The sequence below is a fragment of the Leguminivora glycinivorella genome, chromosome 14 (assembly GCF_023078275.1).
Source record: "Leguminivora glycinivorella isolate SPB_JAAS2020 chromosome 14, LegGlyc_1.1, whole genome shotgun sequence".
NCBI lineage: Eukaryota > Metazoa > Arthropoda > Insecta > Lepidoptera > Tortricidae > Leguminivora > Leguminivora glycinivorella.
The window spans coordinates 1,182,082-1,417,885 of record NC_062984.1 but is presented as its reverse complement, the minus strand read 5'-3'; the positions used below and the strand labels follow the sequence as shown (position 1 = coordinate 1,417,885).

At 38.7% G+C, this 235,804-nt stretch overlaps 3 protein-coding genes across 5 annotated transcripts; 2 read left to right on the top strand and 1 right to left on the bottom strand.

Annotated features, from left to right (window-relative positions):
* The first annotated feature begins 8,534 nt into the window (after positions 1-8,534).
* On the top strand, positions 8,535-199,104 carry LOC125233469. The gene is given in 16 exon segments (XM_048139507.1): positions 8,535-9,265; positions 115,458-115,540; positions 116,470-116,532; positions 124,700-124,805; positions 125,854-126,028; positions 126,425-126,614; positions 128,401-128,505; positions 174,730-174,855; positions 184,790-187,215; positions 187,658-187,871; positions 190,631-190,828; positions 190,831-191,002; positions 191,856-192,066; positions 193,230-193,433; positions 194,079-194,237; positions 196,672-199,104. Coding segments are annotated over 15 exon segments (4,632 nt in total). The 5' UTR covers positions 8,535-9,265; positions 115,458-115,482; the 3' UTR covers positions 196,897-199,104.
* LOC125233470 lies at positions 161,878-163,632 on the top strand. The gene is made up of 2 exons (XM_048139508.1): positions 161,878-162,001; positions 162,105-163,632. The coding sequence occupies exon 2, from the start codon at positions 162,239-162,241 to the stop codon at positions 163,580-163,582; it is 1,344 nt and encodes a 447-aa protein (XP_047995465.1). The 5' UTR covers positions 161,878-162,001; positions 162,105-162,238; the 3' UTR covers positions 163,583-163,632.
* Positions 199,105-199,864: 760 nt separating the features above from the next.
* On the bottom strand, positions 199,865-229,166 carry LOC125233471 (senecionine N-oxygenase). Of its 3 annotated transcripts, XM_048139509.1 has the most exons (8): positions 229,005-229,166; positions 219,215-219,413; positions 213,925-214,063; positions 212,914-213,097; positions 212,175-212,450; positions 211,134-211,297; positions 210,097-210,240; positions 199,865-201,974 (listed from the first exon to the last, which is right to left on the bottom strand). In XM_048139509.1, the coding sequence occupies exons 2-8, from the start codon at positions 219,409-219,411 to the stop codon at positions 201,783-201,785; spliced, it is 1,296 nt and encodes a 431-aa protein (XP_047995466.1). In that variant the 5' UTR covers positions 219,412-219,413; positions 229,005-229,166; the 3' UTR covers positions 199,865-201,782. The 3 variants fall into 3 exon arrangements, with proteins under 3 accessions (XP_047995466.1, XP_047995468.1, XP_047995467.1); XM_048139511.1 differs by lacking the exons at positions 219,215-219,413; positions 229,005-229,166 and adding an exon at positions 219,046-219,192; XM_048139510.1 differs by lacking the exons at positions 219,215-219,413; positions 229,005-229,166 and adding an exon at positions 218,864-218,914.
* Positions 229,167-235,804: the final 6,638 nt, after the last annotated feature.

Here is a 235,804-nt window from a genome sequence, read left to right as displayed (position 1 = left end):
TTTCTTTAATTATAATTCCAAAGACGCCCTGCAGGAATATTTTTTGTATAACTCCAATCGTTATTCCTTTATCGTAGGTAATTAACTTATACGTCATATAATATGTAGTATTAATTAGTCAAATAATAATATCAAAAAGGAACATCTCTTTATTAGTTTTTATTTATAATATTGTCTTCAGTTACCGCGATAGTTACTCATGAATTACTATTCTTAGCGGCTATTCTGTTCTTAGCACAGTTAAACGGTGATAGAGCGAAAAATAATAAAACAAGTACGTAGGTAACTTGACTTTATTTAATAATATCTGGGCGACCGAGCTTCGCTCGGTTCTATTTTAATATATCACGTCTTTAGATAAAAAAAAACCCTTATAAATACAAAAACAAAAAAAAGACAAAAAACAAAAACTTAATTTCTGGCAGAGATTCGAAACCGTGACACCTACGATCTATCTGCGTACATTAGACCGACCTCGTACGACTGAGCTAAGCGGAATCGATGCGCGCGCGGCGAAATTAACGACCATATTTTACGTTTACTAACGCGAAAGAAAAACTCATGAAAACTCGAAAATTCGCGTTTTCCGGGATCTAAGGCTACGCTAGATCGGTTTTTCACCCCCGAAAACCCCCACATAACAAATTTCAGCGAAATTGTTAGAGCGGTTTCCGAGATCGTCGGTATATATAAATAAATAAATAAATAAATAAATAAATAAATATACAAGAATTGTGACGATTACGTAGTGTGACGTGAATTATGTAACGAATTAAATGTCGAATTATATTTCATTGGTCGAAAAGGGCTTTGTACTGTACTCCGACGGCTTAAGACGCGTTAGAAAAAAATGTGTAAATAAAATACCCAAAGCCAAAACACCCTTTTGCCATGGGGAAAGGCCCCAGACTGATTCACAAGTGTCCATTCTTTGCTTTTGTGTTCATTCATCCTTCATATCCTTTATAAATGATACTGGCCAGAACACAGCCTATTATTGTTTAGGAACAAAGAGAAACAGTAAACTTGTGGTTTTTAGAAAATCAATTATCGTAAGTACCTACATACATATTAGAAAAAAATGTGACTTGTCCTGTATCTCAAATGCGCCAAGTGAACCATTTTTGTCTTTCCTTCCAGTTCAAGTTTAGATTGGTAACAGGAAAATGTTTTCTCTCATTAGTCATATTTGTGTTGTGTTGCAGTTACTTGGCAGTGAATAACGTTAAATCAATATTAAGGCTTTAAATCTCGCAGTCCGGCAGCATTTGAGTAATTTAAAACCTACGAGGTTTGTGGTTTATAGCAATCTTCTCTGCTCAGTTCTAAATTTTGGTACGAATTTTGCAAGTTGAAGCTTTCAAACTTGGAGAAACATTGATTTTTGTATTAGATCTTCCTAACTCCCACTATCCATATTGTTTGGCTGTTTATTATGGAGTTAAGTACCTAAGTAAAATCGTTTCCCGTATTTAAATTCTTGGATTGGTGTATTTACTGTAGGTATTTACTTATTTATCTTAAGAAAGCTCAGGGCTTGATATCGATCCTCCACCTGCTAAGAAAACATTTCCACTAGTAATGTCACATGCCGCCCTCAGCCCTACATAACCCGTGTTGAGTTGAGATGAGATCCAATAAAAAAATCAATTAGGTGCCGACTGTTGTACATTAAATAACATTAATATTTTTGTCTCAGCTTTTTGTTCTGTTGCCGAGTAGTGGTGACACCGGTTTTAAACAAACTTGAGGACGGGTCTAATTCCCGGTACAACCTGTTGCCGCTAAACTGGGGAATTATCGAGTGCGTGACGTTCTGTGTTTGTCTCTGCCGCGCCGTCTGGCCACTCCATTTGTGGAGGTTATTAAGTCTGTCCTTTTTAAAGACACTTTCTAATGAGATGGGCAAGTTGATTCAATGAAGGGAGATTTCGGCCACTTACCAAAAAGTGGCCGGAAAAAAGGACATTCATGCACTCATTCAAAATTTTAAAGTAAACAAAAGTATGCCTAGTACGTACCTACGTACGTGCTATAACGAGCTGATCATGGAATATATTTGATAATGAGTACGCATTTTGTACGTAGCCTGAAGAGCATTGGATTGGAACTTAAAAGGAAATACAAAGGTAGTTAAAATAATCATCTCAAATTAAAAAAAAAAACAATAAAAACAAGTTAATTTTAACTACAAATCCATGAAGTGAATCATTATCGTTTCTGCCTGAGTGCATGTAAACTTAAATAACTTATGCAAGTCTGCAAAACTAATAAAAAACGTGTAAAAAAGAAACGCGTGCAATGTTTAACCAATTAAAAATTCTAATTCACGAAATCTGATTAACGAATCCCTTGCATATCTGCAGAAACTAATAAATGTATAGTGGTCTCACTCTTATATGTGCATTACAGGCCTGATGCAAGAACGTGATATGGCAATAAATAAAATTATTGCTTTGGTCTCTTTTAATTGCATGAGAGTATGGCATATGTTTATCCTTTTCCCCGAATCTATCCGACTCAGGGGTTCAGTTATCGCTCTTCAAATACTTTGTTTGGAAGTTCCTTTGTAACCTTGAATGTCGGAATTCCACTCTCGTGTGGAGTCCACTGATTAAAATTTCATTGTAAAAAGCTTGTGAGGCCTGGCGGCTGTAGCACCATTCATTATTTAAATTGAAGCTATTTCACCATTCAATTACAGTGCTGGAAATTGGTTTTAAGTTTGAGCTAAATGGAGTTTGCCGGTCGAGTTCTTATCAGAAAGTTCACGGACGGCCCAATTCCATACCCTATTCTGAACTTTTAAACAACAACTTGGATGGTTTGTCGGTACTTCTAAAGAAGGATAGTAATTTTCTGTCGTTCGTTTAGGTACTTTTATCCAAAACAGTTTGAAAGTAGCTTTCTTTTATTTTTAAGACAAATGTTAACTTATTTCCAATTTTAAAACGGGCCTCAATAGGGATGGGCTAAAAACCGGTAAACGATAAATAAGCTAGACATCCTAAAGTGCGCGAAACTAGTCGAACAAGTTTTGGTTCACAAGGCTGCGTGACGTCACTACGATCTCCGCTCCAGGCTCAGGGAATAAATCGACATTTAGATGAATTTCGCGACGCGCAGCGCTTAATTTTGATTTTTTGGCCGAAATAAGTAGGTAGTCGTCTAGGCATTGGTGATGTTGATTATTGATAAAAAACTGTTGTAATACGTACCTACTTACTGGAAACTCAAATGTTTTCCTAAGCAATTTTCACCAAGATTATGAATTTTAAGACTGTCTGTTGCCGGCCTTAATTTGTAACGGGCAGAGTTAAATAAAATATTAGACTACGAGAACTACTAATTATGAGAAAATATCATATCATTACAGAATGAACAATTTCAGCATATTGTATAATTTTTCGAGTAACAGGTGTTTCTATAGAGGGTGTAATAAAAGCAATATGTCGCTGAATTTATGAAAAAAAAAAGACTTTTTTGAAACAAAATATGTACGGAAACAGAAAATATTTAATGGATTTTTATGTTTTTTACTCCGCGCCGTGCAACTTGAAGCTCTGCAACTGGCAAACTATTATAACTTTGGTAAATCTGTATACTTTTAGTCTAGAATTCTAGATTTTAGGTTGTTCTCAATGTGTATCTGCTAAAAATATCCGAAGTCTTATCTGGAGATTGCAAAGATATTTCCTTAATTATAAATTTTTAAAAATGTTAATTTGTTAAATGCTGCATGAGCATGCATATAAGGACACCTACTACTGTATGCAGATAACCCCTTTTTTTAGTGATTGGGTAATGTCTATAGTTATTGCACGAGCAATAAGCTGTCGTGGTAGATTATTGATCAATGTGTTGTCAACATCACCTTTTGTTGTGTTTAGAATGCTTAAATTCAAGTCAACTTTCTGGTAGAAAACCTTCTCCTTACTTAATTCATTTTCAAATAATATACGGTTAGACATCATGGTTAGTGGAAAGTAGGGAATGCTCCCGGGAATTCCCGGTACCAAAAGTACCGGGAAATCCCGGGATTTTTGAACTCTTTGGGTACCGGTACTGATGTTATAAAATCCCGGTTCTTCGGTACTTTTCGGTACTGAAAAATGGACAAAGATTACAAACTAAAACGCATTTAATCACTTCAAAAATTTGAACGTAAACGACGGAATATCCATTGAATGCTGTACAAATGTAATGGAAATAGTTTTAAACGCGTTAGGCTCGTCCCGCTCGGTATTCATCGGCTATGATCAGGACCTCGGCGTCGGTTATACTTAGAGGGTAAACCAAACTAACTTTGCTAATGTTAGAATTAGTTGAGGTCTGTAATGATTTCTTGCACATGTCGTCCAGGTTTCGAAAGTATGCTTAGAACGCAGTCTGGTATACTATAATTTTGGTCCTAATAGGCGACCGGAATAAAATTCTAACAATAAGTAGCCACCAAATTCTACAAAACCCTTTACTCCGAATCTCCCACACACCCACAGCCTGTGCCTGATTTAGAAGAAAGCTTCCAACATCAACATCGTATTTGTCGATTACTCTAAAGCTTTCGACAGTCTTCATCACAATTCCATTTTCACAGCTTTACGCAATCAAGATATAAATCCCAGTTACATTCAGCTCATAACCACCATTTATCAAAATAGTAAAGCCGCCATAAAACTACAGTCCTCACATTCCTCATTTTCTATTCAAAAAGGATGCTTGAATAGCAAGGAGATCCGTTGTCGCCAAAACCGTTTACCAGCACACTTGAACAAGTCTTCCAGAAGCTTATGCCAAGTTGGGAAGATCGAGGCCTTATTGTCGGGAATAGAAGGCTAATCTTCGATTTGCCGACGACATTGTTCTGTTCTCCTCAACTGCCTCCGAACTACGATCAATGCTTCAAGACCTCAGCGACGCAAGCCTCGAGGTTGGACTTCAGATGAACTGAACATGTCGAAGACCAAGTTCATGACCAATAATAGCTCCGCATGTAGGATTGAGATAAATGGAGAATCAGTTGCATTGCATATGTCCATCTACTTGGGCCAACTAATTTTTTTCCAGGCGCGACAAGAGAAAGAAGTCGAAAGACGGACTGAAAACGCCTGGAGAAGGTATTGGTCCATAAAACATTTCATGAAAGGCGATTTGCCACTGTCACTTAAGCGAAAACTCATGGACATGAGACACCACGCTGCGCTCCAAAACAAAAATAGTCGACGTAGTTCGGAAAGCGGCAAAGCTGAAGTGGGACTGGGCCGGTCATGTCTGCCGAATGCCGAATGAGCTATGGGCCAAGATTACCACAGAGTAGCAGCCCAGGCCAAAACGGGGACCCGGCAGACCACGTATGCGATGGCGGAACAAGTTGGACGTCTTTATGAAAGAATGGCCGAGGACTGCACAAAACCGGGAGGAATGGAAAAAGCGGGGGCAAGGCTTTGCCCAGCAGTGGGACATTGCAGGCTCTTAATAATAATAAAACATAACGAGATGTTTGTTACACCATACTCTTGAACGTAGCCTCCCGAACATGGTCGCCACTTGGCCAATACGTATCCAACAATCTCTGCATTAGGGCTTGCAATATCGGACGGTTTTCAATTCCGGAACTGGTTTTCGAGATTGGACTTCAATTCCGGAATTCCGGAACTAGTTCCGGAATTGAACAATTTTTTTTGGTTTGGTTTTCTGGTGGATTTTTGATGAAATAATACAATTTTAAACTGAAATTTGTTATAAATCAACGTTTAAGACTATAACTCCGTACCCGAAAGGCATATAACACTGAAGTTTTCATTTTAGTAATTTTACAGGAAAGCCCATTTTGCGTCAAAATCGGTCTTGCAAGGTATTTCGAACTACAGTTAACGATACAAACGAGGTTTTAGTGCCAGTTTTCTGATAGTGGTCAACGTTAAAGTTATTTTTTTATCTATTGAGCATCGAAATAATATAATAGTTATTTGTTATACAAGGGGGCAAAGTTGTATTTTAACGCCGAGTGTGGAATTGAAAAACGAGCAAGTGAAAGGATTCTATAGTTGAACCACGAGCGAAGCGAGTGGTTCGAGAATAGAACTGTAATAAAAGAAATATTGAATTAAAGGTAAAAAAATAAAGGTAGGTGATAAAGGTATCAGACTCGAGTAGGGACAAAAGATATCCAAGCTAGCCCAAAAAGACAGATTTTATGATTTATTCCTAGGTACCTACATGTACCTACACCTTAATTTTTTGTAAAAAAATAAATCATTCTTTTATATACATCATTTTCCATACATTTGCTTCTCAAATCTTTTGATTTTGTGGCAAGTGGTAATAGACTTAGATAGAGTTTAGTAAAATATGCACACGTCTTTGTGAAAAGTGTATAAAGTAACTACGACGTTATGCTTGTGAATGAATGTAATACCAAATACTACGATTTGCTTCTGAACTTAAGACTTTATGCCTAAAATATTCAGTGCTATGAGAAAAGAAGTAAAATTTTGAGTTTATGCCGCTTTAATACCGATTAATTTAGATTATTACTGAAATTTAAGTTCGATCTGATAAATTTAGCATAAATAACGCCAATAAAATAATAATATTAATAATGTAGCTAATGTTATTTAATTATGTTTAATTGTCGTTCAGTATTCGAGCATAACACTCAACTCCCGGCTAGTAATTTTAATTTATCACAAAACAAAACTTTCTACAACAAATGTTAACTTTAAAACACTTTAAAATGATTATATATTTCACTTATTAGCTAAAACAATTGAGAGCAAAACCAGAAAGTGACAATGGTACCTATAATATTAGCGGGTTAAAACTACACTATCTCGCTCTAACTAGCCCTGGATTTGCAACCCTTTGGTCATAAAATAGGCACTACCTGAATCCGAGGAGTGTCTAACTTAATGAATTTACATGTCTTTTATAGACGCGGTGGTAGTTTTGTAAAATAACCAGGCTGATATTACACGTTTTCGTCCAAAAATATATCTTTTTTCAATTCCGGAATTTTCGAGATTATATGTTTCAATTCCGGAACTGTAATATCGGAAAAATTGTCCGAAATTCCGGAATTTCGAGATTCCGGAATTCCGGAATGCAAGCCCTACTCTGCATCAAGCGAGAGATTGTTGGATACGGTCGACCTAAGGTAGCAAAACTTATCGACGACTTCCATTTTATGTTTTATTCATAATTTTATAACAAATGTACTAGTAAACCCTCAGTACCGAAAAGTACCGAAGAACCGGGATTTCCCGGTTCTTTCCCAGTACCGGAAATCTCAGTCCCGGTTCTGGGACTGGTACCGGTTCTGCATTCGCTAGTGGAAAGCATTCTTGAAAAGACATCTGAGATTCAAGATTCTGACTCATCATCATCACCACTATCATCAGTGAAAGAATTTATTAAAAAACTAAACGCAACCCATGCTAATTTATTGAAACTATCCTCTTAGGAAGAGTTTTAATGTTTTGTCTTAATGTTTATTCATGTTTATAGTCAATTCAGACGACTGACGTCAGACAAAGATTGATTTAGGATTTTAAGGTATTGGGAAATAACTGTGCTGTGATGTTGGCAATTACTGTAGGCCATGGGCAATCACAGTACTTTTTAGATGATTTTAATTTAGTTGCAATATTTCCTATGTTATGTAAGTTTTAGTTATACGCTGTCCCTAATCTTCAGAAGAGTTTATTAGGTCAAAAGAAAATAGTAAGAAAAAGTTGGTACCTATCATATTTTCTTTTTTATTGCATGTCAATTTGTTTGAAATCCTTAAGTGGTCAATAGCTATGTGGTTTACCTTACCTAACTTTTGTAACACAGATGTAGGGATCTTCCTCTAATCGAAAAATATGCTTGCTTATGGTTGCGGCAGAAGACCTATGCAGAATAAAAACAAATATCATCCTTGTCTGTTATCGTTCGTTCTCTGTATGCTGGCCAGCGATTTGCTTAACGAACGCGAGTTGTGGCTTCCCGGTAAACTCTGCATACGATCAGCATAACCTTTTATGTCTTTTGTGGGACTCGTTAATTATGCGAGCTGATTCTTGTCAAATCCAGTTTTACAACGCAGTAAAAGGCTACTAGGCCGTATTGGATGGACCGATAGTGACTACTTAGAACATACTGCTATGATGATGACAGAAAATAGCTAGGTACATATTCCGGTTAGAAAAACTGAGAAAAACCAATTCCTGTAGAAAATTCATAATTAAACAAAGTGTTTCAGAAATAACAGGCAAAGAGCAGTCACTTAGAACGCTTCTCAGGCTATTAAAGGGCAACATCGTGAAATTTTGAAGCTTGAAATTGTTGAAGTTTAGAAACAGCGCCGGGCCTCACGGAGAATGGCGGAATCCTTACAATGCTGGTTGTATACGAAACTTGTTTGACCAGAACTGAGAAAAAAAGTAGCGGACAAGTTCGCCTACAATAGCATTCCTTGGTCGGGCCCGCCCGCGACCCGCCCCGCGCCGCGGCCCCTGCGCCCCTCGCCCCGCCCGGCGCCAGTCCGCGACCGAGCGCGACCGCGTGCGTACCGCGCCACACATCAACAACATTGTAATGTGCTTACAAAAGAATCAGCTCAGCAAACAAACTAAATTCAAAAAACTGTTAACAATTCAAAACCCTTACTAAAATGTAAAGGTAATTTTGAATCTCCACCCAATTAAACTACTTTCTTTCATTACAACTCCAAAAGTTAATCTCAAGTTACATTGACATAGTGTATTTTTAGGAATTTTAATTAAAAACCGGTAAATCTGTGTTGTGATTTGTTGTGTGCAGCTCTAAAACGGTTGTTCTATATCCAGTTGTTATCGATTTTTGGCGTCACTAGCCCCGAACAGCTGTTTTGGGGATACGGAAGCGAATCATTGTCTGTGGTAGCTGCACTTTTCTCAAAAAGCCACTTTTAATTGAATATTATTATTGTTTTAGTTCATTTATTACATTTAAACGAAAAATAATCCCGTACCGTAAAGCTAAAAACTAGAATATCATGGTGTGCAACTGTGCATGTGCATGATGAATTAAGTGGAATAAAAAAATCAAAATACATTTTGACAACCGTGGCAGTGTGGTGTTTACAGTTGTGATAACATTGAAAAAAAAACACAAATTAAAAAAAATAAGTGTCAACAAGTGCTTTCAAGGTGTGCCAGTGTTTTTGATCAAAATTCAGTGTAAAACAGTGTTTACCGATTTGGATTTCAAACGTGGATGTGGATTGTGCCCTGACAACAAGGTATGGTGTAATATTTTGTTGTTATTTGATAGTTTTATTAGTGAAATTGCCGTTGCAAGCGGGGCTATTCGGCGCGACGCCGCGCGGTTTCGCCGGTTCTAGGCCTAACCGTGCACCGCGGAAGTGCTCTGATGCAGTTTGTAAAATTCCCAAATGTGCAGTTTAGTACAGTTAATCATGATACTGTCAAAGTTTAGGGATAGCTATGTTGTTTTGTATTTGTTTTAACGATGAATGTTCAAAGTTTTGCGTCACGATTGGCAAGTACAACGAGTACAAGTTAGCCTTCGTTAACTTCTTTGCAAAACAAAAGTTAGGGAGGTGAGGGCGATTTTTGAATATCGCATACGGGATTTTGTCACTAAAATACCGGTTGAAAACGGTAACTTGCCTATTATTTTCAGTGACAATTTTCTGAATTCGAACGCGTGAGACTCAAAAATCGGCCCGCCGGTCAAAATGTACTTGCAGTTACCATTGAGCTTGGCTTGAGTGATTACTGCTCGGTCTTCACATACTGAGAGTAAAGTAAACAAATTGTGCAAATGCTCTTGGTAATGTTGTAAGAATCACATGTACCTATCAAATCACTTTAAAGACAACACACATTCACACAACACTAAATAGGTATATTCTTATTTGACTCAGGTATTTATAAATAAAAATGAATAAATATTGGGGATACTTTACACAGATCAACTTAGCCCCAAACTAAGCAAAGCTTGTACTATGGGTGCTAAGCGACGATATACATACTTAGATAGATAAATACATACTTATAATTGCTTATAATATACTTAGAAAACATACATGACTCAGGAACAAATATCTGTGATCATTTAGAAGTCAACTGCATATTATTATTATTGAATTAAACTCAAGTTTAAAACCTTTACCTGAATTATTCTTATTTTGAAAAAACACTTAGTACCTACTACAGTACAGGTCTACTTTCTAGTTATTGGTTTATTCAGTTAATTATACATTTACCAACAAAGAGGAAGAAACCTGTAATCAAAATTTGTTCAAAAATTATACTTCATCCTTCATCTTAAGCCATATAATATATTATCAATATAATTTGCTAACTAAATCTGAGAATATGTAAATAAATTATAGGTAAGGTTCATTCTTCTTCTTCCTCGTTCCCTCAATGCTGAGGATCGCGACCACAAGTAGCGTGTTTCCATTGAACGCGGTCATAAGCCATGTGGACTGCACGATATAGGCTGCCGCCAGTCGACTTCTTCACACAGTCGGACCATCTCTTACGAGCCCCACCCCAAGCGCGTTTACCATTCATTCGCCCCAAGATGATACACTTTTCCAAATTATGCATTGGTGATCTTATGATGTGACCGAAAAATCTAAGGGTTCGCTCCTGGCATATTTTGGAGAGGCGTGTGGTGATATTAAGTTCTTCCAAAATAGAGATGTTAGTTCTTCTAGCTGTCCAAGGTATACGTAGCAGTCTTCACCAGCACCACATCTCAAAAGCGTCAATCTTAGCCACGTCACAGCATTTGAGGGTCCAAGTCTCGGCACCATACATAAATATCGAGAAGACAAGTGCTCGAACCAATCGCACTTTAGTTTGACGTCGAATTCCTCTGCTCTTCCAAATTTTATCGAGGTTAGCCATAGCACTCTTCGCCATACCGGCTCTACGGCGTATTTCGTCAGTGCTGCCACCGTTGCAGGTTATCAACGACCCAAGATACATAAACTCGTACTGGCGAAGGTTCATTAGGATGATTCCGAAAGTTTTCTAATTTTGAAAGTTTTATAAAAACCACCATTATTTCCATCATATCAAGATTTCACTTTTGAATTTACCCGAGCATTTCTGTGATTCGGAATTACCTTAATGCACCTTATAAATATACTTTATCCTTTTGTAAAGTACAATTCCAGAGTACTCTAGCTAGTTGTTTAAAGTTGAGAATAGAATAGAATACTATAAAACTTTATTTTCTATAATGTATGTTACAGAATTATAGCCTACCAAGCACAGGCATTATTATTTTATATAATACTATTATGCTTTACCCGTGGCTTCGCTCGTCAATTCACCCTACTATTTTTTCAGACCTTACAAATAACAAGTAAAACGAAAACTACTGTTGACTGTACAAGGAAGTTATGCAGAGGATACTTAGGAAACAATTCAAAAACTAGGGGAAGAGGGTTTTTCGTTGAGTGGCTTGAAGATTATTGAATCCAACCGAAGACACCTTTCAATGAAGAGTACAGATTACAGAATTATTTATTTAATATTCCTTTGAATAACAAGCACCAGCCGTAGGACTAGCATAAAAAATTATCAAAGGGATAGGATAAGTAGTTCTCGAGTTATTTAGTTATGTGATAGACAAGCAGACGGACAGAGTCGCACCATAAGGATTCCTGCGAAAAAGCGAACCTCGTCAAGTCCAAGGGGCGCCACATTCGATATTTTTTAGTTTTTGCCTTTAATAATCTTTGTCAAGTGAATTAAAATTATTATCATAGTATAAAAAGCAATGCGTTTAGCACGGACCGTGGCTATGCTCAGGCGCATGTAAAAATACACCATGTAGCGTATCCTGTAGAAGGCCTGATGGATCACTAGTGTAGTGTCCCGTTTTATCTGCTCTCGTGTGTACAAACCGCAGTGTAGTAACACTGCGTTGCCGGAGCTTAATGGGGGTGCGAAGCTTAACAACTCTGAGAGTTGCTGGCGTCCATAGGCTACGGAGACAGCTTACCAGCCTGGTCCAATGCTTGTTTGCCACCTACGTAGAGTATAAAAGTAATGCGTTTAGCACGGACCATGCACGGAGAAAAAAGTCTCGTCTATGATACCTGAATATTGTAATCTGAACGAGAAAATCTAGTAAATTCTGGGACAATTGTTCACATAGTATAAATAACTAAACTAGTCTGTTTAAATGCGTTGAGCTTAGTGAACTAGTTATCTTGTAATTGCTACACATTAAAATAGCGTGTATTACTAGAATATTTAGTAATCATAACACGTGGACCGTACCAATAAATAATATTTTCTTGCAGAGCTTAATAAATGAAATGTGACCTTGACAATATATTCTTGTAAAGGTAATATATACATTACGTATCATAAAATAAAAATATTGTAAGGGTCACACAGTCAAATTGTGTGTATTACTAGATTATTCAGTATTTATAACAAATGGAGTGTCTAAATAAACAAAATAATGTAAACTCCACAAGAAATTCTTGTAAAGGTTATAAAACTTTAGTTAGGCCAATAATAGGTATCGTTAAGAATACAAGTCATCTGATATATATTACATTCTCTTCATTTATGTAAACTTCATTAAATGGTTGATAGAACAAGAAAGTTAGTTACAGCAACTGCATTTATGGTACTCTCTAATAAATATACAATTGCGTTAACGTGTTATATTTTTATCGGTACCTATGAATTTGTCTGTGCACTGTATAGACAACTAACATTTCTTGTAAATGTAAAAAAAGGTTTGTTGTCTATACAAGGTGGTTCAGTAGGATTAAAGGCCGAGCCACGCCAGATACGTGTACGTAGACGTGTGCGTGGCGTGCGCGCTGTAAAGTACGAATCTTCAAAAGAGATGATACACCGCTAGACACACACGGGAAACACGTCACACAAGCGGTGTAATCTCTAATGAGGATTCGTCATTTACACCGCGTACGCTACGCGCACGTCTACGTACACGTATCTGGCGTGGCTCAGCCTTTAATCCTACTGTACCACCTTGTATAGACAACAAACCTTTTCTTACATTTACAAGAAATGTTAGTTGTCTATACAGTGCACAGACAAATTCATAGGTACCTACCGATAAAAATGCAGGTTGCTAGGACCAGTTCCAAGAGACAGAAGCCTAGAGTTGAAACTGGGATCCGGAAACCTGGGTCACCCAGCATATGGAATGGATGCTATGAGCGGTGAAAATTGGTGAATCTGAAAGTAAATAAAATAATTATATAATTTGTTAAAAAATATATTTCAACGATCCTTAGTGCAAGACTTTGTTCATATATTCGTCAGTGTTAATAGAACCGTCCTTCATTTCGTCCAAAATTTATATTTTGCAGAATTTTTCCACTTTTGTTCCACAGTATGGCATGGGTCACAGGAAACTTGCAACCATTGTAAATCATCTGAAAAAGACATTAAAATTTCTATGAATAAATTTTACATTAAGTAATATTCTACGTCCACTTCAGATATATATAAAGACTGTCCACGATAAAAAGTGGTCATATATAACATGGTAAATCTTGAGAATAATGAGAATTTATAAGCAGCATGTTTGTCAAATAATTTGTAGATATTAAACTACATTATAAAAATACAAACAAATTATAAACTTTAGGTGACCTATGAATTTTAGCAGTATGTATCTCATGATAACAATATTTTTTTGTACAGTGTCTTCTTGCAGTCTTTAAGTACAACAGTTTTAATGACAAAAATATTTTTTTAATGTTTAATTATAATAGCCAAAATATACCCTATTACATACTGATTTTACGATAGTAATAATTTTTCTGATTGTAATCAGATTAAGAAAGTACTGAGATTTTCTAACTTTGCTGAATTCGAATTTTTGACACTTTTTGGCTCTCCATACAAAAACAACTGTCAGTGCTTGGAGTAAAAAGTCTTCCTGACTACCAAAAGTCGAAATGAGTTTCAAAAAGTATTTTTTTGTCTGCTAAGATGTAATTCTAATGTGTGTAAAACAGCTTATAAAAATATAAGTATTTATAAAAGTGTGCCAGGAAGCGTGTGAAGTTTGTTAAAAAACACTGTACAAGAAATGAAATGCTTGATGGTATACATTCGGCGAAACCTCAGACACACTAAAGCATTATAAGGAATAGCTTTAATTATTATATAGTTTTATGTATACAGATTTATCAAAATATAATATTGCTTCAAAATGTGCATTCAGGAAGAAAGATTTATCATGTTATGTATGACCACTTTTTATCGTGGACAGTCCTTATTAGTTCAGTATTTAGATTTTGCCCACGTAATGTCGTATGAATTTGTATGCAATGTAAAATGAATACAACATTAAATGCCTTTTTACTCACCATTCTAATTATCTACTAAGTTCTACATGATGTACGGTGTGTGACTCACCTGCTTTTGCCAACTCTGCCATCTCCCATCCTTGCAAGAGTTTTTGCACCTCTTTATCCATTTCCTAAAATGGAAACTACCAAACGAATGGATAATACGTAGTGAGTACGTTTAACGATAAATAATATAACCTATTGCGATCCGCGTCCACGCGTGATCTCTCATGACACGTAAATGGCCGCCGACCACGCCGCAAAACATTACGTTTCGTTACACAAGCAAAACATTTATTTATGCGGACAATATTTTTGTTATAAGAATTATTTTTCGGTGTATATTACGAGAATATCATTGTTATTTTTTACAAGAGGCGCAAAGTAAAATCAACTATACTGCTATAGCATTCACTAAGATATACAATGGTACTTAAACATGGCGTTTCGTTACAAAAACGAAACACATATTTATACTAACTAAATACTTTTTCAACAGAACTATTTGTTCACCAGTATACATTACGAGAATATTATTGTCATTATTTACAAGAGCTGCAAAGTAATACCAACTTATAAAACAGTCATATCAACTATACTGCGATGGCATTCGCTACGATACAAATAATAGAGTTGACAGCGATGCGTACATATTTATACAAACTTAATATTTTTAAATATAACTCTTCGTTGAGTTTACATTACAAGAATATTCTTTTTATTTCTTTACGAGAACTACAAAGTAATGGCAACGTATAAAAAAGTTACAGGAAGTATACTGTGATAGTAACCGCTAAGATTAAGATTGTAAAGATAATTTTTATTTTTTTGGCATTACAAGAAGCTTCTTGTTAATAGAATTATCGTAACCTTTATTCTATTAGTTGTAAATAAAACTAGAGTTCTCGTATATGTAATTCAAACAGAACTGTTTAGTGCATATTAATGTTTGCTTAGTTCTATTGAATTCAAAATATAGTAAACGTAACAATACAGTTGTTTTTATTACGAGATTGTAGTATCAGTTACGATAAATCTATTTTACTAAACGTTCTGGTAGTATTGTTAAAATATTTTTTTTCCGTGTGGCTATGCGCAGACGCATGTAAAAATACACCATGTAGCGTTTCCTGTAGATAAGGCCTGATGGATCACTTCCTCCGGATTAGGGATGCGCACAGGCATCGCCACTATAAATACTGTAATAAAATTAAAAAAGTCCGAGGACCGGTCGGTGTAGTTATGAAGCGATGGTTGCAAGCTCAAATCCTGGGAAGGGCGTTTATTTGTGTGATGCTGATGATAAATTTCTATGCCTATGCCTATCATAGGCATAGAAATTTATTCCCGAGTCTATATTCTATTAGGTAGAGTATCTATATTCTATTAGGGCACCGCCCCGGCTTCGCACTGGGTTACGTGGGCATATTATAGGTACTATCACCTGCAAAAGTGCATGGAGAAATTATGAATGAATTAATTGATAAATTCGCCATGCACTTCATCATTTAAACCTTTTATTCCCTTTTCCGGTAAGGCTATCACGAGTTTTTAATTCGTTACTCGATAGCTCAAACGTTTCGGTAATCACAATCATTTATTTGTATGGAGAAAGTGAACAAAGCCCCAAACACTTACTTATTATAGAACCACTACATCTTCCGTGACGTTTCGCAGTCGAGTAACGAAAAATGAAAATGAAAATGAAATATTTATTTTTCAAGTAGGCATATTACAATGCGCATATGAACGTCAAATAAAGCTACGCCGGCTCTAACCCTACGCCTCAGCCTCGAGAAGATTTCAGTCCCCCCTCAGTTGGGTGGGGGGTATCCACTATGGGACCGGCAAGAAACTCGGCGGGCAACTTCTTTTCAAAACATTACATCTTATAATTAACATGCATTAAATAACAAGATACAATTTAACATGCAAAAGTATTCATCAAAGAATATGAACAGACTAGGTACTCTATGGAAATTAATTTCAATAAATTATATTATTGCTTAATAATACGTCGTTCTTCTTCAGAGAAAACATATCAAATTGTCACAGAAGAAAAAGATAATATGAATCTCAATATCATTAAATATGTAATTTACCTACACAACATAAAATATAAAATATTTGATGTGCTTTCTTATCTGAACTGTGTCCTCTATACATAATACAATTATTTTAATTGCTATTCGTTTTTTGTAGTTTCTGGTTCGGGCCATGCATGTTTGTCTGTCAAATAGTCCTCGACTCTGTAATAAGCCTTTAACATCAATGTTTTTTTTAAGTAGTTCTTAAGAGCTGGGAGGGGTAATCTCAAAGCAGTGTCAGGTAACTTATTATAAAAATGAATGCATTGCCCAACAAATGACTTCTGTACTTTACGGACACGAAACTTCTTTATGGCAAGCTTATTTTTGTTTCTAGTGTTATAATTATGGATATCAGAATTCTTAGTGAAACAGTCTAAATTCTTAACAACATAAATTATACTATCATAAATGTATTGGGAAGCTACAGTTAAGATATTAATTTCTTTGAAGAGTTCTCTTACTGATTCACGTGTTCCTAAGTTGTAAATAGAACGAATGGCTCTCTTTTGTAATACAAAGATAGTCTGTATGTCAGCTGCTTTGCCCCAAACCAGAATACCGTATGACATTACACTGTGAAAATAACTATGATACACTAGGCGAGCTGTCTCAACATTAGTCAGTTGCCTGATTCTCCTAACGGCGTATGCGGCTGAACTTAATTTGCTTGCTAGTTTCTTTATATGAGGACTCCATTGTAGATTTTTGTCCAATGTTAAACCAAGGAACAGTGTTGTATCTACCATCTCTAAGCATTCATCATTCAAAAGTATTTTTGTATCGATTGGTTTAACATTCGGCAGAGAAAATCGAATACATTTGGTTTTCTTAGAATTAAGAAGTAAATTGTTGACAGTAAACCACTGCAGTACATCAGCTAACGTGCTATTAATTACATTGTAATCCGTAGATTTTCGGTCAACATTAAAAAGCAGTGATGTATCATCAGCAAAAAGTACTATTTCACAAAAGTTTTTTACTATATATGGCAAATCATTTATATAAACCAAAAACAGGAATGGACCTAAAATTGAGCCTTGTGGCACTCCTAATTGGACGATTTTAATGGTGCTCCCACACTAGCTGTTATAAATAAATGTTACGTAACATGGCGTGACAGTTATACAACATTTACCATGTTATATAACATTTATAGCAGCCAGTGTGGGAGCACCATAAATCGTCGAACACATGGTAGAGGCACTGGTTACCCGTAGTAATGTGTTCTGCCGCATTGTAATGTAAAATGTAGCCGTCGCCGATCGTTCAGATTAGTCACGCTTCGAGAGCAAATTCAGAATAAGTATTCTTACGCTTCTCATTTAATTACAATCTATTTGTACATTAATTTACTACCATTACCTAAGCTTAAGACTCTAGCATTACCCGACGTGCGATACACTGTAGCTTGCACAACAGGGTGGCTAGCCGAATGGCACAATCGCTCACGAAACGCTCACGAAACGAAGCGCTAGTAGATATCTATCTCTATCGCGCTTGCGTATTGGCGCGACAGAGCCAGCGGCGTATCGCTTTCGTTTGGCGTCGGAGAAATGCCATTCGGCTACGGGGCCTGGCATGCCAGTCGCATGCGAGTATTTTGCACGTGGCTGGCTATACGTAGCCGAATGGCACAAACGCTCACGAAACGTTTATAGATATCTATCTCTATCGCTCTTGCGTATTAGCGCGACAGAGCCAGACTATCGCGGCGTTTCGTTTTCGTTTCGCGTCGCAGAAATGCCATTCGGCTACGACACCTGGCATGCCAGTTGTGTAAGCTATAGGCATGTGTATTGTTCTATCACAGGTCTATAAATATCTGGGCAACCGAGCTTGGCTCGGTTCTGTTTCGTATCCTTGACATGTGTCGCCATCTAGTTCAAAAATGAATAGTACCTACATCGAGCGAAAGAATTCTCAGCCTTAACAACACAACTACTCCACACGAGATGGCGCGCATTTCGCCACAAAAACTCAAATAGTGTATTTTCTATTCGTTTTAGCCTTGACCTGTGTCGCCATCTAGTGTTTGCAATAAATAGTACTTACATCGACCGAAAGAATTCTGTCTTAACAGTACAACTACTGCACACGAGATGGCGCGCGAAGAAAAACGCATGAAAACTCGAAAATTCGCGTTTTCCGGGACCTAAGGATAAGTTAGACCGATTTTTCACCCCCAAAAACCCCCACATAACAAATTTCTGCGAAATCGTTAGAGCGGTTTCCGAGATCATCAGTGTAAATAAATATATATATAAATAAATAAATAAATATACTAGAATTGCTCGTTTAAATGTATAAGATACGTGCGATACAGATGCTTGTAGCATGCAGAATTGGCATGCCAGCTAGTTGATTTGCCAGTCATTTTGTACGTGCCGGGCATGCCATGCAAGCTATGCATGTGTGTCGCAGGTCTAATATTAAAGTGTGCACTTGTCCCACGCCCCATTTATATTGTGGGGGGGGGGGGGGAACAGTTTAAAAAACGCTGCGTTAGAGACTTACATACGTAGGTATGTACATTGTGCTGTGCTACTGTCTGAAGACTTGTAAAGTATAGCCGGTGACAAAGATTTTGAGCCCCGCCTGTGCAAGGGTTAAATAAACGTAATTAATTTAAAACAATAAATAAATAAATAAATAAACGTACTTTCATAACTTTAACGTTTTAAGCTAAGTATAAGAAGTTTATATCCACAAAACTGGATTTAGGTAGAAAAAACAAGCTCATCTATTTGTATAGGGGCCGAGCGTGTCAGATTTTGTACTGATGTTCTTACTTGCCTGTGATTTTAAATATGTCTCAGGCCCTTGTGTGTTCATAATTTTTGTGTTAAATATATAGCAATAAAATACCACGTAACGAGGCATTTTTACTGTTTTTGTTGACTTCAATTTGAAAAAATTGACGCCCGAAAGCAGCAAGTTGCGGTTAAAGACGGACAACTCAGTGGATTTTACTGAGTTCATTTGACATGCACGCTAATAGTAGATTTTTTTGCTTGATCTAGTGTTTATATCAAAGGTTCAGAGAAACACTATCAGTTTTCTTCGTGTATCATCTTTGATTTATCTCTATTTATCCGATAAATAAAACAATACCTTACCTCGTGAGCAAAGAACGGAAGCAAATTCCAAATTCAAATCATTTATTCAGTTGGGACCGAGTTTCAGACACGCGCTAATATCAACCTCATCTCAATAGCCATAAGGCTGACTATAGGGCAGTTAATTGTGTCGTTATTGTGCATCGATTTGAAAGCTTCGAGTAGAGGTTTTGTGCACCAAGGTCCTTACTTACTCTTTATGATCCTTATTCTAATAGAATTAAGATAAATCTATGGTCAGTTAAGAATTGTTGTTAATATTAACAACTTGCTGAAAGTGGGATCTTGTGTACTGGTGATCTTTTGGACGCCATTTTAGTTCGGTATGGTCTCGAACTTTCCATAGGCCAGGAAATATGCGCACGGAAATGGCGATTAAGAATTGTTGTTAATATTATGAACTTGCTAAAAGTGGGATCTTGTGAACTGGTGATCTTTTGGACGCCATTTTGGTTCGGTATGGTCCCGAACTTTCCATAGGCCAGGAAATATGCGAACGGCGATGGATAGGGCACTGATGGGCTGAGCAGACAACCACCTGTCCAAGCAGGGTCTCTGCTAGGCTTGTGCCGTTTCGTTCGTTGATCGGAGCGCTCCGATCTCGTTCAATCGCTCCCACGAACTAGTTCGCTCTTTTAGGTCTTTAGCAAGGAACATACTACGCGGACGTCCGTCGTAAAACGACCGCGACCGCGACCTATCAGTGTGCACGGAACAAAACATCCAGAGAGCCAGATTTCGATCGGACGTCCGTGCGCTCAAGGCCACGTCCGCGTCCGTCGACCGATAGTTTGCACGGTTATGTGTATTTCCATTGTCCAGATTCCCGTCCGCGGTCGATTTACGACGGACGTCCGCGTAGTGTGTTCCTAGCTTTTTGCTCATTTAGTTCAGCCAGACCAGCGACCACTGCGGTCGGAAAGATCACAACGAATGGGACCGAATAGTGTCAAAATGATACGAATAGTCCACAGATAGTAACATTCCGGGCCGAAAGGTTGTAAGTAACCGAAGTTTAATATGAAAACTTGACTTTTTTTGTTGCTCTGCTAAGTAGCTCTCGCTCTCGGTCGGCGCAGTCACACATTCGTTCTCGATCCAAATCGCTCGCGCTCGCCGATCCTATACTGAACTAAATGACCAAAGACCGATTCTCAGATCACGGAAAGATTCAGTTCATTTCGGTCATTGATGGGATTTTATTCCTAACAGTTCATAGTTCGTGAACGACACAAGCCTAGTCTCTGCTGGCAAGCACCTGGCAGTAGACGGTCGGGACGGCCTTGTACCACGTGGAGGCGGTCAGTGAAGGAGGCTGGCGCAAGTGGAATAGGCTGGAAGGAGCTTGAATTAGTCGCCCAGGATCATGAAAGTGGAAGATTCTTCTGAGAGCCCTGTGTAACTAATGAGGGATAACAGGATCACATCATCATCATGGTCTCGAACTTTAAGGAGGTTCCTAGTTGACGACTTCTCCATACAAAACAATACCATAGTAGACGAGACGAGTAGACGACGGGATACCCCCATTTGCCAGAATTTCATTTGCCATAATTTTATTTGCCATCCTATTCAACAATCATAATATTGTTTCTCATAACATCTTATGCCATAATCATTGTTTACTATATTAATCTAGTGCCAGAAACTTTGTTTCCCATAAAGTCAGTTTCCATAATGTCATTTGTCAGAATCATCGAAATCCGTAATTACCACATTCCATACCATCATTTGTCATACAAATTAGCGTCCAGAAAAGTCTATTTCCATAATGTGCTTTGGCAGAATCGAAAACTACTATAATAGGTACTAGAAGGACTAGAAAATGAAACTGCTATCAGAAAGTAGGTTAGGTTAGGTTAGAACTGTGACCCCCTGGAAAATGAAACTGCTATCAGAAAGTAGGTTAGGTTAGGTTAGAACTGTGAACCTCTGGAAAAGGAAACTGCTTGAAAAGTAGGTTAGGTTAGGTTAGAACTGTGACCCCCCGGAAAATGAAAATACTATCAGACAGTAGGTTAGTTTAGGTTAGAACTGCGACCCCCTGGAAAATGAAACTGCTATCAGAAAGTAGGTTAGGTTAGGTTAGAACTGTGACCCCTGGAGAATGAAACTGCTGGAAAAGTAGGTTAGGTTAGGTTAGAACTGTGACCCCTGGAAAATGAAACTGCTATCAGAAAGTAGGTTAGGTTAGGTAATAATATGGGCAACAATTAATATGGCAATAATTGCTTATGGCGTTTGAATATTCTATGAAACCATATTATTGCACTTAATAATATAGCTAACAAATAGTATGGCATTGTATGATTATGGAAGGTAATATTCGGATAAACAACGAGTATGTCATATGATTTTTATGGTAAACAAATCATTCGGGCAAATGAAATTCAGGCAAGTTAGATTCGGGCAAATGAATATTATGTTAAATGACTGTCGGGCAAACAATAGACAACCGTAGACGACCACTACTTTTCCATTCAAATAAAGATTTTGATTTTGCCTTGCCCGCGCTTCGAAATTCAAATTGATTCAGTTATTCCAGTGGTTCTCAAACTTATTTTCCCATGGAACCCTTTTGGAAAGCAAAATATCTGACGGAACCCTTAAATTAAAATAAATCTTTATTTTAATAAGTCTTAAACATAAATTTAAAAGTGGAAAATGTCTGCCTTGGTATCCAGAGGCCGTGAGTTCAAGTCTCACCCAAGGCAGACATTTTCCACTTTTAAATTTATTCTAAGCCTAGTGGCATCGATTGCAGACTAGACATGCGCGAAACAGTGCTTCAAAATGTAATGCCATATCACATCACTTTTCCGAGAAAGTAACATCTCACTGAGATATCACATCATACATCACTCGAAACGTTACCCGACCTTGAACAGCGCTCGGGCGCGCGCGAGATGGCACCATCACAGTCATCACAGATATCAACAAGGCTACGCATCTCATATCAGCGCATAGTTGCATTACATGTTGCTTTTTGTCACCGCTACGTGAATTATGTATATTTTATAAAATTTGCAAATGGTTACTTATACTAACTGGATCATACGACACCACTACCACACATGTACGTAATATACATCTAGATAATTTATTAGCCGCGAAAGTCAACTAAACATTTCACAACAATAATAATAATATGTTTTTCCCCTCACTAGCTCGGAAACACGTGTTTTGTCCTTTAATACCAGCGGGTAAAAACGCATTTTATCCACTAGTGGGTAAAGTAATTTGACCTTGAATAAAGTCAAATTAACTGCTTTAAAATTGATAAAAGTAGGTGAATCTAGTAATAAAGATGATTTACCACCTGTGGAACTACTGGAAGCAGTGATTAACGCACTTTTTGCGTTGTAGTTTCCTCGCTATACTGAGGAGAAAAGTTTTGTGTTACACTCGGGTGCAAATGTATTTTACATCTCGTGTGTTAAAAAACTCGCAAGTTCAGGATTCTATTCTCGAACCACTCGCTTCGCTCGTGGTTCAACTATAGAATCCTTTCACTTGCTCGTTTTTCAATTCCACACTCGGCGTTAAAATACAACTTTGCCCCCTTGTATAACAAATAACTATTGTTTTCGGCGCGCCCAAATTCACAGACAAAATTACTCTGTTTACCCGCATCCACAAAATGATTATAAGAAATGATAATAATAAAATAAGCTCTATGGGGACGCATTACAGTTTTAAATCTTTTGGACTGTTATAAAATCATATTCGCAAGCGAAATTTGCAACTACGTAAACGCGACCGCGTTCGGCTGAGTGGCGCGTTCCGAACTCTTCCGGAAATAGCCGAAAGCATCGTATGATATTTTGATGGTTAGAACGAGAGCGACCGAGCGCTTAGTGCGGCGCGTGTGAGCGCGAGAGCGGGATAAGAAATAAGAAAGTAATGTGTAATAAGTGATGCTTTCAAACATCTCAGTTGTTACACCATTACAGTTTTCACATGGGGCAGTAAACATTACGCGCACTGTGTTAGTTAGTTCCCGACATTTGCGTTCGGGTGATACGTAATGCTAGAGGTGATGGTGGATTTCTCAGAATGATACGTAATGCCATATCACGTGTTCAAGTGATATCACATTTGTGATATTACTCGCATTACTTACACATGTCTATTGCAGACGTTTCTGCTAATCAGAAGTTAAAGTCTTAAACATAATAGTAAAGTCTAATCATTAGATTTTAATGTGAGGTATTACATGAAACTGTTTTTATTTTTTTCAATTGGGGAATCTTTGGTTTTATGGAAGAGTGTTGAAGTCGCATATCAGATAACCAAAATTCACACGGAATCCCCATATAGGTATGGCAGGGCTGATACAGGCCAACCGCAACTGAGGCCGAAAGTACACTATCATATGTTTATCACAGAAATATGATCATAGGTCTGTACGCCTCCCTTTTTATCCAACGTGAAGAAAAAGGACGGCATGTTGCCAAGTTGCAACATATGATTGTGGACTGATATCGGCCTATGTGCAGTCGTGCAGTTTCCCATAAAAGTTGCAGTTCGTATGCAGTCCGTATGAATAAGCTTATCAATTAAACAGTAATCTCAGTTTAGGTAGGGGTACCAGCAGCGGCTCGTCCATACAAGCCGATTCCCACCGGCTTGCCTAAATTTGATTACTATAGTAAAGTACCTAATGTTAAGGTAATAGGTTTCTTTATGCTCAGTGTTGCCTAGCAGAAATTTTCACCAGCCGCCACTGAGGGGTACACTTACCTACTTTATCTCTTAGAAGGGAGTCGTTCTTTCACCGAGGTTGAATACTGAGTTATTTCAAACTGATAGTTTTACTACCTCTGTATGGATTTCAATTTCAATGTATTATTCCATGAAATACATTGTTGTAAAGTGCTGCTTCTGAATGCCATTTCAGAGATGCATGATGCAATGTTTTAGAAATTTATGATGCATAATGCTCTGTAGATCATTTTCGTTGGTTTGTTTAATACTTTAAGCTTACTGGTAGCCTAGCGGTAAGTACGTGCGACTTCCGTTCCGGAGGTCGCGGGTGCGAACCCCGGCTCGCACCAATGAGTTTTTCGGAATTTATGTGCGAAATGTCATTTGATATTTGCCAGTCGCTTTTCGGTGAAGGAAAACAAACCGGACTAAATATATGTATATGTTTGTAATTTACTATTGAATTTGTAAATAAATTATGGAATCATGATTCATGATATAAAAGCTTTAGGATCATGTTTTTGACACAATCGCACTGAACAAAGGGAACGTTAATAATCTATTTAATCACAAATTATTTATTGTATGATAATACCGAAAACTTTGTATATCATATAAAATAAATTACGAATAATCACATGAATTTTGTGTTTTTTTTTCATAAATGTATAAAATATAAACCTTTCGACAGTTATAATGAATATTAATGCCCATTCTATCACTTTTATAACCAAATTTAGTCGCGATAATCTCATGTCATACAGAAACTAATGTATTTACGTACGGGCCGGGAACGATGCGCTTTGCGGCCGAGCCGTCAATTAATTAGGATTATCGTAATGGATTTGTTTTCTTTGAAATTCGAACCGGACGACATGTTTCTTGTTTTTATTCGGCTTTATGGGCTATTTCTGATTTGAATGTCTTGGTGTTTGAAATGGTTATGTATTAACCTTTTCAAACGTAATACATTGTATTATATGTAGTTTTGCTTATGTCAGAACTGTCAAAAGAAATCAAAACATATTACATAAAGTAGGTTTTTATTTTATATTCACTAATTGTGCACGGTGGTAGGAAAATAAAATAAAAACCGGCCAAGAGCGTGTCGGGCCACGCTCAGTGTAGGGTTCCGTAGTTTTCCGTATTTTTCTCAAAAACTACTGAACCTATCAAGTTCAAAACAATTTTCCTAGAAAGTCTTTATAAAGTTCTACTTTTGTGATTTTTTTCATATTTTTTAAACATATGGTTCAAAAGTTAGAGGGGGGGGACGCACTTGTTTTTCCTTTAAGAGCGATTATTTCCGAAAATATTAATATTATCAAAAAACGATCTTAGTAAACCCTTATTCATTTTTAAATACCTATCCAACAATATATCACACGTTGGGGTTGGAATGAAAAAAAAATATCAGCCTCCACTTTACATGTAGGGGGGGGTACCCTAATAAAACATTTTTTTTCCATTTTTTATTTTTGCACTTTGTTGGCGTGATTAATATACATATTGGTACCAAATTTCAGCTTTCTAGTGCTTATGGTTACTGAGATTATCCGCGGACGGACGGACGGACGGACAGACAGACAGACATGGCGAAACTATAAGGGTTCCTAGTTGACTACGGAACCCTAAAAAAGGTAGTTACTGAATTAACTTTAAATAACTAACTTATAACTACAATCTCTTTATAATCCTCAATAGTTTTTGATGTAAAGAAGCTATTGAAAAAAAAAATACTAAAATCCTGTTGATTAAATCATTACACCAATCTGACCAATCATTATCTATAATACGGATAATTGAATATTTTTTATTATACCAATTAAAGCCGATAATAACTTCCATTACTCTAAGTAAGCAATTTTCACTTTTTCTCCACAAATCTACAATTAAGTTTCTTTACATGTATTGAACTTAAAATACTCGGCAAAGCGAATCCGATGGGATTCAAACGAAGCAAAACGATTTGATTACTTTTTGCGCCGTTATAAGGCTAAGTAACCGTAAACGTCCAATTTCGAAATGAAATAGAAATTTCTAGCGTCATAGTCACTCCCGCCGTGTAAATAAGTGAGCGAGCGATTTGTTCATCGCCCGGCGACGAACTATAAAAGCTCGGCCACACATGCGCGTTTTGAGAGCGTAGGCGGAGCGTTATCGGAGCGTCAGCGGAGCGCAATGAAAGCGGTGCGCCGGATGAACGCTGGCGTTGCGCCCAGCGGACGCCGGCGGAAACTCTTGCTTTTGGTGGGACCAGCCGGCCTAGTCGAATGACAATGAGGAGGCACACTGACATTGTATCCCGCCAGGCGGCGCCTGTGTAAGTGTCTAGGCATGTCACTGTCATTCATATGTGTGAGAGAGAAAAATATCTTCTCGCTCTCACGTATGAAATTCTTTATCTGTGCAATGGACTAATAAGGTGGCGCCATCTTTGAGTGTGGCTCATTGCTGACGTCAGACGCCGATCGAAACTCAGTCGAGCTCTCTCGCACCAATCGAAGGGCGATATCGATATTATCGTGAGCGTTTGTGCATTTGGCTACGTACATAGTGCGATAAAAACGCCTAAAGCCTCCGCCACACATAAAGCGTTTTGATAGCGTAGCGTTAGCGGAGCGCATTGATAGCGGTGCGCCGGCGGAACGCTGGCGTTCCACTCGCAATCCACGCGCATTCCGCTTGCAATCCGCGCTCGTTAGTTCCCGCCGGCGTCCGCTGGGCGCAACGCCAGCGTTCGTCCGGCGCACCGCTATCAATGCGCTCCGCTGACGCTCCGCTAACGCTCCGCCTACGCTCTCAAAACGCGCATGTGTGGCCGAGTTAAGTAGTTAGCCGTAAACGTCCAATTCCAATTTCAAAATGAAATAGAAATTTCTAGTCATGACGTTTATAAACGCGAGCTCTGCGCGTGCCTAAACAGCTGATTACTCGACCACCATAAAAAAAAACACAAAACTACATACATACCAAATTGTGCCTTAAAATGTTGTTCTTTATTCTTAAACTGCAATGGCTAAGCGTACGCGACCCTTACTTTAAGCTTCACCGAGCGATTTTAAACTTTAGCCACAAAGGTAAAAACTTCAAAATCGTGCGCATTGACAACTCACAGGACACGTCATCTCCAGAACTCCCCCACGACAATGCAAATGCAACTTTGACGTGTAGAAGTTAAGATTGGTTTTGGCATGGAAGTTTAACTCGAATGGGTTTTGTGCATTTCACTTGGCTGGCCTGGGTGTCTAGCCAACTTCACACTCGCTTACGGTTTGTAAGTGTATCGTGGCTAGCTCTCCCTATCGCTCTTCTGTAGGTGCGACAGATCCAGCCTGCGTTTCGATCGGCGTCTAGCGTCAACGATTGTCATTTCTGGCTGGGTAAGGGCACCTAGCCGTCAGAATCGCTTACGCTTCGTAAGCGTATTGTAGCTAGCTCTCCCTATTTTTAGGGTTCCGTAGTCAACTAGGAACCCTTATAGTTTCGCCATGTCTGTCTGTCCGTCCGTCCGTCCGTCCGTCCGTCCGCGGATAATCTCAGTGACCGTTAGCAATAGAAAGCTGAAATTTGGTACCAATATGTATATCAATCACGCCGACAAAGTGGTAAAATAAAAAGTGGAAAAAAATGTTTTGTTAGGGTACCCCCCCTACATGCAAAGTGGGGACTGATTTTTTGTTTCATTCCAACCCCAACGTGTGATATATTGTTGGATAGGTATTTAAAAATGAATAAGGGTTTACTGAAATCGTTTTTTGATAATATTAATATTTTCGAAAATAATCGCTCCTAAAGGAAAAAAAGTGTGTCCCCCCCCCTCTAACTTTTGAACATATGTTTAAAAAATATGAAAAAAATCACAAAAGTAGAACTTTATAAAGTCTTTCTAGGAAAATTATTTTCAACTTCATAGGTTTAGTAGTTTTTGAGAAAAATACGGAAAACTACGGAACCCTACACTGAGCGTGGCCCGACACGCTCTTGGCCGGTTTCTGTAGTTAGTGGTGCGACAGAGCCAAACTGCGTTTTGATCGGCACGTAGCGACAACGATTGTCACTTCCGCTAGGCTGCAGCGTGCAACCGAGATGGTTTATTCTTAATTATGAGTTGCTGATATAGCGAGCTGTTGTGGTGACTTTATGACACTAATAGCAACATTAACAACACAAGCACACACAACTGACTGAAATAGAGGGCCTATCGCGAAAGACGACAATCGCGAAAGTCGACAATTTGTGATGTGAATCTCTTCTTCAGTTTGTGTTGCCAAAGAGCATTTTCATCCGATATCGGATGTAGGAAGGTTGTCAAAGGAAAACGTCAAAGATAGCCTTTTGTTTAGTAATAGAACTAATAGGTATAGGATATCGATCCTACATCAGATATCGGATCGGTTAATGAATATTGAATACGCATTTACCAGAAAATCTAAAAATTTTAATGGTGCCACACTAGCACACCTCGGACACTGGCGATCAAATATATGAAAGAGGCGCGTTCCTATCACACAGTCTAAGCTCGTGTAGGTGAACGCGTACCATGCTTGTATGAGTGAGATATGACAGATCTACTGTTCGCGTTTTTGACAGGCTGTAACTGTGAGGTAACCGAGAGGGGGTGGGCGGCAATTTCAGCGGGGAGCGGGAGTGGCCATACTGTACGTTAGTACTCTTTATTATACTGTGACACTAGCTACAAATTATAACCTAACCACAAAATTAAAATTTTGAAAAAACCCCCGACCGCGAGCCGTCGGGAGTCCGTTCGGGAGCTACGATGCCACAGGCAGACACGTCAAATTTATAATACCCCGTCGTTTTTGCGTCGGGGGTTAAAAAAGACACTGCATGATAGGCGTGTTTAGATACTTACCAGTGAGTACTGTGACCTCTCCGATATACCTGATGGCTACTGTACTGTAGGTATACAAGTTCATTGCCCGTCTTAGCTTCAAATAAACCGCCCAACTTAGACAAAGACTATTACACTCCGTTTCACAATAAGCCCTCAGACAACTTATAGTTCATACTTGTTCAGCCTTTTGTCGTCCGGTTTGCGGCCGAGGACTTCATGACAAAGTTAAACGAATTGGGTGAGGTCTTTATAAATGCCTTATTATTATAGCCCAATAGTCTAGCAGTATTCGAAAAGAAAAGTCACGCGTCATCTAAAAAACTTGACTTCACTTGGACGTTGATATCCTGTAAAAGTCCTTTTAAATCCATTATCCCAAAACTTCGTGGATCCCGACGTGGCCTATCAAGTTGTCATATTGAAGGCATATGAGTACACACACACATGAGGAATGCTCATAGATGGAGTTCATATTGGTTTCCCATCGTAATATTTTCATATTTGTCATGCTACTTCAGTCAACGTAGGTACTTCTTATACTGAGACTGCTGAAATTGCATGAGACATTAGTGTCTTTCCTTTTAAATACGATGGAAAAACATTTTTTCTACTTGTCGACTATAATCTGTCAATTAGGACACCACAGACTAAACTATAAGTGCTAACTTTTCAGTGTTGGATAGTCTATGGCAGTTCCGACTCAATTATAGTAAGCTCATTATAGTTAACTTTAGTTAACTGTAATAATTTCAAAAATAGAACTTCATACAATTTCTATACTAATTTGCGATACCTGGCAAATTTTCCTGCATCTGAAACACATTTTTTTATCTGTCGCGTTATCGGCCATTCAGATACGGTTATTACAAACAATTGGTTGCTAGGTAATTCGATGTTGATACAACGGTGAACGACTCTATTAACATTAATTTTAACTTGCATGAATGATGATATTTCCGTCCATTGATGATGATGATGACTCGTAGAAAAAGTATTGTATACAATAGATATAGATAAGCTTTTCACTCTCGTACCGTACTGTTAGGCCACTCAGCAAGCTTCGTGGCCTAAACATGGTACTCGACTGAAAAGCTTTGTATTATATCACGATTGTATAAAATACTATTGCACTACATCTGTAAGATGCTTAATCTCTTTCTTCTACCCTAAAATGTCAGCTAGTTAATTCCAGTGAGTTGAGGCTTCTATAACTTGACTGACTTTCGTCATATCAGGGGCTTTCCGCGAGAATGTCGCGCAATTTTTCTAATACTTCTGAAGACGCTTCTTCAGAAGTATTAGAAGAATTGCATGTCGTAAAACTCGTAAGCGACATTCTCGTGGGATGCCCCATCAGGGGAAATCCTAAAGTGTGGCAAGTTGGCAACCAAACCAACTGCCACAAGCACGAAATGGGGGCTCCAAAGCCGAGTACTTATCTAAATACTTGGCGTTTCATTTTCGCATACTCCCCAGCTTGCTGACTCGGTAAATATCATGCCAGAAATTCTCTTCGTAATGTTTTGCGGCGCTCTCCGTTATTTCATGTTTGCGATGTTGAGAAAAGATTCGCTAATGTGTGGAGATGGAGAACATAACGTGTTGCTGTTATAAGGCAGGAACAAACGCGTTAACATTGCGAATGAAGATAAATGATGCAACAACGCAGCCATAGTTTAACTGGGATCGCATATGGCATCTCAAACTCTAAGAGTTCTTTTCCGTGACAACTTTGGGAAGTGTGCAAATGCAATGAAAAAGCGTTCAGAGACAATAGTAGGTCGGTAGGATGTACGACCAGTGTTTTATTCAATGCGTTTTGCCACACATCGAGATATACATTACATACAGTACAGAGTCAAAAATCGGAACTTCGAACTAAGTTCCGAATTGCGGAGAACTGTGATAAGAGCCGAAGTTTGATCTGCTGCATTTGGTGCTGATAGTATCATTTATACTGTAAGTAATTTACATTTATCCTTAACTTGAACCTTTCAAAGAAGGTCTACAAGTGTCTAAGCTAATTGCTTCTACCCTTCAGCCATGCAACAATTTATATGCAGGAATTGAATATGAATTCTGATTTTCCGCAGAATCTCTCGTTCTGTTATAAGATGTTCCGATATCCACTATACCTTCCGAAAGTCACAGACCTTCAAACTTTGTAGATGTATGAATTGGTAGATAGGTACAGTCTGACTTAGTCTGTTTGGAAAGTCAAGAGTCGTGGAATGTATTGTAATAGATTCCATACATTAAATATTATTATTATTCAATCTTATTACTTATTTAGCTCACGTTGTTATTGGAATTCGTAACCTGAAGCCTTAGGGCTTATTCTAATCGACATCATATCTAAAATTAGTTATATTTTACCAATACAATAAAATAAAAATACTTTTTTGCTACAAATACCACGGAGACCTGAGAACCTGATAAAACGTACCTAATTAATATCTTAAAATAGCCCCGAGCGTAGCGTGACCTTTCCGTTTAGCCAGTTCGGAAGTTCAAGTTATTATTTACTAGAAGGATTTCTTTTAATGCTGATTTTTAGGGTTCCGTAGTCAACTAGGAACCCTTATAGTTTCGCCATGTCTGTCTGTCTGTCTGTCCGTCCGTCCGTCCGTCCGTCCGTCCGTCCGTCCGTCCGTCCGTCCGTCCGTCCGTCCGTCCGTCCGTCCGTCCGTCCGCGGATAATCTCAGTAACCGTTAGCACTAGAAAGCTGAAATCTGGTACTAATATGTATTTCAATCACGCCGACAAAGTGCAAAAATAAAAAATGGAAAAAAATGTTTTATTAGGGTACCCCCCCCCTACATGTAAAATGGGGGCTGATATTTTTTTTCATTCCAACCCCAACGTCTGATATATTGTTGGATAGGTATTTAAAAATGAATAAGGGTTTACTAAGATGGTTTTTTGATAATATTAGTATTTTCGGAAATAATCGCTCCTAAAGGAAAAAAAAGTGCGTCCCCCCCCCCCTCTAACTTTTGAACCGTATGTTTAAAAATATGAAAAAAATCACAAAAGTAGAACTTTTAAAGACTTTCTAGGAAAATCATTTTGAACTTGATAGGTTCAGTAGTTTTTGAGAAAAATACGGAAAACTACGGAACCCTACACTGAGCGTGGCCCGACACGCTCTTGGCCGGTTTTTTCTTTAACTACAATTATAGGTAAATAGCAGGAGGGCTTTTATCGAAAATGCGACCTCTTCTAGATAATATTAAGATTTATGATAGGAATTAGGAAAGTTTACAATCTTCCGTTCTCTAAGGGACCGGCCACATCTAAGAGACGCATGTCCTGAGGCGCGCAACGGACGTCCGCGCCACGCCGCCTGAATGTAATTCAAAGAACGTCTCCTCAGTACATTTTGTATAGGAAGGACGTAAGACGCGCCCCCAGGTGGCGCGGCGCGCGCCACGCCGCCGCCACGCCACCTGAGGCGCGTCTTACTTACGTCCTTCCTATACAAAATGTACTGAGACGTTTTTTGAATTACATTCAGGCGGCGTAGCGGAGACGTCCGTTGCGCGCCCCGAGACACGCGACGCTCTGATGTGGCCGGTCCCTAAGGTATCCCTAATAGGGATTAATTCGCCTTTGTACAAATGACTTACATACCAACTTCGTAAAGTTTACTAAGCAGATTTTTTTGAAAGTACCTAGTGTTGTGTAATTTTTACAGAGATCGGGCAATTGGGCATCATTTGACCAACATAGGGTTCAAAAAGTCATACAAATGACCTCTTCGCCTCTTGTTCTCTACGACATTACCGCCTAGTTTTACTGCAATGCCCGCTGAAAACTACAAATAAATATAGTAAACTTAAAACTACGAGTATAAGCAGTAACTTTAGCTTTTATAAAGCCATTCGAAGTTTCGTTCGGCGCTTATTATTATACACGAATGCAGTTTTCACCGGTATAAAGATAACGATATGAACCATAAGATAAGAAATCAATTTAATACCGTATTTTACCCTTCAACTTTGACAACGAAGCGCGTGTTTTGTTTTGTAAAGAACATAAAACCATAACCCAAGTCCAACATTGAGACCTCATTAGTCCCCAATATTGATCTTAATAAACGTGTCATACGCACAAACACCAACTCGTTAAACTCTCGTACACTTTATTTAATAATACATAAGGTTCAAGTTAGGTTAGGTATTGATTTCCAGGAAAATTGTCGGTAAAATGTGTTCGTAGAAGTTAGATATGACCTTCACTCTTTAGTTCTTGGAATAATAACTAGTATATTTTTATTAGAATATGGTTTCTGGCAGTACCATAAATGTAAAAGTTGATGTTATTGTGATTCGTGTTTATTTGTAAACATATTTCTTGATTTTAGACAAATACAATTTAAAATGCTTTTGGCGGCCAAAATACAGGTTTGGCTCATCGATCCAATCAGTTTAATTCGGTGGTTTGGCTATTCTTAGGCTTAGGGTAGTATAAATCGATGGTTGGGTTAGGTTAGGTTAGGTTATTCCATACGAGCCTGATAAGATCTTAGACATATCAAATAAGGTAATTTTGATTGCTCTTACTTTTGCAACGTAACTGAGCCGATTAAGATCTTGTTCAATGATTCAATGAAAAATAATTATGCGAACTAAATTACCTTAGTAAGTTCAACTAAGGATTAAATCAACCTATGTTACATAGTTATGCCTAACAAGTTAATAATTGATGCAAGGTGTACAATGGTTAGGAATAACAAAACACCTAAGTTATTAGTTCAATAATACATTCCCTTATTGTTTTTAGTAATCAGCTTTATTTGAATTATGTAAGATCGTAATTGTAGTGATTAAGTTAACGTCAACTAAGAGAAAAGTGCTCTTAGTTGGTCTTTATTTTTAAGAGTGAAAACCGAATGAAATATTTATGTATAAGTATTTTCTAGAGAATGCACTTTGTCTGCTTTTTTTTTGTTTAACGATTACTTTTATATGAAATTGTATAGACTCAATATTATTATGAACAATAATTACAACAATAAATTGCTCTGATAATTAGGTTAGATTAAGATCATAATATATGTATATATAATGAACTATTCATAAGAGCTTGTAACTAGGCCTACATGAATAAAGATATTTTGAATTGAATTGAAAAGCAAAATTTATTTTTTTATATTGGGGGACAGCCCTCCGCGCTTTCATGTTTTAATATTGACGCCTTTTTTTTACTGAAGTAAAAGTCTTGCCAAAGTATACCTACCTAAACCCAACTATAAATAGGAATTATAATATCATCGGTATCTAATGTAATATCTTTAAACGAGCAATTCTGGTACATTTCTTTATTTATACCGACGGCGTTCTCGGAAACAGCTCTAATGATTTAACTGTTTTTTTTATGTGGGGGTTTTCGGGGGTGAAAAATCGATCTAGCTCCTTAGGTCCAGGGAAAGTGATTTTCTAGTTTTCGAACTCCGGGCGCAGCTCGGTCGCACAGGTACTAAGGAAATAAAATGCCATAGGTAAGTTTTTTAACGACGGGGTGTTATAAGTTTGACGTGTCTGTCTGTCTGTTTGTCTGTCTGTCTGTCTGTCTGTGTGTGTGTCTGTCTGTGGCATCGTAGCTCCCGAACGGATGAACCGATTTCGATTTAGTTTTTTTTGTTGAAAGCTGAGTTAGTCGGGAGTGTTCTTAGCCATGTTTCAAAAAATCGGTCAACTATGTCGCGGTCGGGGGTTTTTTCAAAAATTTAATTTTGTGGTTAGGTTATCTTCCACTTAAAAGACATGAATAAAGAGTTGTCAATGGTCAGATTCTGTAATTGTCTCTGGCTCTCTGTCCACGCATATCCCGGCCCAAGTGTCTATTGTCTATGCCCAAACAATGAAACAGGCTACTGTGAGATGAATTGCATCTCTGACCGACGGCCGTTTCAGTACTTACCCTTTGTTCTGACGCATTTTGACGTTATTTAAGACATTTGACGTATTCCATTGAAGAGTTAAACAGAAAATATAAATATGCAAATTGGTAAATCAGAAAATGTAATTGAAATAATATTCGCGCCGGCTAGCCATAAACCGTTTAGAGACTTCACAAATAGTGTTGAATAGGCTAGTTTCCTACAAGTCAAATCAGCTTCTTTTTAAGAACTGTCAAAACGATTTGCTAATATGGAATTACTATGAAATACTGTGGAGTGACGTCACGTTCAATTCAATTACTTTATACCTTCCTCTTTGACTTATTAAATAGAAATTATGTTTACACATAACTACTGTCCATATTTTTTTCTAATTACCTATGTGGTACTTTATTTCGTGCACTGCATGAAATCTTATACTTTTAAACGAGCAATTCTTGTATATTTATTTATTTATTTATATATACCGACGATCTCGGAAACCGCTCTAACGATTTCGCTGAAATTTGTTGTGGTTTTCGGGGGTGAAAAATCGATCTAGCGCGTAGCCTTAGATCCCGGAAAACGCGAATTTTCGAGTTTTCATGAGTTTTTCTTTCGCGTTAGTAAACGTAAAATATGGTCGTTAATTTCGCCGCGCGCGCATCGATTCCGCTTAGCTCAGTCGTACGAGGTCGGTCTAATGTACGCAGATAGATCGTAGGTGTCAGGGTTTCGAATCCCGGCCAGAAATTAAGTTTTTGTTTTTTGTCTTTTTTTGTTTTTGTATTTATAAGAGTTTTTTTTTATCTAAGGACGTGATATATTAAAATAGAACCGAGCGGAGCTCGGTCGCCCAGATATTATTTTATTTTAAGTTTACAAGTAATACGAATCCTCAACCAGTCTTATATAAGTAAAAAGCCCCACGAGGGTTTCCGAGCTTTGGCATCTAGTCAACTCAATGACAGTTTCGAAGCAATTTCGCAGTGAAGTGAAGTGACACCATTTTCCATTCACCTACCACCACTGACTAGACCAGGCCCTGTAGCCGAATGGCATTTCAGCGACGCGAAACGCCACAGAAATGTAGTCTGGCTCTGTCGCGCCAATACGTAAGAGCGATAGAGATAGATAGCTACGAAAGACATATTATCGTGAGCGTTTATGCATTCGGCTACGCACACTGATGATGCTAATGATGCTACAAAGGCTCTTGTATAGCTGTCTCTCATTGCTAAAGACCAGTGTCTAAGGGACCGTCCCCACTCAAGAGACGCATGTCAGGGCGTCCGTTCCGCGCCTCGGGCGCGGAACGGACGTCCGCGCCACGCCGCCTGAATGTAATTTAAAAAACGTCTCCTCTGTACATTTTGTATAGGAAGGACGCGCAAGAGACGTCCCTTGGCGCGCTCCAGGCGGCGCGGCGCGCGCCAAGCGACGCGTCGCCTGGGGGCGCGTCTTACGTCTTTCCTATACAAAATGTACTGAGGAGACGTTTTTTAAATTACATTGAGGCGGCGTGGCGTGGACGTCCGTTCCGCGCCTCAGGACATGCGTCTCTTGTGTGGGGATGATCCCTTACAGACAAACCAAAGTAAGTAACTAAGTAGAAGGAAATGTCCTCCTGTTTTCCCTTATTTCTTCGCGAGCTAGCTGCATTTTTTTTATTATTATGAATGGGCTTATTCTTGACCACAGACTAGCCAAAGGCAAAGACTTGGCCTACGATGGAGTGAGCTCGCCCAGAAGATGCCTGTTCACCCTTGATTTGAAGGTTGCCGGTTTATATGAGCTCGGAAATATAGCCGCCGGCAAGGAATTTCACTCTTTGACATATACGAGTATCAACTAGTTAAATTTGGATTTACAGGAATATCAGACGTAACCCGGATTTTGATAGTAATCCTGCGGCGCTTTTGTAGAACGCAGAATCTGGCAATAGTTGATGATTATAAACGGCAGTCCTACCACATCACAAATAGTTTCTTTGGCCTCTCGTTTCCTCCATCATAATTGTATGTCTACCTGAAGTAATTCCTTGTGTTAACGCTAATAGCTTGTTCCATGAGTACTCAGGACACTAATAAGCACGTAGCTATTAAACGCTTTTAATATTGTGGGCGGCGTATCTGGGTCGTTTTGGCTAGCTATTAAAACTGTTGTTTTCTGTGCTGTTGTTTAGTGCAAGTGTCTACTCAAATGTCTTTGGCTAGGCCACATCGAGATATCATTACCAGTCGATATAGCTCAACTTCTGGCGTATTTCCTAATATAGCTACGACCAGGGGCGGCTCACTCCGCGATTCTATCGCCGCGCTACAAGTACATCCTGGCGGCCGCGAGTTCGCGGCCTACTCAGGGGTGGCGCGCGTTCTCACGGAATGCAAGTTCGCACTTTCTATTGTTACTTTACGTCGCGAGGTTTTTTTAAACGATGTCCGCGTGTGGAATGGCTAATAATACTTAGTTAAATATACATATTGAATAAAATCAATACCATAAGACATACTATTATTGATTAAGTCACACAGATCTACTATTGATTAAGTCCCACGGAAAAGTTCAATAAGGCTTGTGATCTTGGAAGTTGAACAAAATTATAAATACAGTATATATACCTAGAAAGTACCCAAGACTATATAATAGTATAACATTTTATGTGAGTATTAATTCGTATGGATCCATAGGTAACCCTATCACCGGACGGCGCGCACGTGCGGCTCGTTTCTTTGCAAGAATTTTGTAGGTATTTAAAAAGGCGGCATTTTGGGAACATCAAAGCAGTGGGCCTTCTGTACTTGTACTATTATATATTCTGTGCTACGACCCGAATTGAAAGCTGTCTTGAGAATGATTGTCGCTTATGATTTGGGCCACAAATAAGCTACTCATTCAATTTATAGAGCGGAGCGTGGGCTTTAGTCCGTTTTCACATTATCCGATCCGATATCGGGTGTAGGAACGATTTCAAAGCCAAAAATCAAAGATGGCGGCTTAAATGTATGGGATATCGGTCCTATATCCGATATCGGATCGGATAATGTAATATAATATTGGTAATATTCGGTAACACAACCACATACAATGATGTAAATGATTATATCGATTGACCAGATAACAATGTCTGGAAAGTCGCATGCACGTTCTTCAAGTGACACGTGACGCTGTGATATGCGGCTTTGCAATACAAATGATCCTGACGCTTTAAGCAAAATAAAGATGATTTCTTCTGAAAAGTTCGTCCTTGTTGCAGATTTTATACCTATAAGAACCCTATAAGTCCTATAACCATGTAACAGACTGTCGCACTGTGCCAAGGTTCGGTGCAGTAATCTATAAACACTTTGTCTGGTATTATCGCTCATGGCTTGGACCACAGGTACTCAGTAAGTAAGTTAAGAGCGGGGCACTAAAAAGCGCGTGGCTATAAAACGCTTATTGGCAGCTGCCACCGTCATCCGTTTAGAATATTTCTGCCCCAATAATTGAATATTGTTGCAGACTCTACACTTAGAGGAGATTTTCATGTTTTTGATAATATCTTGTTTGGAAGTGTGCGTGTGGATTGAGTGAGTACCAGTGGCGGCTGGTGAAAATTTCTGCTAGGCAACACAAAGCAAAAAGAAACCTACCTTCAACATTAGGTACTTTACTAGTAATCAATTTTGGGCAAGCCGTTGGGAATCGGGTTGCATGGACCAGCCGCTGCTGGTGAGTACCCTCCGAAAATAAAATAAAACATGCTGATCATTTAGTAATGTTAATTTAATTTAATTTTGATTTTAATTTTTATATTTATTTATGAACATATGTAATCAAACTGTATGAGCAGTAATTGGCTTGAAATGATTTTTTTTATAACGTTTTCTTTATGTTGCCCTCAGAAATGCGTAGTTAAAATCTTTCGGTTCTCTAATGTTACACCGTGTATAAGACAAATATCAAAACAAATAGGCCCTAGGTTCAACGAACTAAAGTAATATGAAAATGGCGTCCGTAGACTAAACTAGTTAGGAAGAAGATTCGATAAGGGTTAGGTCTAGCCTCAACCTGGGTGTAGCATAACAGGCATTATGCTGTACGCAATAAGGTTGAAGTAACGCCGGGTAATTCAAGGAGGGGTGAAAAAGTTGGTTCATTTCTGAAGCTTCCGTCAGGATCGACTTATAAAATTATTTTACAGGGATTTAAAAATGATTTGTTTACAGCAAAACATGATAAGTTTTTTGAAGGTGGTAGCACAGTCCCGCTCCCCGCTGAAAGTGCCGCCCTCCCCCTCTCGGTTACCTCACAGTTACCGCCTGTCAAAAACGAGAACAGTCGATCTGTCATATCTCACTCATACAAGCATAGTTCGCGTTCACCTACACGAGCTTAGACTGTGTGCTAGGAACTCGCCTCTTTCATATATTTGATCGCCAGTGTCCGAGGTGTGGTAGATACGTATACATTCGAGATTTTTTGAAGGTGGTAGATTAGGTACCGTTCACCTACTTAAGATTTCACAATCATTTCCAGTCGGTAATTTCACGTCAGCTTTCTTTGACCAAAACTATAATGAAAATAAAAAAAATCAACTGTAATGAGATGTGGAATAAAACCTGCATCAATTTCAAGGTATAATTAAATTAAATCACTTTATTTCGACCAACGGGGATCATACCATTTCTTCTATATCTTCAAAAACCAGGGAGGAAATAGACGAGAGAACAGATCATTTAGATGGCTGGCAGTCCTCAACTGTGCGTTTCTCCAGAAACTTCCTGCCCCGCACAGCTAAACTGTGGAATGAATTGTCGCCTGCGGTATTTCCGGACCGATACGACCTTCAAATCTTCAAGAAAAGAGCGTACACCCATCTTAAAGGCCGGCAACGCACCTCCAACACCTCTGGTGTTTCGGGAGTCCATGGGCGGCGGTGATCGCTTACCATCAGGCGACCTGTCTGCTCGTTTGCCTCCTATCCCATAAAAAAAGGAGAATTGTCCCCTCCTACGTATCGTCTTAAGGTCGCTTTTTAACAAGAAGGTCATTAGCTAATAGCGAGTCTGTCCCTTACTTCAACAATTTCAAAAAACCGGCCAAGAGCGTGTCGGGCCACGCTCAGTGTAGGGTTCCGTAGTTTTCCGTATTTTTCTCAAAAACTACTGAACCTATCAAGTTCAAAACAATTTTCCTAGAAAGTCTTTATAAAGTTCTACTTTTGTGATTTTTTTTTTATTTATTAAACATATGGTTCAAAAGTTAGAGGGGGGGGACGCACTTTTTTTTCCTTTAGGAGCGATTATTTCCGAAAATATTAATACTATCAAAAAAAGATCTTAGTAAACCCTTATTCATTTTTAAATACCTATCCAAAAATATATCACACGTTGGGGTTGGAATGGAAAAAAAAACCAGCCCCCACTTTACATGTGGGGGGAGTACCCTAATAAAACATTTTTTTTCCATTTTTTATTTTTGCACTTTGTTGGCATGATTGATATACATATTGGTACCAAATTTCAGCTTTCTAGTCCTAACGGTTACTGAGATTATCCGCGGACGGACGGACAGACAAACATGGCGAAACTATAAGGGTTCCTAGTTGACTACGGAACCCTAAAAAGGGGCACTACCCGAGTAAGATAAAATATAATCATAATTTTCTTAGTATGGCGGTAGACCCGGGTTACGAAGTGCAAATGTTATGTTACAAACATAAAGCATCATTTTCTATTATTTCTAAGAATAATACAATAACAAGTGCTGTATCTTACACATTTATACGTATATCTCTCCCCCCTACGTCGTCCCATGTGGTCCCACATCTGCCGCGCTCATAAACTGCGTCATATACTTTTATTGTGTTTATGTACGGGATAGGACGGAGTCATATAATGCTGGAAATATAATATTGTAGCAATAATGAAAGAAGTGTCTACCTACTTTGTCATATTAGGTAAAGGTGGAAAGAATGTAAAGGCGGTTGAGGTAACTGGTGACCGATGAGCTGGCGACTTCCTCGCACAACGAATCAGCATTGCGATGCAGCGAGGAAATGTCGCCAGTATCATTAGTACAATGCCTCAAGGGCCTATTTTAGATATTAGCTAGCTTTTAAGTTTGGTCTTAGTTACTTCTATAATTATGTATATATATATTATATTCGGTATGTTTGTTATGATTCTACTAACTAATCTAACTATTCTCTCTTCTACACTCTTCCGGGATTATTCCATTCCAGACACAGCTAGTTTTATAGCCGGGGGATTCGATCAGAGAAATTTTAATCAGAATGAAACAGATATCATAAAAAATTAAAATTTTTAAAAAACCCCCGACTGTGACATAGTGGACTGATTTTCATGAAACATATCTAAGAACACTCCCGACTAACTCAGCTTTCAAACAAAAAAAAACTAAATCGAAATTGGTTCATCCGTTCGGGAGCTACGGTGCCACAGACAGACACACACACAGACAGACAAACAAACAGACAGACAGACAGACAGACGGACGGACAGACAGACAGACACGTCAAACTTATAACACCCCGTCGTTTTTGCGTCGGGGGTTAAAAAAAAATCGAGTAAAATCTTCCCATCGCGCCGCGCCTTACTTTTAGTCCTGCGGCGCTGGCTATATTTTGGGCCCTAAGTTAAAAAAATATTAAAGTCGATTTTGTTTTCGTTTATAAATACATTGATAACATATAAATTTAACATTTCGTTTTGGGTCACATTCCTAGGGTGCTTTTTTAGTAATTTGGTAATTTGTGGTTATAATTTTTAATTTGACCTAATGTGGTAAAAAAAATATTCGAGAGAAAAAATGTAACTGTATTGCATTTAGAATGATATTTTTAGCGTGTATACGTAGTTTGGGTCAATTTACTCGAGTGCTATATGACAATTTGTCATACCTAGCGAAACAGACACAAAAAAATATTCATGTTAAAAAAAATAAGAAACGTCGCATTGCCTCCTTGAAATATATCATTAAACTGAAATTGTGTTTTCCTACTCCAGTGCTTGATAAAATTTGCGATAATTTAGCAAAAATAGGTTTTTACCATTCCAAAAAAATATTAAAGTTACTAGAGTTCTTATCTTATTAACTAAAAAGACAAGATAAATAAGATACGTGAATTTGGGTAAGTTTAATAGAATGCTTCGAAAAATAATACGGTATTAATATTTGCGTTCGATCAAGTCAAGCGAGCGCAGTGACGCGGGTAGTGTAGGTATTATGATACCGACCGCGCGGCCGTGGCGCGGCAGCGGGGAAGGGCAATGACCTCTCTCGACATTCGACAAACCGCACGTTGTGTACAAAACGCCAAAATTTATTTCAACTGTGCGCATCACGCTATTTAATGCTAAGCCTGAAAGGGTTGTATTTGATAAGACTACTAGAGTAACAATTTTAACTTAATATACCTATTTTCCACATGCGTCAGTAAATAATTTAATTTATAAATAATAAATTTAGTATACATCGTGGAATCTACTACTACTACTGCCAAATAAAATAATGCGATTTATCATCTAAGTACTTTAGACTTATATTTAAGCGTGTCACTCACTATGCAGGTGTCATGTCACTCACTGAGCGCTTATCTTTCAATATGAATCCACATACATAAAATATATATAATTCAATGAGCTAACACACGCGCCGCCGATTATTCATATTTTATTTTGAAGTACATGTGGGGATCGACGTTGGTACGAGATCATATTATATCGTAAAATGGTGAGGAATTTATATGTAGAAAATACAGGATTATAAAGCAAAATACAGGATGTACTTTTTATAACCGGCAATATTTAACGTGGTGAAGTCATATAACTGATATCGAATACAAAACACTAAACGCCCAATGGACTTGCCTCGCGTGACGTCACGTAGTGTTTTTAGGGTTCCGTAGTCAACTAGGAACCCTTATAGTTTCGCCATGTCTGTCTGTCCGTCCGTCCGTCCGTCCGTCCGTCCGTCCGCGGATAATCTCAGTAACCGTAAGCACTAGAAAGCTGAAATTTGGTACCAATATGTATATCAATCACGCCAACAAAGTGCAAAAATAAAAAATGGAAAAAAATGTTTTGTTAGGGTACCCCCCCCCCCTACATGTAAAGTGGGGGCTGATATTTTTTTTTCATTCCAACCCCAACGTGTGATATATTGTTGGATAGGTATTTAAAAATGAATAAGGGTTTACTAAGATCGTTTTTTGATAATATTAATATTTTCGGAAATAATCGCTCCTAAAGGAAAAAAAGTGCGCCCCCCCCCTCTAACTTTTGAACCATATGTTTAAAAAATATGAAAAAATTTTTTTATAAAGACTTTCTAGGAAAATTGTTTTGAACTTGATAGGTTCAGTAGTTTTTGAGAAAAATACGAAAAGCTACGGAACCCTACACTGAGCGTGGCCCGACACGCTCTTGGCCGGTTTTTTAGATAAAAATTAAACGAAATCTTTCCTCAAATTACTATTAAGCCAATCTTATCCTATCCTACCTGTCGTTTAAACAAAGATGAAATAAAATAACTTAATTCTTTGCATGTTAATTTGGTTAAATATAACTTATATATTTTCTTTAAGAATATCATATACTTTTAAATGAGCAATTCTTGTAAGATTTTATGGGAAAACTTTTGTCTAAAATAAATATTTTTCAAGATATGGAGCAATGTATGAAGCAAAAAGTGGGGGGGAAAACGATTTTTAAAAAATTAACAGATTTTAGGAGCTCATACCTAGATAATGGTTGAGAATAGAAAAAAAGTTTCTAGATCAAAGTTATAGAGAATTTTATAAGCTTTCAAGGTGTGGTAAACCAAAACTTCGTATGACGCATAGTTTTTGAAATATGAGCAAAAAACCAAAAAATGGGACCTTTTTTCATCCCCCCCTCTTCGAGCTCACGTCCAAAGTCCGAGGACTTTTAGTATGTATGTCTCCTGACTACCCCTAACAACATCCCGTAGTGAAACTTTCTGCTTTCGGCCATTCCATCTAGAATCGTTCGTTGACCAAGCTATAGGTCCCGGAAAACGGCGAATTATGGAGTTTTAATGAGTTTTTCTTTCGCGTTAGTAAACGTTAAATATGGTCGTTAATTTCGCCCCGCGCACATCGGCTGCGCTTAGCTCAGTCGTACGAGGTCGGTCTAATGTTCGCAGACAGATTGCAGGTGCCAGGGTTTCGAATCCCGGCCAGAAATTAAGTTTTAATTTTTTGTTTTGTTTTTTTTTTGTTCTTGTATTTATAAGTTTTTTTTTTAAAGACGTGATATAATAAAATAGAACCGAGCGAAGCTCGGTCGTCCAGATGTTTTAGGATATTATTTATTGATTGGCTGCAAGAAATGCCTAGGAGTATTGGCCGAACGGTAATTAACAAAAATTACACAGTCAAAAGGTTAATTGTCATTAACCATTAAAAATTAATGAACGCCAATTGTCATTAAAGTTAATGTATTTCGAAAAATAACAAACAAATTATCATCGTAATTAAAGAAATCGTCACGGTGAGTTCGTGGGTGAGCAGTATCCAAGATAGAGCTGACACTGAGCTGACACTGGCTCGGCTGTACCTAGTAGAACTCAGGTTTGGTACAATATAGAGATTATATAAAGACACGCTGTTTTGGTACGACTCATCATGATAAGCGCTTGGGAAAGTAGTACCTAAGCTTTAGCTCATGCTGAACCCTGAGTCCTGTTAGCGTAGCCAGCGTTTTTGGGTATCTCTTTATGATATCACTGCATGATTTGTTTTGTTGATTTTTACGCTGGGTGACGTTTGCTCTTAACGCGGTTGTACAAAATGGCCGAGGCGATGCCAGTCACGGACGTCTGAAAACTGTCACGACTTCGAAACTAGTCTCCAAAGTACTATATAAAAAGTTTTCACAAAACAACAGTTAAAGCTTTTGAAATGGTTGATACTGTAGGTATCTCGAAAATAATAGATACATCATTTCCTTATTGAGGAATTATACTATGAAATAATAAAATCATCCCCCTATCAAAAATAAACACGCCAGTGTTAAAGCCTGTTAAAGGTATGGCAAAAACCATCGTTTTGAACTATGATTTTAATATATATCCATAATTTTAAACAGGCCTATCACAGCTCTCGTTAAATATTACTTAGATACGAGAGACTAATACGATTGGTCGGCCGAAGGCAAGACAACTCATTGTGATTCGCTGAGACGCTGTTGCAAAAGAATACAAATAGATAAACCTTTTCATTAAACTTAACTATCTTATAATTTAATCTGGGGGCACGGCAGTACCCCCGCCAAGTCGAGCACGAAGCCAACACTGCCGTACCATCCTTTACTGGAACCATTTCGCCGCATTTTCAGGCCCCTATTTGAGAACCTCTGGATAAGACCGGAACGCAGAAATTTTCGTCGTCTAGTAAGCTATAATAACATACTTAAAACTCAAAATTGCAAGTCTGTACGTCGCAACACGGGTGGATAGCCGCCCCAAGATTAGTATACAAAAAGAAAATTTCTAAAAATTCAAAATGGCTGCCTTTGAACGCCAATTGAAATTTGTATGGAGGTTTTTTTTAATCGCCATAGCTCCGTAACGGTAGGAAAAAGGTTAAAGTGCTTGAACTAATGTTGTACAGTTATCTTAGGTCCATCGAATGGCATTTACAAAATTTCAAAATGGCCGACTTTGAATTATTTTTTTTTATCTTCGGTCCGAGCGCGGTAAAATTTGGCACGTGGTAAAAACGGGGGCCAAAAATAGGAATGAGAATTTTTTTTTTGGAAAAGTCAAAAACGGCGGCGAGAGGGGACAAAGTCAAATTTCCCAAAATCAAAGTAGGTCATTTTGAAATTGTGTAGTTCAAGCTTTTTTGACCTTTTTCCTACCGTTACGGAGATATGGTTATTAAAAAAATCTTCCATACAAATTTCAATTTGCCCACAAAGGCCGCCATTTGAAATTTTTCAATAATATTCTTTTTGAATACTAATCCGTCGGCCGTCCACTCGTGTGCCAAATCTCAGCGCGCTAGGACCATTTTGAAATTTAAAAAAAGTCGGCCATTTTGAATTTTTTTAATACAACTTTTTTCTACTCCGAGATCTGTATGACATTTGGTCGAGCACCCCGGCTATCTCTTACGATTTAAAAGTTGCCATACAAAACAAAAGTAGCCAGTTTTCTCACATTTGTCGCATTTTTCAATTTTTTTTTATTTCATTCTAATCAAGGCTGCTTGGAGATTCTACGACCAAAATTAGAGTGCTCTACGACAAACTTGAAAAATCGTCTAAAAAAGACGGTCATTTTGAAAAAAAAAATGGCAGCGTCAAAAACAACCCAGGGTCCTCTATGACATTTGGTCGAACACCCCTTGGCTATTTCCCGCCGTTTGGTCAGGCCGTCCAACATGTTTTTACCTGGAACAGGTAGACCGACGGTCGGATTTTTACAGGGTTGCAGGACAAACCTCTATACGGCCACACCAAACACTGCCACCGGCGGAACCTCCTTCTGGCTGTTTTTTGAAAAATGTCAGTCGTGTTGCAGCTTTATATTACACTAGCTTTTGCACGCGGCGTCGCTCGCGTTAGAAAGAGACAAAAAGTAGCCTATGTCACTCTCCATCCTTTCAACTATCTCCACTTTAAAAAATCACGTCAATTCGTCGCTCCGTTTTTCCGTGAAAGACGGAGAAACAAACAGACATACTTTCGCATTTATAATATTAGTATGGATAGATAAATGTAAGTAAAAAAAATACATACGTATTTTGATTACCATTTTTCTAAGGTAGGGTTAAATTCGAAACCAATTGAGGTAATGTCGAAAATCTGTAAAAAGGATACTAATGCCATATAATGAGAATAATTACAATAATGGCTACCGCAGTCTCACCACCTGTGTTTGCACACACGCGCGCGCACAGAGACACACGCGGCGGGGGACTTTGTTTTATAAGATGTACAGATATATTATGCCGCCGTGCGCTTCGTGTCCATTATAAATGAAAATTAAGGAAAATATAGGAAATAATATTCAAGTTACAATTTATTGTTTTTGGGTTTTGTATCCATTTGCATCCATAAATATTTCCCGTCATAAAAATTACACCCTGTATTGTGGAACTAAAAACTGAAATCAATAGTTACAATAATATAATCACGGTGTATGAATAGGAGCGCCGGATCGAATTAGGTACTTCAATATCGGGACAAAAGGTTCTGGAGTTTCGAGGATTTCGTAGGGAAATGTAAAATAATAGTGCATTAGGGTAATTCCGAAAGTCGTCTAATTACGAAAGTCACATAAAAATCACCATTATTTCCATCATATCAAGATTCCCTCTTCGGAATTACCAGAGCATTTTTGTCATTCGGAATTACCTAATGCACCATAATAAAAATTTACGATAGTTTAGCTAGTTTACTTCGTTTATTTTAGATAGTAGACCTTTACGTGTTTTCGACATTTATAATTGGTCTGTTTTCGTTACTAATGTAATAAAGTTCTTAAGGTTACCTACTATGTATAAGTTTTAATTGGGAAGACTTACAAAAAAATCGGGAGAATCCCGCCAAAGCCCGACCCTCTGGCAATCTTAAATTATGTATGACTGCGCACGAGAAGTAGGTACCTACGCCTCGTGTCACAGCGCGGCGTCGCGCCAGCGGCATGCGCCAACCTGATTGGCTATCGGTTGCGCGCCACACAGCGCAAAAATTTAAAATACTACTCTATTGCGTTGCGTTTTATTCTGCCAAATATTGAAAACCCATGGATGAAAGTGACCCAAATTAAAAATGATGACTTGATATCATTTTATAATAATATAGACGTCAACTTATTAACATGAATTTTTTTTCAGGCTTTGACAGGGTTTTTATTAAAAAAAAATTTTTTTATATATAAGCAATGGATAAAATGTGACACACTTTAAGAAAATATATATATAATAATGTCCTGAATGGTATAAGACTTCACTTACCAACTCTAATATTTTGTTAGGTGTTTTAGGGCCAATATTAGACATTTTTAAAATATCATTAAACCCATGGATGAAAATGACCCAAAATGCATATGTACATCGGCAACCACGTTGTTTTTATATAGATACAAATAATTTCTTCTCGAATATTTCTTTGACTGAACACTGCTTAAAAATAGAAATACCTAAATTTCGAGCTAAGCAGGTACCTAGGACGACCCAAAATATTATTTTTATATTTGATCAATAGTCTAAAAACTATATGCAAAAAAGAAGCAACGTGAATATTATCGAAACCTCAAAAGCTATCGCTACCCGACTATTTTCCTTCCTTTCTAATTTCCTGGTTATAGGTACTAGATTGTATATGTAAGCCTATAAGGCCCACTTGCACCAATGTCTTAACTCGGGGACAGATGACAGCCCACTACCTGTCATCTGTCAACTTCCATATAAAATGGAGGGTTAACCCTCCATTTTTGTTGGTGCAAGTGGTCCTAAATCCGATAAGGGCCACTTGCACCAACGAAAATGGAGGGTTAACACGAGGGTTAACCCACCATTTTATATGGAATTTGACAGTTGACAGCCCACTAACCCTAAGTGGTTGGTGCAAGTGGGCCTAACATGCCGACTGTCAGGTCATCTTATCCAGAATGCAGTTCCCATAGTCGGTTAAAATAATCCTATTACGAAGGATCAAAAACTCTACTCCGCCGGGCGATGAGTGACATTTCCTGGGACTACTTTGATGTGACGCGACAGATACAAGTAATTATCTAACATGTGTTCCGTGTCCATGTGGAGTTTTAAATAAGAGTTAAGGCACCGGCCACACCAGAGCGTCGCGCGTGTCTCGGGGCGCGCAACGGACGTCCGCGCCACGCCACCTGAGTGTAATTCCAAAAGCGTCTCCTCAGTACATTTTGTATAGGAAGGACGTAAGACGCGCCCCAGGTGGCGTGGCGGCGGCGTGGCGCGCGCCTTACGTCCTTCCTATACAAAATGTACTGAGGAGACGCTTTTGGAATTACACTCAGGTGGCGTGGCGCGGACGTCCGTTGCGCGCCCCGAGACACGCGACGCTCTGATGTGGCCGGTCACTAAGGCCAGCAAGAATTTGGTTAAAGAAAAGTTAAGTACAAAATTTTGATTAAGACACTACAGGAGCGAAAATGCTTAATGGAAGGAGCCCCCCTTTCAATTTGGGAATTCTGGTTTAATGTACTAGTGTTATTAACTAGATTTATCGAAAAAAAATTGTCCATTAAGAACAACTCAGTTAATAGGTATTGCGAAAAAATCTGCGACTCTTCTCTTTCCGAACAGACTCTAAACCCTGTAAAGTTTTAGGTCTGTATTAAATTAAATTTGTATTTACTTTTAGGATAAAAGCAATATTGTAAATCATGTACATACTAGTTGTATTACAATACAATACAATACAATACAAATACTCTTTATTGCACACCTCAATACACGAAACAACATAGCAAGTAAAAACAACAACTTAAGAGGTAAAACAAGAGGCGGTCTTATCGCTAAAGAGCGATCTCTATTATTAGTTAATTATTAGCTTTAGATTCTAATATACCTATTTTTTTATGATCTCGTTCCCAGATTCATACTTGGAGAGTGCTGTGTACTCCTTAATTGTCATTTTGTATCAGAATGAGAACTATAAGCAATTAAATCAATTGTGTAAGATGTAATACATATGATGTGGATGTACTGTAATAAATAAACAAATAAACCCTGAGCTGAGTGCTGACGTCATGTGGCCCAGGGTGCGGAGCCGAATGGCACAAACGCTCACGAAACGCTCGTAGCTATCTATCTCTATCTCTCTTGCATATTGGAGCGAGAGAGCCAGCCGGCGTATCATGCTTCTAATTTTATCACTTATCCACGTGGATAAGACGTCGTAAATTGGAAGCATGGTAGGCCGGCAGACTACCTTTCGCGGCGTTTCGTTTTCGTTTCGCGTCGTAGAAATGCCATTCGGCTACGGGGCCTGAGTGCCAAAGGAGCGATTTTCTTCGCTATAAAACCTGCCGTGGCAAAGTTCTTATTTTATAGGGATATTGATAAAACTAGTAAAGTACCCATAGCTCCAAACTACAAATGAATTTGACAGCAGGGGGCCGATTTTTGAGTCTCACGGCGTTCGAATTCAGAAAATTGTCACTTAAAATAATAGGCAATTCACCGTTTTCAACCGGTATTTTAGTGACAGTGAGACTAAATCGGCCCCCTGTTGACACAATAGATTCGAGACGGTAGCTGACGTCATGCGGCCATTAAAACAGAACAAGAAATACTAAAGCAGCTTTATCCTTTCTATAAAACCTAAAGTGGCCAAGTTATTGTTACTTTAAGGCATAAATTAAATATAACAAGATCATACCATCCCATACATTAAAATGCGACCGCCTACGAACGCGCTTACACTCCACCAAACATAGATAGCGCCACAAAAAATGCCTTGTTGCCACCGATTATTTGTAGATTGGCATTAAGTGTCAATTTCGAGCCGAAAATCTATGTCAAAAGTGACACTTAACGCCATCTACAAGTATAATCGAAAGCTACAAGACATTTTGTTTGTGGCGCCATCTATGTGTGGTGGAGTGTAAGCGCGGTCTTAGGCGGTCGCATTTTAATGTATGGGATGGTATGATCTTGTTATATTTAATTTATGTTTAAGGATATTGGTAAAACTAGTAAAAGTATATCTAGAAACTACAAATACATTTAACAGAAGACACAATAGACTTACTTGTTTGACGCTGGTAAACCCCGGTAGCTGACGGAATGTGGCCGTTAAACACGAAGTGCCGAAGGAGCGATTATCTTCGCTATAAAACGTGGAGTGTGTTTTTATTTACTTGTGCTTTTATTTAGACATAGCGAAACTTTTGGCGAGTTATTGTACCAAGATGTTAATGACATCATTTCAGCCATTAATCGCCCACTGCCGAGCATAGGCCTCCCTTCGTGTACCTACGCCACTTATCCCGGTCCTGGGCTAATCTCATCCAGAAGTGCCCCGCAGTTTTTCGAATGTCGTCCACCCAACGAGCCAACGGATGCCAGGCGCTTCTGTCAATGAAATAGGCAATAAAAAGTACGTAGCCCGCGTAGCCGTATTTAGATGAACACTCATACACCCAATTTGACAATAGAAATAGACACATTTTCAATTCAATTCAAATTCAATTCAAAACCCTTTTTCCATAACACAAGAGTTCTTTATAAGAGTTCATTTTGACGCTTTTCCTGCTGTTCTGAGACATTACTAGCCAAGGTGTGAATGATTTATTCTTTTCGACGGCGTTCTCTGTTTAGGGCAGAGGTCTGAAATTTAACGTTTTCGAGAGGACAGAAAAAACATTGGAAAAACCGCAAACATTTATTTTTCCAATATCCTAGCAGCTAAACAAATTTGCCAGTGCCTTGAGGGCAGATTCGATTTGGCGAATATTCGACTTCCGATGTTCCCTCTCGTTTCCGCCTGTCCCCGACAGGCTTTGTTTCTTGACAGTCGTGATGACCCTTTATTTATTGTATGTATTGTACTATCAGATGATTGAAGATAATTTGGGTTGCTTCCTTGATGTACTAGACAAATACTCGTATATGCGACGTTTTGGGACGAAATTTGTTGGTTGTCTAACAATGATTTCTAACGTTGAAATAACGAACATTCGACTTAATAAAAGAAAGTTCTGCTACAAAACATATGGACAATTTTGAAGATTATTGTGTTAGTGAAACAGCCATTACTTGAAAAATTTCAGGCAAAATTAATTGTTTGCGGTAAGTGCATTGGCGTATCATGATTATCACAAAAACGATAATAAGTTACATTTTTCTTAGAAACTAGCTAATAAAAACCTTGTCCTAACCTAAAGTTTTCGATTGTGTTATAAACATTACAGTAAATATATGAAAAAGCCATCGCACATTCGCCACTACGCGCCCCAAGTATCGTGACGTCACACGGCCTATCTCTCGCATATCTAGTAAGTAGACGAGACGCACCTAACACAGAATGCTTAGGTAGACTGGTCACTATTATGTAGTATCCTGCCCTGTCCGGAGCAGTACGTTGGACAGGAATTATCAAGTAACCTGTTAACCACGTTTCATTCTTACGAGACGCAAGTACCTTATGCCGAGAGCATGACGTCACGCTGCCTCTCGCATATCGTCACTACTTTAAAAAAAACTTGATCTTCGTCTGTCAATGAAAAGAAAATTGTAGTAAGTATGTATGGCATGCATATAGACTTAGTGCGTTTTAACTTTGAGAAGCAGCGTGAGATACGAGATTTTTTAAAAGTAGTGACGATATCTAGTAGACACACACGGAGCACTTACGTAGACTGTCCAACTCAACAATTCGAGCCAAGATTGGCGATTAGATAAGTAGCGAACATTGTGAATCTAGACCAACCTAGGCTTTCGCCGTGTGTAGGCTATCTAACCGTGATTTGCCTATCTCTCGCATTTTAGTAGACGGCTAGAACGCACATAGTGTCTTAGGTAGGCTAGGGGTTACCAGAGAATTTAACCTGAAGGTATTACGCGTCTTGTCCCATCTGGAAACTCTGCTCTACACGAGGCGATCTCCATACAATAGTTTGTGCCGTGGCGCCGCTGGCCACCATTTCCATCCAATTAGGTAAAAGCTTGCCCATTGTTTAGTACTTAGTTCATGTTAGGTCTTGGATAGTCGGCAGTAATTTGCTCAGTAAAGTAGACGTGACTTTTTATTGATTTTGAAATAAATACAACACGACTCGCAGTTCTTATGGTGCTCCCACATTGGCTGTTATAAATGTTAACTATAACATGAGGTGCAGAGGGGCTGGGACGACATGTTGTGCAAGAAGACTGTTGCAAACATGCTAGAGGGAGCGGTGGGATCCAACTTGGCCCGCCTTAAAGCCGCTTCTAGGGTTGAGTCAGGGGCGTGGCTGCACGCATTACCTTCCCCGTCACTGGGCACGCTTTTGGACAATGACTCCTTAAGGATCGCGGTGGCCTTGCGATTGGGGTGTAAGGTGTGCGAGGCGCATCGGTGCGTTTGCGGGGTCATGGTTGAGGAAGACGGTCACCATGGTCTTAGCTGCTTGAAGTGCGCGGGTCGTTTCTCGAGGCATCATGCTATCAATGATGCAATCCGCCGGGCTTTGGTGTCGGCCAACGTTCCTTGCGTTTTGGAACCTCCAGGGTTGTGCCGCACGGATGGAAAGAGGCCTGACGGTCTGACATTGGTTCCATGGCAGAAGGGTCGGTGTCTCTTGTGGGACGCGACGTGCGTCAGCACGTTTGCGCCGTCCCACTTGAACCTTACGGTTAGGTCTGCAGGGTCAGCCGCGGAGTATGCGGCCAAAATGAAGCATGCCAAATACTCTGCCCTGGAACCAATGTACGACTTTGTGCCAGTCGCAGTCGAAACTGCGGGACCTTGGGCTCTGGAGGCGAAGGAGTTCATAAGGGATTTGGGCCCGCGGCTAAGGGACAAGGGATGTGACCCTCGGTCCGGATCGTACCTGGTCCAACAGATCTCATTGGCTATTCAGCGTGGTAACGCTGCCGGTGTGATGGGGACATTTGAACCGGGTACGATTCGGGACGGTTTCATTTAGCTTAAAGTTATTATTTTATGTGTGACGAAGCCTGTTGCGGATATCATATCATCATTGGTTTGTTTGACGAAGCATGTTGTTGATTTGGATTTGTGGCCACATGACGAAGCCTGCGTTGCGGATGAATTTTCGCATGGGAGTAGTGTTAAGTACTGTTTTATTTTAAGGTTGGAAGTGTAATTTTTGTTTGAGAAGTCGTATTATGTAAATATGTTCATGTAAATAAATAATTAGATTTGTTTCTATCAAAAAAAAAAAAAAACATTAAAAAAAAAACTATAACATTGTGTGTCAGGGACAGCGCGATAGCATTGTCACACAGTTTTATAAAACATGATGATGTGGAAGCACCATTAATATTACATCTACTTGAGTCAAAGACAATCATTCAAAGGGTGAATCCACGTAAAAGTAACGTGAGACACGACTTCATCGAGTGTTTATTTGAACTACAGCTGCAAATGAAAGGATCTATGTATATATCGGAAAAGTAACACTTATTTAGAGATAGATTATCACTTGAACTTGCGTAGTGAATAAATGGAACATTCCATAAAATTGTGATTCATGTACTCTTGCCCCGGATTGAGCCCAAAGGTGTTCAGAAAGCTGGTGAGATATTAAAATATGATTTAAAAGGATAAGTGGCCCAGAGTAAGCCCATTTATAATAATAATAAAAAAAATTAGGTACCTGTTTTTTTTTTCTATTTGCTTAGTTTTGCATTTGGAGAGGCTCCTCTCGTTTGCTATGTTAAGTTAGTTAACAACTCCTGATGGCCTTTAGCATAAGATTCATAAGCCAAATGTAAAAATATAGGGGCCATTGCTCAGACCAAAATTAAGAACACTACTTTGAATTTGATTCCATCGATTATTGAAGTTCAGACTTCAAATTGATTTTACTCGTAGTGTTTCTTAATCAATCAATCAAATCCTAAAGTATCATTAAAGTTCAAATGCCGCTCTCGAGTGTTTTTTATACGAGAAGTGTCGTAATCCAAATTTTCGGGTCATTCTCATTTGTCATACAGAGTTGACGTTAAGAAACAATTGAAATCATTTTCTCATTTTTTCTCACGCCAATAAAACCTGTTTGTTCCGCTGAAAAGAACAAATTGATCCTCAGATTTATCAGGAAATCTGATATAAAAACAAGTTTTGTACACTCAATCATTTTCTAGCATTTATTTTGTAGTCCAGTCCCAATGGATTGTTTGCTTGTGAAACTGGCAGAGCATCACTTACAGATCAGGAGCCCTGCTGCGCAAGTGTGCACAACAGGGTTCGTAGCCAAATGCACAAACGCTCACGATAATATTTTACGTAGCTATAGCTATCTATCCATATATCTATCCCTATCGCTCTTGCGTATTGGCGTGACAGAGCCAGACTGCATTTCTGTCGGTGTTTGGTGTCGACGATTTCCATTCGGCTACGCCGGTTGCTGACTAATTTATTTGTACTATCAGCTGCAAAAGTGCATGGCGAATTTGTGATACGGAGCGTAATCCATTGGCCACTTGCCTACACTCCCAAGTGTATTAAACGATCGTTTAATTGCGTTAAACATTAAGTTAAAACCCCGTTAGACAAACGTGACGACTTCAGTTAACTGTTCGGCCGAGACGCCTCACCAGAAAGCGTTTCCAATCGCTCCCAATTAAGCTGTCAACTTTAATCACACGGTGTATGTAAAGTAGATGTACAACGCAGACACAAATTGCTATTAGTAGACCTTTTTTCATCTTTTTTGGTATACATATGGTTCAAAAGCTGTCTTGAATGTATTTATAATAATTGTTTTGTTTGAAATTATCATGTAATCGAAATTATGTTCAAATTAAAATGTGAAATCAATTGTTTATAGGATCATTGAAGACTCTATGGAAGTCTATGTCAGTCAGCATCACTCAATAGGTACAATACAATACAATACAAATTCTTTATATTATTCTTGTTTCACTATGTCGTAAGTCGTAACCGAGGGCATACGATTTTTTTAATAATTTATTGATAATATCAATGATCATGCATCATGCACTAAAACAAATACGTATGTATTTACAAAAAAATGAAATGTCAACAATAAAATTATTAGACTATTATAGGTTCGGACAGGGGCGGCTCACTCCGCAATTCTATCGCTGCGCTACAAACAAGAACATGCCGGTGACCGCGAATTCGCGGCCCGTTCACTCGTGACGACCTTCGCGCGGCGGTAAGAATTTAGAATGGCGGCATTTTGTAAACATCAAAGGGGTGAGCCTTCTGTACTTGTGCTATTATATATTCTGTGGTTCGGATCAGACTTTCTGAAAAAATACTTGTAATCTTAAAATGTAGAGTAGAGATAACTTGTCTATTTGAGAAATTCAATGTCGTCAGATGCTTTTGGTGCGCAGTTTTCTCAGCTACTGCTATCGTAAATCGGCAGCAGAGAGAGGTGCCATGATGCCGTCCCAGCCGCCCTAGCCTAATGAAAATCGTTGACGCTAGACGCCGATCCAAACGCATTCTGGATCTGTCGCGCCAATACGGAAGAGCGATAGCTAGCTACGATAACGATATTAGGGTCCCCCCACATCTAGCGTCTCGCGAGCGTCGCGTCGGGCCAACTGTATGGGCAAAGCGACGTCGACGCAGCGTCTTTTTCCATACAGTTGGCCCGACGCGACGCTCGCGAGACGCTAGATGTGGGGGGACCCTTATCGTAAGCGTTTGTGCCTTTGGCTACGTACCCAGCCGGCATACATAGCCGAATGGCAATCGTCGCGTCGACGCCAGATGCCGACAGAAATGCAGCCCGGCTCTGTTGCGCCAACACGCAAGAGCGATAGAGATAGATAGCTATTACGAAACAGATATTATCGTGGGCGTTTGTGCTCCGTACCCTGCCCAGAAATTTGTTAGCTCTTTCCCTGCAGCTTACTGTACCTAGTACCTAATACACTTCGTAAAGCGTCAGCCATAGACTGAGGCGTAGCGTACACGCAAAGTGGCTTTAAGCCAAGTTTAGGACTTTAGGTCACCTTTTTCAAGGCCTTATGCGAATGCCTGGGGGCGCGTCTTACGTCCTTCCTATACAAAATGTACTGAGGAGACGTTTTTTAAATTACATTCGGGCGGCGTGGCGCTGACGTCCGTTCCGCGTCTTAAGACATGCGTCGCCTGAGTATGGGTTGCCGCTAAGTGTCTTTAAGCCAAGTTTCACTCAGCTTTTTCAAGGCCTATGCGTACACGCAGTCAGTGACTAAGTCGAGTTTCCCTCAGCTTTCTGAGTGCAAGTGCAACTGCATCCCAGCTGTGTAATTACGCGGTGCGTGGCCCGCGGCGTAATGCGACGCGACATGCGACCAGCGTGCAGTTCGTGGCCAGTATTGTGACTCGATAAAACGCTTGTATGAAAATAATTGGTCGTGTCGTACAGTCGAGTTCATAAATATGTGTACATTTCTTTACCTTAATTCGTTGCAATAAGGTGAAAAAATGTACCAGAAGATGAAGGAGCTGGCAGAGGACCGGATGCGTTGGAGATTGCTCCACTGACAAGAGCACAGCTCTTAAGTTAGAAGAATAAGATGAAAATTTTTGTCGAAATCTAGTCAAAGTTTCCACTTTGTGGAAGGATGAGATTTGCTTGTATCTAGTTACAACATAGCAAGCGACAAAGTGGGAATTTGCGCTGTAACATATATTTAAGAATAGTTTCTATTATCAGTTCTTAAAGTCAAAGCATGTCAAAAAAATTATATTGACTTGCATGCAGCCCTTTACAGAGGCAGACAACAAAAGCCGATTCCAAATAGGTACCTTACGGGATAAAGCCAAGAATAAGAAGTACATAACATATTCGCTACCAGACAAAAAATGGCGCACTACGTCAGAAATCGGTCGTAATTTGTAACTGCCCCCTTGTATGGCGAGAACCCGTCCAGTGGGTTCTTCGGCACCTAAGCAAAGTTCACGAGTGCCCACCACGCGGGTTCTTGGTTGCGAAAGTGTATTACTTCAGTTAAAATACTGCAATGAATATTTTATTCTGTCTATTCGCAGCACCGCGGCATGCAAACTTCATTAATTTCATCCAGTACTATTTCGCCCATGCAGTAGCAATTACCAAAGCAATACAACTGTACCGTGAAATCACCATCACCTTACTCCTTAACTCGAACACATAAGGTTGATAGTCCAGTGAAGGCAATTACTGTATGCAATGATCAGATAAGTGCACTATCTGTTTCTTGCGGCGTTTCTTTTCGCAAAAAATCGTAGTACATTTAATAGTACTAGTTTGTGGTTACAAACTGGTTATTTTCTTATCTTCCAATTCATCATGGTATCCGAAAGATCACACACACACACATCACAAGTCACATGACACTTATCTATGAATGTTAAGCAAAACCTATCACCAGTTCTGCGCCTATACCTGACGGCAGTCTTTTTTAAATCATTGGTCGTATATCATTCTATGTTCCTATATTATACATAGCATTGACATGTCTATAAGTGTGTGCGGTGCGTCAACATGAGTTTTATCGGAATGCACGATAAAGAATCTACCTTGGTAAAGTTGGTAAGCGATATCAATAGATACCTGGGGAAAAAGAGATAGCTGGCTATCAATTCCCTGGACGATTACGAATATTACGATCAGTCAGTTATTTGGCGCTTCACTTTTTTCTTTTACCTCACAGACCGATATCGTTAGGCAAACTAAAATTATATGAATTACTTCTGGTCTGAACATAATGCCTTTTTACATTATATTCGACGCTATCCTGCCGCACCTTACACAAAATACTCTTAATGAAGGCCCAACAAGTTTAGTATTCATTCAGCGTCCGCGCTACCCTCCGCGCATACTTACTACGGGCATATTATGCGACATTGGCAGGTGATGTTATGAAAACTTACCAGTTTATAAATATGCGTGGATTACTGAATGACCAGTACGCCGCGACGGTGTGTGAGCTAGACAGAGCTATAGGTAATACCTATATAAGTATATAGTATATACTACTTAATAAAAAGCGAACAAAGGAAATTAAGGCTGGCGTCCACTGGGCTCGCAGAGTCGAATCTTATTATTTCGCCTCCTGCATTAAAACTGCGTCCATTGACGACGCGTCAAATGGCATTCACTGTTCATAGTAAACTAGCTTTTGCCAGCGGCTTCGCTCGCGCTAGTAAGAGACAAAAAGTTGCCTATGACACTCTCCATCCCTTCAACTATCTCCACCTAAAAAATCACGTCAATTCGTCGCTTCGTTTTGCCGTGAAAGACGGACAAACAAACAGACACACACACTTTCCCATTTATAATATTAAGTATGGATGTATGGATGGAGGACTCGATTCGACGCGGCTCGCCTCCGCGTAAGTGTCAGGCTTTTAGTGTCTGGCCGAAATTCCGATTGCAGCTGAACAAAACACTGCCGAAACTTTCTCGCAAATTTCTGCTGTAAGATGGCAAGCTGTGGAAAAAAGTCGCTCAATGGTTTGGTCCGGTCCTGACTTCAATAAATTCTGAGGCACAGCAAACTCTTCAGAGGTATTGGAGAAATAAAGTGCACCATCGCAGAAAGAGAAAAACATACCTATCGCAGCTGTCAAAAATCGTTAAGTGAACATGTTTACTGGAGATGGGACCAAAAACACTGCGGTGAGAACATTTTCCTTGGTTATTATTTAGCCGGGCAAAAATTTAAAAGCACAGGTAATAAATATTTCCTTCCCGGAATATTAGAAATAGCAAATATACACAAAAATGCTTTTCTAAAGATGGCAAAAGAAGCTTTTCCGCGAAGCCGTTGAAATGAGTGGGATTTTTACTATTTTCGCTGCAGAACCATTAGTTAGAAAGAACCCATTTTCAAGGAAAAATATATCAGCAATTTATCTTAACTTTTATGTAGGTAAAATAATGGCTTTTAGAATAAAATAATGTCTGATGCAGTTTTCAGATCATAATTATGAGTGCTGTTATTTTTTTTAAGATAGAGACATTTACATTTCTTAATTAAGGTATTACTTACAATCTTATTTTCGTGAATCTTTCAATCTTACAGTCTTACTTGTACGATATCCCTATAAAGTTTTTCTTCAGAGAAAATTTGAAATATCGAATATCGGGATTCAAACTAGCTTCCGTTTGAAGGCACCTTACCGCTGGGCCACCAGCGCTCTACCATTCCAAAAAAAATACAGAGAAACTTTTCTCCCAATCACTAAAAATTCCGAACCGACCAGCCCGGTGCTGAATTCTATAGAATTGCCCTTCCTTTGTAAGTTGCAGTATCGATTCCCGATAATCCGTCGTGTATGGACCCGTGAACACTCTCCAACACTGCATTGATTCCATTAAAAGGGCTAGCGCTAAATTCTTAATATTGGTTTTTTTAATTGAGGGCATATTCCATGAAATAAATATAAATATTGGGGATACACCTTACACAGATCAGTTGATTAGCCCCAAACTAAGCAAATCTTGTACTATGGGTGCTAAGCGACGATATACATATTTAAATAGATAAATACATACTTATATACATAGAGCACATCCATGACTCAGCAACAAATATCTGCGCTCATCTCACAAATAAATGCCCTTACCGGGGTTCGAACCCAGGACCGCGGCTTAGCAAAAAACTAACACACTGGAAAATATTTTCAAGGGCAGACTCTAAAGTAAAATCGTAAAACATATATATATTTTTTTTCTCTTCATATCGTACCCTAACCCTACATAATTATAGCTGTAGGTGTAATGCTGTGGGAATTATAATTTTATTTTAGTGTAGGTACCTACAGTGAGCTGCAAAACTGCATGGAGCAATTTTGAATGAATTCATTGATAAATTCGCCATGCACTTTTGCAGCTCACTGTACCTATAAAAGTAGTATATTAGCTAGTGATACGAAAATATTAAATATAAAAAAATAAATAAATATTACAGGACATTCTTACACAGATTGACTGAGGCCCACGGTAAGCTCAAGAAGGCTTGTGTTGTGGGTACTCAGACAACGATACATATAATATACAAATACTTATATACATATAAAACATCCATGACTAAGGAACAAATATCTGTGCTCATCACACAAATAAATAAATGGTATTAGAATTTAAAAAGTGGCTATTGGTCACCTACTACCTCTACCTACTCGCAGTAATATCGTCCTTGTTGTCGACGACTTTTGTGCAAAGCTGCACACCAGCGACAAAATCTTTTTCAGTACAGATGGTGTTTTTTTACGCACTAGTGCGAGAAGTGGTTCATTATATGTCAGGTCGAAACTTCGGAGGTCCATCTGTACTGAAAAACGTCGTTCGATACACGTGCGAAAAGGGAATTCATAACTCGTGTCGATTTAAAACACTCCCTTCGGTCGTGTTTTAATTTATCGCCACTAGTTTCGAACTTCCTATTTTTCGCACTTGTATCGAAATGTACTAAAATAAGTTAGAAAGTTCGTATCGTATATTTTCAGAGTTTTTAAGGTGAAAAGAACAAACTTGCACAATAAATGTAATATATTTCATTCCTGATTGTCCTCTTAAGAGGATACGGTAGCGAAAATGCTAAAATGGAAAGGAGCCCCCCTTTCAACTTGGGAATTTTAGTTAAATATACAAGTGTTATTAACTAGATTTATCGAAAAAAAATTGTCCATTAAGAACAACTCAGTCAAAAGATATTTCAAAAAAATCTTTAAAATCGAGGTTCCGCTCTCGACTCTTTCCTCCTTCAAAACTTAATCAATCGGAACGAAATTTGAGAATCTGAATAACAATGAAATAATCTATGTCGGACCGTTTAGATTTTTTGGTTAATTGTTACCAATCTCACATCGCACCTTTTTTTGCGCCACAATGAAAAAGGCCGTTTTTGGAAATTTTTGATTGGCTCTAGAATCTTTAAAAAGCAGAATATCAAAAAAATCAAAACGGTCCGACACAGATAAAAATAATAAATATCTGTGTTGAAAAAATCACTGCTCTATCTTCAAAAACCAGGGAGGAAATAGTCGAGAGCGTTTGTATGGAGAATTGACCCCTACCGTATCGTCTTAATATAACTCCTTTTAACGCCTAGTCTCCCTTTACAGGATCCTTAAACTGGACGGATTTACTTCAAGACATTTATATCGGTTTTTAATGGAGGGCTGAGCCCTTTGACTGGCGACAGACTGACACTGATCCTTCGTATTTCTGGGTTTACTGATAAATCTAAAATCGCTTTAATGTAAGGAGAATTTATCTTGCGACAGACGGATCAGTCTCGAGTAATGCGTATTTCATTTTTCATCAAAACGGAACTGATACACTCAGATAAGTGAAATTAAGGGTTTCCCTAAACCTATCGACGTTGCATCGGCTCTAGCGGATCAAACATATACGTCGCTGAACGCATCCATACGGATGTTCATACTATACTATGCGATATTTGATCGGCGAATGCCGATGCCGCGTCGATATGTTTGGGGAGACCTTTACCCAAATTGTATAAACTTGTAAGGTCTTTAATAGCTTACCAAAAATATTGGAGTCCCTATATGTAGAACAAATAATTTTGATTGTGATTGTGATCTCTATTCGCAAAATAATTTCAGAGTTGGCAGGTACTTTTGGAACGCTGTTTCATTCGTTATTATTTAGGCTGACTGTAGTCTGTACCTATATTTACATAGTTCTATATGCTGTTGTAGCCACATAGTTTCATACGATCGATACTGCCACTGAACCAGATTAATCTAGCATTAAGGTAAACAACAATAGCGGGTTATCTACCGCTTGCTCTATTATAGTAATCGTGCTGGCGAGGTCAATATTGTTGTGAATGCAGCACGGGAAGCATGGTCGCGCGATAGACGATAAAATATCAGGCCGTCCCTATCGCACTTATAAATAGTGCGATAGGGACGGCCTGCTATTTTATCACTTATCGCGCGACCATAATTGCCTGCCAGGTTGCTATTGGCAGGGTGCAAAGCGGGTGGAGGGGGTAGCTAAAACGATCACAGCGCTCACTACGGCCAAAATTGACATCTTAGTCGCTGACTTGCGCTGTCAAATCCATATTGCAGTAAACATTTTCATGTCGTTTTTGAGATAAATTTAATACGGGCCCCGTAAAATTTGTTATGGCGAAATGTAATAACTCCAAGAAAAGTAGCGACTAAATTCTAGCTATTTCCAAGACCGTGGTGGAAACGAAACCACCGTTTAAGTGAATAGTTGCCGTAAGAAGAAGTGTCGTCCAATCTCTGAAGTTTTACTTAAAGTGCGTAATCATTTGATACAAGTATTGAATTGAATTTACGGTGAATTTATAGTGCAAATTTTATTGGAGGTAGAAAAGCCGACGTGGAAGCCAATCCCAGTTATGTTCGAAAATCATTTTATTTGTTTCCTCATCTGTGCTCCTGTTTACAAATCGAAACGGATTGACGAAAATGCGTAAATATCGAGGTTTTAATGGGAAGAAGGAGCACGATAACAATAGAAGCAGAAGCAGTCCATCCACTGAAGGCTTATCACATTTTAAATAAAACTCCTGAGAACTTATTTCATCGCATTCATGGTTGTATTTGATGTGATATCTGGTAAACCTCCAATATTTTCAAGTAAATGAAACAAGTTTTTGTAATGTATATTATAATTAAACGTTATTATAGCTAGTTTGTTTTTATTTTACAATAATATTTAGGTATAATACCTATAGTTAGCCTATGAAAATGACAGGATAGCAGTGAACTGATCAACTATTTCAAAAGCCAATGATTTATAAATTATACTTCATTGCACATAGGTACAAATGGTGGAATAATGTCTTCAATCTGTAGAAAATGCCCAGCTAGCACCAATTTATTGCCTTTATTCATCGTCTCAGGTTGGAAAATGATTTCGTGAGCGATGGCACGAAACCCCGTTTTAGTAACCAGTTTGTCAATTTCTCACTGAAAACAACGATTTTAATGTTATTGGCGATAATGTTGTAACCACCATCGTCCAAAATTGTCTAATGTAGTAAAATAGCACAAGATTTCATTAATTTTTTCACAATGTTTACTTACTTCTCGCTTGGCAGCGGTTACAATATTGTCACTGTCACGTGGCGTTGTCGTCGCGCACGGTCCCAATAACCAAAGACATAATATGTAACTCCATATAGACGAATAAAGTCTAAGAAAAAAACCTTGAACGTACCTCAAAGCCCTAGAGAAAAAGGCGGTGGCCTAGATGGCATTACACCTTCGGGGTACGCTCAGCTAGATTCTAATATTAATATTTGACATTTTAACACACATCAAGCTAAGAATATGGGCCAAATTGTCAAAAATGAGGTTCAAAAGTTTTAAGCTTGTGTCGAGAGATGGCACTGTGATTACACATTTACTTTGACAGTAACTCTCTATAATACTCAATCCTCTTTGCTAGAACTAAGTACAGAGACGTCTTGTAAAGCCTGACCAGAAATATGACTTTTTTTATAGGATAGGAGGCAAACGAGCAGACAGGTCGACTTTATGTACTACCTACAGTACCTACCTAAGTAACCAGCCAAGACTAAATGAATAGCTACTTATAAAAGCTCGGCTAGAATAGCGGTGCCGTCATATAGCGGCCATCTGCACACTTCCTATAGTAAGAAAACTACGAAACCAACGGAATCTGATTTAAAAACTTGCTTTCCAACATCAAATAGTCAATTTATAAAAAATGCCCCCAAACTCGTAGATAATGACGATTGAGAGGCGTGCGCTCTCCAAGCGTCAAAACTGTAGGTACAGCCAACAACACAGCTGTGACTACAGACAAAGTGCCAACAATATGTATACAGAACTTTCTTGTCTGCACATTAAAGTGTGTATACATATTTTTGTCACTTTGTCTATATTCACAGCTTGGCTGCTAACTGTACAATATCCCGACGTGTGTCCCGACTGGCATTTTTTCCGGCCGAGCTCCAATGCGGCCCGCCCCCACTTACGCCGTAAATATAGTTTTAAACTGGGGGCTATTCGCTAAGTACGCTGTACAGGCGACCATTCTGACTTCCGATTACGATGGAACTTACAAGTTTTCCGGGGTACTTTCTATGCAGCTCTGCGTGCGGGTAGACCAGGCCCTGTAGCCGAATGGCATTTCTGTGACGCGAAACTCCACCGAAACGCCGCAGAAATGTAGTCTGGCTCTGTAGCGCCAATACGCAAGAGCGATAGAGATAGATAGCTAGGAAAGAGATATCATCGTGAGCGTTTCGTGAGCGTTTGTGCATTTGGCTACACACAAAGAGCCAGAGGCGATATCTATTTGAAAGAGAAATCCTCTTGATTTCCATGAGCAAAGGAATACTGTTCCGAATTTCAGGTATCACCAATCCACTAAGCAAGATACATATACGTGATCCTGGCAATCCGAAAGAGAGCATTGAATCCACGTGCTGGGAGATCTACCCTTAAACAACAATATCGACAAACGCATTTATCATTTTTGTCCTGGAATCATTGTCATATGACCTCGTTGATCCCGTAATCATGACGAGAAGGCAATTCTTTCACTGTTTCGTCTACCAAACTCCACCAATCCACTACTTGCAACTTCTTACTAAATTGCGTAGACTGGAAGCGCCATATTCCCTAGATTCTTTAGCAATAGCAAATATAGCAATTGGACTTCGAAATTTAGATAATTTGACAAAATACTCTGTACTCATTTGTTACAGCTTAGTACTCATTTGTTATTTTCTCAAATCATCCCGTTTTCAAAGTGAGCATCTTAACATAGTTTGTATCAAGGATTATTTATATAGGATTTACATACTTCATACTAAGAATCGTACCTCGATTTTTTAGCGCCACCTATTAAATACTATAGCTACACTGATGATGCCTATAATTTGTTTTTTTTTTTCAAAATGTGTATTGATGTGGTATCATGACTTTAAAATAAAGAAATATGTAATTTGTTCTTGTAAAAAATAAAAACACGCAAAAATATTTGGAGAAAATATGATTTTGGCCACTTCCAGGCTGCGAACAGCGACATCTAGTTATAATCCTAAAAGGCCCATACATTTCAGGCGTACGCTTTTTTGTATAGGCTTTGTCAGTCCAGTATTAAATCGTTCTTGGTTTGTATCGCGAAGAACACACGCGATTGGCAATTGTTTTGCCAAACGGTTCGCAACTGTCTTGCGAATATTCTTTTTGACGGGGAAAGTTCCCGATGTTAGGAAATTATACGTTACTTACCCAAGTTTGTTTGACTTGCCGATGTTTTTATTATTGCTTGTTTATTGGGAATCTTGCAATAAAGATTACTTACTAGGCATGTTTAGTTGTTAACTGAACGAAGTTATACTTTTAGAAGTTACTCCACGAGTTATTTAACGTGACTTCGAATTTAGTTTCCTGAATTTTCTACTTTTGAAACTTGCGGCTTCATACCTTTGTATACGCTAAAAATTGATTTAAAACTTTGGGAATTTCATAATTTCATTTCAAAATATTATTGGTGGCTTCCTTGTTTGCTTGCTTTTCCGTAAAAAGTTTTCTGTGTTGCTATATTTTCGACTATGACTTTTTACAAGCAGAAGGAATTGAAAACAGAATACTATTAATACTATTGTAATATTAGCTAAACATTGGTGAGCATTAGACTCTTCGCTCGTCGCGACATCTATTGACAAGTAGCAGTACCGATAATTTACGCTAGCTGGCGCGTGATTGTCGCTAGATGTCACTATAACTACGCCTATACAAATAACTCGCATTGACTGATGTATGGAGTTACAATTCTTCTTACTTATTCCTCCATGACAATAGTGACAATTGTCGCCCGACAGTGACACTGCGCCGTTCCACAATTTTACTTATCAACCCAGAAATAGGCACAGAATTGTCAATGTCAAGTGTCAATGCTAGGCAGCGTTCCCACTTAAGCGTAGCGTGTCTCGGGGCGCGCAACGGACGTCTCCGCCACGCCGCCTGAATGTATTAAATTTCAAAAAACGTCTCCTCAGTACATTTTGTATAGGAAGGACGTAAGACGCGCCCCAGGTGGCGTGGCGGCGGCGTGGCGGCGGCGCGGCGCGCGCCACGCCACCTGGGGCGCGTCTTACGTACTTCCTATACAAAATGTACTGAGGAGACGTTTTTTGAATTACATTCAGGCGGCGTGGCGCGGATGTCCGTTCCGCACCTCAGGACATGCGTATGAAGTCTAGAGATATAAATATTCTCGCGCGTTTTTGCCCGTTTGGTGACGGCTTAAGAATTTCACTACCCCCTTTCTTCCTGTGGGTGTCATAGAAGTCGACTGTGGGATATGGGTTAAATTGTGGCGTAGGCGAGAGGCTGGCAACCTGTCACTGCAATGATGTCACAATTTCGTTTTCTTTCAACCTTTTTGCCAAGAGTGGCACTGAAACTTGAGTAGTTAGTTCGTGCTGCTTTATATGATACAGGCGTGATTGTATGTATGTTATCCTCTTCGTAGCATCACACTGGACCGTAATTTAATTACATTACTTACAGTATTGGTTTGACAATGGCAAAAAAATCCTTTTATCATTTTCCTCTCACGCAAGCGTTCCCTTGCGCTGACAAGTGAATTGCGTGAATCCCTTAGAGAATCTCATTGCTACTACAATTCTTACTTTCATCCAAAACATTAAGTTACATTTTCTCTTAGCTTCTCTTATATTTCTGCTTTAACGCTACGATTACAAGTTTGCTACCACGATTTAAACTACATCAACATCAATTTAAGGTCTATTATTCTTCGTAAGTTGATTTCTTTGGTCGTTTTGCTGCGAGCGATCTCGTCTCGCCATCTCCCGTCCGTGAGGGTCGTACTTACGTCCTTGTCTTTTTGAACTAGTTGGATAAGGACGGAGGGAGCTTTTGTGATTCTTGTCAGCTTTTTGGACACAGTTTTCTTTGAAATAAGCGACCAGTTGTGCGTTTATTTTTACGTGGAATTCCGTTTGTGAGGTTTCGTAGACGAAATTGGTAAAATTGAGATAAAGACCGACACAACCGATGTGTGATCATTAGTTTATTTAGGTAGTTGGGGGATGGGGATTGACAGCCCATTTATTAATGGAAATAAAGTTAAAAAAAAAATAACTATCCCAGCACGGGAAGCATGGTCGCGCGATAGACGATAAAATATCAGGCCGTCCCTATCACACTTACAAATAGTGCGATAGGGACGGCCTGCTATTTTATCGTCTATCGCGCGACCATGCTTCCCGTGCAGTTGTAATATATCCTTCGATATCCATACTAATATTATAAATGGGAAAGTGTGTGGGTCTGTTTGTTAGTCCGTCTTTCACGGCAAAACGGAGCGACGAATTAACGTGATTTTTTTAAGTGGAGATAGTTGAAGGGATGGAAAGTCACATAGGCTACATTTTGTCTCTTTCTAACGCGAGCGTAGCCGCGCAAAAGCTGGTAATGTATATATTCCGTGTCAATCGTGTCATTCAATAAAGGGCAGGACACGTTTGCCGTATGCCAGATGACCTGTGGGCAAAAACTTCCAGCCGTTGGGTGCCACAAATTACAAGATCTGGAGGCCGACCGCTTCAGAGATGGCGGGACGAACTCGAGGCCTTTGATACAGATTGATGGGAGAATTCCGAGGATTCGTGGAAAAATAAGAGGGATGCCTTACCCAGCAGTGGGACAATGTGGATATCTTTACCTTTAATTAACCCTTGACACAAAAACTTCGGGGTGTTATAAGTTTGACGTGTCTGTCTGTCTGTCTGTGTGTAGCATCGTAGCTCCCGAACGGATGAACCGATTTAGATTTAGTTTTTTTGTCTGAAAGCTGAGTTAGTCGGGAGTGTTCTTAGCCGTGTTTCATGAAAATCGGTCCACTATGTCGCGGCCGGGGGTCTTTCAAAATTTTAATTTTGTGGTTAAGTTATAACAAGACGTTACGTGTTAAGTCGCACGTCTTCTTGAATGACACAATCCGTAGATAAATATAGAATGATTGACAGGTGGCGCCACGTGCCCTTTAAACTGTAGACTACAATGAAAGAGCTATTTGGCGACGCGCCTCACAGTACAGTTACCACACTGAGGTTTTGAAAGATTTTTTATTTAAACTGTCAAAAAACTAATATTTCCGATGTGTGTGGGAGTTACGTAAAGGCAGAAGGCAAAGATACGATAAAAAGACAAAAAACACTTACCCCTTATTCATGAATTTCATGATCGTTCACTAAAATTATCAAGCCGATAATATTCGTTTGTCCCTTTCCGACGTATTGGTGTGATCTGTGATAGAAAGGGACAAATGAATTTTATCGGCGTGATAACTTTAGTGAATGTTCATGAATAAGGGGGTTAGCGTCTCGAATTCATGCATCCGGAGCTACGAAATCTCACTGAACTAGTCATTGCTTCCAAAAATATTTAGGCATTCGAGTGAGATCTGTCTTTGACTGGTAGATTAATAGATTTTTGCTGCCCGTATTCTCTACATTACTGAAATAACTGTAGCTGATTCTTATTAATATCGTATATTACTCGTATATCCTAGAAACATGCCAAATTGACAGTTCCTCGTACATCTGATTGTCAAATCATTCAAAACACTCATTTTGTACAACAAATTAATAATTGAGCAATTTGGACATGATCATCGTACGACTTTGGTACCTATTTTACTATGTTTTAACCCTTAAATGCATCATGCATTTTTGACTCTATTGACAGCTTGTCAAAATTCAAATCTTTGTTAAAGTCATGCATTTAAGGGTTAAATCAAGGATCACGTCTAATTGACAATATTTCATATTTTCGAGTACTACTTTTTATTGTTTGGTTTGAAAGAACTCAATACTAAAAGATACACGTATTTTTTTATTTTTCCAAAAACTGCTATTTTAATGAGAAATTCCCTTTTAATTACTGCTTCGAGCAGAAAGAGCGTAAGTTACAAACGTCAAGACACAGCTTCGTGACGTCACATGTGTTGTTTCATACACCTAAGAAAACGACAAAATCATTCTAAAAAAAAAGTTTTCACAGTCAGCTTAAACAGTCCCGTATGTCTGACTGTCAAGTGTCACTGTCAACCACTAGTGAATGACTACGAATCATAGACTAAGCCATGACTTTTTTAATATTTTTGCTACGAACTGTGATAAGTTTCACTGTCAAACTCAAGTGACATCCCAACTGGAAGATTTTTTTGATATACCTAGTGGCAGCTCTAAATCAGCTATTTGACGTCACTTCCCCTTTAAACTATTTTTAAGATTTTTTATACTAAAAATGCGGAAAAAAAATTAAAAAAAATTATTTATGTGATCTACAAGCGTATATCTCGAAATGGTTTTCGATTTAGGGACATTGAAAATTTTGAAACGTTGTCAATTGTATCGCTTTTGTAACAGTCTTGTGTTCTAAATTGAGGTCTCTAGTCAGCTCAGTCAGCTCACGCTGCCAACGCGATTTGTATGCAAACTAGAGACTACCATGATTTTTATAACGTTTTAGTAGAGTACGATACTCGATAGCGTAAAACTTTACAAAAATTATATTCATTATATGGAGAAAGATCAGCGCCTCAAATGTTTACCTACTAAAAACCAAAACTAAATAAGTTTTCCGTGATGTTTACGCGATCGAGTAACGTATTAAAGACTCATGGTAGCCCCACTCTAGTCGGAACACGCTGCCAACGCCATTTGTATGCAGCCCAGCTCTCGGTGATTTAACACCTCTGTGCTCTGCTCGCCTGGTACTTATTTATTAATTTAATAATAAATTACCGCTAATAAATAATAATTCAGCTCTTTATTAACGTTCGTTAATATCGTATTTTGTTTATTTATACGTTAAATTTTATAATTATGAACTATGTTAAAACTTCGCTGGTAATTGAGACTTGTGTTGTGTCTTAATATCAAGAAAACCTCTTGTAACTCATTAATTTGAACTTTTAATTTAAGTAATAATAATAGTTTTCCGTAAATATTTTATGAAATGGTACAATTTACCAGTTTATGAGCTTCTTTGTTCCAAAATTCATATGTAATGTACTAGGGTTTGCCCGCGGCTTCGCTCGCGTTAGAAAGAGACAAAAAGTAGCCTATGTCACTCTCCATCCCTTCAACTATCTCCACCTTAAAAATCACGTAAATTCGTCGCTCCGTTTTGCCGTGAAAGACGGACAAACAGACAGACATACACACTTTCCCATTTATAATATTAGTATGGATAAACATAGGCCTAAGTGCGTTTTCACATTATCCGATCCGATATCGGATGTAGGAAGGATGTCAAAGGAAAAAATCAAAGATGGCGGCGTATATAAATATGGGATATTTCTCCGACATCCGATATCGGATCGGATAATGTGAAAACGCACTAAGAGCGTTTTCGCACGTCCGATCCGAATCAATGAAAATAAGATGAATTTTCTTTCCGAAGAATAAGAATAGAATAAGAATAATTTATTGAAAAAAACCTTATTGCTATAATGTTACATTTATGCGAAGTTATATTACGTGCAGTGTTACGTGCGCCCGAACTAGGAAAATAATCCATTATCTCGGGCAAAGAGCTAATGTCCTAGTTTAAAACACAATTTTAATGTATAGTTACAAAAATCAAATCATGAGAAACATGTACATAAATAGGTATTATAGGTAATGACGGAAAGAAATCGGATGACGGAGATCGGATATACTATAGTGCGTAAAGTACTATACAAATACTTCTACGGCTATAACGGATCTTATTTTACGGATTGAGAATTGAAAAGGTTATTTCGGGTTGTAAACTTGTGAGGCCAGTAGGCCTAGCACATGATTGCCGCGACAGTATGTCGCCGCGAGATAGAGCACATGTCTTCTTTTAACTGTATCAATGACATAAGGCCCCGTAGCCGAATGGCATTTCTGCGACGCGAAACGAAAACGAAACGCCGCGAAAGGTAGTCTGGCTCTATCGCGCCAATGCGCAAGAGCGATAGAGATAGATATCTACGAGCGTTTCGATTCGTGAGCGTTTCGTGAGCGTTTGTGCTATTCGGCTACGCACTAAGGACGGATAGTCTATCTCGCGGCAATCCTGTGCTAACCATGAAGTTAAGACGATACGGTAGGGGTCAATTCTCCATACAAACGCTCTCGACTATTTCCTCCCTGGTTTTTGAAGATAGAGCATTGATTTTTTCAACACAGGTTGTTATTATTTTTATCTGTGTCGGACCGTTTTAATTTTTTTGATGTTCTGCTTTTTAAAGACTCTAGAGCCAATCAAAAATTTCCAAAAAACGGCCTTTTTCATTGTGGCGCAAAAAAAGGTGTGATACTCAAGATTGGTAACAATTAACCAAAAAAGCTAAACGGACATAGATTATTTCATTGTTATTCAGATTCTCAAATTTCGTTCCGATTGATTAAGTTTTGAAGGAGGAAAGAGTCGAGAGCGGAACCTCGATTTTAAAGATTTTTTTTAAATATCTTTTGACTGAGTTGTTCTTAATGGACATTTTTTTTCGATAAATCTAGTTAATAACACTTGTATATTTAACTAAAATTCCCAAGTTGAAAGGGGGGCTTTCCATTTTAGCATTTTCGCTACCGTATCCTCTTAAGCAAAATGTTGTAACTTGTAAACAAAGTTCTGTATTTACTTGGCGCGGCAGGATAGGGCAGGATGTTTGATTTGGCTTCAACAATAACAAGGAAGTTTTATTGTAAGGAAGGGACTTTTATTGGGGTTTCTTGGCTAGAGCTCACTTAGGCTTAGTACATTATGCCAAATATATTATTTCGATGTAAATACGATGGATAGGAAATCTGTGACAAAAATTGCGTGTTGAAAAAGTTTCACGATTTAAACTCATTATTACTTGTAAACACGTTATTAGACGGCATTATTCCCGTGGTCTTGGAGATGAATCTGACTCGAAACGTTTAGTCCAGATATAATTTTCAAAACATAAAATTTAGTTACGTAATACAAGTCAAAAAACAACTTTTGACATTGACATATCGGATTCATATCTTGTCTAGGGCTAATAATTACTTAGGTACCTAGCTTAGTATAATCCCTGAATATAGTTTTTCGTATTTTTATCTCAAGTGTGTCAATTTTACCATTCTCAAGCAAGATACAACGAAAACAATCATTTGTTTCATATGACAAAATACTCATATTACAAAACCAGCCTCAATGTTTACTGATATCAGCTGCATCTCACGATACTCGAACCTACCTTTACAAAAAACCTATGAAGAGGGTTCGGCCCCATACAAATCCTATCTCAACTTTTACGCTTCTATCCTGATGGTTAAAAGTTCATTTTAGCTCGGCAGTTTATAAATTGGATTATTCAACGCGCATGCGCGGTGAACCCCCTGTTTTAGACAACCAGATATACCTTGAGCTGTATCTTCGTAAATTCTCCATAAAGTTGTGTATTAACTTACAGTGGTTGCCGGCGTAGGGTTTGTTTGGTCCCGCCACCTGCGGCACTCGCCTGTGGGATGCTGCGAGCGATTGACGTGTATGACAATACAATTACGATGCATGATTACATTTTATCGATTGCGTTTGACCTTTTTTGGTGCAACTACGCACAAGGGCATTGCTTCTGTGCTTTCGTAAAAAGAAGGAATTAGTTAGTAAAATTAGCTAACGTTAGCTCGATATTCCAGAAATGTCTCTCAAGAAATTTGCATTTTAACCACGAGAGTGGCAAAGTAATCAACTTATGTTGGCTGGTGGAATTGATTCCTAATCTAATGAAATATTTTGAAAATTGACAATGCGGACCCTAGGCTCCCATGAGCCGTGGCTAATCCGGGATAACGCAAAGAGGATGGAATGCATTTGGATGTGAGTGTGACTTATCGACTTTATCGCCCACTGCTGAGCATAAGCCTCTCTTCTAGTACACCACTTGTCCCAGTCCTAAGCTAGTCTCATCTAGTGACTTCTACTATCAAAGTTATTGTTTTCCTGCGTATCTTTCGGTAGTTTCGGTAGCAAAGACAATAAAGTTTCATGCTTATAATCCCTAACAAATGATTCAAATTCGATAAACTGAAACAAGAATAAGAAATGAGTGCAGACTTCGTCGATAACACAGTTTCGCCATATAGCTGTCATAAAGCAGAGTTTGATGTATCGCCAGCGCCACGACTTTATGTTATCCCACTGAAGTAGATGGCCGATGCCACTGTGAATTGTGTCCCGGCAGTTTTGGAGACTTACCAATACCCAATCCAAATCAGCAAATCGCTTTCCGTCAAGGTCCATGATGCCTTAGAAGTCGCAAGAGACCGTAAGGTCCGGAAATCTGTCGTCCGGAGTCATGTGATCCACCTCCTAGGTCACGACCCTCAGCACTGAGGAGAGCGAAGCAAGGACGGAGAAGGACCATACCCAACAACATAATAATAAGAGTTTTGAATGATTCACGGTTATTTTCGTTAGAGTTATGTATATTGACCGGGATATAGACCGTGATCACCTTTTTGATTGTGAGTGAAGTTGCGTAGACAGCGCGCGATCTACCCTCCTTCGCGCGCGTCGGCTGCGTTCACTTTCAGCTTTACCACTGGTCGCATTAACACTCAATAGCCTATATCCCGGTCAATATAAGTCTATCATAATAGTGGTCGTCTCTGGATAGAAGCGCTCTATGCTCTTTACAATCGATACCTACTTACATACAATACAAGAAATTTTCTCATCATACCAGCCACCGCTCCCCCATAAGTAATAGGTTTCTATTGACCAGGAAATCAGAACTGCCCGGAAGGTGGATCTATCTATTTCCGCTTATTAATCTTCGACCCGCACTGCCATTAGCGCCCGCAATCCTTACCAACATACTCACGTATATCCATTTCAAAACCCGTTCAAAAACGCACCTTATACTGTGATGGTAAGGTAGGTATTAGAATAGTTTTGGATGAGTACAAATGACGTTTGCAATAAGTGTGGCTATGATAGGACGTGACAAATTGCGGTAAAGGGAAACGTTCGATCCTCGTACGCTATGTTATGTGGTCCTGGTGATTGAAAATTTACCTTGTTGAGGAACGAGTTTTCTCGTAGACAGGTGTGAAAATTACATAAGGTGCTAGTTTCTCGCAAAGTAGTACCAAGTAGTACTGTGGCTGTGTCAAAACATCAAATGGTCATATGTACTAAAACGGACGATACACGTGCGAAGAGGGAATTCCTTACTCTTTATTGCCACTCCTCTCTTCCTACAATTTCCTCTTTTTCGCACTCGTATCGGAATGTACAGTAACCAAATCTCGATATATTTACAGTTGCGAAACGCTTACCTTTTGTTTTAATAGCGATTTCGTGGTTTATTAATGCAAATGGCTGGCGGCGTGACGTCGCAATACGAATTGAGCGTAATTGGTGAAATGTCACGATTGGCGTGACCGGCTAGAGAGAATAGAGCCTCTACCGTAAGTTTTTGACTTTTTAGATTGCGATAGAGTAAACGTCATCGAGAGTAAAAGTCATAAAGTAAAAGTCAACAGCACCAAAAATATTACTTACAAGAACCACAAGTTACATAGGCGAATTCATCAATGAATTCATTCATAATTTCTCCATGCACTTTTGCAGCTGATAGTACATTTTGCGTGACGTTTACTTATCGAGAAACGTATTCTAGTTTCTAAAACATCAAAAACTGTTTTAACTATAGGTACTGTCACTTGATTTTATAACATCATTAATCGATGTTTTCATGCGATACCACTTCGTCAGCTCGTTATTCGTCACCTTTCCTCAACCAAATTCAAATCTTTTAAACCCTAACTGTTGAGGTTTATAAAAACCATGAGTTTCGCCAAGATCCTTACAAGGAACCAAAAATTCTGACATGTTAGGAGAACTCATGACGTACGGCAACGGCAACCCGCGCCCGCGGTCCATTGCTCGAAATGCTTGTATGTAAACCTATTTCTGTCCTTAATTTTTTGTTACCACACTCCCGTCAGAATGGTCGTAGCCGTGGTGGAAAACTCCATAATCGTGATTGTAGATCTTATCACCAACTTCTCTCCATACCTAGTAGGTCCTTTGACGGTTCACCTTTAGAAGATAATATTTGACGACCGGTCTGCCCTAGTCGGTAACTCGGTAGTGACCCTTCCTGGCTATTATTTGTGTGATAAAGATGATGCACGGGTATTTGTTCCTGAGTGGTTTCTTCGTATATTGTATATAGTAATACAGAGCACACAACACTAGGTTTTTGAAGTTCTTGAGCTTGCTGTGGGACTCAGTCAATCTGTGTCAGAATACTCGGAATATCCTATAAATTTACGTATTCAATAAACAGAAAACACAGGTCTATTATACCGCTAAATGCGTTTAAAGGTAGGTACTTTTTTTATTGCGTTGTTGAATAAAACGCTTGGCTAAATTCGACAGAGAAGTAATTTTATCGCCTGCCACCCGTCAGTCCGGACTCCGGATTAGCGCGAAAGGGAATAACGAAAAAACGACGGATACCGCATTACCTGGCTTTTAGACTCTTCACTTAGCTGTTTTGTGGTATTTTTTTACTAGGTTGTGGTGTAAAATATACTTTTTCATTTACATATGTTGGATATTGGACCCTAGAATCTATAGATCGTATTCAGACCCTGTACCTGTTCTTCCTAGTTAAGTTAGGGAAGATGAAAAGAGCAATATTAAACGACAGAAAGAGTTTAAAATACTATCCGACCGAAAACAGAAAACGAAGGTTCGGCCTTGTTCTAGTTTCGGCCGAAACCGATACTGCGGCGTCTGCGGCAGAATCTGGCCGAAACCGAACCTTCGCTGAGTGATCACTTTGCCGAAATGTTTTATCCAACCGCAGCGCGCAGGTCAAACGGAACGTGAATTGTGCTACATAAAGAATACAGGTATAGAACGTACCTTGGCTTGGGAACTTAACAAAAAACATTCCAAGTACCTTCCGATATTCGTTAATCGATCAGTTTAGGGTGACGATTTTATCTATAGCCCACTTAAGTTGTCAGACGGACAGTGCAAAAAATATTGTTATGTCGTTAACCGATTTACAATTTTACAGTGCGAGTAAAATGTTTTGTTTAACATTTAATTAATACCAACTTGCACTTGCATACGGCATTGAAGTGATTTTGTAGAGGTGTAGGCCGTGTAGGTAATAGCAAAGAGGATCGAGTATTATAGAGAGTTACTGTCAAAGTAAAATGTGTACAGATGTAGTGCGAAAAGGGTTTCCTACGGAAACGTTCGTATTTGTCATGCTAGTTCAGTCAATGTTAGTACGGCTTGTACTGAGACTGACTGAAATAGCATGACACGTTCGTACGTTTCCGTAACAAGACGAAGGCAACTCTTTTCGCCCTACATCTGTACTTATAATCATAGTGCATAGACTGCCATCTCTCGACGCAAGTTCGGACGTGCCCATGGCTCGGGGAATTATTCTATACATATATGTAATATGTTACGTTACGTCCATCCCAATTTCCATTTTTCTCGTAAAGCGAATTTCATTTTATTCTAATAACGTGTTTTATTTTCAGGTAATCCATGCATACTCTTCACGTGTGAGTCCTGATACTCCTGATGAAAAGGAGGTGACCGTTGATTGAACCCTATTACCCTATCGTAATCGCTCTTGCTCTTATTTTTTGATTCTAACGCCGTGGCTTGCGTGGGCGACGGTCGCGCGATGGTCGCGCGACGGCGATGCGACGCATACGAAATCAAACCTTATCGATATGGAAGTATGAGACGCGACGCAAGACACGGCGTAACAATCTTTACATTATTATGAATAAATAATTATAAAACTACCAATTCAGAATTTAAAGATTTAAACGTTGTATATCCTACGATGCAATGGTGTACTCCCTTATTGTATGCCTATTGCCTATGGCTCCTGTCAAGGTGCAAGTTCCAAAACCTTAAAAATCTTACCTACTAAAAAAATCGTTTATTCTCAAAAGAATTTTTGATAACTTAAATTCTTCTGCCAAACAGCAGGACGGTTTGTTGGCAGAGGGGACTCCCTTAAATAATATAGGGGTAGAACTATCTAAGTTTACGCTAGGTACAGTCAACCAATTGGAACCCTAGGCCACTGTAGAACTATGTCATTAGTGACGTTATAAATCAGATTATAAGAAATCATTTACTGCTTGTCATTGTGACATGGTTGTAGACTGGCCTAGGGTTCCAATTGGTTGACTGTACAGTTTTTATGTATTGCTTACAGTAAGTTTTAACTTCAATTTATCTTTGAAAAATAACTAAGTGGACTATTTCCAGCACTTGTCGAAATGATTCACTTGCGGCTTAGAATGTGTCATAGGGCTCATAGGTAGTCAGTAATGACAGTAGCGTACAAAGTAGTTTGTGGCCTTTCCGAGTAGTACAATAATAGCATGTTTAGTCATTAACCTCTCGTATGCTTAGGAGCAGATCTGCTCCATATTGTTTCAACTTTAACATGTAGTTATTATGACTAATATATTAATGACAATTTTTTGACAGACGCATACGAAAGGTTAAGGGAATACGGTTGCCTCGTAATGTTGACATTATGACTGCCTAGTACATACGATGATTGTACGACTTGTCACATTTGTTTTTTTTTTGTTTCATTTACAATTAAGCCCGATATTAAAGGAATGTAATCGAGTGTTTTGTACTTAATAAGTGAATATGGGTAGAAAGATTTTTCGCAAGATCCTATTCAGAGAGACGATGGCACCTGGAGGATCCGGAACAATGCCGAGATCGAGGAGTTAGTGGCCGAACCCAATATCATCAGCGAAACGAAAGCCCACAGACTTCGCTGGTTCGGTCACTTACTTAGAATGGGAAACGATCGGGCTGTCAAGAGAGCGTTCTTGGGTCGACCGGCTGGTGGCCGTCCGGCGGGTAGAGCCAGGTATCGCTGGAAGGACAGTGTGGTGGCGGATCTGCGTCGGCTTCAAGTCAGTGACTGGCAAGAGGCTGCGCAGGATCGGGACAGGTGGAGATCTCTCGTTTCGGAGGTCAAGATTCACTTTGGATCACTGAGCCAAAATAGTTAGTTTTAGTTAGTGAATATGGTTGCCAATGTGTTCACTTTATGAATTGAAACGATTATGTTGCCTAGAATAATCTTGCCTTTGGGCACATACTCTGATTACAGAAGTTGGTAGATTCGGAATGATAGAAACCATTCCTTTTAAAGTTAAATTTACTCCTGCAAAACTTTGCAGCAATAATGCGGAAACAAAGGTACATATATGCAAAATAGAGATACAGGTATTTGCCACTCACTCTTCGTCCGTTTTAAACACGGAATCCGATCCGTCTGTCGGAAGGATTTCATTGGAAAAATCCAAGATGGCGCCTGTAATGTATGGGATATCGGTCCTACATCCGATGGGCCATTTTTTTCAAAGTTGTCCACCCCACTTTTTTTGTAACATGGGTATTTTTTACGCGATTAATACTCAGAATCGCGAGGTCTTTCGATCCTGATAGGAGAAAAAAAATGTCCCAAGATTTCCATACATTTTTTCGAACCTTCCATTCCGTTACCGCCATACAAAATGTATGAAAAATTGGTAACGGAATGGGAAAAAACCCTTGGGACACTTTTTTTCTCCTATTGAAATTGAAAGAGCTCGCGATTCTGAGTGGAATCCACATAAAAATTTCCAAATCCAAAAAAAAAGTGGGGTGGACAACTTTGAAAAAAATGGCCCCGATATCGCATCGGATAATGTGAAAACGCACTTACCCAGAGTTGCGTCTCAAAACTTCCAGCAATAACTTGCGGGTGTATACAGCTTTGCAATTTTCTCTCTCATTCAACTTTCACTATTAAATTCAAATCAAATATGTATGTTTCAAATATTAAGACTGAAATCAAGTTTTTATTCAAATCAAACTGCAATTTAAAATTAGAATAGTCCCCTACCTGCCTAGCTCATACCGGCACCGCCTATCCAGATTCCAGGGTAGCTCAAATCGTGCAGTTTCATTAATCGATAACTGCCCACTAGCCATGCTGCCCTGGGTGGCTAGCCGAATGGCACAATCGCTCACGAAACGCTCACGAAACGAAGCGCTAGTAGATATCTATCTCTATCGCGCTTGCATATTGGCGCGACAGAGCCAGCGGCGTATCGCTTTCGTTTGGCGTCGGAGAAATGCCATTCGGCTACGGGGCCTGGTACCGCCCCGGGCGACACGTAGTTTTAATTCCCTCGCTAAAACTGCATTCTGCTCTTATATGCAATTTGCTACCATAAAATGCACCGGTTGCAGTTTGGGAAGTAATTTTATGGGGACAGAATGACTATTATTAGGTGAGGTTATAACAGAGTGCTTGTTTTATGCTACTTCCGATGTTTGTCCGTCAATTTTACCAAATTTAGTTTTAATTTTTATGTATACTTTTTTAGGGTTCCGTATGAAAACTGATCTGAATCAAATTAGTACGGATTGTTCCTTTTTAAAGGTTCATTAGTCTAAATTACATAATTTACATATGCAACGGACATTTTTGAAGCCGTTCGATGTCCAAAACATAAAATAATGATCTAGAAAATAACAAACTAAAATTAATTAATTTTTAATTTTCGTTGTAACTTTAACAAAAGTACAGTCAGCATAATTGCTTAGATAGAACCCCTGAAAGCGCTAGGTTAAAACCATTGCACACAAAGTATTATTTTTGCTAACTGTACATAATTTTATTCACTCAATAGTTTTTTTGCACGAGTAAGGTCAGGATGTTACATCCGCTGTGTTCTCACAACGGATCTTAGTATAATCGCGGCACGTACCTTCTACAATAATCCTTATTCCAAACAAATAAGGTCCATATTGCAACAAGATGCGGTCCATCGATGGCCAGCTAAGAGCGTTGCTGTTAATAATATGATTTAAAATATACCTTGTTCAATGGTATTAAAGATGTGATGAGTTTGGTTTAATAATGTGTTGAAGCGAATTGCTTGGATGTTATGCTCTCCTAATACATTCTCATCTTGGTTACTTCATCTCTGGCCGCAGCATCCTGCATCGTCTACCTACATAATTTATATTGATTGTACATAAGTAGAATTCCTAAATTTTGTGACTACATTTTTCATCTTTTTTTTATGGCGAGATCAAGAACACATATTAGGCTGCCTATTAGAAGAGCAACATTACCGATCTCATCTCACTGAGATCTCACTGAGATGATCTCAGGGATCAGTGCTATGCATGCCGTCAGATTAATAAGGTACCTACTTGTCGCTGTGATATCGTTATACATTGTTTGAATTATTATCAAAACAATCTCAACGCATATACCTTCTCCGTGCCGTCGTGGGTCAAAAGTTTTTGGTTGATTTCTGTCATTCCTTTCTTTGCCACAGTGAGAAGATGCCTACCTTATGACTACAATTTTGAGATGTCTACAGTCTTATTACTGGGATATAAATGAAGCTCAGTATCGCGTATATGAGCATTTTCAGAATTTGGGACCCCCCAATTAGCGTAAGTTGTTAACAAAAATTAACTCACAGTCAGTTTTGTGACGATAATTAAGCATGATTTTTTTATAAAAATATAAATTTTTTTACCAGATTTTATGCTTAATTGTCGTCACAAAACTAAATGCCCATATGCGGTTGTATTTATTTACGTTTGTAGAGTATTGTCGAGTTATTTATTAGTTAGAATGTGGTAAACTAAGTACTGATAAAATACACTCAGTAACAAGTAGGTAAGTCACTTACTGTGGTTTTCCTTAGAAAATAATTCATTTTATTGTATTAATAACACAAACTTAGAAACAGATTATTGTTTAAAAAGTGACAACCTCCAAACTGGAAATCTTATCTACGATATCTACCGTAGAAGCAAGCAAATGTTTGAAATTAAGATTTTGAAAAAGATAGCCATTTTAGAAAAGTGAGAATCCTACTGATCGTCTCATTTGGCAAAGATATTCTTATCAGTATATCTAGTTCTCTACTTCTCTGGAGAAATTTATGGTTTTTAAACTATGAAGTGTGTCTAGTAAAACACTCATTTGTTTCAAGGCGTAGCAGTACGTAATTTCATAAATTCCTATAGGCTGTCTGCTATAGATTATACGTTGCTACGAGTATGTATTCGAAAACATAAAAAAAAGTGGTGGAGGTGTAAAATGTTAATTTCAGCAAAATTTCAGTTCTATTTTGTTAAATTGGCATTGACAACGATCGTATTCATGAAGAAACAAATGACACACCTTATTTTGTCGCAAGAAGGTTGACATTGTACTAAAAATATAACTGCCTTTTTCTAGCACCCCGTTCGTTAATTTCGCAACTCCACCAGCCAAACTTCACCGAGAGTACTAGGGCGGCATACTCAGCAAGCGGTAACGCACATGAACATTGCAGTACATTACACAATACACATTACTGACATTACCATCATAATAACCTGATAGTGAGCCGTATAGCAAAGGCGTAAAGTCCAACTGTGGTAGATAACGGTCATATTCAAACATAACGCCTCGGAATACGATCTCGGTATCGAGTGGCGGTTCTGAGAAACGTCTACCTCTGCCTAGGGCCCAGGTAGCGCCGATGAAAAAATACCTAGTGTTGTACCGGTTACAATCATATCGACAATTGCGTTTTTTTTTTAATATTTTTTATATATTTTTTGTGGCGTAGGCGACAGGCTGGCAACCTGTCACTGCAAAGTGCAATGTCACAATATAGATTTCTTTCAACCCCTTTTTGCTTTTTGAAACTTAGTAGTTCATGTGCTCTGCTTAGCCCTTTATGGGATACAGGCGTGTTTGTATGTATGTATGTATGTATATTTTTATATACAGTGAGCGGTTGTTTTTAGCGGTAGCCACTCACGTCGTTGTTTAAAAACAATTATAGTACATTACGATACAAGTGCGGAAAAGAGGAAATTTGAAACGAGTGGCGATAAATTTAAGCACAACCGAAAAGAGCGTTTTAAATTGATACGAGTTACGAATTTCCTCTTCACGCGTTATCGTACGACGTTTTTCAGTACATATGAATGACTCTTTGAAGTTTTGAGAGCGTAAAAAAACACCATAATGTACTGAAATAGTACATTACGACACAAGTGCGTAAAAAAGGAAGTTCAAAACGAGTGGCGATTTCATTTTCGCACGTGTATTGTACAACGTTTTTCAGTACAGATGGCCTTCCAAAGTTTCGACCTGGCATATAATGAACCACTTCTCGCACTAGTGCGTAAAAAAAACACCATCTGTACTGAAATAGTACATTTCGTTATAAGTGCGACCGTCCCAAATCGTAAATGTTTATGTTTTTATGGCACCCAATGAAATAAATTGTGTTGGATGAATAGCAAAATCGAAAATATGCACGCAAGTTTCAAATCTTCAAAGATACGCCTTTGAATTGTCAAATAATGTGTCAATGTCAATGCGAAAATTGAGAGTTCGGATTGTTTATCGTTTTATTTCGTTGTAGTAGTGTTTTTTCGCAACTGTATTAAAAAACGTCGTTTGTCACACGTGAGAGAATGTCATTCTTCTCGCACTTATAACGAAATGTACTATTTTGAGTGGACTTCATTATGCTGCTTACTAAAATAGACGAAGCGTAATCGCATTGGAAACTTTGAAGATGATTCTCATTTATTATTAACGATTTATTTAAACGTTGAGCATATAATTAGATAGTAAACAACGGAAATCGTGCACTAGTGAGTTAAAGATATTGCTTCTGAATTAATGTATCATTGACGTCATAAGCATCAATTAAGATTAGTATGCGCATGCGCTAGTACCTAAACCTCAATACGTCGATGATAATGCCAATTATGAAATTAACTTATTCCAGAAAAACATTCCATAAATATACATAATAAGCTATTTACATGAGAAATTATAATAAGAATTAAAATTAGTTAATATTAAATTTTATAATTGCTGGGAAATTCACTATTTCTAGTGGCAGGAAAACCACTGGACCCTGGGCTTAACAATTTGTACTTACTTTAGGATGCATTATGAATCCAATCCAATATCCTTTCCATAGCTTTATTACACCAACGCTATCGCTCTATCCGAAGACCTTAATTTATGTAGCTTGTAAAGTTTAAAAACAGTCCATCGATAACGATATTTCGATAAGTCGTCGCGTGTCCCACCTTTCCGATCCGGTATTCTCACTTCCCGCTGCGGTACTTTTTTATTTTTACTTTTTTTACCGAATCCCAATAATGGCATTGTGATTTTTTTCTTTCGTGCTTTATTACCGATGCTGATCTAGGCTAGATGTAATCGTGTTTGGTAAGATTGATGGTTTTTTACGGTAATAAAAACATTAAACAAGTAGGCGGTAATTATAAATCGATCGGTCAGTCTGTTGCACGAAGCTGCGTGATTTTAGGGTTCTGTTCTGTGCCTCAAAAAGAAATAAATGAAACCGCAAGGGTTCGAATTATTGTCTGTTTGTTTTTAAATCTATGCTTTTTTTTAATTCCCTTGTTTTTCATGGAATAAACCCGCTTTGTATGAGTAGGTACCATTTAATTGGTTTCAATCATTCTTTCGAAATTTCCTTTGCAAATTTTTCATTATCCTTCGTCGCGGAAATTAGTCAAACTCGTAATGAACCATACTTCGTGTACTATCAGCTGCAAAAGTGCATGGCGAATTAGTCAATGAATTCATTCATAATTTGTCCATGCACTTTTGCAGCTGATAGTACATTCGTGTTTATCGCGGCACAGTAGGAACCAATGGGAAATGTTATACATACATATAATATAGTCGATGACCGTTCTAAAACTTTACGTTTTTTTTAATCACACCTTCGGTCAACTGAAAATTTAGCGAATGAAATACATATCTCTATAACGAATAAATAAATCCTAAATCATAAATATTTTATTTGTAAACATATAGGTACATATCAGCAGCACATATACCCGGTTTGCCTAAAATTGATTACAAGTAAAGTACCTTAATGTTAAGGTACGTTTCTTTTTACTCAGTGATGCTTAGCAGAAATGTTCACCAGCCGCCACTGGTACATATAGATCTTACATGGAGTTGTATTAGTGTCGCTATGCTTTGCCTTTAGGCATCCAAATATTTTTGTGGCGATTGAGTATGCAGCAAATGATATATTTCCATCTCAATACACCTCTGGAATCGCCCTGATAAAATACTTATTTGACCGTACAGATAGACCCACACATAATACGATGTATAAAATCTAGTCCCTGAATCCTTGACAAAGCGAAACGTTTCTGCCCATTCACAACACAATGGTACAAATTGCAACATTTACGAAGTTTCAAGTGGCTCCCCCACACGATTCAGATTCGGTCGATAAAGTTGGTCGCAACACTCCAAACTTCGCACAGTCGCTAGTCGTTTTAACCAGCTTCGAAACACACTTTTTACTATAAACAAAGAGGATCCAGTATTACATAGTTACTGTCAAAGTAAAATATGTAATCACAGTGCAATGACTGCCATCTCTCGACACAAGCTTACAACTTTGGATCTCCGTTTGTGTGACAATATCAGTGCCATCTAGCCGAGAGTCTCACAAAAATGTAACACCATCTACGCCACCATACCTTTTTACAACGACTGCCCAAAAAAGGCTATTGTTTTCAGAGTTCATGTTTGTAAGTATGTATGTATGTGAGTTTGTATGTTTTAAAAGGTCTAACCAAATTAGTCACGGATATTTACTCGGATTATTTATTCGGATATTTACTGGCCGGAAGTAACGGAGAATCGGGAATTATGGAGAGCCAGGGGAGAGGCCTTTGCCCAGCAGTGGGACACTCCAATAGGCTAAGAAAAAAAAAGTACTCCGCTCCTGGAGTATATTTATATTTATGTATGAAATACCATAGGTTTTCTCGTGTTTTTTTTTGGAGAAAACTAGGAAACAAGTGTGCTGTGTTAAGACACCCTGTTAATAAAATAATTAAATGAGATCTCTCTAGACACTGTTAACGTGACATGAGAGACAGTGTTAAACATCCTGACAGGCAATTACATTATAGGGATGGTTGGTTATTTAGAAAATAAATTAAAATATTTTGTTTGTTAAGGAAATGACAACAAAAAAAAAACGTATTTAAAAATATATTTTAAGCGGGTTACTCACGTATTAAGTCGATATAGCGTTCGACATGTCTAGCGTCTCTTGAGAAAGGTCCTCAAAATTGGATCGAAACATGTCGAACGCTATATCGACTTAATACGTGAGTAACCCGCTTAAAATATATTTTTAAATATGTATGAGACTCACAGGAGTTTTATAGTTAAAATAACAAAAAAAAAATATGAAAATTTTGTTTTATTTCTAGTGAAAGTTAATTATTTTGGTGCTACTACTAACGTCCCTTAAAATATCCGTGACTAATCTGGTAACAGCCTATATAACATTTATAACAGCCCATTGTGGAAGCACCATAAGACATTAAATATATTTAGCCTTTGATAGGAAAATATTAGCGTAGTTAGCGAAATTTACAAGTTCAACAAGTGAGTGGCTTGGTTACAAAGTTGGTCGCAACTTTGAACGGTAGTTAGTTACTTGTTTTAACTACTTTAAATTTCACTTAAGAAGTTTTATGGATAGTTTCATTACAAAGGAAAGATTATTATAATAATAATATGTGAGTGTGCACGCAAAAACGTCCCATTTTTGTCGATTGCTATAAAGCCGCTTTGTCAGTTTATTCATATAAAGATACAAGTAAATCTCACCTTAATCGTAACCGATAAAGTGGGTCGTTAGTTAGTCGTAGTAGTCGTGGGTTAGTAAACTAAACACACTCACATACGTTTTAATTTATCGCCACTCGTTTCGAATTTCCTCTTTTCCGCACTTGTATCGTAATGTACTATTCACGTTTCCTTCACTGGCTTCTCACCGATGAAACCTCAGAAGGTTTGCGTGATAATGAATATAATGATAAACATAATATTATCTCTGTTTTTATTCATTAAGTGATATGATAATGATATCCATGGAAATTACAGATGGATTGACGATTTTCGACTTAACTAATATTGACAGTAGTCTAGTCTAATCCAGTCATTGTATGAAACATTGAAATATAAAATGAAAGTTAATGTAATGTACAGCGGGGCAAATCTCGACTGGGGGGCAATTGTAACCAATCCATTTTTCATTATTACACTATGATGTTGAGTTCTACATGTATCCATTGAACACGTATCCACTGACACTCTATTTAATAATGCAAACATTGTAAAACATGGAAAAAATGGATCAGTTATACTTGCCCCCCAGTCATGATTTGCCCCACTGTACCTTACTACAAAAATAATGGAAAATTAAATTCTACTTTTGACCCCAATATCATTGAAGAAATTCATATTAAAATAGTGTATTCATTTTTAGTGAATATCCCTGAAAATGGTGGAGGTGACATATACTCAAATACGAACTTTATCCGCTCTCTAAAAAACAGGAAATCTCTTTATTTGGCAAATTTGCGCGACCCTATCATGAGTACCGTAGGTCTGAGCGAGGGCATGCAAATCCGTAGGCTTATTAAGTTTGCTCTGGGCGGCGAGTCTCAGCTTTGAGGTTGCGAGCTACAGAAAATCACGAGCATTTGAGACGTAGAATTTCTGTGTGTCACTGACTCACTGCTGCCTAAGGAAAAGACTTACTAGTAAAACCATTTTCAGTTTTTCTAAGTTTAACGGCTGTCCCAGGAAAACTTTAATATTTTGAGTTTGCTACCCGTCTGTCTGCCTGTCTATTCAAGATCTGAACAGAGGGAATACAAATCTTTTAAGTTTTCACGTGACTTGACATTTTCATCTAGCGAATGAGACATAGCAAATAAATGATCTTATAGGTTCTAGCAGTGAGTTATTATCCAGAACATCGACATTGATTGTGATGTTTCCATACAGAAACCCTGTCGGTAGCAATGGCATAGACGCAGAAGACATTTAAATCAGCTTTGGTTCGTAATTTAATTTCAACCAAACCGTTCCCGACGCGGAGCTTATTTCCAACGAAACAATACCAGGCGCGCATGAATGTCAAAGGATTCAATCTAAATTTTGCGTGATCGCTCGGGTGACATTTCGAGCGCTTACAAAGCGTTAAGGCTCATTTAGATCGGGAATTAATCGATTTGACTCTTATGAGCTGGCATCGGACTCAATTATCGATAAACCCAACTGTCGATACTTTTTCCTTGCACTATTGAGCGATCCAAGTATTTAAAAACATGTTTAATGGGATAGCCCTAAAAAGTACCCTAGACTGAGAACTTATTTTTTAACCCCCGATGCAAAAAAGACGGGGTGTTAAATATAAGTTTGATTTATATGTTTGTCTGTCTGTGGCATCATAGCTTCCGAACGGATCCGTTGAATCGATTTAGATTTAGTTTTTGTTGTTTGATAGCTGAATTAGTCGGGAGTGTTCTTAACTTCTTAGCCATGTTTTCAAAATTTAAAATTTGTAAGTTATATTGTCTATAATGGCCCGTCATGTGCAGAGCGTCGTAATGTTGATTTCGGGTCGCTTATGGCGCGATTTCATAGCCACTTTGTTTTCGTTCGCTCATCAAAAGTCAGGGCCAGAGGTGGCACTTGGCAGTACGAATCTACACGCGGTCCACTCCAAACTAGTATAGTGTGTCCATGGCACGGTCTTCCCACTAGTTAAGCGCTATACCATCTTGTTAGAGTCTTAGAGTAGATGAACCATAATCGTAGACGTCTAGCTAGCTGCTGTCCAGATATTGCAATGTCAACAAACGCATGGAGTAATAAAGTTCATCGTCAAAGTCCAAACTTCCAAAGTGGTTGATTTGTAATTTGTAGGTAAATGTCAAACTGATTTCAGTGGTAGTAAAAAATATGATGTATCGACGGTGAAGTACCATGAACTCCCAACTACATATGTTTTCTTACTTAGTTGGGAGTTCATGGTACTTCGCCATCGATATAGCACTATACTCTGCCTAATGGCGTATAAAAACTTAATAATGTCCTTATAATACAATCCTTATATACTAAAATACCAAATTGTTTTTACATGTCATTACATGTCAGTCCGTCTGATTCTACATCTTGAGTATCTTGACCAAAAACTGGAGCACGCAAAGCAAAGGGAACGGTCCCAAAGGAGCAAGCCGCTTTGTGAACTAACCTCCGCCACGTTTTGAGGTCGTCTTTTATGAAGATTGCCTATAAAACGGGCTTTACGTGTGCCCACTATTATTTAATATCCAGCCCATTTGGGCGATCTTTTATGTTAGATAAGTTTTAAGTGTTATTCATTTAACAGGTAGGTTAGACAAACAGTCATATTCTTAGGATTTTGTAATAAATAACTTGGTGGTTGGTGATTGGTGACTAGTGTATTTTATATTCCACGCATAATTTTTAGACCATGTTGTCAAATATAGAACTTTTATCGATGTTGTTCTTTACTTCTCGGTTATTACCTCCCTAAGCATAAGTGACATCGACGTTTTGAATCTTTATTTGGAAATTAGGATATGGGCTTATTCCAATGAATGTGGAAGGGAGTAATGGGAGGGGAAAAGGTGGATGGACTGTGTGAGAGCTGATATATGAAACGAAAGCGAGTGAATGATGAGATGACGGACGATAGAGAGGCATGGAAGAGGAAGACATTCTACGCCGACCCCAAATGAAAAGGGCAGGCGAATGAATGACTCTCCATGCTATTCCACTGTACTTGTTTGTTTTCCCATCTCTTCAATAATCACGACATTCACGACCACATCGTAATTGTACCCGATTTTATCCATCCACCCCCAAATCAGACAATCACGATCTCATCATATTTAGTTTCGACATACCAGGATAGCAGAGACGCCAGGGGTTGCCTGGCAGCCCCCTCGTAATATTGCATCGCCCTGGGCGACGCGTCAGATATTTTCATCAAGGAATTGCTACAATTTTTGCGAGGGATTTCACTTAGGGGTTGCATTCGTACTTCGTAGTTTCGTGCCGAGAACATTTCGACATACGTAAGTTATATATAAATATAGGTATATAAAATTACTGGTAATTTACAAGTAGGTACGTGATCATTTGTTATGTTTCCGTATTTTGTTTTCACCCAGTGACATCAACTTGCTTTTAGTGCTCTCTGTAATTTCACTTATTTCTATGAAGTCTCGTATAAGTTGATTCTTGTAACTTGAATATTTTAAAATTATTATGTTTATGGGTCGTGCAAAGGTCTCCGTTTCAGCTCGAAAATAATATTTCTTAAGAAACTGAACATTTTATAAACTAATATAGTTCAATTCAAGGCACATACACATATGTAGAACGATAGAACAATATAATAACATACAATTAGGTATGGAGTAGAACATTTTAACTGTCTTCTACAGTTTCTCGGTACTTGTTAAACCGTGTAATGCTCAAAGTCAAACAACCAACATTTCTGTTAATAAAGGAATTATCTCTAATTGCAGGTTCGAAAACTGCGAGACCTCTACAATTAACAAATTATAATTAATTACTACCAGCGCCAATGGGACAATTGAGATCAAACACGCTTTTTAAATATGGCCGACTATGGAATATAATCCCCCCGCGTGTAGCTACAAAAATTGTTTGAATTTGGAATCTACTGCGTTTAGATACGGTAAAAAATTTAATGACTTTTCCATTGACACTTACGTTGTTCTTTAAAATACGAAGGTTACTATAATAGTTCTACCTCACTGGTCATAACAGCTTAATAACCGTTGAAAAACTAGTTTAAATTTGGAACTGATTGCGTGGTAATACGGTAGACAGTTGAATGGGTTTGTAATGGCTATTTTGTTGTTATAAGCTCTTCGGAGTTATACGGTCCTGGTCATTCGAATTTGAATAGTTTCGAAACGGTTGGTGAATGAGAAGTGGTCACGACGCGCAAACATTTTTTTTATGGAATTCATTTGGATCACATCATATAATTGGTGAATCTCATAGTTTTAGGGCACATTTTATTCTAAGTTTACAATTCAGTACAAAATTAAATGTATTTTCTTAATATTGAGTATTCTTGTTCTTACAATAAAACGCTAACTAATGCGCTAAAATACATAAAATTTTATGCAAATGTGCGTGAATTTGGTAACACTGACTGAATGTGTCGGCGGGCTGTTAATATTATTTTGTGAGTGAGGCGAGTTGAGTTATTATTTTCACTTGCTTTGTCGCGCGCGGCTGACGTCAATATTAGTATGAAAACAGCTCACCCCCTCATTAAAAAATCCACGTAACGCTCTGTTCAATATAGCTTAGTTTCTAAATTTTTGTTATTGTGTTGTACTAAAAACAACAACATAGTTGAGCATTAGTCACGGTCAGTTCCGACAGTAGATTAACTTACAATTAGAACCTTAATCCAGTCTGATAAGAGCTACTTCTAAATGTGTTTGTTTTGTATGCTTTCCCGGAACCGCTGATAGCCACTATCAGCATAATACCAATGATTTATATATTACTTTGTAAAGACATGGCGTAGGGTGCCTAAAATGGCGCCAGCCTCAGCAGTGTCACCATGATAGCTGTGCACGAATCCGGGCCAAGCCTGCAGTCTACGTGATAAGCGAATCTATATCTCTGCGCATTCTCCTAACCTAACCCATATTATTACTAATGTTATAAATAGGAAAGCGTTCGTGTCTGTTTGTTTGTCCGTGTTACACGACAAAACGGAGCGACGAATTGACGTGATTTTTTAAGTAGAGATAGTTGAAGGGATGGAGAGATTGGAGAGTGACATAGACTAATTTTTGTCTCGTTCTCAACCCCCCCCCCACTTCTCAAAAATGGGAGGAGGGGGTTTTGTATGGAGCATTCAGCAATTTTCCAAAACAATATGAGTGAACCCGCTTGCAAAGCTAGTAAATTAAATAAAAATCACGCTGTTACTTTCCACCTACTATGTTCTGTCGAAAATCTACGAATTGCTTTACCTATCCTTATATTTAAATCTTTGCCTAATACGGACGGCGTGCATACAATTAATTATGAATAATATTATGTATGTTGTTACTTGTTATAATTAACAATTTTCTGGAAAGTTAGACACAAACAAGGTTTAAGGGGCTAGGGGAATTCCAACCAACTGGAAATTAATTGGAATAATTCCCAAAAAACATTTTTTTTAGATCTAGTTAGATCAATTGGCCTTTACAACTTTTACAAGTTGGTTCATATGCGGTTTCCATTAGAAAAGGTTCCTTAAGAGCTCTCCTGACCTTTCAGACATGGAACACCGCAAATACCTATGCCTAAACACTAATTAACTATTCCTAATTGACTTCTAATAGTCCCTCGCGACGTAAAATACCTGTAAAAAAATGTTCTTTATGAATATATAAAATTACTCGATATATTCGCCAAGCACTTTTGCAGCTCAGTTCAACTCACTGTACCTACATATTTAACTTTCCGTGAGAAAAGGACCTAAGCAGAAACTTCTTCATTTCAACACAACAAATATTCAATACTTACAACAGTTACAACATGCTAATATTCTGCCGGTGAGTAAGGCTGCTAGAGCTCAACGGTGCGGTGCGTGTGCTGGTGATGGAAGGACCTACGTACGGAACTACTTTTTTAAAAATTAAAATTCATTTATTTCAAGTAACGAGGACTCATACAATACATAATAATTTCATTACACATTTACACTATTTAAATATAATTACAAAATAAATAACACTATATACTAATATTCTAGAGACTAGGTACTACTTTTATTGATTGCTATGCTAAACATGCCTGTCGCAGCAATGGCGAATATATAAGCAGTCAACTCTGCCAGCAATCATAGCCAGGACGGCATTGGGGCTGGCTCGCACCCTACGCACCAGGGCAGCCGCTCGCGTGCGCATGCTCGCGAAGAAGCACGCCGTGCGCGCCTCCGCGAACATGCCCGACGCGCTGCAATAGCGAGGCAGCCCCATCACCGCCTTGAACGCATTATTAAATTGCACTCGGAGGGTGTTGTAGGCTTTCTGAGTATAGTTCGCCCACAGGCTGCACGTATACAGAGATGTGCAGTACGCTCTGAAAAGCGTTACTTTGTTCCGTCTATTGTCCTTTGAGTCGTCGGCAACCCGAAGCCTCCTTAGATTAGAGCTTATGTACACTCCTTTTTGCTGTGTACTTAACACAGCAAAAAGGTGTGTACAAGTTTCTAATGGGTTGGCAACGCGCATGGGACACTCCTTAAGTTGCAGGCGTCCATAGGTTACGGTGACCGCTTTCCATCAGACGGACCGTACACTCTAAAAAATGAAGGCCAACTAAGAGCAGTTTTCTCTTAGTTGACGTTAAGTTAATCACTACAATTACGATCTTATACAATTCAAATAAAGCTGATTACTAAAACAATAAAGGAATGTATGATTGAACTAATAACTTAGGTGTTTTGTTATTCCTAACCAATGAACACCTTGAATCAATTATTAACTTGTTAGGCAAAACTATGTAACATAGGTTGATTCAATCCTGAACTAGTTCATTAAAACAGATAAGTATGTTAATAGTTCTGAACATTTTTATAGTAAATTTGATTATTTTTTCTTTGTTGATTCAAATAAGATTAGGTATTTGAAACAACTAAACATAGGTAGATTCAATCCTGATCGAATTCATTAAAACAGATAAGTATGTTAATGGTTTTAAACATTTTCATAGTTGATTTGATTATTTTGTCTGTTGGTTCAAATAAGATTAGGTATTTGAAACAACTAAACATGTAGGTACATTCAATCCTGAACTAATTCATTAAAACAGATAAGTATGTTAATGGTTTTAAGCATTTTCATGCTTAATTTGATTATTTTGTCTTTGTTGATTCAAATAAGACTTGGTATTTGACATAAACTAAATCTAGGTTGCTTCAATCCTCAACTAATTCTTTAAGACAGATAAGTATGTCAATAGTTCTAGACATATAAAATTTTGAAACAACGAAGATACATTTCTCAATCCCATTATGATCAAATTGTTGTATCAATTACGAAATGAATTGAGTTCTACTAAGAATGAATTGTTAAATCTATTATCATAATAAACAGATTAAATAATTGGTAATCTGATCAATCAAGTGAATAGTAGGGGTAAGCGTTTGTACATCCGCCTTCCGCCCGCGCCCCTCCCGCGGCGCGTGCGAGTGTTGCCAACTCGGAATAAAATATACAAGATCTGGGATATTTTCACGGCTCTTTCATCGAAAATTTCCATTTAGCATTGGGCACATATTTTTACATATTTGGTCTAAGGCATCAACTTGAAAGCAACCATATTTGTCATCGCCATATGGTATTCAATTTTATTATGAATTTTGGTGTGTGGCGGACGTCGATGTAATATAACAATTTTCAAAATAAATGGAAGGGTGAGTTATTTACGGATTGCCATGCTGATCCTATTAAGCTAACCATGCTTTCCATATTTGATAGCCCACTATGAAAGTGTTGTCAGAATCGTTAAAGTTATTTAATAATCGCAATAACGCTTGCACACTGTTATCAAAAACGCTGCAGCGTTAGCATAGCCGGACTCGATATGGGTTCAGTTTTGTATTCTTCATGAGTATCCAAGTCAGGAACGGATCCACCCCTTCCCAAAAAAAGTGCTATAATTGGCTCAGCTCAGACGCAGTGCCGGATAAAGCAGCGCAGAGCCTGTAGCAAGTTCTATCTAGAAGCCCTAAAGGGTGAAGCCACACTAGAGAAATTTCGGTTACGCTATATATATACGTGTGATCACCTGACTCGTCGTGGCGCGTGAGGCTTCATCTTAAAGTGCAAGGATTCTAAGCATATAATTATATAGTTAAGGCAGAAAATTCAAGCATTCCAAGGCTTAGATTGCTTTAGTATATTTATTTAATTTGTCCTAATTTGCGAGGAAATGAGGAGAAATAATCAATAAATTATGACTTATAATATACATACATACATACAATCACGCCTGTATCCCATGAAGGGGTAGCACATGAATCTACTCGTTTCAGTGCCACTCTTGGCAAATAAGGGATTGAAAGAAAACGAAACTGTGACATTGCAGTGACAGGTTGCCAGCCTCTCGCCTACGCCACAATTTAACCCATAGGTATCCCACAGTCGCCTTCTACGACACCCACGGGAAGAAAGGGGATTGTGAAATTCTTAACCCGTCACCACACGGGCAACATATAATATATTACTTACAATATATTGACACTGGGGCTAATATATATTTTTATTGACTTATAATATATTTTTCAGTACAGATGTTGCGTTTTTACGCACTAGTGTGAAAAGTGATTCATTTCTTGTCAGGTCGAAACTTCGGAGGACCATCTGTACTGAAAAACGTCGTACGATACACGTGCGAAAAGAAAATTCGTAACTCGTGTTGATTTAGTGTTCTAAATCAACACGAGTTACACTCCCTTCTGTTGTGTTTTAATTTATTGCCACTCGTTTCGAACTTCTACCTTTTCGCACTTGTATCGTAATGTACTATTACATAATTATGGTATGTATTGTAAAACGTTGTACGATACATGTACGAATAGAATAAGTATTATAGGTAATTCACTACTCGTGTCGATTTAAAAAACTCTCTTCGTTCGTGTTTTAATCACAACTCGTTTCAAATTTCCCATTTTTCGCACTTGTATCGTAATTTACTATTGATTACTATCTATTAGTTAAAATAAAAATTCCATCAATTATATTGCTAAAAAACAACAGACTCGTAACCAAATAACAAAGGTGAATTTTACTGCACATTAGGTATCATTTGACGGCATTTCAATTTTAGATAGGTACTGAATTATTTTTAATCATTTATTTTAAGTGCCTTTATGCCTTTAATTCGAGGTAGACTCATTTAAAAAAAATGTTAACGTATTTTAGACATCTTCTATACATTAGCCTAGCGTTTTTCAAAATCGGAGTTGGCAACACTGACGCCGGCGCGTCTATTTCACGCAAAATAGGCACAATGGATGTCGACTTGCGGAAAATGCCCAATAAAACTAACTAACTAACTAACTATCTTCTTAGTAGTTTGTGGCTGCAGTGCAAGTGATTTGTCAACGCGTGTTGTGTTAATTTTTTTGCGGTTATCTATCACATCACAGATCTAACAACTTACAAGTTCAATGGAGTAAGTGATCGAATTTTTAAAAACATGGGAGTTGGAGAACTTAATACGAAAATTCACCAGTAAGTACAATGTATTTTTTTCATTATTTAGTCAAGTTGCTAATGACACGAGGCCAATAGCTTGCTGGGCTGCGGCCCCGGCCGATGATGGATGCAATCTCGTAATAATACACATTTAAATTTCTTGTCTTTAAAATACCTTAGTCTCATGTTCAAGTGTAGCTAGCCCTCAGCTCTGTAAACTTAGTAAATTAGAGAGTAATTTCATAATATAAGGCAAGGCTCAGTGGAGTCCTTTGTAGTAGATTATATTAATAGAGAAATAATTACCTTTTGCCCTTAAGAGTTGTTTCAATTTTAAATCTTGTCTGCTAGCATAATGGCCCCCCAATTATAGATATTGTAGCAATATTGAAAAATATTAACTTTGAGTTAAAAAAAGATGTACGGTTCCTCTAGGGCCAAATATTTTTCCACGCTGTTCATAATTTTGTAGTATGGTATGTGATATTAATTGTATCATTCATTTCCAGACCCTGATGGATTTTTCTGAGTTTAACATAAGCACAGACCTAATAGTTATAGAAACTTCAGAAAAGGAAAACTTGCCCTCGGAAAAGGAAAATGTGCCATCTGCAATTGCTGAGAAGAAAGCAGAGCCCAGTTATAATTCCAGGGTAAGCAGTTTCTAACAGACTTCTTTACCTAGAAGGAGGAGGTTCTGTATTTTATTGTAAAAAACATTATAAGAATTACAATTCAATAAATGAATACTGCATAGGCAGACCAACATACCAGAGAGAGATTTTATTCCAACCATTTTTGAAGTAACATACTCATCTTATCACAATAATATTTTTAATATAACTGCATTGTTAGGCAAGATACCGGGCTGGCCTAGCGAGTAGTGACTAGTGACCGTCCCTACTAAGCCGCAGTTCTGGGTTCGAATCCCGGTAAGGACATTTATTTGTGTGATGAACACAGGTATGTTCCTGAGAATCCTGAGTCATGGATGTTTTTTATTTATATAATTATTTGTTTATTAATTATATCGTTGTCTGAGTACCCACATCACAAGCCTTCTTGAGCTTACTGTGGGAACCAGTCAATCTGTGTAAGAATGTCCTATTACATTAATTAATTTATTTATTATTATGATACATTATACTGTGAGTGTATAGGTTATGACTGTAATTAATTGTATTATAATTATATTAATTAAAGAGGCAAATGAAAAGTAAAGTTTCTAAATATTTTTCAGATTGTGGAAAAGTCATTGGACTCTGCATCACTATTTTGAAAATATTCTGCTCTCAAAAAACCACAAGGATATTCTTTGGTAAATATAATAACATTAACTAGCTAAGTCACTTTTTACTATGTAACTTTAAAATAATTATTATATGTATAACTGAATACTGCATTCGTTTTTTTTACTTTTTGTTTTTAATTGTTTGTTTTATCATTCCAGCAGCTTAACGACTTCAAAAGCACATGAAATTTACTAGGACAATTTGTTTATAAATTTTCCATCAATGAAAATAAATCTTCAGGAACAGCTGAAATACAAAAAGTCGAACTTACTGCACTTACCAATTGTAAGTATATGATAAAATTGATAAAGCAGATGTTGTCTATGTTAAAATAGTTAGTTTCACCACACCGACTGGCAAAGGCTCTCTTTAGTCTTCAAAAACAGATAGCAAAACTGCATTTTGTCCACAAGAGTGCAAAGAAATTTCATACAAATTTTAACTGGATGTCTCAAGCTTGATGGATTTGATTTAGTTAGATGTTTTACAGTTAATATTTTGTTTGTGTCGGTGTAGTGTAAAATTTTGTATTTCACTCGGTGGCAAAGTTTGTTTAACCTTCGTGGCTTGTTTCAGTTGCCCCACTGTTCACTTACCCGCATTGATCTTTCCTTATATTATATCGTTTGTAATAATATTTTACTAACTAGTCCCATTTTTATAGCGCCCTATGAGGAAACAACGAATATAGCCGGATTTCTCACCATTCCATTTTTGCTGAACACTGCGGCAGTCCGCCAAAAGAAGAAGCGAGGTTCCGGTGCAAGTCAAAATTGGAAGCCCAGTAAAATGGAAGTAAGGGAAGGTTTCATAAAGCATATCCGCTCTAGTGCAGAAATTAGCCAGACCATCGAACTTCGCATAGCCACACTTCAAAAAATAGGATTGTCATGCCAGCCATACATAATTGTTGTGGGTGAGTCTCTTGAAAAAATCGAATCATTTCTAGTTGTTGTCAGCAGATCGATAATCTATGAAAGACAGTCCATTATGAACGCAGTAGATACGTGCTACAATCTTCCCTGACCTAACATGATACTCTGAACAAACAAAAATCAATAATGAAAATATAATACATTGTACAAGCTTACTGGTGAATTCTGGTATTAAGACGATACAGGAGTGATCAATTCTCCATACAAACGCTCTCGACTATTTCCTCCCTAGTTTTTCAAGATACAGCAATGATTTTTTTCAAGACAGATTAGAATAATTTTTATCTGTGTCGGACCGTTTTGATTTTTTGAGATTCTTATTTTTAAAGACGCTAGAGCCCATCGAAAATTTCCAAAAACGGTGTTATTGATTATGGCGTAAAAAAGGTGTGGTATTCAAAATTGGTAACAATTAGCCACAAAAACTGAACGGTCCGACACTGATTATTTCATTGTTATTCAGATTCTCAAATTTCGTTACGATTGACTAAATTTTGAAGGGGGAAACAGTCGAGAGCGGAACCTCGATTTTAAAGATTTTTTTCGCAATATTTTTTAACTGAGTTGTTCTTAATGGACATTTTTTTTCGATAAATCTAGTTAATAACACTTTTATATTAAATTTGAATTCCCAAATTGAAAGGGGGGCTCCTTTCCATTTTAGCATTTTCGCTCCTGTAGCGTCTTAAGTTCTCCAACTCCCATGTTTTTAAAATTTTGATTTCTTCCTCCATTGAACTTGTAAGTTGTTAGGTTAGGTAATACTGTGATGTGATAACCGCCGCAAGAAAAAAAAACTATTTATTCTAAGTAGGTAGTAGTAGGTAGGTAGGTTTTTATTAGGTACTTTAGGTAGTGTATAGTCATGTCCAAAATGTAAAGTGTTCTGAACTATCGTCTATATCTATGTCGGTTTACGGTTAACGGCCATGAATAATCGCCGTCATGGATATCAGCTGCCGCTTTGCTGGTTGGTGGGTTGAGGAATGGCAGCCATCGAAACTTGTAAAAAAAAAATCAGTCATCACCTAACGTTTCACACTTGAAAAAAAAAACCGTCAGCCGGTTGTATCGCGGAGGAAAAACCATCAACTGGAAGCATGAACACGAGAACATACTTACACGCCCTTCCTTACGCATATTTTTATATTTTCATGCGACCGCCTGACGGTTTTTCTGCCGCTGTACAACCAGCTGACGATTTTCTTTGCTTAAAAGCCTATCATTTGACAAAGTATGAAACATGAGACGATGACTAAATTTACCCTTTTTTCACGACTTTCGGTGGTTGCCATTCCTCAACCCGCCAAGTAAGTGCCAGCTGACATCTACGAAGGTTCAATATTCATGGCCCTTCACCACTATTATAGTATAATACGAAGTATCGCGCGGGACGCGATGCTTGACGAATTGTTCGCCTGACATGCGGTTTATTAGATGTTTTAGTAATGTTTTAAAATATTATTTAAGATCCCTAGAGTGACATCACCTATCTTGTACTTTAATACTTTAAGAAATAGTGCCAAGTAAGTATATGAATAAATGTAATTTTTTTATAACTTTTGTTTTATTTATGGCGTTATTCATAAACGCATCACCAACCTGAATTAGATATGAATCGTTTTATTTTATCTGTCATGTTAACGTATGTAAGTGTAAATAGGTATAAAACATAATTTGTCTAATTCAGTCCCGTGGTGGTTTATGACAATTATCAATAAGGGGTTGTTGTCTTAGTAAATGAGGCAAAGTAAGTCATAGTACAATTGAACAAGAATGATAGTACTGACAAGCTTCTCAGTTGAAATGAATAACAAAACAAAGATTGAAATTGAACAATATCATAGTTCACTCTCACAAAGTGTGTACATCGATGTAATCATGTCCTTAATTGAACTTATTTGGTTTTAATGGTTACTACAGTAATGCTTCATGTTAATATTGACCACATCTTGGTTGAATCGATTAAACAATTCATGTTCAAATAGAAAAATATCTTAGTTCAGTCTCACAAGGTGCGTAAGTAGATGTAATCATGTTCTTAGTTGAACTTATTCGGATTAAATAGTTAATACAGTAATGCTTCATGTTAATATTGACAGATGTCTTAGTTGAATTGATTAAACAATTAATATTCAAATTGACCAATATCTTAGTTCAGACTCACAAGGTTCGTAAGTAGATGTAATCATGTTCTTAGTTGAATTTATTTAGGTCAAATAATTAATACAATCATTCTCCATGTTAATATTGAGCAACGTCATAGTTGAACTAACTGGTTTGCGTTAGTTGATACAGTTACGTATCATGATAATAATTATCAAGTGCTTAGTTGTACTTACTAAGGTAATTTAGTTCGCCTAATTATTTTTCATGTAATTATTGAACAAGATCTTAATTGTCTCAGTTACGTTGCAAAAGTAAGAGCAATCAAAATTACCTTATTCCATTTGTCTAAGATCTTATCAGGCTCGTATGGAATCAAGATGCTTGACTACGACGATCAAAATATTGATAGGAGCAAACAAATTTTTTTTAGAGTGTATGCTTGTTTGCCACCGTTTAATATAAAATGTAGGTACTGCGAATTCTCCCTCGCCGCATAAAATGAGTCCCTTATAAACAGTAAGGGTTTGCTCCCCCTTAATGAGTAAAAATACCTGTCGTCATTTAATAATGTCCCCCTACTTAGGGCATCCCGAACGTAAGTAGATTATAGGGCTGCTAGGGGTCTGGTCTGGTAGATGCAGTACGGTTGGCAGAATATTAAAATAAAGGTCTACTCCTTGTCACTTAATACATATATCGTTGACATAGTGGACGTAGGACGTAGTTGCCTGTGTGGTGACGGGTTAAGAATTTCACCACCCCTTTTCTTCCCGTGGGTGTCGTAGAAGGCGACTATGGGATATCGGTCAAATTGTGGCGTAGGCGAGAGGCTGGCAACCTGTCACTGCAATGTCATAGTTTCGTTTCCTTTCAACCCCTTCTTTGCCAAGAGTGGCACTGAAGCTTTAGTAGTTTCATGTGCTCTGCCTACCCCTTTATGGGATACAGGCGTGATTGTACGTGTAGTGGACGGATTTTCATTCATACATGGCTAAGAACACTCCCGACTAATCTTTCAAACAAAAAAAATTTAATCGAAATCAGTTCACAACTTGGTTGGTTCAAAGGTACGAATGCTGCGATGCCACACACAAACAGATAGATATTACGTCAAACTTATAACACCCCGTCGTTTTTAACCCTCGACGCAAAAACGACGGGGTGTTATAAGCTTGACGTGTCTGTCTGTGGCATCGTAGCTCCCGAACGGATGAACCGTTTGATTTAGATTTTTTTTGTTTGAAAGCTTAGTTTTAAAATTTTAATTTTGTGATTAGGTTATTGCGTGGGGGGTTAAAAAAAAGGAGCGAAATTAATTTTTTCTCCAACATTTTTCAATTTGGCCGCCTTTTACAGCTCAGCCACGACATTGGTCTAAGCGCGACAGCGGCGAGCGGCAGCCATACGTGCTGTCTCGCTCCTATGTATGGCCGCCACTCACCGAGTCACCGCTGTCGCGCATAGACCAATGTCGATGTCGTGGCTGAGTCGTTAGGCCCACTTGCACCAATCACTTAAATGGTGGGTTAACCCTCCATTTTCGTTGGTGCAAGTGGCCCTTAAAGGACTAATGTAATGCCTCCATGCTGTCGCATAATTGAATAAAACTTTATCGCTATTTAGCAAATATTTCCAGTAAGTCGGTAAGTTTCAAACCGTCTGAAATTTCATTTGAACCGTTCAGCCAGCTAACAGAATTCTAATGCCCTGTTTTGCTGACGCTACCGAGTACTTAAGCGCATATTGTTTGTTTAGGCCTCCCGGACGCCATGTCGTCCTGGTACCTACGCATCTAATTATTTCTGCCGAGGAGGCTAATTGCTTTAAGGAACGTTTTAGGCAAGCGTCTGTTGTCCTGGTTTATGTAGTAACTAGTACCTAATGGGGAAAAGCTTATTTTCCTATAATAATATACGAAGGCTAAAGAGGAGTTTGGGCCTGACCGTGGTCAGCGTCGGTTGTACCCCGGGAGCTCTATCAAGGGCATTTGCAATCTAGAACATTTCGTCACCGAGCTCGTATTATAGAATTTCAGTCTACGTTTCTCTAGATGTTAAGACCTAGACCTACTTAGAGTCGGTTGCACCAAACCTTCTCTCACCGATTTAGCGTTCACAAAGTTTTTTGTATGTGAATTTCCATAGATTTTTGCTTCATGACGCTAATGTGTCTTAACTGTGGTTGATGCAACTGGCTCTTAGCATAGTGTGTCAGTTCGCTGGATAGCAAGGGCCAGTCAGTTCTTCGGCGATGTTGATATTTACGTACTTCTGATAGGTTACCTTATCATTAGTATAGTGCGCGCAGCGTACGCCAAGTGAAACAGCAGCAAAGGACGAGTACGAATTACTGGTAAGATATCTCCATTTCACTCTCGGTTACAGTTGGACAAACCTTTTCCATTTTTAAACTGGCTATCTATTCAATTATATCAATTTGAGAGTCATAGTCATACAAAATGAGTTGTTTTGTTTGTCAAATATTAGCAATTCTCCTTTCAAGGACGTGCAGATTGACAGTTGTATGGGAATAGTCAAGGTTCACGTAGGTAATACAACTGTCATACTTACCTACGTATAAACGCTGTTACTTACCTGAGTAACAATGTTAGTTATCAACCCAGAAATAGGCACAGAATAGGCGAGACGACTAAAAAAACTATTTAGTCCGCCATCGCCAGTTAGATTATCAAAAAATTTTGGACACATTTTTTCTTTTTTCTCGTAAACGAAAAATGACAACGGTACAGTGCGTTGAAGTTTCGCGTGACGTCACGCCTAGGTACAATTCTTACTTAAAAGTGACGTCACAAGCACAAGCCCCCGGAACTTTGATGCTCTGTATCTTTGTATTTTTTCATTAATTACATAAAGCGAAAAATATTTGTTCAGTATTTTTGGACGATTGATCTAACTGACGGACTAATAAACAGAATGATATTTTTTTTATGTAGTCGTCATCCCTATTGTCAATGCCAAGTGTCAATGTCACTGTGGTGAAATAGCCCACTGTAGTCTGTCCAACTTCGCAGCAACTCAAAAATTGATACAAAACACAATCCGTACAAACCGTCCCATTGTTAACTAGAACTACGTCACAAAAACGAAACAACTTATTGTTACCAAACTGCATTTGAATAACTTAACCAATAAAAACAAGAAACTAATAAGCATTGAAAAAACACAAAGGACGTTTAGTTTACCGCTCATCGAATGGACGGAAAGGAAAAAAGGGTAAAAGGAATATTGTTCCTATTAAACAGTGAGAGTTGTGAAGAATAAATTATAAGGTTGAGTGCTCCGAAGAGCTGCCAAGCTATCGCCTCAGGTGGAACTAGATTGGGTTTTTTATGCGATAGGGGGAAAACTAGCAGACAGGTCACCTGATGGTAAGCGATCACTGCCTCCCGTAGACACCCGAAACACCAGACCCTTTAGCACAACTTGCCTGCTTGCGATTTCAAGTATGGACAAGGTAAGTTGTGCTAGAGGGTCTAAAGTGTTGGAGGTGCGTTACCGGCCTTTAAGGAACGCTCTTTTCTTGAAGGTTTGAAAGTCGTATTGGTTCGGAAATACCGCAGGCGACAATTCATTCCACAGTTTAGCGGGCAGGAAGTTTCTGAGGACTGTCGGAGGGAAATGATGGAGATGGGGATATTGTCGAGTGGATTCAGGATTTGTCTAACGGAGAATTTAATTTTGAAATAGGTGTGCACAATGTTTCACTTCACAAAATATAAATGCGAATCGGAATCGGAAGCGTAGCTCTCCTCATCGATTTCCATGATGATGTTTGGTCTTAACTTAAAGATTCTCTGCCAAGAGTTACAATACCAGTACGTCAACAAATTGGAACCCTAGGCCACTGTAGAACTATGTCATTGTAATGTTATTAATCAAATTGTAAGAGATCTCTTACTGCTTGTCATTTTGACATGGTTGTAGAGTGGCCTATAGGGTTTCAATTGGTTGACTATACAATTAGAGGTGGTGAAAAGCGTTGTTTGTATACTTGCACCGAAGAAGGCTTTTGTCACTATTTGCGTTGTTGGTGTTTGGCATCTTCTTTTTGAAGCTATAGATTCACGACCACAAGAGACAATCTATAGGATAGATAGATCTGAGTATATACCTAAGCTTTTGAACACTCATTGGAAACTAGAAACGACCAATCATATCATTCTGAAAAACTCTTTCTTTATACTGGTTTTAAGCCTCAAGTTCGGTATGCCAAATAAATAACAACGCTCCTAACCGCTCCGCCGTACCGTTTTACGGATTAGGCCTTCTTGGAATTCCGGCCCCAACTTTACCACCTGACCTTGTCTCAGCGGAGCAAGGTTCAAGTTAGGCCAGTTACTTTTGGACGATTGTGTTTTTTATGAAGAATTGGTTTGTAAACTGGTTACAGACTTTAACTGAAGGTCGTAAAGCCCAGGTTTGATCAGTTAAGTTGGAAGGAATAACCATCAAAAATATATAATAAGTATAGGAGCAGCTCTAAGGCGCTCGCAAATATCTAAACACACCTTTATTGTCAAGGCGTAAAGTGTGTGTTTAGATATTTTGAACACCTCGGCTGTTCCGATATATCTGATGGCGACTGAACAAGGGAACAGTCACATTGAACATACCATCATCCACATCAGTTAAATCTGTCGCTTTTAACCAACTGGCTATTTCAAACTTTATGCTGAGTTACTAAAGTTGTTTTTGGAAGGATAGTTGATTTTATTTACGGTAGTAATTCATCGAAGGGTTGATTAACATTACAATACGTTTATATAACGTTTCTGGTGATGCAGCACTACTTTAGGTGTCGTATAAATTTACTGCGTGGGTGTAACGGGTCCGTTAAAACGATGAATTGAAGTATAGTAACTAGTTAGAGGACATTAGGAGCTGTGTGTAATAATAAAATCAGACATTTTGCTAAATATACATTACAAAAAAAAATGTTATTTGTAAGCTTTTTGTACTTCTTTAGGCAACTCGCTGTACAATTTGTATAGATATATAATATAGATTAAGGTACTAGTGCGACGAAACTGCGTCCTGTAACACCGGGTTTCCTAGCTCAGGACACAGGGTCGTGATTTTCTGAAATTGTTCAAATATAATAATTTTTCATTTTCAATATACCTAATACGTATCTACTACCATTACCAGCTACTGGATTGAAGCTTTTCTCAAAATATGGTATGAAATAATGATATTATGTTGCTTATTATATGTCATGGGATGTCCTATCCTATCACCTCTTTTCGTTTTGGCGTTGATTTTAGGGACACCCGGTATATTTCATTAAACTTATATTGACCAGGATATAAAACGTGATTTCCTTTTGGTTTTAAGTCGAGCTCCCAAAATTTCGACGCAAGATGGCGGCTGGTTGTTAAAGTTGTGCCGTTGTGCGCATTGGTTCACTATTATCTGGCAGAAACTTTTTACGCATATATTTGATTCGTATAATACATAGTTCTTGGCAGAAGTCAAGTTTGGCAGAAACACCTTACGCAGATATGCTTTGGCACAAATCATTTCGCAGATTTTTGTTATACCGAATCGTATTACATTCGTTGTCATAATGTTGATGAGCATAATAGTCTTCTAGTCGAACAATACATTTTCAGATAATATTTGTGCATCATATTTAGGCGGCATAAAGTTGTAATTTGATATTTGATAGCGAGTTGGATGTGCTGGGGATGCAAGATACCTAACACTCCTCCTCGCTTCGCTCGTCGTCGTACCTAACGGTGACTCAGGGGCAGTTTTTCTTTTCTGAGCGAGTAATAATTCTGCTAATGTAATATTATGCTATAAGATTATTATGGTACATACAATTATGCTAACCCAAAGTCGATCAAAGTAATGTTCTGTAAAACAATATTCTGCCAAATGTGTCCTATACGTGGCAGTAATAATGCCAACTAAGTTTTCTGCAAAATTACCATTCGACTGAAAGTGTTTCTGCGAAACATGTTATGCGAAGTTTGTTTCGGACTAAAATTATTCTGCCAGATGAGGGTAACCCGTGCGCATTGCTTCTTCTTTTCTTATGCGCACTGCCAAGGGTGCCAAGGGGTGGAATTGCCATCGTAGGCCACGTCTTCGCTAACTTCGCTTCCCCTAGTCTATGGCCACGAGTCCATATAAAACGAAAACAGCTCACTAACTGTATAGTGAATGCTTCAAAACTCTCACTGTTTCAACGAGTTGATGTATTGCAAAATAACTAAATCACTCACGGCTGACTACAATAAATCATCGGCATCAGAAATTCAGTAGATCCAACGATATCGCACGTCCATTAATCAATGTTTTGTAAAGTAAAAAAACGAGAGAGAGTTGGACTCGATCAATGATGGTTCCGTACATAATTTAAACTTTTTTGGAAAATTAAATTACGGCTTATACTTATGTTAGAATTATTTTATAAAAACACACCTATCTCTCCTAAAAGGGAGGCCAGTAGAAGAGCCAATAAAAGGCCCTCTTAGTAATTAAGGGGTTGAAAGAAAAGTGGTGTTTCCCTTGATATGGGGTTATACGCTATGATATGGGGTTCTTCAAGAAGCAGGTATTTAGGGTTCTCAAAGGTCGGCAACGCATAAGTGGCTCCCCTGATGTTGCTCATGTCCATGGGCGTCGATGACTGCTTCCCATCAGGCAGCTCGTCTGCTCGTTTTCTGTCTATTTCATAATAAAAATGTGATATTTTTGATATTGCAGAGACACCCACAATGAATTTTCGTGATTGTCATCATTATACTCTCAGGTCCAAAAGAACGGATTTCGAAGCTATTTATTATTAAAATCTTAAATTAAATTGTTTGTTTCGTTGATTCTCTTCAATTCGTTGTAGTTATTATAACTTATCTTTTTGAAGAGAAATATAATTAATTTCCTTTTGACTCAATTGTTGTTTTAGCTCAAATTTGCTGACACAGACGTACCTACAGACAAAAACTAAATTTCGAGACCCTAAAAAAGTTTCTCCGGTTCCAAAAGCTGCCACTCTCTCAACACGATGCGATTAATAATCGTGGAGATACACTTGCGATTAATTAGTCGCACCGCGCCCGTAGCCAAGCGTACTATCGTTCCTCCGAGGCAATCGAAACGCAACAGTCTGTGTTTATGTCGCGCCAATAGGTACCGAAAAGCAATACAGAGATAACTACGATACGCTATTCTATTTCACTTCACCACAGTGACATTGACACTTGACACTGACAATTCTGTGCCTATTTCTGGGTTGATAAGTGAAATTGTTACTCAGCGTCATCGTATTTCCTTGTTGAACGGGCAATGAATGGCGAAGTGTCACCGTCGGGCTACACTTGTCATTAACATTATTGTGAAATAGGTCACAGGTCGCTACGTGTACGTAGTGTCAACGGTACTGTTGGCTACGGCGCCGTTGTAAAGCGCCATCCGTCTTGTGACGTCACGCATTGTCTGGCCGCTCCCACGACTTTTTTAATGCCATAGATAATCTATATGGCGCCAAAACATGTTCGGCGCAAAACAGTGATATTTGTGTGTGCTTGTTCCTACCTAATTATTTTTCAGAAAAAATGTTATTCATGGACACGAAGCTTAATTTATATATTTTTTTATGTGATTAGTGCTTAATTTTGTACGAGTGAAACACTTGAAACCTTAATATTATTATATTTGTGTCCCATTGCTGGGCTAGGGCCTTCCACACTCGTTCCGGGTTTTTAAAAATAAAAACCGGCCAAGAGCGTGTCGGGCCACGCTCAGTGTAGGGTTCCGTAGTTTTCCGTATTTTTCTCAGAAACTACTAAACCTATCAAGTTCAAATCAATTTTCCTAGAAAGTCTTTATAAAGTTCTACTTTTGTGATTTTTTTCATATTTTTTAAAGGGATATTATTAAACGCACAGCAAAAAAATAATCGCCTATCAATTTATCGTCATCAATAATATACTTCTGTACATCAAATTAATTACTTCACTGCAAATAAACTAAATGATTAACAAAACTAGTAATGCAGATTATTCCAAAATACACATCAGCACGACATTACTTTTTTCCTCTAATGCAAGACAATTAAATTCCTTTAGGAACAAAAATACAACAATCTTATCAAAAATACTAATTGCGCAGCAATTTACCCGTCTTCATAGCAAATTATTTAATTCGAAGAGCATACATCCTTTTTTCTTATTTTTTAAGTATTCACGTTCAGCTAATTTAATAATTATTATAGCTACAATATCTTAATTCATTGCATTATTTCTAAGGAGCAGAATTGTCACCGTCACGAAAACAAATTTTTGCTAGAAAATTGGGTTAGGTTAGGTTAGAACTGCGACCCTCACGGAAACAAACTTGTAAGAAAAGTGGGTTAGGTTAGGTTAGAACTGCGACCCTCACGGAAACAAACTTTTGTGAGAAAAGTGGGTTAGGTTAGGTTAGAACTGCGACCCTCACGGAAACAAACTTTTGTGAGAAAAGTGGGTTAGCTTAGGTTAGAACTGCGACTCCCTGGGGTCTCTGACGACGAGATGATGAGGGTAGACATCCGCCTGAGGGGAGGTAAAAAAGCTCCTGGGCCTGACGGGGTACCTGGAAAAGTCCTACCTATCATGCTAAAGCATCTCGGAAACCGAATTAGGGAACTTTTTGATGACTGCCTGAAGGAGGGCCTGTTTCCGAGAGGCTGGAAAGAGAGTAGGTTGTGCCTCCTCAGGAAAGACGGCCAATAGTGCTCCTTGACGAGGTAGGGAAGATGTTAGAGCGTATCCTTGCTGGCCGCATTCTCCAACATCTTAAGAACACCGGCCCGGACGTCAGTGACAGGCAATTCGGGTTCCGGGCGGGGCTGTCCACAATGGACGCACTTTCCTCTCTTAGGAAATTTAGTGAGGATGCAGCGGGGAGAGGGCAGGGTGTCGTAGCGTTATCACTCGACATCGCCAACGCCTTCGGCACCCTCTCATATACCGTAATCAAGGAGGCACTTCGGTACCACCACCTGAGGACAATCGTGGAGCACTACCTATCTGAGAGAGTAGTGCTCTATGAAACAAGAGAAGGTCGAGCAGAACGAGAAATGGCCTGCGGTGTTCCACAGGGGTCAGTCTTAGGACCACTCCTGTGGAATATCGGATATGATTGGGTGATAAGGGGGGCGCCGCTTCCCCGCATGTCCACCATATGTTACGCGGACGACACAATGGTGGCTGTGCGGGGAAGAGAATTGGAGGAGACACTGAGGAGGGCGGCGGTTAGCACAGAACTGACGGACGGCCGCATTCGCCTGCTGGGTTAAGGTGGCCCTCTCGAAGACGGAAGCGACAGTTCTCGGGGGGAAAGGATGGCGCCTGCCCGCCGGCTTGACGATTCAGGTGGAGGGGAAATCTGTCCAGGACTCCAGGTCCGTCAACAAAAAAAAAAAGGTTAGAACTGCGACCCTCACGGAAACAAACTTTTGTGAGAAAAGTGGGTTAGGTTAGGTTAGAACTGTAACCCTCACGGAATAAAACTTTTGTGATAAAAGTGGGATAGGTTAGGTTAGACCTTGCTTACTGGTGGATGATTTTTCATAAAGCTGGGGCTTGACAGCCGTTTGCTGGGGGGCATGGTAGGGTACACCTGTATTTCCCATGTCCTCCAAAAAATAGCACCGAGGTGTAAGACGGGGGGGTTGTTTAGTGGGTAAACTAGGTAAAGGAGTCCCACATAACCACTCGGGTTCATCCCCGTACCCGAGTGGTATGCGTAACAGCATTTTTCCCCTCCAGAAAAAAAAAAAAAAAAAAAAGGTTAGACCTTGCTCGATCCGCCAATCGCGTCATCTTGCGTAGGGACGGACTATCACTCGTTGAACCGTAAAAGCTGTTTAATGCAGTCAAAAAAGCCGTTCTTCTTCTCTGTGCGCTTGCGCTTTAAATTTTATGTTTTTTTGCTGGTCACTTTATGTTGTAATTAATAAAAAAATTGATTGCAATTAGAAAAAAATGCTGTGTCATTTAGATAAACTGCTGTATATTATGTAAAAATAGAAGCTACATTTAAAAAAAAAAGCGTTGCTAGGTATGATGTGCGTTGGTAATTATTAGCGATGCATTAATGAAAAAGCTTTACTAGAAGTTAAAATAGATGTACGCTACGAATATATATTGTAGTGTATTTAGTAATATTTTGAGTTGCAAATTTTGCTGTGCAATTAGTATTTTTGATATGAATTTGGACTATTTTTGCGTAAAAAAAGTTATTTTTTTGATTTGCGTTTAAATACCACCCTTTTTTAAACATATGGTTCAAAAGTTAGAGGGGGGGGGGGACGCACTTCTTTTTTCTTTAGGAGCGATTATTTCCGAAAATATTAATATTATCAAAAAACGATTTTAGTAAACCCTTATTCATTTTTAAATACCTATCCAACAATATATCACACGTTGGGGTTGGAATGAAAAAAAATATCAGCCCCCACTTTACATGTAGGGGGGGTACCCTAATAAAACATTTTTTTTTCCATTTTTTATTTTTGCACTTTGTTGGCGTGATTGATATACATATTGGTACCAAATCTCAGCTTTCTAGTGCTAACGGTTACTGAGATTATCCGCGGACGGACGGACGGACGGACGGACAGACAGACATGGCGAAACTATAAGGGTTCCTAGTTGACTACGGAACCCTAAAAAAGACAAAGGTGTCTATTGCCTAAGTTTTCCCGCCATTGCCGACAAAGTCTGTGGCCCTGTGGGATTCCCGTTTGACATTAAAATGCTTAATATTAAAATACAAAGATAGGCAATTAGGTAATCACTAATTACATTGACGATTCTCTGTAGGTATATTGTTAAAAGTGAGAACTTTTTTTAAACTTTGTATTGTAGTCAAGTTTCTCAATACGTACACATATCATCATCAATAATAATTTGGGGTTAGTAAAATCTACCGACGAAACTGGTTTGAGGCTCGCAAGCCCGTCTCGCCAGACAGGTTGCGTCTAGAAGTCTAGATTCTAGCAAGACCTAACATGTACCAGGGATGTATAAATACGAGGCAGAAAATTTAGTGCTAACTCGACGCCTCAATTTCAACTTGATGACCTGTTTTTTATAGGCGTTCTAACCTAATTTATTCTGATACTTTAGTTTAATGTAACCTGTATGCATTCGTGGTTGTGTTTATAATGGTGGAAGACGAATCCAGACAGAATGGTGAATAAATAATCATAAATTATTATTTAATTGTGCAGTCAATTCAAGGGCATATGTCGGCTTAAATCTGATAAAGAAGCATACACTTTGCACACAGTCACAGCCTAAATATAGAAGTTATTACAAAGCTTTTAGATATTAAATAAGTAGTTCAACTGAATCGGAGCTATCAGTAGTTCTTTTTTTAATAAAGGATATTTTTAGCCGTTTTAATTTTAGCTAGGACTGAAGCGTTTCCTTATAATACTGCAATTTCAAAGTTATAATTTAATACTATATATTTTACCATTGGAAAGCAAAGACTATCCTTTCCCCATTCACGTTGTCATTAAGTTCAAACAAGCAATATTACGTTTACTCGTCATTAGATTCAAAGTCTTTAATTACAAAAAAAAACATCCCCTTTGCAAACCTACACCATTAGTTGCCACATCGTTAGGTTTTAAGTATGTCTATCTACTCGTAATACCTACCTACAACCTACAAATACAAGTAGGTAGGTAGGCAGGCTATCTCCATGCCAAGACTCGCGTAAGACCTATGACGTCATCGCTAACTACCGAAAAGATGAGTATCTCCTCCCAAATCTGCTACCCTGGTAGCTCGCGTCGCTTCTCACTTTCAAATCGACCAATTCGATTACTCAATACCGTCTGTCGGTAGACAAGTCACCGAACTTTGAATACAAGTATTGTGATTGGTATGTATGTCAGAGGAGTTCTTGGGTGCCAATTTAAAATGAACTCGGGAATCTCGGGATCAGTAATTCTCTTGAATCTTCAAGCACTGTGTGTCAAAAAAATTCAATAAGGTTGTGTGTGGTGTGTGAATTAAAGGCCCCTAGGGTACCAAATAGTTAGGTTTTCCTTCCTAGAAAACAATGAGAAATTCGCAACACTATTGCATCGCCTTGTGCTGTGTGACAAGGAGGTTCTTATTCGAACAATGAACATCTCTGTATAAGAACTATAAGAGCGACAAAGATGAACGAGTATTTTATGCGACGTGGTAGCTCGCCAAGTAACAAAACTTGAAGTGACTTCGTCAAGGTTTTCTGATTATTTTTCAAAATGAAACTACTCATAAATCATGTTTAAATTGTCCTAACGAGCATTTAATTTGGCTTTTACATTTACCTTTTTGTCTCTTGGACTTTGGATGTAAAACAAGTTAAAAAACTAAAAATAAATTCATCTCCAACACTCTGCTAGCTTTCGCAACGGCAACGATTACGTGAACGAAAATGCAACAAAACACACCTCGGAAGTTGTGGAACTTTGTCGCTGCGACGTGGGTCGCTAAGAGTGCTACGAATGTGTAGTCTACTTACTTTGACAAGGTGCTAGGTTGACTAGGTACGGTTATGGTTTATGGTTGATCATGCGTAACATCTAACTATATCCAGAAAGCTAACTTTACGTACCGTAATTTGAAAGATAAGAGAATCTAAAGATAAAAATGGCAACTTTATCGATAAAGTAAAAAAAATATAAAAAAACATTTGAAGAGTTAAACTACAACAATTTTTTTTTATTAGAAGAAAATTGGAAAATGCACGGATCATATATGCATGATCGCCAAGTTTGAATACTTTGAATCCTGCCAGAATTGTTTTTTTTTCTGTAGGTAATTAAAAACATTCGATCAATTTCGTTTCAAAGAAAACTTACAATAAATGGAAAATTCTTTATTTACTTACATTAACATATTTATAAGAAACTAAGACTAAACTTAAAAGCTAGCTAATGTCTAAAATAGGCCCTTGAGGCATTGTACTAAGGATACTAGCGACATTTCCTCGCTGTATCGCAATGCTGATAAGTTGTGCCAGGAAGTCGCCAGCTCTTCGGTCACCAGTTACCTCAACCAGACGCTTCTCACGCTTCGCGATTTCTGTGAACAACTTGTTCACGCTGGGACCCCATGGACACAGTTTAAAATGCATATCATTTAATATTTGTATTCAATCAAAAAACCTAATTAACATTTATAGTAAAATATTAATATTATTTCGACTTACACGTGATCGGAATATTTCTCACCGTAAACAAAATGCCTCGAAATAGCACAAACCGCAGTTTTAAAATAAATATCATGTTCCGATTTCGCGAAATTTCAATTTGTATTCCATTTTCATCCGGGCAAATCCCGGTATTAATCAACACGGGGAAATCAATCGAAGGGGGTGCAGTTTTAATGGGTCACTGGTGTCTCTTTTAGCCCCTTTTTAGCCTCCTTTTCCGGGTGAAAGGGTACAAAATTAAAGCTGCGAAATTTTACTTAACCCTTTTCCAGGCATAGCATTTTTAAACCACGACACAAAAACGACGGAGTCTGTTTGTCTGTTTGTGTATCTGTCTGTGGCATTGGCACCGTATCTCCCGAACGGATGAACCCGATTGAGATTTAGTTGTTTTGTTTGAAAGCTGAATTAGTCGGGAGTGTTCTTAGCCATGTTTCATGTAATTCTATCTACAATTAAGTCGGTGGTTTTTTCAAAGTTTTAATTTTATGGTTATTTGGCCTCTGGTAATTTGAAGTGCCCATTCGTTCTCTCCAATTCAATCGGCCATCTTGTTTTAAAAATCTAGTGGTAATTGTGGCCTCTGATCTGAAAGAAGCGCGTTCTTACGCACACAGTCTAAGCTCGTGTAGGCGAACGCGTACCATATATGTTATGAATGAGATTGGACAGGTCGACTAGTCGCGTTCTTGACAGGCGGTAACTGTGAGGTAACCAAGAGCGAGTTTGCGGCACTTTCAGCGAGGAGTGGCTAATGGCTATACTGTAGGCTACTCTTTATTATAATGTGTCTATGTAGTACATGATGCAGGTTATGTAGTAGTAGTAGTAGTAAAACACTTTATTGTACCAGAAAATAATACAACACACAAGAAAAAGAGCTTATCACTAGTACAAAGGCGAACTTATCCCTTTAAGGGATCTCTTTCAGTTAACCTTTGAACAATTAAAGGAGAATTGGAGATGGTAGGCATACAGTACAAACGGTGCAGAAACCGGATTATTAGGTAATAATAAATTATGCAATATATAAGGTGCTAACAAATTAGTCACGGATATTTTAAGGGACGTTAATTAACATCAAAACAATGAACTTTCACTAGAAATTACTGAAAAAAATCATGATTTTTTTTTGTTTTCATACCCTTAACAAAAAAAAATTATTTTAATTTATTTTCTAAATAACCATCCTCTGTAATGTAATTGCCTGTCAGAATGTTTAACAGTGTCTCTCATGTCACGTTAACAGTGTCTAGAGAGGTCTCATTTAATAATTTTATTAACGGGGTGTTTTAACATAGCATATTTGTTTCCTAGTTTTCTCTAAAAAAACAACAAAACCTATGATGTTTCATACATAAATATACTCCAGGAGCGGAGTACTATCAGCCGTAAAAATATCCGTGACTTTTTTTTTTTTTTTATATACTACGTCGGTGGCAAACAAGTATACGGTCCGCCTGATGTAAAGCGGTCACCGTAACCTATGGACGCCTGCAACTCAAACAGTGTCACATGCGCGTTGCCACCCCATTAGAAACTTGTACACTCCCTTTTGCTGTGTTAAGTACACAGCAAAAAGGAGTGTACAAGTTCCAAGGAGGGTTCGGGTTGCCGACGACTCAAAGGACAATAGACGGAACAAGTTAGTTCCGTAAGTCCTCCCGTCATCAGCACACCGCACCCTCGTTGAGCTCTGGCAGCCTTACTCACCGGCAGGAACACAACACTATGAGTAGGGTCTAGTGCTATTTGGCTGCGGTCTTCTGTAAGGCGGAGGTACTTCCCCAGTTGGGCTCTGCTCTAGATTCGAGCGAGACGATATCCGCTGTGCTGTGCCCTACCACACAAAGCGGAATATCATTCGCTATGCCCTACCTCCTACTAATGACTAATTTATTAGCACCTTATATACAACTGTAAACTGTATTTGAGCATGTCTCTGTGTTGTCCGCAGGTGGTGAAGTGTATCGCCCGGAGCTATGCTGGGCGGGGCGGCGGGGGGCGCCCGCACCCGCCCGCCCTCTGATCTGCAGCCAGGTATAGTACTGTACTGTTATGCATGTCAGTAATTTTATTCCTAAAAGTATTTAGATTGTTTGATCTATGGGTGCTCAGGGTTGTCTAACTTTTGGAAAGTAGATATTCAATTTTGGAGTAGAGAGTCCCGGGTTCGAATCCCGATAAGGGCATTTATTTGTGTGATGAGCACAGATATTTGTTCCTGAGTCATGGATGTTTTCGTTATATAAGTATTTATATATTACGTATATGTATATATATCGTTGTCTGAGTACCCACAACACAAACCTTCTTGAGCTTACCGTGGGCCTCAGTCAATCTGTGTAAGAATGTCCTATATATATATTTTTTTAATTTTGCAATGATTGTTGACAACTTATTGTTGAGGGAAGGAACCCCAAATGTTACCCCCTGATCTAAGGGTCCCCCCACATCTAGCGTCTCGCGAGCGTCGCGTCGGGCCAACTGTATGGGCAAAGCCTGACGCCGCGTCGACGCGACGTCGACGCGGCGGCTTTTTGCACACAGTTGGCCCGACGCGACGCTCGCGAGACGCTAGATGTGAGGGACCCTAAAGCATTATCATGCATCTAGCATACGGTATCAAAGAAACGTGTAGGGAACATTACTGCTTTTCCTGGCTCTAGCAAAATAAAACTTGTTTTATCTCAAATTACAAGTATTTGTGACTTCATCACAACGAGTCGTTATACTTTAAGCGCAATTTAAGATCTCAAATCTCTGACTCCAATTTCAACAGACATTCTCATAAAACGTCGCATTAAGTATTCAAGGACCCTCTCTGATGGAAAAAGCTACATCTCCTTAGTCACCTCTTCAGTGGCCAAGCATTCTTGCTTGCTTGCTCAGCTGGAGTGAAATCTCTTCAAAATTATAGTATTTAATTTATTTCAGAGTTTCAGACTAAAATCTGTCTCCATTTCCAGGTGTATCCAGGTTTCCGCTGTACTCGCTGTTTCCGCAGGGCAACCGACCCACGCTACACAAAGGTATATATTTTTAACTATTAAGTATTTAAAAACTGAAATTACATTTTTAAATGGAAGGAAAAAATAAAAAAATTACGCTTCCGGCGGGACTTGAACCTGCATTATCTGCAATCCGTGCATAGCTCTTTACCAATGGAGCTACGGAAACCCCGCGGGACCCTCGCAAGTCTTTCAATTTCTTTCCTTATGCACGCCTTGGGGTGGTGTAATAATGTAGAGATTCGTTAGCGAACGTTTCTGCTGGTTAATAATTAATTTACTGAAATAAGAAGAAGATGCCATATTTCCTTAGCTTTGGTATCCCATTGCTGGGCAAAGGCATCTCTTCTTTTCAGCCCCTCAACATTGTGCCATGTACTATCTAGAGTATTCGGATAAAAAGTGTGCCTCGTGACTCGTTCTTTTGTTTCCTTGAAAATACAAAGTAAATCATTTCTTACAACATCAGTAGCTTGTAATCCTCAGATTTTGTACAATACGTCATTAAGATATCAATTATATGAGTAGAGTCTCCCCTCTGTGTCCCTAAATGACGTCACGCCCGGGGACTCTTCTATTTGCGTTGGGCCCTGGGGGATAACGTACCGTCAGCAACCAAGCTATGAACACCGCCGAAGTGCCAAAAAGATGTTTACAGAACTTTGTTGCCTGTACATTAAAGTGTGTATTCATATTTTTGGCACTTGGTATTCACAGCTTGGTTGCTAACTGAACTCAAAGACGAAACGACTTATCTGCCCACCATATTTTTAAGCTTATTATAAGAAGGATAAAGTCTAGCATTTTTGTACAAAAGTATAATTTTTTGACAAAGTGAAACTTAAGCGAAAGGGATACAGTTCAGTTTTGAGCAATTATCGTTAAGCATTTGTACAGTCACGTCTATAAATATGTATAATTATCGAAACTTATTACTGGGGAAGAAGGTTCAAAATTTCTGGCGTATAGATAGATATTTATGTAGCTGACCGTATACAGAACGACCCCATTTAAAACATCGTTCTTAAGCCAAAGGGATAAAGTTGAGTTTTGAGCAATATTTTGGTTTTCTGAGTAATTATGAGGTGTCATTGTGAGCTCTTGCGCACATGTGGCGCGTATAGTGATGTTTTGATCAAGGGGCGGCCTGGGAATGGAAATTGACACTTGCAGTGAAATTATAAAGAAATAATATCTGGTCTGAATGTAAAACAAACGGATAGAGACGGATGAGACTAGCCCAGGACCGGGACAAGTGGCGTTCTAGAAGAGAGGCCTATGCTCAGCAGTGGGCGATAAAGGACTGATATGATGATGATGATGATGAATATATACTTAATTATTTGTCAGTAATAACTAGATGGAGGTGCCATAAAAATTGCTCGACTATGCCTTAGGCTTAAAAATGACTAATGGAAATACGGTAATTTGACAGTCCATAAAGATATATGTTGTGTGTGTGTAGATTATATATTATGTGTGTGTAGATGTATGTTGTTTTATAGCAAAAATACTTTTCTATACAAAAAACAATCCCTGCAATCGTGTTTTAATTCATCGCCACTCTTTTCGAAATTCTCTTTTCCTCACTTGTATCGTAATAATTAACCTACATACATGTATAATAAATTAAATTACACATATTGCTGATAAGTACATATGTACATATATCTAAACGTATGGAAAATTCTATCAACTATAGAAAACACTGCGTGTTTTTGTTTTACATATTGCACTTTTTGAAAGTGAATTAATAATTGGTTATCACGACACCATTTATCGTGGGAAATTTTAAAAGTATAAGAAAAAATACGTGTTTTTGTTTTACATATTGCATGTTATAAAAGTGAATTCTTGATTGGTTACCACGGCACAATTTAGCACTCCTGAGAAACAATCGACTAAGTTAAGAAATTACCAAACAATACAAAATGGTAATAGGCCAATCAGTCCAAATGCAAATAATAGGAATCTCCCCAACACCGATACGTAGACCCAGAGCTAGCTTCACAAAAAGGTACCTATCTAAAACATTAAAATATGCAAAACTCGCACGGCCCGTAAACTTGCTTAATCTTGTAGCTTTTGTTAAATAATTTCTAAATAGAATTATGTACTAATATATGAGATACACACACCCTGCAGATACTTATACTCAGAGCTAGCACAAAAATTTGAAAATTCAATGATCACACACAATAATGTACGAAAATTAAAACGTCTAACGCAATTCTTACAAGTCTTACAATCCAATAATCCATGAGCTATTATGTAAGTAATCATCATTCGCTTGCCCTTATCCCATTTATTTGGGGTTGGCGCAGCATGTCTTCCGCTTCCATACCTCCCTATCATCCGTCATCTCATCATTCACTTGCTTTCGCTTCATATCATCTTTCCTCGGTTTTCCTCTCCCGTTACTTCCTTCCACGCACATTCGCAATGCCTTTCTCGTTACATGACTTTCATCCCTTCGCATCACATGCCCATACCATGCCAGACGATTCGCTCTTACTTTTTCTACTATCGATGCAACTTTCAGGCTTCCTCTTATATACTCATTCTTTATCTTATCCATTCTTGTCACGCCACACATCCATCTTAACATTCTCATCTCTGTTACATGCAACCTTTTTCCATCCATCATCACCTTTAGCCCAGCACTCTGATCCATACATGACGACAGGTCTGATGATGGATTTATAAATTTTACCCTTCAATCGAAGAGGCATCCGGGTGTCGCAAATGGTCCCCGTAACCTGTCGCCATTTCATCCACCCTGTGCTAATCCGGTTTTTCACGTCCCGGTCGATATCGCCATGGCACTGTACGAGCGAACCAAGGTACTTGAAGTCCGAGCAGACCGGCAATAAAGTGCCATCGAGTTCTATGGCAGCAAAACTAGAGAGACCGCCGAAATCACAGAACATATGTTCTGTTTTAGATCTGCTGATCTTCAAGCCAACATTCTCCAGTCTTTGCCGCCATGTCTCGAGTCTGCTCTGTACCTCGTGTCCGTCTTCACCGACAAGCACAATGTCATCGGCGAAAACCTCCTCCTGTATGTCCGACGACCAGGCGTCCATAATAAGCAGGAAGAGGTACGAGCTATGAGCTAAGCAATGTAAAGCAATTTTCAAACCATACAAAAAGATAATAGCCCAATCAGTCCAAATGCAAATAACACGAATCTTCCCGACACCCGTACGTGAGTCGTGATGCGTATCGCTGCCGGCGACATATATGTAGACCAATATGTGTCTGTGTAGTTACAATTTATTGAAAAATTTATAGTTTTGCTTACCGTACATAAATGTCTACTAGTCAGTGGCCATTATGAGTAAGCCCAGTTAAATAATATAAAAAAATGCTCTCATTCTCACTCAGTAGGTAAATCAGATCAGAGCTACCTTGACAAAAAAATTCCCTTGATATTTTTTCCGTGACAGTTTTTATAGTTATCGACATTATTAGCTTGACACCTCCCTGCATACTAATTTGTAATTTGACTTGGAGATTTAGTAATTTTGTTTATTCTGGGCGCATTTGTTAAAGGATATTTCAGAAAATGTTATCTAATTCATTGATTTTCTAATTAGAAAGACAATGAAACCTTTCTAGTTAGTATTTAAAATCTATCGTTTTTGTTATTACTCGTTGTTAACTCAAATTAATGTTCTGGTGAAATGTGTGGAGGGAAAAGGGTTACAATGGAAATTTCAATCGAAGTAAATTACCAGTTAATCTAAATCTAGAAGATGGCTTTGCTAATCCGTGAATAGAATGTTATTATGCGTTAGAACTTTGCCATTCGCGGATTAGTAAAGTAATCGTCTAGCTAGATCTTGATTAACATGGATTTCCGCTAAGTCACCCTCCATCGATTCCATCCTGCTGATTCCATCGATTGAATTGCCTGTTTCCGAGGATAGCTCTGAGCCTATATCTGTATACTATACAAGTATACACTACTATACAGTTATTATAAGTCTAGTTAAAGCGTTATAACAGATGTCTGACGCGGTTCTTGGAAACGCCACGGCATCTAATTCTATGCTATTTTTATTTTTAACTTACAAATAAGCTACACAATTTACTCGTTCTTGCTATAATTCTGATTTCTGACAGTTATATTAACTACTAGCTACCCGCCCCGGCTTCGCACGGGTACTATACCTACATGTAAACCTTCCTCTACAATCACTCTATCTATTAAAAAAAACCGCATCAAAATCCATTGCGTAGTTTTAAAGATTTATTTAGTTTTAGATTATGTGACATAGGGACAGAGAAAGCGACTTTGTTTTATACTATGTAGTGATAGTGGGTGATTTAAGGTAATTCTTAATGTGCACTGTCCACTCTAAATCTTATCTTATACTTTTAAACGAGCAATTCTTGTATATTTATTTATTTATTTATTTATTTATTTATTTATTTATTTACACTGACGATCTCGGAAACCGCTCTAACGATTTCGCAGAAAGGGCCTGGCCGGACTGCCATGGTAAAATCGCCCCTGGCTAAATATGAAATATTGATATGCAGGATTATTCGTATTGTTACTACATGTACTACTACTGGATATTATGCCTCAAACTGTTTCCGTTTACGAAAAAAATTAAAAAAAAGAAATTTTGTTTTTTATTTTTTTCTTTAAAACCGCGTATCCGATTGAGTTGTTCTTTGGATATTTTATAGATATATTAGGGATACATCAATAAAAAAAAATTAACTTCCTGACTTTTTGTTAAGTACATTTTTTTTTTAATTTATGTTTTAAATATTTTTTTTTACCACATACGAGTTAGCGACACCTACTATATTTTTATATAATAATCGCCATTTTATACTCTATTACATATATTTTTATCAAAAATATTAGTTTGGATCAACAATGTCAAAATAAGTTATTTATATATTACTAGTATTACCCTTTAGTACGTTGCTCCTGGAAAGTGATGTATGAAAATTTTGGCATAATTAATGGAAGATTTTTTTTTAATTGGGATATGTAGATTATAGGCCGAAGTTATTTTTCATCAACCCTCCCCACCCCACCCCCCACTGCGTCACCCCTCTACCACCCCTTAAAGAGCCGAAAATGCGATTTTTCTCGATTTCTGACAAAACCGATGAAGATACAGAAAAAGCGTGTAGGAACGAAGTAATCCTTAATGAATTTACTACAAATCTCTCATAAACATTTTAGTGCTAGCACTTATAGTTTTCGCGCAATCCATCACGAAAGTTGCTCCTTTCTGCAATTTTCTTTAATGAATGATAAGTTTTCTCCTTAAATGCTTACGAAATCGTCGGTTTGATAGTACTAAAATATTATAAACTCAGAATGAATTTCAGGGGAAAAACTTGAACTCACGGCCTCTAGATTGATAGATATGATAGATAAATGACGCTAGGGCGCTAGGGGTACCATTGATTCATATAGTAGAAAGCTGAAAGATTCGCTAGAAACTAGGGATGAGCTTTTGGTGGCTCAGTTGGTAGAGCCCTCGAGTTTCTATCCGGAAGCCGTGAGTTCAAGTCCCAACCATGGTAGTGATTTATCCCCTTAATTTTATTATAGTCATGAGTTTACAATATTTTAGTCGTATCAAACAAATTTCGTAAGCATTTTGGGACAACACTTTAATATTCTTTAAAGAAAATTGCAGAAAGGAGCAACTTTCGTGACGGATTGCGCGAAAACTATAAGTGCTAGTACTAAAGTGTTTATGAGAGATTTGTAGTAAATTTATTAAGGATTACTTCGTTCCTACACGCTTTTTCTGTATTTTCATCGGTTTTGTCAGAAATCGAGAAAAATCGCATTTTCGGCTCTTTAAGGGGGGGTAGAGGGGTGACGCAGAGGGGGGAGGGGTGGGGAGGGTTGATGAAAAATAACTTCGGCCTATAATCTACATATCCCAATTAAAAAAAAATCTTCCATTAATTATGCCAAAATTTTCATACATCACTTTCCAGGAGCAACGTACTAAAGGGTAATACTAGTAATATATAAATAACTTATTTTGACATTGTTGATCCAAACTAATATTTTTGATAAAAATATATGTAATAGAGTATAAAATGGCGATTATTATATAAAAATATAGTAGGTGTCGCTAACTCGTATGTGGTAAAAAAAATATTTAAAACATAAATTAAAAAAAAAATGTACTTAACAAAAAGTCAGGAAGTTAATTTTTTTTTTATTGATGTATCCCTAATATATCTATAAAATATCCAAAGAACAACTCAATCGGATACGCGGTTTTAAAGAAAAAAATAAAAAACAAAATTTTTTTTTTTTTTTTTTTTCGTAAACGGAAACAGTTTGAGGCATAATATCCAGTAGTAGTACATGTAGTAACAATACGAATAATCCTGCATATCAATATTTCATATTTAGCCAGGGGCGATTTTACCATGGCAGTCCGGCCAGGCCCTTTGTTATGTGGGGGTTTTTGGGGGTGAAAAATCGGTCTAACTTATCCTTAGGTCCCGGAAAACGCGAATTTTCGAGTTTTCATGCGTTTTTCTTCGCGCGCCATCTCGTGTGCAGTAGTTGTACTGTTAAGACAGAATTCTTTCGGTCGATGTAACTATTTATTGCAAACACTAGATGGCGACACAGGTCAAGGCTAAAACGAATAGAAAATACACTATTTGAGTTTTTGTGGCGAAATGCGCGCCATCTCGTGTGGAGTAGTTGTGTTGTTAAGGCTGAGAATTCTTTCGCTCGATGTAGGTACTATTAATTTTTGAACTAGATGGCGACACATGTCAAGGATACGAAACAGAACCGAGCGAAGCTCGGTTGCCCAGATATTAATAAATAAATCGTACAATTCAAAAAAGGAATGTACAGGTGTCTAAACAGTCGGCAACGCGCAAGTGACACCTCTATAGGCGTCCATAGGCTACAGTCAGTACTTACCATCAGGCAGGCAGTAGGCCTGTTTGTCAGTGTCACCACGTGGTGTTTAAAAAAATATCAAAGTTTATCTTTTATTCAGGTATTCATGTTGATCTTAAAATTCGGTTCAGCTAAAAACGTGAGTTCACCAATGTTATGATCAATGCCCAGTCATATTACCCCTGTTAACTTTAACATCAGTATACAGTAGACTTTAATACTATAGCAATGAAGTCCATATTCAAACAAAATGAACAACCCATACCGTTAATCACAAACATGACGTCACGCAGTCAAACTTTTTTTCGATACTTTCCCAATCCGAGGTACCAGGGGCCCATAAGTACGAAGTGACAATTGAAAGTTTGGACTCGGTGCCAATGACCACTTTCGGCGGTTACTTGTTTATGTTAATGGAATTTTTAAAGCGCTTGAAATAGGGTTTCAATTCGAAGAGATAGATTAATTGTATAGAAGTATTGCGTTGTGCAGCAGATGTATCGAATTTGAAACTACACAATATGAAATCTTAGGTCAGTGTTTCTCAAATGTTGACCTATGACGGCTATGACCCTTTGAAATTCTTGGGTGAGAGCTTAAAATTCTACATTTTTTTGGTCAGGTACGTGGCCAATAAGGAAAATTTTAACATTCCATTATAATTTTGTCACGCAAACACGGGGTTTGCGAGTTTTCATTCGTCCACTTGTCTGTCCGTACGTCACAGTCATTTAATTTAAAAACTAAAAACATTTTTTTAATTAATCAAAAAGCAATATTGTCTATAACGGAATTAAAATAATACAAGTATTATTAGGCACAATAAATAAAAACACGACCTAAGGGACTGTTTCAAATCGACATGGGTTGCATTGCAATTGTTGCAAATTACCTCGTCCCACGTGTATTGTACAACTTGTATAAACGTTTTGTAAAGCTTTTTTGACAAAGTTTCGATATAGCCTCCTCACCCCTCATGCACAAAATTTTGTAAGTAACATTCAAAATGTATTTTGAACTTTTTTTGAGTATTAAAAGGTTCCAAATTAAAAACAAAACAAATGCTACCAGGACTGAGGAGGATAGACCACCGGTAATGTCGCGCCATATACATAGCTTTACATCGTTTGACAATTTCGTATGACATCTCAAACAAGACTTTAATGTGACAAGGTATAGAAATCATCACATATTTATGCCGGTGACTGTATTGTAAAAATAATTGAAAAAATTGGCACTATTCATTTTAACCCCACATTTTGTTCGCAGTGACCACCGAGAGTCTGTTCTCGACGTCGCTGTCCACATTCGGCGTGCCCACGCCCCCTCCCAACTCCCCCCTACTGGAGCTGAACTCGAGGTTGTTGCTGGACAAGTAAGTCACCATTTCATAGCCATTATAGTAGATTACATACCTAGACCAGTAAGGAACCCCACACATCTAGCGCCTCGCGAGCGTAATATGTCGGGCCAACTTTATGGAAAAGCCTGACGTGGCGTCATTTCCATACAGTTGGCCCGATGCTACGCTCGCGAGACGCTTGGTGTAGGGGGGGGGGGGGGGGTTAAAGTAAGATATGTCTTAGACTCTCAGATCACACGTAATTAACATTTGAGACTTTCTTATTTTCTAGCCAAGGTGTGTTTATCATTTTTCTGATGGACGGAGCCGGGAAGCTGTACTGTATGTTTTCCATGTCGTGAGTTGCGACGCGACGCTTGGTTTAGATTTAGAATCTTTTCACTATTGAATACTGCTTATCGCGTTATGACTCTGAGAAGTTACTTGCGAGTAACCGTCGAGAAACACAGGTTGAAAAACACTGACGTAAGCTTCGAACGGGATTGAATTTTTCTGAATTCGATTGAAAATTTTGCATAAAAGATAGGAGTTGACAGTAATTTCATTTTCACCACACCAACTAATAAAGGCATTCTTTGCTATTCGAAAACAGATAGCAAAATTGCATTTTATCCACAAGAGTGCAAAGTAATTTCATACAAATTTTAACTTGATGTCTTATGCTGGCGGGTAGAATTTACCTATAAATGATGATTCTGAATCATAAATATTGAATAAATTGATGGATTTGATTTAGTTTCATGTTTTATAGTCATTATTTTGTTTGAGTTGGTGTGGTGAAAAATTTTGTGTTTCACTCGGTGGCAAAGTTTGTTTAACCTTCGTGCCTTGAAACCCTCGCAACGCTCAAGATTCCACTTTTTGAACCACTCGCTACGCTCGCGGTTCAATATTGGAATCTTTCGCTTGCTCGGGTATCAATATTGGCACGTGCGGTTAAACAACTACTTTGCCCCCTTGTAAAACAAATAACTATTTCATGCCGATACGCTTCTGAATAATCCGCTCCAATTTACTACCAGCGTCACTTATTACACAGATGCCATTATTTCCCCCCCAGGGACCCGAATAAAATGGAAGAGAGCAAACTCGCCAAATGTATTCCCGACAACCTCTGCTGCCCTGGTGACCAGCGGCAACTTCTAGAAGGAATAAGCGTCATGCAGCCTTTGACTATAAAGACGGAACAAGCCAAGAGGGCTTGTAATACGTGCCTCACTAATTCTCCGAAAAAGGTATGATTCTCTCTTTCTAACGCTATCTGTCCCTCTTTCTCTTGTGACCAGCGGCAACTTCTAGAAGGAATAAGCGCCATGCAGCCTTTGACCATAAAGACCAAGCCAAGAGGTCTTGTAATACGTGCCTTAATAATCATTGTCCACTACCAAATCCATGATGATTATAATCAAGACAAACGCCAAACGAAGAAATTATCTGTAGTTATCTTAGGAAGCAATTACCATACGGCGTTTTCTGCCAGCGATTATAATCTTGTTAGGTCCCCATTCTTTATAAAAACTTTAGTAATTTCCGCTAGCATTATCCTTTTGTTATATTACGCCGATTACGCGCTACAAGTTTCCCTTGAATGTAATTTGTTATTCATCAAACTAATCTCATTTTCCCCACAGATCGTCCACGCGGACGGCGGTTGCAGCCGCACAAACCCCGTCACCTGGCTGGGGGTTGCCGGTCAAAACGTGCAAGTGCAAGTGAAGCGGGAACCGCAACACATGCTGTCTGAACTGGTGGCTGTCAAGCTGGAGCAAGCTTCGCCTGGGACGAAACCAGAGCCAGCCATACCTGCGTCGCTCAATAATGGTACGTCTTGTCTCTTGTGACCACTACTACTCATGTGATCCTGGTAGTCAACGTTATCGAATGCCAGCTGTCATCAACCCCGGGGCTAATCTACTCAAAACGTGCAAGCGGGGCACGCAAGTGAAGTGAAACTTGCAAGTGTGCAAGTGAAGCACGAACCTCAATACATGTTGTATGAACTGGTAGCTGTCAAGCCAGAGAAACCAGAATCTGCTATACTGGTACTTCTTGTGTGAAACATTTGTAAGAGACAAGTCAAGCTCATGACTCTCATGAGCCGCTTGCTGATCTTTTGTGATCGCTACTGCTCATGTGATCCTAGTGGTTAACCTTAACTAATGTCAGCTCTGTTACTCTGCTCCATATTTGTAAAAGCAAGGTGTCTTTCAATCGTTTGAGTGGAAGTGGGAATCTCTGAGGGGTAACGCTATGAACACAGAATATGAATCCAGCCTGAAACTCAAAGCACATAACAACCTTCTGCTCTTCATATTCATATAGATAGTCTTCGTAAATTATTCGTTTATATTTTCTTATAGAAACCTAAGGAGTTGAGACCAAAGAAGTAGTTTGTTGATAAGCGTAAGCGAAATGATAGGTCTGACGACTGTCGTTGAGACACTTGAGAGTTGAGACCCACTGTTTGAATGTTGTATAATTATTAATTATTCGATAGTATTATGTACTTTACTCGCTGCTCCTATTTGTGTGCCTTATCGATCTTCTCACTACACATTATGAATTTAATGATTCACAAATACATAGATATAGATAGTTGTCAATGATGGTATCTAGGCGCCTAAGAATTCAGAATATTCTAATTTTACTTCAAACGCTCCTAACCTCCTGGTAGACAGAGAATGGTAGTATGCGAGACGGCGATGTGTGTCTTCAACAAAGCCTGTTACCCAATCATAAAGATGTATACAATTTTCGCCTTATCACCAAGGCGTAAGGTGCTATAATGTGGATATTGTTTTGATGTCGACCGTCCCTTACGCACTTTCTTTGAGTGTGTACGTTTCTTTCGGAAAACTGGTTGGTCGTTGTGGTGTTTTGGAGATAGGCGTAGTACCTATTGTGTGTGTGGGAATCGAATTGTAATCAATGGAAGCCGGATGACTTTTGGTTTTTAATCTCCTGTGGCCGGCACAGTCGGTACATACCACGTACATACTAAACGAGTAAATATACAACATTATGTCCATTGAGCCTAGCACACTAGAGTGATAGTCAGTAGCGTCGGTGCAATACGTCCTTTTCGCAAAAGTGCGAAATGGACATTTTCGGGTAGGTTTTTGGGTACCTACATATTTCCACAATTAGTTTTTATATTCATTACATAATTACCAAAAGTAGGATTGAGAGAGAACTGTCCTACGGAGCATCGTGGGAGCATCACATTACGTAGGGTCCCCCCCACATCTAGCGTCTTGCGAGCGTAGCGTTCGGGTCAACTGTATGGCAAAGCCTGACGCCGCGTTGGCGCGACGTCGACGCAACGTCGACAAGGCGTCTTTTTCCATACAGCTAGCCCGACGCTATTACGCTCGCGAGACGCTAGATGTGGGGGGGGGACCCCAAGTCCCGGCGTTCTTGTAGTACAAAATAAGTACACAATTATATTCGAATTTTAAAGTTTTAAACTCTTGAAAAAATAAAAGAAAGTTCTAAATCGGATAAACAGAGTCTTACGAGGATAGGTTAGATCCGCACCGCCACTGGCATTACCTTCTCCCGTTCCCTCCCGTCTACAGATTAGACTTCAATGACGATTTTGGTGCAGGTTCGATTCCCGTTGGCATCGCGGTGGCGCGGCAGCGAGTGGGTGACGCAGGACTACTGGCGGCCCTTTCACAGAAGGACGCGCAGCAACGCTTGCACGACCTGGGTAAGTACCTAGGTTATACAGTATGACGTGATTAATGGACGCCCCCTTACCTTTGAAGATTGTACAGTCAAGTCAGCAACCAAGCTGTGAAGACAAAGTGCCTAAAATATGTTATGTATACATATTATTGGCACTTTGGCTGTATTCATAGCTTTGTTGCTGACTGTACAAAACTATGATATTATTTCTGTTTTGAACAAGCACACATCTGTTTCAAGTGGCTAGGATCGAGTTACAATACATAATACATTATCTAGATCGACAAAAGTCTAGAAAGGGAATCTGATACTGATATTTTCATTCGTCGTTCGCCACACCTATTGGAATATCCGTACCGTCGTTTATAAATGGCAGCTATATTTCCGAAACATACAAGAGCTATATTAATGCCACACAGCACGATAACATACTATGTTATTCTACGTTCGCAGCTCATTCACTTTTATGTGAGCCTGGTACTTGACTGATATTTTGTTCGGTTAGCGACGCTCAATACGTTTGATACCGCTACCTGCCCACGCATTCCATTCACTTAAAAGCTATAGGGAATATTAAAACCACTCTTATATGACCTAAATGTATATGAGAAATGCACGTTATTATTCAACGCTTTATACTGGTTATTCAAACCATTCGATTAGAAAGTGTTTTGTAGGCGTTGGCAGTAATTCTGCACACACGTATACAGTAGGTATAGCGTATCTAGCACGCACAAAACTCGTGTCGCTCGTATGCTATATCTCTCTATACATTCTGCTATCCTAGTAGCACTATGTATTTACTACGATGCGCTTGATGGAAAAAAAAAGTATATTGAAAAAGGAAAACGGCAATTTATGCCATTTATGGCATTGACATACGGGGTGATTTGTTTGCCGTTCCAAATTTTAATAGATTTTTTTAAATATTTTTTTACATGGTGATTTATCGAGTGTTATAGACGAAAATCAGCTTTCGAAATGGTAAATCAGCATGTTTGTGTTTAATTGATTGCGGGTTGGTAACGAAATCGTGGTTATCGCCTTGGTCACGCGAGGTGAAATATGAACGCTGAGTCAATAGGAAACGAAGTAAACAGATTTTTATTCTAGGTTCCTGTTCGGTTTTCGTACAAAATGCGGTTTTTAGTGATGCTTGTTTTTAGTAATTTTCTAGTTGAGCATCTAGAAAATTAAAAAATAGGGCTTCTATTGTATGCACCTTTTTATATTTCCTGAATAGATATTAGGATCGAGGTGTGTGTATGAAAATGTTTGAAAATTTTATCATATAAAATGTACATGATAAAGTTATCAAACATTTTCATTGATAGGTAAATCTTAATTAATGTACTTCTCTTCGGAAAGTGCGAACTGCGAGCATTGTTTAATAAAAAATAATAATCTAGGTTTAATCTTGATCGAAACGCATTTTGACTATCAGAACTTATGTATGCTTTCGACGATAATGATAAACAATAATAAAGATAAATAGCTATTGATAATTTCTTCGATTATTGCATAGATATTATGTACAAATGTGAAATACGAGTAAATACTGCATGGTTACACTTACACTTCACTGCAGAGAGTTTTACTTACATACTTGTTTGCCGTTTACTATATACATATATGTATATACCGCATTGTTGTTGTTGTATGTCCTAAGGCACCCCATAGGTGCATAGGGCCTCCACAAGATCCTTCCACGCCTTTCTATCTTGAGCCACCGCCTTGGCCTCGTTCCAGCTCAGTCCATATTCCCTCAGCTCGTTCTCAACGCTCCGCCTCCAGGTGTGTACGGGGCGTTTGCGGGCCCTCTTTCCTCCTTGAGGCCGCCACTCAAACGCGATACTGGCGCTGTTGGTAGCTCCTCTTCGAAGGGTATGACCGATCCATCTCCATTTCCGCTGAGCCACTTCCTGGGCGATCGGAGGTTGTCGGCACATACTCCACAGATTCTCATTTCTTATAGTTTTCGGCCAGAAGATACGGAGGATCGACCGGAGGGACTTATTGACAAACACTTGAAGTTTGTGCGTCAGCCCCTTTGTCACTCTCCATGTCTCACAGCCGAAGAGAAGCACGGTCTTGACAATAGATTCGAAGAGGGAGATTTTCACGCGGCGAGTAAGCACGTTTGAATCCCAAACAGGCTTGAGTTGAGCAAATGCAGCTTTTGCCTTCTTAATTCTGCTCTCGACGTCATCGTCTGCACCTCCCTGACGCGACAGTGTACTGCCGAGGTACATCAAACTTGGAGACTGATTCAAGGCGGTCGTTTTTGAGCAACAAAGGTTCCTTACAAGCTGATTGTACTCGCATATTGACAGTCTTCCGTCGGTTGATTCGCAGGCCCATGGCTTCAGCTTCCTCTTGAAGACTCTCAAGTTTCGCTTTTAGATGGGCTAAAGATGGCGAAATCAGCACGATGTCATCGGCGTAATCAAGATCTTCCAGTACCTTTGTATGCCAGGAAATGCCTCTTGGCGTACCATTGGCATACCGCATTGTAATTCGTTTAATGCCGATTTCTCTTAGCTGAATGCTCACGGCGAAAATGTCAATTTAAATTCTCCATCCAGTTTCTATCAAGGGTAGCCTACGGGCTGGGAGGGAAGGCAAGTTGGTGTAAAATATCAAATTTAATCTGGTTAAAATCTAGCCACGCTCTTGGACCTAGCGTGTTTAAATTTAAACATTTAATTTCAACTGACATCAGACAGGAATCCAAGCCAACAAAGTTAAATTTGGTAAAATGCTGCGTAGTTACCTCGTAAATTGCGTATAGAAATTATCATAAGTATTTTAATGATATAGATTTTTTTTTAATTAGCCTCTTTTGTGTCCTACTGCTGGGCAAAGGCCTTCCCTCGCTTTCTCATTATTTCATAATATAAGAGAGCAGAGACTGCACGATCCCACAGTCAAATCGTGGAAACTGTTTTGTGGGACACTGTACTTGTATAAGCTGTATACTTTTATGTTAATACATGTTTCTTTAATTTCTCTACATCAAATGTCCTGTTCAAGTATTGACGAGTTTAAATTAAAATGCACATTAAGCTTTCGCAGTTTTAATAGCTACTAATTAGCTATAATTAGATATTTTGCGCAAAACAATGACGAGCGAGCGGTACCACATTACCACTTCTCTCACTCTTACTTCGCAATGCAAACTTCAAGTGTGAAACAGAAATTGTACAACCCCTGGGGATCGATTTTTGAATTTCGAACGCAGGAATGCTATTTTTGAAAAAGAACGGCTAGTCATTTTAAAACTAGTGGTAGTGACCACTTGTTGTCGATTCTGTTAGTAGAATTTAAATCGCTAGTATTTAGTGGAGATATTATTGAACGAATTTCACGAAATCGAATGGCCTGGTAATGGGTTTAACTGCTGGTAGTTTATAAGCTAGTAAAGGATAGTAGGTAGATCGTTTTTGAAAAGCAATCATTAGCAAAAGTGATCTGAATAACCTGTAGCTTGTTTTCACTGTCGACATTATAAGTTTCGTCGAAATGCTTCTCAATTTCACCCAGCCTCGAAAGTGTTGACGAATGAAACCTAAATAGGGTACCTAGTCTAGGTTAGTGAGCGTATCGTAGCTATATCTCTCCCTATCGCTCTTATGTAATGCGCGTTCGTATCGCCACCTATCGTCAACGATTGTCACTTCAGGCCCCGTAGCCAAATGGCTTATCTGCGACGCGAATCGAAAACGAAACGCCGCGAAAGGTAGTCTGGCTCTGTCGCGCCAATACGCAAGAGCGTTAGAGATAGATATATACGAGCGTTTCGTTTCGTAAGCGTTTGTGCCATTCGGCTACGTTGCTACGTACCTTTATAGCTGGCAGCGACTGTGCAGTCACGCTTGTCGCTTTTACACCCCCGATCGGGTAGATTCGCTCAATTCATCTCGCTGGAGTGTAAACTCGTTAGAAGTATTCGTGTGTAGGAAATCAATTTTGGTCGCAAAATGTCTCCAGGCTAGAAAGCACGGCCTGATCGATCAATAGGCATATACTCGTAATAGCACGTAAAGATAGACGTAAGGTGCATTAGAGTAATTTGGAATCACGGAAATGCTCGGGAATTATGATGGAAATAATGGTGGTGGTGGCGGCACCATACCTATTTGGGCATTTGTAATACCTAGGGGCTATATCGGTGGACGAGTTTATTACTGCTATATTTTGGTTAAGAAGGTACTGAAGTACGTTTTTTTCTTAGACTTTATCTGTCTATACGTAGTTATATATTATTATGTCTTTGGTACTCATTCATTTACTGAAGAACTATGCACGCCAGGCTATAAATCATCAGATAAATCAACTTTAAAACGCAAATGCGGTCCGAAGGCGTAAGTGCTACGCATTAGAATGTGGTTAAGGGCCTACGCTAGCTTACGCGGATTACCCGCAACGGACGCCCGCCTCAAAGATATTGTATAGACACCGCTAACTGGCGCGGGCGCGTGCGACGGACGTTCATCCGCGCGGCGGGCGGCGGGTGTCCGCTGCGTGCGCACGCGGCGGGCACACGGAGCGGACTTGTTTCTTGAATTCAGTCGAGCGCCGCATCGTGCCGCGGATACACGCGCCGGACAGTACAGACAGAGACAATATAATGATCGACACGGAGCGCGTAATATTAGAAGTGCAAGCTCGACCAGTATTATGGGATATGAGAAATGAATTATATAAAGACAGAGATGCACGTCAAAAGGCGTGGTTAGAGGTTTGTGGAGAACCTATTATTCAGGAACACGGAGATCTGTCGACGTTTCTGTTTCTGCCGACGTTTTTTCGCCAAATAATAAATTATTAAAAAATCCATTATCTAACGGACACGTCTGTACACACTGCGAACCAAAATTATACTGGTAGCGCTAAGTAAGGCGTGCGCCCGTCGCGGGCGCCCGTCGCGGACTCGCTGGCTCGCGGCGGGTGTCCGGAGCGGGACCCGCGAGCGTGCGCACGCGGCGGGCGTCCGCGTAAGCTAGCGTAGGCCCTAAAATAGTTAAAAGTTTAAAATGTACCTACTGAAGTCATAAAACAGTTTGTGTCTATGTACGCGGAGGGCTTGGTTTGGTTTGCGGTTTTCCTACATGCGGGTAATTTCCAATGCACACGCTGTATATTCAACTATGCTTTATACCTACTACATACCTACAAACATATAGTCAACCCTGTTTCCTGGAGGGATAGCCAGAGACCACGGATTTCTACTTAGTACGTCGATCCTGACTTTCGTCGACTCGAGTCTTCAACTCGCTCCGACCTGTACTTTCGTTTACAATATTTAACTTCCGCCACAGAATACCTAATAGTACATGTAGAGAAGGCTCACTCCTCTGATGTTCACAAAATACCGCCATCCGCACGCGAGCAGCTGCGCGTCATTTTATTTTATTGCGCCGTGCGAAGATCGTCACCACTGAATGGGCCGCGAGTTCGCGGCCGCCGACATATACTTGTAGCGCGGCGATAGTATAATACTTTAGTTTTTTTACATAAACATGTCCATTCATTTGTCAGACTAATACACCCGTAATCTCGACTATCTCGAGCAGGATTATATTGCAATGTCACAACCACTTTAGATAAGATACTGTGGCCGGCCGTTTTACTGAGGGGTTTGTTCCGTTTGTTGTTTAACAAATATTTTTTGCACCTTGTATATCTTTACCTGAAGAGGCTTAAGGGTGCCCACGAAAACTTAAAATATTCAATTATACAAAAGAAGCAAACACTAAATCTTATCGGTATTTTTGTTGTTTTATGATTATTAAAACAAAATCGTCAAAGATAAGCACATCTCGGTAAAGCCCCATGAAATATTTTTTACAAGCTTTTATTAATTAAAAACCGAAATAAGATGTCATATATTAAAGGAAAAATTACGGACACCACCAGTGGTGAAGGCCGGATTCGAACCGGCGTCTTTAGCAATCCGGGCCTCCGGGCTCACGCCATGAAGCCCCTAGACACAAATCAAAATATTTGTTAAAATAATTTGATTTGTTCCCATAGTTGCGTAAGCTTTTATTAAATTTGTTAAACTTTCATTCTTTAATAAACATTTTTTTTTATTAGTCTATGACACTACGAGTAGGTGTGACGTGTGAAAGCACCCTGTATGTTACAGTGAATTTATGCGCGCTAGGCTCAGGACAGGGGACAGTTTTTCTGAAAATAAGTTATTTACAGCTTAGTATTATATTTATATGCTAATAATATACCTGTATTTGGGGATCATTCCTTTTGTAATATTTATTATTTGACGTTGATATCACCATGAAATGTTTAGAAACAATACAAACCCAGTATTTGGTCTCAGTCCGTTTTCACATTATCCGATCCGAAGGATTTCAATGGAAAAAATCCAAGATGGCGCCTGCAATAATTAAATAAATATTGGGGACACCTCGTTTTAGAATACCAATAAGTAGAAACAATAGAAACCCAATTTATCAATCAGTCCGTCGGGTGGAATCATCCTGTATGTTGCAGTGAGTTTATGCGCGCTAGGCTTAGGACATGGGACAGTTTTTTGTTAAAACGGGTTATTTGTAGCTTTCTGTCATACCTATTACAGTTATTTATATGGTTAAAATTGTTCAGCAGCTGAAAGCTAGCGCTGAATTTTGAGCGATGATGAAAAATAGTCACGTTTTTTTTTACGTTACTCAGTAACAGCACTATACACTATTTCATTTTTAAGTTTTTATGTGTTTACTTGAAGGCAGCGAAAGCATTAAATTTGTGCTTAAATTTAGTACCAATTTTTTTTCAAATTTTGGGTTGTCTTCTCATACATAAATAATAAATATGGTACGGTATTTTACGTAGGAACCTTCGTTTTCGTCATTGACAGCATGGCTATTGCAAAGTCACAGTTTTTTTACAAAGTTATTGCTAACAGTTTTTTTCTATTTTACGATGACAGAACACCTAAACACAACTAAGTTTTAACCACTAATAACTTTACCTAATGACCAATGACTTGCAACACTCAACATATAACCAATAACCACACCTCGGACACTGCGATCATACATATATGAAAGAGGCGCGTTCCTAGCACACAGTATTAAGCTCGTGTAGGTGAACGCGTACAATGCTTATATAGGTAAGTGAAAATATCTGGGCGACCGAGCTTCGCTCGGTTCTGTTTCGTATCCTTGACCTGTGTCGCCATCTAGTTCGAAAATAAATAGTACCTACATCGATCAATCGAAAGAACTCTCAGTCTTAACAACACAGCTACTCCACACGAGATGGCGCGCGTTTCGTCACAAAAGCTCAGTGTATTTTTCTATTCGTGTTAGCCTTGACCTGTGTCGCCATCTAGTCTTTGAAGTAAATAATACTTACATCGACCGAAAGACTTCTGTCTCAACAGTACAACTACTCCACACGAGATGGCGCGCGAAGAAAAACGCGTGAAAACTCGAAAATTCGCGTTTTCCGGGACCTAAGGATATGTTAGATCGATTTTTCACCCACTAAAACCCCCACATAACAAATTTCAGCGAAATCGTTAGAGCGGTTTCCGAGATCGTCGGTATAAATAAATAAATAGATAAATAAATAAATAAATATACAAGAATTGCTCGTTTAATAGTATAAGATATGACAGGTCGACTGATCGCGTTTTTGACAGGCGGTAACTCTGAGGTAACAGAGAGGGCGGCACTTTCAGCGGGAGCGGGAGTGGTACAGTATGCTGTACGATAGTACTCTTTATTATACTGTGATATAACTAAGTACAGCTCAAATTTTCTCCAGTAATAAGTACAGTCAACCATTTTGAATCATAGGCCACTGTCGAACCTTTGCACAGTAAACGTCAGCGTGAATTCTTATTGCAAATATAACACGGTTTAAATGAGACAGGGTTCTACAGTTTCCTAGGATTTTGGTTGACTGTACTTTGCCTTACTATGTGGTGTGTAACACTCAAAATATAAAACCCTACATACATATATGTTTACTTGCAACGCCTTTGTACCAAGATTTACGACACCGAAGCGCGCTCACATCCGACAATTATATGCAAATTCGACACACCACTCACAGAGCCTTGCTCGTTAGATGGCGCATGCTAAATTCGTTAGAAGTTGGCGAGCTGCTTCAAGGCCAGTCACCGGCATAAATAAGTGATGATTTCTGTACCTTGTCATATTAACGTCTTGTTTGAAATGTCATACGAAATTGTCAAACGATTAAGAGCGACAAGGTACAGAAATCATCACTTCTTTATGCCGGTGACTGGCTAACTTTAGATTGGCTATGTATAGTTTATTACTAGGAACTTGCTTACTTGGCTGGCGCGATAACCCACAATGAGTTTTGGCCTCCAACACAAGAGCACGCCACTTGCTCGGTCTTGAGCGGTATCGCGCCAGCTTTCGCCGACGCCGAGCTCACGGAGGTCTACCTCCACTCTATCTGCCCAACGATATTTTGGTGATCACTGAGCACTGACCATAGGACGGCGGCCATTCGGTCTCTCCAAGTAGGCCTTTTTGACTGCCCAGTGCCACATTAGTAGAAAAAGCTATGCATTTTTCTAGTTTTCATCTTCATGTTCATTGATACAATGCATATTGATCAACATCAATGTGTGTGTATGTAGGTTGTCTGGTAGAGATCGCTCTTTATCGATAAGACCGCCTGTTGTCTGCCTCTATTTATAATCATTTGTTTTGTCTCCACTGTATCTTTTTTTCTGTATCTTTTGCTGAGGTGTGACAATAAAGAGTATTCTATCTATCTATCTATGTACGCACTGCTGTCTCCAACGCCTATTTGTCCGAGTTCGCTGACAGATGCGTTTGGGAGGACTTTTATTATTGTCACTTCTTTTAATTACTAATTGGATTCCTCCATGTGGCAATTTTTTGCCACTAATGAAATGAGGCTTTATATAATTGAATTTGAATCAAATGTAATAGGCACTGTGTATAAAATAACAACCTACCTATGCAGATAATCCTGGACATTGCAACTTTATTTACAAGTAAAGAAGCTTGTTATGCGTGATGACCTGTGACATAACATAATGGCCACAACAACGTACATCCCAAAGTACAGACGCATGCAGGGTGGATGTGCGTAGTCTTGGGGAGGTATTAAGTCTACTTCACCACTATACCTCCTACACCTCCTGCATATCCATGTTATCCTGGTACCTAAACATGAATGTGTATGTTCATTTACTCTCAAAACACAGACAAAGCTTATTTATATGTGTACAAACAACCTTACTGTCTATATAATAAGGATCCTTTACATTTTAGGTTGTCGGTGTAATTATTGTTATCATGATAATTTTGATGTTATCTTCTGCTTTGTTCGCAGTTAGATGATTTCGTTAACTGTATTGTGATTTATTGAACTTAATTATATGTCAAGTTGAGTATTGTGTAGTTTTTAATGAATTTATAACATGAATTTACATATTGTTAGACGTATTTTATATTTACTATTGTTTACATGTAATTATGAAATAAAACCATTAGTATAAACAGTACGAGTAAGTATATGAATCATCATTATAGTGAACTAGCTTTTGTCCGCGGCTTCGCTCGCGTTAAATGCTAAAATTGCGGAATGTCCCATACACACTACAACCTACGAACATGTGTTTAAGAATTTAATAACGTTTCTCGATAAATCAATTAATAGGAGAAATTAAATTTACGTTACAATAATTCACAATGAAAGTTCTACTTTCGTTGTTTTCGTTTGCAGATTTGAATTATACACCGTGTGCCTCCATGACCTCACTTAACTTACAAAAACCGGCCAAGAGCGTGTCGGGCCACGCTCAGTGTAGGGTTCCGTAGTTTTTCGTATTTTTCTCAAAAACTACTGAAGCTATCAAGTTCAAAATAATTTTTCTAGAAAGTCTTTATAAAGTTCTACTTTTGTGATTTTTTTCATATTTTTGAAACATATGGTTCAAAATATAGAGGGGGGGACGCACTTTTTTTTCCTTTAGGAGCGATTATTTCCGAAAATATTAATATTATCAAAAAACGATCTTAGTAAACCCTTATTCATTTTTAAATACCTATCCAACAATGTATCACACGTTGGGGTTGGAATGAAAAAAAATATCAGCCCCCACTTTACATGTAGGGGGGGTACCCTAATAAAACATTTTTTTCCATTTTTTATTTTTGCACTTTGTTGGCGTGATTGATGTACATATTGGTACCAAATTTCAGCTTTCTAGTGCTTACGGTTACTGAGATTATCCGCGGACGGACGGACGGACGGACGGACGGACGGACGGACGGACGGACGGACGGACGGACAGACAGACATGGCGAAACTATAAGGGTTCCTAGTTGACTACGGAACCCTAAAAACGGTACTATACATATAACTTTCAATCTAGATATTCCAAAGATTGTATATTCAAACCTGAATTACTTACCAATGAGCTTTAGGAATGTAAACATACGTTAACCATTTGACATTCATTCATTGCGGCGAACGGAAATACTGTGAAATGACCTAATTTCATAATAAGATCATTAAGATCTTATCCTCTCTCTAGGTTAGAAAATCGGACGGAGTCGCTTTCGAAAACTTGTGTTTATTGACAATTCTTAGGATTCGTTGTCAAGCAGACCACAGGCCGTGAAAAAAGGTGGGAAAAAGCCTCTAGATCTATATTACAACGCTCTGCCAATTGAAAATATGGTGGAAAATTTGTCTTGGTAGTACAAGTGATTGAGTTCAAGTCTCACTAGGCTATAAAGCAGTATTTCTCAACTTTTAATTCTAAACCATTGCTAGAGGTCTGAATATAGGTAGAACCTAAGGATTATATATTCTAGATAACCTACAAGGGTAGCCTGATCTACTACGTTATTACGAACAATCAATTACTTGCAGGTGCTCATTATGCACTATAACCACAAAATTAATTAACTATAGTCGTATCACAAAGATGTAAAGTCCACTATTGGACAGTTGTTGCTTTTGCGCTAGTAATTAGTAAAGCTATTAAATATAGATGCAGACAAAGTGCCAAAAATATGTATACACGACTTTATTGCTTATGCTTTAAAGTTGTGGATACATGTTTTTGGCACTTTTTCCGCATATATATTTCCGCATATATAATACCTTTACTACATATATACCATGTTAACTGATACTTAAACCTTATTTCTAAGATATTATGGTTCACGATGTATAGTTAGCGTTACTGTATGTATAATATTTATTGAATAATCGTATACCTTATTGAAAGGCCTTAAGGTACAAATGTTTGGTTAGTTGTCTTGGCTGTTGTGGTGTGCCCTAGGGGCTAAGACGGACGTGCAATCTTGTGCGTTGTGTACGTATATGGTTTGGTGAATGGAATATACAATGTAGGAAAATAAGTAATAGCATCCTGTAGACTTGCTTAACACTATAGAGGTATTCTAGGAAGATCTGACCGGGTGTAATTTAATGCATGTTCTCAAGTTAGAAGACAGACAGTACCTAATTTTAAATATAAGAATAAAAAGCAGAAAATAAATAGGTATAATATATATACAATTTGTATAACAATCGACTTGAATCGATGTTTGACGACCGGTCTGGCTTAATAGCTCGTAGTGAGTGTAGTGAGTGACCCTGCCTGCTTCGCCGCGGTCTCGGGTTCGAATCCCGTTAAGGGCATTTATTTGTGTGATGTGAACAGATATTTGTTCCTGCATCATGGATGTTTTCTATGTATATAAGTATTTATATATTGTTGTATGAGTACATGTATCACAAGCCTTCTTGAGCTTACCGCGGGACTCAGTCAATCTGTGTAAGAATGTCCTATAATATTTATTTATTTATTTAACAATCACAGCTGCTAAGACACAGACTCTCTAAAATAGTGTTGAGTTCCTCACTCATGAGGCACCTCATTTGTACCACTCATATTGTTGATTTGTCGCAGCACTTCACACGGAAAAAATGTATTACATCACACCTCAACTCACCTCACCTCAAAAATGAGTAAAAACTCATAACCTCGCGCGCAAGTCTTACAACACAAACACCTCATGCCACACAAATCATTCAAAAACTCATTGTCACACGCGCGCCTCGCGGTTCTCAAACTCCCTCGCGAGAGTCGACACTACACAAACACCTCATGCCACACAAATACACACAAACTTCAAATCATTCAAAAACTCATCTGTCACACGCGCGCCTCGCGCTCCTCAAGCCTCAAAGGCTGTCACCGAACTACAAACTTTATTGCCGAGACAAAAGGTCCACCGATAGATTTGTACCGGAAATCGCTTTGTACCGGAAGACCTCATCGCGACAATGTCACATTACCAACATTACTTCAAAAATCCTTTCAAAGTGAAACAGTTAGTTAGGTTTACCGTAAGAGTGAGTGAGACAGACACGCGCTATACCTCAAAATTTGCCTCGCCAAAATACGTTACACGTGACTCGAAAGAAAACAGTCTTAAGCGCCGCAAGCTTTCATACATATTGCGTCGTTGTGATCCAAGCATCTCGTCAAAATGGCGCGCGATTTTCGACATTCGATAGTTTCGATGCTATTACTTGAGCTACCGACTTGACCAGTTTAACGTGACCTATCGGACCAACAGATTTGTATGACTGTTGTCACTTGTAATAAGGGAGCTCTCTTATACTGGACGGTGACATAATTGTTTTCGAAGCGTTTTGAATACCAAGGACGACTCAAAATGTGCATTTATGAAGTTTGCTTGACAACATTACAGGATTAATGACCGAAATATTATTTAAATTATTCAATTTTTTTAAATTTACATTCTTATGTAGGTGTAGTTGTTATTTTAAATGCAACAAATATGAACTTTGTAAGCATGAAGAGTTAGCGTCTCAATGAATTTGAATTTCTCTCCTTTTTCTTAGTGACAAATGTTTATTTTATTTTTGCAATTTTTACTTATTTCTATAATATATCAGTTAAATTTTCGTTGGTTGTTTTGTCTAAGTTAAAAGTTTGAAAATATTTTAAGGTGGATAATATTTAACATCATATCGCATTGCATGTTCAACGGATAAAGAAGAGAAATTTCTATTTTGTTTTTACGTTATAGTTGTAGCCTTCCTTGAGACAACAATATGGGTTAATATTATCCATAAAAAGGTATTTATGACGCGGAGTATATAAACATTGTTAATAAAAATAACATCGTTTATTAATATGTACACATTTTGACAACATTATCAAATAATAAACGTGAGTCGTGAAACGAAACGTAATTCCTAGACAGTTGACGTTGTCAGTTGACACAGACAGAAAAAAGTAAGTTGTGAAAGTTGTTTGTTGTTTCCAAAGTTCAGTGGCAAATTTATTTGTGTCATACAGTGATATTACTAATAAATACACCAAAATACAATAATGGTGATATTTTATACATGATTTAATACGCTTGTGGCTCTGCTTTGGTGTCTTTTACGTGCAAAAATATAGTCAAAAGTATGATCGGCGTCGAGAATGTTGGTGTTCATTTAATTTACTATAATATTGCTGTTAGAATATCCGCAGCGGTAAGTTGGTTCTTTTTACGCAAAAGTGGTACCTAATTAGAAAACAATTATGAACTCACGTTTGTTAAAAATATGCAGTTTTTAAGGTTACAATTTCAATTGACATATATAATTATTAAACTGTAAATGAAACCATGATATCAAGAATATAACATACGATAAATAACAATAATCAACAGCTAAAATAGAATAAAAGTTTCATAGAACCATCAACTCAATTTGCTTTTTATGTAGTTTCTTATTACAACGATTGGAATTCTTAAATAATATTTCAGTCTTCTGTTGTTCAAGTTCTATTCTTAACATTTATTTGCAAATAAAATTTAATAGGTATAAAGGATGTTATTACATAGTATACATATACATACTAGAATTTGTTGCCCGATTGAGTCTATCAAATTGCCGATTGTAAAATTTTATGAACCAGTACCTCACCTCATTTGAAGTAAGACATTGTAACACCTCATTTTTGAAAATGAGGTACTCATACAAACTCATTTTAATATGATGTCCTACCCATCACTACTCTAAAACTTCATCGAAGGATTAAAAATCACCTGAATGACAGAGAGTTCCACAGTCAAATTATCTCACGGCAATTTTATTTGATGGAATGAAAAACTGAAAGAAACAGAATCAGTGAAAATACGAGACATACTTATATACCTGCCTGTTTCTAAGCAATATGTTTTAAACGTTATCAAATGAAATAAAACTACATTCACCGCAAGAGTTATCGATGAAATATGACGTCCTCTTCCTTGAGTTCCGCTTGTTGATAAGGTATCGTTCGGAAACAGCGGTTGATAGTGTCGTTTACAGTTTTAGTTAGGTACAGTCGAGTTGTCCTTGATACGACATAAGTATAAATACAATTTTTTCTAACATTAATTTACTTACTTCGCTGGCTCAGTGACCCGAAATGGATCTTGGCCTCCGACACTCCATTCGCTCCTATCCTTTGCGATCTGTGGCCCGTTTCTCGAAAGGTACAAGCCTTGTATTACAAGTGTGTTTCCATGACAACCCATACGATTTCACAGTTCGCGCACTTGTAATACAAGACTTGTACCTTCCGAGAAACGGGCCCCTGATGTCACTCAGTCACCGAAAGACCGAAAGGTCACACAGGCCTTTCCGAACCTCATCGATTCATCGGTACCTGGGCCTTCCGCCCGGCCGTTTCTCAGTAGACCGCTACCGGTAAGCTCGTTTGGCCGCACGATACTTTCCCATCCTCTCCGCATGGCCGAGCCAGCGAAGACGAGCATAAATTTACTTGTACGAAAGTTTTCCATCTTTGGTAGCCCACACAATCTTCTGCCTCGCAATATCTCGGCCGGCATTTTACTACAGCTTACGAGTGCTTGGTACCTATACGCTTTGGCTACAAATCCCAAAATTTGGCGTAGACGCTAATTTTACGAAAACTACTGCCATAGGCTTTCCAATCAAATGACCTCTAGTTCTGAAAAACTCATTGGTACTAGCGGGAGTTTGAACTCTCTGGATTAAAAGTCGCACGCACGTATCGCTAGGCCCTCAGTGATTCTGCACGTAATATTTTACTGTTTACTGACATATACATATAAAAAGCAATGAACAATCCCCAGGACCGACAAGTCAATTGCGTTGTCCCGTGACATTTGATCTGATTGTCCAATCACAATAATTTATTACGTCCATTTGGAACTTGCAAGTTGCAATACATATATATATGAATTTATATCGCACCTGGCGTCCGTCTAGGGGTGTCTCGAAGAGTCTGTACAGCCGGCGTTAGAATTATTATGCTAAGTTCTATAAGGTTTCTATTTTGAAATAAAGATGAGACGATTTTTGAATTATCTTAGTACCTTTATTATCGCCCTTTTTAGGGTTCCGTAGTCAACTAGGAACCCTTATAGTTTCGCCATGTCTGTCTGTCCGTCCGTCCGTCCGTCCGTCCGCGGATAATCTCAGTGACCGTTAGCACTAGAATGCTGAAATTTGGTACCAATATGTATATCAATCACGCCGACAAAGTGGTAAAATAAAAAGTGATAAAAAATGTTTTGTTAGGGTACCCCCCTTACATGTAAAGTGGGGACTGATTTTTTTTTCATTCCAAACCCAACGTGTGATATATTGTTGGATAGGTATTTAGAAATAAATAAGGGTTTACTGAAATCGTTTTTTGATAATATTAATATTTTCGGAAATAATCGCTCCTAAAGGAAAAAAACCGGCCAAGTGCGAGTCGGGCTCGCGCACAAAGGGTTCCGTAGCAGCAAATAAAAATTACAGTTAAATCAACCTATCTCAAAAACTATAAGAGATACTTTGATCAAACCAAAAATCGTTGAAAGAGTTAATTAGCATGCATCACCTCTATTTTTTTTAGAATTTTATACCCCGTAGTTATAAAAATAGAGGGGGGGGGGACATACTTTTTACGACTTTGAGAGCTGATATCTCAAAAACCGTTCACTTTAAGAAAAATGTTTTTTAGAAAACTTTATATCATTTTAAAAGACCTTTCCATTGATACCCCACACGGGTATGTACATCGAAAAAAAAATTTTCATCCCTCAGTTACATGTATGGGGGGCCCACCCCCAATTCTTTTTTTTTACTATTTAGTGTCATAATTTTGTAGCGGTTCATACAACACATATTCCCATCAAATTTCATCACTGTAGTACTTATAGTTTCCGAGTAAATCGGCTGTGACAGACGGACAGACGGACAGACGGACAGACGGACAGACGGACATGACGAAACTATAAGGGTTCCGTTTTTGCCATTTTGGCTACGGAACCCTAAAAAAGTGTGTCCCCCCCCTCTAACTTTTGAACCATATGTTTAAAAAATATGAAAAAAATCACAAAAGTAGAACTTTATAAAGACTTTCTAGGAAAATTGTTTCCAACTTGATAGGTTTAGTAGCTTTTGAGAAAAATACGGAAAACTACGGAACCCTACACTGAGCGTGGCCCGACACGCTCTTGGCCGGTTTTTGTAAAATCTAGTGAATATGAAATTTCGATTTTGTCAGATTCCATTTAAGAGTTCTATTCGTTAGTTTCTGTAATTTATGTTCCCGCTATCTGATTTTACTGACTGCGACAGATCCATCAGATCGCCAAAGGTTTATGAAGTGTTACTTATGTACCTACATACAATCTGCCTGATAAACGACTGTTTTTGTACATTTATTAAGAACATATCCAAGTTTTTCGTAAAATTGAACTTTAATTTGAATTAAAAGACGCACAAAATATGATTACTGTTTTAACGAGCCAAAAAGGCACGTAATTCAATATTTTATCGAAAATTATTCGCAAATTTATATGACAGGTGCATTTTGGATAGGTGCGTCATATTAAAATAAAAGTGCAGGTTTAAACAAATGGGTTAATTAGGCTTTCTCCCTCTAGCATTTAGGTTGAAACGAGACAGCTGCAGTTTTATTAGGCTGGCTTTGATAGCATCGCGAAAGCGAACGCATTGCGAATTTCACAACGATCAACTTTAAAACTTACTTGTATACGGATTGCGTTCATTTTTGCTGAATTCATGTTATGGCTCGCAAAAACGCAAGGATATTCCAATGGCGTATACAAAGGCATGAACTACCAATGTAGTACGATCTCCAAATAGCTACACTTCGTTAACATTCTCAAGGCCATGTTATCCTAGTCACCGAGAACTCAATTCTCCGTTTTCTCTCGACCAATGAAAACACTTCCAGCGCCAATTACATGCTAATCAGAGTTTACAATTACAATAAATTGTGGTGCTTTTAACGGCTTCATGAATTTTCAAACGGTAAAAAACGCAGTTTTTGTCGGTTTTTATGAACACGGTATATAGTGCCGCTTTCAAAAATGCTAGCAGATCGTGTTTGAAACTACTTGACATTTTACATAATTTCCTGTTAAGATTACTTACTCGTATATGATACAAATACAACTTTATTTACAACTGTTTTATGTGCTTGATCTATAACATTCTCGAGGATTTAATAGTTATTTGTTATACAAGGGGGCAAAGTTGTATTTTAACGCCGAGTGTGGAATTGAAAAACGAGCAAGTGAAAGGATTCTATAGTTGAACCACGAGCGAAGCGAGTGGTTCGAGAATAGAATCCTGAACTTGCGAGTTTTTTAACACACGAGAAGTAAAATACATTTGCACCCGAGTGTAACACAAAACTTTTCCCCTCACTATAGCGAGGAAACTACAACGCAAAAAAATGCGTTTATCACTGCTTCCAGTAGTTCCACAGGTGGTAAATCATCTTAATTACTAGATTCACCTACTTTTATCAATTTTGAAGTAGTTAATTTGACTTTATTCAAGGTCAAATTACTTTACCCACTAGTGGATAAAATGCGTTTTTACCCGCTGGTATTAAAGGACAAAACGCGTGTTTCCGAGCTAGTGAGGGGAAAAATTATTTGTTTTACCTTAAAATTTCAGCGCCTTTTAAAAAAAAAGTAATGGTAGATGGATAATTAAGTCAATTTTAATGCTGAACATTTTCCAAGAAATGTATTCCAAAAAAATCAAAATTACTTGAACTACTACTACTACAAAAAAATTACTAAAATACACTATTTTACATATTTGGAGAAATAATTGTCACATTAGTAATTTTACATGCAATGTACCAGGAGCTCATAGATTTACACGCATTAGGCAGTTATGGTGGACACAAGGAATAGTTCACTAATAAACAACTTATCTAAATGTAGCGTTCCAACTGTTCCAAGTGTAAAGAATCTTATACTTCATGTGCGACAAAGATCTTTTTATCAGAACTTATTTAGGAGTTTCTAACGAAAATAACTTGATTGCATTTAGTGCATAGGGGGCCATTACTTAGACATTGAAGCGTCAAGACACTATTGACACATATCTAAACATGCCTTTTTTGTTTTAGCTTTTGGGCGTGTTTAGATATTTTTGAGGGCTTTGGCCGTTGCGATATATCTGATTTCTAACAGAATTTACGATTTTGATTTACGGATTAGCTTATTATCAGTAAATTACTTTGTTATGTGCTTTGTGCTGATTATTTTATAAAATGTCGGTTTCAATAACTCTTGGGAATATTTTTTAAGACATAGGTAGGTAGGTACCTACCTGTATTGAAATTGCACTTGTAGAAACATACATATTTTAGAGTGTGGGCTACTTTAATTATCGTCTAAATGTTATCGAAATGTAAAGAAAAACATCAACAACAAAATAAAATTTATAAAATGAAATTTATTTAATTAGCTTTTTTCGCGCATCAATGTTATATTGCAGGTGCAAAACCTTAACTATTTACTATTTTTTATACGTGTTTACTGCAATCTAAATAACGTCTTAATAATGAAGTTAACGATCAATAGTGCTATCGTAAATTAAACAGTTTGACTAATTATTCGTAATTACAATAAATTGAAGGCTATATAACACTGCTCGGCGTTTATGCCAGCCTGGTACTATATACATGTTATATACATGTTATAAATATATTATATAAAGCAGTGTATAAAATTATATTGTGTAGAATTGATTAGGGCCATAAGGAAGAAGGGTTGAGGAAAGGTTATTTACCATAATGAAAGAATTATAACTACATATTATATGGATGTGGATATTGTGGATGTTAAAAATAAAATGGCTGAAGTACAGTCAACGAAACCTTTTCTCTTGGCATATACGTATGCATTATGCATATGCATAATGGGCGATCAATATAGGGCGACCGTGCACCACTAATGACGTCATCACTTTGATCATTGCGATACTGATAGGTATCTAGGCGTGACTATTACATAGTATGACCACGCATGACGTCACCTCACACAAAATATATGAAACTGGTGCGCTACTTACCTAAAAGATTTTTTTTAAGTCATAATTTCATCAATATTCAAGAATAACCAATTATTTTGTTATTCTTGAATAATAATAATAAGCGGAACGCTAAAAACTTAACAAATCGCAACGTATGAGTACAGTCGTCACCGGCATAAATAAGTGATGATTTCTATACCTTGTCTTGTTGAAAACGTCATACGAATTTGTCAAACGATTCAAAGCGATAAGGTACAGAAATCAGCACTTAAATAAGACGGTGACTGTACTCATAAGCGTAGGTATTATAGGTATAGTATGTACTTGGTTCTATTGGTGACATATTGATTGGTCTTACCTGGGGCCGATTCTTGAATCTCACATCGTTCGAATTCGAATTCAGAAAATTGTCACGGTGAATTGCCTACTATTTTGGGTGACAATTTTCTGCCCCCAGAGCGTTAAATACTTCATAATTATATCTGTGAGTCTTACTGTACCAGTACTTATGCTACCGTGTCGTATGTGGATAAAACTCTTTTCAAATTGAGTTACATTTTAGCCACACCTCGGACACTGGCGATCAAATATAATGAAAGAGGCGCGTTCCTAGCACACAGTCTAAGCTCGTGTAGGTGAACGCGTACTATGCTTGTATGAGTGTAATATGACTGGTCGCGTTTTTGACAGGCGGTAACTGTGAGGTAGCCTAGAGGGGGTGGGCGGCACTTTCAGCGGGGAGTGGGAATGGCCACACTGTACGATAGTACTCTTTATTATACTGTGTTTTAGCTGTCTGGAAACCCAGTCGTCTGCAGGTTAAACTTCTTAAAACACTTTCTTAGATAGGCACAAGAACTCTTCTTGACTTTTAAAATATTAAAAGTGGCTACAGTTTTCCCTCTAAGCTAAGAGTTGAAAGTTACACAAAAAACTATAAGTGTACTTATCTGGTTCGACTTGGCGGATATATGAGAAAGTTGAAAAACTTATACCGTTCTTTTTGAAGACGTTGCCTTTGCTCAGTCAAGATATTCAATATGTACTAATCTATCTATCTTTATATACATACTAGCTTTTAAGAGTTTTGAATGATTCACGGTTATTTTCGGTTTTTCGGGTTCTAATGTATGGAATCCAGTGATTTGTTTGTGTAAAAAACCGGTGAAGTCAGAATTGAACAAACGTAGTGACACTGTGAGTGTAGTCATGTAGTGTGTTTGGACAGACCATCGAGTGTGAATGTGAATGCGACCAGAGGTAACGCTGAAAGTGAACGCAGCCGACGCGCGCGAAGGAGGGTAGATCGCGCGCTGTCTATACAACTTTAACATCCACCCGCCTTCGTCAGTTTCCGTGATCATGATGTATGCAACTACGCCGAAATATCGGGAGCTCGACAAAAATCAAAATGGTAATCACGGTCTATATCCCGGTCAATATAAGTCTAATACTAGCTTTTGCCTAGGCTTCGCTCGCGTTAGAAACAGACAAAAAGTTAGCCTATGTCTGAACCATCATGACTGAACCAATTTGGCTAATTTCGTTTTAAAATATATTTAGGGTTTACTTGTGAAACCCGATAAGTTGAGCTAACTGCTTTTTGAAATTCGAACTGTGAGCAATTTTCACAATATTGTTATTTCAAGGACATTTATCTCGATTTATCGGGTTTCACCAGTGAACATTTATTATGTTGAAGGAAGGTTTTTGAGCTGAAATTTTACGAAAATAATGCCAGGTAATAGTTAAAAGTGTTTCTATTTGTCAAACGCAGCAATGCGTCCAAATATAACCAGTTTATATAGTTCTAAACTTCCAAGTGTTATTTGAATATAGATTTCCACGATTTCCGATTGAGTTGCAGGTAGGGTGTGCAAACCGGTTAACCGGTTAACCGAAAAACCGGTTAACCGAGACTTTTTGGCCTCTGTTAAAAACCGGTTTTTATAGTCACTAACCGGTTAATAACCGAAACTGTATTTATTTCTCAAAATTTGCAAAATTAGCCATAAAAAGGTTCAAAAATATGTAATTATTTAATGTTTTGTATTAATAAAGATTTATTAATTACTTTTCATTGACAACATTATTATCTGTAATGATTTTATTTTAAAAATTAGTTCCGAGTCTACTCAATTATACATTTTATACAATACAGTAGAGTCCGGTTAGTTTATTACGACGACTCCGCATAGACCTAACGTCCAACCTCTTACAACCACATAAGCACAGGCATTTATTTGGTTTTCGTATGTGATAGTATGAAAGTACATCCGTATATTACGACTCTGATTTTAACGACCAGCCGCTTTTTACGACACATTTTACACAGAATCCGTCCGTCAAGCCCGGTTGCAACGACGAGCGACAACGTTTTTAGTTTTACTAGTAAATTGAGGAAACAAAGCTACTTCCACCCGAGCACGGCCCCCTGTCTTGCTTACAACAAGTAGCAAGATTACATTGTGGCCATGTAACTTTTTGGAGTATTGCTTTTAAAAATTTAACAATTTGTTCGCCTCGGGTCTAATCTTATAAGCTAAATAGAACCCAATTTGTATTTTTCGATTGCGTATAAACTAGCTTTACTTACAAATGATGAGCAAGCACGCAAACTAAAAATGACTTTTTCTAACTAAACTAGTCACAATAAAATAAGGTATTAATATTTAATACTATGATAATAAATTATTATCATAGTATTAATACCTTATTTTATTATTAATAATACCCTGTAAATAAACCTATTGATTGAAATGTTTTAGTAATAGAGATTTAGATATTATTTTTAATTAAAAGAAATGAAATTCGTTTTGTACGACATCCGGTTAGTACGACGTAATATCAGCTGTCCCTTGAGCGTCGTTGTAACCGGAGTCTACCGTATATTTCAAACTATATTTTTAAAAGAAAGGTAAAATGGAGATTTTGGTTTTCTTACATCAATTATTTTTATTACTAGGGGCTCTGGGAGCTGTAGACCTTCGCCACATGCCTAGAAAACGCAAAACTGACGTCACATTCAAACCACACAAGCCTTTTATTGCAATTTCCTCATTTTACAAAATTTCCAAAAACTGGATAAAAATGATGTTCATCGTGCAAGTAATACCTGCTACGATATCATCAACATCAGAATTCTTAAAGGTAATGGTAATTATTGCGTAGTACGGCCATTTACTAAAAATCCTCAAAACCGGTTAATAACCGGTTAACCGGTTTTGAAGGAAAAGTCTCGGTTATTAACCGGTTTTTTAAGTTAACCGGTTTTTGCAAACCCTAGTTGCAGGCATCCATGGGTTACGGTGACCGCTTTCCATGAGGCGGGCCGTACGCTTGTTTGCCACCGACGTAGTATATAAAAAAAACACATTGCTATCTAATTTACTGCAGCAGTGTAGGGTAGCTGAATCTAACTGTCAATATCAAATCTTGTTCGCCACACGCTGTCAAATCTTGACAGTATCGGTGCGTGTCTGGCTTCATCTGATATTTTAGTACCGAACCGAGACGGATATCCGTTACTACCAATCAAAGACATATGTAACTCCGTATAGACGTATGTATAGAGAAAAAAACGTACCTCAAATCCATAGAGAAAAAGGTACGGTGGCCTAGATGGCGTTACACCTTTGGGGGACGCTCGGCTAGATGGCGCTAATGTTAATATTTGACATTTTCACACATATCAAGCTAACAATATGGGCCAAATTGTCAAAACTGAGGTTCAAAGGTTTTAAGCCTGTTTCGAGAGATGGCAGTCTATGCACTGTGATTACACATTTTACTTTGACAGTAACTTTCTATAATATATTCGATCCTCTTTGCTACCAATAATACTTAGGGAATACTAGTTAACGTCAAATTTAGCCCTCCAGATACTGTCAACTCGTGGCAGTGGCGTGTATGCGTGGCCTTAATAAGCGATATTTTAGTGACGGCCGATACGAGAGATCCGCCACTACCAATAAGGATAATGTCAAATCAAACTAATTAATTTCTACTCTCTTTTGCCAGGCTGTAGGGAATGTCAAATTTTGCCCGCCAGACACTGTCAAATAGAGATCTGTGCGTGTGTGCGTGGCTTAACACCCGATATTTTAGTTACTCCCGATACGGGCGGAATCTCTGTCGCGCCGTCACAAACATTTGGCGTGCTTCCCGTCAGGGTTGCCAGCAATGACAAATATTTATTATTATTTTATTTTAATCAAGTGTATTACTGGGAGAAACTTAGGCATGTTTAAGGGTGAATCAACTTTTTCTTGCTTTTTGCAAGAATTGCCCATACTTATTATTAGCTCTACTTTTGTGAGTTTTAACCTGGCCATCGTGAATAAAGATCCTTATTTTTATTTTACATTAAGGGAATAATTTAAAAAAAAAACATTTACAATTAAATCTATATGTGACCCAGTGGAAGAGACACTTTTTTTATACAAAAGTGAGGGACAGCTATGTCCACTGGGTCACTGCTCGAAATAAAGTAATAAAATAGCAAATCCTATAAAAACATGATGTATTGCATAGCTTGTATATCTGCTTTTAATATAATAAGTATAAACTAATTACACTAAATACAAATTAAATTTTCTGACCACATGTAGTCGAAGTATGCGTAATTTTGCTGTCAAAGAAAAGTTGATTCACCCTTAAAATAAAATTAACTCACACTTACAATTACGTAAAATTTGATTTTTATTACGGGATATTTTCACAATGTTTTGAGACTCTTCTCACATTGTACATTTGTACAATAGGGAACTGATGTGCTGCAAAATTAATAAAAAGAACTAATGCACATGTATACAATTTTTCCCATTGTGTCATTGGACTCTGTTCTTAAGATGTAGGTGATTACTGAAACGACAAGTAGGTGGATATGAGCTAGAATTCACGTGTAAAGTACAAAAGACTGTTTAGATTTTCATTTCATAGATCATTAATGAATACTTCATTTTATATATTTATAATGGGATGGTGTCGAAACCGCCAACTGCCAACCCTACGTATAAAAATCTCCCCCGCTTGACGACCCCTGCCCTCGCCGAGTGACGCATCGCCTACTGGATTCTGCTCCCCTAGTGCTCATGACTTTCCTGTGCCCACTGTTCTGAGTCGGAGTTTCTATTTTACGCAGTTTCTTCAGCCACCGTCCCCTAAGAATAATCTCCGCTTGGCGACCCCTGCCCTCAGTAGTGATACATCCACCGCCTATTAGATTCTTCGCTCCTGGTATTTGTGTCGATTTTGTCCGACCGTTTCCGAATTAATCGAGAGAACAATCCCGGAGTGCTGGGCTGTCGACTCCCGACCGATGGTCACAAACGAATTGGAAAGATGATTGAAATAAAATTGAAACTCAAGTACTATAATAGTATAATATCTGGGCGACCGAGCTTCGCTCGGTTCTATTTTAATATATCACGTCTTTAGATAAAAAAAAACTCTTATAAATACAAAAACAAAAAAAAAAGACAAAAAACAAAAACTTTATTTCTGGCCGGGATTCGAAACCCTGACACCTACGATCTATCTGCGTACATTAGACCGACCCCGTGCGACTGAGCTAAGCGGAATCGATGCGCGCGCGGCGAAATTAAGGACCATATTTTACGTTTACAAATGCGAAAGAAAAACTCATGAAAACTCGAAAATTCGCGTTTTCCGGGATCTAAGGCTACGCTAGATCGATTTTTCACCCCCGAAAACCCCCACAAAACAAATTTCAGCGAAATCGTTAGAGCGGTTTCCGAGATCGTCGGTATATATAAATAAATAAATAAATAAATAAATAAATAAATAAATAAATATACAAGAATTGCTCGTTTAATAGTATAAGATTACATATATAACGGTAACGGTATGAAGGCTATAAAAGTTGAGTACCGCGGATTAAGTAAGGTACGAGACTTTTATAGCCTTCATATTAGTGTTACGATTGTATACAATACTTTTTCTACGACAGCCAAATACGGTACGTATTAGAGAATAATAAAATGGGTTACTTACCTACTTCATATTATAATGAATGGGAATATTTGTGTGGATCTTAGCATTGAGTATTCTATCCAGAATGTTGATGGCGAGAACTTGTTGCACAATTCTTCAAAATATGCCAACAACGCGGTTTCAGAGAAAGTTGAAACATTTTTTTGCAATTTCCATGTCATAAAACAACCATAACATTTTTGGTACGCTTTATCCGACTTTTCAGGTAACAAATTGTCAGTCACTTTGAGCGCCATAGCCTTGATTTCTTCGGGAGTACATTGAACAGCAACCGAACAGATTGTAATCCCAACCGCTTATGAGTTCGAATTTCAAATTTGAACGCAGATTCCCGAACGATCCCCGAGGATTCGACCCGTCGGATTTTACGTATCTGCTTCATGGTATCAGATACTATAGATATAGATAGAATATTTATATTACTGTATATATACTTGTTCCGGTGAGTTCAGGTTTATGGAGTATTTTCTGTTTCAGAAAACATGAATTAATCTACTGATTAATAAAAATGGCGGTGATTGACTATATAAGGCTGGCGGGATTTATATGGAATGGACCCTTGTGATAAGCGTAAAATAAACATACATACAATCACGCCTGTATTCCATAAAGGGATAGGCAGAGTTCATGAAACTATTCAGGTTTCAGTGCCAGTCTTGGCAAACAAGGGGTCAAAAGAAAACGAAATTGTGTATTCCCGTCACCAGACGGGTTAAAAATTTCACCACCCCTTTCTTCCCGTGGGTGTCGTAGAAGTCGACGGAGGGATATGGGTTAAATTGTGGCGTAGGCGAGAGGCTGGCAACCTGTCACTGCAAAGTAAATAAAACACACGAGTAGTTTTAACCACCGACGCAAAAACAACGGGGTGTTATAAGTTTGACGTGTCTGTCTGTCTGATTGTGTGTGTGTCTGTCTATGGAATCGTAGCTCCCGAACGGATCAACCGATTTAGATTTCGTTTTTTTTGTGTGAAAGCTGAATTAGGCGGAAGTGTTTCGTGAAAATCGGTCCAGTGTGTCGGGGTTTTTTTTTTTTCAAAATTTTAATATTGTGTTTAGGTTAGGTTATTATTTATGACAAACATAAGTTCAGCAGTGCTGAATCAGCATATGAAATAGAAGTGCAAACGAACACATTTTACACCGTCGTCGTAGTAATCTAATCTTTATGCGTGGGCGTTTTATTTGTTTGCTACTCTTGCTAATTTTAAATAAGGTCAAGCGCGAGTCGAATCTATACGCTGAGGGTTCTTTGTTAAATAAGTAAATTTTAAATTAAGTTTTGTTGAAAGCTTTACTGAAAGCAAAGACTCACAAGATCAAAATATATGGTCGTCTAGATGGCGCTACTCCTTTGGTTGATTCTCGGATAGATGGTACTGGAACTACACATTTTACAGTAATTACGAATTACCGTGTGGTGACGGGCACAGGGGTTAAGAATTTCACCACCCCCTTTCTTCCCGTGGGTGTCGTAGAAGTCGACTGTGGGATATGGGTTAAATTGTGGCGTAGGCGAGGCGAGAGGACGGCAACCTGTCACTGCAATGTCAAAATTTTGCCAAGAGTGGCACTGCAACTTAGTAGTTCATGTGCTCTGCCTACCCCTTTATGGGATACAGGCGTGATTATATGTATGTATGTTGAGAGTAATTATCTATACATGTATATGTACTTAATACTTACCTACTCGATCCTCTTTGATAAAACATAACAAAGTTGATACAATAGGCATTTATTCAAGTTTTTTCAATTGGTCACATGGCGTTATTGCTTAATGTTTATTTTTCTATAAATCGTATGCATATAATGCATAGTATGCATACATACAGATGGATTGACCTGACTTTGTTGCACTAATTAGGACTTTTTATCGCATACCGTGGTTCTAAAATCCGTGGAGTCGCCATATGAAACATTTTCGAAGTCAAAGTCAAAGTTATAATGTCATGATGGCATAATCAATATAAATATTTATACATACTGTTACATCGTTCCTGAATTCATTTGAATCGAACGTATAGTTTAATCTTAACTAATGATGTTATTATTAGTAAATTTTATCATAATCCTATATTAATAACTAGCGACCCGCCCCGGCTTCGCACGGGTACTATACTAGTACATGTAAACCTTCCTCTAGAACCACTCTATCTATTTAAAAAAACCGCATCAAAATCCGTTGCGTAGTTTTAAAGATTTAAGCATACATAGGGACATAGGGACAGAGAAAGCGACTTTGTTTTATACTATGTAGTGATGTCGTATGTTATAGGTATAAATCGGAAGTATTTTTAGTACATATTATTATATAAGATTATGATAAGATTCACTAATAATTAACATTTCGTTAAAATTAACTACGTTCAATTAAAATTAACTCAGTAACGATGCGGCAGTATGTATATTTATATTGAATAAATAACATCATACTGTTGGACTTTGACTTTGAGTTCGAAAATTTCTCATATGGCGACTCCACGGATTTTAGAACCACGGTATGCGATAAAAAGTCCTAAGCCTACTACCTCTAATAATATCTACGAGTACCTATGTTTTACAATTTCTTAAGTTTGTTTAATTAACTTTTAGTACCCTTACGGAACCCTAAACTACTCCAATAAAAACAGTTTTAATTTTATTTGAACGTCTGAATTCTTTCATTTTACGCTTTCCGGTTTCCTGTGGTAAATTACAATTTAAAAACGGACAATAAAATTAATAATCATAATTTTCACTGAAGTACGAACACTAAAATAAGCCTAATAAAAATAAATAACTAATAATAAATAAATATTGGGGACACCTTACACAGACCAACTTAGCCCCAAACTAAGCAAAGCTTGTACTATGGGTGCTAAGCGACCATATACGTACTTAAATAGATAAATACATACATAGAAAACATCCATGACTAAGGAACAAATATTTGTGCTTATCACACAAATAAATGCCCTTACCGGGATTCGAACCCAGGACCGCGGCTTAGCAGGCAGGGTCACTTCACTACCAAGTAAGCCAGAGCGGTCGTCGGGGCAGACCTATTAGCAGGGGCGTTTCGTAAATATATACCTGAATTTTCATCTCCCACTGAATAGGTATTCACTATTCACCATCTTTCATCCCCCCAGCCTCAATCCCCTAAAAGCAAACCTAAAATTTCGATAAAACCTAATGTATTTTCAATAAACACCTCCCATCCTATTTTCAACTGTAACTATATACTAACAAGGCTTATTTTAGAAAACTCTCAATACACGGAGGGTGGTAGGGTGGCGCCCCCTAGTTTGCATAAAATGCTGTTGACTCGCCTATTACAAAATGCATGTTGACAGTATTTGCAATGTAAACATTAATATTTTAGGGTTTTTGTATAACTAATGCCGAATTAAACGCTCTGGTAAGCCTTTAATGATAATTATCATTTTATTTTACAAATAATTTTGACTTATTTTTTGGTACAAACTTTTGATGATTACTGTACTTTTGGTTCAATAACAATACATACATATATGACAACTTGTATGTAATTTACAAGTTAAATAAAAGCTTGTAAAAGTTTTTGACCTTTAGATGTCCTCTTTCTAGTCGATCCTTTCAAAACAAAGGAAAATTGAGCCATGTGTTGCCTATTTTAGCAATTTTCTATTTACAGGCAATTGTCCTGTTTTAAACTTAATAAGTGTTGTAATAAGAACGAAATTGGGGTAGCGGCAATTAATTTACTTAACAAAATTTGAATTTGAATCGTACTTGTAGGTTTTTTAAGGTTGAATTTCGTAATGGATTAATTAAAAGGGATTGTATTTCCAAATTAATTGCTGTTCACAGCTCTTAGGTGGATTCCATTCATGCTAACCTACACGGTATTCCTTTTACACCAAATTTTTTCTCCGAACTTAAAAAAAGCATTCTTATCTTACTCAGGTTTCGAGATTCGTTATCGATATATCGAATTACCGATAGCGATTTCGTTTACCGATTATTCGATTAACATTACCGGTTGGCTGAGCCGGTCTTCGAGTTCTATTTTACGCACGGCGACGAAGCTAATTCTAGAATAGGGCTATTGGCCTAGATTTCTAGCGTGGAAAATAAAAGCCGACATTTGTTTACGCGCGTTGCTATGAATGAAAAAATAAAACTGTTGAACAATTTTTTAATAAAGCTTAGCGGGAAAACTTGAGCTTTTTATACAATTTGTTCGGAAAATCGTTGTTGCCCATTCGGGTCATTCGGCGTCGGATAAACCCTTTTCTTCAGCGCGCGTGATACTAGGCGAACAGAAGGCGCGAAGAGGTTTACGAATGCCAAGTCGATTCGAACTTACACGGAATATCATTAAGATATCATTCATCTATCATGCATTTCACTCATGCTTGCCCGTAGCTGCATTCACACGAGCGAGACGCGCGATGAACGAATGACTTTATTCGGATATCGTTCTGATGTCGGTGTTTGAATTGGCTTGTGGCTGACTACCGGCCGTCGCTGGTGCGAGCGAGTCGGGCTTATGCGTGGAATGCGGGCGTGCGAGAGAGATGCCGCGGTGAAGGTCAACTGATAGAGCGCGCAGAGTTTTTACGAATGTTGTGATGTTTATTTAGAAGGCGAGCTAGGAACTGTTGATTTGTTTACTTGGGCTTACTATTATCAAGGGCGGCTCACTCCGCGATTCTATCGCCGCGCTACAAGTACATCCTGGCGGCCGCGAGTTCGCGGCCTACTCAGGGGTGGCGCGCGTTCTCACGGAATGCACTTTCTATTGTTACTTTACGTCGCGAGGTTTTTTAAAACTATGTACGCGTGTGGAATGGCTAATAATACTTAGTTAAATAGACATATTGAATAAAATAAATACCTTGACATTCTTGCACAGATCTAGTATTGATTAAGTCCCACGGAAAAGTTCAATAAGGCTTGTGATGTTGGAACTTGAACAAAAATATATAAATACAGTACATATACCTAGAAAGTACCCAATACTTGAATATAATAGTATAACATTTTATGTGAGTATTAATTCGTTTGGATCCATTGGTAACCCTATCACCGGACGCCGCGCACGTGCGGCTCGTTTCTTTGTAAGAATGTTGTAGGTATTTAAAAAGCGGCATTTCGGGAACATCAAAGGAGTGGGCCTTCTGTACTTGTACTATTATATATTCTGTGCTATTATGAATGTTTGAATTAAGTGTTACGTTTTGAAATTGTTCTAAATAAGTACCTAATTAAACTTAATTTCCTTTTCTAGTAATCGGGTACCGAATTAATTTTGCTCAAGGCACAAAGCGAAGGTTGAATTGAAGAGAAGAGTTTTTGTAGGTATTTTCGGATGGTCTAGTATGGGTAATTGCTCATAATGCTAATTCTCCTCGGGTAGCATTTCTTAACCTTGTTTAAGAATTTAAAATTTAGATTTTTAGGGTTTTTGTGGGTCGCGAAATAAATGCACACACAAGCATACAGCTTAAAAAATCACTTTAAAAAATTATAGCATCGTCATCTGTTCTGTTACATTTACTTCGTTGGAAACTTAAATAAAAATGAATAAACGAGTAAGTAATCTGACCTCCTGAGCCGGAAGCAATTGCTTTGAGAACCTTTAAAGCACGTAAAAGTTCAAAATAGATTTTGGGATATGCACAAAAATTTGTATAGATTACTGAGGGCTAGAAAATGATAACGCGACACTACTCTTTGCCAGCCAATGTCAACAAAGAACGGCGCGCCGCGCCAGAAAGAGACAACCGCGCCAGACAGAGACAGCCGCGAGCACGTGCCTCTCATAATCGTTGCTCCTCGCGCCTCTGTCGCTCCGATACCGCAGTCGCCAAATATATCTGAGCGGACTTTGCGCTCAGAAGTATCTCAACACACCTCTATTACAAAGGCGATAAGACTGTGTGTAGATATTTGTGAGTGCCTTGGCTGGTACGATATATTTGATGGCGACTGTATATCTCGTTGTGGGAATTTGTTCGTGAGAGATATTGTTTTTATTGTCTTTTTATTTGGTTTTGAAATTGGGCTAGTTTTAGAGGGGGTTTTAATTCGTGTAAAGAGGTTTAGAATGTTTTTATTAAGAGGGCATTCAACGAAAACGTCGTAATAATGTAAAATTGATAGTTTTAGTCGGCAAAATGCTACACTTTCCGTCATCTAAAAGACTTATTAAGTTCAGGATTCGATTAGGACATCTTCTTAACTTACATGTTGTGAGACTGGATTTTTAAAAACTATCTCACTTAATTAATTATGATTTTTTTTCTGGTGCATGTTTAGGAAAACCCGCGAAAAGTGCTGACTTAGTCCGTCTAATTTGTAAAATTTGGATAGTTTTGAATGCTTCAAGTGGTAAATTTGTATTATGTATATCCTGTACTACAATCTTTTGAGACTACTTCTTTGTTATAAGGCTTTAGAATAGAGTAAATGAGGATATGATGAATCCAATTTGTTTCAGAAATCACCTCAGATTAAGTGTCAATTTCTTCGAAAACTTACGTGTTTTTGAAGTAGTTTTAATATAAAAATAATCTGCAACGCTTACTTAAACAGATTTTATGCAAAAGTTTTCTATTAATTGCAATTTAATATTTTTGACGATTTTTTAAAAATGCCTCCTTATTACCGGTTACGCGCGCTTGCGATGTCAGTACCGCGGCAGAGCTTGTAGAGGCAGGACGTATGTTAGTCCGCTCCGCACGCGGCTCAACGATCGCGAAGTTATTTTGTCATTGTGTGCGGCACCCGCCGTGTCCAAAACCGCACTTGTGTGCGTGTTTGGCTGTACTGTTGCATGTATACTGCGACCGAAAACTTTGATCCTTGGGTTGACTTTGGTAACTAACTAATTAACTTGACTAATATTTTTAGTAAGTATTATTTATTATTGAATATCATTTTAGGTTACTGACTCGTCTCAACAAAATCTTTGACAATAGATGGTACTCAGGATCTGATGATGAAGTCAGATGGTAGTCATGAGCTCTCATCAACCAGGTCTTGAAACCATTTCGTGTTTGGGCTCGTTTGATTTGCCTCAACAAGATCTTTGACAAGAGGTGATGGTACCCAGGATCTGATGATGAAGCCGGAAGGTAGTCATGAGTTCTCATCAACCAGGTCTTGAAACCATTTCGTGTTTGGGCTCGTTTGATTTGCCTCAACAAGATCTTTGACAAGAGGTGATGGTACCTAGGATCTGATGATGAAGCCGGAAGGTAGTCAACAGAATTCATCAACCAGGTCTTGAAACCATTTCGTGTTTGGGCTCGTTTGATTTGCCTCAACAAGATCTTTGACAAGAGGTGATGGTACCCAGGATCTGATGATGAAGCCGGAAGGTAGTCATGAGTTCTCATCAACCAGGTCTTGAAACCATTTCGTGTTTGGGCTCGTTTGATTTGCCTCAACAAGATCTTTGACAAGAGGTGATGGTACCCAGGATCTGATGATGAAGCCGGAAGGTAGTCAACAGAATTCATCAACCAGGTCTTGAAACCATTCCGTGTTTGGGCTCGTTTGGTTCGTCTCAACAAGATCTTTGACAAGAGATGGTACCCAGGATCTGATGATGAAGCTGGAAGGTAGTCAAGAGAATTCATCAACCAGGTCTTGAAACCACTCCGTGTTTGGGCTCGTTTGGTTCGTCTCAACAAGATCTTTGACAAGAGATGATACCCAGGATCTGATGGTGAAGCCGGAAGGTAGTCAAGATTATTCAACAACCAAGTCTTGAAACTCTTCTGTGTTTGGGCTTGTTTGATTCGTCTCAACAAGATCTTTGACAAGAGATGGTACCCAGGATCTGATGATGAAGCTGGAAGGTAGTCAAGAGTATTCCACGACCAGGTCTTGAAACCACTTCTTGTTTTGGGTTCGTTTGATTCGTCTCAACAAGATGGCAACCCTGGCTGTCAAACGATAAGCAGCTGATTTTGCTAGGTCCCTTTGAAATTATTATTTTTTAAGCATATTTTAAGTATTAATTAGTATTTAAAGCGTGAAATTAGTATATTTAACATTAAGTTTTGTATAAATATAAGTAGTGAAGTGCTTTAGTGACGTTTACAAGTGTCTTTGATGTCTCAGGTTTGTAGCCGTTATAGGTTATAAATTTGAAATATCTGTTCGCCTTTGTACACTTTCTGTGTCTTATTATCACTAGTTAGTACCGATTGTGTTTCTTTTTCAGTGTTAATCATTGTACAAGGCTAGAACAAGTGTAGGCATAGTGAAACGTCACTATTTCATGTAAGTAACCGCTGAGCTTGAGTAGGCAATTCCTTGCTTTGTTTTGTTTTTAATTCTTTTAAAAACCCATTTACAATGCAAACACGCAGAGCAGCTGCCGCCGCTGCAGCAGCGGCTCTCCAGCAGGAGCCTGAGAAGTGTGATAAGCTCCAACTTACCTTGCTGGAATTAAAACAATCCAAGGAGTTTAGTGCTCAATTGCTCAGTGAAAGAGAAGACAGTGAGAAGGAGCTATTATTGATAATTGATAAAAACGATAAGTTAAAAAAGGAACTGTGTACACTAGAGAGTGATTTTAATAATGTAAACTCGGAGCGGGCCCGGCTTCAGGAGACGGTTGACAGGTTTATGGAGTGTAATGCTGCATATGAACAGGCCCTGAAAGACATCGACTCATTGGAGAGAGCACTGCACGACGCCCACGAACACATCTACGAGCTACGGGAGGCCCAAAACCAAGCAGCTGCGGCACACACTCAGACCTTGTTCGAGGAACTGGTCCGGCCTGCATCTCAGTTGGTTACCGCAGCAATTGAAAACCCTTCAGTAACTACAGACTTAACCAATGATGCCACTACACCAAGGTTAGTAAATTGCAGCGGAAACAAACTAAAGAAGTATATAAAATTAAATAAACTGATCAAAAAAAATCAAAAGATGTCAAAAATTTATAAATTGTTTTTTAAAAAATTGAGATTTTGTAAAGTTAATATAAGTTTAGTAGATAAGTTAGATTTGTATACAGCTCAGTTAGAACACAGTAGATTACAGTATGAAACTGACACACAGGCATTAAAGTTAAAAATTCAAAGCCTAGAGGATTCAATAAAATCTTTAGATGTGATAAATGAGAGTTCAAAAAAAGTTATTAGTGAATATTCTTTAGCCATGGATGATTTAATATCCCAGATTAAGCATAATTCAGAGCGGTTTGAGTCGTTGACAAATGCCCAGGCATGTGCATGTAAGCAAGTGACTGGAGATTTGTCGACCAGTGCGCTTGACCCAAGCCTGTGTGACAGTTTACCGCAGGGGCAAATGAATGATAATGGCCCCTTCCACACTTCACAACAAAGCACACCTAAACCTAATGTTGTTATGTACTGTGATGAGATTGGGAGCAATATGAGCTCATTTTTATATTTTTACTTAAAGGGACTTAGTACAATCAATAACTGTCTGCCTCATAGCAGCTTTGAAAATATCATTAAACAAATTTTAAACGACAGTAATATCAATAGTAAGACAACACTGCTTATCTTTATGGGGAATAGGGGTAATGTAAACAAAAATAATTTAGTAAAATATTATGAACAATTAAACTCATTGGCAGTGCATGAAATTATTTTCTTTACATTCCCCTATTGTAACCAGATGTCAGAGGCAGAAAAAAAGAAAATAACACTAGACATAAGTTGAATGTAGCTTTATATAATCTTTGTACATATAGTAGTAAGGTTAGCATAATTGACACTAACAAATTTGTTAGTAAATACCATATACCTATGGTGTTTTTGACTAAAGGTAAATATTACCTTTCAAATTATTATAAAAGACAAATAGCTTTATCGCTATCCTATTTATTTGACATTTCTGCCAAGAATTTGGCAGACAACTCTGCTCCTATTGAGCAGCAAAGTATGAACTTGGAATTGGTTCCAGTCATAACCAATGATTTAAACTAGCTTCTAAGACAAAAGATTCTGTCTCTGGCAATTTAATTTTAAGTAACTATAAGAATCAATACTGTGAGCAAGGAAAGTATATCCACCTGGTGCATCAAAATATTCAATGTATTAGAGGAAAAGATTTACAAATTGAACTATTCATGAACGAATTTTATGTAGACATTTTATGCATTACTGAACACTGGTTAAAAAACAATGAATTAATGCCTCAATTTAATAATCACCAGGTGGCAAGTTCGTTCACCAGACATAGTTCCATACATGGTGGGTCGTTAATTATAATAAATAGCCAGTTAAAATTTAAGGAACGTAAGGATATTGTTTCCATGTCTGTTGAACGGACTATAGAACTAAGTGCTGTAGAATTGGAGCAATTTATTGTTGTCTGTGTGTATAGGCCGCCATTAAGTAATTTTGAAACTTTTGAAAAAATTATGGAATCTGTGCTACTTAAAATATCATCTTCTAGTAAAAAAATACTTATATGCGGCGACTTTAATGTAAATATCTTGGAAAATTCAACAATAAGTATCAGATTGTTGAATCTTTTCAAATCATGTAATCTCAATCATATTTTTATGGAGCCTACTAGAGTGACTGCCACTAGTGCCACCTGTATAGATAATATTTTCACTGATATTTTACCTACTACTAAAGATGTAATTAGCAACTTAGAATCAGACCATTTAGGCCAATTGATAGTATTTGAGACATTAAGGAAAAATACTTTGAGAAAACAAGTAACTTTTGTACCAGTAACCTCCGACCGCGTGGAACGAATGAAGCAAAGTTTGGTTCAGGCGCTACCCTCCCTGTCTTCCGATATGAGTCCTAATAGTATGTATAATTCATTCTTTCACACTTTTCTGCAACATTATAATGCAATATTTACTTCAAAATCGGTCGTAGTTAGTGGTGCATCAGTTTTTAGTGAGTGGGCTACTGCAGAGTTACATCAACGAAGACGTGCATTGTATGCCTTGTATGAAGAACGGCGGTTTAATACGAGTGATGAATTTAAAGAACATGTTAAGCAATATTCGAAGAAGTTCAAGATAGATTGTCATATCGCTAAGCGAAATTATCTTAGTAATAAAATAAAAAATAGCTCTGACATTATTAAAGCAACGTGGAAAGTAATTAATGTGGAAACTGGTCGCTCGAAACACGCAGTAAAAGATATTAAACTGAATATTGATAACAAAATTATAGATTCCAATTTTGAAGTAGCAACAGAGTTCAAAAAATTTTTCACCGAGATACCAGCATTCACAACTAAGGATTTAAATTCATCACCCTTATCTGCCGTCACATTATTAGAGGAAAACGTTCCTGAGTGTTGTAGAGACCTTTATTTTGAACCTGTTTGTACCTCAGATATAGTAAAGGCATTTAAATCAATTAATGTCAAAAAAACTAGTGACCTCTGGGGGTCTCCGTCCATGCCGTAAAATCCTTAGTTGAGGTTGTAGCGCCTGACTTAGCAGTTATATTCAACAACAGTGTTGACTGCGGCGAGTTTCCTGATCTAATGAAACATAGCAAAATAACTCCTTTATTTAAATCCGGCAGCCACTCTGACCCCACTAACTTTAGACCAATATCTGTGCTGCCAACTTTCAGTAAAATATTTGAAAAATTAGTTCTTTCTCAATTAGTACGACATTTTAACGTTAATAATTTAATGCATAATAAGCAATTTGGCTTCACACGGGGTCGCTCGACAACCGATGCTGGTGTTGAGCTAATTAAGCATATTTTCGATGCCTGGGAGGAGTCACAAGATGCTTTAGGTATCTTTTGTGATTTATCTAAGGCCTTCGACTGTGTTTGTCATGAAACATTGATCAGGAAACTACATTATTATGGAGTCAGAGGATCAGCACTAGATTTACTCAAGTCCTACTTAAATGGTAGAATACAAAGGGTAGATGTCAATGGACAGAGATCAACTGGGTCATTGGTCTCTATGGGTGTACCACAGGGATCAATATTGGGGCCTTTCCTGTTCCTTATCTACATAAATGACTTGCCATTCCTTGTAAAGACCCACCATGATATAGTATTGTTTGCAGACGACACCTCACTTATTTTCAAACTCAAACGACAGCAACAAGCTCACAGTGATGTAAACAATGCTATCTCTAAAGTAGTGAACTGGTTCAATGCTAATAATTTATTATTAAATGAAAAAAAGACTAAATGTATTAAGTTTGTCACTAATAGTAACGTAAGGAATGAGCAAACAAGTGTCGTTGTGAAGGATGAGGAATTAGAACTGGTAGATAGTACAGTTTTTCTTGGTATAACTTTAGATTCTAAACTTCAGTGGGGTCCCCATATTGTTAACCTCTCGAATAGACTTAGTTCTGCAGCTTTTGCAGTGAGCAAGATCCGTCAGTTAACAGACGTGAAAACAGCTCGATTAGTTTATTTTAGTTACTTTCACAGCATTATGTCATATGGTATTTTACTTTGGGGCAGTGCTTCAGAGATAAATACCATATTTATTCTGCAGAAGAGGGCTATTCGAGCAATATATAAAATGAACCATAGAGACTCACTTAGAGATAAATTTAAGGACATTAATATAATGACAGTGCATTGTCAATATATTTATGAGAATATTATGTATGTACATAAAAACATTTGTAATTTTAAGAAAAACTGTGATGTACATAATATAAATACTAGAAATAAACATAAACTCGCGGTGCCCTTCACACGGCTCTGTAAAATTAAAAAATCATTCATGGGTAATTGTGTTCGATTTTATAATAAACTTCCGAATCATATTACTGACTTGTCAATTAATAAATTTAAGAATCATGTAAAGCGTGTACTCATTTCCAAAGCTTATTATACAACACAAGACTACATGAATGATAAAACAACGTGGGATTAATTGTTATTCGAAATGGTTTCTTATTTTTACGTTTATTATTATTATTATTGTTGATGAAATTAATATTGTATTTTTTTGGACATTGGATTTTTCCTAGAAATATTCTAGACATGTATTTTTATATATACATATACCTAATTATATATTTTTTGTTTAACGATTATTTTTATATGAAATTGTATATTATAGACTCAATATTATTATGAACAATAATTTACAACAATAAATTGCTCTGATAATTAGGTTAGATTAAGATCATAATATATATGTAATGAACTATTCATAAGAGCTTGTAACTAGGCCTACATGAATAAAGATATTTTGAATTGAATTGAATTGATCTTTGACAAGAGATGGTAATCACTCTTTTATACTCTGGCGCATCCACTGTCTCAGTGTGTCAACAGTCAACTAAAGCAAGTAGGCGTAGCGTAGAGTTGTATTTCCTTACAAAAAACTAATACATAGATGTGGACCTTCCTGTGCTCCATGCAATTAAAACAACATAATATTTAAAAACCGGCCGAGAGCGTGTCGGGCCACGCTCAGTGCCTGCACTGAGCGTGGCCCGACACGCTCTCAGCCGGTAGATAGCCGCTCGGGTCTTCCGTAGTTTTCCATATTTTTAAAAAACTACAGAACCTATCAAGTTCAAAACAGTTTTCCTAGAAAGTTTATAAAGTTCTACTTTTGTGATTTTTAAATATTTTTTAAATATATTGTTAAAAAGTTAGAGGGGGAAGGGGGACACTTTTTTTTCCTTTAGGAGCGATTATTCCCGAAAATATTAATATTATCAAAAAACGATTTCAGTAATTCATTTTTAAATACCTATCCAGCAATAAATCACACGTAAGGGTTGAAATGAAAAAAAAAATCACGCCCTACTTTACGTGTAGGGGGTGGGTACCCTAATAAAACATTGTTTCCACTTTTTATTTTTGCACTTTGTCGGCGTGACTGATATACATATTGGTACCAAATTTCAGCTCTCTAGTTCTAACGGTCACTGAGATTATCCGCGGACGGACGGACGGACGGAGGGACAGACAGACAGACATGGCGAAACTATAAGGGTTCCTAGTTGACTACGAAACCCTAAAAACACATTTTAAATATAAAAAAACTACTTAAAATTAAAGAAAACCGATCTTAGTTCCATTATATATATGTACCTAGAAAACATCATCATCTTCCTTGCGTTATCCCGGCATTTGCCACGGCTCATGGGAGCCTGCGGTCCGCTTTGACAACTAATCCCAAGATTTGGCGTAGGCACTAGTTTTTACGAAAGCGACTGCCATCAGACCTTTCAACCCAAAGGGTAAACTAGACCTTATTGGAATTAGTCCGGTTTCCTCACGATGTTTTCCTTCACCGAAAAGAACCTAGAAAACATATATCATATGCAAAATGAAATAAAACTAAGAAAACGGATTATATTCATTATATGCGAAATAATCTGATTCCATAAATTTATTTCATGAGTAACTATCGCGGTGACAGAAGACAATATTATATACACAATTTATTATATTATAAAAGGTTTTTTAAATTATTTCTTCCAAGGCTACACACGTTTTAATAGAAAAAACTGTGATAACTTTAATAATTAAACTAAAAGGTCAAGTATTTATGCACGAAATCATGTATGCAAATATGTAATTTATATGGCGGTGTTTTTACGCAAGTATCAATAATGGTTAGTCCGCAACGCTACTGACGGCGTGGCGGTACCGACCATGAATGCTATCCCTTTCGCTCTAGCCGCACGTAAGGTTGGTTCGAAGAGGATCGCACGCTATGTCTGTACCGCAGGCTACAATCGTTATGCTTCTGGTTATAGTGTGCGTCTGCACACAGGCGCACGCCAGCGCCGCCGGCGTCGAAATTCGAGCAAGCAGATTTTTTGAAAGCGCTCTTAAGACAGGAATGGTATGTCAAATCTCAATAGGCAAACTCGAAACAAGTTTTCCGAATAATTACTTTTGGTAACTCGATAAATAAAACTTTTAATAACGTAATAACTGTCCCAACAACAGTCGTTCTACTTTCATTCACTATAATATTAATTTAAAAAAAAACATTAAAAAAGCAAAAAGGAGTGTACCTACAAGTTTCTAATGGGTTGGCAACGCGCATGTGACACTCCTTGAGTTGCAGGTGTCCATAGGTTACGGTGACCGCTTTCGATCAGGACCGTATGCTTGTTTGCCACCGACGTAGTATAAAAAAAGCAAATTACGTACTACTCAAATCAAAAGTGTCAAAAGGATAAAAAAGACGTCATCCGAAAGTGCGCCAAGCAAAAAAAATAGTAGTCAGGAGTAATATCAGATTCGGGAACCGGTCTGGCTGGTTGTCAGCTGAGCCGAGAGGTATTGCCGAAGTGTGGGCGATGTATACCTACGTATATAGAAAGCCAGATAGTTCATGAAGTTTTCTAAGTTCATACATTCTTGATAGGACTTTGTTTTTTTTTTTTGAAATAGGTGGATGTTAATAAATAATAACTAATAAAATAATTGTAATAACTCTAATAAGTATAAATTCCTCGTGCGATTTCGTCCACAGTCTCAAATGAACGAATCAAACGAATAACCAGCCATTATGTAATTATCTTAAATATGTATTTTTTTTTCTTTTTTGCTCATCATTTTGTATACTTTTAATTATTTTGTATTAAGATTTTGAAATACTTACTTAATACTTTATAAAAAAAAATAAGGTAGGGTTGGTAGGTTAAAAAGTCTTATTGGTATATTTCGGTATAATTTTAAGCATTTTTAGTACTTAAACATATTCTGAACTCCATTTTACAATTTGCTAGTTGTGCCATCAGTTATCATGTCTTGATTCGGTATCTACACAGTATAATGGTGCCAACTACATACGATAGATTCTAAAGCCCCCATTAATTTTGTAAATACGAGTATGTACTTAAAGGATTCTCTTTTCCATTGCTTTGTCACCAAAGCTTTTAAGTCAGTTAATTAGGTTAATCTGGGAATAAATTTAATTATGCTTATATCATCCCACTTTTGCGCGATTCAGTCTTATGAACATTACAGTAAATTCTAATCTCACCTACATCGGTTTCTTATCTGTAAGTATTTCAAAATGAACAAATTATTTTCGTTTTCGGAGAACATCCGAACGAGTTGGCAAAAAAACGAAGCGGCACATCTGGTCGCCACTGACGGCGGTTAGGAAGTCGGCTCGATAAGCTTCGGTTTATTTATGAAGTAGGTACTGGCTACTGGCCTGACGTGAACATTGAAATTCGAAATTACTATTAATCCATACTAATATTATACTCGTAAATGGGAAAGTGTGTCTGTCTGTTTGTTTGTCCGTCTTTCACGGCTAAACGGAGCGACAAAGTGACGTAATTTTTTAAGTGGAGATAGATGAAGGGATGGAGAGTGACACAGGCAACGTTTTATATCTTTCTAACCCCCCACTTCTCTAAAATAGGGGGTGGAAGTTTGTCTGGAGCATTCCACAATTTTCGAATTCAACGCGAGCGAAGCCGCGGGCAAAAGCTAGTTAAGTATAAGTAGTTATAGGATGAGCTTTGATCTGATATATACAAATGTGTGTTTAATGTTAAGGCAAAAAAGAAAGTATTTTATACTTCTGACACTAGGTACATACTTTTAAAGAATGCAATAAATTACTGTTAATTATTGTAAAACAAATACCTCGTTAATCGTGTAACATCACTAGTTAGTAATAAAGACGATAATACAGAATTATTTCACTAAACAGCAAGAAATAAAACGCAAGTCCTAGCATATATAAACATAGTCATAAATACATCGTTCCCACTAACTCATTGCATATGCAACGTCAAAGCTCACCCCTGCATGCAAAACATAACCCTACGCTTCGCACGGTCGGTTCTTACATATATAAATATACACAATACATACACAGTGTAACATGACGAAACCAAATGAATAGAATAGATAAACGTTTATTGCAGAAACCATCTGCGAACAGCAACACATACATTTGAAAAGAAAGAAAAAAATCTTATTGAATTAAATACCTAAAACTATTGCTTACTACTACCATATTATTTTAAGACCAAAATGTCATGAAAACTTTTCTGGTTGGATTTAGTTTCAGAGTCAATTGCTTAGTAAAAAAACCTTTTTTGAGGGCGATGATGCCATTATGGGGCATATTAACTCACCTCGTTCACCTTGTAGATAGATGTCAAAAATTGAAAGTAACATATTGCAAATTGCAAGAAGATTGCAAGAAGTGTCTAAGGGTTTTTTTTAATGAAAAACACATTTGTAATGCGAAAATGTCATTTTTTTTCTTTCTTATGGCGTAAGAAATGCGTGGTTAGTTATTCGGTTTCCTTACGTTTCACCGTGTATACAATATAAATATAGTATCTATTAGCACCAGAGAGTTGAACTCTAAACCCTCCAGTGTAAAGTCTAAGTAGTATTTTTTATGTCGACGTGTTTCTGAAATATATTGTTAGTAGCCCATGTTATTATGGACCTGCGTAGTTTTTGCAGTTTCTCGATATTTTTTCTCGTATAATTTAAGTTATTAGTGATCGAAATTACGTGGTAGGTAAAAACACCACAGGCGTTGGTAGTTGGTATGCGTCCGTTGACTTGAACACAATGAGTGTAGTTAGGGGTTGCATTTATAATGCCTGTATGTAGTCATTATTGAACATTAATTATGAGTATTATGGGGTAATTCATAGTGCTTGTATGTACACTAATGCACTTGAAGGTAGGATGTAGGATGTACGATTGGCACGAAAGAAATGTAAGGGGTTAATTTACATGTAAAGTCGTGTGCAATTACATCTGCGTACTAACGTGTACTTTTACATAAATACCTGACTTACGCGAATATTATAACTATTATAAGCATAAAAGCGTGTTCATATCGTGTTACTTGGATGTCATTGATTTATATTTTTCTGTGTTCTACTTTAATAGGAACCTACTTGATATTTTAATTTAATGTACTTTAACACTCAACATCGATTTATTTACATATTTTATTCTTCTTAGCGTTATCCCGTCATTTTGCCACAGCACATAAGAACCCGGGTACTGTTTTGGTAACCAATCCCAGGATTTAGCGTAGATATATTACTATATTACTTTTAAATAATTATAAATTTATAATAATTAACATTATCCCCCCAACTAGAGTCTGGCTAATGAAAGTTGAGCCCGAAAAAACGTGGCAATTTCAAAAAAATTGGAGCTGGCAACACATTGATAACATGGTTTCTTTTTTATTATTTCTAATTTATTTACAGCACTTACTTTACTAATTTTTATGGTGTTATTCATTATTATTTATAGATTTCGCTGTTAACTTTTACCGAAATTCTTTAAAGTGACAGTCACACTGACAGATGACAATCGATGATATGACATCCAGAGTTGCTGTTTTAAAAAAATACTGGGTTCAATTTTCATTAGCCAGACTCTAGTAGTATTTCCTAGGTTTATATAATCTATGCAGTCAGATGGAATATTTACGATAATGGTCGCACAACGAGGCCAAGTGCTTGTCATCGGCCCACGACTTGGCCCATGGTTAAAAGCTGTTGTGAAATATGCCAGTTTAATTATTGCATACATATAATAGGTAGTAATATGACGAAGCAAAACAAATAAATAAATAAGTATAGGACATTTTTTACACAGATTGACTGAGCCCCACGGTAAGCTCAAGAAGGCTTGTATTGTGGGTAGACAGACAACGATATATGTAATATAAAAATACATGTATACATAGAAAACATCCATGACTCAGGAACAAATATCTGTGCTCATCACACAAATAAATAAATACCCTTACCAGGATCCGAACCCGGGACCGCGGCTTAGCAGGCAGGGTCAGTACCCGCTAAGCCAAACCGGTCGTCAAAACAAAGATAATAAAGAATAGTACAAGTGCGGAAAAGAGAAAGTTCGAAATCAGTGGTATAGTGTAGCTTTAAATCGACACGAGTTACGAATTTCCTTTTCGCGCGTATATCGTACGACGTTTTTCAGTATAGATGGCCGAAGAGATTCCTCTGAAGTTTCGACCAGGTGCCGTAGCCGAATGGCATTTCTACAACTCAAAACGAAAATGAAACGCCGCGAAAGGTAGTCTGGCTCTGTCGCGCCAATACGCACGAGCGTTTCGTGAGCGTTTGTGCCATTCGACTACGCAGTTACGCACCCTTACTAGAAATGAACCACTTTGAGCAATAGTGCGGGCAAAAAGCTCCATCTGTAGGTAGGTACTGAAAAATATCTTGAAGTATGTGGCCTTAAACTTATATTATAGCCAGGAAACGGGTCATAGTCAGGTTATTGATTCGATTTTGATTCTAAACTTTTTGCACTAAATTGAGAAGGACAGCAGCGAAAAACATTAATATTTACGATGCATTTTTAGTCGCGTCGAAACGGACGTCGCAAACTTTTTGTGTAAATGTGTAGCTATTTTCTCTTTTTTTTACCACATTGTTTAGGTGTAGATTAGTTGCCTATGCCACAATTAAGTATTAGGTAAGTACCAGCATCTCGACGCGCAATAGGTAGATCGATTTTTGTTTAAAGATAGAGAAAATATTAAATTTACAATTGGGTCAACCCGTGTTCTTTGTAAATTAATTTCATATATGGGTGGATCAACTTTTTCTTGCCTGTTATTGCCATGGTTACGGTCCCTTGACTTGAGTCACGCTGGTTTTACTCAAAATTATGCTACTGAAATTATGCAAGCATGCATGTAGTCCATGTTTGTAGGTGGCCAATTAAGGAAAGGGCTTGTTAACACCTGAAAAATGCATGTTTGCATAGTTTAAGTAGCATAATTTTGCGTAAAACCAGCGTGACTCAGGGGACTGTAACCATGGCAATAACAGGCAAGAAAAAGTTGATTCACCCATATAATCTTTATCAACAATATTGATATTAATGTAAAACGTAGTTTGGCCCGTAACATGCAAACCGCCTTGCAGCTGCCGTACTAAAGGGCTTGCCCAAATTGGCTTATCAAGTTGTCAGACACCTGAGCAAGCCCGCTGGCTAATTTTACCATATACAGTCACACATGGCGTCAAAATAATGATGATTGTAGTGAAATAACTTATTTCATGCCATAAACGAAAAGAATTACTAAAATTATTGCATAAATAGTAGGTTTTGTTTGACACGACAATAAAGCTATTTTGAGTTGTCTAAATATCAAAGTCATATACATAGTGAATATCGAAGCGATTTTTTTATTTTGATTAATGTAAATGGGCTTACTCTTGGCCACAGACTAGCCAAAGGCAAAGTGGCCTACGATGGAGTGAGCTCGCCCAGAAGCCTGTTCACTGATTCACTCTTGATTTGAAGGTTACCATATACCTCCTTAAGTATAGTAACGATTAATATATTTTGACTCTTAACCTCCTAAGACCCTGTGTACATTTTTTTTTTACAATTTACATTGTCTGTTTTGAACGTTCGAGTGAAGATCATATCTACCAATGGGTTATCATTCATAAATTCACCTTGCTCTTTAGACTGCCTGGAAAATATATAAACTACAATTTCTAACAATGAAACAATGTACAACCTTAAATGGTTGATAAACGAACGATATTATAATTTGAGGAGATATTATTTAGTTATTTATTACTGTACTTCCATAAAATACTCGTAGGTAATTTGTTACACTTTGGTAACAAAAAGATGAGACGATGTGTGCTTGTAAATAAACTTAACTGCCATCTGTTTTTCCGATCGGAAATACCCCTTTAAATTCATATTTTATTGGTCGATCCAATATCAATTCGATCAATATACCCGTAATAAATCGAGTCATCCATAATAAATCGCTTTATTATACTTTCATACATAACCCGTCAATGTAATTGCCTCCATTGATTAAAATAAATTGTTCGTACGCGCATAACACGATTCTTCTTCCAGGGCCGGCGTCATTCTGTCATCCGGACGGCGCGGCGGCCATGACGGTGCTGTGCGACGACCGCCCCGCCCCGCTGGCGTGGCCGGCCCCGCCCGCGCCGCCGCCCGCCCCGCTGTGGCAGTACCCCGGTAAGCCACCTCCTCCTCTCCTCTGCGAGCCTGGTAACTACGCGCCAACTGCATTGCGAGACCGCCGCGGCAACGCCACCGCCTTTCCGAAGGATCCCGTTGAGTCATGCTGCTTTGGTAGCGGCATTGCAACTGAATTTGTCCGGTCAATAGCTGTTGACATTCCATCCGGCCTTTGGTATAAACCGGACGAATTAAGAAGACACCGTATGATATAATCTTTCATTGAATGGGTGGGCATTGTGACGTGGTCGGGTTACACGCTAACGCGTTTGCGCGCTACTTTGGCGCCTCGCGTGAACTCTTTCAAAACTTTTTAATTGTTTCTTCGTTCTTTGAATTCTTAATTGTTGGGTTTTTATTAAGGTAATCCGACGCTCGTTTATTGCGAGCGCGCTCTTTATAAATCTCCGTTTTATTTGTTTTAATGCGAATGCATAATAAATTAGGCACTGGGTCGTTTTACTGCATAAAACTGAACTACCTACTCTACGTTTCTGAGGCCCGAGTGAGTTTAATCTTGATCTATCCATCAAGAATAAGATGAATGACGTTGTTATTTAAAACAGGTTTTTAGTTGTTTTGGTAGTTTAATCGGTTTTTGTAGCGTTTTCGTCAGATTTATTAGATTCATCGTATTGGTTTGACTCTCCTCTACCATCTTCTAAGGGTCACTTGCGCCACCAAAAATGGAGGGTTAACCCGAGGTTAACCCACCATTTTGTATGGAATTTGATAGTTGTCAGCCCACTAACCTTTGTATTGACGTCATGCAGCCCGGAATATGAGCCGTAATTACCTCCTTATTTGAGTGATGTGTGCAACCTGCGTCAAAAGATCGGGAGATTGACGAAAAGGTATATCGTCATGAGTATATCGTTTCGTCATGTTCCTAAAGTACGATTCTGCTTTCGTCAGCCATTCGTAGGCACTAGTTTATACGAAAGCGACTGCTATCTGACCTTCCAACCCGAAGGGTAACTAGGCCTTATTGGGATTAGTCCGGTTTCCTCACGATGTTTTCCTTCACCGAAAAGCGACTGGCAAATATCAAATTACATTTCGCACATACTTAAGTTCCGAAAAACTCATTGGTACGAGCCGGGGTTCGAAGTTTCGAACCCGCGACCTCCGGATCGAAAGTCGCACGCTTTTACCGCTAGGCTACCAGCGCTTACGTACCTATTAGGTATAAAGCTACAACTTATAAAATATGTCCCACGCCGCGTCATATATTGTGACAGTCAATAAACATATTATTAAATTAAAACGGGACTTAATCGCGTAAAACTTACGTTTTATATTTAACCCGACGTTTCGGACATGACATTACGTCCGTGGTCACGGGTAGACTGGCTGGGAGTTGTATCAACATCTTCTAGCTGTACGAGTTTTTCGAACTACCCGCACTTGATTGTCATCAGTCACTTTTACGCTAGGGTTGCCACTCTGCCTACATACAACACTCACGACAGTGTTGTCACATACAATTTGAACAAAATGGTAGACCAGGGTGAAAAAATAGGTAGAAACTGGTAGAATTAGAAACGAAAAATAGGTAGATCTACCTGTTTTAATACCATCTAAGGTAAGTCCAGTTTTAATGATTAAAAATGCTTCTAAACTATTAAAAATATATTTATTGGTTTACTTGGTGAGTTCTTTATGGTGTTTATACATGTTTTTGTTAAAATATTTTAAACACAAGCTAACGTCTCCGAGAGCTGCCGCTGTCAGGCTGTCAGAAGTGTCAGTGTCATGTCATTGTCAAATGACACTGTCACTGTCACTACCAGGCTGTCAGTGTCAAAACTGTCAAACATCAAGACTTTCAAGCTGACTCACCCACAGATTATTCACTAAACACGACCCGATTTAAGTAAAATGCTGTAATTATAAGACAGGTAAACTTAATTTCGTAACACGCATGGAGAATTTTCTACAATAGTAATATTTTAGAAAATAGGTAGATTTAGGACCGAAATAGGTAGACAGGTAGACGGGAGGCAAAATAGGTAGATCTACCTATAAATAGGTAGATGTGACAACACTGACTCACGACATCCGATGGTATGGGACCGGAAGTTTTCTCACGTTTACACTTGCTAATCACCGGATTCCACGAAGATGAAATCCCTTCCCTTGCCCTTCATTTTGATTGAAATTAGGTACGATGTTTCCTGATTTGAACGTGACCACGGACGTAATGTCATGTCCGAAACGTCGGGTTAAATAGATATAAACGTAACTTGTACTTTTATATATTCTGTGGTTTTACGCGATTAAGTCCCGTTTTAATTCAATAATATGAGTGAAGATCGTGTTAGTTTAAATCAATATATATGTCAACAAACAGTCTGTTTGTTTGTATGTACTCGATAAACTCAAAAACTATATATTGACGGATTTTTATTTAGTTTTGGTCTATGAATAAATACTTGAGGAAGGTTTAAGTATAAATTAATATGTTAGGTATATGAAGTACCTACTAGCTTTTGCCCGCGGCTTCGCTCGCGTTAGAAAGAGACAAAAAGTAGCCTATGTCACTCTCCATCCCTTCAACTATCTCCACCTAAAAAATCACGTCAATTCGTCGCTCCGTTTTGCCGTGAAAGACGGACAAACAAACAGACACACACACTTTCCCATTTATAATATTAGTATGGATTAAGTATGGATCTATAGTATAGGTAACGATATTGACGATATTTGCTTACCAAGTCACTAAGAGCTCGCAATAGCTCAATCGAAAACTCTGCCGAAACCTCATATTTTCCATACCTCCCTATTTTAGGTTTCGACATAAATTAAATATAACAAGATCATACCATCCCATTCATTAAAATGCGACCGCCTACGAACGCGCTTACACTCCACCACACAAACACATAGATGGCGCCACAAAAAATGCCTTGTTGCCACCGATTATTTGTAGATTGGCATTAAGTATCAATTCCGAGCCGTAAATCTATGTCAAAAGTGACACTTAACGCCATCTACAAGTATAATCGAAAGCTACAAGACATTTTTTTTGTGGCGCCATCTATGTGTGGTGGAGTGTAAGCGCGGTCTTAGGCGGTCGCATTTTTATTATTTTTAACCCCCGACGCAAAAACGGAGGGGTGTTATAAGTTTGACGTGTCTGTCTGTCTGTCTGTCTGTCTGTCTGTCTGTCTGTCTGTCTGTCTGTTTGTCTGTGTGTGTGTCTGTCTGTGGCACCGTAGCTCCCGAATGCATGAACCGATTTAGATTTAGTTTGTTTTGTCTGAAAGCTGAGTTAGTCGGGAGTGTTCTTAGCCATGTTTCATGAAAATCGGTCAACTATGTCGCAGTCGGGGGTTTTTCAAAATTTTAATTTTGTGGTTATAATGTATGGGATGGTATGATCTTGTTATATTTAATTTATGGTTTCGACTAGTGTTTTCTATCACTGATTTTCATTCGGTTTCCGCACGAAAAAATGCTTCGCCTCAGTTTTGGATTTGCCATTTTCTTCTACTGACGGAAATGGCTTCACAGTGACTTGACTGACTACTTATTAGATACCTACCTTAGCCATACCTTAGTAATAGATACCTATGTTATGTTTAGAAATATTTTGCATGTACATTACCTATTGTATTTATAACGGTTACCTTACGTGAAACGCGTTATTGTTATGTGTTTTGTTATGTAAAAGGCCGTTATTAAAAATTGTACCTGTAGGTACCAATCCCACTTCGTACCTATCATAATTTGAACTTGGAACATTTTTGAACAGTGTACGTCGGTTGTCAAAATCAAGTCAAACTGTGACCAAATAATAACCACAAAATTAAAATTTTGAAAAAACCCCAGACATAGTGGACCGATTTTCATGAAACAGGGCTAACTAAGAACACTCCCGACAGTCCCGCGCGACTAATTCAGCTTTCAAACAAAAAAAAAACTAAATCAAAATCGGTTCATCCGTTCGGGAGCTACGATGCCACAGACAGATAGACACACAGACAGACACGTCAAACTTATAACACCCCGTCGTTTTTGCATCGGAGGTTAAAAATGATAATCAACACGAACCACTAAACGCAACCAGTTTCACACCCGCATCATTCGTTTCACACGCTCCTTGTCACTTCCCTACCATTAATAATCTATCCTAAAAAAACCATAAAAACTCAAATTATCGATAACCCACGCGTGGGCCAACCCTATTATGCTTAGCGCCGCCCGCTGCGCCCCGCCCCTTTTCTTGTCTCAGCCAATCAGAGGAGCCAGTTGAGTGTGGGGCGGAGCGGTGGGGAACGCCTCAAGTGGTTTAGTGTTGTGAATTAGTTTTTTGTGTTTATGTTTCACTGGTGTTCGGCGTGTGGTGATGGCGATGAACGTGACACGCGATTTTTGTCGGTGGAAAAAAATGTTTTCTTCGAGAAATGTTGTGGTTAGGAAATGTTACCAAATTAATGTCTACAGTTTATAAATATTATAATTTCACGTTAGAGATTTCTATCTAATAAAAACAATCACAAAGTAGTTACCTAGTTATTTCATCATTTTTTTTTAAATAAGTTCCTATAGATAAAGTATCTACGTACTAATACATGTTAGATAATAAGAGAAACATCTGAAATACCTACAGCGACTCTATGAAACTGCTGTTGGCGTTAAGGGGCTCCACTCGAAACTTTAAATTTAATAATAATGACATTCATTAACATTTTTTATTCCCTCATACATAATCGGGAATCGAAACTGCTCGAAGTCATGTACCTTTTTTTTTACCCAGGGGGAATCCGTTATGGATCCTACTGGCCCGGGTGTACCTATAACTAAGGTCCGACCGAGAACGATATTTTTGTCTCGGCCGAGAACGAGACCGAGATTCAATTTGATTCTCGGCCGAGACCGAGACCGAGACCGAGAATTTGTAAAACAGTGAAAAAATCATGCCATTTTTACAAAATAGTACATTACGATACAAGTGCGTAAAAAAGGAAGATCGAAACGAGCGGCGATAAATTAAAACACGACCGAAGGGAGTGTTTTAAATCGACACGAGTTACGAATTTCCTTTTTGCACGTGTATCGTACGACGTTTTTGAGTACATGGCATATAATGAACCACTTCTCGCACTAGTGCGTAAAAAAAACACCATCTTCATTTTCATAATCGAAATTCGCCTAGAACATGTCAGACCCTGCTTAATGTTTGGTTCCGTAACTAGGTACCCAAACCTACCGCACTCCTTACCTATCTACCGTAGCAAAATAGACTACGTCAGTGATAAACAAGTTCACGGCTCGCCTGATGGTAAGCAGTCGCCATAGCCTATAGAGGCATGCAATTTCAGAGGTTTTACATGCGCGTTTAATACCCTGAACTTTTGTGACTTTTTGCAAGAACTCATAAAACAGGTTGACGAATCATGTTTTCTAGGGGTAGTTTTCCAGGTTTTCCTTGAAAGTCTTTACTAAGCTTTACTTTGATGTATTATTAGGCACGTGATTCAAAGTTAAGGGACAAACTAGTTTTTATTCATAGTGATTATTTCCAAAATGTTATGTACATCAAAAACTTGATTATGGAAGACCCATACTTATAATAAAAACCCATACAAAGCTCAAAACTTCGTCCAATATTTCATAATTAGCCATTTCTATCATAGGTAGGTATTGTTCTAACCTGTTGCTTTGATTTTTCTCGTCGTCGTCGTCTTCCACATGATCTCGTAAATATTTTACACTTTTTTATGAACTAATACCTAGGTATTTGTTGGTTTGTGGCTTAAAATATCGATAAAGACCCTACCAAAATCACTAAAATCGGGATAAAAACCGGACGCGAGGGCGCAATAAATTCAAAATCACAGTCTCGGTTTCGCCGAGAATCTCGGCCCATTTTGGCCGAGAACCGAGACCGAGATCTCGGCCCGATTTTCGGCCGAGAATGCCGAGACCGAGACCGAGATCTCGGTCGGACCTTACCTATAACAACCACATTTTTTTAAAAGGCAGTCACATAATGTTCAATTGCTATTTATTACTTAGTGCACTTTGTGCCTCGATAAATAATCTCGATAAAAGAAGAAACTGACTGACATATCAACGCACAGGCGAAACCGCTGGTCTTAAGCTGAGTCCACACTTGTGACATGGCGACGGACCGGACTACGTGGCATCGAACAGGACACGTTACGCTAAATGTGGACGATCTAGGTTGTGCTGACACGGTCACAATCCATGAGTACGACGAAATGTTACAAGTGTATAGACGCATGGTGGCGAACTGGACTGCTGCGTGGCGTGGCACGCGCGATTGTTATTCTTCCTTCCAATAATTGCGAGGGACGTATGGACGCACGTCTTGACGTGATCCACTTCTATCCCGTGTCTGTCCCATGTCTGTATCTGTGTCATCTGGCGTAGCTACCTACTTCGACATTTGTCAAAAATGCAAGTGTGGACGTGTCCTGGTCACACGGACAATAGCGAACATCCTTTGAAAAAAACCGACTTTCGATGGATCGGCTCGAAAAACGTAACTTTGATGCTTGACAGTACACAGATCAGCGACCACATTGGGACTGGTTAGTAGATCGTAACCTCATACATTGTCCTGACAGTTATCCTGTGTCCGGGAGTTTCTTCCAGTGTTCGGAATGGATTGTGCCGTATTGCAGCTTGTAACAAATTGTTCGCGTGACAAAAGACGTCCACATTAACGGTACTGACACTACTGACACGTGTTCGTGATACAGTCACGGGATAATGTTCGGTAAATTGTCACATGTGTGGACCCAGCTCTAGAGATTTCAAATTTGACGCGTAAGTAGGTTCCTTATAAGATGTAGAGGAGCACTAAGAAAGGATTTTTCAAATTTCACTCCCTAAGGCCGTTTTCACATTATCCGATTCGATATCGGGTGTCGGACCGACATCCTACATCCGATAAACGCTTCCGATAGTGTCGGATGTCGGGCCGATAAAACGCATTGTTCCAAATCAATGAAGTATGATTTTGTATCAAAAAATATTTAAAAAAATGGTTTATATTTAATAATTATAAGCACTATAATTATCCTAAATATTATTTTGTATTTTTTTTTATGTGATAGGAGGCAAACGAGCAGACAGGTCGCCTGATGGTAAGCGATCACCGCCGCCCATGGACACCCGAAACACCAGAGGTGTTGGAGCATTAAGATAACGAGCATAAAAAATACTCACGAGTGTCAGGCAAAATAAATAATTTTACATTCAACTATATCTACTAAAAGATGAAAAAACTAGTATCCGCAATTCGGACCGATGCATTACAACCTTTTTTTTTTTCAATGGGAATTTTCAACTAATTTGAATTTCGATCATTAGCAGCTGTTTAATAGACGCCGTTTTTGTCACGCACACTACTACAAACGTATATATACATTATATACGCACACAAACAAATATTATCGGCCGACAACTGGCGGGGGGTCCGGCATGCCAAAAAATGTCGGAAGCGTCCTGCCGATATCGGCAGTTCGGCAGTTCCATGGTGCCTCGGACAAAGACTGTTGTAGGAGAGTGCCATCGGCATTAAATCCGCAATTTTTGCGTTTTATATCGATTTTTAGTAATAATGATCTATTAAATACATAAATGAAGACCTGGAAGCGCATAAATCTTACATTTTACATCCTTCCTACATCCGATATCGGATCGGATAATGTGAAAACGGCCTAAGGGGGTGAAATGGGGGTCCAAACTTTGTATGGGAAAACGTACCTCAAAGACGAATTTGTACATTTTTTATTTAAATACGTTAGTGTTCCTAGTTCCTACCAACTCAAGTTCACGAGCTCCTTCTGTGATCATTAGAAGATAATTTAATTAATAAGATGATTTATATTTCTACTAGCTTTTGCCCGCGGCTTCTCTCGCGTTATAGACAAAAAGTAGCCTATGTCACTCTTCGTTCCTTCAGGTTCCACTTAGAAAATCACGACAATACGTCGCTCCGTTTTGCCGTGAAAGACGGACAAACAGACACACACTTTCCCATTTATAATATTAAGTGTGGATTCCGTTGTCATGTCTATAAAAGTATGAAAGGCTTTGTATGAAATATAACGAAATGTAAGGATAGAAAAATGTATGAACATTTTCTTATACAATTTATACAAGAGCTCGGTTTTGAGTAGAAATAACATATTTTGAAATAATTGGCCCACCCAAGTTTAAAAATGTAAAAATGTACATTGTGGTTTCCCAGGATCCATTAACTGAATGTGGACGTGTTTGTCGAGTTGAATGGGCTCATTTGGAGCTTGTTGACATACCTAATAATGCTTGCAACAAGGAGCGCAAAAATTAAATAAATCTTTCCATATAAGTACCTACTTAACCTTAGAATTCTCTGATGTTCTTAAGAGTTGACTGTAGTCATACGAAGTCTTCCACTTGACTCCATCCAACGCCGTCGGTCAGTTCGTATTGTTAGTAATATGTAATATTGATCTCACAGTAGGTTTAAAACCTTTTAGCCATCGGAGAAATGAGAGGCGGAAGCAGGCTTGTCTGTTCGCTTGCAAAAAGTAACTTTAAATTTTAAATGGAACTTATGTTCGATCTGGCCGATGCGATCTCCATGCGCATCCAGGGGGGGGAGGCATACCCCTGGCCTCGGCCTCGGGCCCTGGGCCTTTACCACGTGACCCCCCCCCCCTGGGCACGAATGGCTGGGCTGGATCCGCGCTTGGCGATCTCCTGAGAACTTCTACACTTCTTTTGCTGTGTACTAATGCTTAACACAGCAAAAGTGTGTGTACAAGTTTTTCTAAATGGGGTGGCAACGCGCATGTGGCACTCTTTGAGTTGCAGGCGTCCATAGGTTACGGTGACCGCTTTCCATCAGGCGGACCGTGTGCTTGTTTGCCACCGACGTAGTATAAAAAAAAATGCTAGGCAGTACGTCACGGGTGTAAGTATAGAAATGACTGTTAATGTTAGTCATGATAATGAGCCGCGGTAGGTAGCGTAGACGAGAATGTTAGTATGATTCCCACACGGCGCACATTCCGACACGAGCGGAACTGCGCACACGCGGGTACGAATCGAATGACAACTAAAGCTAGCGTTCGGAGACAGACCACATCAGTAGTATCAGTTTGCTCGGAACGCGATTTTACTGCTTCCGACTGCATTACAGCAAAAAGCGTGGGTAAAATTAAATTGGCCATGGTAAAATTACCTTATTGACGTTTCCTACAGGTACAGGTACAACGTTTTCAGATTCCTGTACATATTAGGAAAATAGGTACTTATACCTAGGTACTGGTCCCAACTGAGGGGGGACTGAAATCTTCTCGAGGCTGAGGCGTTAGGGTTAGAGCCGGCGTAGCTTTATTTGTAGCTTTATTTGACGTTCACATGCGCATTGTAATATGCCTACTTGAAAAATAAATATTTCATTTTCATTTTTCATTTTATTGCTCGTAGACATAGAAAGACATATATTTCACACAAAACTGAAATGAAAGCACCAGCGAAGCTAGCTCGAACATTCCGAACAGATAACGCAATTTTGATAGACATCCAGACTTCACAATTCATACAGAGATACTTTTTCCAATGCCTTTAACGACGAAGAAGAACAATGGTTTTATCTAATAAGTAATAACCTTGTTTTTTCCTCATTTGACACTCCGCCCCAACCCGGCCCGTTTTAGCATGAGTCACACGGGTCGCGTAAATCCCATGTGATGGTCTCAGCAATTGTCATTATTATTCCGGTATTGTTTTACTGCATTTACGAATGCCTTAATGGGTCTACGAACAGAATACTCATTTGGATGCATAATTCTTTAGAAATGGTTCGATCTTAGACTTCTACACTCTTGAATGTTTGATTAATTATTACTAGTTAAGTATCTAATAGACACAAAAACTAATGATAATTTTTTTATATTTCCAGCCCAAATGTCGATGGAGAGCATGGTGATGGGCGGCGTGGGCGTGGGTGGCGTGGGCTCCGTGGGCGGCGGCGTCTCCTCCATGGGCGGCTTCCAGCTCGTGCGGGAGCCCGCCTCCGGAGCCCTGCTGCTGCTGCCGGCTCCTCCAGACCTCCCGCACACCGTCGTGTGGGGCGGCGTGCCCTACCCCTCCGCTCCTCTGCTCCTCCCCCCCGCGCCGCACCCCTCGCACCACCTGCAGCTCCTCTCCGGAGACCTCCTCGCTTCCACCGCGACTCTGCAGCACACACACACGCACTCCACGAGACTCGTCACCCTAGCGCCGGCCCCCGCCCCTCAGCACAAACCCGACAACAGGAAACCTATCATGCAACCTCTCATAACCCCACACGCTTTAATAAAGATAGAAGCCGAACCGCAGGAGAAACCACCACCGACTTTCGCGCCGGAACCTGTACCGCAACCGATGCTAGCTACACATCTGTATTACCAACCGGACTTCACTGAACAGGCCTGCAGAAGCCAGGCGACGTCGCCGGCCGCACCGCCCACACCACCTCCTGATAACCATGAGGCCCCGGCTCATAAGGATGCTTCCAATCAGACGGATCATATCGATGATGATGACGATTCTCCGAATCATGCTGATGAGGATGAGAGGGATGTCGCTTGCGTCGGTGTCGCACATTTCCCTGAAGAAACGCCTTTACATATGCCTATGCTTCAGCCTTCGAGGATAGACAGTGCCGAGGAGTCTTCTTCGGAAGGATTGGCTACTTCTGCTGTTGTTGGAGCGGTAGAGAAAGCGATACATGCTATAGAAAGAGATGAAGCGTTAGAAAATAGCTCAAGCAGCAGCACTTCTAACGATTTAGTAATTGATACGGCTAGCACATCGCCCGTTCCACCGCAACCGACCAGGTCTGTGGTGGATGTCAGTGGCTTGGAGTTGCTGTCGAATAGCATTGAACAGTTTGAGAGAACAACCCCGGCCAGTATGCCAAGTCTCGACCCGGTGCCTTTGACAGTTGATACTAGGACTACAACAAACATAATTATTAAATCGAGCCCCAAATCGCCGCCGCGTACAGATACGGAACCACAGAGGCGTTTCGAGTTCCCTCCGGCGGAAGCCAGCACGAGCGAGCGAGCCAAGCCGTCGTTAGACGGACTCGGTCTTCTATGTGCTCTCGCGGAGCAAAGATTCATGGAGGAGGTCGAGAGTCCTCCCACTAATCTGTCCACGTCTTCCCGTCCATTCATCAAAAGCGAGATTTTAAGCCCCACGGAACCTCACGTGCCGATCGATTCCAAGAAAGACCGGAACCGAAGAGATTCTTCAGCGGAACGGCGGAGGAAACGAAGCCACGATCGCGAAGAGCGACATCGCCACAAGATAGATAAGATGCGGCGCTATAAAAGGGAGAAAGATGAGCCCAGGAGTAGTGGAGGAGAGTTAGAAGCGAGTTTACGACGCGTCACGGCCTGCCCGTGCGGCAGCTTGCCCTGCCCGCACACAGCGCCCGTGCCCTCGGCGCACGCTCTCGTCAACGCCATGGAGAAAGACCTGCGCGAAAGATTACATGATCTCCAACGTCAGTGTGACGAGAAGCGAGCACAACTCAGCGCCATGACACCTCCCTTGCCCGCCCTACCCGCTCTATCCACCCCTCCTACTCCTTCGACCCCATCACCTTTAGGAGCACCATCCCCAGATTCCGACAGAGGTTCATCTAAGAAGCGCAAAGTCGGCCGCCCCCGTAAAGTATCGAGCCCGGACTCCACCGAAACCATAGTTGCCAAGAAACCCAAATCTAAGAGCAGTCTAGTCGGCTACTTGCTAGCTAAAGGCAAGCTGAAAGGCGGCATAGTGTGTTCTAGAGGGGAGCCTTCCAGGGAGGAAAGCCGGACGAGTAAAGTCCGCCCGAAGTTGAAAGCAGAACCGATTTTGAAAGTATACTCCGAGGAGGAAGAGACCGAATGGGGTCTGAATAGATCGGCGAGCTCATCCATGGAGAGCTTGAACGAAGTGCGGCAGAAGAACAGGGAGAAGGTCGATAGATTGGCGCGAAAGCATTCAAGAGACGATATGCCTGAATTAGAATTCGCTATGCGTCGCGCGAGTGCGTCTAGTGACAGTGAAAAGGAGCGACGACGTGCGAAGAAGCGACGAAAGAGTTTGAAATCTAAAGAGCGGGAGGAAGCTAAAGATACTGTAGTTGAGAGTAAACCTGCTGCCGCGTCCAAGTGTACGTTGACGGAAGATAAACTGGACAGTAACCCGCGGGTGTTGACGGCGATGGGGGGTTTGTTCTACGCGGGCAAGCTGAGCGCCGTGACGGCTCCTGATGTGTACGCCATTACCCTCGACGGCGAGCGCGGGAACAAGCCGCACATACTGTCGAGAGAGGAGACTCTGCGGGACGCTGTAAGTATTACACATTCCTTGAGATCATTATTACAGAAAAAATTCATTTATTTATCATTAAACTCCAATGCGCTGAGAGACGGTCTGCAACCTAACTCCACCAACTTGCTTAGTCAACATTGTTATGACTCTGCAACTTTTAGTAAAGAATCTAAGTTTTATCATCATTCATTATGGATTCATCATACTGAGGTAATTTTCTGCAAGTTTTGGCTGGCTTGTAAGTATTACAGAAAATTTTCCTTCTTTAAAATCCTTGATGGTAAAGGAGGTGCGATATTTTTTCCCAAGGAGTCCAGAATAAATTTTACATCAAATATTCAACTTTCATTCTATATTATAAATTTATAACCGTATTGTTCTTATTCAAAGGATTTTTCCAAAAATACTCATTTTTTGTCCATCAAAAAGCTGACTAAAACACCTGTGTTCTCATTTCCAGATCCTGGAAGTGTCTCCATCATCAGTATCCGAGCTGGCGTCGGGCACGCGAGTCTGCGCCTACTGGTCCCAGCAATACCGCTGCTTGTACCCGGGCACGGTCGCCATGTCGTCTCCGGACCCTAAGTTCGTGGCTGTGGAGTTTGATGATGGGGACTCGGGGCGTATTGCTATTGAAGATATAAGGTTCTTGGAGCCTAACTATCCAGTTGTTGGTGAGTTTTCCTTTACTTACCTCCTAAATCTATGTATTATATGAGTATATATGTATATATCATTAAATTATATTTATGTATTATATGTATTTATGTATTATTTGATGTAAGTATGTTTTAGATTTCTGATTTTCTTTTTCTGTTCCTTTGTTTTCAATGCACCTCCTACAATCTTCTCTGCTTTGCCTTAAGGTTGACTGGTAGAGAATGCCTCATGGTATTAAGTTCGCCTTTTGTACATTAAGTTTGTCTTTTGTGCAATAAAGTTTAAATAAAATAAATCCTTAGTTTCATGAATCCAGATCAGATCAGACCATATCTGGGACCAGGTTACAACAATACATCGGTATTGTCACGGTCGCCAAATCACCCTAGGTTCATCATCATATCAGCCTTTTATCGCTCACTGCTGAGCATAGGCCTCTCTTCTAGTACGCCTCTTCTCCCGGTCCTGGGCTAGTCTCATCTAGTTGTAACCTGCAATTTTCCGGATGTCGTCGATCCAACGAACCAACCGATGCCAGGCACTTCATACATTTGTAAGCAGCCACCATTCCGTTGGAGTCTATGCATCTGTTGGCAAGTGTGACTTCATTAATCATTAGCTAGTATCCTTATGTTAGTATCCTTATCAAACACAGACGACGGGTTAAATCATATCACGACCGCTATGTCGCCTGAGGTTGTATATACTTTTAAGTCATATGATAGGTAAAATTTATTAGGTCGTATATCAGTGGTATGCAAAGCGGTGGGCGAAAGGATGTTATCCTGCCCTCTACCGGTCCTTCAAAATAGTAATATTAATATGGCACTGTAGTAAGAATGCATTTTTGATGTAAACCTGGCCCTCGTTTAAAATTAGTTCAAATTTTGGCCCCCCAATGGAATTTGTAGACACTATATAATGTAACCATCTGCTAAGTACAGGAATTTGTGCCCGCACTAGGGCTTCCAAATACCGGACCTTATCGATTTCAATACCGGGATCCCGGGATCCCGGTACTGAAGTCGAGAAAATACAAAAACCAAGTAATTTGCTTAAAATAACAAATTTTATTCAAAATCTCGTTTGTTACTTTTCATGCGTGTTATACTACAGCGAAATCTTGCCAATCCGACTTAGTGACGGGTCAAATCGAATACATTTCGAACTTTATAAGTTTCGATTTCAATTCAAAACGGTTCGCAAACTTATGTGGCCAAGTCGGTTCAACTTCTATTGTTTTTAAGTGTCGCTTAACTTCAAACCTGAGTAAATCCATTCTGTTATAATGTTGATTACCTTTCAGATCAATATTATATTTTTTATATATTCAACCTTAAAGCAGAATGGATCTACCCAAGTTTGAAGTTAAGCGACACAAGTATACATAGTTCAAAGGGCTACGCTACGCCCCGTGCTCTTTATTTTTGTTATGTTTGGGCTGAGGACACAGTATAAAAGCAAGCGAGAAAGAGCGCCAGATCTCTACTCAGTTGATTCTGTAAGTTAGATATCGCCGCCAGATCGGACATTTCGCGAGAAGACGCGGCCATAGCAAACCATGTTTTCTGCCAAATCGTTCTCTTTAGGCTCGTGCGGAATAGAACCTTGTAGTTCAGTAGGTAATCTTTTACATTTTATAGTCAGTGTTAATGGTGTAATTGTACTGTAGATTGAACTATAATATTACTTTATTAAATAACAAGCATTAAGAGCATTTCTCGATTATACACACTACAGTTTCATCATTGACTTTTGAAACTGGAACATGAGATGGTTTTTTTTTGGAAACACATTGCAATCAATATCTGTGGTACAATTTAGTTGTTATTTTTGTTTTTCGTGGTGCTAGGGGCGCTATTAAAGCACTAATAAAATAAACCCGCCAAATCATTGAACAATTAGCCAAAAAGCTAAATTGTCTGACATAGATTATTTTTATAGTAAATTACATTAAGACATAATCTATGGTTTCACACATTACTTTGCGGAAATCCATGATAATCAAAATCAAGAAGATTACTAGGGATACGCGGAATAGGAACACTTAATTTACGGATTAGAAAAGTAATTTTCTTGATTTTGATACTTCAGATTTCCCAATTTCGCTACTATAGGGAATGTTACGGCAAAGTTTTGCACTAGGGTTCAATACATTAACGCACACGCACAGTAAACCATAGATTAGCTAGTGTAGCTACGTTAGTTCTAGTTATGCATTAACCAATTTTTTGAAAAGTTATTATTTAGATGCATCAAGGCGATTTGTTTACAGAGGGTCTGTGGCCTGTTGCAAGTACGTTTGACGTGTTGCTTCCTTGTCACACTTACGTGCGAATTCACAAATGAGACAAATGTGTCAAATAAGGTTCGCGGCAGACCTTCCTCAATGAATGCTTTTGACACGTATCTTTATCTAGGTAATCATCGAAAAAACTATCATTTTCATACAAATATTGTAAAGACACCAAACAGAGAATGTGTCAAATCGAAAAACGAGAGCAAAAAGCAAGATTTACGCGTGTACCGACCATCATGATGCAGAAATTTTGATGAGTAATTCACGTTCATTTGGCATAATTTGTTAGTTATTAAAAATACCGGGATCCCGGTATTACTATTTTAAATACCGGTATTGAAATGTGCCCAAAAAAAGGCGGGATCCCGGGATCCCGAGATACCGGGATCCCGGTATTGGAAGCCCTAGCCCGCACCCATTTCAATTATGAGACGTTCATAGTCCAAAACTAATCCGATTATTCTTCATTTTCAGTATACGAAAACCCACTATTCACCCTAGGAAAGCGAAGAAGAAACACCAGCGTGAATAGCACAGAAGATAAAAAACCCACCACTAGCGCAGAAACCAAACCAGAACAAACACAAGAAGAGGAAGACAGGATCAGAAAGAAACTGAAGAAACACAGGAAGGAGAAACTCAAACGCCTGTCAGAAGATGATCCTACTGATTATAACACAAGTGCTGTGAAGAACACTGCAAGCATAGAAGGCACCATAAGAAGCACCATAGGAAACATAGAAAGAGGCATCATTCTGACAGTAAAGAGAGTTCGTCTGATGAGAATAAGAAATCGTCGTCAGACTATTCGAAATCTAACGAGGATTCAGGGGATTCTAATGACAGGTTCGGTTACGTTTGTTTCTTTCATTTCATTTAATATATTTTATGTTATATGATTTTGACTCTTGGAGACCCGATACATCTCTGGGGATGATTAGATTAAGTAGATCATCATCATCCTCCTTGCGTTATCCCGACATTTGCCACGGATCATGGGAGCCCGCGGTCCACTCTGACAACGAATTCCGAAAGCGACTGCCATCTGACCTTCCAACCCGAAGGTCTTATTGGAATTAGTCCGGTTTCCTCACGATGTTTTCCTTCACTGAAAAGCGACTGGCAAATATCAAATGACATTTCGCACATAAGTTCCGAAAAACTCATTGGTACGAGCCGGGGTTCGAACCCGCGACCTCCGGATCGAAAGTCGCACGCTCTTACCGCTAGGCCACCAGCGCTTTTTTGATTAGATTAAGTAGATATGCATCATATTATCTTTAGTTGTGACATTTGGAGTCATTTGCATCTCTAAAGTTATTTAAGATTTGTTTACTATTTGTTTGTACTCTTTTAATATTTAATTGAAAGTCGACATTTAGAGACCTTAAACATCTGTAGTTAATGAAAGTATAAACTTTAGTTAGAAATGTTATTTGTAATTTCAATATTTTCAATATATAGTATCCGTGGCCTATAAGTGCCTCTCTGTGGCCTATTTGCTGAGCAAATGATTTGTCAACCCGTTGTGTTATAACGTTGTTTGACGTATCTGTCTGTCTGTCTCTGGCATCGTAGCAACCGATTTAGGTTTCGTTTTTTTTTTGTTTAAAAGCTAAATTAGTCGGGAGTGTTCTTAGTCAAATGTTTGATGAAAATCCTCTATGTCGGCTTTTTTAAATTTTATTTTTCTGTACAGGTTGTCAACATTGATAGCGATGGAGAAATCCCCGGATGATAAGATGAAGACGGTGATCAAGAAGGCAGTGCTGGCGAAGAGTCCGCTGGTGAAGACGGCGGTGCTGGACTTCAGCGGCCTGAAGAACAAGGACGAGAGGGACAACTTGAAGGACAGCGGGATCGGGCTGGAGGAGGAGCCGGCGGCTTCCACTAGCGACGTGGCTAAGAAGGTAAAAAGATTTTATATCTTGTACCTAATTGTTGTTTTAGTCCCTTTGTTTTGATTTTACTGTCGAAATCGTAGCACCGCTTACAGTCACTCTGCTTAGCTTCGAGGTTGACTGTTAGAATATTCAATAAAATAATTTGATTTGTTTCCTAGTTGTATAGTGGTTGGCAGCACCATCTCTCTCGCTCTATTGTAATCCTGCAAAGGCAAGCACTATTTGCTCGCCCTTAGATTTGGTCAAAAGGCGCCTAGCCTTATTAGAGATAACATACACTAGAGAAATTTCGTCGGGTACCACGGCGGGCGGATGGTCTAGTGGTGAAAACGTTAGCCGCGTAAGCTGAAGACCCGGGTTCGATTCCCGGCTCGGACATCAGTGGGCCTTGTCGTTTTTTCTTTCGTGTATGATATCTATTTCAATTTTGTAGAGAATGCTTAAAGCATTAAGTTCGCCTTTTTGTACTGCAATTTTTTTCTTTCGTGCAATAAAGTCTTAAATAAATACACTATGTATTAGAAAGGCCAGCTAGGATAAAAGGGGTTGCCGGCCGAAGACATAGAGTAAAGCGAGGCAAGTCTAGGTCTGAGGCACAGTATAAGGACGACTCAGTAATCATACTTCTAACAAATTTAGCGCCGCGCGGTTTGTCCTTGAGTAGCGCTCGGCGCGAGCGAGGTGCAGAGAGTACATGCGGAACCGGATGATGCCGGTCGCGTCAGTACGCGCCGCGCTGCGTGGCGCTGCCAAGGTCGCGCGCGAGAGTCAAATACCGATCGCGGGAGATTAACTACTGAGTCGTCCTTATAGGTACTGTGTCTTAGGTGCGCAAACCCATATTTCCCGCCAAGGTATGTGTATTTTTTTTATTGTTATAAATGGGCTTACTCTCGGCCACAGACTAGCCAAAGTGTGGTCTACGACGGAGTGAGCTCGCCCAGAAGATGCCTGTTCACTCTCGATTTATAGGAGCTTCGGGTCGGCAACGCGCATGTGACACCCCTCGAGGTGACCGCTTTCCATCAGGCGGACCGTATGCCCGTTCACTATTGACGTGATATTATTTTGACTCGAGTGGCAGATTAGTTTTTATAAGGAAAATCTGTATACTGTTATATTTGTTACTCCGTATCATCTCGTTTCTAAATCCAAACCATATATTCCAGAAGAGCAAGAAGCGCACAGTGTCGGGCGCGTCTTGCGGCTCCGACGCTGGCGCCGGCGCCGGCGCGCAGGTCAGCAAGATGGCCGCCTTCCTCCCGGGAGCCGCGCTGTGGCGCTGGCGCGGCGCGCCCTACCGCCGCACCGCCCGGCCCCGGCACAGGAAGCTGTTCTACAGGGCTATAGCACGAGGAGAGGAGGTACTTAACGTAAGTATACACTGCCATATCTAAAGTGGAGTGTTCATAAGATGGCGACCTTCCTACCGGGTGCTGCGTTGTGGCGCTGGCGCGGCGCTCCGTACCTCGGGACGGCCAGACCGAGGCGCGCGAAGCTGTTCTATAGAGCTAATAACACAGAATATATAATAGTACGAGTACAGAAGGCTCCCTCCTTTGATGTTCACAAAATGCCGACATTCTAAATTCTTACCTACATTAACAAACGGACCGCACGCGTGCAGACGACATTGAATTCTATTGCGCCGCGCGAAAGTCGTTGCCACTGAATGGGCCGCGAACTCGCGGCCGCCGGCATGTACTTGTAGCGCGGCGAAAGGATCGCGGAGTGAGCCGCCCCTGCTAATAGCTAACTTCACACTGATCTTTAGTTACGACTGAAGGGGAGTTTCGACATTATGGCTTCAGCAAAATGACTGGGTTCCTCCGCGTACTAAATACCTCTTTGTTAACCGCCGCCCCGAATCTATTTGTTCTCTTTCTTGTTTGTTAAGCGTCTTGAGTTTTCAAGTCAAATTCTGTCAAGCTCGATTTCTTATAATCAAATATTGGATTCATGAAGAATTGAGGAAACTAAAAATTCTAAGATTTAAATATACTATATTCAATTTCCAGGTGGGCGAAGCGGCAGTATTCCTGTCCACAGGCAGACCGGACCGTCCATACATCGGGCGTATCGAAGCTCTGTGGGAGGCGCGCGGAGCCATGGCTGTCCGAGTGAGGTGGTTCTACCATCCTGAGGAAACCACTGGCTGCCAACCTTTGCACTACCCGGTAAGTCTAGACTTAGGTCATACTTATAGACAGGCTGGTTGAATAGATAGACCTGATCTTCCATACATCGGGCGTATCGAAGCTCTGTGGGAGGCGCGCGGAGCCATGGCTGTCCGAGTGAGGTGGTTCTACCATCCTGAGGAAACCACTGGCTGCCAACCTTTGCACTACCCGGTAAGTCTAGACTTAGGTCATACTTATAGACAGGCTGATTTGATAGATAGACCTGATCTTCCATACATCGGGCGTATCGAAGCTCTGTGGGAGGCGCGCGGAGCCATGGCTGTCCGAGTGAGGTGGTTCTACCATCCTGAGGAAACCACTGGCTGCCAACCTTTGCACTACCCGGTAAGTCTAGACTTAGGTCATACTTATAGACAGGCTGGTTGAATAGATAGACCTGATCTTCCATACATCGGGCGTATCGAAGCTCTGTGGGAGGCGCGCGGAGCCATGGCTGTCCGAGTGAGGTGGTTCTACCATCCTGAGGAAACCACTGGCTGCCAACCTTTGCACTACCCGGTAAGTCTAGACTTAGGTCATACTTATAGACAGGCTGATTTGATAGATAGACCTGATCTTCCATACATCGGGCGTATCGAAGCTCTGTGGGAGGCGCGCGGAGCCATGGCTGTCCGAGTGAGGTGGTTCTACCATCCTGAGGAAACCACTGGCTGCCAACCTTTGCACTACCCGGTAAGTCTAGACCTAGGTCATACTTATAGACAGGCTGATTCGATAGATAGACCTGATCTTCCATACATCGGGCGTATCGAAGCTCTGTGGGAGGCGCGCGGAGCCATGGCTGTCCGAGTGAGGTGGTTCTACCATCCTGAGGAAACCACTGGCTGCCAACCTTTGCACTACCCGGTAAGTCTAGACTTAGGTCATACTTATAGACAGGCTGGTTGAATAGATAGACCTGATCGTCCATACATCGGGCGTATCGAAGCTCTGTGGGAGGCGCGCGGAGCCATGGCTGTCCGAGTGAGGTGGTTCTACCATCCTGAGGAAACCACTGGCTGCCAACCTTTGCACTACCCGGTAAGTCTAGACTTAGGTCATACTTATAGACAGGCTGGTTCGATAGATAGACCTGATCTTCCATACATCGGGCGTATCGAAGCTCTGTGGGAGGCGCGCGGAGCCATGGCTGTCCGAGTGAGGTGGTTCTACCATCCTGAGGAAACCACTGGCTGCCAACCTTTGCACTACCCGGTAAGTCTATACTTAGATCATACTTATAGACAGGCTGGTTCAATAGATAGCAGCGGTTGGTGATTTTTTTGCTACACCGAAGCAAAAAGAAACCTACCTTAGGCAAGCCAGTGGGAATCGGCTTGTATGGACCAGCCGATGCTGATAGATAGGTTTGGGGGGTTACCATGACGTACTAAATACATTCAGTTTAGGTTGAGAGAAAGGGACACAGCTATAGCAGTTACATAGCTCCGTCCCTCTCTCTCAACCTAAACTGAACGGCTTTAGCACGTCATGGTAACCCCCCTGATTTTTCATACATCGAGCGTATCGAAACTCTGTGGGAGGCGGGTGGCTGTCAGAGTAAGGTGGTTCTACCATCCCGAAGAAACTACCTTTGCATTACCCGGTTAGGCTGTTTTCACAATATCCGATCCGATATCGGACGTCGGAGGGATTTCATTAGAAAAAATCGAAGATAGCCCCTGTAATGTCTGGGATATCGGTCCGACATCCGATATAGGATCGGATAATGTGAAAACGCACTAAGCGTTGGGGCTGTAAGTAAATTGGAATTTTGGTACTCTGAGTGACATTTTATGGAGTCCCTCAGTCAGTCAGTTCTAAACTGGAATCCTTGCACTTCCCGGTGACACGATGTTCTAGATTTTAGTTATCCCTATATAACTGGTAAGCTTTTTCAAATAAGAGAGTCCGGGTTTATGAAACGTATCTGGTAGTAAGCGTGTACCAGCTGGCCTCGCCGAAACGACAATGGCTGACGCTATAAGACGCCTTTCGAAACGCAGTCTGGCTCTGTCGCGCCAATATGCAAGAGCGATAAGGATAGATAGCTACGATAACGGTATTATCGTAAGCGTTTGTGCATTTCGCTACGTACCATTTCCCATATTTTAGGTTCTTTTTTAACCCCCGACGCAAAAACGACGGGGTGTTATAAGTTTGACGTGTCTGTCTGTCTGTCTGTCTGTTTGTCTGTCTGTCTGTTTGTCTGTCTGTCTGTGTGTGTGCCTGTCTGTGGCATCGTAGCTCCTGAACGGATGAACCGATTTCGATTTAGTTTTTTTTATTTGAAAGGTGTGTTAGTCGGGAGTGTTGTTTGCCATGTTTTATGAAAATCGGTCCACTAGGTCGCGGTCGGGGGTTTTTTCAAAATTTTAATTTTGTGGTTAGGTTAGTTACACATACTTATCCTGGCCCTTTCTCTTTCCAGGGAGGCCTCTTCGAGTCCCCTCACACGGACGAGAATGACGTGCAGACAATCTCGCACAAGTGCGAGGTGCTGCCGCTCGCGCAGTACAAGGCGCGCATGCGCGACGACCCCGCGCGCTACGGCAGCGTGTATGATAATAACGACGTGTACTACCTAGCTGGACATTATGATCCGACGCAGCAGACGCTCAGCATGGAGGCCGATATACCGGTGAAGAGCGCCTAGGTCCTATGGTGTCCTGGTATCTAGAGTAAAATTAGCTGGAGTGCAAAAGACAAAGCAGGAAGAACAATGCACGTCTTAGCATTTTAATAAAGTAGGATGTCTCTCTAGATATGATTTAGACGCAGCAGACATAATAAGTGGCGTCAAAAACTAGGTGACTTAACTATCATGTCGATTATCTTACAATATTCTCAACTAACCCATTTTAAAAAGTTTGCGCATTTACGACGTCTACACAAAGTCGCACAAGTGCACGGTTCTCGCATACTACAAGACTCGCATGGGCGAATAAGTGGTTGTTACAAAGATACTAACGAAACGAAAATGTGGTACAATAGTTCCAATTTGTTGGCTGGCATCAGCCCTCCCTAATAAGAACAGTCAATTTTAGGGGCATAACACTTGGCCGTTTTGACAATTTCGCTGAGATTTCATAATTTTGAAAATGATGCGGTAGTCGTATATTTACTAATATTCTTTTTTGTTAATTTTCCATGAGTAGTTTGTAGGATAATCGACTATTACTTATTAAAAATACTTAAACACGATGTCTATCATCATTAGCGACCTTGAGCGTAACGTATTCTGAACGAATACGAAAGCGAATGCCAGTTCATTGACCTTTCGCTTCGTTCGCGCTATTCGGACGTCAAGAACGCTTTACTCCTAAGCGGCGATGTTCTCCTGGTACCGACGCCAACCGAATAACGGTTCAAAACCAGTGAACGAGGTCAAATAGAAACAATGACTCTCTGGCGACTATGTTGCCTTGGTGACGGTTTTAATAAAAATGATGGCGAAAGTAAAAAAGTGCGATGGCACAATCTTGATCATTAAATTAAACAATCAATCATTATTTTAATTAAACGGGATTCTTGGCAAAATCCTGATGTTTTTTTGTGTTGATTATGACTTTTTTATTCAGAAAACAATCCCGATTAATTAAAATATGTAAATGTGTAAGAATTACACTATTATTAATAAATTATAATCATGATCAGTGTTTAGATTTAATTTCTCCGACGTCACATTTGTGTTAGCGGTGGTAGTTTTTAAAAATGGAAGTACACATTTTGTCTATCTCGATGTTAGTCGGTTTCAGTAGCTCCCCAGTGAACTCCTGAGACGTTGCACGTAGCTTGAATGACTAAAAAGTCACTTATACAGGTCTTAAAGTACAATCTAGATTTTTGAGGCTCAAATTTGTGACATTTTTTCAGATTTACCGTCGTCTTTGAAGACGATCTATATAAAGTACGACTCATGTTAGTTACCCTTGTTACGTTTATAATAGTGGTTTTCAATACGGAGTGTTTTCCTTGGGCCGAGTGTGAGAGGCAAATTGAGACAATATAGACTTTTTGACGTGTTATGGTCGAAATTGGAGTGACCGATTTGGTGATGACGATATGTGATTTATTTTTTATACGTGTAACGCTGTAATCTCAGTGTTTAGGTAGTTGTATATGTATATGCTATTAGACTTTACCTATATCTCTCCCGGCGTGTATCTTTTTAAATGCAATACTTTTTCAGCTAGTCCTTTTGTTCAAAATTAACCAGTGTCTATTTAGTCTCGGTGGGAGGTACTTTGACTCTTTGTTATATTGTTTTTCGCTATTTTATATTCTTGTTTAATAATTTTATGTTATCGAAGTATACATTTATATCGGAATGGTGCTAGACGCTTGATATAATTCGGTTATGTTCGCGGTAGTTAAGACTGTATATACTTAGATAAGTTTGAAACTTAAGTATACTGTATTTTCCACAATTTCATGATTGTCGGCTTGCTATAAAATTTGCCATTTTTGTCAAAATTGACTTTCTATATTTTTATGTATTTGTAGTATTTATGGTATGATTTCCACAGGGTAAGCCCTTCTTTGTACCTTTATCATATCGAGGACGGTGGAAGGGACTGAGACAGGGGAGTATGGAGCGACCAGGATAGGTAGGTAGGTTTTGTACGGAGAGGCCAAACGTTTGTAAGAAAATGTGGGAAAGGAATCAGCCTTAAATGTAAAGTTACTCAGTAGGATCGTAGTTATTGTCCTCTACTTACGGCACAGCGCCTGTACGATGTACTTTTTGTTGTCAGATGTACTTTAATTTTTAAGTCTATTTTTAAGTTATATTAAGGAAATCGGTTTCGTTTATACTGTATACAAAATTATATAAAGGATAATTGCAACTCTAAAATTTGACACGTATCTTATATCTTTAAACGAGCAATTCTTGTATATTTATTTATTTATTTATTTATTTATTTATATATTTATTTATACTGACGATCTCGGAAATTAACCGCTCTAACGATTTCGCTGAAATTTGTTATGTGGGGGTTTTTGGGGGTGAAAAATCGGTCTAACTTATCCTTAGGTCCCGGAAAACGCGACTTTTCGAGTTTTCATGTGTTTTTCTTCGCGCGCCATCTCGTGTGCAGTAGTTGTACTGTTAAGACAGAATTCTTTCGGTCGATGTAAGTACTATTTATTGCAAACACTAGATGGCGACACAGGTCAAGGCTAAAATGAATAGAAAAATACACTGAGTTTTTGTGGCGAATCGCGCGCCATCTCGTGTGGAGTAGTTGTGTTGTTAAGGCTGAGAATTCTTTCGCTCGATGTAGGTACTATTCATTTTTGAACTAGATGGCGACACATGTCAAGGATACGAAACAGAACCGAGCGAAGCTCGGTCGCCCAGATATTGTGTATAATAAAGAAAACGAAAAGTGCGAATTTGGAAACAATATTGAGATAAATAGTATTTTTATAATATAATGAGGTAACGTTTTATTTTGTCTGAAGCAAAGCTATTATAAAATAAGTACAAACTTGTTGATGATATCGTGGCTCGGCCCAGGCACTGGCGCGGGGAGTTCGCGGCCGACAGGTGGCGCTGCCACACTTGCAGCGCTCTGATTGGCTGATGGGATGGGATTGTATTTCCAGTACCCTATTGGTCCAATGATATGATATGTGCCGGCCGTGAATTTCACCAATATCCCTAATTAATTATTGTATTCAAAGGGAAGCCATAAATATTACAATTAAAGATTAATAATATATCAGCATTGATAATATAAAGATTATAAATACGCTTAAATAAAATATTTTTGGCTGATTCAGTTGTTTTATTTAATACCAGTGGCGACTTAAGTTACAGGCGAAATTAAAAGTTTACAATAAATTAATTATCATCATTAATGTACTTGGCGAAATAAAATTATGCTAAAAGAATTTATCTAAAATCCCATTTCCGTCTATTTACTTATAATATTAAAACTAATAAAACACACCTTACGTACAACTTATGAGCAAAATCATTGCTTTCCTTTCCTATTAACATTATACAAATATACATGAATGATGTTATTTCACTGTTGTAGTCTTAGCACACACAGTAAAGTCATTAATTTAAGTACAAACAATATTATGAAACAATAAATTCATCACTGAATGAGTCAATGTACTACATGTAAAGATATCCTCAGAATTCTTATAACATACTTATAACTAATGAATTCGTCACAAAAATAGATCACATAATAAATTTTACAATTATTGTCACAATAAAAAATTTGTCGCGTGATGTACAGGGCTGGGCGGATTAACTGTCCTATTGTAATACATGTCGTTATCTATTTCAATATAACAGATTTCTATTGTGTATCATTTTAAATCCACAATTTAATGCCCTTCACGAATTCTAAAAGACACTTCTATTACAGTCTGTTTAATTATTTTTTTATAACAAAATTGAAAAGTATTTACAGTTGGAAGTTATGACAGCGAACACTGCGGATTGGGCGAGATATTCAACTAACTGAAAAAAGTTAATATCCAATATTGCTTTGATATTGCATACCAAAAATCGTTTTTAGAAGTATTTTTCTTCTGAAATCAAGTAAAGATTTTGTAGGAATTGGATGGTTTGTGTCAGTAAAGTAGCTACAAATAACCATGGGCGAATCATACAAAATTGTGCTTAAAATTATAATATATTCAATAACATAATATAATTGAAGAGGGGACAACATTTTGCATACTGCAAAATAACCATGAACTAAGGGACCTAAACATAAAGGATAATTTATGTATGTACGCTGTTTCTTTTAAAAAATGTGAGGGCTAGATACAAAATGCTATTTACGCGGCACGATGGCCATTTTGCAAAGAAAATGCATTTCGATTTCAGGAGTTCAACAAATGTCAGACTGATGTTGAGTATGGTGTTATATTAAAGGATAGAAACGAAGATATTTTAGCCATAAATTTATTCAATAGAGAAACTCAGTCAGACCACATCTTCATGAGGAAAAGTGCCATTTTCGTCGAAATTTTTAGGCTGATATTTTATCTTGAAACGTACGCTACGCATCTTTAGGTACGCACGATAACTATTAATATTTACATATAAAAATAAATGCAAAGTTTTATTGAGATGGCAAAAGGCTAAAACTGGCATTTATTTTGGGGTCGGGTAGTCAAGTATTGCATGACTTAGCAGATGAGGTCGTGCGTGCCGAATCAAACTCCTTCTACAGCAAAATGCCTAAAATTATGCAAGTTAAAGAAAAGCAAATAAAATATATTACATAACACTTTAAAACTTAAGATGTTATGGATATAAATCATAGCACTACTTTTCACATTATCGTGTTTTTAAAATTTTATACCACTTTTTAATTTTAACTAGGACAGTTATTCTGCCCAACCCTGTAAACATGATGACTTTGATAGATCACATAATAAATTTACAATTATTGTTACAATAAAAAAGTCCGATACTTAGACATGAAAACGTTTAAATTAATACAAGTCAAGAAAGCCTCCTTAAAGCTAGATCTTAACCTAAAAACCCTAGTTCCCCGTTTAGGGTCAACAAAGAATCTCACTGCGTCCATTACTGATGACTTCATAGGTCTCATCGTCGATGATCTTATAGATGTCCTGGCGGTAGTTCTGAAGGTTGTGGAGGAAACGGTTGGAACTCTCCTCGCGGATCTTCGTGATGACGGACGGGAGGTTTTTGGTGTGCGCCTCGGAGGCTAGGGAGGCGTAGTACTTCTCCTGTGGACAAGGGAGAATTGTGGTTAGCTGAGAAACTTAAGGCACATTTAAAACAGCCTGAGAGAATCTTGGCAAAAAGAATAGGAATTTAAAATCGGCAAGATCGTAGTGTGGTTTCGTTTTCTCAAATCCATTGATATGAAAGGGACGACATTACAATGTTGTCATTTTTAATGTCTATGTCTACTCTTGCCAGCTTACTTTTTTGCCAGACATTATACGTATTATATATACATGTATGTGTAGGAAGTCGCAATATAATCTATTTGTATTTTGGAATTTGTTGAAAAGTAGACAATGAAATATAAACAAATAATAATTTATTAACAAGTCATGTTTGAATTCTTATAGGCCAAATATAAACGACATCTAGGTACATTAGGTATAAAACTGTTAATCCATGGTTTTGATTTCATTTGCATTAATAATGTGTTTTGATAGAAATACCTAACAGTCCTTGACAATGAATTATCAAATGTAATTCATATACTACATCAATTGCAAATTGTTATCTAAACTATGACCGTTGCAAGTTTATTGACATATTCCTATTTCAAAACATACATTTGTATTGGCAACATACGAATCGTTAGCTAGCGTCCGGTTTACCTCTACCAGTGAAGGTATCAGTATTAAGACGTTGCGATAAGACCGGTTACGCTAACATAGCCATATCTAATCGCTATATATTTACAACAAAAAGCCGTTATCCGCGAATACAAGGTATGTATAGACGCGACAAGTTAAACTATCAAAGTGACAATCGATTAAAACCTTTATAACTACTAAGTTTAGCGTCGTTTAAAGTTCACTCGTACTGTTATTGATAAAATCATTTACAGTTCGTGTTGCAATCAGTGCTTGACGCACAGTGAAAGGATCAAGACGTGGTGGGCGTGTTAGTGTTAGTTTGTCTGCTGACGACTCATGCGGTCCTGGTACTTTGGTAAATAGAAACGTCCATTGATTGATTTTTGTTAAATAGTTTTTGTTAAATAAATGATTGTTGGTTTTTGTTTTATTGCCCTTGCAAAACTTAGAACTTGGCTAGAGTGAGTTCAAGGCAATATCGATTGCAATTTTAGATCAACATCTTGATATTCTAATATTTTTGAGTCTGTCATTTATTTCGGATTTTTGTAGGGTAGGGGAATTTAAACACTAAGGAGTAAGTACCTGCAAATTACATTATATACTAGAATTCAATACAATGTACTTATTCAAATGAACAGTCTTTCAAAAGTTCAAGATTGAGGTTGTCCCCACGGGGGCATTAGTCTACCTCTATTCTAGCTAGGATAGAGTATCATTTTTGACCTACTTATATATAATACGCCTTGCCGCCGTCCAAAGCCACAATTGTTAGCGCGCTCCGTGGCAAACGGACGCTCTGACACACCAATACTTAATATGCACAGAAAAAATCAGAGAGATGACTGAGTGCGTTTTCACATTATCCGATCCGATGTCGGATGTCGGACCGATATCCCATACATTACAGGCGCCATCTTGGATTTTTTCCATTGAAATCCTTCCGACATCCGATATCGGATCGGATAATGTGAAAACGGCCTTAGAGTCATCGACTGATCGTGATCGATTTGTACGTTTTCACATTATCCGATCTGAAATCGGATGTAGGACCGATATCCCATATTTTGAGGCGCCATTTTTGATTTTTGCTTTTGACATCCTTCCAACATCAGATATGGAATCGGATAATGTGAAAACGCACTAACTTGTGGCACCCTGGGAACCGAAATCGCACATGAAGAAGGTAGGTAAGTATACCAACGATAGAAAAGGGAACGACCTAATGATTCCTAGCGTAGATGCAGAGGCACCAACGCCTTTTTACGAGCCCTGGGTGCATCCAGAAAATGCATGCGTCTGAAGACCGGGACAAAATGAGATCAACAAAGTAAGTATAACAGAAATTCAAGTACCTAATTGTAAAGAATTAAAGAAAAATATACATAAGTAAGTATATTTGGATGGTGGATTTGCGGGCATAGCACACTAGTGTGATAATAGTTATTTGTTTTACAAGGGGACAAAGTTGTTGTTTAACCGCACGTGCCAATATTCATACCCGAGCGAGCGAAAGATTCCAATATTGAACCGCGAGCGTAGCAAGTGGTTCAAAATGTGGAATCTTGAGCGTAGCGAGAGTTTCAAGGCACGAGCCGCACGAGGATTAAACAAACTTTGCCATCGAGTGAAACACAAAATTTTTCACTGCACCAACACGAACAAAATACTGACTATAAAACATCAAACTGAATCAAATTCATTAATTTATTCAATATTTATGATTTAAAATCATCATTAATAGGTAAATCTACCAGGCAGCTTAAGACATCAAGTTATAAATTTGTATGAAATTACTTTGCACTCTTGTGGATAAAATGCAATTTTGCTATCTGTTTTCGAATAGCAAAGAAAGCCTTTATCAGTTGGTGTGGTGAAAACTTTATTGCATCGGTGCGTCCCACGCATTTACAAATAGTGCGAAAAGGTCGGTTTAACGTTGTATCGTTTATCACGCGACCGTGCTTGCCTGTCACTTTTTTTATAGACCCAGCAATATCAATGCTTTTGAGACAAATAACAGGCGACCTTATCTCTAAACAGTCGTCATAAATTGCCCTGATATTTACATAAAGATAATATAAGTGTTTGTAACTAGGCCTACTTGAATTGATAAAGAGTTGGTATACTATTTGGACTCGAGAGCGATCTCTCCCAGACAATTCATTAGGTAGCAAGTTATTAATTACCTCAATAAAATAAAGAGTCGATGAACCTAATTAGCACACTCAACGAAGCCTACCTCATCGGAAATAATTCGTGTATAAGAGAAAATATTGTGGTATCATTGTAGGGAATGGTGTCTTAATCCACATACCTACTCAAAGTACTCGGGGGTGGGGGTGGAGATAACGGGTGGAGGGGAGTGTACCTAAAGGTCCCTTTTTTTAGTTTTTCGTGAATACCTCTTAAACTGTGTCACGTAGCAAAAAATGTTCTAAGACACAAGTAATCTTCATAAAATTCTCTACAAAAAAAGTATGTACACTCTTTATCTGGGATCAATAGTTCGTGAAATATGCAGAGAAAAAGATGGACAGAAAATATTTTTTTTTATAATGCAAGTGTGATGAAAAACATTGTGTGTAACTCGGGAAGTATGAATCTTTTTCCCTCCATATTTCATGAACAACCTCCATTTTCAATTCCTTCTGCTTGTAATATAAGTTGTAAACTGTTCTAATATTAATTTTTTGGCCGACGAAACACTGTTGCCACCTAGTATCGAGTAGTGGTACTGATAATTCACGCTATTTGACGCGTGATTGTCGCTAGATGTCACTTAACTATGCCTATACAAATAACCCGCATTTACTTATGTATGGAGTTACAACTCTTCCCTCGGTGAAATTTAATCGGTAAGCGGAAACCAATTTTTGTATACTTGTCTAGTTATTAATGTATGTGGAAATTGTGGAATTATGTTTTGATCTTAGACAGTTATTAGTTAATTAGGTCAAAGTATCAATAAAGTTATCATTCTATTGAATAACAAGAATATTGACTGTACAACTTATATTTATTATCAATATCATAACTGTGTCCACTTAATTATGAATATACGACATATGTATAGGTACTTAATAAGATTAATAAGGAGAGTTACCTACTATGTAATGAATACATGATACAAAACCAAAATCACTTTAAATATTATTTTCGATTACCTACCTAAAGCTAAGCATTATGAATAAGTGCCTATGTTTTAAACCCTAGTAGTTAAATATAATTGAGTAAGCGCCACTTGCACCAACGAAAATGGAGGGTTAACCCACGATTTTATATGGAATTTGACAGATGACAGCCCACTAACCCCGAGTTAAGTGATTGGTGCAAGTGGGCCTAAGAATAATAAGATGTATGCAAGTACATATTTATTAAATAAATTATTGATCTTTGGCTATATTTTTTAAATATAAAAAGCATTAGCTTTTAAAAATAAATTTATTTGAATGTGGTATTAAAGACAGTATTTTTTTCCAAAATCACTGGCCTAGAGAAGACTCAAAAAAGTAGGTACTTACAGCAAACTTCAAAAAAGACTTTCTAACTCCTAAAACTTTTTCTAACTCTGTTTTTGCTTTATCTTACTAAGTAACAGGATATCAATATTGCTGATAGTATAAAACTACTGTAGGCCTAGCACATGATTGCCGCGAGAGTATGTCGCCGCGAGATAAATGACATCTCATTCTGTATTAATGACATAAGGACGGGTAGTCTATCTCGCGGCGACATACACTCGCGGCAATCATGTACTAACCCTGGGTAGCTAGTTAGCTACCTAGCTAACGTCACAATCGCTTACACTTCGCAAGCGTATCGTAGGCTCTCCCTATCGCTCTTCTGGAGTGGCGCGACAAAGCCAGACTGCGTTTCAATACTTTCAATCCGCCACGAAGTATCAACGATTGCCACTTCGGCTAGGCCCGCAGCTACACAGACTAGGCTTTAGTATAACAAACAAAATGCTGATCATCAATAATGCAGTAGACGTCCTGCCGGTAGTGTATCAGGTCATCCAGGAACCTGCGGCTGCTGTCGTTGTGAACCAGCGTGAAGACCGCCGGCAGCGGCGCCGCGCCGCTCTCCGCCGACAGCGACACATAGTACTCCGCCTGTACCAGGGTATCATACCGTGTAGGTATGGTCAACCAAATCTTGGCACTAAAAACCGGCCAAGTGCGAGTCGGGCTCGCGCACAAAGGGTTCCGTAGCAGCAAATATAATAAACTTATTATGTCAATTTATACACCTGCCAAAATTACAGTTAAATCAACCTATCTCAAAAACTATAAGAGATACTTTGATCAAACCAAAAATCGTTGAAAGAGTTAATTAGCATGCATCACCTCTATTTTTTTTAGAATTTTATACCCCGTAGTTATAAAAATAGAGGGGGGGGACATACTTTTTACGACTTTGAGAGCTGATATCTCAAAAACCGTTCACTTTAAGAAAAATGTTTTTTAGAAAACTTTATATCATTTTAAAAGACCTTTCCATTGATACCCCACACGGGTATGTACATCGAAAAAAAAATTTTCATCCCTCAGTTACATGTATGGGGGGCCCCACCCCCAATTCTTTTTTTTACTATTTAGTGTCATAATTTTGTAGCGGTTCATACAACACATATTCCCATCAAATTTCATCACTGTAGTACTTATAGTTTCCGAGTAAATCGGCTGTGACAGACGGACAGACGGACAGACGGACAGACGGACAGACGGACATGACGAAACTATAAGGGTTCCGTTTTTGCCATTTTGGCTACGGAACCCTAAAAATGGCGGCAAATTGGAAGAATGTAGGGCTCATTGGCCAAAGCGCGTGCCTTCCTAACCTTGACGTTGGCGGAATCATCGACGGGCCATAACACTTAAAAATTGATTGAAAATATAGGGGCGAAGGTTATATCCCACAGAAAATTTAAATTTCGCGCCAGTTTTTGTGCCACGATTTGGTTGGTCGTCTATAGGTATAGGTACAATACAACAAATGTGTGGATCTCGGGTAAAAATAACCGTCGACCGATTCATAGCGCCGTTGGAGAGGTAGTTTACTGTCAGAAAACTGACCACAGGATAAAATACCACAGGTGACTAGAAAGCTGGCCATCATTTTGTACACTTAGGTCCTAATCCATATTCAAAAAATCTACCAAAATAAGATTGTTTAAATTTCAATGATTCAAATAAATCATTCTTGTTTAGATTACTTACCTACTAGTTTTAAGGAAGAGCGGTACCCCTTACCACAGGTATTTGTTTTACTTAAAAAGGGGTATCCACAACTAAAGTTATGTAAGTAACTCTTAAAATGAATAAAGAATTTTTAATTTTTAATTTTAAATTTTTTTTTTTTTTTTTTTAAAGAGAAAAAAGGACGAAGGTAAAATAAAGTCAGTAACGTTTTCCAAGGGATTGTACTTTGGTGTCACTAGATAACCCCGCTATCATTACCGTAATAGCAACAAGTCGGCATTGCAAGTTCATCCGTCTATCAGCCGTTTACCCTGACTTATCTGTGGACCTTCTTACGTCTTCCGGGAGGATAAATACTGTATTTATTGTGATTGTCTCTGTGTCGTTTGTAACAAATCTATTTGCTTGTGAGCAAATAAGATGCAGGTATTGCAGGTCAAACGAATTGGCTGTAAATATTGGACTCGAAAAGTAAAGAAACTCTAATGTTAAATAATTCGAGGATGTCAAAAGAGGAATAAATAGACAAATAACATATTGTCCCGGATTTGTAAGTTCACATTTTTGACACATTTGTTTTGAAGTATGTTGCGATGTGGCTAAGGCCGTTTTCACATTATCCGATCCGATATCGGATGTCGGACCGACATCCTACATCCGATAAACGCTTCCGATAGTGTCGGATGTCGGTCCGATAAAACGCATTGTTCCAAATCAATGAAGTATGATTTTGTGTCAAAAAATATTTAAAAAATGTTTTATATTTAATAATCATAAGCACAATATCCTAAATATTATATTGTAAAATTAAAATAACGAGCATAAAAAATACTCAGGGTGTCAGGCAAAATAAATAATTTTACATTCAATTATATCTACAAAAAGATGAAATACTAGTATCCGCAATTCGGACCGATGCATTACAACCTTTTTTTTTTCAATGGAAATTGTCAACTAATTTGAATTTCGATCATTAGCAGCTGTTTAATAGACGCCATTTTTGTCACGCACACTAGCACAAACGTATACATACATTATATACGCACACAAACAAATATTATCGGCCGACAACTGACGGGGGGTCCGGCATGCCAAAAAATGTCGGAAGCGTCCTGCCGATATCGGCAGTTCCATGGTGCCGGACAAAAACTGTTGTAGAAGAGTGCCATCGGCATTAAATCCGCAATTTTTGCGTTTTATATCATTTTTTAGTAATAATGATCTATTAAATACATAAATGAAGATCTGGAAGCGCATAAATCTTACATTTTACATCCTTCCTACATCCGATATCGGATCGGATAATGTTAAAACGGCCTAAGACGTATCGTTTCGTTTGCCAAATCTAACGATTAATTACGTATTGGTTGAATCGATTAGGCCCTATGTAAAAGGAGGCGCTTAAACAAATTTACGATTTCTATCAACTTACTGAAATGTCATTTGAATCGAAGTGACAGACTGCCACAGCACTAGTTTAAAAATAAAAATGAATGATAAATGACATTATAAGTAAATCCTGCGTGATAAATTAATATCGTAAAAATAATACTCACTCTCACTAACGAAGATCCGCAAAAATGTAACATGTGCTAGATTATGTTTAAAGTAAGCGAAATATTGTTTTTAAGTACTTGATTTTTTTTAAATATTATTACAGGTTTTTATTTAAAATTTTATTAGGTTGCGCGAGTTTACGTATTGTGGACGCTGTCATGTGTCAAAAAGAGGTTCTTACAAATCTGGGACAATAATAACTTACTGCAGGTGTCCTCTTCATAAAGAGGACAATATTCTCTTGGTGTCCTCTTCATCATGGAGACTATGTTCTCTCTCACAAGAGTGAAACAATAAGAAGGAAAGTGATATGGTCCCATTATAATGTAATAACATAAGCGCTTGGTGTTCCTTCGTGCTACTCAGTTATAGCTCCTCTTCCTAATGGCCTTTTAAGAAGCAGTAGCCAAGTAGAAAGGGATTCAGAGTTGTATTCAATCAATAAATCAATTGTTTATCTTACTAGGTCGGGCCCCATCCCATGCGCTTAGCTCTTGGTCTCCCGAGAGCTGGTTGGTGTAGCTTCCATCCCCAATTATTCGTCATCACTTCTTTAAAATGAAAATGCTTCCTAAGACGATATTTTGAATGTTTCCTCTACCTGGCCTGAGAAACATTCTGAAGGTCCTCATTGTTTCTCTTACCTGGTCTGGACCCATCATACTGTCTGCCTTTTCATGTAACCTTGAGCTGCTTTCTAACTTCTTCTCAATTCCTCATCACCAATTCCCAAGACAGTACGACAGTAGTTTGTATGTTTCCCTTACCTGGTCTGGCCCCATCATATGCGTCTGCCGCTTGGTGTACCCTCGCGCCGCTCGATCTAGCTTCTCCTCCTCCCAATCCCGGGTCATTGCTTCTTGTGAGGGTAGCTTGAAGGTGCCGTTCATTGACCGCACGTAGTACCGGACCTGCACATTCAAAAATCTTAGAAACTTGTTTTACGTCGTCAACTCTATTAGGTTCTTGAAGAAATTTGAAATACCTGGCAGGACACTACTCCAAACACAATAGAAAAAACAATATATGGGATTACGCCTGTTCAAAATTCTACCTATAATTCTACCTACCTAACCATATATATTTAAAAGATATGTTTCTCCCCCCTCGCGCCTCGCCCCGCCCGCGTGGCCCTCTAACTAGTTGTTGACACCTGACAGAAGGCATGTGCGAGAACGGTTGTGCTTCCTTGGTGAATTGTGGGCCCCGGTCAATCCTGCCTGCGGTTCCTGACTCCCGGAGAGAAGGTTAGTGCATGTCTTGGACTACCTTGACAGATTTTTTTTATTTTTTTTGCCCCCTCTTGTCCGTTCATAAACAACGCCTATATGCGTATAGTGTCCACCAAGGTGTTTTAAGACTGCTTTTAGCTGCGTTGGAGTTTTATTTCTAGCAAGCTCTAGAGTTTACAAGCAATAGAAACTTGCAAACAGCCTTGAAGATGGTGGACATACAAAGAAGGCCCATCACCAATAACCAATTCGCTAAATCACATTAGTCAGATGGCGGATATTGACCAGGTGCTTGAAGAGAGATTTCACTCTTTGGTCATCCAACACACAATAAGGAGGAAATGGGAAGATCGTGTTGAGGTAGTTAAAAACTGTCTTACCTGTAAGTCGAACATCTCGAGAAGGCGCAGACATAAGGAACACCGACGAAGCACATGCTAGGATTGGCGGAAGTTGACCAGGTGCTTATAGAGAGGATCCACTTTTTGTCATCCAAGACCCGGTACAATACGACGAGTAAATAGGAACATGGTGTGGGAATTAAAAGAAGAGAGCTAAGGAAACCGTCTCACCTGTAAGTCGAACATGGAGAACGCGCAGACATAGTAAGGCACCCCCACGAAGCACATGCTGGGATGGCGGATGTTGACCAGGTGCTTGTAGAGGGGCTCCACGCAGTTGTCGTCCACGACCACGCCGCACGACGGGTGCAGGAACGGGAAGTTGTACAGGTAACCTGGACCAGGAAAAATAACTGTCAGGTTAAATTACTGAAAGGATAAACTATCAGGTTCAATGAGTTAGGTAAGGTTTTTAGTTTCTTCTCCTGGTGCCGTAGCCAAATGGCATTTCTGCGACGCGAAACGAAAACGAAACGCCGCGAAAAGTGGTCTGGCTCTGTCGCGCCAATACGCAAGAGCGATAGAGATAGATATCTTACAAGCGTTTCGTTTCGTGAGCGTTTGTGCCATTTGGCTACGTACCCTGGTCAGAAAATGATACAATATCGTTAATCTAGTTTATATAAGTAGCAAGGTACAGCGGGGCAAATCTCGACTGGGGGGCAAATGTAACTGGTCTATTTTTTCCATGTTTTACAATGTTTGCATAATTAAATAGAGTGTCCACCGGTTATACATGGTAGGCGTGTTCAGTGGATACATGTAGAACTCAACATCATAGTATAATAATGGAAAAAAATGGATTAGTTACAATTGCCCCCCAGTCGAGATTTGCCCCGCTGTACCTTATTAAAATAAATGCTCATGTTTCACAAGATACAACTCTGAAGATTAACCGATTTTCACCTCCTCAATTGTCTTCTGGATCCGGTCCAGGGGGGTTACCATGACGTGCTAAAGCCGTTCAGTTTAGGTTGAGAGAGAGGGACGGAGCTATGTAACTGCTATAGCTGTGTCCCTTTCTCTCAACCTAAACTGAACGTCTTTAGTAGGTCATGGTAACCCCCAGGTCTGAGTAATGCATTGTGACACTTCTTTCTACGAGTATATGATTAGCGACCGGAATATTGGTGATTCTGATCGCTAAGAGTCAGTCATAAGAGTATCAATAATTCACTGGAATAGATTACTCAATACTTTCAGCATCCTCACCTGTGCATAGGAAGACGACATCCACATCCTCCACGCTTCCATCCACAAAGACCACCTTCTTCCCATCCAGCCTCTCAACATCTGGCTTCTGCACCAGATTCTCCGGGAACACCGTCCTGGGTTGCTCCTTCAGGTGGTGGCTCAGGATGACGTGGGTGGCGACGGAGGTGACCTCCAGCGCGATGTCCATGCCCGACGGGCCGGCGCCGACGACGAGGACGCGCTTGTTGGCGAAGATGTCGGGCACGCGGTAGTCGTGGCTGTGCATTACGTCTCCTGCGAAGAATGAGAATAGAAAAGTTATGGCAAGCTGTACTCTGCTGTAATGTTTTTTCAAGGTCAAAATAAATCGGGTAACTGGGGTGACTTTAGGAAAATTTGGGGTCACTCTGAAGGTGTTTAAAACGTCTAAAGAGACAAATAGAACGGGTTTCTACCATGAACAGAAAAAAGATGGCACTAATAATGGAATCGGTGACAGGCTATGAAGCTTTGTTTTCGCAATTTATGTTGCTTGCTTGTGTCACAAACCTTGTAAAACTGAAAACCGTCACAAAGCAAAGAATACGGGGCTGGTAAAGAATGCATCAGATTACATGGGTCTAAAATTTTTATATACACGGTGTAACTGTCTGAGCAAATCAGGACCAAGCGTAAAGATAGGCATCGTAAATATACGACAAAGTTTCTTCTGAAAAGGAGTAGGTAATTAGGTATCGCCTGTGTTTAGACCATGTACCTTCAAACTCCTTAAGACCTGGTATACTAGGTATGAAGGGCGTGTTGTAGTGGCCGTTGCAGACAAACACGTAGTCGTACTCCTTGGTCTCTGAGACCCCGGTCACCATGTTCTTGTAGCTCACATCCCAGACCTCTCCGGAGGGGGTGGTTCGGGGCTTGATCAGCTGAACATGGTGTTTGAACTGGAAGCAATAAGTGTTTTGTCAATAATTTCGTTTGTGATATATACAACATTTTAAAGATGGTATTTTTCAGACTATAATCGTTGGGCGAATAGAGTGGAGGTTGACCTCCGTGAGCTCGGAGACGGCGAAAGCTGGCGCGATACCGCTTAAGATCGAACAAAGTGGCGTGCTCTTGTGTTGGAGGTCAAAACTCATTTTGGGTTATCGCGTCAGTCAAGTAAGTATCTTTCTTTCAAGAGGAAAATAATATCCATCAAAGCTGCTATTATTACTTCCTTTCTTATTGTGTCCATTAGCATTAAAATTAGATCAGCTCGTGCTTCAGTATGTGAAGATTCTGATTAGATTCATGAAATAATGGGAAGAGGTCCAATTTTGTTATTCCGGATATTGGTTGCCTACATTGGATTTAAGGCCGGGCATCGAAAAATAATGGGATTTTCGAATCGTTGCAGTGGTTAGCCCCGAAATCCCACAAGATATTGTAAGAATCTCGTTTGTTGCTACTTTTTCGCTAAAATAAAATAAAATAAATGAATAAATAAATATTATAGGACATTCTTACACAGACTGACTGGGTCCCACGGTAAGCTCTAAGGCTTGAGGTACTCAGACAACGATATATATAATATACAAAATAATACTTATATACATAGAAAACATCCATGACTCAGGAACAAATATCTGCGTTCATCACACAAATAATAACAGTGTAACAGGCACGGTCACTACGCGCTAGGCCATGGCCAGAAGACCGGTCGTCAAAAAAAAGCATTCCCTGCACTAAAGAGTCTAAACTAGTCTAAAGAAAACTATGCTTGTACCTTAATCCGTTCTGTGACTCCATGCTTGTCTGAATACAGCTGGAGGAAGGCTAGCATGTCCTTCGCAGGCAGGTACGACTTTTCACTCTCCGGGATTGGGAAGTCAGGGAAACCCATGATCTCCTTAGGCAGGTTTGTTCTGGAAGAAAGAAATAATGATGTGTCTTTAATTGCATTTTTTTAGTAAGACCATGACAGACAGACAAGGCATCTCTAAGTGTCCTCACGAAACAGAACGCTCGTAGATATCTATCTCTATCGCTCTTGCGTATTGGCGTGACAGAGCCAGACTACCTTTCGCGGCGTTTCGTTTTCGTTTGGCGTCGCAGAAATGCCATTCGGCTACGGCACCAGGGTGGCTAGCCGAATGGCACAATCGCTCACGAAACGCTCACGAAACGAAGCGCTAGTAGATATCTATCTCTATCGCGCTTGCGTATTGGCGCGACAGAGCCAGCGGCGTATCGCTTTCGTTTGGCGTCGGAGAAATGCCATTCGGCTACGGGGCCAGTTCTTCCTAATTAATTGATCTCATTGAAAAGATTGTTCAATTGACAAAAAAAAAATGATTAAAAGAACCAGGGCTACATGGATACTCAAGAGTCATTAAACCCTTATCGCTATCGTTGACTTTCTGCATACAACACCAAGGTCCGGCTGTGCCCTTCACAGGTTAAGATTTTCAATGTCATTATGATATGGTTATCGATGTAGGTAAGTTAGTAGGGAGATGCAGTTCAAGGGAAGTTATTATGTTTAAGAATAGAAGAAACCATTGCTTTTGTTCATACTTTTAACCACCTATGGCCAGGCTGATCCATCAAGGTAATTCATGAATAGTTTTCTAACAAACTGAATCTAGGGCAAATAGGTATTATTATTTTATTTAGGACCACCCAGACATCTAATGTGTGAATGTCACGCCCTCGCCGGACAAAGAGTGAAGAACTTTGGAGCAGGTTACCTGGTGCCAAAGGACTTCAGAGAGCTACCCATGAGCCTCATCATCCGATACGTGGAGATGGTCGAGAAGCTCCTGAATAGCTGAAGGATCTTAGGATCGTGGGGGGTAATTGTACAAAAGATCCCGATGGGTCGAAGTGTATCCGTAAGCCGCAGATTTAAGATAAGATAAGATATTTAGGACCACCAACAGACATTATTTTTTGTACAAATGACTTTAGGGGTCATAAATGTCATAATGAACAACTTTTATTATGGGACCAATGAATTCGCAAAAAAAAAGTATTAGGGCTATGCAAGAAATGATGCATTTAATAGCATAACAACCAACTTAAGCAAATCTAGATCAGTATAGTAACAAGATAGCCTACAGTACTAATAAAATAAAATATAATCTACAGAAGTTATTTATTTAGTTTTAAAGCTGGTCAGACGTCGTGTGAGTGAACTTTAGGTAGATTAGGAAAACGTTGATAAAAGGTTACACGCGAACTAACCGCACTATTCACTGACGATAACTCTTATTTCATAGACAAAGTTTACAGAAATCATTAATACTAATTACTGTGAAGACCGGTCTGTTTAAGCTTACAGGGTTATTATACTTATTATACCTAATAAGTAACATTCATTCTGATTTATATTTCATTAGGACACTTTGTTCGGTTCTCGTTTGTTTCTTTTCTTTTAGTTAATATTTTGATTACCTATACGATTTTGACTCTTGGAGACCTTATATATCTCTAAGGATAATTAGATTAAGTATACATGTTATCTTTAGTTGTGACATTTAGAGTCATTTGCATCTCTAAAGTAATTTTAGACTTCTTTTTTTATATTTGTACTTTTCTATATTATTATGTGTAGTTTTTAGTTGAATATCGACGTTTAGAGACCTTATACATCTCTAATCATTGTAGTAGCGTAATACTTTAGTTAGAACTTAGATTTAGTATTATCAATTGTAACTGCAGTTCAACTTGTATATTGACGTGTAAAATTGCCCCTGTGGCCTATTTGCTGAATAAATGATTTGTAATATGTAATATGGCGAAAGTTACTTATGCTGAGATAGAGTGAATAATGGTGTAGGTATTAGGTATTAAGTACATTATCTGTTTAAACTTTTAGTTTGACCAAATATCTGAGAGCGTGTTGACACAGGTCGTTGGCTTCAGTGATGGACAGAGCAACACTTGAGATATTCCGTTGTAAGCCTATTATATCAACAATTTCAATGAATATGTAAATGATTTTAAACTGAATTCGAATGTCATTAGATGAAGAAGTGCTGACGCGCCCTGGTGAAGGCCAAATTCGAACTTACTATATTCCATCTTAGAAAATCTTTAACCAATTCTTTGACCGAGCAGTGTGTTTCCACCATAACGGCCTAGCCACGACAATTAAATGGTCTAAGGCGGCGAGCGGGGCGGCTGGGCTGCGCGGGAAACGCACGCGGGCGCTAGCCATGCCACGTACTTTTAGAAGCGGCGGCAGGGCCTAGGAGCGGCCAGAACGTTTTCATATTTAAAAACATGTTTTTTACTGTCGAATATGACTCTAAAGTGCATAGAATGCTTTAATTAGTCAATTACGTCTTGTACAAGAGAATATGTGTGATGACTAAGTACATGGAATTTATTTTATGGCTAGTTAAATGATACTTAATATAAATAAACACTTAGAAAAAAATTAGGAGTAAATACGAATAAATACTTTACAAAAATATGTTTGAAAACATTATTACATACTACATACGCGAAAGTACAATTCAATTTTCATTAAATAAAGGTTTCGGGTTCAAGACGCTCATAATAAAAACAAAAAGTTTTGTTTCGCGCGGAATCGCTAGCCCCATCTAGCCGCCTAGGCCGGTCGCGCCGCTGTAATGTCGTGGCGGTGCGGGCGCGGCGCGCTACAGTTGTTCTCGTCGCGCGCCGCCCCGCGCGCCGCTCCCGCGGGTAGGCCCGTAAAAACCCGCGCGCGATTTCGAACAGCGGCAAGGTCGTGGCATGCCTGGCGCGCGCTGCGTTTTTGTTTTTGTGACTTACCGCTTGCCGCTGCCGCAAGACGCCTTAGACCATTGTCGTGGCTAGGCCGTAACTAAATGGTTCCCAATAATTTTATGACAGCTAAGTGCATTTTCACATTATCCGATCCGATATCGGATGTAGGGCCGATATTCCATACATTCAAGACGACATCTTTGATTTTTGCCTTTTGAAATCCTTCCGACATCCGATATCGGATCGGATATTGTGAAAACGTACTAATTGCTTGTAGGTTTTGAAAGGATTGGAAGTTTCTTAAATGTTGACAAGTTCATATCTACTCGTAGGTGGTAATTAATAATTATGGAGTCATAAACTTGACCGTTTTCCCGGTCACGTGATAGTACCTAATTAGGTACTAATGAGTTAACTACTGTTTATTACTTATCAGTTATAGTTTACACGCATGTTATAATCGCGTGTGCAACAACGTGGTACACCTTTTTTAGATAGTAAATACTTGGGTATTCGAATTTACGAGACTTATACTGGTATCGAATATGCAACATTAGCTAGCCATTCACGTACGGATCTGTCCAGCGGACACATCCGTCCGTGTGTGGAGAGAAATAGACACGGATTTTCCCGCCGGGTATACCCGTCCGCTGCCCGTGCTCAAAAACAACGGACCGGGTACGGGCCGGGCACCGGGCAGATCCGTCGGCTGCCGCGTGTGTGTAGCGCGGATGTGCCCGCTGGATCGCACCTTTTGTTAATAGATCATTTCTTTTTTTTGCCAATATTTTTTTTTATTGTTTTAGGGAATTTTAGGTCAATTGTACTCAGAATCACGAGTATTTTCAATTTCACTGGGAGACAAAATTTCCATACATTTTTGTTACTTTCCTCTTTTGTTACCCCATACAACATGTACGGAAAATGGTAACAAAATAATAAAAAAATTATGGGACAATTTTTTTTACTACTAGGATTGAAAAGGCTAGTAATTCTGAGTAGAAATAGCACTTTTTTTTTCAAAAATATCACACTTCATAAAATTGGCAAAAAAAGAAATGCTCAAATTTAGCAAGGATATCTCCAACTCGGATTTGTCCGCTGTGCAAGCTGCGGATCAGATCCGAGTCTTGCCCGGCTGACCAATCCGTACGTGTATGGCTAATCGCGGATCAATCCGAAGCTTGCCCGGCGGACAAATCTGTACGTGTATGGCTAGCTATTATTGCAAAAGTTGAGGTCTTTTTGCTACTTTTAAGGTCTTTCTTCTAAAAATAATGACATTGTAGGGACCACAAATTCAAAGTTGGTATTTTTAATGAGCTTGGTAAACACGAGAGATTCCATTGATAAAGATTGTGAGATGCAGCTTTTTGGCCCCGTAGCCGACTGGCATTTCTGCGATGCGGAACGCTGCAGAAAGTAGTCTGGCTCTGTTGCGCCAATACGCAAGAGCGATAGAGATAGATAGCTACGAAAGATATATTATCGTGAGCGTTTCGCAAATGTTTGTGCATTCGGCTACGCACATAGGTAACTTACTGATTTGTTCTAACACGTCACAATAACTAATTGTAGTATAAAAAATCGCCACCCCCCTTTGATTTCTTATCTGTTATAATTTGTACCCTATTGTAAGGTATTAAGGTTTAAATTATGTAGTGTATTTCACTGGTCAAAAAGTCACAAACTCTTTCCATTGGTAGATAATGTAAATAAGTGACCGCTTCTCGGGTGTATTCCAAAATAGGCCTAGGCATGCTCAACCTCCGGCGAACGCGATAGTACTTACCTGGGCCTTTTGTACATGCTGTCAAATGCTGGTATGAATAGTCCGAAGTCGTCATATCCAGTGTTCTCTGTATACACCCAGGTGCCGCCGACTTGTGCAGCCTGTTCCAACACGTCCACTTGGGACACGCAGCTCTCTGTTGTGTCTTACTGACTTGTTCTAACACGTGACATATCTGAGACTCTTGTACATGCTGGTATGTATGGGCAGTCCGAAGTCGTCATATCCAGTGCACTGGAACATGTTCTCTGTATACACCCAGGTGTCGCCGACTTGTGCAGCCTGTTCCAACACGTCCACTTGGGACACGCAGCTCTCTGATGTGTCTTTACTGACTTGTTCTAACACGTGACATACCTGAGACTCTTGTACATGCTGGTATGTATGGGCAGTCCGAAGTCGTCATATCCAGTGTTCTCTGTATAGATTCAGGTGCCGCCGACTTGTGCCGCCTGTTCCAACACGTCCACTTGGGACACGCAGCTCTCTGTTGTGTCTTACTGACTTGTTCTAACACGTGACATACCTGAGACTCTTGTACATGCTGGTATGTATGGGCAGTCCGAAGTCGTCATATCCAGTGTTCTCTGTATAGACCCAGGTGCCGCCGACTTGTGCAGCCTGTTCCAACACGTCCACTTGGGACACGCAGCTCTCGGTGAGCAGGTGTCGGGCCGCGCAGAGACCCGCCGCTCCAGCGCCCACTACGCAGACTCGGGACATTGCTGGAATGAGAAAGTTTCTGGTTAGGAATAAAGCTTTGGCCACAGTATAATAAAGTCTACTATCGTACAGTATGGCCACTCCCGCTCCCCGCTGAAAGTGCCGCCCACCCCCTCTCGGTTACCTCACAGTTACCGTCTGTCAAAAACGCGAACAGTCGACCTGTCATATGTCATATCTCACTCATACAAGCATGGTACGCGTTCACTTACACGAGCTTAGAATGTGTCAAATGTGTGCTAGGAACGCGCCTCTTTCATATATTGGATTTGGCTCTCTCTGGGGCCCATGGCCCATTTATCGAAGCAATTTACAATTTACAAGCGGTAGTCAATGTCTAATATGACAAGTTGAAAATAGACTTCCGCTTGTAACTTGTAACTTTCAGTTTTGAGAAATGGGCCCCGGTAGTCATAGAATTCATATATTCATTCAGTCACTTAGTCATAGAATTTCAAGGGGAGTGATGGGGTCCATATAACTAAAATGTAAGCGAAAAATTTTCTACGGCATTAACGGTAATTTGATGGACATTCAAGATTTGAGAAAGTCATACGGTGAAGGTATGGAACTACGGAAGGAACAAAATTCGTCCATGATAAATAACCAGATTTTTTACAAAAAATTGACCTTTAGTTTTGAGTGCAAAGTCTATACAGAATTGTTTAATCCGACTGTAGTTTTATTTAGAGAATTAAGTATATTAAGTAGGTATAGGTAAACTTGTTTAGTTATTATGATAGCACCGTTCATCGTCCCATGATTACTGTTCCCAACGTGCTTTATATTGCCGCAGAACTTCTATCGGGCGAAGTCATAATATTTACGTTCAACACGGGGACTACCGAATCTTTCCATCCGTCTCAAGGTATCATTACACAATAAACTGATTGTATGTAAATCTTACAGCATGATACATAAGGTTTTAATTGTTAAAAATATGGGTAAAGTGCAGAAGAGCAAGCGAAATCGAGTTGCCAAGCGGATTGACTCTTTGACCGTAAAGGTTGAACTTTGAATAGATATTTTCTTAGTTACATCAGAGCATTCAGAGCATTTACCTTGAGCGTTTGACGTTCTTGATACGTTACCCGATAGCGCGATCGTCACAGAAAATGAAATTTATTGTGTATGGAGAAAGGGATAGCGCTTCCAAAAGATTACCTACGCTAAGGACTCAGTTAAATAAAGTAGAGGAACAAACAATTTACGAGTAGGTATCCGATGTAAGACATAGATTGTATGGTATGGCTATTTGGTCTTCTGCTTAGGGTTATGTTTCTAGCTGATCAGATTTTTATCTGATTTACGTCACCTTTAAAAGTTTCTTTTACTAAAGTCTTGATAGGGTTGGGTTGGTAATTTAATTGTGTATAGGTTAGTATTTTCCATGTCACACCATATTTTGCAAGTGTTTCAGTAAATTATCGTAACAGAGGCAGTTAAGATGTTTAGAGGTCATTGACGATAAACATAAATCATTTCTAGGTTCATACAAACTTCATCTGGAAGCTAATACTTTGAGTATTTTGATTGACGTTTGTCTTACAAAAACATCTAAAGGTCATCTCGATGATTCTGTTGGTACTTGGTGGTTCATTCAAGTCTCAATTACTACGAAATTAGGCAACATTCGTGATTACAGTTACCAGGCCAGCAGAGTTGAGCAAGAGTTATCTTGTTTGATTCAAGAACTTTGACTCAGTGACGCGGCTGTCGACATGGTGATAGTATAGTATACTTATTACAATGTAAGTAATTATCTGATTAATGAAACTTTGCTTAAGTTACACGCGAAACTTATCACTTACTGTAACGTTTGATAGAAATAGGGTAAAGTGAGGTAAACGCCCCAGAGTTCGACATGTTAATGCCTAAATAGTTGACCCTCTTATCTATTGCTAATGTCGAGTTTATTTGTACTAGTACTAGAACAGGGGTGAATACTCGATCGTCTACTTTAGGCACCTAATAGCACTACTGAGGCAACATAAATATACCTACTCTACTTAACAAAAAAACAATGATTTACAAAATGTTTGAAGTAGGTATGTATGGAAGGAATGGGCTAGCCACCCGTCACTGCTATATTAGTTTCGTTACCTTTCAACCCCTTTATTGCCAAAAGCGGCTCTGGAACTTTAGCAGTTTCATATGCTTTACCTATCCCCTTTGGGAATGTAGGCAGTGTATGTGTGTTAGAGTATAGAACTGAAGCTGAAAATAGAGTAGTTTTCCCTACGACCGAAAGTAAGTATAAGCACACAATATTTCTACGACATATGTACATAATAAAGGTCCTTTAAAAATTAATTTAAAAAAAAATGTACATAAATTGTTTTGAATGAACACGATTGTGATTGATGGATCGTGTCCAATTCTAATTCGAATGCATCTTTCAGTACGGCAGACGCTATGGCATTACAAACTTGACAGCAACAGCTTGCAGACTATTCACACACTATAAGATAGACACTAGATAGTTTCTGCAGTACTATTTTTTTTTTATGGGATAGGAGGCAAACGAGCAGACGGGTCGCCTGATGGTAAGCGATCACCGCCACCCATGGACACCCGAAACACCAGAGGTGTTGGAGGTGCGTTGCGGCCTTTAAGATGGGTGTACGCTCTTTTCTTGAAGATTTGAAGCGACTCGCCCTGGCTTCGCGTGGCGTGTTTTTATTAGAATGAATCGGAATATCTTTTGTAAGTAAGAAATGAGTTATTTTCTCTCCTCACTGTTTTCCCATTGCATACGTATTCCGGAATCTCAGGTGGTTGAGGTTCATTGTACAAACACATACATACACAATACACATCCTATAGTATACATAACATAAACAAACTTAGGCTCTGTATTCCCAAAACGGATGAACAAAGCACATGAAACTGCTAAAGTTTTTGTTGCACTCATATAAACGTATATTTATTAACTACAGTGAAACCTGGATAAGTGAGACTTCAAGGGGCGAAAGAATTTGTGTCACTTAAAGAGGTATTCCATTTATAAAGGGTCTCAGTTAGACAGGTAAAATAAAATATTTGTCTCATTTACAGAGGGTATCACTAACATAATAAGGGGTTAAAATAAAAGTAACCTAAATCGTGATAAGATAATAAAATTCAGTGACGACAGGTTGCCAGATCGCCCATACGAACACAAGGTAAAAATGTGAGTGTGCACGGGGAAACGTCCCACTTTGTCGATTGCTATAAAACCGCTTTGTCAATGGTAACCGACAAAGTGAGACGTTTTAGTAAACACACTCACAAATAATCATCATCATCCTCCTTGCGATATCCCGCCATATTGCCACGGCTCATGGGAGCCTGGGGTCCGCTTTGACAACTAATCCCTTGGCTTAGGCACTAGTTTATACGAAAGCGACTGCTATCTGACCTTCCAACCCGAAGGGTAACTAGGCCTTATTGGGATTAGTCCGGTTTCCTCACGATGTTTTCCTTCACCGAAAAGCGACTGGCAAATATCAAATGACATTTCGCATATAAGTTCCGAAAAACTCATTGATACGAGCCGGGTACGCTTTTACCGCTAGGCTACCAGAGCGCTAGGCTACGCGGCAAAAATAATATTAGTAAGGTACAGCGGGCCAAATCTCGACTGGGGGGTAATTGTAACTGATCCATTTTTTCCATTATTACACTATGATGTTGAGTGCTACATGTATCCACTGAACATACCTACCATATGTAACCGTGTCTATTTTTTTATTTTTTTATTTATTTATTTATTTAATAATGCAAACATTGTAAAACATGGAAAAAATGGACTAGTTACATTTGCCCCCCACCCCAGTCGAGATTTGCTCTCCGCTGTACCTTAAATATTATCTACAAAAAACAGTGTGTAGATTGATTATAAAACGTTTGGTGAATTAGAAATGTTTTTGGATGTTTGCCACCTTGTGAGTGCCATCAAATCACATACTGTTATGTTACCGAAAGTGAAATAAGCTATTATACTAAGTACCTATGTATGGTGTTATTCGAGGGTGATAATATTGATAATGACCTTTAAAGCTCGGCCACACATGCGCATTTTGAGAGCGTAGGCGGAGCGTCAGCGGAGCGCATCGATAGCGGTGCGCCGGACGAACGCTGGCGTTGCGCCCAGCGGACGCCGGCGGGAACTAACGAGCGCGCATTGCGAGCGGAACGCCAGCGTTCGTCCGGCGCACAGCTATCATTGCGCTCCGCTAACGCTACGCTATCAAAACGCTTTATGTGTGGCGGAGGCTTTAGTCTAAAAATAAATGACTGTCACCAGTAGACCTTGATATTATCTTCATAGAAAGTTGTATGTATAACGTAATACTGAGTATATTTGCAAATTAGCATTATGCCTGTTATAGAGTTTCATTAAAATATTTATTAACACGAGGAAGTCATAAAGCGTAAAGGTAACTTGGAAACATTTTCCATAAGGACAATGATATTGATAGAGAATGTTGAACGAATCCATATACCTAAAGTGTGGAAAAATAACTGATTGTCAATGTCGTCAAGCGAATAACATGCGTTCAGGCAATAACAAACATCTTCTATTCATTTCTAATATGTGATAGTGATCAAATAACGTCATCTCGTAAATTAACATGACGGCGTAATTAAATGTAAACATGTATCTAAGCAAACTTAAATGTACATACCCTGCCAATATGTCATCCCATAGTCACCAAAAATTACGACAGTACGGACGGGCAGAAATAGTAATCTTAAGTATAATCAATCAATCAATCAAACCAACTTTTACTTTTGAGGTCATAATGAAGACTTTTTATTATGGGACCATTGCTGATCGCCAAAAAATATGGCTGTTAAATTTGACTGACGTATAACGACGCTCGTTTCTATGGGACAATATTTTTTTTCCCTATTTCAGCATTGGAACCATAAATCCCAGAATAAAAGTTCTTCGTTATAACTTGAAAAGTCACTAGCAAAGTTTGGCTAGTAGGTAGGTACCTACAAAATCATCCTGTACCTACTTTCGTTGTTGCTAAGCCTGCATTATAATAATAATTGTTAGCCATTCAAGACCAAGTCATTGCCACCCGAAATTATAGGAAACACATAACCAAAGAATTAGCCCAACAAACTGATACATGTAGACATTGCAATAGTGCCCCCGAAACGATTCAACATATAACAGGTGCATGCAAATCTATTGTACAGACAGATTATAAACATCGCCATGATCAAGTTGCATCCATAATTCACCAGTACCTAGCTCATAAATACAAATTTGTAGAAAAACAGTCACCATATTATAAGTATAAACCATCCGTAATTCATGAAAATAGACAACACAAGCTATACTGGGACCGTACAATTATTACCGACCGAACAGTTCACTTCAATAGACCAGACATCACCTTTTTTGATAAGACCACTAAAACCATATTCATAATTGATATAGCTATACCGAACACACATAACATCCAATCCACGATCAACGAAAAATTAGCAAAATACAGAGATTTAGCAATAGAACTCAGACGCCAGTGGCGAGCCAGCACCGTACATATAGTCCCCATAGTAATGTCCACCACGGGAGTTGTTCCTAAAACATTAAGCAACAGCCTAGAGACTCTACGCATTCCAACCCAAGTCATATACACTCTTCAAAAAGCCACAATACTCAACACATGTCGAATAACAAGGAAATTTATGACTTCGTCTATGATCACAGAAAATACCACTCAGTAACTATTTATTATGCTTGGCTATGGCCCGCATAATAAAATAAAACCCTTTAAAAAAGGAGAAAACGAAAGAAAATCATAATAATAAAGCCTTTAATATTCCCTTAAACTTAACCTAGTTACATATATACTTATTTTAAAGTTAAATATAAATTATAGGGACCCCTTTTCTAGGGTATCTATAGGCCTCCTCCAGCACCTTCCACCTCGTTCTATCTTTGGCAACTGTTAGCCAGTTTTTGCCGGTAAGCTTGGTGATGTCATCCGCCCATCTTTGTCGTGGATGTCCAGTTTTTCTTTTCCCAGATGGACCTTCCCATTTCGTGACGGCGAGCCTGCATTATGGGCATTCTATTTATGCTTTGATATATAGAATAAGTAAGATGAGTAGATGACTGTTCTAGGACGACTGTTGAGGACGGCTATTCGGCCTAGGTCCTCATCATGTGAGGTCATCATGTCATGTAAACATGTTTTTACTAATAAAATAAAATAAAACCATATTGAGGTTCAAAATTGCCTATTGGTATTGACAGATTCTTTGAAATCACTAATCACTATACTTGTGCAATGTCACTTTATCACAAAACCTTAATTAAACCGAAAATTGTTTACGCGTACTTATTGAGTGGGAGTCGGACAAACAAGCGCGCGATAAGACCGAATCTATCCGGATCGTGCTAGTGCCTGTTTACTTTATCGATGTATCAAGAAAATGTGCAGGATGCAGTGATTGGGTCAATAAGGAAGTTAAATAGAAAATCTGTGAAGCTATTCATGAATGAATGAATGATATCTTATGAGACAGTTATGTCATTGGGAATATATGGAGAAAGTTGACAGAACCCTCCAACAATGTATATTAGGCGTCATCCATATATTACGTCACAGTGTAAGGGGGAGGGGGGGGTCATACTAAATGTGACAATCCCTGTTAAAGGGATACAAAAAAGCGTGACATAGGGGGGGGGAGGGGTCCAAAAACCTGAAATTTGGTGTGACGTAATATGTGGATGATCCCTTAGTAGCTTTTGCCCGCGGCTTCGCTCGCATTAGAAAGAGACAAAAAATAGCCTATGTCACTCTCCATCCCTTCAACTATCTCCACTTAAAAAATCACGTCAATTCGTCACTCCGTTTTGCCGTGAAAGACGGACAAACAAACAGACACACACAATTTCCCATTTATAATATTAGTCTGTTCTGGTTCCGTAGCCTTGGTGGGGCAATGGCATTTTTGCGACGCTAAACGATAACGTAACGCCGCGAAAGGTAGGCTGGCTCTGTCGCGCCAATACGCAAGGGCGATAGAGATAGATATCTAAGAGCGTTTCGTTTCGTGAGCGTTTCGTGAGCGTTTGTGCCATTCGGCTACGCACCCTGCATGTAGTAAATAAATGTAAACATGAAGGTACCTAAATGAAAACTTACACGGCGAAAAGAAGTAAGTAGGTTTAAAAAGATCGCTCAGTGACAGTTCGCTTGGTTTTGTATTTAGTTGGGTTAACCAACAAATGTTATAACTACCCGATAATTTTCAAATTATTTGTTTACCTTTTTCTAATAAGTACTTAGGACAGATTATAGTAGTAGAAATATAACATAATGTTCCGAGACATTCGAGCTACGGAGATTTTAACTTCATTTAACAATACTACATTCATCACAGAAATGTTATTTATGAAGATGCAAGTGTAAACGAATAAAATAGCCAGTGTTTGTATGACAAAATATTAGCTGCAGATTTCCCCAACGAAGGCCACATAAGGCCGAAGGCCGCATATAATTATGAAACGTCAGAAAAATAGGAGCAGCTTAGCAGGTTTGTTTTACCATGACCATGACACTGATTTCCGAAGACTTCGTCTTCTGAGGCAAATGATCGATAAAAATTCACACTTTAACAAGTCTCTCGAAGGTCAAAATAACGAAATTATACCCAAATCCATTTTTCTTTCGTTCAATCCACTTTCGTTTCGGAGGTCGCGGGTTCTAACCCCGGCTCGCACCAATGAGTTTTTCGGAATTTACGTGCGAAAAGTCATTTGATATTTGCCAGTCGCTTTTCGGTGCAGGAAAACATCGTGAGGAAAGCGGACTAATTCCAATAAGGTCTAGTTACCCTTCGGGTTGGAAGGTCAGATGGCAGTCGCTTTCTTAAAACTAGTGCCTATGCCAAATCTTGGGATTAGTTATCAAAGCGGACCCCAGGCTCCCATGAGCCATGGCAAATGCCGGGATAACGCAAGGAGGATGATGACCCAAATCCATTTTTTTGTAAATGTAAATAATTTGACCACAATGTAGCGATGCAATCTGGGTCCTAGGTATATTTTTAAATCAAGAGTGAGGACATTTTTTGGGTAAATAGCTTGCTTGCTTCATCCTAGAGATAGAGGCTATGATCCAAATTAATGTAGACTGGAAATAGACATGCAGTAGGCCTAGCACATGATGGCCGCGGGAGTATGTCGCCGCGAGATAGATGCCACGTCTTCTTCTAACTGTATTAATGACATAAGGACGGGTAGTCTATCTCGCGGCGACATACTCCCGCGGCCATCATGTGCTACGCCTACTGGAACTCCCTAAGCAAGAGACCTAATAAATAAACCCTGTGCGAGTTTCGAAAGCTTTCCAGATATTCGCTAATGCTCTGTTAAATCAGCAACTAATACACTGTATCTAGTCTAGTTCTACCGGAAGTACTAAGTAATAGTCTAGCGACACTATATTTACTAACAGTCGTTCGGAAATCGAAGGCCGAAAGGCAGGTCGCGTCAACATCACATGACGCCGGTCGTTCACACCGGTTGCCTAAGCCTAAGGCCCCTGTCAGTTAGGTGCCTAATAATTGCCTAGATAGGTATATACCTAGGTTATTTAGGTACACTCTAAATTCATGGCATATTAGTGCCGGTAGCCTATCAGTGAGGTATGGAGTTTCAAATGAGATTGCGGCGTTAAACCCAGCACTTTTGATACAAAAATAAAAAAAACCGGTCAAGTCCAAGTCGAACTCGCCCACCGAGGGTTCCGTATCCGTACAAATTTTCAATAGGTAGGTACTTAGTTAAAACTATCTCGTTTCTCATAATGTATCACTCTAAAGACTTTGCCTAGTTGTGACGTCAGACAATGCCTGTGCTAGCGTACTCCGAAAATCAAGAAATGCAGCGTGGCGCGGGGGATGCGTTAGTGCGTTTTCACATTATCCGATCCGATATCAGATGTCGGACCGATATCCCATACATTCCAGGCGCCATCTTGGATTCTATTGAAATCCTTCCGACATCCGATATCGGATCGGATAATGTGAAATCGGACTTATTCCAAAGGGGTCTTCCTATAAACCTGTCGACGCGGAGATGGCTCAAGTATGAAGTGAAGACACTTAGGAGTCGGAGAGCCGCGATTTTTAGTAAAACTCGAAGTACTAATGAGTTTTACTAGTTAAAAACTAGATTTTTAACTAGTAAAACTCATTAGTATGGCTGACATTTGATCTTAGACGTCATTCGAAAAAGGCGCGAAAATTACACTAATTTGATCAACATTCTACACGAGGGTTATAAAATATAAGTAAGAACTTAGTTTGAAGCTGAAACATTGTTAACTGTGTTATTTTAAATCGAAATAAATGTAATTAGAGAAAATAAGATTTAGCGGTTATCCATAGGTTTACAAACGTTATAGGACGTGTAATTTTAATGCACTTACTAGGTTTTGATTTAGGACACCCGATATATGTAATATGTAGTTATTTGTATTTATCGGATTATTTCGATCGGATATTATCGGATTATCACGTATGTAATAAAAAAAATGTATTTGGTACGAAGGTAAATATATAAAAAAAATACTTACCGAATAAATTAATTAAAAAATTCCAAACAAACACAAAACTCACAAAAAACACTTCCGCTTTTCAACTGAATAAATTAATGTAATATTTCCTAAACTGTATAATACTTTGATAATTACTAGGGATGTTATTATGTGCACGAGCGCAGAGCAAATGTCGTGAGGAACGTCTCGCGTCGTTTTATATTGGATACGCGTACGAGTGTTATTATAGATCATTTCATTCAATATGGCGCGCAGACAAATACACCATTTAATGCTACGAGAATACGAACTATGCGCGCGTCTTTTTAAATGGCACTACGGCTTTCGGGACGAGTGATAGATATTGTAGCTTGTTTTTTAAGTTTAATTGGTTTATTAATTTTAGTTATTTGTGGCATAATAATTTTCACGTGTAAAGATTAAATACCTAATTTATCGAAGGTCAACTGAGAGCTGGCGAATTTACTGATTTCAGTAGGTATTTTCTCGATTGGTAAGTTTTATTCTTTTTTTTCTATTCATTGGGGTAAACAAACATTCACTACAAGATTCATGACGTAGTTTTAAAGAGTAGTAGTTATTTTATCAAATAAATGTTAGCTGCTGATGAGCTTTTCAAAATATTAATGCAACCGTTGAAAATTTTGCTTGTATTTTGTTTAAGTAACTTCTATTTTTCAGCATTATTCAGCATTAGGTATACTGAAACACAACCAAAATGTAGACATAGAGATACACCACGAAATAAAAACCGAAAATTTTGTTCCGGGTTTTCGTTAAATCAGGAATACAATCATGTTCAACTGATAACATTTCGCAAACGATCTTAGCGTGTCCTAGTTTCTTCCAACTGATATCCGATATCAAAATATCCAATATTTGGAGACCTTCCAAATGTACAGTACTGCTTACAGACAGGGTTCTATTTAAATTTGCTTCAGTGACCAGCAAACTGTACCTCTCAAGTCGAATATTAAAATGAAGATTTTTCTATGATAATTCCTTCTTAATTATGTTATAACTATTTGGAATTTATTTACTGAGTAAAATGACATACTATGTTTAATACCGTTTTATGTAAAATTAAATGTTTAATATTACTGTATTAAACTGGATCCAAAAAAGACCAGTCTGTGAAAGACATTTTTGTTTACATCTATTTTCTCGGACTAGATAGCATTGATTGACATGATACGGTTTTAGCTATTAGATGTGGACGAGTTTTAAAATATTAGAATCCTGAAGTTTTAAATTATATCTACGCAAAAATTGCCTCCACGAGATTTTTGTCCGTTTAACATGTTACAGTATCCCAAAATTGACATTTATTGTAAGAAAGAAAGAGAACACCGCTCCCAAAAAACGGTTACCTAATACATCGGTACTTACAGGAGTTACAGGAACCAAAGATTACGTTGGACATGAAATTGCACTTTTTTCCGCGGCATTTACTAAAAACGCCAAAAACTCTCGGTGCCCGATTTTCTAATATTTGTAAATATCAGGGTTCAATCTAATTTGGTTCCGAGACTGATGACGAAACATGACGCGCGCGTTGCATTAGACATCCGGTGGAGACGGCAATATAAACAATAGTCCCGTCCCGCTCTGACGCCTTGAATAATAAGTTTTGAAGAAATGTTTAGAAGTTATTGGCTCATTCAGTTTATGACCTCTAGCGCAAATAACTGAAGGTTTAACAAGAATGTTTACGCAGCTATTTAGCACTAATAAAAAATACTCTAGAATTTCCTTGATGGCTATAATATCTTATATGATGCATAATAGTTGCTTGACACATTTTTATTTCATAGGTACATTTTTTTCTTCGTTCAATCGCAATCTCATCTGAGGTTGATTTTTTTCTGTAGGTAAGGTAGTACAGAATACAGATGGCTGTGACAGAGGGACAGACGCACACAAATCCTATAAAGGGTTTCGTTTTACCATTTTGAGGTAGGTACGGAGCCCTAAAAACAAATCAATTGCTACTAGATATGACAATTGTTATAAGCTCTTATAAAATAAAATGTCTCAAGTCTAAAAATTACCGCTCACAAAATTGGCCAATGGTGATACCTAAGTACCTTTATTTTTTTTAATAGTCCTCGTGTGTAAATAAACCAAATTTATTTTTTATAAACGTGATTAGTTAGTTTAGTTACACCCATAAAACCGTACCTATCTAACGCCGCGCCCCGCTGACGCAACCGGGTCGCCCCTTGCATGCGTCTGCGTCTAGCGTGCATGCCCTCGCGCAGCGCGCCGCGCATGCGTGGAAATCGCGGCAGGTACAAACGTCAGGTGCGTACAGCTTGGCAAATGACCGACCACGAAATGAAAACTTTGAAAAAATCCTCAATTTTCATGAAACATGGCTAAAACACTCCCGACGTTTTTTTGAATTCAGCTTTTAAACAAAAAACACTAAATCTAAATCGGTTCATCCGTTCGGGAGCTACGATGCCACAGACAGACTCACACACAGACAGACAGACAGACAGATAGACACGTCAAAATTATAACACCCCGACGTAATACGTCGAGGGTTAAAAAGAGTAGGTAGAAATCCTTACTTGGTTAGCGCAATAACCCAAAATGAGTTTTGGCCTCCAACACAGCACGCGGAGCACGCCCCTTTGCTCGGTTTTGCGGTATCGCGCCAGCTTTCGCCGACGCCGAGCTCACGGAGGTCTACCCACTCTGTCCGCCCAACGATATTTTGGGTGACCATGGGTCTCTCCAAGTATGCCCTTTTGACTGCCCGATCTTCACCCATCCTTTTATGATGACCTAGCCAACGGAGACTTAATATACTCTTGTCATACAAAACAAAAGTGACTCAATGGTTATTGGTTGCTACATGCAAAACGGATTAAGTGCATAGACTGTTGACTATCATTTTTAACCCCCGACGCAAAAACGAAGGGGTGTTATAAGTTTGACCTGTCTGTCTGTCTGTCCGTCTGTCCGTCTGTCCGTCTGTCCGTCCGTCCGTCCGTCCGTCCGTCCGTCCGTCCGTCCGTCCGTCCGTCCGTCCGTCCGTCCGTCCGTCCGTCCGTCTGTCTGTCTGTCTGTCTGTCTGTCTGTCTGTCTGTCTGTCTGTCTGTGTCAACGTAGCTCCCGAACGGATGAACCGATTTAGATTTAGTTTTTTTTGTCTGAAAGCTGAGTTAGCCGGGAAAGTTTCTTGAAAATCGGTCTACTAAAGTAAAATTCATAATCCTACGGACTAAATTGACAAATGACTGACAGGTAAAATGATACCAGGAACAGCAAAATTAAAATAGGGAAGGGTATATGTCGATAACAATATATCGACAAATGTAAAGTACATACAACAGACAAGTTTAAATCAAGAATAAGTATATTAGTTTCAAATAAGAGGTACACATTTTGGTTTGTTCTATGTATCTTCGAGGTAGTGGATGGATGCCATGCATTTTTACCCACTAGTTTTAAAACATAAAAAGGTTTCCGAGCCTGTAGGTAAAAATAAAATACCATGTCCGACGATAATCAATTATCTGTCACGCTATGGCAAGTATGTCATAAATATCTATATAATTTTCGAATAATATTATTGCTGCTTCGAAATAAAAAAATATCTCTAATTAGCGGTCTACAGACCTTTTGATCTGTCGAAATCACAGAAAAAGTTGGTATATTGATTAGCCGATCAAATTGCCAATTTCATTGTTCCGTCTGGGTGCACCTTAAATCTACGATGTAATCATAATTTTAATATCGATAAGAACGACACTGGCCAAACTGTGGCAACATTCGTTCACACTTACTTGTCAATTTGGTCCGTAGGATTATGGATTTTACTTTATGTCGCAGTCGGGGGTTTTTTCAAAATTTTAATGTTGTGGTTAGGTTATCTATTTTTTTTTATCCAACTTCCTCTTTTCCGCACTATATAGTATCGTAATGTACTATTTCAGTACGGTGTTTTTTCCCGCACTAGTTCGAAAAGTAGTACAGTATCAGACATAAACTTTTTCAGTGAGTGGATGATGCACTGCAATGGAAGTATTACATTAAAGTAAACTATAAATATAAATGCATGATGCAACAGTGTCCCACTTTGCAACGAGGGGCACAAAAAAGTCAGGTAAAATCTCGACGACGATGTTTAAAAAAGTTTAAATATAACCCTAATAATTTAGTTTGTTCTTTATCAGGGGCGGCTCACTCCGCGATTCTATCGCCGCGCTACAAGTACATGCTGGCGGCCGCGAGTTTGCGGCCTAATCAGGGGTGGCGCGCGTTCTCACGGAACGCACGTTCGCACTTTCTATTGTTACATTACGTCGCGAGTTTTTTTAAGGTTCATATGCGATGTCCACGTGTGGAATGGCTAATAATGCTTAGTTAAATAGACATCATGAATAAAAAAGGACAATCTTATTGATTAAGTCCCACGGAAAAATCCAATAAGGCTTGTGATGCTGAAGGCTTAAACAAAAATATATAAATACTGTATATATACCTAGAAAGTACCCAAGACTTGAATATATAGTATAACATTTTATCTGAGAATTAATTCGTTTTAATCCATATAGGCAACCCTATCATCCGACGCTGCGCACGTGCGGCTCGTTTCTTTGTTAAAATTTTGTAGGCATTTAAAAAGGCGGCATTTCGTGAACATCAAAGCAGTGGGCCTTCTGTACTTGTACTATTATATATTCTGTGTCTTTATGGAAAGAAAGTAGCTTATTAACAGATTTGAATGTTTATTACTTAAAGTAAAAGCAAAACAATAATAAAACACTTATAATAAAATAATAAAACACTTATAATAATAATAACAATAATAATAACTCACGAGATAACCGCCATGTGGGATGTTGAATCAACGATCATTGTTCCGATAGTCGTTTCAGCGAACGGTCTCATAGCGAAGAGTCTCGACCAACATCTTAAGAGACTCTCGCTAGGTGGCTGGATCAAGGGCCAGATGCAGAAGGCGGTGATCTTGGACACAGCGCGGATAGTTTGACGGTTCCTCTCTCTGCAGCCCTAACCACCGGCAGCTTGGGCCCTGCCCCGCTGCTGGTGGCACCCTAGGTTAGGTTTTTTATAATGTGTTTATATATTTTGTATTGTTTTGTATGTGGTTTGGTATTTTACTTTTATAATCATATAATAAAACCTAGCCTAAGAATTAAAATGAATAAAGAGGATAATAACAATAATAAAACACTTATAATAATAGGTACATATCACTACGAACGAATAAATTAAACTATAACTAAACTAAAACCAACCTATAAAACAAAACCTTATTAACTATGCCCTATTACCCTACCCTTGAGTTAGAATCCATATATTGTCATAATTATGTATTTAAAGTGTCGCTGCAGTCATGCTGCAACTCCAGTAACCGCGACAATCTGTGTAAACTGCTTCTCATAACATAGCTTAACTTGATTTCAGCAAGTTATATAAAACGTCTTTCCTGTTACAGCGCACGCATTTACAATCAAATATATTGTAGTATTATATATTCTGTGATATAATTAAAAGCCCATAGTCTACTCTTCATCCCAGAAATAGAGACAACTTGAACTGCCCAAATATAAATGATTTGATTTGATAATCATTTGGGCGCGCTGTTCACTTTCACCATACAAAGAATGTTCGTCATAACGTCATAGCTACGGGGAAGTCATACGATCATATGACGAACATCATAAAACCAAAACATCTTTTGACCTAATCCCAATAGATGTTATTAAGCAACTTTGACGTAAACTGTTAACTATTGTTATTCTTCCACATACGTAAAATTTCAGATGGTTATTGCTACTAGTGATAGAGTGATAAGGACAACGTTTGTCTCTTTTATTCGCACTGTCTTGGAAAAGGACAGTTGCACTAGCCAATCGGTCATCGTGGCCAACATACGATGGCCAGTGTATATCGCTAGTATCAAAGCTTGTAAGTGGAAATATTTGGTTCGGAATGTTCAGACTGATAGCCGTTGAAGATGTATCTCTTTCTAGATATTTCGAATGGCGGCGAATCTTTCCATTTGGCAGCTAAATATTGTTTAGTTTAATACTTAAAATCACTAATATTGTCTCTTATCTTGCCATTTTTTATAACAAACACGTTTATTTACAATACGGTCGGGGAAATTGATTTTTAGCAGTTTACGGAGGTCCTTACATTGGGCAATTCTTTAAGTAAGTAATTATTGCATATACAAAGATTGATTGATTCGCACACTGAGAATTGGGTTGAGAAACAATCCATTCTCATGTAGGGCATTTAGAATCTTGGTAAAACTGCATCACTGTAAGTGCGTTTTCACATTTTATCCGATCCGATATCGGATGTAGGAAGGATTTTAAAGGCAAAAATAAAAAATGGCGGCGTAAATATATGGGACTAGCTTATTCCCGCTTAACCCTCGTACTAAAGTCATATCATATAGGTATGTTTAGGAATACCTACCCCTATGATGTTTCGAATAAAATAGTCGAATTAATCTTGTTTTCCCATACAACCAATTTATAATATTATTATGGATATAGAAAAGATATCGGTAGTACATCCGATATCGGATCGGACAATGTTAAAACGCACTAAGGTTGCTTGGTACCGGGGATAGCCTAGGCTAGGCCTTGCGTGAGAATTTCACCCTTATTCTGAAAGCCTTGACTCTAGACTATACTCCTATTTTTAGTTTCGCCATGTCTGTCTGTCCGTCTGTCCGTCCGTCCGTCCGTCCGTCCGTCCGTCCGTCCATCCGTCCGTCCGTCCGTCCGCGGATAATCTCAGTAACCGTAAGCACTAGAAAGCTG

Coding starts and splice junctions, on each gene's coding strand:
- LOC125233470 (XM_048139508.1), top strand. CDS start 162,239: ATGCAAACACGCAGAGCAGCTGCCGCCGCTGCAGCAGCGGCTCTCCAG.
- LOC125233471 (XM_048139509.1), bottom strand. CDS start 219,411: ATGTCCCGAGTCTGCGTAGTGGGCGCTGGAGCGGCGGGTCTCTGCGCG. Junction 212,451..212,913: donor AGGTCTTAAGGAGTTTGAAG/GTACATGGTCTA, acceptor CATTCTTCGCAG/GAGACGTAATGCACAGCCAC. Junction 211,298..212,174: donor TGTCGTCTTCCTATGCACAG/GTGAGGATGCTG, acceptor TTCCTGGTCCAG/GTTACCTGTACAACTTCCCG.